Below are 288,358 nucleotides of genomic sequence, written 5' to 3' on the forward strand. Positions count from 1 at the left end.
TAAACCTGTGAATACTTCAAAGGTGGTAAGGGGTCATATAGGCCAAGGAAAGGGATTGTGGAGGAGAGTACTTAGGAAGATAGCCCATAGGAAATAAAGTAAGTGAATGAGAATGTGAGTGGGTAGATTGTCAGGAGGTGACAAGGGACCACAGGTGGGAGAGAGAGAGAGAGAGAGAGATTTGGACCGTTGACCGAGTAAATTGACAATTTTTTCCATTTTAATAATGTGGTTATTCAAGCTTTAATTTCATTGAATGTAAACAGTTTAAGTTCAGCTCAGTTAAAAAAGCTCATTTTGCAATCCCTTTTCATTTCAGATCTACAGACAGGTTTATTTTTATTAAAGAAGTCTACATGTACGTCTAACAAGACTCAAAAATACATATATTCTCTCTAATTCTTTAATAAGGAATTTCTGATTTTATTTAAGGTGGCAATGTGCCTGGCTAAAAGATTATGTTTCTCATCCTCCCTCTAACATGGGTCAGGCTATATGATAATATGCTGCCAGTTAGATTTAAATGGAATTATTTTATGGGACTTCTTGAATTTTCATGTTCCACTTGCCAGCCAGGAAAGCACATGGGATGGTTGGAATACCATGGAGATAGGTTGATATCCAAGGAATGTGGGTCCAAAGATGGAGGTGGATGGGTGCCTGAAAACCTCAGAGTCCCTGTGTCCCAGCTTTTGGCAAGCCTTCCTCTGCGCTTATTTTGTGTGAGGAAGGTACTTTATTTAAACCACCTGTTTTGATGTAGTTACACTCAACTATGTCTAATTCTAATGGATACAAAAGAGAAGCCATATCATTCTTTGGCTAAGAATTGAACCCATTGAAACCTTGACTAAGGATTCCAGAATCTTAAAACATTTTGTCATACTCTTTGAACTGTCATCTAAATTAAAAAATCATTTTCTGCTGAAAAAAAGATTTACTAAGAACATTCCTTGCTTTCATCTTGAAACAGAGAGCCTAGCATATAGTAGTATTTAATAAATATTTAGTGAGTGATAATATAACTTAAAAAATAATTGAGGACCTGTATATGCCTGTCTATATAGATATCCATTATCCATACATAAATAAATATTGTCTCTGCCATAATGAGTTTCTAATTTTATGAGTGATGTAAACAATGAGCACTTATTCAATATGAAAGGAATTAATTCTTATAGCAGAGGTACATAAAAAGCATTGAATGGTGGGAAGGAAAGTGACAGATGCATGCAAGTGGGATTCAGATCTTGTCTGCAACAGAGTGATAAAGCAAGGAAAATAGATTGGGCAAGATTGTAAAGCCATGCTGAGGAATCTTGATTTTGTTGTCTAGCTAATTGGGAGACATTCAATTAACTTTTAGGAGGATAATTCTGGTTGTCATATGAAATTTTACTGTAGAGGCAGATACTGAAGGCTAGAAGGGAATCCATTCCGAAGGTAGTCTCTGATTTCCCCACTCTTAGCAGGAAGAGGGATCTCACTCCTTTGAGTCCCATGAGGCTGAAGTCAAAGCAAAAGGATAGGTACTACAAAAAACCGTGGATGGAAAGAAAGATAGAGGAACCATTGTTATGGACTGAATTGTGTCCATCCCCTCAATTCATATATTGAAGCTCTAAGGCCCAATGTGCGTATATTTGGGGCTGGGGCCTTCAAGGAGATAATGAAGGTTAAATGAGGTCATAAGGGTAGATCCTAATATAATGAGAGACACCAGAGATCCTACTCTCTGAGTAAATAGAGAAGAGGCCTTGTAAGGGCACAGTGAAAAGTCTGCATGCCAGGAAGAGAACATGACCTGAAACCAACCTTGAAAACACCTTGACCTTGGACTTCTAGCCTCCAGAATGGTGAGAAAATAAATTTCTGTCCTTTAAACCATCAGTCTATGGTATGCTGTGGTGGCAGACTAACGCAACCACATGAATTGACCAAACAGAATACTGTGTTTCCCCGAAAATAAGACCTAGCCAGACCATCAGCTCTAATGCATCTTTTGGAGCTAAAATTAATATAAGACTGGGTCTTATATAAGACTGGTCGTCTTATATAATATAATATTCGTATATTATATAAGACTGGTCGTCTTATGTAATATAATGTTATATAAGACTGGTCTTACATTATATTAAAATAAGACCGGGTCTTATATTAATTTTTGCTCTAAAAGACACATTACAGCTGATGCTAGGTCTTATTTTTGGGGAAACATGGTAGAACCTGAGAGAGATATATACACACTACTTCTAAGGGAAGGGGTGGATACTTCTCTCCAAACCTTGGTCCAGCCTCTTCATTACTCTGCAGGACAGAGACACGGGTCAGACTGAGCACAATGATTGGGCCACACTAAGTTTCATCATCTATAAAACAACAAATATTTAATGGTACTGACCTCACAATTTTGTTATGAGAAGTAAACACTTTAACAGTGAAGATGCATAAGCAAAAACTAATTGCTCAATACAATTAGCTATTTTTATTTTAACAAACAACTTGCACCAGCCCAAAATTTGTGTACTGAATTCTGCCCAACTAAAAACTTGACTCTATGACTCATAGAAAGAAATTTGGAAATTGTTGACATGGTAGTACGTGTATAGGCATAAACTGGTGTTCCACTGTATTCTGTACCATCATAGATTAAATTATGGCAAGACTCAAGCTGGTAAAAGCCACTGTGCCCTTTTCTTCCCACAGTGAGTTGCCACAAAAGATAAAATTGTCAAAACAAACTCACGTGAATCATAGGTCTTGCCCAACACCAAACTACTAATGATTCAAAAGATACAAGCAAGAAGCAAGCACCCATGTAGTATTCCTTTCCTGAGGGGATTGAGCCTTCAAAACCAGCTTCCTAATTGTTCCTTTTCCCACACTAGGAGTAGCAAACAAGTACTAACAATGTGTGATGTACATGTCAGCTCAGCCACTTAGATTTAGAGCTTCTTAGTTTTTATATGTGTTTAGTCATTCGGGGGTAAAGATGTTACAAGACTAATTTCCAAACTCTAGTCATCTAAATCCCATAATTGCATAAATTCCAGATTTATTTAGAGTAATCCACATAGACAGATAGGCACATCCTGCTCAAATCATCTTTTAAATAAAAACTCCACAGAATCGACCATTAGCATGTTTACCAGGAAGTTTGGTGGATAGAGGCCAAGATTTCCTTCAGCCTGCTGTTCAGTCTGTCCTACACAGCCTCCTGCTGGAATGTGAGACAGGTTAGAATAGCATTTAAGAGTATGGCCTTCATAACCACCTTGCCAGGATTCCAATCCTGGCTTTACTGTCATTGGCTGTGTATGATTGGCAAGTTACTTAATAAATAATTAGCTCATTTTTTGATCTGCACCATGGGCATGATGGTAATTGAATTTTCTACAGTGAAATTACTTTGGGGATTTAATGAGTTAGCAAATGTAAAGTACTTAGAGTAATACACGGCATACAGTGAGTTCTCAATAATATTAGCTGAAAAATTTAAATGTTACTATAATTCTAGGAATAGGGTCTGTGATTCAGATCTGTTTTTTGTTGTTGTTGTTGTTTGTTGTTGATTTTCGGTTTTTTTTTTTTGGTATCAACCATCACTTTCTACTAGTTCCTTTTCTTCTGCTCATAAACATGCCATAAGCTCTCCCGCCTAAAGGGACACCCGCCTGTCCTCTTACAGGTCCCACCGCACCATATCTCTGTTAATAAGATAAGGAGAGGAAATGTTCCTCAAATAAAGCAGGATACAGTTTGATTGGCTGAGAAGAGGATAATAAAATATCATTAGGGGTTGGTTATTTGTCTAGTTTACCTCGGCAAAACAAGACATAGTTCTCAAAGAGTTCTGGGATGAATTGTATAAATCTCTAGCAAGCACACAGAGAGATAAAGTTATATGCTTGGCTTGAAACTTGTTGAAATGTTTCTTCAGTGATGTTAATGTCTTTTATTCAGTATCCTTTTCACCATCCACATTATTCCAGGATTAAAAGGCCTTTATCTACTCAATGCTTTTAAATGCCTTCTTAATTCAATTCTCTGTCTCACATTTTACTGCTTCTGCTCTTCCACACCACTAATTTGCTTCCCAAATCCCTCAAAGTTAGCCAACTAAATTAATGATCTGCTTAAGTCATTCTCCTTCAAAAAATGATCTCAGACTTCAACTTTGCTGCAAGGTAAAGTCAAACTCTTACATGCGTTCAGGGCTTGTCAACATATGATCCCAAACTCATTCTCCAAGGGCCCCTTTCACCATGTACTATGGACTAATCAGTTCTCCCAGATATCTGGATCATGCTTTGATCCCCGAAGACATCCTGTGGCCTTCATGTATTTTGTTTTTAATTTCTTAGCTCTGTGACATTGATCACTCTCTTCGCGCTGCTCTGATTGCTCATTGGACTGAACTCTTATCTTTAATTTCTGGTTTAGGAAACTTGCCTGATTCTCCTAGGTAGCTGGTTTCTCTCTCCATAATTTCACTTGGCACAGCGGTTTTCAGCAGTGGAATGAGGAACGGGATGAGAATTTCTCTAGGGACTTGTACAACATTGCAGTCTTTATATCTCCCTCGGAATTAATGATGAAGTCTTTTGATTGTCACACTTCTTTATAGCAGTTAAAGTAGATTATTATTATTTATACACGGGCCTGTTTCTCATAGTAGACTGAGTTTCTCAAGTAAAGGAACTCTATCTTAGTCATCTTCATATCCACCATATGTAATAGAAGTACAAAAAAATTATTTTTATAGTACCTATGTTTTTATATTGTACCTCTAAACAGATTAAGGCTCTGCTTCCAAACATAGTTGGTAAAATTTCCTTTCACGGTGATGGAGATTAACATCTAAAATTAACTATACATTTAAGTTATACTAGAGATCATGCTCTATGAATTCCTAAAGGGCATTTGTTTCATTTCCCTCTTGTTCAAGTCATAATAGTTCACTCTACAAATCCCCTTTCACAGAGAGTTTTATAGAGAAATGTAGAAAACATTTGTGAGTGTGTGTATATAAATTATGTTTTATTTGCATCTAAATCACAATAAGTTTATTTTAAATATACTATTCAGAGAGCTTGTATATATACTCAGAAAATATATTTGATTTACTGAATGGTGTATTAGCTATAATCTATTAAACATGATTTTCATTTCTCTGAAAAGAAAAACAGAAGAAAAATGAGAGCCCTCTGGTGGGCAATACTTTAAGTTCCAAGTGTCACATAGAATATTTTCCTGATAGAATTTTCTAAAGATTAAACAGACATCGTATTTCTAAACAGATCAGTAACAAAAAGTAAGATGAACTTTAAAAAGTTTTAAAAATTATGCTTAAGTATAATTTAAGTACACTAATTTTTCACAGAAATTGTCTGATTCTAAGTAATTCTTTTACTAATGAGATCAATTCAAATCCATAGGGAAACTCACAATACAAGCAAGTAAAAACAAAAAAATTAAAATAAACTCATCTTCTTATTCTCTCACATTGAATTTAAATGAAATAGAATCATAAAATTAAAACCCAGAAAAGTGATGAAATTAGAAGTTTGCATTGAACAGATGCATATTTTAAAAAACATTTTCCTAATTGAAGTGAAATTCTCAAATCATAAAATTAAACATTTTAAAGTGAACATTTCAGTGGCCTTTAGTATGTTCACAATGCTGTGGACCACCACCTCTATTTACTTCCAAAACATTTTTATTACCCCCAAATAAAACCCCATTTCCGTTAAGCAGTTAGTCCTCCATTTTTCCTTCCTCCAGTCCTTGGCAACCACCAATCTGCTTTTTCTTTCTACAGACTTACCTATTCTGAATATGTCATATAAATGGAATCATACAACATGTGACTTTTGAGTGTGGCTTCTTTCATTTAGTATAATGCTTTTGGGATTTGTTCACATTGTTGCATTTATCATCACTTCATTCCTTTTATGTCTGAAAAACAATTTTATATACATATAAAACTTTTTATCCATTCGTCTGTTAGTGAACATTTGGATGGTTTCTACCTTTTGGCTATTGTGAATAGTGCTGCTGTGAACTCTCATATATAATAAGTACAGTAGGTCCTGAACTGTCATTCTGTTCAACGTCAATTCATTATAACATTGATGAGATGCCGTAGGAACTTAACTCTTATTTATATCAATTAGCCTATGGTAAAATTGGTTTCATTTATATGTTGTTTTGCCACAGTTCCAAGGACATATCGGGAACATTGAGTGAGAACTTACTGTATTTTTTTGAGTACCTGTTTTCAATTCGCAGGGGCATATAAAGAGGAGGGGAATTGCTGGATCATATAGTAATTCTACGTTTAATTTTTGAGGAACCACTGAACTTTTCCACAGGAGCTGCATCATTTTTACATTTGGATAAGCAATGTATGAGGGCTTCAGTTTTTCCACATCCTGATTAATACTTGTCTGTTTGAGTATACACATCCTAACTAACGGTATCTCATTGTGGTTGTGATTTACATTTCCCTAATGGCTAATGATGTTGAGCATCTTGTCATTTACTTACATGTCATTTGTGGATCTTTGTAAAAAACTGTATATTTAAGCACTTCTGCTGTTTGCCTTTTGTTGTTGAGTTGCAAGAAACTTTATATATTCTGGGTACAAGAATTGTATCAAATATACAATTTGCAATATCTTCTCCCACTCTATAGGTTCTCTTGTTCTCCTTTTACTTCCTTGAAAATGTATTTTGATGTACAGAAGTTTTTAATTTCCATGAAGTTCAATGTATCTATTTTTTCTTTTGTTGATCATGCTTCTGGTGTCATATCTAAGAATCCACTGCTAAATTAAATATAAAGATTTACCCCTATGCTTTTTTTGAAAAGTTTTATTGTTTTAGCTCTTGGGTTTAGGTTTTGATTTATTTTGAGTTAATTTTGTATATGGTATGCGGTACAGATCCAACTTCATTCTTTTACATGTAGCTATACATTTGTCACAGCCATGTATTAAATGGACTATTATATTCAATACATGGTGCTGTGACAAATCTATAGCCATAAGAAAAGATGAAATACTACCATTTGTAACAACATGGATGGATCTTGAGATTATCATTATAAGCAAAATATGTCAGACAGAAAAAAGTCAAGAACCATATTACTTTACTCATATGTGGGATATAAAACTGAAAGCAACAAATAAACGAGAAACAAATACTCATAAACATAGACAACAGTTTAGTGGTTACCAGAGGAAAAGGGGGGTGCAGGGGAGGTAGAAGAGGGTAAAGCGGGTCAAAAAATATGGTGATGGAAGGGGAATTGACTTGGGATGGTAAACACACAATAAATTTAATAAAAAATTAAATTAAAAAAGCCATTGTCCATAGATGTATGGGCTTGTTTTGCATTCTCAGTCGTAGCCCATTGGTCTGTATGTTTATCCTTATGCCAGTACCACACTGTTTTGATTACTAAGCTTTGTAGTAAGTTTTGAAGTTGGAAAGTGTGAACATTCTGACTTTGTACTTTTTCAAAATTGTTTCACCAATTCATGGCCCTTTGCATTTTATATGAATTTGAAAAATTTTTTCCCCTCCATTTTGACAGATAGGATCATTGGAATTTTGTTAGAATTTGATAGCAAAACTACCTAAAGTGATCTATCATTATTCTATCTTAATAATATTAAATCTTCCAATAAGAAGCATGCATGCCTTTCCATTTATTGCAGTATTCCCTAATTTCTTCATAGTTTTAACAATGTTTTATAGTTTTCAATGTACAAATCTTTCACCTCCTTCGTTAAATTTATTTTCAGCTATTTTATTCTTTTGGATGTTATTGTAAATTGAATTATTTTCTTAATTTTCTATTTGGATCATTCCCTGCTGGTGTGTAGAAACACAGCTGATTTTGGTGTGTTGATCATGCATTCTGCAACTTTGCTGAATGTGTTTATTAGTTGTAATTGGTTTCTTTTGCACATAATTTAATTAGTGCATAATTGTTTTTAAAGTTTTGGAGAAAATGTATAATTCTGGAGCTTTAATATTAATGTTACAATTCTTTAAGGCATTATATTTCATATAATTATGTTATAATCGTAACACAACATAACCTAATATAACATAACATATAACATTATTGTTAGAATCATAAAAAAGCAAATTTTTTAAATTCATTTATATTTCATCCAATGTTATGATTCTTACTCACCAGCAGGGTACTACATACACAATAACTTTATAATTATTTCTTAATTTATAGGCATTTACACAAGGCTAAGGACCCTCAGTTTTAATAATTTTATGAAGTTAAAATCTAAGAATTGGTTTGATCCTATCTCTACCCAATCTACCGTATTTCCCCAAAAATAAGACCTAGCCAGACAATCAGCTCTAATGCGTCTTTTGGAACAAAAATTAACATGTTTTATTATATTATAATAAGACCGGGTCTTTAATATAATGTAATATAATATAATATAATATAATATAATATAATACCGGGTCTTATATTAATTTTTGCTCCAGAAGATGCATTAGATCTGATTGTCCAGCTGGGTCTTATTTTTGGGGAAACATGGTATACAAATGCCTGTTCCTGTATATGCAAGCCTTATGTGGAAATTATTTGCACACAAAATTTAAAAGGAAACCAATCTATAAATCCTGTATGTGGTAATAAATTTTCAATAACAAAAGTCAAATAAAACGATGCCTAGGCTCTAACCAACAGTAGTTATACCTGTGATTCAGAGCTTGAGTCTGTAGTTAGGGAGACATAGAAAAAGTAAGAGGTGAGCATTCTCTGTGGAGTGTTCCTGAGGATGAGGGTAACTTTCAGGAGAAGGAATAGATACAAAGAGACAATGCTGGATGCAAGCATGAGGAGTAGCAAGGATGAGAAAGACATGGACAAGTTCTATGTCTCTAATATGCTTACCATGCCACACGGGTTCAACATCACAGAAGATCGGTGGATTTGGGGCCATGAATCATCTGTAAAACAAACTCAAAGTAATCTTTCAGACATTTGGCTCTAGATTATCTATACATCCTTGAAGTATAATGATTTCTTCAGGAACCCCAACAAGTTAATTTCAGGTGTATGTTCATTACAGTTGGGAGAGCTAGCCCTCTGACACTTTTCAGATTATGTCCTATAATAGGCATGGCGATTGAATTTACTAAATTCAAAGTGGGAGAAACAAAGAAAGCAGAGCCCCTACTGGTATATCAAGGAGAAACAGATTGTGACCTTTAAAAATAAGATGTTCCCCGTCTCCCCCCGCACTAAATCTGTTTCTTTCTGGTAGTAAAATAGTTATTTGAAGAAAACCAATTCTTGAAACATAGTGTTGAAGCCTTCAGCTTTGTTCTTCTTCAAGATTGTTTTGGTTGTTAGAGATCTTTTCTGGTTCCATATGAATTTTAGAATTTTTAAATCTATTTCTGTAAAAATGCCACTGGAATTTTAACAGGAATTGCATTGAATCTGTAGATTTCTTTGGGTAGTATGGACATTTTAGCAATATTAAGTTTTCCAGTCCATGGACATGGGATGTGTTTCCATTTGTTTGTGTCTTTTAAATTCCTTTTTAAATTCCTAAAAAACTTTCTAGTTTTCAGTGGACAGGTAATTCACTTTCACAGTTAAGTTTATGGCTAAGCAGTTTATCCTTTTTGGTGCTATTATAAATGGGATTATTTTCCTGATTTTCTTTTTAGATAGTTTGTTATTAGTGAAATTGGTTTTTGTATATTGATTTATTTTTATCCTGCATCTTCACTAATTTTGTTTACTATTTTAGTTGTGTAGTCTTTTGGATTTTCTCTAAGATTATGTCATTGGTAAACAGGAACAATTTTACTTCTCCTTTCCAATTTGGATGCTTTTTATTTCTTTTTCTTGACTAATTCCTCTGGCTAGTTACAATCACATGATAAAATGGTAGCATTCTCATTTTAGAAAAAATCTAGCAACTAAGATAGCTAAGTATGTCTTTACTATACCATTAAAAATAATAAAAATTTTAAAAAGTATTTATTCTTTTATTTATAATGAACTTATTCTCCAAAAAAGTTCAAGCATTATTAAGTAGATTAGTTCCTAAAGGATAATTTGAGGTGAGCAAATTTTGTGGTCTGAGACTATTGATTTATAATTTACTATAATGTCCAGGTAGCTAACCTGTACAAATAACTATAGATAAAACAATTTTTATATAAATTTATGAAATTTTCTTTGGATAAAAAATAACACAGTTCTTCTTTAACTTTTTTAAAAAGAACATTAAAATTAAGCATTTTCATTACAACCAGACCAGTATTCATTCAGAAAGATATTTTAAATATGAAATTTCTCCTCACAGATGCTATGTCTGTTTTCTTCATAAGCTTCTCATATTACCACTCTATCTCCAGTATTGATTTTTCCACCTTTCTGAGTATAATTAATTGGGTTTTCAAGCAGTGTGAAAGAAACATCGTAATCTCTCAAAGTGAGACATCAAACTTTTGATAAACCTATCCCTGAATCCTGGGAAATGTAAATTATCTCCTGACAAAGTGATGCTCATAAAAATGTTGGCTGCAGAATTTGAGCATATTTTCATATATCTGTTGGTTATTTATATGTCTACTTGAGAGAAGTGTCTGTCAGGTCCTCTGCCCATTTCTTAATTGTATGTATTGTTTTATTTTGTTTTTGTTGTTATTGAGTTGTATGCATTCATTTTGTTTTTGTTGAGTTGTATGAGTTCTTTATATATTTTGGTTATTAACCCCTTCTCAGAGGTGTTGGTTGCAAATATCTTTTCCCATTCACTAGCTGTTAGGCAAATGCAAATCAAAACCACAATGAGATACCACCTCACACCTGTTAGAATGACTATTATCAACAAGAGAAGTAATAACAAGTGTTGGAGAGGTTGTGGGAAAAAAAGAACCCTCATACACTGTGGGTGGGGATGTAAATTGGTACAGCCTCTATGGAAAATGTATCGACGTTTCTCAAAAAATTAAGAATGGAGTAACCATACAACCCAGCAATTCCTCTTCTGGATATCTGCCCCCAAAAATCTGAAAACACTTATTGATGATTGGAAAAATAAGATCTGATACATATATACAATGGAATATTATTCAGCCATAAAAAAGATGAAATACTGCCTTTGCAACAACATGGATGGATCTTGAGATTATCATACTAAGAGGAATAAGTGAGATGGAAAAAATCAAGAACTATGCTTTCACTCATATGTGGTATATAAAACTAGAAGCAACAAATGAAAAAAACAAGACAAATAAACAAAACCCATAGACACAGATGTGGTTATTACAAAGAAAGTGGAGTAGAGAGAGAGAGAAAATAGTAAAGGGGGTCAAATATATCGTGACAGAAGGAGATTTGATTTTGGGTGGTGAACACACAATGCAAAATATAGATGTATTATAGAACTGCACACTTGAAACCTATATAATTTTATTAACCAATGTTACCCCAATGAATTTAAAAAATGGTGTTTGCATTTTTTTCAGGCATGTTCTAAATAGAATGGGTCATAGTTTCTGGAATTCCAACTTTTTGAATGTCTATGTTAAAAAAAAAACTAAAGAGTATTTCTGGAAAAGCAAATCTCTCATTGGCCTCATGAAGTATTTGTTTTCCAAATTTGTATTATTTCCCTTAGGATCAAATCTGCCCTGTCAGTATCTCAAAAATTAAAATGCGACCTCTTTCCAGAAGCCTTTTGTTATGGACTGAGTTGTGTCCCCCCAAAATTCATCTGTTGAAGCCTAATTCTCAATATGACTTTAAGGTCTTTAAGGAGGTAATTAAGATTAAATGAGGTTGTAAGATTGAGGCCCTAATACACTAGGACTAATGTCCTTATAAGAAGAAGTAGAGACACCAGCGAGTTCTCTCTTTCTGCATGCACATAAAGAGGCCATATGAGAACACAGTGAGAAAGCAGCTGTTAGCAAGCCAAAAAGAAAAATATCATCAGAAACCAACCCTGTGGGCACCCCGATCTTAGACTTTCAGCATCCAGAACTGTGAAAAAATAAATTTCTGTTGTTTAAGTCACCTAGTTTGTGGTATTTTGTTATGGAAGCCCTACCAGACTAAAACAGATTATGAAATCTGTATTATTCAGGGTGGTCCAGAGAAATAGAACCAAGAGAGTGTGTGTGTGTGTGCATGTTACACATATGTATAGATAGATAGATAGATAGATAGATAGATAGATAGATAGATAGATAGATAGATGAGAAAATTCATTATATGGTATTGACCGACGTGATTATGGAGCCTGGAAAATCCAAAATCTTCATTGTGGACTGGCTGACTGGAGACCCAGAAGCCAATGGTTCAGATGAAGTTTGAATGCAGTCTGATGGAGAATTCACTTTTGCTCAGAGAGGCCAGATTGGTGGTAGTGGTGTTCTGTTCAGGACTTCAACTGATAGGATGAGGCCCACTTACATTATGGAGAGCAATCTGCTTACTTAGAGTTCACTGACTTAAATGTTAATTTCATCCAAGAATACCCTCCATGTTGACACTTAAAATTAACCATCACACCTTTCAAAGGCATTTTCAAATTATACTGAAATTAAGCAATATATAATCTAAAATTAAAGCATAGCCTTCTCTTTTAATTTTGCAATATCTCCTTTCAATTTTGAAATTTCACCAATTTTATAAAAATCCTGAGACATATAATATAGAACTTCTTTCACTGGGTTAATCATGTGCTTCATCATAATAGATAGTCACCTGAGGGAAGAGATCTCCTTTCAATCATTTTTTAAGAATGTTCTTCCCACATTTGTTTGAATATCATGTCATTCTTTTCCTTTTATAAAAAGGAGCACTATCTATAAAAGAATAAGCATCCATGGGATAGGCACATAGCATGCTTCATATGTTATGTCAGAAATACCTATGCGCACCGAGAGCCCCAATATTTAACCTCAACACTGTTTGGAATTGTTACTTTTCAAATAGGATTTCATTCATTGTGACATGATATAGTTAAAATGAAGTTCAGTAATAATATTAGTAAAAAATCAACTCTAATATGTAAGTTGAGATATTTCTTTTTGAAAATGATAATTAATACTCACCAAAAAGCCCATCTGACAAGGAAGAATTTAAAAGTCAAGACAGATGTTTTATTTCATTTTATTTATGGTTAGTCATAAAATTATTATATGTGTTATTTTTTACATAAACTGACAGTTATGAATACTCAAGCTATTTCATGTCTGTAATGAATTTTGGCATCATGAGCTCTGTTGTCCAGAACATTTGTAGCCTTAGTTACTTTTTACCTATTTTATTCCTGCTGTGTGCCAATAGCTATGCCCACAGTTTTTTCCTAAGTGACGATCTTCTCTTTACTTACCATTAATTTAAGATGATCAATCTTACTCGGGAAACCCACATTCTTTCTTTACCTTGTGCTATTTTATCCAACTTAAAGGATTTACTCAGTGCCACTTAATGATTCAAAGATTGTAATAAAAAAAGTGTGGTCTTAGTTCAGGCTGTTATAACAAAATATGAACTTAGGGTTTATCATCAACAGAAATTTATTTCTCAGTTCTGGAAGCTGGGAGTCTGAGATCATGCTGCTAGGATGACCGGGTTCTGGTGAGAGCCCTCCTCCATGTTGCAGATGGCTGACTTCTCATTGGGTCTTTCCTCATTGGAAAAACCTGAGATAGCTCTCTGTCCTCCTATTATAATGGCACTAATCTGTCGGCGTCCAGCGCAACACAGGCTGTGGGGAGGCGAGAAGAGGCAGCTTTGGGTTAAGCTTTAAGAAAGAAGCAGAGACTCAATGCGGTTAAATCTCAGAGGGCCAAGAGTCTCGCAGCCTTGAAAGACTGTAGCCCCTAATCAGACCGACTGACAGTATTTATTGATTACACACAAGGAAGTTACATTGTTTAAGACACGGTCTGTGAAACTCATCCAATATGTCAGACAATTACCTCAAACCGAAATTATTTGTCCCAAAACAGCCGAAGCATATAGTCTCATGATGACTAAGGTGCTGTATGCACCTCCCTGGGGGGCAAAGTCTCTCCTGGTGAAACTATTTCATGAGCTGAGCAGAAAGAGCTTGATCTTATCGCTCTAAAGACCTCTCTCACAATTAGGTGAGAGGGAGCAGCAAGAGTCAGCAGCAGCTTTTCTCAAGCATGGGGGAAGGGGAGGCAAGGCCCCTTCCCAGAACTTCCAAGGCAGCTCATCTGGGGGGTCTCCACAGGGTTCCGTCTGGCTTGAGTTGTCCCCACTCCCCCCAGCCCCCCCCACCCCTGCCGTGGGGAATCTTACTGTCTTTGACTGCAAACCCTTCTTTTGGAGACCAAGCAGAGAGACACAAGGTGTAACACTCAGTCCCAGAGAAGCCCAGTCCCACACTCTTCTTTCCTTAAGGAAAGGTGCGGGGGGATAAACAGCTAGGCTGTTGTGTGACCACACTAATCCTACTCTAGATGACCCTCATGACCTAATTACCTCTTAAAGGCCCCACCTCCACATACCGTCACCATGGGGATTATATTTCAACATAAGACTCTTGGGGGCACAAACTTTCAGTCTGTTACCACTGTGATACGGTATTATTCTTGATGTGTTTTTTTGCTCCCGGTATTAGTTTTAACTGGCCTTTATTGCTTAAGGTCTTCTCAGTTTTATCTCATTTGTCAAAGATGAGAAACACATACGTCTTTTATCCCAGAAAATGTTGGAATATCTGGTATTCTTTTATTCTTGAAAACTTGCCAATTTATTTCTTAGCTCATATCTTTCTTGTATCTTGATTGTGAGCAATCAAGACACACTAATACTATTGCTTCCTAATCTCTTTATCTAAAGCTACACACTAAATCAATATATTACCTTCCTTCCAAGTTATCATAGGTGATACTTCTACCTAATGTTTTGTGCAGAATAATACGGATTGTCATCTTTCCAGACTCCTACAGAAATGTCCTTGATACCTGTTGCCCAGAACCAAAATTAGTGACATGGCATTTAGGGTTTTTATCATTAGAACCTCATTTCTGGCAACAATTTTGTCAATCTGTATAGATAAGTTATACTGTGATAGCAAATGATTCAAATATCTTAATGATCTATCAAAAAGTTTATTTCTTATGTTACATATCCATTTGGGGTCAATTGCATGTATTCTTCACAGGACACAGCTGATAAAACTGACTGCTTTCTGGGGCACGATGATCACAACAGACAAATAGGAGAGAAGGTAATGGACAAGACTGTAGCTCTTACAGCTTTTGTTTAGAAGTAGTCATATGGCCAAACCTGATGTCATTGGAGCAAGAATGAATTATCTTTCTATAGAGGGAAGTGCTCCATGGGATGGACGTTATTGGGAGAAAAAGCAAAACTTTTGGAGGATAACATAATATTCCACAAATTCATTTTTTAAAATAATGATACTACCTAACACTTGCTAAGTATTTGCTATGTACTAATCATGGTTCTAAGCATTTTATCAGTGCTAAGTCAGATGATGGTTAGAATAACACCATCATGCAGCAAAAATGCTATTCCCATTTTACAGATGAAGGAATTGAGGCACAGAGGGTGGAAAGGTTCTTTATGTGAAAAGTCACATAACTTGTCCCACTCATATTCAAACTAGGAGGTCTAGTGCCAGAGTTTGGAATTGATCATTACAGGATATTGACCCTCCTTAAGCTGTTCATATAAGTCGTATACACATATTCATAGGTATATTTTAATATAATTTATAATTTTTAATTTAATGTAATTTAACATAATTTTATAATACAAAGCTATTAGATTTTTTCCAAATCCTTTGTCAAGTCTATTTTCCCCTATACTATAACTCTTCATGTTTTCACTTGTAGGCCAAAGGTGGTTTATCTGACCACAGAAATTGTTTAGAAAAAAGTTTACAAAATTATCCTACCACTCATAAATAAGTACGGCCTATTGATCTTCCAGTAGAGAATTCCAGAATTGTGTTGTAAACCTGAAATACATAATTTTGTTTTATATATTTTTGTCATAACAAATAAGAAATAATATAAATGGGAAAAAGGAAAGGTTTCAAATATTTTATTGTCTCAAACAATTTTTTTCATACCCAGCTTCTACTGTATGATTTCTCAAGACGCATTATGCTATGGTCTTATGAGCTTTAAACATTGGGTTCTCTGCCTAATGTGAAAGGGGAATGATTAAGATGCCCCTAAATAGAAGCATTTGTGGGATATTTAGAAGAGTTTATAGTAGGGAATGCAGATGTAGTTTATTTTAACGTCTTCTTTTAAATGGGAAAATTTTGTTTAAATTTTTTTACTGAGTGACTTCCTAAAGTCTAAGTCTCTTGATACATGATTCCTTCTAAAAGAGCCAACTAGTCAAACCCTTAGTGACCTATAAGATTGTGCTTTCTGACATGTGTTTCTAGACAGCTGAATACATTTAAATTGAATGGTGTGTGTGTGTGTGTGTGTGTGTGTGTGTGTGTACTGCTGATTTATTCAGGAAAGTGAAACTATTCTTATTTAAAACAGAAATATGGATAATAAACTATGGCCACCAAGAAAACAAATTCTCTTTGGAATTTTTGAAAAAAGTATAATTAATTTGGAATTACCCTAAAATTCATGTTGATGTGGTTATATTTTATAGTCATGAGAATAATAATATTTCTATATTGCCTCAGGAAGTTTATCATCACAAAATTCTGGCTTAATCATGATTTATACATAAGACTTTGTTAGTGATTTTAGCTATTTTAGTTTATAGAAAAATGTTCTTGCATGTTCTTTAGTGATATATATTCGTTTTCCTCTTTCCATAGCAAAATTCTTTCCTATTTTCATTTCTGTATTATTTTATCTAACTTTAGATATTTTTGTTCATATTTTATCTTCTTATGTTTTAAAATTAGATCTTACTTTAATGGAATATAAAAAGCATCACAAGATAGATGCTTCAAAGGTAAGAAATACAGAAAATAGATCATATCTCAAATCACTTCAGAGAGACTCTTAAAACTCATAAATATCAGAAAACAGGTGTTTCGGAATCATACTCAAGATTCAAATACAATTAAGAGGCGTGTAATTTTGGATAAGATACTTAACTTCTGTAGACTTTTACCTAAGTTGGCAGGAAGAATAAGTGGGGAAATATATGTGAATACCTACAACATAATGTCCAGAGCATATTAGGTTTAAAATAAATGTTACTTTTATTTCCTGGATCTGATGTCTAATTCTGTGATTTTCAAACTACAAATACTTTTTGAAAACAGCAAATGAAATGTTATGTGAACTCCCACATCAGAACAGGTATGAGCACATGTGCTATAGAAACAGTGTCAGTGGGAGCAGAGAACCCTATCAGCTCACTGATCACTGCCCCTTCCTACTTCTGTCTCCCTGGATCAAACACATACTATAATGGAGATAAATTAATCAGTTTAGAGAATTTTCAAGTACATCGCAAAAGAACAGTAGAATTTTGGAGGTTCTGAGATTTTACTTTGTATAACAGATGTTCTTTTGTATATCACAGTATATATCACTAGCTTAGTGATTTCATTCAGTCTCATGGCATTAAAACGATCTGTAACCACTTATGAATTTATATCTTCAGTCTAAACTGTCCTCCTAAATTCTGGTCTCATTCATATAACTGCCTTTTTTACGTCTGTACTTAGATGCCAGTATATATCTCAATATAATCCCAAACTGCCCTTCTAGATCTTAAATGATGGCAAGGAACTTAGTTTGGCTCTCTCCAAAAGTAGAACTGAGACCAGAATTATGGCATAGGAATTATATTTGTGAGGTGATCACAGAAGAAGGAGAGGGGAGCAGGACGATTGAGTCAGGACAGGAAGAACAGTCAATATAAGAGTGTGTTATCAAGGTCACTGTTGTGAACAATGGGGCTCAATTCTACTGGGATCCTGAGAAGCAATCAGAACGCCTTCAAAATTTTTCCATCTGAAGGATGGGATGTTGAAGCATTTATACGCTGGCTTCTGTCTCCCATTGTCAAGGAGGGCCCCAGAGGTGTTAACACCCTCATCCTTTCTGCATTTACAAGCAGGTTAAGTGGACTCCTGTAGACTTAGAGAAGACCCTGGGGCAGAAACAAAAAGACCCTCTGCACTGTTGGGGAGGAACGGGACACTTGTGTGGTCTAGTGGACCACATCTGTGGCCGAATCAGACGGTGGTAATGGGCTGTGATGTGGGATATTGGGAACATTTCTGCCTTGTGCACCCTGCATTAAATCCATCCTGTGACTGAGTTTTCAAAGTGGTGGTAGGCATAAACTCTGTTCACCACCAGCACTGAAGACAGATCACTGACCAGCATCCAGCAAATGAATCATCCTGGCCACCTGTGTTTTGAGTGCTAACTTTGGTAGATATTCTCTGGTGGGCACGGATGTAAGACACAGATATCTGCATGATTTGTACCCAAATCAGTCAGAGTAAGGGTAAAATCTTGAATGATTTGTAAATCATTCAGAGTAAGGGTACTAGAAGAGAATTCATCGTGAAAATGATACATAGAAAGGGCCTATTAAGTAAGTTTACAGGAAAGATAATAGATTTCTAGGACATGTGTCAAGCTTGAGAAAGAATTCATGGTATGAAATTTGCAGAAGATATTTGAGGCAGAGTTAAGAGATTAATCTTAGATTAAGAAAGACAACTTTGACAATATCCTAGTCATAGAAATACATGCAAATACCAAATATTAGTTTTGTTTTTGTTTTCTTGCTTTAATATTCTGAAAAGTGAAATATTCAAATATTTTATATACATAAAAATTTCACTCCCACATATGTCCCCAATCTTCCTATTACTTCTTCCTTTATTAGTAACTGAATATTTTAGTTTCTGATATATTCCTCCAGAGTTTTTTTCATGTAAATAAACAAGCACAAATAACTATTTTTATTTCCTCTTTCTTTTACAGAAAAGGTAAATACCAGACATATATTTGCACCTACTTTTAATTTAACAGTATCTTAGAGAAATTTCATATTTCTTCTTTCTTCTCTACTTCTTGTATATAGTCAATAGTGCTTTCTTAGTGTTTTCCTTTATATTATCATGTGCTTTTATTTCTTTGTCATTATTTGTAAACTTTAGATGATATCCTTTGATTCCCAGAAATTCAACAAATTTACTCTACCTACAACCTTTTTCTCCCTTTCCTCTCCCAATTTTTGTTGTTTTTATCTTTTAGGCAATGTGTTGCCATAAAACATTTATGATCTGTTCTGTCCTACTAATCTCTTGGATCTTAATTCTATACTTAAATATATTAAATGTTCATCCCAGTTGTTTGCCTTCTTTTTGCAATTATTTCTTGGTTAGCTGAAATTCACCCTCATCACATCAACAATATGCGTACCGTGTTTTCCCGAAAATAAGACCGGGTCTTATAATAATTTTTGCTCCAAAAGATGCAGTAGGGCTTATGTTCAGGGGATGTCATCCTGAAAAGTCATGCTAAAGGTTATTTTCTGATTAGGTCTTATTTTGGGGGAAACATGGTATGTAAGAAGAGACCAGGAAAAATTATTTTCTGCATTCTTGTCTTTTCAAAACTAATCTTTTTTCTTGAAACTCAGTGTGGCTGTTTATAAAATCCTTGGATCCTAATTTCTTTACTACCTTATTCTGTAGGTGTGTTACTCTAATACAGTCTCCATTTTTCTTTGCAGCCTGATTTTTTTCCCCTCTCATATGACTTTTTTGCTTGGCTGCCCAATGTTTGTGTGTGTGTGTGTGTGTGTGTGTGTATTTTTATGCTATTGATATACTTCCTGTGGTACGCAATGTGCCTTTTCAATTTGTAAATTCAAGTTCTTCTTTTACTTCAGTAAAGTTTTCAAATTTGAACCTCCAAATACATGTCTTGTTCAGGGGATTAGGTAGTGTATATTCTCTATCTTTTGCTTATCTTCTGTACTACTATCTCCCCTCTAGTCTTTTGTAGCTCTTTGTTCTCACTTTTCTTTTTTAACTTTATTTTAAGTGATTTTCTGGGACCTATCAGCTCCAAGTCAAGTAGTTGTTTCCATCTAGTCATGGAGGGTACAGCTCACAGTGGCCCATGTGGGGATCGAACTGGCAATCTTGTTGTTAAGAGCACTGCACTTTAACCAACTGAGCTAACCAGCTGTCCTATTTTCACTTTTTAAAATTCATTTTCTCCTTTTTATTCTTTGTGGCTCTTAAAATAATTTCAACTGTGTCTATTCTTTCTCACTCTCCTTTGAGTATCATCATTATTTCTCCTATGGTTGCATTTTCTTCTACTTCTTTTTTGATTTCTACTGCTTACCACCCATATTTTGACTCATTCTGTTGACTTCACATTTCTTTCCTGAATTCTTTCAATTTTAACTTTCTTTTTACATGAAGTTGTGTCATTTTAATTTTGAGTCTTAAAATTCAATATTTTCATCTCCACCATAGCAACATTTTTCTGGTAAGAGTCACTCATCTATTGATAAGTTTTGAGGTATACTGAAGCTCTCTGAGATTCTTCTGTATATTTCCTCTTGCATAGTTTTTACCTGATCTCAGCTGCTTTGGCAGCAATCCTATGTACTTTGGAGATTATATGTATACACACACACACACACACACGTGTGTGTGTGTGTGTGTGTGTGTATACGTACATATACATTTAGTTTTGTTGGAAATGCACCTTGCAGATTTTCTTTTTATTTTCTTGGTGATTTTTTATGGATTCCAGAAGGAGAAGAAGAAATTGCCTTATGCAGCCATGTTCTTGCTGCATGTCCCAAGTTTTATTTTCTCACTTATTATTTCTGAATTAAGATATGAAATGTGGCTGTCCCATTAAGTTCCTTGGAATAGTAATTAAATCATAAATAAAAATGCAGAGCCATGAAAAACAACTACTATCATGAAAAACTACTATCGTCAATAATCTATTCATTATAGGCAATCTTAGAATAGGAGACTACCTATGTATAGAGATTTTTAAATGCTATATTTCATATTGTAAGTATAAAATTTAGTTATATTAAGGACTAATGGAACAACATACATATTTCAGAAGTTCAAATTTCAGTACATTTTTATTAATTAGAATGGTAAAAAATGATTAATTGCTTATTCTGATTCACAAAGCAGCTCAGGACCAAAATAGCCAATTTCATTATTTTGATGATTATTTGCACTGATGAAGCCTCTGTATGAATTACAGTTGTTGACCATATGTGCACTGATTTTTATAAACAAAATACTTTTCTTCACAACTACTTAAAAATATGTACAACACATGCAACCAAGACCTTTTTTGTCAATGTGAGGGGCTATCAACACCAGTTATCTTTAGTGTTTTCTTAAAAAATAAAAATCAGATTTCAGCATTAAGTACAGGAGAGGCAAAAGCTGTAAAATTTGCTATACCATATAACGCTGGACTTGTTTGTACACAATAGTCATCTGTTACATGATTGGAATACCAGTCAACCACAGAGACATTGTTTTTTAATTAGCAAGCGACTCAACTACTGGAGTTGGAAAAATATTTGGTAAGTCCAAGTTTTAGACTGCTCAAAGTTCAACAAGAAAGAGAAAGGGACTCAATAATTCCATAATCCTTACTTCCCCCCTTGATTTTGCATTGTCTTGCACCTGCCTTAATGTTAGGATTCTTCTTACACATGGTTTTAGTTTAAATTTAAATTAGTAAACCACCATGGGCAAGACGTTGCATTCTCTTGTTTCCTTAGCCTCTCTCTATTTAGTGAGAAAACTAGTTAGATGCTAAAAGTGGATGGTAAAAAAGAACTTTTGACTAAAAAGGGTAGCAGATGTCATACATTTTCGAAAGCTATATCATTTGTTTCTATTGACTCAATTAATGAATTTAGCATTCCCAAGAGAAAATCTGCTAAATAGCCTGAAATCAAGTGAAAACCACATGTGAGAAAGAGGTAAATTATGCTAAATGACACTGAAAATGTGGTAAGAGTGGAAAATTCCCATTAAAAAGGCTAGGAGATAATAATTTAAAAAAAACACAGATAAATTATTGCAAAAAATCACATGTTTATAAAGGAGGACTTCTTGGACAAAGAGTATAACTAATCATAATCACAGAAGACATGACTATGCTACTTCGTGGTTACTTTTCTTAATGTACTTTAAATTTAAGTTGCACGTACCATATCTATGAGTATTCATCAGCAAGAATTATTTTTCATTACTGTTAAGTTTTGAGGAATAAGCATAAAAAGGAGACTGTCTCCTTCTCAGTCTAACAAATACATCACAGATAAACATCTAATTATTACAAGTTTTAAGGAAATCATGGTTGGCAGGCAATGGAGAGAGAAAAATATTTATTTGTATATGAAAGACATGAAGCCAGAAATCTAGCATATGAGTATATTACCTCATTACATTATCATTATATAAAGTTTAAAATTATATCTACAGTGTAGCCCCAGATGTATCATCCCTCAACTTCCTTGTTAAATACCTATAAAACCATACAAAAAAGATAGAAATTTGCTAAGTGAAATAAGCCAGACACAGAAAGAAAAATACTGCATGATCTCACTTATATGTGGGATCTTACATGCCATTTTGTAAGATGAATAAATTCTAGAGATCTAATGTACAGCATACTGACTACAGTTAATGGTACTATATTGCATAATGGAAATTTGCTGAGAGTAGATTTCAGGTGCTCTCACCACACACACACATACACACACACACACACACACACACACACACACACACACACACACACACCAAAAACAAACTAATAAACACCACGATGACAAATGCCGGGGCCTGGTTGATATTCCCACTAGCTACCAGGTAGACAGAACCAGGATAAAAACAATGCATCCTGATCTCATGGCACATCTGATATTTCTTCATTCAGTAAGAACCCATGGAACATGGGGAGTCTATATTTCTAACACAGCCTGCCCCCAGCTGAATAAAAGACCTAGGGGACGCTTCCCATTACCATGCACTTACACAGTGGAAAGTTCGCAAACTTAATTGACGTTCATATGCCAGATATTGTAAACCCTTCACATAAATTAATTTTTTTTTTTTAGAAATATTGAGGAGGATATTGTCATTTCATTACTCATACCTTATAGATGAGAAACTATAGAAGCACAGATGAGAAGCACAGAAAAGTAAAGTTCACAAAACTAATAAGTGATGAAATCTGGATATGAACCCAGGCAATTTGGATCCAGTTTCTAGATGTCATACAGAAAGATAGTAGGACCCAAGTGGGCCCTGCACTCTACCTATCTCAGAGATCCACTTCAAATTTTATAAAAATATAAAGCATCAATGGAATCAATGAAAAAAAATGACAGGACCTGAGGAAAGAAATATTCCGATGAACCAGAGGAAGAGGCACTTCTAGTTACATGGAATCATCAATATTGTGTCAGATGATAGAAGAAAACCTAAAATCATTAAGTGGAGACAAAAAGAGACAAGCAGATAGAGTGGAAAGGGTGGTAGGAGATTAGAAAAAATTTCAAGAAAATCGAACTCAATAGCAGATTTAAAATCCATGATATACTGTATACAATTTAGTCAATAATGAACAGGATAAACTTGAATGAGTTTGCAAAAGACATGAGTTGAAAATTGATACTCTTGGAGAAACTATTAGACCAAATGGAAAAGAAGGAATAATCTAAGATAACAGTAGATATCGTTTTATGAGATGGAAAAAATACCTGATAAACATTGAAAGAGCTCTCGATGTCCTACACAAAACAAATTAAAATATATTTATGCAAGGTTGTAAAAATAAAGGTAAAATATGTCTGCCTTGTTTTGTCAGCTCAAATAAGTAAGTACTATGGGGAATTATCAACTTGTTATCATTTTGATAGAACTCATCCCTAAAATCACATGAGCCCTGGACCAAAGGCCCAGACAATGGCAATTTCTTAACAATATTTTCTGTTTCTATTTATGGAGTGGGCATCCTGTTCCTTTCTTGTTCAGTGTTGGTCACTTGTATAATTCTAGAAAAATAAAAGGACAATCAAAAATTTCAAAATTTACAGCTTAGTTACATAACATATTTTAAAATATTTTTAAAATATCTCCTACACATTTGTGGTCATATATCCTTTCTCATTCCTAATGTTATGCCTGCAGTTTTTTTCATATGTTAGCTATTCCAGAGACTTGTTTATGTCATAGATCTTTTCAAAGAACCAGCTTTTAAATAAAACTAGCAATTCCACTGTTTTCTTGTCTTAGCTTCTGCTCTTATTTTTATTATTTCCTCATGGGTTTCTTAAGCTTAGCTTTTGTGGAGTGTTTTAACTAGTTTCTTGAGTTTAATGTTGAATTTGTTTCGTTTCTTGATTAGTGCTGAGTGCATTTAAGGCTACTTTTTTTTTCCTTTCTTGGGCTGTATTCCATAACTGGTGGTGTAGTTGCAATATCTAACTAGTCTGCAAGTGCAATTTTTTGTTTTCTCAGTGATACATGACTTATTTAAGAGAGTGCTATTAAATTTTTAAATGGATAAATGTTCTGGATAGTTATATTTCTCTTAATTCTTCCTATTGTTTTCTAACTTTATTTTACTGTAGATGGAAAATGTAGCTTGTACAATTCAATTTGGGGGAATTTTGAAAGATATTCTTTCTGGCCTAATGTAAAATCAATTTTAATGCTTTCATGGCAGTTGAAGGTGTGTTATTTTTAGGAGTCAAAGTATAACAATTAAATCAATTTTATTTACTGTATCATTAATTTTCCATGCATTCTGTGTAATGGATATTCCTAGTTATGGCTGAGCAAAATTAGTTTCTGATTTTCTATTTTTTGATTTCTATTGTCTTTCCCAACCTGATTGAGGCTGATCAAAATAAGTACTCTGGACATACACTCAAAAATCAAATATCTATTGGGCGATTTTATATATATGCATAAATATGAATGTATATCATGCTTTAAACAATTTTGTCATGTGCTTATAATAACTTTCTTTAACATAATTTGATACAATCAAATGTATATGGGTTACCAAGCCATATTAGTGCTTTTAATACAAAATTTAATTTGCTGTTAGATTTGTAGCAGCCTCTGCCTAACTTTTTATTTCTTGACTTAATATTTTGCATTTAACTATTTAGCCTACTTACGTCACTTTAAATATATCTGTTTAAAAGAGAATTTGGATAACTCTTCTCACTTAATAAGGGATTTTTGTCCCATTTACATTTATTTCTAAAATTCCATGTTTCCAAATAGATCATGATATTAATAGTGTTGCCAAATGAAAATGTTTTCCACGGACAAATAACTAAGTATACGTTGAATACTACAATAATTTCTAGAAATTCAAATTTCACATTAGAATATTAAAGCGCCTAATAATTTTTGAATAAACAAATATGTTTAAATCTTATTAATTCTGCCGGTGATTGAAGTTAAATTAAATATAAGTGAATCAAACTAATTTTTCATAATTATTCCCATGCAAAGCTTGCAGTCAAAATTTTATATATTTTTCAGCTCAAAATCATAAGACAAATCTGTCAGATTTTTAAATATAAAAATGACTTACTGGATACACAAAAGTATTTTCAAACAGATAGCAAAAACACTATTATGAGTTTAATTAACTTTACCATCTCTATAATTGGGTACTTTTAAAATAATATATTTATATTTTAGAGCAGTTTCAGGTTTATAGAAAAATTGAGGAGAAAGTAAACTCCCCTATCGCGCTTCTCCTCCTGTCTCCCCACCCACACATAGTCTTTCCTATCATTAATATCTTGCTTCGGTGTGATAGATTTCCTTAATTAATTAACGGATATTGGTACATTATTAACAAAGTCCATAATTTACCTCAGGGTTTTGTACAGTTATATGGGTTTTGATAAATGCATAATGTATCAACCATTACTGTATCATACAGAATAATTTCACTACAATAAAAATCATTTCTGCTCCCCCTATTCATTCCCTCACCCTCTAGCAATCCCTGACAACTACTGGTCTTTTTACTGTCTCAATAATTTTGCTCTTTGCAAAGGGTTATATACAGATGCTCCTCAACTTATGATGAAGTTACATCCTGATAAACCAATTGTAAATTGAAAATATCATAGTTAAAAATGCATTTAATACACTTAAACTTCCAAACATCACAGCTTAGCCTAGCCTACATTGAACATGCTCAGAATACAATATTCAAAAAATGCTGACAACACCATACACTGTACATACAATATCTGTTGTTTACCCTTGTGATTGTGAGGCTGACTTGGAGCTGTGGCTCACTGCCTCTGCCCAACCTCACGAGAGAGCATCGTACTGCATGTTGCTAGTTCAGGAAAATATTAGTGTATATGGCTTTTACATCATCACAAAGCCAAAAAATTGTAAGTCAAACCATCATTAAGTTGGGGACCATCGTTAGTTGGAATCATACAGTATGCAGCCTGGCTTTTCCAGTCTGGCTTCTTCTACTTAATAATATGCATCTGAGGCCCTTCCATATCTTTTGGTAGCTTAACAGCTCATTTCTTTTTAATACTGTACCATATTCCATTGTATGGATGTACCACAGATTATGCATTAGCCTATTGATAATTTGTTTATCGACTCACCTAGTCCAAATTGTGACAATTGTGAATAAATCTTCTATAAACATCTATGTGTAGGTGTTTGTGTGGACATAAGTTTCCATCTCCTTTGGGTAAATACCAAGAAGTGTGATTGCTGGATTATATGGAAAGATTGTATTTAGCTTTGTAAGAAACTGCCACACTATATTCAAAGTAGGTGTATCATTTTGCATTCCCATCAGCAATGAATGAGAGTTCCTGTTGCTTCACATCCTTGTCAGCGTTTGATGTTGTCAGTGTTCCAGATTTTGGCCATTCTTATATTAACAGATAGTGGTATATCATGGTGGCTTTAATTTGCCATCCTCTAATGAAATAACGATGAGCATCTTTTCACATGCTTATTTGCCAAATGTATGCCGAGGTGTCTATTCAGGTCTTTCACCCATTTTGAAATGGACTGTTCATTTTCTTATTATTGAGTTTTAAGAGTTCTTTATATATTTTGGATACAAGTTCTTTCTTGCTACATAGTTTGCCAATATTTTCTCCTTGTCTATGGCTTATCTTTACACTCTTTCACATTTACAAAATAATCTTTCTGAAATTGGCAGTCACTTATATACCAAGAGATGCTGATTTATCATCTCAAGTTAGCTGACATTAATGTGTTGAAAAATCAAAGCACCCTGTTTTTGTATAAAATGCTAGTGGTTTTGGTATTCTGCTAATAAATAATAACAACAATAATAGTAACAACAATAAAAACAGTTGACTTTTTTTGTGTTGTGTCAGGCACTGTGCTAAGGGCTTCACATGTATCATTTCATTTACTCCTCATAATAACCTTCTGTATTGGTTACTACTGTTATTCTTATTTAACAAGTGGCAGCATTAGAGTATGGAAAGATTCCATAACTTTTCCATTACACAAGGCTTTTCAACTCCGTAGTATTATGTGGGGAAGAGCTGAGTACCTAATGCCCATATTAGAACCAATCAAAAGGCTCCAGATAGAGTAAATAAAATGTTCCCACTTTGAATTTTGAAAAATTAAGATATTTACTTCCTGACAGGTGAGTGGTTAAGGGTAAACAGTTTCCAGTTGTCCTTTAAAATGTTTTTGCAAAGTTTACATTTTCATTTAGCTTTGAAATAAAAACTTCTGAGTAAATAGAAAATGCTTGGTTAAAGATAAAATGATGGAAGACATACGTATTCCTACGTCTAAAATAACTAAAGTATTATTAAAGGTCAGTTCCAAATGATTGATTTTCAGGCACTCAACATTTTCTCAAACACTTTTGGCTGATTTCAAAGAGAAGCTATTTAGCTTCTTTTGCTAATTAATTTAATTAAGAAAAAATAGATAATTCAGGTTTTCAATAGAATATATATTACAGAGAACATTTGGAGGTGCGGAGGGCAGTATCTTATTTATATAAGTCACTCCAGTACAAAGAATGGTGAATGCCATAGTGTATGCAAGGAACACATTTTTAAAAAGTGAATCAATTGTTAAATAAAGTAGAACTTGAAAAAGATGAGTTCTTAAGACTATCAAAAGGTCAAGTATGCTTGTTTTTAACATTAGAACTGCAATGCATTTCCCATATTTTAGCTAGTTGCTAGTTTGTAAGGACATACCACCTCCCTTAGTAAGATAACATCTACAAACTTGAAGCCATGATACAGAAAGTAAATTAACCTGATAAGATAGCTACTATTTTGAGGTATTTTCCCTGTGGTTGGGACTATTTTAAATGTATGTCCTACCTTTTATACCATGTAGTGTTTACAATTACCCGAATGTATTTAGTTTTATCCACATTTTAATGGCCAAGAAATAGGTTAGGATGATTATGTGACTTTTTGAAGACAACATAAATTCTAACTAGAAAAACAAATGTTTAAACCCAAAGATTGTCTGCCTCCAGAACGCATGCTCTTAATCCCTGCAAAGAGCTTTTCATGGAAAGAACAATGACTGTTAAATAAATACAGGTTATTTTTCTGAATGAAAATAACTTACATTTATCCATAAAATCTTAAAATACTTTCTTCTACACAACCAATTTTGGAGGTTAAGCCTTCTTTAAATTCAGATTCTAACACTGTTTTGAATTTCTGGCCACTGACAGTTATGCAAATCATCTAAAACAGCTATGGTTACAATTGTGGATACATTGTTTTACTTTTACTATTGATTATATAATTTTGAGACAATCTGAATTATGTATTTTTTCTTAATTAAATTAATTTTGTTTTGAGATTTTACCATTCCTCTTGAGATTATCAGAATTTTTTTTGGTGGGGGCAGACGGGTAGTATTGACAGGGACCAGGTATTATAAAATTAAGAAAGATATTGAACTATTTTAGAGCTATCATGGTTGCTAATTTCGTTTTATTTTCCAAAAGTTTTTTTAGGACTTTTCTATTGTTACCATAGAGAAAGAAAACTTTCCCCTTCTTTCCTTCTAGGTTCTTTGGCTGGTCTAATAATTAAATTGACATAATACAGATTAATAGGAGAAAAAATAATTTTATGTGTACAGGAACCCAAAAGGTATGAGGCTCTCTGACAGTCAGGAAATTGAGGCATATATGTCATCCTGAGCTAAGAAGTGGGGTAGCGTCTGGGACTTCAATGGGGAGGAAGGCAATTCACAGGAACATGTGAAGAGCAAATGTTTGGTAAACAAATATCTGTCAGGCCATGCAGATAAATCTTTCTGAAGTAAAAACTTACCTCTGGTAATAGCTCTATTTCCTAATATAGGCCCACTCTCAAAATTTTTTTAGGCAGTTAAGGGGAGGTAAAAAAATCTTTATATATATATTTGATAAATGAGACACAAACAATACAGGTACAGTTAAAGACTGAATTTAAATTCATGTTACAAAAAGGTAAATCAATTTATAAGTTCACTTATTGATAACTGTAGATGCTAAAATTTTTACCTTTGATAATGTTTTATATTTTTTATAATTTATTTTTTTCTTTAAGTATAGTTCGTATACAATCTTATATTAGTCAAATTAGTTGCAGGTGTACAATACAGTGATTTAACATTTTTATACCTTGCAATGTGATCATCTCACTGATTCTAGAAATCATCTGTCACCATGTAAATTTATCATAATATTATCGACTATGTTCTCCTCCCACTTTCCATTCATTCTCCCACCCCCTCCCTTCTGGTAACCAACCCTTTAGTCTCTGTTTCTATGAGTCTGTTTTTGTTTTGTTTGTTAGTTAGTTTTGCTTTGTTTTGATTTTAGATTCCACATATAAGTGAAACCATATGGTACTTGTCTTTCTCTGTCTGACTTACTTTGTATAATACACGCTAGGTCCTTTCACGTTGTCACAAATGTCAAGATTTCATTCTTTCTTATTGCTGCATAATATTCTATGGTGTGTGTGTGTGTGTGTATGTACCACATCTTTATCCATTTATCTGTTGATGGACACATAGGTTTCTTCCATATTTTGACTATCATAAATAATGTTGTAATGAACATAGGGGTGCATATATCTTTTCAAATTAGTGTTCTCATTTTCTTTAAATAAATATCCATAAGTGGAGTTGCTAGGTTATATGCTCTATCTGTTTTTAATCTTTTGAGGAATCTCCATAGTGTTTTCCATAGTGGCTTCACCAGTTTGTAGTCCCCCCAATAGTGCACAATGGTTCCTTTTTCTCCACATCCTCTCTAACTCATGTTATTTGTTGATTTTTTTGATAATAGCTATTCTGACTGGTGGAATGTGGTATCTCACTGTGGTTTTGATTTACGTTTCTCTGGTGATTAGTGGTGTTAAGCATCTTTTCATATGTCTATTGATCCTCTTTAGAGAAATGTGTTTTCATGTCCTTTGCCCATTTTTCAATCGGATTGTTTATTTTGTTGTTGCTGTTGAGTTATATGAGTTTCTTATATCTTTTGGATATCAACCCCTTAACAGATATGGCCTTTGCAAATATACTCTCCCATTCAGTAGGTTGACTGTTTGCTTTGTTGAAGGTTTCCTTCACTGTGCACAAGGTTTTTAGTTTGATGTAGTCCCATTTGTTTATATTTTCATTTGTTTGCCTTGCTCAAGGAGTAGATAAGGTTGCCTGTTTTCACCACTACTAATCAACATAGTACTGGAAGTCCTTGCCACAGTAATCAGACAACAAAAAGAAATAAAAGATATCCAAATAGGAAAGGAAGAAATAAAACTGTCACTATTTGCAGATGAGATGATACTGTATATAGAGAACCCTAAAGAATCCAGAAAAAAATAATAGAATTAATAAAAGAATTCAGTAAAGTAGCAGGATACAAAATTAGTATATAGAAATATGCCACGTTCCTATGTACTGATAATGAACAATCAAAAGAAAAAAAATGAAGAAAGCAATCCCATTCACAACTGCATCAAAAGGAATAAAATACCTAGGAATAAACTTAACCAAGGGGGTGAAAGACCTCTGCTCTGAAAATTATAAGACAACTAAAGAATGAAAGTAAAGAGTACTTAAATAAATGGAGGGATACACCATGCTGATGGATAGGAATAATTAATATTGTTAAAATGACCATAGTACCCAATGCAATTTATAGGTTCAATACAATTGCTATCAAAATACAATGTCATTCTTTTTAGAACTAGAACAAATAATCCTAAAATTTATATGAACCACAGAAGACCCTAAATAGCCAACACAATCATGTGAAAAATAAAGTTGGAGGTATCATACTCTATAATTTCAAACGATATTACAAAGCTATAATAATCAAAACAGTATAGTACTGGCACAAAAAAGACATATAGATCGATGGAACAGAAATAAACCATCACTTATATCTTCAACTAATCTATGACAAAGGAGGTAAAAATATATACTGGAGTAGCAACAGTCTCTTCAACAAGTGGTTTTGGGAGAACTGGACCGACTACATTCAAAAAAAAAAAAGATACTGTACCACTCTCCTATGCCATATACAAAAATAAAGTTAAAATGGATTAAAGACTTACATGTAAGGCCTGGAACCATGAAACTACTGGAAGAAAACATAGGAAGTAAACTATCTGATATCAGTCTGAGTAATATGTCCCCTCAAGTAAAAAGCTCTCCTTGAGTCTGTTAGGCCTTGATTGGTTTCAGCTTGAAATAATCCATATGCCAAAGTGGCACATTCTTGGGTAGCCTGCCCTGAACCTCATCATTACTGAGTAGGAAATGATAATCTAAGAGATTCTTTTTTTCTTTATTTTTGGGGATGGAAGAATTGTCGTTTTCTGTCTTTACACTTTTATATTTTGATATTATTCCAAGAGAGAAGATTCACTTTCAAAGTGTACTTTTGTAGAGGTCATTAGGAAGTTCTCTGACAATCAGATTCTTAAGACTTCTTTCTCTCTTCTTCTCTGTTGGCTTTGTTTAAGAGTGCTGCATTTGAGTGAAACGCCAAAGGAGTATGACCGTTTCTGGGAGAAATATGGCATTACATTCCTTAATTTTCAGAATAGTACATATAGAGTTTTTCAACCCTGTCTGTCCAAATCTGAACTTCTATTCACCATGGTCTTGTGATCTATTACCAGGAACCACAGTCCAGCTTTGAAAACTTAAAAAGATTTTATTTATTTATTTATTTATTTATATCTGAAATTTAATAGTTTAAAAGCTGAAAATGCCATAAAATTTAAAATAATTGTCTCAGTGCTTCTAACATTTGGTATGAAGCATAACATATGGAGAATGCTGACTTACCAAAAGACTTTTAAGCTACCTTGGTATTCATTCAATTCTCTAGCTACCAAGCACATGTGAAAGGAATCCCTGCAAACTCCATGTTAAATAGAAAAATAACTTAATTCAGAAAATGTATGCCAAAAGTAATTTACATCTCGAAGAAAATTTGATCAACAAACTAGAGGAGAATGAAAGCCTATTTTAAAAAATGAGATGACTACAATGATGTTCTCAGAAAATGCCACTCAACATAGCATGGCTCCCTTTGAATGAATCATGATGGAAAAAGATAAAGCCCGAAATTAGGCTTAAGACGCAGCTATTAAACAGAGCAATGTGGATTCTACAAACATGACCTGCCTGAGGTTTTTCGTGACAACAGGGGTCTGGCCTGGGGATGTTGGGGAATGAGAATAGCCCTTCAGGTAGCGGCAGAATGGGCTTGCTTAATTTTTTCATCCCTGTAAGGTTACCAGAGAGTCTTACCGTTATCTGGGCAGGGTGGGGGGGTGGGCGGAGGGGAGTTAGGAGCATGATCTGGAAGTTCTCCACCAATAGTGTTCCTCAAAGTTACTACATGTTCTCTTATAGCTTTTGCCGAATGGTTCGTTGAGTTAAAAAAAATAATAATTCATAAATTTGCCTTCAAGCCTTGGTTTTCATGTCTATTAAATGTGTCTTTGGTAAGTCACAGAATCTCTCTGAGGTCCAGTTTCCTAATCTGTAAAGTGGGCATTATTCTTTACCTCATAGGTTTTTACAATGACCATGTGAAGATGTATATTTGAGGATAGGGCCTTCTGCCCTTGTTTGTGACTCTATCTCAAGAACCTCATTTCAGGCTTGTCACAGAATAGATGATCAATAAATACTGGTTGAGTAAGTGAAATGAAAAGGCAATTAATAAAGTATGAGTATGACTCACAAGAACTTAAAATCGATACAAATGCTAATTGTCATCATTATAAATTCTTCAACCAAAACTAAGACACAATATCATAGCATTATTCTTTCTCCATGTTTAAATTGATTTGCTGCAATTTTGTATATAAAAGGGTTCTTTTGAAAAGTGGTGAAATATTTTCAAGTAAATTCGAGTCATCAGTCTACAAAGAAAAATATGATGGCTGTCAATGCTCCTGATTTGAGTGATGGTGTTGATCGGTTGGGGGCAGGGAGACATTTTCTCTCGTGGCTTATTATAAAACTAAATGTGCTACAATGACTATCTGGTTTCCTCAGAAGAATATGGCATTGGACTGATTCCAAATAGAACTAAATGAGCATCACACAACAAGTCTTGCAAAGCTAGATGTTTTCGCTGTTAATGACAGATACTTTGTTCTCAAGCATACATCACAGTGAAAGCTACCTAAACAGATTGTCTGCTGGTCACAAAAATAAAGTTTTTAAAAAGAAGCCACTTACCAGAGATTCCTGCATCTTTAATATAAAAGCAAGGCTAAGAAAATCTTAGGGCCTTTAATTAATGAAGGTTTCACAGTCCGAGTAAACTATAGTTTAAAAATTCAGAAATAATTTTGTTTTGTTTTCCATTTTTCAATATCATTTAGGAATTCTATATAGCCAAAGTCTTTTTAGCACGAAATTAATACTTATGTACTGCTGGAAAAATTTGAAATATTTTAATACGTTTTTCTACAGTTTAATGTTTTTCATGCCCTATGCATTCCTTTTTCATTCATTCAACAATGTGGGTGTCATCTGGCAGCCCAAATCTTTCTTTTCAACTTTTTACATTTTAACATGATATTATATCCTGTGTCTTTGCTTTATTTTATAAGACTTCAAATGCCCATTTCTGTTTACAAAAAAATTTCTTCATGTTATTTGATTATACTTGCATCTGACTCACTTACCTTTCATTCATATAAAGAAAATGTTTTTCAGAAAGATTTTTATAGGACCTGTAAGATAGATCAAAAAGTGTATAAATAGATAAATTGTATCTTTTATCATCTGTAAAACTTATTTTTGCTCTAAGGAAATAAATTCAACAAAATATTTTGGCCAACATAAACTAATTCAACTATATAATCAAAAAATTTAATGCATTTCTAATATGTATATGTATGTGATTACATGTTTGATGTCATCTTTTTTGTGTACAGTGAGTTCTACAACAGTAACTTTTTTTAAACAATCAGAATATTACTTTATAACCTATAAATACATAAAGAAAATTTAATTTATTCTACTTTAATTTCTCATTCTCAGTGTTTATTCATTCTGTTCATTCAATGGTACATGAGCTCTAAAATCTCTTCTTTTGGGGGGCAAAAGATGTAGAACATAATATTTATCATCTGTTTATCCTACAATTTTATACTAGCATATTTTGTGATTAAATTTCTATGATCAAATATATCATACATATGGTACATAATTAACAATTTGGACTTAATAGAAAATTGCATTTTCTTTGCCAGCCCACATTTTTTCCACAAAATGCAAGAAACAGAATGAGCTTTTCTTATTTATATAGTCAGTAATTTCACATTCTATTTTCATTTTTTACTTGAATTTTAATTATTATATATGTGATTCATAAAAGGTTCTATTTCTCTCACGACAAATTGGGGGAAGAAATATTTTATTTCACTTCAGCCAAGACTATACTCAGATTGAATATCTTCTACGTCTCATGCAAATATTTTCCTAGTCTAAATATAATATTTAAAAATAATTCTGTATATTTATAGGGAATGAATGCTTTGTTTTAATTTTTATTCTTCTGGAAATATAGAAAGTAAATAGAGACCTGCCTCATGGGCTTGAGATGTATACTTAAGATATACACTAATCATGTGACAAATTGTTCTACAATGTGAGAAACAGTTTGTTAGTAAAGATAAACGTTTAGGTTTAAGAAAAGACAAATTAGCTTTAATTTTGTCTTTCAGTTTATGGAATATTCTTGAAGTTTAAATCAAAAGTAGAGGAGACACTTTGATAGATGAGAGCTACATGTTTATACAAAATAGGAGTGGTCTTCAGGGAAAGTCTTCTAAAGATAGGAAAGAAAAAGATAGATGTCAAGAAGAAAATCAGCAAGGGTAGAATTAGGTGATCATAAAAATGTTAGCACAAGATGAAAGAAAGAGAGCAATCAAGTGATCAAAAGCATGACCAAAAAGTAAGAATAGACAATTGACAAATACTATGGAGTGGTGAAGAATTAGGGACAGGATAAGAGGTCAACAGCCTCACAACCCAATCTTGGCAGAAGAGCAATTGCTGCTACCCTTATGCCGTTTACAGATTCAGCTTGTGTTCTGATATCCCTAGAAATTAGTAATTAGTGAGATCAGTGTTATGTTTTCCTGGAGAGAAAGAACTCGAGACTAGAGAAATTAAAGAAAAAAAGGCTGCCTAGGGACTGGGCTTCCATGAGACACTGCATACCTGCAGATGGGTTTAACAGTTGGGCTCCTCAGAAAGCAGGACCTTGTATTTATAGTGATGCAGCTGGAGGCACAAATGCCTGGGGACTGAGTGGGTTTCAGGAATATATGGAAGCTTGCGCTGACAACAAGTTGGCCTGGAACTGCACTTATCTAACAGTTAATCTAGACTGTCACAGACCTATCCTATTGGAATGAAAATGGCAGAATCATCTGATATGAGAGAAAACCAGGGTATGCTTTAAGCTTTAAGTACTCCATGGCACAAGTCTTCAACTCCACTAGTCTATTCCTGTGTCCAAAAGCCTCTTTGTGGTAATTCAGCACGCCAGAAGTCTCCAGAACCATTTGAGCTTTCCTAAACTGAACAGCCAGGAGTGAGCCATTAACTGAAGATCATAACTAAAATTAATATAGGGTATGGATAAGCAAGACTCTGGGGGAGTCATTATCTGTCTTCCAGATGTAGGGGGTGAAGAAAGTATGGGAGTAACTGTGCATCTGAAAATATTCATATTCTTTTGGCCCCAGTCCAGATTCTGACTAATAATTTTGAAATGCTGAGGACAGAAGTTAAACAGGCATCTAGATCCATGTCCACTAGGGAGCCCTTGATCAGCTAGCAGCAGGCCAGCAGTTGGAAAAGTTCTGAATCTTGAAGCCAGGCCAGGAAAATAAAACCTAGTGGGTCTGGGCCTATTGTAGGTACTAATGGAGGAAGAGAGACGAGATGAGGGAAAAGACCAAAGTCTAAGAAGCAAGGATTGATTGAGAAGTGAGGCAATTGTGTGAGTACAAGTTGCATAAACTTAAGGAAGATTCTTCTTATTAATGGCTCAGGAATTATAAGAACAGGGGCATAACTAGAGCCTTATATATGTTTTTGATTCTCCTGCCTAAATGCTGATGAGAGAATAAAGATGAGAAGTAGGAGCATATAAAAGCAATGGTCAGGATAATAGATTATTTGGAGTCAACTTTTAAAATGCTCAGGCATTTGAAAAAGGTGCTGTGTTAATCAATTAGCACTCTATTTGCAATGTAAACTAAAGTCACCCTCTTGGGTTTTTGTAACATTTCCAGAATGCTTTCTATGATTATTATTTGTAGCTTATTTTGCCAAAAGACGTTTTGTTTTTTAACTTTAATATCCAGAAAGTCATTAAGGAAAGTATCAGAATGTATTGCTTTCTCTTATATCTTTACCATTTTTTCTATTACAATTAAGTATTTTGGGAAGATTTGACCATAAAAATATAGAGCTAGCTCTAACATTTAAACTTAATATTAAGTAAAACTACATATTATACAGAAAAAAATACATATATATATACTATAATATGAATATTAGATAAAAATAATAACATTCATTGGAATGTTTACAGCTTTCCTGACAGCTATTAACTGATTCATATACTTATGTATAATTTTACTAACCAATGTCACCCCAATAAATTTAATTAAAAAACTGTTTACTGAGTACTTCCTAAAGCAGTTTCCTTATTTTCACCCAAATCATACTAGTTAGTTTTGGAAGACGATGTTTTGGGCTGTGTTATCACTGGTGCTGAAACATGGTGTACCAATACGACCCTGAAACAAAGCGTCAAAGTGTACAATGGAAGTCAGCCAATTCTCTACAACCAAAAAAGTTCCATGAGTCCAAATCAAGAGTCAAAACTATGTTGCTAACCTTTTTTAATATCAGAGGGATTATTCGTATATTAATTCATTTAAACCTCACAACATATTTTGAAGTAGATACATCATACATAGTTTATAGAGAGGAAACTGAAACACAAAGAGATTAAGTAACTTGTCCAGGGTTAATTTGTAAACTTCCAAGCCAGAATTAAAACCCATGCAGTATTCTCATGGGCCTATATGTTACCCTACCTCTATCGGAGGGAAACACACACACACACACACACACACACACAATGAAAACACGAAGCTTCATTTGAGGACCAAGTGAGATGAAATCAGTGAAATAAAACAGGACCAAAAGAGAAAATAAAACAATGCTTTAATATCAACAGACCCCTACAAGCCGTTAAATGACTACTCACCAGAATGTAGGCTACCAAATAAAGAAATAAATCTAAAAGTCACAAGATCAAGGGAAAACCTATTAAGTTATATACCCATCATTCACCAACTAGATCTGTTATCAATGACATATCTACACAGGATTCTTCTAATAGTCTTAGGACAAAATGAATCTCGAACCTTTTTACCCCCCGTCTTTTTGTCCTAAATATCATGCCTTGAAAATATGTCCTTAAATTCCTTGCTCATTCAAGGAAGTCTTGGAGGAAGAACATTTTTATCTTTAGCTATGCCATTCATTGATCCTTTTTTTTTTTTCTGTCCCACTTCTTGGCTCTCAGCTAAACTAATTAGGACCACTAATAAATTTCACCCTATCTGAGGCAGTAGAACTTTAAGAGATACCTTCAATAAAGTTGGCTTAAGAGTCCTTGTTTCTCAACTGAGAGCCTAAATATGATATATTGCATATTAACAATCAGGAAAATAATTTGAGCATTTTGCCCATCATCTGCATGGTTATTGCCATTCTCAGCTTCACATTGCTAGGGGCCCCTGATACCCAAAAACATTGCATCTGGGGCTAAATTTAAATCAAGCATGGAGTCAGCTGAGGATAACAGGCAGCCCTGATGCCAGCTGTAAAACAAGGAAAAGGAAGGTGGCAAAGGAACATTAACAGAATAGCTGGGCAGGAAAAGAATAGAGGCTGAAAGATACAGAAAGGAAAAGGGAAATGAGTTTTGGGTATACGGAAAAAGGAAAAAACAGGAGAAAGTAGAGAATAATTTAGAAAATATTTTTAAATATAGAAAATCCAAAGCAAAAGAGGTTGTTTTACTTCAATCAAAAAATGTCAGGATCTGGATTTCCTGCCCCATTAAGATAATATAGGTGAATTGAAAAACGAAGCGGAAAGAGACAGGATTTGGTGAGAGCAAAAAGGAAAGGGAACAATTAGATGTGTGAAGCAGAGAAAAATAAGAATTTTATGCTAAAATACACATGAAAATGGGTGTGGATAGATTTCATGACTATTTCTTACCTATGCCCTCTCAAACTGGATAAAGGCTTGAGCAATATCCTTTTTTCTAAACATTTACAGTAAGATAAAGTTCATTGTAATTGATTAGAAATTTTATTCATGTCAATTAGTTGGCATTAATTTTTTTTGTTGTTTAAATGTTATAACTTTCACTAGCTATAATTTGTTATCCTTCAAATAATTTATTTTTATATTACTGTAGAGGTTGAATTAATCAATTTTTAACTAGAATGTCCTTACAATTTTAACTACTCAAAATTAACCTACATATATATAAACTATACATATACATATATATGTGTATATATATATATATATATATATATATATATCAACCCAAGAAAATACATATACAGGAAAATAATATATTAGAACAAAAATAAGTGATTTTTAATTCCCTGGAATATATATTTCTCAATTTGCTATCTATGCACATGGATATGATATAGATTTTTACAGAAGTCAGATTATACTATAAACATTATATAGCAACCTACTTTTTACACTTAATATACTTTACACATTTGACTATGCAAATATAAACACCCCCATGATGTTATTTTCAGAGGCTTTGTGGCATTTCATCCAATGGCTAGACATTTCTGCCAACCTATGTAAAAGTTTAAGTTTTCCAGTTTTTTCTTGTATATAAAACAAAGAGCATCTATCATAGCTAAATTTTTGCACATATCCCTAATTATTGCCTTAATATGTTTCCCTGAAGAGAAATTGATTCAAAATGGACCTGTAGCCAAATTTCCCTCCAGATAATTTTTAATGATTTATAATCCCACTAATAATATATGAAAATTACCATTTGCATATGGAAGGGAGTGAATTGTTGGGAGTCAGAAGGCAAATGGTGGTGGTGGATAAACCCTAATGGGACCCCAATATACCTTTGTTCTTGAATTCACACCCTGTATAATCTCACCTTAAGGATAGGTCAACCCCATGATTTGTTTCTTTCTCATTAATAGAATATGGCAAAGGCGATAGGACGTCACTTGCATAATTGTTTTGTTATGTTATGTAAGACTGTTATGTTATGTATGTCTTTCCAGCAGACTAGAAACTCTATTACTGGTTTTGAGGAAGTAAACTGCCATGAAATAGTGGCGATGCTGGAGAAGTTCACATAGTAACAGACTGGAGGTGTCCTCTAGGAGCTGAGGGTGACTTTCATCAAGAAATCAAAACCCTCAGTCCTGCAGCTGCAAGGAAATGAATTCTGCCAACAACCTGAGGGAGTTTGGAAGCTGATCTTTCCCTAGTTGAGTCTCTGCTGAGACTGCAGCCATGGCTGATGGCTGGTGTGCAGCAGGCAAAGCCCTGAATGAGAACCTAGTTAGGCTGTGCTCAGAACTCTGACCCACAAAAACTATGTCAAAACAAATGTATGCTGTTTAAAGCCACTAAAATGGTGGTAATTTGTGAAGCAACAGAAAATTCATACAGTAATCAACCCATCAACTTATTTATTTACATACTTATATCAGTATTGATTTGTGGTTTCTTATTCTTTGCCATCATTCTTTATTTTGATGCTCATATTATTTCAGATTTGGCCAGTATGAACCCTTTCATTAGGATTTCTCTGTCCTTTTGACATGTGCCTATCATTCTTGATTACTTCCTTGCTTTGTGGTACAATGAGCCGTTCCAGGCTCATCTTAGGCCTTTTCTGACGTAACTCTGGAATCAGCGATTTTCTCCAAGGATCCTTGGTTCCTCTTGGATGGGGAATGGTTTTTAGGCTCAATGTGTGCTCATCACTGTTGGAATGTCACAATGTCACTGTTCCTAGGTCTTTTCTGTGGACATAGCCAGGGAATGCATAGATCCAGCTATATGTATTAGAAAGTGTGAGTTCTCAGTGCCTCTTGTCCAGTGTACTATAGTAACGTTCATTCTAGCTTTATCCTTTTCCATTTGTAGCCCCTTCCTAAAAGTGAGAAACCCAGCTCTCATTATTCATCACACATTTACCTATTTGATCAATCTCCCTGTATGTAGCTAATCTCCTGTGTCACTGCCCCTTCCTCTTAGCAGACATCTTCCTAATTTCACCCAGGTTCTCATATACTGTGCTAAACTCTATAGCTACCTTTCCTCCCCTCCGCCCCCCACCTTCCTGCCAGCATGGACATTCTCTTTATTCTGCTTGAAATTTGAATCCTAAAGCTAGGCTGTCTAGCCCCTTGCCCTCACATAGATGCCCGCCTAACCCCAACTGGACTCTTACATCCCATCTCAGCTCATCCTTCCGTACGGATACTCTCCGCTTTCCACTTGATTTCCGGCATGCTATGCCAGACAACTGCTATGTGTGGACATTTTCTCATCCCCCTCAAGCTCTGACAATCCATGCCAGACCCTCCTGCTTGAATCCCCTCTTCTGTCTTCAGGCTCTGATGCCCATAGGGGGACTTTCCCTGGATGGATGATTTCCTCACACGGTTTGGGCTTTGACACCCAGCTCTGGACAATCCACATTTAGGCTCTGTTACCCCTCATTAGGAAACCCTCTGCAGGACTCTAACCCCCTGCTTGGACTCTAATATCTTACAATGGAGTGCTCTAATATGTGGATTTCCCTCTTATCCTTCATGGGCTTCAACACCCAGGCCTGGCAGCCCTTCCATGCAGAAACCTTCCTCATCCTGTTTGGGCACTGACATCTCAATCTAGACCACCATGGTTCATTCTCTCTCCAGTGCAGACACATACCTGGCTCAGCCTTACCTAATAGCTTTGAACTTAATTATTCAGCAACAAGAAGGAAAAAAGAAAAGAAAAATTAAGGGAAGAGAAGGAGAATGGGAAGGGGAATAAGAAAAAGAAGAGGAGAGTGACGTCATAGGAATGGCGGCAGCAGGGCGCACTATCTGAGTCCTCCTCCAGATCTTGTTGCAAACGGGAACTATAACCCATCGAGGAAATTTTCGCTCACCACACAATATTGTGGAGAGATTCGTGGATTGCTTGAAGCTAAGAAATTCTTGGGGATAAGCTAACTGGACGGAGCAAGGAGAGGAGGAGGAGAAGCGGCGTGGGAGCGCCCGGCCGGCAGCGGCGGGAGAGCCCAGCCCCCAGCGGAGCCTCAGCTGGCGGGGGCGAAAACCGAAAACCACGGAGCCGGGCAGGCGCGGGATCCCAGGCGGAGCGGAGAGCGCAGAGACCGGGGATAGGCCCTTTCCCTGCTCCCACGGCTGATTTCTCCCGCCGGGAAGGCGGCGCGCCCTGCGGCGGTCGGGGGGCGCAGTCTCCATACCTGGGCCCCTCCCCCCGCCCTGCCCTCCCAATCCTACCCCGCCCTTCCAGAGACTGGGACTGGAAACCGTGGTGCAGCCCCGCTGTGCCGGGCGCGCAGAGCGCAGAGACCGGGAGGCGGGCGCTTTCCCTGCGTCCCGCGGCTGATTTCTCCCGCCGGGAAGGCGGCGCGCCCTGCGGCGGACGGGGGGCGCAGTCTCCATACCTGGGCCCCTCCCCCCGCCCTGCCCTCCCAATCCTACCCCGCCCTTCCAGAGACTGGGACTGGAAACCGCGGTGCAGCCCCGCTGTGCCGGGCGCGCAGAGCTCAGAGACCGGGAGGCGGGCGCTTTCCCTGCGTCCCGCGGCTGATTTCTCCCGCCGGGAAGGCGGCGCGCCCTGCGGCGGACGGGGGCGCAGTCTCCATACCTGGGTCCCTCCCCCCCGCCCTGCCCTCCCAATCTTACCCCGCCCTTCCAGAGACTTAAACCGGCCCCTGAACTGAGAAGTGGTATCTAACGCTCACGCTTTGGGAAGCCTGACGGGCAGCCCTGACCCAGGCAGACTGGGCAGTGTGCGTGATTTTGGCTGCGCTAGGAGAGAAGAGACGCCTCCACCCCCAGCCACCACCTTTTCTGGCCTGCGGGAAGAGGGCGACGCACGGCTGGGCTGGGAGAGTGAAGACCCCTCCATCTCCAGCCCCCACCCTTCCTGGCTTGCCTAGGGTGGGGTGGGTGCAGCGGCCGAGACACACCCGGAGATCAGCAGTGAGGCAGGCGCAGCTCTGGGCTTTCAGCAGATCAGAAATCTTCTGCCCGCACTCACACACACACACTGAAGAGGTGCCTTAAGACTCAAGAGTTTTGGTCACATATCTGGTGGTGCCACTCTCAGTGTGCATTTGTGCAGGCAAGGGCAGAAACTGCACTGATATTGTAAAAACTATCATCCAGACCCCTCAGGCCCACGCTTTTAAGTCTGCAGTCCCAAAGTCTCTCTGGGCACCAGGTGACCGGCTCTGCCTGCGCAATAAGCAGGGGGCTCCTTGGTACAGCAGAGAACAACCTGGACATTGCTTGGTGGGCTTAGGCCGAGACTGTCGCTGCTTTTTGTATTGCTTTGTTTTGTCTTGTTTTGCTTTGTCTTTATATCTTTGATATCTTTGCCTCTGTCGAGTGGGGTTATCAGGTGGTTTTTGCATGTGAACGTATTTGATATTTTTCTTTGTTGTTGTTGTTGTTGTTGTGCTTGGTGATTTGCTTTGTTCTGAAACTGCCCTGCCGGGGCCCAGCTTGTGAGGCACGGTCAGCAGATCAGAAATCTCCCGCCCGCACCCATACACACACACTGAAGGAGTGCCCTAGGACTCACAAGCTCTGGACAAAGGACTGGTGGTGCTCCTCTCGGTGTGCATACGGGCGGACAAGGGCAGAAGCTGCACTGACTTTGTGGAGACTATCATCCAGACCCCTCAGGCCCACGCTTTTAAGTCTGCAGTCCCAAAGTCTCTCTGAGCACCAGGTGACCGGCTCTGCCTGCGCAATAAGCAGGGGGCTCTTTGGTACAGCAGAGGACAACCTGGTCATTGCTTGATGGGCTCAGGCCGAGACGGTCGCTGCTTTTTGTTTTGCTTTGTTTTGCTTTGCTTGGTTTTGTTTTGCTTTATCTTGTATCTTTGATATCTTTGCCTGTGTTGAGCGGGGGTTATCGGCTGTTTTTTTTTTTTTTTTTTTTTTTCTTTTCTTCTTCTTTGCTGTTGTCGTTGCTGCTGTGCTTGGTGATTTGCCTTGTTCTGGGACTTCCCTGCCGGGGCCCAGCTTGGGTGGCACGGGACTCGGCATATCTGGGGGCCAACTCCAGACCAAATCGGAGTGCAGCCGGGGTTGACCTACAGGTCACATACCTAGAGGGGGTTCTCGGCAGGCTCTGGAGCCCATAGAGGCCAAATCACATTGGGGTGGTCAACCCTCACGCAGCAGAGTGCCCTGCGGGGGGCAGAGCCAAGTCTCACGGCAGGTCAGCCCAGGAGTTGACCCCACCTGCTCATTAGCGGGAAGCAATTAAAGATCTTCTTGAACGGGACAGTGTACACAACACAAGACTCACCTTTGGAGCACACGCAGAGGAGGACGACGTGGTGCGAGTCAAATATAAAGGACACATACTACACAAGATAACCTAGCAAGAACTAAGAACTCTAGGGGATCTACCTAATATATCAAAATAAACACAGTCAGCCAGAATGGGGAAACAAAGATACACGTCCCAAATAAAAGAACAGAAGAAGCTTCCACAACTGGAACCAAATGAAGCAGACGTAACCAACCTCTCAGAGACTGAGTTCAGAACACTGGTGATAAGAATGTTTAAGGAGCTTAGAGAAGACATAAAGAAGGATGTAGAAATCATAACAAACGAGCTTAGAGAAAACATAAAGAAGGATGTAGAAATCATAACGAAAAACCAGTTGGAACTAAAGAACACAATTACCGAAATTAAGAACTCACTTGAAGGAATTACCAGCAGGCTAGATGAAGCAGAGGATCGAATCAGCGACTTAGAAGACAAGGTAGCAGAGATCACCCAAACGGAACAACAAAAAGAAAAAAGAATAAAAAACAATGAAGATGGCCTAAGAGACCTCTGGGATAACATCAAGCGCAACAACATGCGCATCATAGGAATACCAGAAGGTGAAGAGAGCAAGCAAGGGATTGAGAACATATTTGAAGTAATAATGTCTGAAAACTTCCCCAACCTGATGAAGGAAACCAACATACAAGTCCAGGAAGTGCAGAGAGTTCCAACCAGGATTAACCCAAACAGGTCCACACCAAGACACATTATAGTTAAAATGGCAAAGCTTAAAGACAAAGAGAGAATCCTAAAAGCAGCAAGAGAAAGACGGAGGGTTACATACAAGGGAACTCCCATAAGACTATCAAATGATTTTTCTACAGAAACATTGAAGGCCAGGAGGGAGTGGCAGGAGATACTTAAAGTGATGGAAAACAAAGGCCTACAACCTAGATTGCTTTATCCAGCAAGGCTATCATTTAAAGTTGATGGAGAGATAAAGAGCTTTCCAGAAAAAAATAAGCTAAAGGAATTTATTACCACCAAGCCAGCATTGCAAGAAATACTAAAAGGTCTTCTGTAAATAGGAGAAAGATCAAAACAACCTAACTACAAATTTAAAAATGGCAATATCTATGTACCTATCAATAATCACTTTAAATGTAAATGGATTAAATGCTCCAATCAAAAGACATAGGGTGGCTGACTGGATAAGACAGCAAGACCCTTGTATATGCTGTATACAAGAGACTCACCTCAGAACAAAAGACACACACAGGCTGAAAGTGAAGGGTTGGAGTAAGATATTTCATGCAAATGGAAACGAGAAAAAAGCTGGAGTTGCAATACTTATTTCTGACAAAATAGACTTTAAAATGAAGAACATACTAAAAGATAAAGATGGGCACTATATAATAATAAAGGGATCGATCCGACAAGAGGACATAACCCTAGTAAACATCTATGCACCCAACATAGGAGCACCTAAATATATAAAACAGGTACTGACTGACATAAAGGCAGAGATCAACAGTAACACTATTATAGTCGGGGACTTCAACACACCTCTGACCACAAGGGACAGGTCTTCCAGACAGAAAATCAATATGGAAACAACAGCCTTAAATGATACATTGGACCACTTGGATTTAATCGATATTTTCAGAACATTTCACCCCAATGCTGCAAAATACACCTTCTTCTCAAGCGCACATGGAACATTTTCCAAGATAGATCATATGTTAGGCCACAAAACAAGTCTTGATAAATTTAAGAAAATTGAAATCATACCAATTGTCTTCTCTGATCACAATGCTATGAAATTAGAAATGAACTACAGGAAAAAAACGGGAAGACACACCAATTCATGGAGGCTGAATAACTTATTACTAAATAATGAATGGGTCAAGCAGGAGATCAAGGAAGAAATCAAAAGATATTTCGAGATAAATGAAAATGAAAACACGACGACCCAAAATCTTTGGGATGCCGCGAAAGCAGTCCTAAGAGGGAAATTCATAGCTTTGCAGGCCTACCTAAAGAAACAAGAAACATCACTAATCAACAGTTTATCTTCACATTTAAGGGATCTGGAAAAAGAACAGCAAAATAAGCCCAAAGGGAACACAAGGAAGGAGATAATAAAGATCAGAGCAGAATTAAATGAAATAGAAAACAGAAAAACAATACAAAAGATCAATGAATCCAAGAGTTGGTTCTTAGAGAAGATAAACAAAATCGACAAACCATTAGCCAGACTCATTAAAAAAAAGAGAGAGAGGACCCAAATTAATAAAATCAGAAACGAAAGAGGAGAAGTGACAACGGACACTGCAGAAATACAAAGAGTTTTAAGAAGTTACTATGAGCAACTATATGCCAACAAATTTGACAATTTGGAAGAAATGGACAATTTTCTAGAGGCGTACAACCTTCCAAGGCTAACTCAAGAAGAAACAGAAAACCTGAATAGACTGATTACCACCACGGAAATTGAATCAGTAATCAACAGTCTCCCAACAAACAAAAGCCCTGGACCAGATGGCTTTACAGGTGAATTTTACAAAGCGTTTAAAAAAGAATTATCACCAATTCTCCTCAAGCTCTTCCAAAAAATCCAGAAGGAGGGAAGACTCCCAAACACTTTTTACGAAGCCACTATCACCCTGATCCCAAAATTAGACAAAGACACCACAAAAAAAGAAAACTACAGGCCGATATCTTTAATGAACATAGATGCAAAAATCCTCAACAAAATATTAGCAAACAGAATTCAGCAATACATTAAAAGATCATTCACCACGATCAAGTGGGATTCATTCCTGGTATGCAGGGGTGGTTCAACATCCGCAAATCTATTAATGTGATACACCACATTAACAAAATGAAAAATAAAAATCACATGATCATATCAATAGATGCAGAAAAAGCATTTGATAAAATTCAACAGCCATTTATGATAAAAACCCTTAAGAAAGTGGGAATAGAGGGATCTTATCTCAACATAATAAAGGCCATATATGACAAACCCACAGCTAACATCATACTCAATGGGGAAAAGCTAAAACCATTCCCCCTAAGATCAGGAACAAGGCAAGGATGCCCATTATCTCCGCTTCTATTCAACATAGTTCTGGAAGTTCTTGCCACAGCAATCAGACAAGAAAAAGAAATAAAAGGCATCCAGATTGGTAAGGAGGAAGTAAAGTTATCATTGTATGCAGATGATATGATACTATATATAGAGAACCCTAAAGACTCCACCAAGAAGCTATTAGAGCTGATAGATGAATTTAGTAAAGTGGCAGGATACAAAATTAATATTCAGAAATCAGTTGCATTTGTATATACCAATAATAAAACATCAGAAGGAGAAATTAAAAAAACAATCCCATTTACAATCGCTCCAAAGACTATAAAATACCTGGGAATAAATTTAACCAAAGAAGTAAAAGATCTATACTCAGAAAATTATAAGACACTGATGAAAGGAATGAAGGAAGATATAAATAGATGGAAACACATATCATGTTCATGGATAGGAAGAATTAATATAATTAAAATGTCCATACTGCCTAAGGCAATATACATATTCAATGCAATTCCTATCAAACTGCCAACGTCGTTTTTCACAGAAATAGAACATATAATCCTAAAATTTATATGGGACCATAAAAGACCCCGAATAGCAAAGGCAATCTTGAGAAATAAGAACAAAGTGGGAGGTATAACAATACCTGACTTCAAATTATACTACAAGGCTACAGTAATCAAAACAGCATGGTACTGGCATAAAAACAGACACATAGATCAATGGAACAGAATAGAGAGTCCAGAAATAAATCCACGCCTATATGGCCATTTAATCTACGACAATGGAAGCAAGAATGTACGATGGAGTAATGACAGTCTATTCAATAAATGGTGCTGGGAAACCTGGACAGACACATGCAAAAAAATGAAGTTGGACCACCTCCTTACACCATATACAAAAATAAATTCAAAATGGCTTAAAGACTTAAATGTAAGGTCTGAAACCATAAAATACCTAGAAGAAAATATAGGAAGAAACTTCTCAGACATTACCCGGAGTAAGATTTTTACTGATATACACCCTCGCGCGAGGGAACTAAGAGAAAGAATAAACATGTGGGATTATATCAAACTAAAAAGTTTTTTCACAGCAAAGGAAACCATCAATAAAACAAGAAGGGATCCTACTGAATGGGAAAAGATATTTGCCAGTGATATATCTGATAAGGGATTAATATCACAAATCTATGGAAAACTTACTCAACCCAACTCCAAAAAAACAAACGATCCAATTAAAAAATGGGCAGAGGACTTGAAGAGACATTTTTCTGAAAAGGACATTCAGATGGCAAACAGACATATGAAGAAATGCTCAACCTCACTAACCATCAGAGAAATGCAAATAAAAACCACAATGAGATACCACCTCACCCCAGTCAGAATGGCTATCATCAATAAATCAACAAACAACAAGTGCTGGCGCGGATGTGGAGAAAAGGGAACGCTTGTGCACTGTTGATGGGATTGCAGACTGGTGCAGCCGCTATGGAAAACAGTATGGAGGTATCTCAAAATTCTGAAAATGGAACTACCTTATGATCCAGTAATTCCACTCCTACGTATCTATCCGGAGAAATCCAGAACTTCAATTCAAAAATCTCTATGCACTCCTATGTTTATTGCAGCACTATACACAATAGCTAAGACATGGAAACAACCAAAATGCCCATCGGTAGATGATTGGATTAAGAAACTGTGGTACATTTATACAATGGAGTATTATGCAGCCATAAGGAAGAAAGAAATCTTACCATTTGCAACAACATGGATGGATCTAGAGAACATTATGTTAAGTGAAATAAGTCAGACAGAGAAAGATAAGTTCCATATGATCTCACTTATTTGCGGATTCTAAAGAAAAGAATAAGTGAATGAACTAATCAGAAACTGGGAGACAATGAGGAAAAACTGAGGGTTGCTAGATGGGCGGGGGGAGTGGGGGGTGGGGGGGAGGGTGAGGGGAGTGGAGGGCAGTCGGTGACCACAGGATGGCCACGGGGTTTGAAAATTAATCTGGGGAACGTAATTTGGTGGTTACCAGAGCGTAAGGGGGTTGGGGGGTGGGGGATGAGGGTGAGGGGGATCAAATGTACGGTGATGGAAGGGGAGCTGTCTCTGGGTGGTGAACACACAGTGTGATTTATGGATGATGTGATTCAGAATTGCACAACTGAAATCTATGTAATTCTACTAACAATTGTCACCCCAATAAATTAAAAAAATAAAAAAAAAATAAAAAAATAAAAAAAAATAAATTGAAAAAAAACCAAAAAAAAAAAAATAAATAAATAAAACTATACTACAAAAAAAAAAAAAAAGAAAAAGAAGAGGAAGAGCTGTATATAACTTTGATTCTATTTAAATAAAATCTCAGAATAAACGTCACATGTTAGTATGTGTAATAATGCCACATATTTCCACATCTTATAAGATTGCTCCATTTAAATATATTTATAATTTTTTTTTTAGTTTATTATGAAATTAAAACAAAAGACTTTTTATTTAAGTTTTCCTGTCAAATCAACAGTGCCTGGCACATGTAAGATACTCAGAAAAGTTCATTGTATTTATTTTTAAAGAAACTTTCATGAATCTGGCATTGAATTTTCCTCATAAATTATTAACCAACATCTGTTTATTTTCTTGATATATTTGTAAGCAGTATATATCCTTTACCTATCAAAATATAACTATAATTGAATGCTATGAAGTCTATTCAATGTTATGAATTTCCATATACAGACATAAAATTTGACCAAAATATAGATGTTTACCATCTTCACAACATGAGAAGCTGTTTAATCTTTTTAATTTCCCCACTCCATTTTTAAATATCTCTCATTCTAAAGCCAATACAAATTTCATGTAATGATAAACAGTTGAAAAGTGTATGTATGGAAAATAAATCTGCCTTTTACTCCTGGCCCCTAGCTCGCTAGAGAAAATCATTGTCACCCATTTCTTGGGTAATTATTCACAAATATTAAATACACACAATAACTGATGAAATATATCAGTTCTTAGATTCAAGAAAGTGTGAACACAAATTATCTTCAAATGTTTGCCTGTAACTTCTGGACCTGAAAAGAATGTTCAAGTATCAAGAGAGATCAGCATTAAATGGCAAAACTTTGGGGTAGAAAAGAATATCCAGGGATACAAAAATAGAGTTCTAGTCTCTTCTTAATCACACTTAGAAGACTAGTCCTTGTGATTGTCAACTCATAGGAGAAAGAGTGTGGACATTTAATAAGTGGATTTTCATGCTTTCAATAAAATGATTCAGACACAATTGACAGAATAAACAAGGCTTGCAGACTAAAACCAGTGACATCACAGGTTAGTCATTTATTGAGGAGATGGAAAAAAATTGAAAGCAATTGCATTTTTAAAATTAAAAAAAATGATCAGAGAGAGACTATCAGTGATTTGTATTAATAAAGCAACAGTTGTAAGAACATATTATAGCACATATAGCATGTATCATGTATTAGGTAGGTGCAAAAGTAATTGCGGTTTAAAAGTTTAAAAATAATTGGAAAAACCGCAATAACCTTTGCACCAACCTAATATATTAAAATATATGCTTGATTTATTCCTCCTAATAGAATTAGAAAAGTCCTTAGAACTGTTCGCTTAACTAACTTCAAGAGCAATTAAAATATTCCATTCTTAGTCCACAAAGTGGGATGTGTCCATTGAAATGTGATATATGGACTCTCCACCTTTTCAATAAATTGTTTCAAATTAATTCAAAGTTGTGCACTCAGAGCTGATTCTGTGCAATAAAATCTGTTTCCTAGAAGTAAAAGTATGGCAAGAATAAAGTAATGAATAAACAACAAAGGAGGAAATAAACAAATTGCGCAAGGGCTGGAGCATAATGAAGTTTTTACGGGAATAAGTGGTACTGACTGTAAATTACATCTGGGTGGTCAAGCCACAGAGGGATAATGCAATCAATGATAAAACTATATATATTATGAGATAATTGTTTTCTTACCACTCTTTTATCTTTTCTTCTTTTTCTAAGATCTTTGTAACACAAATAATATAGTGTAATTCATGGTAAAATTTATGATGAAATTTGCTAAAATGTAGTTTATGGAACTTTTCAGTAAGGATAAATGCTTCCTGGAAATATTTCTTTTTGAAAATCAGTTTTTTAATTTCCGGACAGCATATTACATCTCTAAATTTTTAATTAAAGTATGAATTTTAAATGGTAAGATTTAGGTTGATGTCTAAATTTTTTTTTATGAATATTTACCATTTACCTTTTGTAAAAAGTAAGACTTATTTGGGGCTAATAATAGTATTTTATTATTTTGTCTCCTTGATTATATTATAAATAATAAAATTTATCATTTATTTAGGAAATGCCAGTAACTTGAATTATTTTCTTTATTCTTTGCAACAATCTTTTCAAGTGGATACCATTGTTATCCTCTATATTTTGCCAAACAGGAAGATGAGTTTTAGAGAGGTAACAAAATCATGGTTGTAAAGTTAGAAAGTGGAAAGCCACAATTGAAATTCAAATTTATCTGTTTCCAAGGCCCATGATCAGCTATTATACCATATTGTAATTAAATACAATTTTAAAAATTTGTTTTTTAAGCTATTTGTGAGTCCAGCAATGCAAGTGAGGCCTAGTCACTGCCTGGCAAGGGATTTTAGCTGGATTAGACCATGATTGTGTTGGTTAATGCAAAGCTGGAGAACATCCAGAAGCAAAAAGCTTTTAATTGACTTACTTCCGTTTCTCTTCCATGCTAGCTTCCCTAGGGCACCATTTCCAGTTTGAAGTTTCAGAAAACATTCTTTCAATGAGAAGGGATGACTGACTTCTGTCCTGTACTTTACCATTATATTAATTAAGCTCCTTTTCCCAGTGTTAGTGAAATCATTGCATGTAACACTAGCTACTAATTTTCTGGCACATGTTTTGAAGTAAATGTCACCCTTGAAATTATAAATTATAATTATATTATTGGTCCAATAGCATGTTTCTCCCTCCCCAACATTACCTATCCCCATTTCTACTTAATTTTTTAAATGCATTGCAAATTAGAAATAAGGACTTTTACGAAGTACATATTTAGAAATCTATCTTATGGAATCATCTATTTCAGCACTGTCAATAAAAATATAGCTACATCTGTAATTTAAAATATTCCAGTAACAATTAATAATTTTAAAAGATGGAATTATTTTAGTAATAAGTTTTGTTTAACCTAATATATAGAAATATCATTTCAATATGTAGTCATTAAAAGATTACTAAAATATTTTATGTTCTGTTTTACATACTAATTCTTCAAAAACCAGTGTAAAGGAGTATTTGATAGTTACAAAACATTTCAATTTGGACTAGCCACTTTGAAGTACTCAATGGCCGCATGTCGTAGTGGCTACCATATTGGAAAGTGTAAATGTAGACAGTTTTAGCTTGGATTCTGGCTTGCAAGATATAATTTATGTAAAATAGGAATTTATTGGCTCAGTAAAACCAGGAAAAGTCCAAGAAACAAAGAAACAAAGATGAAACTGGGAACTCAAGACACAATAGAACATGGTGGACACAATAGAAACTTGATGGATTCCAGGATTTTTTTTTGAAACAAAAATATACGCATATTTATTATATTCTCTACATATTATATATAGAGAGAAGATGATAGATAGATAGATAGATAGATAGATAGATAGATAGATAGATAGATAGATACATAGATAGATAGATACATAGATAGATAGATACATAGATAGATAGACAAACAGATCCCCATAAAACAATTACCACAAATCTGGATAATTATAATTTCTACTATACCATGGTAGTCACATCATGAGTATGTCCTAAATCCCCATCTTTTTCGCTCTTTAAAAAATAAAATAAAATATGTACATATAGATATAAGCATTGAACAGTTATATTTAGGTTACTATGCACGTAGCAAAACTGAGTGTATTCCCAACCTTAATTTACATCCTCTCAAAAGTGTTCCTTAATATTTTCTCTAGTGCAAATTTTGTTTTTATTTTTAAAGAATGAATTAAGACACAGAATGCAAAGCATACAGTGATAAATGTCAGTTTAACTCATCTTTACCCAACAAGACAGCTCATGCACACTAATGGATACTTTTCCGTATATTTGAGTCACATTAAGTATTAGTATTTAAGTCACATTAATATATTAGTATTACACTCAGTATTTTTTTTATTAGTTTCGGGTGTACAAAACAATGCAATAGTTAGACATTTCATCCTTCTGACATCATATATATCTATTATAATTCCATTGACTCTATTCCCTATACTATACTCCTTATCTGTGACTATATACATATTAAATTATTGTTGACATACGATATTATACAGCTTTAGCTTCAGGTGTACAGTGCAGTGGTCAAGCATTTACACCGCCCATAAAGTGGTCTCCCTAATAAGTCATGTACCCATCTGACATCATACAAAATCTTTACAACATCAGGAATTTTTGTGTTTTTTTTGTTTGTTTGTTTTGCTTCATTCTCTCACATGGCTCATTAGCTCTCTCTACAAGGCTGGTAACATGGCCTCTAGCAGCTCCCAAGGTTCATATTCCATAGAAGGTTGTTTCCAAGTCTCACACCTGCAGGATTAAATCTCCTTTTCAATTTCATTTCGGTAGTCCCAAGAAAGAGCTCTACATGACACATCTATTGCTTTACCTACCTAGCAAATTATTGTAATCAGACACACTACTTTTATTTGAGAACTGCTCTTTTCTAACTCTAGAATTCTGGTAGGGATAAGAATTTGTGGCAATACTTCCTCACCACAAGAATAGGTATGCAACCTAGGCTGACCTGTCAGTGTGCTACATTCCTCTAAAAATAGTGATTATTCCTATTATTACATAACCCAACCAGCACAAATCAGAATCATGTGAGGCAGGGTTGATATGGGTGATGGGTGAGAGAAGTTTATGCTACAACCAACTGGGAATATGAGTTGAAAGAATAGTATAAGCTTGTGAATACTGGGATTCATCTTTGCTGCTGTTAGGAAAACACCTACTTAAAAATGGAGTCAACATAGAGTAAAAGATGACCAGGAGATGAAGAGCAGCAGTGTTGTGATGAAATTGTGAAAACCCCTACATTTAGAAATAAGAGTCCATTTTCACCCTTTGATAAATACGTTACTAAGGGTGGGTCATAATGTGAGGGGAGTGGATGAGACTATAATAGGTCCAGCTTGGGTCAGGCTTCCAGGCCACAATGTGGCCATGTAAAGTAAAGAAAGGACAAAAAAAAGAAGAAAAAAACACAAAAAACATGCAGACCATTTCTAATAATGCAATGGCTTCTTTTGTATTGAACTGAGCCTCCTGCAGGCGATCACGATTAATACCAGACAAAGTGCATAAAGCAACTGTTTGAAGGCATTGAAAAGCAGCCAGCTCAGGAGGACTTGAGGGATGACAATTCTTGAGAAAAGACAAGCTCCACATTTACCTCATTTATTCTCTGAAGGCAATTTCCACACTTGTGGGGCAAGGGAAAGATCCCAGGCAGAAGGAGCTCATCTCACTAGCTGAAGAAAGAAAGGGTAAATTTGGTGCAACCAGAATGGCTGCAACTTGAGGAACAACACTGAGAAGGAGAAGAAAGAGCAGAGAAGGAGAATAAAAATCTTCATAGACATTTTCCATGTCTTTTGACATTTTCTAAGATTCACACGTCCAAGGCAAAACTCCAAAATGTTAAGTAAAAATAACAATTGGGAGGATGAAAGAGTTCACCTGTGTGGTATTAATAAAAAAGATTGTAGTTCAAGCTCCATCCTCATGTATGAGTGTTATGAACTTTCATATACATTGCATTTCAATTGAGACATCAGAAATGCTGTACCCTAGAAGTAAGAGCCAAACTTAGGAGTTAGAATCATGCTATGGGACTACGGGCTATGTCCTAGTGGTAGGGGCGCATTTAGATACATGATTCAATTTAAGAAAAAAAGACCATTCTAAAAACTTTCAAAGACTAAAAACAGGTTACTCAAAAGAAAACAAGAATTAAGTTTCCTTGTCAACGGTGATTAGGAACACCGGTGATTAGGATATAAAAAATTAAATGAAAAACTGACTAAACAAAATGTTCAAAGTATTAAAGGAAAGAAATATCACAACTAGAATTTTATAATTCGCTTGTGTCCTTTACATAAAAGATCAATATAGAAATATTCCCCAAAATGTTACCATGCAAAGACCTACTTGAAAACCCTTGGTGGGGGCACTCTCCATTCAGAAGGGAGATAAACCCAGGAGGTCACTATGACATGTATGAGAGGTAATGATGAGCATTAATTACACACACACACACACACACACACACACACAGTCTAAAACAGCAAGAAAATCAGAGGAGGAAAATAGATAATCCATAAACCACAGGATATTTGAAAAAACAGATAATAGTTATATGGCTGGTGGAAAGAAGTTAACACAAAGAAAGAAAGGAGCTGATTTGTTTAGGTGGAAGATATAAATCTTGAGAAGTTTAAACATTTGATAACGAAAAACAACGGGCCTTACTAAGAAGTAACATAGCAAAAAACAACAAAAACAAAAACAAAAAAACATAATGTTTAAACCAGCAGGAAAAGGAAAATGCAATCAGTACAAAGGAAACAGGAAAAAAAAGAGAGAGAGAGAGAAAAAGTGGTAAATGGAAGTATCATGCTACAGATAAATGTTATATAACATATTACAAGATTCTAAGTGAAACATACCAATCAAAATAAAAAACAGAGGTTCTCTAATAGAATCAAGGAAAATAGAATCAAGCAATATGTCAACAGGAGGACATTTTTAAATCAAAGGAAAATGTAAACTACAGTAAAGGAAAAATATATACTGAGCACAAAGAAACATATGGTAGCACTCAAACCATCAGACAAATGGAATTTGAAATGAAAACTCTTACTGAGGAAAATGATGTTTATAATGGTAAAATGGTAATGCTAGTAATACTGATGAACACATATAAAGTGATAATTACATGTCAGGTGCTGTTCTAAGCACTTCACATATTATAACACATTTAATCCTCATAACAACTAAAAGATACAGGTACTATTATTATCCACATTTAATAGATGAGACGAGTGAGGCATGGAGTAATTAAATAACTTTCTCACAGCAAAAAAGTGTTACAGCCAGAATTAAAATTCTGGCACTATAGTTTCAGGTTCCATGCTATTGTCTTCTAAATATGCTAATCGTGAAAACATATGTAAGCAAAAACATAGAAGATTTAAATAATAATTAATGAAGTCAAACGAATAAATACATAGAGAACTTTATTTTCAATAAATCAATCTTAAAAAAATCTCCCACATTTATATCTCCAACCTACATGTTTCTTCTGACCTGGACATTTAGCTTATTAGTCGACATCTCAAACTTATTTTGTTGAAACTTATTATTCCCCCAAACCTATTTTACCTACTGCCTGGAAGCATCCACACTCCTTTCATCTTTCACTCTCCACATCTGATGTATTAGGAAATCATATTTGCACCATCTTAAAAATATATTCATAATCCAGCCATATTTTACCATCTCTACTGCACTGCAATAACCATGATGTGGTTCATCATCATTGATTATCCTGACTTTCTGTAGTCTCCTGACTCTTCTCTTAGACCCTACAGATCCCTCACTCAATAGCAGTATTTAAAACATAAGTGAGAATCATATACGTCTCTTCAAAAACTTGTGATGGCTCTTACCTCTGTCAGGATAGAAGCCAAAATCTTTACAACAGTCTACAAAACTCCATAATTTGGCCTCCATTGCCTCACAGTCCATGAAGAGTTTGGGTACATTTGCTACCACAGGACATTGCACGGACTGGGTCTTCTCCCTGAAATGATATTATTCCAGATATCCCAGTGATTAATTCCCTCACCTCTTTTTATTTTTTCTATTCAAATGCCACCTTTACAATAAAACTGACTATAATCATTCTATTTAAAATTGAAATCCTATCCCACCTAGCATTCCCAATCCACTGTCCCCAACTCTACATTTTTCTTTCCCATAGCATTTGTCCCTATCTAACTTTCCATTTATCTATTATCTATGGTTAATTATATTTTTGTTTTTGGTAGAATATAAACTCCATGAGAAAGGGGATTTTGTCTGTTTTATTTATGAACTTTTCCCAAGTGCTTAAAAGAGTGCCAGACACAGAGTAAGTATTTATTATATATTTGTTGCATGACTAATCATGAAGCAGTCAAAAATTAAATTTCATCAAGACCATATGGAAGCTTAATAATATATTCTAAACAATTAATATTATATTGAAGGTATTCTTTGATCACAAAGCAATAAAATTAAAAACTAATAATTAAAAGAAAAAATTTAAAAGTCCCTAATGACTGGAATAAAGCTAAATAGTGTACTATGGAAAACAACCTTGAGTTAAAGAGCTAATCTTTGGCGAAATTATAAGATGGTAAGAACTAAACAAAAAATGAAAACACTGCAGTTAAAATTTGTTGTATACAGCTACAGCAGAATTTGGAAAGAAAGTTATAGATTTATGTACATTAATCATAAAGCAAAAGGAAATGAAATAATGCTAATTTCATTTTGAAAAAGAGCCACAGAACAAAGTCAATGAAACAAGAAAAATACAATCAACACAACAACAAAGTCATTTATATAAAGAAATAATGAAAGAATAATAACACCAACGTGAAGATAGGTAAAAAGTAAAAACTTTGTCAAGATTTATTAAGACAAAAAAGGAAGATGTAATACAAAAATATACCATGGAAAGAAAGTGTAATCTCAGGTATTCAGCTATTTAAAAAAAATAATATAAGAATACTTTGAATAACATATGTTAATAAAGTGGATAATCTATAACCAATTTTTATAATCAGAGGTGATATCAATTCCTAACTGGCATTTGGAAATCTGTGATACTACTTATGATTCTCATAACAGCTGGGATGCAATTGCTACGTATGTTTAGTTACCACAGTCCAGGATGAAAAACTTGAATTATTGAAAGAAATTGAAATGATGAATTAAAGATACATCATGTTTCTCCTTTCATACCCCTGCTAAAAGGGTGCCCCACTAAAAGGGAGACCAGGTCTGTATCGCTTTACGGATGAATTTCCTTAAATTTTCAATAAACAGAAATATCTATCTTATGTATTTTGATTCAAAAAATAGAAAAGGATGGTAAGTTCACTAATAAATTTTATGAGGCTAACACAAAATTTAGCTAAGCATCAGCTAAGAATATTATAAGAAAAATATGTGATAAGCCATTTTTCTTTTAAATCTAGAAGTAAATATCTGAAGTAAATTTTATCTAATGGAGTCCAAAGTATACTAGAAAACTAAGAATTGTTCAAAATTATAAACTGTTATTATTTTTAAACCACCTACTTTTTTACATCATAATATTTGAATATTACAAGAATGCATATAAACAATTCATAAAATTAATTACCTATACAGCTGACCCTTGAATAATGCAGGGGTTAGGGGCTCTGACCCCTGGCACAGTCGCAAATCCACATAAAACTTTTGACTTCCTCAAATATTAACTACTACTAGCCTACTGTTGACCTTACTGAGAACAAAAACACTCGATTAACACATATTTTATGTACTACATATATTATATACTGTATTCTTACAGTAAATTAAGTTAAAAAACATTAAGAAAATCATTAGGAAGGGAAAATATGTTTACACTACTGTATTGGATTTATCGATACAGTAAGTTTGCGTGTCTGCTTATGAGATGAATATGTCTGTCAGAACCTACATCAATATTGTCTTATATGATACAGAACACTGTAGATGTTGTACATATTACTGACACTAGACATCAAAAATGAAAAGATAACGTGAAAAAGAATGGTATATTTATTTACAGGTATAAGGATTCATACATTGATAGCATACCGTATTTCCCCAAAAATAAGACCTAACTGGAAAATAAGCCCTAGTGTGATTTTTCAGGATGCTGGTAATATAAGTCCTACCTCAAAAGTAAGCCCCAGTTAAGATCATCAGCCAGACAAATGCATTTAGTACATCTGATGCAACACACGACGGACGCATTGAATTATAAAATAATAATATTAATATATAATTAAATATAAATAAATGATATTGACATTAATACTTAAAATAACTAGTAATATAAATTATAATTAAGTGTTTGTAAATATCCAAGTGGGCGCCTTTGGATGTGAGGTAAATGCCTATGTAAACAGATGAACTCGAGACTTATTGCTGAATGACCAATCGGAGTACAGACACATCTCACGAATAATGTGCGCACTTGATAACGAACGGACGTGGTTGTGTCGAATATGAATCTTTATAATTCAATATGTTGTGTGTTGGGCGTTGTGGGGACAGAGGCCCAAAAAGCAGTTTCCAGGCTCTCGGCCTCACATAGAAAGGTGCTGGCTCAGGTAGTAAATGGCCATCGACTGTGATCAAATGGCCAGCAGCTGTGGCTAGTTGGCCGTCAGCTGTAACCAGTGAGCCATTGGCCATGAATATAACTGCCGTGGCTAGGCTAGCAAAAAAAAAAGGGGGGAGCTAGCAAGAAGATGGTGGCTGAGTCTGCAAGCGGCACAGTAACGGTTGAGAATTGTGTTGCTCCTGCTTCCTGTGTCTCCAACCCAGCCGCCAGTGAGCGTATAGTGGTATGACTCCCCTACCTATGGCTCCGTGGGTGTTCCTTTTTGTCCTCACCATGTCCTGCGTTCTTGTGTGGGGAGTGGGACCAGAGACCCCGCCTGACACCCCGCACGACAGGTGTACTTAATGCACTCGTGTGAAATAAACGTTTTCTGAATTTTGGTGCCTGCAATTTTTCCTTGCTTCTGTGTGGACCATCATTCTTAACTGTCATCATTTTTGTTGCCACTCCTGTCTCGTAAGTCTTCAATTAAAACTTGATTTAATGGTAGATTAAAGGGAATAATATTTTGAGCTCCAGACAAGATGAGTGCAAAAAGAAAGAGCTATTCTGTTGAGTACAAGAAAGGAATCATGGAGGACTCCCGGGGCAAGAATCTTACAGCTTTCTGCAGAGACGAAGTTGGATCTCCAAATGGTCCAAATATGGCAAGCAGAGTATAATAACCTCAGTCACCAGGTGGACAAGGGAAATGCTAAGAAGCACAAGTGTGGATCAGGTTGGCAATCATTATTTCCTGAGCTATAAGACATCATCTGTGAATGGATTGCTGACAGGAGAGCAAAGTCTTTGGTTGTGTGCAGGGCTGATATTCAAGCATTTGCCCTTGCAATGGCACCACAGTTAGAAATATCCCCAGAAGAATTCAAAGCATCACAACACTGGCTGGATGGCTTCTTTCGGTGACATGAATTGTCTCTAAGATCGACAACACTGTTCAAGATGGAAGATAATGAAGATATTAAACATGCACTTGCATTCAAGTCCTTTGTTGATGGCATTGACTTTTCTAAATACCAACTCCCCAACATGATTGCTATGGATGAAACTGAACTATTTATGGTCCAAGGATCTCAAATGACAATTGATCAGAGGGGTGCCGCATCAATCTACATTCCCTCCACTGGTTACGGAAGTGCACGTGATAGCTGTATTTTGGCAATTCATCTGCATGGAAAGAAAGCTCCACCTCTAATCATCACTAAGGGCAAGAAAGATAAGGTTGAACGTGTTTCAGGCATTTATGTTCTTGAAACAGAAAAAGCCTGTTGTACAAAAACAGTTATAAGGAAGTGGGTCGATTTAATGCTGCCACTTGTTTTGTGAGGTGGCCAAAGAGGTCTGCTAGTCTGGGATTCAGCCAGCACTCACCGCACTAAAGACATGAAGAACTTCCTTGCAGAGAGAAGAATAGATCAAATAATGATTCCTGCAGGAATGACTGCCTATCTCCAGACTCAATATTGCAATAAAGCTATTCAAGGACCATTTGTGTATGGAAATCAATGACTACACTGGAAATAGAATGGATAGAAATCAGCATGGAAACTTTGTGAACCCTAGCCTGCATGAGGTCATGACTTAGGTGAATAATTCATGGATAAAATCACTGACAGCTGTGTTGCCAGTGCACTACGAGCAAGTATGGACAAGAAGTACTCATTTAAGGAGAGCTCTATTGCTGGACATGAGAGATTGGGGCCAATGGTTCTCCAGGAAATGGAGTCGCAAGAAATTCAAACCAGAAATCGGGTTTTGGAGAGTCGTGGCGATGTTCCAGAAGAAGATGACATGACTGTATTTAAATAAATGTAGATTTTTGTACATGAATAAATGAATAAATGTAGATTGTTGTACATGAAAAATAAGACATCCCCTGAAAATAAGCCCTAATACATCTTTTGGAGCAAAAATTAATATAAGACCCGGTCTTATTTTCTGGGAAATACAGTAGAAGCAACAATATGATTGCTTTATGGAAGCATAGTGTAATTGATATGATTGCTTCACAGTAGCCCAGCCTACACATTAATGAATGAATTGTTATAAAAATGTTATAGCATACACTATTACAGTCTTATTCATAATACAGTACTGGAAACATTGTTATATTTTTAAAAAAACAAAACACTTACCTGTGAGGATAGGCTGATACAGTTTCTCTAAAGGGGGGGAAGAAGGAGAGAGTAGAGGGGAGAGAGAGAGGAATACTGCATGGTAATGTAATTTTTAGAAGGCAAAGTTACAAAAGAGTAAGCAAGTAACACCTTCATTTTATATTAGAAATAACTAAACTTATGCCTATCTAAGAATGGGTTATCCACACAAGTCTTGAACACAATGTGCTACATGATAAATACTTAGACGATGATAAGGATGATGATGATATAAAAACGTCTTCTCCATTTCTTGCCATACGGTTATTAAATTTTCACACAAAGACATACACATGCACAATCGATAACTATTAACTGTATGATATGGTGGTTACTTCCTGTTCATTGAGTGGAAGTGGATCATCATAAAGGTCTTCATCCTCGTCGTCCTCACTCTCAGTGATCTGAGGAGGAGGAAGAGGAGGAAAATGAAGGGCCGGCCTTGCTGTCTCAGGGGTGGCAGAAGCAGAAGAAATAGAGGAGGTGCAAGGGGAGGGAGGAGACACAGGCAAACTGGGTGTAACTTATGTTTGACATTTTTGCTTTTATTTCTCTAAAAATGTTTCTATAAGGTACCCATTCTTCTTCCACTATTTGCTTTAGTTTCAAAGCCCGTTTCATAGAAGGGTCCATATTGTACAAGAAGTCAAAACTAGTCTTGAATAATTGGAACCCTTCTTCCAGATTATCTAATATCAATTTGTTTTCTGGCATTGCTTCTTCTATATCTTCTTCCTCATGTGACACTGGTTCAGAAGCACTCATTTCCATCAAGTTTTTTTGTTTTTTGTTTTTTGTTTTGTTTTGTTTTGTTTGTTTTTTAATTCTTCTGGCTTGGTGTCTATTAGCTCTTGAATTTCTCCAAGATCCATATCTTGAAATCCTTTATCCTCCCCCTTTTTTCGCCATATCCACAATCTCTTTCATGATTTCCTGGATTAGCTCTGTCATAAATCCTATGAATGCATGCATGATATATGGACAACAGAAAACAATAGTTTTCTCCAGCAGGAATTTATTGTTTAGGGCTTGATGGCATTCATGGATTTTTCTATGACAACAATGGCATCTTCAGTGGTGTAATCCTTCTAGACTTTCGCGATGTTCTCTGTATCAGAGTTCCCTTCCATAACGTTGGCAACCCTTTCCATAGAGTACAGTGTGTAATGAACCTTAAAGATTCTTATGACCACCTGATCGAGAGGCTGAATTAGAGATGTTATGTTTGGGGTCTAGGAGACCACATTGATGCTTTTAGTGTTGAACTCATGGGGTTCTGGATGGCCAGGGCCATTATCTAATATCAAAAGAACTTTAAAAGGCAGTTCCTTACTGGCAAGATAGTTCCTGACTTCAGGGACAAAGTATCGATGGAACCAATCCAGAAAAAAATGTTCTCATTGTCGAGGCCTATGTGCTGTACAGTCAAAAGACTGGCAGCTGGTGTTTATGTTTTCCCTTCGTGGTTCATGGGGCTAGCAGCGTTACGGATAAGGACAGTAGATTGCATTTGCACAAAGCAGTAGAGTTAGCTTATCCCTTCCTGCCTTAAATCCTGGCGCTTGCTTCTCTTCCTTACTAATAAATGTCCTTTGTGGCTTTTACTCCCCCCCAGAATAGGGCACTTTCATTTGCTTTAAACACCTGTTAAGGCAGATAGACTTTCTCCTCAATGATTTTCTTAATGGCATCTGGGAACACATATGCTATCTTTTGGTGGGTAGAAGCTGCTTCTCCTGTTATTTTGACTTTTTTTTTTCTTTATTAAGCCAATCGTCTTTCTAAAATTATCAAACAATCCTTTAATCCTGGCGTTAAATTCTCCAATTTTATATCCTTCACCCATCTTTTGCTTTAAGTGTGATATAAGGGCTTTGCTGTTTCTCGTATCATATTAAAGTCTATAGATGCCTTTCTTAGAGAAATCCTGAACCCACATAAAAGCTGCATTTTCAATACAAGAGAAAAAGGTACTTTGCAAAAATAATGCAAGATTTTCATGCCTGCTGGCGTAGCTGCAACAATGGCTTCATAAATTTCCTTTGTTTTTTGTTGTTGTTGTGTTGTTTTTTTCATAGTGGTCCCTATACTGGATTCATTTATCTTGAAATTGTGGGCAACCACAGCTGCAGACCTCAGTCTACAGTGCATATGAAGCAACTCAGCTTTTTCTTGAAACGTCATGACTTTTCTCTGCTTCTTGGGAGCAATTCCAGCATCACTAGTGGCACTTCGTATGGGTCCCATGGTGTCATTCAAGGTTTACAGTATTGCACTAAAACATGATGAAAAATACGTGAAAACTTTGAGAGATCACTTTTTACTGTGATACACAATTTACTGGAGAGACAAACTGCTCACATGGGATGATTAGTGTCACATTGCAGTTTAAGCATATACAACACTTGAGCTCATGGATTCATGACAGGAGGTGGCTACAAAATTATTACAGTAGTACACTGTGTACTACAATTAATTTATGCATTTATGATTTAATACTGAATCTTTATATTTGTTTACATTTCTCTCTACTGAGAACGTCTGTCGCCATGTACGGTCTGTGTTTGTGTGTATAAGTTTTGATAAATTGTAACTTTTTGTAATAGATTTCTATATATTTATGGTAGTAAATTTTAGACTAGTATCTACATATATTTTACACATGCATGACATACCTAACTTTTTCTTTTTTATTTTATTTTGTTTTCAGTATTTCTAAGCTATAAGGTTGCTCTGTGAGTTTTTCAAATTGTCGCTAATCTTCAAAAAATGTTGCTACACACAGAGGGTGCCAAAAAAATGTATACACATTTTAAGAAAACTGTATTAAAATTGTAATAATATATACTGATAACAAAAGATGAATACAAGTCATGTTTGAGTTCTGCAATTACAAGAGGTGCTCAAAATGGTTACCATCAGCCTCCAGACACTTCTGATTATGGTGAACTACTGCTTGAGCAACGTTGATTGAAGTGTCCACTTATATACATTTTCTTGCCACCTCCAGTATTAATAAAAGAAAATCCGTATACAAGTATACTTGTGCAGTTCAAAGACGTGTTGCTCAAGGGTCAACTGTGTATGATTTTTAAATATCTCAGAAAACTAGAAAAAACTTTCTTAGCAATAGAAATCTGTATACCTTAAACCTACAGAAAGCCTCCTTCTTAATGGAGAAAATTTAAATGAATTGAAATGCATAAGATCAAAAATATAATGTCGATGTCCATCATCACAATTGCTTTTTAGCATAATATTGAATATTTGTACCAACTGCTATAGTCTGAAAGTTTCCATCCCCTCCAAAATTCCTTGTTGAAATCTGAATGTCCAGTGCAATGATATTAGTAACTAGGGCTTTTGAGTGATGATTATGTCATGAACGCAAAGCTCTCCATGGACACCATTAATTCCTGTATAAAAGAGAACCCAGAGTGTTCCCTTGCCACCTTCTTCCAGGTGAAGATACAAACAGAAGTCAGCAACCCAGAAGAGGGCCCTTACCTGACCCTGATCTCAGACTTCCAGGCTCCAGAACTATAAGTAATAAATTTATGCTGTTTATAAGATACTCTCTGTAGTCTTTTGTTATAGCCGCTCAAAGGACCTAAGACAACAATCATTTAAGAAACAGACAGAAAGTGTGTATGGATTATAAGAGAAGATGAAAAAAAAACTATATAGACAACTCAAAAATAAACAATTTTTTAAATAATAATAAGAGAGCTCACCCAGATAAAAGTTAAACTTAGGAAACCAGTGACGTTATTATCAGCAATAAACAGCCCAAATATAAGTAAAAAAATGTGATTCCATTCATGAAAAATAAATTATCAATATATAACTTTTTCATAAAACAATAAAATTGTAACATACTTAACAAATTCAGAGAATAATATTAAAAATTTATTTAAGGGACAAAAAAGAAAATATGCTCAACATCATTAATCATTAGGAAAATGCAAATCAGAACCACAATGAGATACCCCTTTGCATACATTAGGATGGCTCTAATAAAGAAAATAGAAAATAACAACTTTGTAGAGGATGTGGAAAAATTGGAATTCTCATACATTGCTGGTGGAAATGTAAAATGGTGTAGTCACCTGTAAAACAATTTGGTGATACTTTAAAGAGTTAAATGTAAAATTACCATATGACCCAGCAATTCTCTGGAGTAGAAAACTAAAGAATTGAAAACAGATACTCAAGTACTTATATACAAATATTCATAGCAACAATATGCACAATAGCTAAAAGATGTCCATCAATAGATGTCCATCAATAGAAGAAAAAAATGTCCATCAATAGATGAGTGGATAAATAAAATATAGTATATCCATACCATAGAATATTATTTATCCATAAAAGATAAAGTATTCACACACACACACACACACACACACACACACACACACACACACACACCAAGGTTGGGCAATTAAGTTTGCGAACTCATCTTAGGAAAAAGTGTTACATATCTCATTGCTGAATATCACTATGGTCACCTTCAAAGTACTCCCCTTGGGAAGCTATGCACCGATGGCAGTGCCTAGTCCACCCTTCAAAGCAAGTTTGGAACTTTTTTTCTGGAATGGCCATCAGAGCTGTCGTCATATTACCCTTGATGTCCTGAATGTCATCAAAATGTCTTTTAATATTTCCTTTCTCTTCAGGTAAAGAAAGAAGTCACTGGGGGCCGGATCAGGTGAGTAGGGAGGGTGTTCCAATACGGTTATTTGTTTACTGGCTAAAAACTCCCTCACAGACAGTGCTGTGTGAGCTGGTGCATTGTCGTGATGCAAGAGCCATGAATTGTTGGCGAAAAGTTCAGCTCGTTTTCATTTAACTTTTTCATGCAGCCTTTTCAGCACTTCCAAATAGTAAACTTGGTTAATTGTTTAGTTGGTACAAATTCATAATGAATAATCCCTCTGATATCAAAAAAGGTTAGCAATATCATTGTAACAAGTTTACAAACTTAATTGTCAGAACTTGGTGTGTGTGTGTGTGTGTGTGTGTGTGTGTGTGTGTGTGTGTGTGTGAGATATATGAGAAAGGAAGGAAGGAAAGGAGGGAAGGAGGGTGAGAGGGAGGGAGGGAGGGAGGGAGAGAGAGAGAGAGAGAGAGAGAGAGAGAAAGACAGAAAGTGGAGGAAAAGAAGGAAGCGGGAGGGAAGGAAGGAGATGAGCAGGAGAGAGAGAAACAAAGAGCAGTATCGGTTGTTGTAGCGAGTATAGAGCACTTGGAAATATCTTATATTGTTGAGAGAATGTGCAGTTATTGCCACTTTGGAAAACAGTTTGACAATTTCTTATAAGCTTAGATCTATAACCAGCCATCTTGTTCATGTGAGTTTTTATGGTAGCTTTATCCATAAGGACCAAAAATGGAATATAGCTCAAACATTCTTTAACTGATGAATGTAAAAACAAATCGTGGTATATCCAAAGGATGGCTTACTACTTGACTATAAAAAAAAACAAACAACGAAAAAAACAAGCTACTGATACACGAAACATGGATTATCTCAAATGAATTATGATAAGTGTAAGAAGACTTCTCAAAAGCTACATGCTGCATGATTCCATTTGTGTGACATTCTGGAAAAGACAATCTAGAGGAACAACAAAACACACAGTGGTTGCCAGAATTGGATTGAAGGTATATGTTGACTATAAAGGCATATAAGGGTATTTTGCGGGGGAGGTGATGGAATTCTTTTCTGTATCTTGGTTATGGTGGTAACTACATTGACTTGTGTGCCAAAAATCACAGAACTCTATCTAGAGGATGAGTTTCACTGTTTGTAAATGATACCCTAATATACCTGAAAAAATTATGATAAAGGCATAGTAATGAAAATATTATGAAAATAGCATATAAACAGGAAACTAAAGCAGTGAAATACCACTGAGAGTTTAGAAAAAAAATGTATATGTATGTGAGAACTTAGTTGATGAATTTTCACTGCAAAACAATTGGGAAAACTGTCTATCATATGGAGAAAAATACACCTCAATCCTTCCTATGTTATACTATATGTAGAATTGGGTTTCATGCAGTTTATAACCTAAATGTGAAAGGTAAAACCATAGGCTAATAGAAGAAAATATTAAATTATATTTTTGTGATCGAAGTTTAGAAAAGTCCTCTTAAACTAAGACCTCAAGACAGAAAACTTAAGGTGAAAACTGAAGTTAACCACATACAATTAATTATTTTGTAATGGTACATGGGAAATCCAAATGGCTAACCCCTTTTTTTAGAGAAATGACATAACTCATTAACAATGAACAATATGCAAATTAATAAACACATTTAAAATGTACATATTAAAATGTTAATTATTGAGAATATGGGAATTCTCTCTGTAACAAGGTGTAGCCATTCTGGAAAATAAGTAGGCAGTTCTCAGCGGAATTAAGTATTGATATACTTTTAGACCAAGTAATCAATCACACATATGAATACATGTCTATATTTCACAGTCTGGACAGTATGAATATTTGGGTTCACTGCAGTAGAGTTTGCCATAGTGGGAAGTTGGAGGCAATCTATGTGTCTGCAGTACAATAACATAGAAGTAGAATGTAGTGGAGGAAATACTCCAAAATACAAACTCACTAGCGAGGAGCTAAATGTACAAAAGTTACTTAAGTTTTTTCACCTTTAAAAAGGAAATAATAAGAGCACATGTGCAATAGTGTTACTGAGAAGATAAGTGAGTTAATACAGGAGTAGTATCTTAGTCTGTTTGGGTTGCTATAATGAAGCAGCACAGACTGAGTGGCTTCTAAACAACAGAAATTTATTTCTCACAGTTTAGGAGGCTGGAAGTCTGAGATCAGGTTGCTAGCACAGTTGGGCTCTGGTGAGGGCCTTCTTTGAGGTTTCAGACTGCCACTTCTCCTCCTACTGGTCTCATGGAGGGAGAGCAGAGAGGAAACAAGCTCTTTGGTGACTCTTAGAAGGGCTCTAATCGCATTCATGGGGGCTCCATCCTCCTGACCTCATCTAATCACCTCCCAAAGGCCCTACCTCTTTATCCCATTGCATTGGGGGAGAGGGCTTTAACAGAAGAATTTTGGAGGAAAATAAACATTTGGTCTACAACATAGGGTACATGTAAAGACTAAGAGGGTACTTGACAAAATTATAAATGCCTGATAAATATTAGTTACAACTGTTTTTATTGTTGCATACAACAATATGACATGGTAATTTTTAAAAGTGTTAAGTCAAACAAGTAAGAAACTGAGTTTAAAAGGTTTGAGAGAGAGAGAGAGAGAGAGAAAGAAAGAGAGAGAGATGCGTAATGCCCAAATTCCCACAACTGTTAAATCGGCGGATTCTGTAATTTGAGACAGAGCATTTCAGAACTGATTTTCCCCTTTTCTTGGCTCTTTCTACTAACATCTCAATTAACCTTAAAGATCTGAAATGCCTTATTTTCCATTAGTAACAAACCCTGAAGCTGTGCTTTGTGTGTTTACTACCCTACAAGTTCCTGGCCACTGATTCTTCCCTTCCCCTGCTCAGAACTGAACTGTAAGCATGCACGGCTGCCCTCTGCTGGATGAACATTTAGTGTCCTACTAAGTAAGAGTAGAGTCTCATTTTCCTGAACTTTAAACTTTACACGTTATGCTTAACTCATAAAATAGTATTGGTATTACTTTATAAAGAATTTGGGTGCTGCAGTACATAGTGACACTTTTTCCCCCTGTATTTTAGTTCAAAAAATTTTTAAGTATTTCAGTAGAATATTGTCATGGAGTTAGTCTAGTTTCCGTTTCAGTTGTCTATGCATGTACATAGTGAGTTGCATTTTGGTGACTGCTTATTATGTTGATTTTTTTCTTTAATTTAGTAGAAATGTCTGAGATTTCACGTTCAAAAATAATATCTGCATTTATTTCAACTTTGAAATTGGAATTCATGCTTCCAATTTCATATGCATTAATTTCTTAGAGTATTATCCTCTGATTTTATCCTCTTCTAAAGACAGTTTCTGACATTGAGACTTTTCTCAAGATGGCAATTGGTTTCCTGGGTAAAAGTGAATTCCAGGGAATGATATCTTCATTACTCTCTGCAGCTACTTTGATCTTAATTTTTTTTGCTTTGTGTCTGGTATGGCAGCCAAATTCTCTCTTAATATAATCACATTGATATCAAATAACAGTTAATAAACTATTTGAAAGAATTATGACTTTAAAAAATATAAAGTTATGATTCTCATCAAGTTTAAATTTTCTTATTTTTGACAATGAACATTTTTAATTTTTTTCTTGACTGATCCAAAAAATTGAAATCCTGAAAATAACTTTTAGAATTTAATTCTGTAAAAATGGTTGCCTTAAGTATAAATTTTTCCTTAAAGTTGCTTGTTAGCTGTTAATTTATTTTGTTACATCTTTAAGAATTGTGTATCACGAATGTTTCTAGTGTTTACATTGTATTAAAGGCAAGCACCCCTCCCCCACACAACTGAAATGTCACAGGCCAATGACATTTCTCAAAGTAGTTGTTTTAGTTCTATTAAAAGTTACTTGTAATTAAAATAGACAGTTCTAAATGTTCAGCCTTGTTGATGAGTCAGAAGATGAGTAATTATCTGTAGTAGGAAAGGTTTGTCCTCCATAGAATCTTCTGCTCTGACTCTTACACTCTTACCTGCCCAGGAAGAAAATCTTAACAACTAAGACAAATGAAGAAATGTCAAGAGTGGCCCTGAAATGGAATTAAATGGCAGTATTTGAGAACATTTAATTGAAAGATTACAGTATGGGCAAAGAAAGGGCCAGTCCTGGGGTGAGACGCGCAGGATAAAATTGTAGGTAGGAATGAATTGGATGAAACATTAAACGCCTGGCACTGGCTCTGAAAACAAGTAACAAAGGTGGACTTTAAATCCAGTTTGCAGATATCTCTCTAAGATAGTGTATATAAAGTTCAATCTAGAAAAAGAGGTGATTTGGGAAAATCCGTGTTGAATTCCATTATAGGAATAACAGTTAAAGTTTACCACTTACCTCAATACATCTGAAGCTTTACAGACTGACTGCCAGGACATAATGACTATGCTAGAATTGCCAGAAATTGTCTTTGTACAGCTTTAAGAAGGGACAATAGAAGTTATATTTGATATCATCTTTTTGTTGTTGATTTGGTAAGCTTCTTTGCTATCTTACTTGAAATTGCTTTGGAAGGCCAGCACATTGGTGTCAACATCTGAATACAAAACTTAGTGATTAATCTCTGGAAAATAAATAGTCAATAAAACGCAGTGTAAAAAGTGTTGTGATAGGGAAGGTATAGAGGAGGATCATCCCAGATCAGTGGAAAGAAGGGTCAAAAATATTTCCTAAAAGAAATGCAATCTAGTTTGAAATACATATATTCCAGGGAAAAGAAACAGAATATACAATAACCCAAGATGAGAGGGAGACAGTGAGTTCCTTAGAGGAAGTGAAAGTGTTTAGTATGCTGAGAATAGAGTCTGAGTGGCAAAAAGTAACAAAACAGAAAACAGGAGATGTAAGAAGGGACTTTTGAAGCTGTATTATTCTAAAAGTAATAGAGACTGATTATAGGATGTTAGTTAAAGAAATCATACAATTGTACTTGTAGAAAATATCACTGTCTGCAACATGAAAATAAATTAGAAGAAAAGATGAAATGACTAGGGATGAGAATAAAGACAAAGCAGTCAGGGAGCTGCAGGGATAATCCTGTGGATAGTGGCCCCAAACTGACATGTATGCAGAATAGCGGACTGAAGGAGCTACATGATTCATTGAATGTAGGGGAAACTAGAAATGAATGATGACTCCCGGTTTCCTTCCTTGGGCAAATGGAGGGATGATGGTTCCATCCACTGTGGTAAAAAACATAAGAGGTCATCTAGTGTTTTCAAGGGAGGTAGAAAGGTAACATGTACAGTTTTTTTGTCGTTGTTTGTTTGTTTGTTTTCTATGTTAGGCTTGACGTGCCAATGTCAAGTGACATTATCTTCAAGACACAAGGTGTCAAAAGAGATCTTGGTGGTGTACACAGATTATGGAGCTGTGATGAACTCGCATTGCTTAGGCCCACCTGGCATCCACTCTCCTTGGCAATGGAATCTCCATGTCTCTTTGAGAAAAGGTCACGACTCCACTCTCAATCCATGTTATTCAAATCAACTGACAGGCTCAGAGGTTACCCTGAGCCTGTCATGTGCCCCACACCTGGATAATATTAGTCATAAGACTGATTCTCGAATGGGCACAGCATTTAACTGATCTAATGAAAGTCAGTCCAGAACTTAATAAAACTCTGGGAAAAGAGACTTTTATTTTCTACTTAATTGCTAATCCAGAAAGAGATATACACTGAAGCTTCTTGTGGAAATTTTTTCTAGATATGGGGAGAGCCTACCTATAGAGGAAATCAGAGCTTAAAGACAGAATTCTGATGGAGAAGACAAATTATCCCCCTTCCTGCTACCTTTTCCTTCCTGGTTAACAGCAGAGACTCCATCACTCTGATTGCTCAAGACAGAAACAGTTATGTCAGTTTCAACTCCTCTTTCTCTCATAGGCTACCTTCAGTTCTTCAGTCAATTCTCTTGGCTTTGCCTTCAAAATATAGAGAATTCAATCACCTATTTAAAAAAATACTCTCTTGTGGATCATTAGCCTTCCAGCATACCCTTTGCAACATGATTTTGCTGCTTTTCCTATAAACTGATAGAATTACTTCCCTACCCCTTGGGTCGTGACTGACCTTGTAACTTGCTTTGGCCAACAGAATGTGGCGAGGTGACTATGCCAGTTCTGTGGTCAGGTTACAAGGCTTTGCATGCTTCTTCTCTGTCTCTTGACACCCTGCCACCACCACATGAGCAAACCCAGGCCAGCCTGTTGGAGAATGAGACAACGTGAAGAGCAAATGTCAGACATCCCAGCTGAGACTATCTGAGGCCAGCCTACAGTCAGCCAATCTTCCAAAATGTGGGAGGGCCAACATCCACAGAGCTACCTACCTTGCAGCCAACCACAGATACATGGGTAGGCTCAGGGGAGACCAGACAAAGAAAACCCCCAGACTGCCTAAAGATGCATAATTAATGCTTACAGTTTTCAACACCTGAGTTTTGGGGTGCTATATCTATCACTGGTCTTCTTGATTCCAATTTAGTTTCCCGTATTTGATCTACCAGAATAAATCTCGTCAAAGCATAAATTAGATCATGACCTTCTTCTCTTTAAAACACAGCAATGGAAAGGCCCTGCGTGGTCTGCCCACTGGCTACCTCTCTGCTTCCATCTATGACTCTCCTTCACTCACTTTTCTGCAGTTATCCTGGACTCCTTTCAGTTCACACACTCTCTTGGCTTACCCTACCCTCAGGTATTTGCACTTGCTATCTCCTCTGGCCAGAATGCTCTTACTCTAGCTATCCAGATGGCTTACTCCTTCAGCTTCTTCAGATCTTGACTCAAATGTTCCTTTCCCTAACTTACTATTTTAAATAGCAACCCCATTCTATCCCTACCTGCCTACCCTCCACGCCCTGTTTTTCTCCTTGTCACTTACCGGCATCCAACATACAATGTATTTTATATTTGTGCTTTTAAATTATTTATTTATTGTAAACTACATGCCATCAGAGATTGTTGTCTGTTTAGTTCACTCTTCTATCCCCAGTCCTTCAAAAGCACTTGGTTTACAGTCATCTTCAATAAAGAAATTGTGAAATGAATGAATACATTGAGCACCTTTATGATAATTATGCCTAGACTTTTCTGCTGCATGAGCCAGTAAGTACCCTACTTTGAAATTCATTTGGTTTGATTTGAATTTTGCCAGTGGCTTCTGCACAAGTCTTGACCAAATTAGGAGTTATCCAGTGGATGAAATCTAAAGCCAAAGATAAGATAGGATGTCCCTGGGAGAGTCCAAATAATATGAAGGAAATAGGATCTAAATCCCTAAAAAACATCTAGTTTTCCAGACAGAAAAGTAACAGAGTAGGAGCTTGGATAGGAGATCAGTATTATGGGAGTCCAGAGAAGAAGGTGTTTCTAGACAGAAGGCATGAAAACTAATGTGATTTTTTTTTTATCGAGGCCAAATAAAATACAATTTGGAGAGGCTGACTGAATTTTTATCTTGCACCTTCTTGCTTAGCGTGTGATTTTGTTTTTTCTTTGTGACTATTGTGCAGGGGCTCCTTGTCCTCTATATTATAGAATTAATTGTGTAATTTGTTTTCTGATTGCCTACATTTTTTTCACACTGGAATTGAACCCCTCCAAGGAACTTTTAAGCTTCGGACCATTTTATTGTAGGTAACCCATTTGGATTGGAACATCAGTGGAATGGTATAATAGTAAAGACTAGAATCACTTCACCATGACCTAGCTTGCTTTTTTTTTTTTTTTTCATGTAGTTTTGGAGCTTTTTCAATAAACAAGAATCATTCACCCCAGCCACTTGCTTTGGGAAGAGTTTCTTCCTTTAGTAATTTTAGAAACCATAGGGACCACGGAAGGACTCTATTAGATGAATACCATGAATTAAAATGAGATGAATACCATGAATTAAAAGAAAGAACAAAACCAGCACAAAATAAACACTTTATTATGGAAAGTGTTAGCTTTTCAAGATTAGCAGCTGGGATTTCTATATCAGGCAGAGCGTTACCCCTGTGTATTAATGCACTAATGCATTCTAAAGATTTTTAAAAAGTATTTTGCAGTGGGATTGTGCATGTTCTCTCACTGTCTGGGAGCCTTCAGGTGTATGATTTCTAATAAAGATGACCTCGGCTCACACTTCTTTATCCTGAGGGGAATAGTTCTGCTGAATAAAATTTCTCAGCTTATTCATCACTTCTCCTTCAGGACTCTGATCTGAAGGCTGCACATGAAATCATTCTATCTTTCCAAGTGATAAATTTTATGTTCCTTTACGTTTCCCAAAGATAGCATCAAGTTCTGAGAAGGACTCCTTCAAAATCCAAGTCCACTGCATTCACAGGTCAGACTGAGAAAAGGGTCTTGGCCACTAGTTCTCCAAAGGTGACCACCAGAATTCCTTCCACTCATTCAGAGATGAAGGCTGTCAGTAAGGAGGAAAAAATGTGTCCCTGTGGCCTATTTCCACCCTGAGCCTTTTTTTGACAGAACAAAGACTGCCAGTTGGACCAAAATTGAGGTCCTTTAGTTATGTGCTGGAAACTTGAGTTCTCCGGGAATAGTGCCAAGACCACCAGACTCATTGAACTCACAACTTTTTACCATCACATCATCAGAATGAATTCCAGTCCCTCTGGTCAATATTGGATTCCAACCAATGTGAGTCAGGTGAAAGGTTACTAACTTAAAAATTATTTTGATTTCTTTTCTCTCCCTCCGACCGCTTCCCATTGTCTTAATAATTAACCTGTGTTTATCACTTCTTTAGACAAGTTTATATGTCACCGCATACTGGATTCCAGGCTACTGGTCAACAAATGCCTGCTTATCGCTACATGGGTATAATTATGGAAGTTGAAAAACTTTAAACCTTATTTAAGAGGAGTTACTGTAGTTTATAGGAAAAGTTTATAAATAAAAACAAAAAGTAACTTTAAAATCTGACTCTTGTGCTGCGTGTATAAAAGGAAACATCTCTGACTCTTCCTTTGGGTCTTGCCTTTCTGAAAAATTAAAACTTGTATGGACATAGTGGCTTCCTTGCTTTGTCTAATTAGAGTAATACCAATGGAAAATTATTATGAAAATGGGAAAGTAAAATCAATTTCATTTCAGCATATGGCACCCACACCTACATGACTAATGACATATCTCAAAATTATTTTTGCAGCAGATATTATCAAATTATTTTTCAGTTTCCCATAATTATTCCCTTCTCCTTAGAAATGCATTTTCCTCCCATAAAATGAGCATGGGAAATGGTCATTATTCACAGGCATGGGTTTTGACAATAATTTTCATCATTATAGTCAACAAATACTTATTGAGAACGTGTTTTGAGCTGGAAATACAGATGGAAAACAAATTATATTTTTCTCTTCACAGCACATTTTCCCCCTCGTGATACTGAGCTAGATCCTGCTGGTGGGTTGAAGTGCACAGAGACGACACAATGATGGCTGGGAGTGTATTGAAGCTTTCAGAGTCTAAGATCTGAATAAGTTCAAAATACTCCATTTTTAACCATACCACATAAAGTAACTGCCCAAAATACCCAATTCAATTCACAGCGACAAAAATTTTATTAATTCTTAAAAAGAAAAATGAATCTATTTTTGCCTGATATTTATAGAGGTTGTCAATGAGTGTTTTTCATATGTTTGCTTCCTTTTTTTGATTTGTTTTATAGGTCAAGACATGTGTTTGAGATTTTCCAGACAGAGTGGCACTTCTTTTCCAGTCTTTGATTCCCTTTTTGGAAATAAGAAAATTGTCTCCATAATGCTATCAAACATGGAGCTGAATCACCTTTGCGTTGTTAGAAGTAGTTACTCAGCAAAGTCACACCTACCTAAGAGCCACTGTGAAAGTATCTAACAGAGAGTGCACTCAGGGCTGAGGAAGGCTTGAGCTGTCCTCCTTTTCACCAGATCTTCAGCCTGCTCTTAGGGTGTGCTTCCTTCCCCCGAAGAAACAGGCCGAGTGTTTTCTAGTTGCAATATTTCATGGAGCCACAACTTCTGGCTTCTATTCCCAGGTGAGCCATCAGATCACGGAGAGACCTTCTCTCTGATCATGTGGAGATGGTTACCTATGTGTAAGGAAGAGGTAGAATGCATGTTTAATGTTCGCTCTGAGCATCGTGCCTGAAAGGTGTTGCATGCTCTTTGAGAGAGGAAGGTTAACACATGATGTCATTACTCCAACATATGCTCAGATAGAAAAATAAATAAATAAATAAAAATCAGAAGGGAGGATAACTAAAGAAATACTATTTTTTTGCAGGGATTAAAGGACTGGTGCATACATAAGTAGATGGTAAGTTGTTCTCTTACCCTAAATCATAACTTTTGCATCATGTCACTCTGACAAGTGGAATTTAAAGGATATTTCTTGCAAGGTGTGATGCAGACTGGAGATGTTTGATGAAAGAACATGGGGAAGTGATTGGGGACCTGGAAATATGGACTTGATTTGAACCCTTGGATGAAATCCTCTTTTCTGGGTTGTTTCCATGACTTGTAATGTTATAGTGATGACATTTGCATTTTCCAGCCCAGGATTAGCTATAGAGGAAGTAAGAGCTCAGTTCCATTGCTTTAGTGAGCACATAAACCATGACATCTCTTAGAAGATAACTCTAATTAAAAGATAATAAACCCTCTCAAAATGGGTAGCGGAATTATACACAATTGTGACATTTGCCTGAATATAAAGAGGAAAAATTTCCTTATCTGCATCCTGGTTTGGGATTGAGAGAAGTCATAATTTTCAGATGGTGATGTCAGATCCATTCCCACAACAGAGATTAGACAATACCACAAACACAGATTTATGGTTTCAGGGGAGAAGTCTCCTGTTTTCAAACATTTATCTTAGGTAATGGGCTACTGGCAGGGAGAAAAAGTCACCAGTTGCACATGAAGAATGATGAACATCACACATTTTTTGTTTTTGTCAATGATGAACACTATACAAACACAGATACTCACTGCTTCTATCATAAAAGCTCCCACTCAGGACCTCAATTTCTCTGCCCTATTTAACATTAGCCATTATATATTGAGTGCGCATAAAGAGTTCATTTGTGTAAGAGAACTATCAAATGTTCATCACAATTAATTAAAATATGATAGAAAATCTTGTATTTCTATCAAGGTAATTTCTATATTCAAGAATTTTTTTTTTAAATCCATGTTTAATACTTGAAAGAAACTGAAGCAAAACCATTACTTCACTTTTCTCCTTTGTAAAAAGAGGAGATATGACTAAAACACCAACATCCAATTTTAAGTTTAAAATTATTCCATTACACTAATGGTATCATGACATTGCACTTAGTAATTTCAGAATAAATTACTTTTTTAAAAAAACTGTTTTTCCCATATTAGCATTTTATAGTGATTGAGTGCTTCTTTTGTGTGTTTGTTTCTTTAAATACGTAAACCATGCCATCCAAAAAGAACCTAAGGGGATTTGTGAATATGTACACTATATAGTAAGACAAAATAAAATATGATAAAAGTAAGGCAAAGAGAAAAGAGAAAATAAGGGATGAAATTAGAGCAAGGATAGCATTGATACTTTCATAATGTTTGCTCTATTTCTCAGAGACAAGTCTCACATTTGGATCTCATGTTTTCAAAAGCCAAAATGAAATGGCAAAACAGTACCGATTATAAGATTTTAGTTTCTCTAAAGCAGTAGTTAAGTAATGTTTTGCTTCAATTTTCTCATGGAATTAAACATGGAATGTTTTAAAATGTCATCTGAGTATACCTGAGAGTCCCCTAGACCCTTCAGGGGACTGCAAAGTGAAACTATTTTCATAACAAGACAAAAACATTATTTGCGTTTTCAATCTTATCCTCTATGATCGTACGACGGAGTTTTCCTAGATGCTACAGGACCGTCATTGTGATAGTGCCATCATTCTGAAAGCGAATGGAAGTGTTCTTGTGTATGCTTGCACTTTACAATTTCTGTTTCAATTCCCAGTATGGTAACTATTAATAGGTATATTCCACATTAACAACAGCATTTTGGGGAGCCCTCAATCATTTTTAAGAATGTAAAAGGGTCCTGAGAATGGCTGCTCTAAAATAGGAACAATTTTATTTTTTCTTTTGTTATATTAAAACTTGAACATTTTCTTTCACAGAAGTTCAATATTAGGTATTCTATTTGATTATGAGCAAATGAACAACGTTCAGTTTATTTATGTTGTATTATAATTATTAAGAGAGCAGTAGATCATATTGTTCTCCTTTTTTGAAGCTTTTGGTCGGAGCTCCTTTGAGGAACTGAAACAAGCTATGAACCCTCGCAACCAAACATAACAACAGACACACAAAATTGTACAAAGAATCTCATAATGTTTTCAAACACCCTGAAGTCTCTTTGTTGACACAATAGGGTTCTAAGAACTCTTGCACACGGACACAGAGAGAAACGCAGGGATCTTGCTTCTTATAACTGACTTCTTTAAATTGTTTTAAAATAAGTTTTAAGATAAATTTGGGTAATAAGATAAAGAGAACTCAGTGAATCGTGGTTCTTTTTACTTCTCTCTCTCTCTCTCTCTCTCTCTCTCTCTCTCTCTCTCTCTCTCTCTCTCTCTCATTGTCTCTGTTTCTCCACACAGCATAAATTAAGAGAAAATATAGTTATACTGTAACTCATTCTACACTAGAAAGGAATATTGTTTCTGGTCATATTGGTGTATAGGTGTATAGGAGGTTTTGCAGACATGGCTTTTCTTCCTTAGATCCTAAAACTAATAACCTCAATTACATAATATAAATCCACTTCCTTGGAATATTCCAATGATCTTAAAAATAGAAATGTTAAAGTCCATTGATTTTAAAAACGTGGCTACATGCAGTGAGGTGAACTGATGTAGAACTGTAGAGACTCTCATGAGGACTGTTGAGTTCCAGCTAAAGCTTCTGAATTCACTAAGATGCATTTCTTGAGTGACTCCCATAATACAGACCTGGGCACTGTAGGGGCTATTTGACTACAATATGACATTTGGCTGAGATTCAGCAAATTTATGGGACATAATTCATAAATGAAAAGATACTATATATGTGGGAGACAGTGTAATACAATCAAACAGAATAGTTAAAAAGAATGTTTCTAACTTCAGAAACCATGGTGTGTGATAACATTTACTAACTGTATGGCTTGAGCAAATATTTTAATGTGGTCTATTAAAGACAGTACCTGATGCACAAGGTTATTGTGAGAATTAAATTTAGTAATGTGTACAATGTACAGAGAAAAGTATATGTCACATAACAAGTGCTCACTAAATGTTTTTATAGCGAAGTGCTGTGACATGTGATGCAATGAAAATGCAACATGAATTTGGAGAAGAAAAGCATCACCAAGGGTCAGAAGGGTCGAGGGGAGAGTTCATGAAGGAGGTAAGACTTCAGCTGTAGGGCTACTAAGTGGAGTGGGGAGTTATAAAGTTCTTGGTGCACCATAAATTTAAAATCTAATGGAGGAGAGAGGATCAGCCCAAATACATATAAGCACAAGTGTCAGAAACATGGAAAGAATGCTCAGGTCTCTAGAGATATACATAGAAGTGCTAAAACACAGGCAAGTGAAAAGGATAAAGAGTGGGTGTGAGTTATTAAAATGATTGGAATGGAGCTAAGTATATTGCACTACTTATGGGACCAGACTGTTCCATTCATCCCTCCCAAATTAAATTTCACTTTCCTTGTAGGAATCTTTTGTGGTTAATGGTTCCAAAGGGAGTATTTGTCTTTTATTTTATTTATTTCTGAGAAAAACACAGTTTACACACACAGAAAATACACACACATACATACCCACACACCAAAAACTAAAACATCAAAACTATGTTATGTGCCGTTTATGTGTCTTTTATGGTACTTACGCTTTTTGTCTCTTCATTGAAAGAACTTAAAAAATAAAAGATTATGGAAGAAATTTTGTAAAAAGCTCACAAATACCTCTTAAGGGAACAGAGCTATTTCTACAGAAAAATTTCAAGGATATCCTAAAGTAATGCCTTTGCAAGTATTTGCCCAATTTTGTTAATGGTCACAATGATATATCCTGATTTGTTAGTGCCCTTTCTCTGATTAAGAACCCCATTACTCTAATTAAAATAACACCATCTGGTTTTAATACTGCATAAGAACTCCTCTACCTCTTAATCCCAGTGCTGAAGCAGCATTTGCAGTCTGGACCATGCAGAGGTCATGTGGTATTAGTTCACTTGCTGCTACAATTGATAGATTTACAGTTTGTGGAGGAGGAGGCTGAGGTAGTGGTGCTAGAGATTAAAAAGAAAAGAAAAAAAAAAGGTAGAGGATCCAGAAGAAAAAACAAGAAACTAGAGTTGTGTGCATAGATTTTAGATCTCACTCTCAAAATGGAAATCTTCTGGTCCTAGAGAGAAGACCTTTCTGAAGTGATAGATCTTGATGGATCTCTATGAATTAAGGAAGCAAGCCGTGTGAAGTTCAGGTAGGGTGTGTGTATATGTAAACTGTACAATGCAAACAGGCTGAAGGAAAGGTGAGTTTGATGAGAACAACTTTGGTGAGTTCAAGGAACAGAGAAAATAAGCTTGGCTCGAGTGGACTGATAGAAGGAGAGAGAGATAGGAGATGCAGTCAAGAAGGTGAGCAGAGGCCAGGTCAAGCTGAATTTAGAGTCTCTTCTGAGGATAAGGGGAGACTAGAGTGTTTGTGTAGCATTTCATTTTTTTTCTAAATGTTCAATGAGAAAAAAAGCCACAGGTTCAATTTTTTATTTTTATTTTTTTAAGGGCAACTGGTACTCAGAAACGTTAGAGAGTGGTGTGAACTGAAAAGAGTAGAAAACCTCAGTCCTTCTTAGCTCTAGTCAGTTGTTGATAGGTAGAAAGCCAGACGCAGCATTTTCCTGTTGTTCAGGGTGTTTTGTTTGTTTTGTTTTTCAAGAGACTCTAGAAATCCAGATTTTTATGTAGAAACTTTCAATTTTGTAAATGTTAACAAATTACACAAATTTTCCTAAAATCAGTATATAAGCCAGAACTCTCCAGATAACACTAAACATGTTTGAAAGCCAGATGGAGCCCTGGCCATGTTAATTTACCATTTTTAGGGTATTACACCTTGACTTTGAAGGAAAACAGTGAAAAAGAAAAGCACAGTAACATTTATACCTAGGTTAGGTATCAGTTATGGTCCTGGCAGGAAACAAATGATAGACAGGAACAGATAATTGAGAGGAGATTGCTGAAGGGACTATTTATAATGGTGAAAGCAGTGTTAGGAAAAAGCAACAAGGGATATTGATGCACTCTAGGCTAGGATCAACAGGTGTTAACATGGCTAGGCCTGAAGGAATCTTTTCTGAAACCTGGAGAGGAGTTAAAAGAAAGATGCATATTCCCATCTGGGGCCTTTGATGGAGAAATACAGCCGCTACTAGACTGTGCCACACCAGGGAAAGAGCCAAGAAGACATACGCTCTAAGCCCTTTAGTCTCATTGTCAGATCTTCCTCAGGTATCCATCTTTGGCTAAACCCAGCACAAAGCTAGAAATTTAGGAATCCCAATGAAACAGTTGGTATCAGTCAATCTCCTGGGATACAGGAGAGCAAAGGAAGACCATTCAGCACAGTCAAGTGCAGTTTTTTGAAAGTGATTTCAATTATATTGCAACTTAATAATTATAATGAGGGGAGGATGGAGAGGGCCAAGGGGGTCAAATACACGGTGATGGAAGAAGTCTAGACTTTGGGTGGTGAGCACAGAAAGGAACATACAGATGTTATATCACAAAATTGTGCACCTGAAACATATATAATGTTATTAACCAATGTTACCCCAATAAATTTAATTTTAAAATTTTGTTGAATGAAAAAAACTGTCGTGGATTCCAATAAGCAATAAAGATCTTTCCAACAGGATATTTTTGTGAAAACCAGTTACAAACTAAATCTTGTGGCTTTATTTATTTTATTTTATTTTATTTTACCAGCAAATTGTCATTATACAAAGTCTGTTTTTTGTTTTTTTTATTCCATGGCAGTTTTTTTCATTCAACAAAATTTTAAAATTAAATTTATTGGGGTGACATTGGTTAATAACATTATATAAGTTTCAGGTGCACAATTTTGTGATATAACATCTGTATGTTCCTTTCTGTGCTCACCACCCAAAGTCTAGACTTCTTCCATCACCGTGTATTTGACCCCCTTGGCCCTCTCCATCCTCCCCTCATCATTCACAATAGCTAAGACATGGAAATAACCCAAATGTCCTCTGATGACGATTGGATAAAGAATATTTGGTTCATATATACAATGGAATACTACTCAGTCATAAAAAGATGAAATATTGCCATTTGCAACAACATGGATGGATCTTGAGAGTATCATGCTAAGTCAAATAAGTCAGATGGAAAAGGATAAGCACAATATGATTTCACAAAGTCTTTTCTTACCTGATTCTGATTCTTTAAGTGGTAGCTTTTCAAGAAAAGAAATACTCCTCAAGAATGCCTTTCATATTCTGGTAAAAATTAGTCATCAAACCCATGGATTTTAAGAAACCAAAATCCAAACTCACAGTTAAACGAAGTTTTTCTGTAAGGAGCTAAACATAATGGATGTTGGGATGGATGAATGGAGGAATGGATGGATGGATGGATGGACAAGTAGATGGATGCCATCAGTGAAGCACTGTTTACAGTATAAGAAATTACCATTCCTCTAGAAGCTGATAAATTCTCTAGGCCACAGAAGACAAATAAACAAGAAATATAGTAATATTTTTGAAAAACATGTAAAACAACTTGGCCCACAAATATAGCACAGGTGTAAAATCAAAGCATATTTGTCATAGTTTGGGCCAATCTCTACCTCTACTTCCTCTGGCCCCCAACCCAGTGACATTGGCAAGTCATTTTGTTCAGTGTATATTTCCACTTACCTGACAGAATGATTGGACATTTTTAAACGTATGTAGTCAAAGAATAATTCACACATTTTTCAAGTGTTTAGTAATTCTCTGTATTATCTAAACAGTCGTTAATATTTTGGTAAGGGGCATAGAACAGAGTACATATTCAGTGGGATCTTAAACAGACTTTAAAAAAAATACCAGACACTATGGGAGATGTCATCAAAATGGCAGCGTGATGTGAGCCTCTGTAAAGCTCCCCTGGAATTTACAACTAATCGAACAACAATAACTCCACAAAGGACTCCCTGCACAGCAGACAGGCAAGACGAAGAGGCCCACTACTGAATTCACCCAAAGGTGGGCGAATCACGCAAGTTGGGGAGGTGGGAAGGGAAAGTGTGGAGACAGAGCCACGCAGGCGCAGGACGCAGACCTAGCTCAGTGCTCCGACGTCGCTGCATCCTGGAACTACCGCAGCTGCTGGAGAGGGAAGAACTCCGACTGCTAGGGCTCTGCTTAGGGCCCACAGGGCTGAGGGGACAGCATATAACATGGCTGAACCCAATGCTCACGTCAGAAACCTCGGAGAAAAGAATGAGGGAAGAAGGCTAAAAATGGTGGTTTAAGCCCTCAGTGCTGAGCAGAGAACGGAAGCCTTAGGCACTGAGACTAGCCGCCCCCTCCCTACCCTTCCAGAGCTCGCCCCGCCCCCACCTGCCCGGGGCTAGAAGCGGAACAGTAGCAGTGTCAGATCAAAAGAGCAGAATATTTGCTGTTCTGAGAACTGTGGACCGCAGACACAGATTCACAGCCCAACTAGTTCCAGCAAAGGGGAGGGAGCTGTGGAAGCAGGACCAGCTGTGGTGGTGGTGGTAGCCCCATTGCTCTGGGCCACCTCTTACAACTCACCCTGCCCCTGGCCCCACCTATCTAGGCGGATCCCTACAGGAGTAAACAAAGCTGCTGAAACATACAGGCTCTGAATCTGGTGCAGGAAGAGCTTTGGAACTTCAAAAGCTCACCGCATACCCACACGGATACTGCACCCTGTGACCCAGGCGAACTATATTAACAGAGGAGAAGCCTGTCTCCCAGGGAATCCCCCCATTGTGTGAGAAGCTGGAATAGTGCAGAGAAAACAGACCATTACTGTGTGAGAGAGAAAAAAAAGCCTGCAGTCGGAGAGAAAATAAAACATTCTACCTACAAGTACTGGAAAACAAAAGAAAGACCTCTTCCTATCAACCTGTTGCAGAAGCCACTCCTGTAGATGTCTAGGAAGAGAAATAATAAATCAGTAATTGCCATGAATAGCCAAGGCAACAAGACAGCTCAGAAAGAAAATGAAAAGTCTCCAGAAAAGGAACTTAAAGATATGGAAATATGTGACTTAAATGACAGAGAATTCAAGATTGCAGTTCTGACAAAACTCAACGAGATGCAAGAAAACACAGAAAGGCAGTTTAATGAACTCAGAAACACAATCAAAGAAAAGCATGAGGATTTTACGAAAGAGATTGAAATTTTAAAAAAGAACCAAATAGAATTTCTGGAGATTAAGGACTCAATAGAAGAAATTAAGAATGAAATAACCAGCTTAGGTAGTAGAGTTGACCAGATGGAGGAAAGAATCAGTGACATCAAAGATAGAAACCTGGAAATGACACAGATGGAAGAAGAAAGAGACTTGAGACTTAAATGAAATGAAAGAACTCTACAAGAACTTTCTGACTCCATCAGAAAGAGCAATAAAGAATAACGGGCATACCAGAAGGAGAAGAAAGTGAGAAGGGAACAGAGAGTATATTCAAATAGTCGATGAGAACTTCCCAAACTTGTGGAAAGATCTGGATCCTCGAATTCCAGAAGCAAATAGAACACCTAACTACCTCAACCCCTAAAGGGCTTTGCCAAGGCACATTGTATTGAAGCTGTCTAAAATCAATGACAAAGAAAGAATCCTCAAAGCAGCCAGGGAAAAGAAGACGGTAACCTACAAAGGAAAGGCCATTAGATAATCATCAGATTTCTCAGCAGAAACTCTACAATCCAGGAGGGAGTGGAACCAAATATTCAAACTATTGAAAGAGAGAAATTATGAGCCAAGAATAATATATCCAGCAAAGATATCCTTTAGATATGAAGGAGGAATAAAGACCTTTCCAGACATACAGAAGCTGAGGGGATTTTCTAATACACGACTTGCACTACAAGAAATACTAAAGGAGGCTATTCGACCACCATCAACAGGGACAATTTGTGGCAACCAAAACATAAAAAGGGGGAGAGTAAAGGCCTGAACCGGAATATGGGAATGGAGAAAGTAAGCGTGCTGAAGAAAATGGAATACTCTAAATATCAAACTTTCTTTTACATAAACTTAAGGGTAACCACTCAAAAAAAATCCAAAACTGAATTATATGTTGTAATAAAAGAAGAAACAGAGGGAAATATCATAGAATACCACCACACAGAAATAATAGACAACAACAAAAAGGCAAAGAAATAATGGAGACACAGCCTTACCAGAAAACTAAAGATAGAATGACAGGAAATCCTCACATATCAATAATCACCCTAAATGTAAATGAACTCAACTCACCAATAAAAAGGCACAGAGTAGCAGATTGGATCAAAAAACTAAACCCAAACATATGGATTTAGTTTATGTGTTTCTCCAAGAAACACATCTCAGCTACAAGGACAAGCATAGACTCAAAGTGAAAGGGTGGAAATTGACACTCAAAGCAAATGGTACCCAGAGAAAATCAGGTGTAGCCATAATGATATCAGATGAAACAGACTTCAGGGTGAAAAAGATAAGAGACATAGATGGACATTTCATAATGGTAAAAAGGACTATACCACAAGAAGACATAACAGTCATCAATATTTATGCCCCCAATCAGGGAGCACCAAAATATACCAAGCAACTACTAACAGAACTAAAGGGACAAATTGACCAAAACACAATTATACTAGCGGACTTAAAGACATCATTGACAGCTATGGATAGATCATCCAAACAGAAAATAAATAACGAAATATCATCCCTAGATGACACATTAGAGGAAATGGACATAATTGACATATATAGAGCACTTCATCCTAAAACACCAGACTATACATTTTTTTCTAGTGTACATGGAATATTCTCAAGGATAGACCATATATTGGGACATAAAATCAGCCTCAGCAAATTTAAGAAGATTGAAATCATACCAAGCATATTCTCTGATCACAAGGCTTTGAAATTGGATATCAACTGCAAAAAGAAAGCAGGAAAAAACACAAATACATGGAGATTAAACAACATACTTTTAAAGAACAACTGGGTCAAAGAAGAAATTAGAGGAGAGATCAAAAGATACATAGAAACAAATGATAATGAAAATACATCCTAACAAAATTTTTGGGATGCAGCGAAAGCAGTTTTAAGAGGGAAATTTATATCATTACAGGCCTATCTCAAGAAACAAGAAAAATCCCAAATAAATAACCTCATGTTACACCTTAGAGAACTAGAAAAAGAACAAGTGAAACCCAAGGGCAGCAGAAGAAAGGAACTAACAAAAATCAGAGCAGAACTAAATGAAATAGAGAACAAAAAAACAATAGAAAAAATTAATGTGACAAAGAGCTGGTTCTTTGAAAAGATTAACAAAATTGACAAACCCTTGGCTAGACTCACTAAGATAAAAAGAGAGAAGACACTAATTAACAAAATCAGAAATGAAAAAGGGGAAGTTATCATGGACACTACAGAAATACAAAGGATCATCCAAGAATACTATGTAGGACTATATGCCACCAAATTCAATAACCTAGAAGAAATGAAAAAGTTCTTAGAAACATATAGCCTTCCTAGGCTGAAACATGAAGAACTGGAAAATCTAAACAGACTAATCACCAGTAACGAAATTGAATCTGTCATCCAAAACCTTCCCCGAAGCAAAAGTCCGGGACCAGATGGCTTCACTAGTGAATTCTACCAAACCTTCAAAGAGGATGTAATACCAATCCTGCTCAAACTCTTCCAAAAAATTGAAGAAGAGACAGTACTCCCTAACTCATTTTATGAGGCCAACATTACCCTGATACCAAAACCTGGTAAGGACAACACAAAAAAAGAAAACTACAGACCAATATCTCTGATGAATACAGATGCAAAAATCCTAAACAAAATTCTAGCAAATCGAATACAACAATGCATTAAAAAGATTATTCATCATGACCAAGTGGGGTTCATCCCCAGGGCACAAGAATGGTTCAACATCCGCAAATCCATAAATGTGATACATCACATAAACAAAATAAAGGACAAAAATCATATGATTATATCAATTGATTCAGAAAAAGTATTTGACAAGATACAACATCCATTTGTGATTAAAACACTTAATAAAATGGGTATAGAAGGAAAATACCTTAACATAATAAAGGCCATATATGACAAGCCCTCAGCTAATCTCACAATTAACGGTGAAAAACTGAAGCCCTTTGTTCTACGTTCAGGACACGACAGGGCTGTCCCCTATCACCTCTGCTTTTCAACATAGTGTTGGAAGTCCTTGCCAGAGCAATCAGGCAAGAGAAAGAAATAAAAGGCATCCAAATTGGGAATGAAGAAGTTAAATTATCACTCTTTGCAGATGACATGATGCTATATATAGAAAACCCTAAAGACTCCACCAAAAAGCTATTAGAAACAGTCAACAAATACAGTAAAGTTGCCAGCTACAAAATCAACGTACAAAAGTCCATTCCATTCCTATATACTAACAATGAAATCTCAGAAAAAGAAATACAAAAAACAATTCCGTTTGCAATTGCAGTAAAAAGAATAAAATACCTAGGAATAAACTTAACCAAGGATGTGAAGGACCTGTATGCTGAAAAGTATAAGACATTTTTGAAAGAAATTGAAGAAGACACAAAGAAATGGAAAGACATTCCGTGCTCATGGATTGGAAGAATCAACATGGTTAAAATGGCCATATTATCCAAAGCAATATACAGATTTAATGCAATCCCCATCAAAATCCCAATGGCATTTTTTAAAGAAATAGAACAAAAATCATCATATTTGTTTGGAACTACAAAAGACCCCGAATAGCCAAAGATATCTTAAGAAAAAAGAACAATACTGGAGGTATCTCATTCCCTGACTTTAGCTTGTACTACAGGGCTACAATAATCAAAACAGCGTGGTATTGGCAGAAAAACAGACACATAGACCAATGGAATAGAATTGAGAACCCAGAAATAAAACCACATAAATATGGATAGATAATTTTTGACAAAGAAGCTAAAAACATACAATGGAGGAAAGAGAGCCTCTTCAATAAATGGTGCTGGGAGAACTGGAAAGTCTCGTGCAAAAGAATGAAACTGGATTGCTATCTGTCACCATGTACCAAAATTAATTCAAAATGGATCAAAGACTTAAGCATAAGACCTGACAGAATAAACTGCATAGAAGAAAACATAGGTACTAAACTTATGGACCTTGGGTTCAAAGAGCATTTTATGAATTTGACTCCAAAGGCAATGGAAGTAAAAGCTAAGATAAACGAATGGGACTATATGAAACTTAAAAGCTTCTGCACAGCAAAAGAAACCATCGACAAAATAAAGAGGCAACCAACTGATGGGAGAAGGTTTTTGCAAATAGTGCCTCCGATAAGGGGCTAATATCCATAATATACAAGGAACTCATGAAACTCAACAACAACAAAAAACAAACAACCCAATTGAAAAATGGGCAGAGGACCTGAAGAGACATTTCTCTGAAGAGGACATACAAATGGCAAATAGACATATGAAAAAATGCTCAACTTCACTAATCATCAGAGAAATGCAAATAAAAACCATAATGAGATATCACCTCACCCCAGTTAGAATGGCTATCATCAACAAGACAAATAGTAACAAGTGTTGGAGAGGCTGTGGAGAAAAAGGAACCCTCATACACTATTGGTGAGAATGCAGACTGGTGCAGACCTTATGGAAGGCAGTGTAGAGGTTCCTCGAAAAATTACGAATAGAATTACCATATGACCCAGCAATCCCTCTCCTGGGTATCTACCCAAAAAAATCTGAAAACATTTATACATAAAGACACGTGTGCTCCAATGTTCATTGCAGCTTTGTTTACCATGGCCAAGACATGGAAACAACCAAAATGTCCTTCGATAGATGAATGGATAAAGAAGTTGTGGTATATATACACAATGGAATACTATTCAGCGGTAAGAAAAGATGATATAAGAACATTTGTGACAACCATGGATGGATCTTGAGAGTATGATGCTAAGTGAAATAAGTCAGACAGAAAAAGCAGAGAACCATATGATTTCACTGATATGTGGTATATAAACCAAAAACAACAAAAGAACAAGACAAACAAATGAGAAACAAAAACTCATAGACACAGACAATAGTTTAGTGGTGACCAGAGGGTAAGGAGGTGGGATTGGGAGATGAGGGTAAGGGGGATCAAATATATGGTGATGGAAGGAGAACTGATTCTGGGTGGTGAACACACAATGTGAGATATAGATGATGTAATACAGAATTATACACCTGAAATCTATGTAATTTTACTAACAATTGTCACCCCAATAAATTAAAAAAAATACCAGTATTTTTAAAGAAATGGTGATTAATTTTCTGGTCTGAGCTATATTATTACAGCAGAATGTGAAGTGGGGTGGGATGGAAATTCAATTACTGTTTTAGTGTGTTAGTCATACCAAAACAAATTCCATCCATATACTTCCCAAATCCTGCTTTGAAAACTTCATGTCTGCTTTTCATTCTTTTAAAATTTTGAACTTTTCAATTATATTTCAATCGTCTACATATCAAATGATATAGTGTTTATTTGTAAGCTTTATAAACTGTAGGGTGTTATATACCCATAAACTGTTAACATTGTCCAAAACACGAACATTGTTCAAGTTTGTCCCCTCAGAAGAAATTGGGGAGGAATATCTGATGGGGGAGAAAATGATATATTGTTAGCCCTAATTCCAAAACTAACTGCTATGATTTGGGGAAAAATAAGGAAACTGCTTTAGGAAGTACTCAGTAAACATTTTTTTTAATTAAATTTATTGAGGTGACATTGGTTAATAAAATTATATAGGTTTCAGCTGTGCAATTTTCAATTTGCACATATATATGCAAATATGCCCATATATATATGCAAATAGTTTTTGACAAAGGAGACAAAAACGTACAATGGAGAAAAGAAATCCTCTTCAATAAATGGTGCTGGAAAAAATTGGAAAGCCACATGTAAAAGAGTGACTAGACTGCCAGCTGTCACCATACAACAAAATTAACTCAAAAATGGATCAAAGATCTAAATATAGTACCCCAAACAATAAATTGCATAGAAGAAAACAGAGGTACTAAACTTATGGATCATGGGTTTGGAGAGGATTTTATGAATTTGACCTCAAAGGCAAGGGAAGTAAAAGTAAAAATAAATGAATGGGACTATACTAAACTAAAATCTTCTGTACAGCAAAAGAAACCATCAACAAAACAAAGAGGCAACCAACCAAATGGGAGAAGACATTCACAAACAGTACCTCAGATAAGAGGCTGGTATCCAAAATATATAAAGAGCTCATACAACTCAACAACAAAAAAGCAAATAATCCAATTAAAAAATGGACAGAGGACCTGAACAGGCACTTCTCCCAAGAAGACATACAAACAGCCAACAGATATATTTAAAAAATGTTCAGCTTCACTAGCTACTGGGGAAATGAAAATCAAAACCACAATGAGATACCACCTCAATAAATATTGGAATGAATATATGAACGTATGGTTATAAAAAAACTTTAGCCTTGGCTCTGATACTAATGAACTCTGTGACAGTAGGCAAATCCCAGAATTCCCCATAATCCTGGTGGTTCTTTCCAATGCAGGCCATATTATCCAATGGATAAGAGTGCAAACTCTGGCCTCAGAGAGTCAGAGTGTTAAATCTTGGCTCCATTCCCCTAGGCTGTAGAGAGGTTGCATGAAGAATGACATGAGATGGCATAGAGACACCACTAAGCCAGCACCTGGTCCATAGCAAACATTCAAAGAGACAAGAGTTACAAGCATATTATAAGAAAGTGTAGTAACACACTTGGAATTCTAAGGCAAAGTTAAAAGTGTATAAATGTTAATATTTATTATCATTACTCTTGTCTGCATCCTATGGGAGAATCCTTGTGAAAAATCTTCTTTGCCAATTGATGATGAGATAAGATCTGAATTCTCACTTGTTGGACTAGCACAGTGCTCTGTTTGGACAGTCCCTAATCATTGTTTTATCTGTGAAGCCTGCACTCCTAACAGCCAGTTTTCACCCAATCAATCCTTCCCATTAAGTGCTCCTTTTGGCTTATTTCAAGGCTACCAAAACAAAAGTTTTTCCAAATGAAGTTCACCTACCCCTGCTCCCTGAACATTATTTTTGAATTGCTTCTGCCTGTCCCTTTCTTGCAGATGCTTAGTCTCTTCAGTCTATCCCTCTCTTAACACTGAGCAGGTTTTTCCTGAGGTATTTTGTTGTTGTTGTTGTTGTTGTTGTTTTTCCCCTGTTAAATAACAGATATCTCTTCTCTTCGGTAACCTTAAAATATTTTTTGAGCAATTTCATATTCATTAAAGAAAAAACATCATAACTGCTACCAAGTTTTCTTTACTGCTTTTCTTATAAAGAACGTTTTGCATAGCATCTCCACATTTTTCCACAACTAACGCGGATTTTTAAAGCCCCAAACTGAAGCCCAGAGTGTACTGGGGAGTTCACTCCCTATAGAGAATTCAAGGTCCCCTGAAACATGTGAAAAAGATTTTTGTTATACGTTCCTCTCAGACATTGTAAAAGGCAACATCACTATATTTGGATCTTGGAAAGTTATAAGACATGAATGTGTGTTAAAGTTATAAGACATGGATGAATGTTACTGTGAAATTTCCACAGCCAGTGCTCAGTCTTAATGCTATCTAAATAAGTTTTAAGTATGTCATACAGTTGGGTACAGGACGAATGGCTATTGGAACAGACAAGGACACAGCTGTAAGGAGCAATAGGCAAGGTAGGGGGGGAAATGGAAGATTAAATGGTCTCAATTTCAAAGTCTGCTTGAAAAGCTTAAGTGGGACTTAGAATATTTTACATGCACTAGCTGATCTGATGTTCTCCATCTGTTACTAGGCCCTGGAGACTGACTGGCCATTAAACACAGAATGATGACTAGTGTAGCAGGTGCAGTGAAGTGGGAAGGTGTGGAGCAAATAAAACAAGTCCATGGCATCTATAAGAAATGTTGACCCCCCCCAGGAAATTTTAAAAAGTTCTGCACTGTGGTATTCATGACGTATGTGTGAGAGGTATGATGGCAAGTGTATTTCTCATGAAAGTACTTCAATTACTTGCATATTGTTATTTCTTTAGAATCCCCAGGTCCTACACTATACAATTACTTAAGACTCAAAGAGAACTATGACTTGCTTTGACAAATTGCCCTTTAATGCAGTTCATTGGCCCAATGTCAATGGGAGTGTTGCCTGCGCTACAACCTTTGCTAAAATAATTTTCTAAACCTACTGCTGTGAGTCAACTGTTCTCTTCCCGTGAGTTTTTCTTGACACCCTGTGACATCTGTATCAAATTGAAGGTTTTTATTAGCACCTTTTAAGATTTCCAGCATTTCACTTGATGCATCTCTTTCTTACATGCTTACTTGAACCTCTGCTTAAACTTTGTGCCCTGACCTCTGTATATTCCCTTTTCTATTCATGCCATGCCCCTCATTCTTTCATTTGTCTGTAACTGCTTCCCTTAATGCATCCAACAAGTTCTCTTTTTTTGTTGATGCAATCTCTCTTCATATAATTTTTTCTTAAGTTCTCAAGATGGCTGGTGAGAAACATGCAAAGAGCAATTTTCTGAAGAATTGCCGGGATTCTACTGAGGACAATTTTTTATACATGAAATACAAAGCCAATATACAGGAAAGATATATTTTTTTAACTTTTGTTGTCAACAATTTCTCTTTCTTTGTTCCTGGTCCTCATACTAAGCTAGAGAGATTCTACTCTTTTTCTCAAAACCCGCACCCAGTCCAACAGCAAATTTCAGTGGGTCCTCGCTCCAAAAGACCCCAAATCCAACAATTTCTCATGACTTCCACCTTACCTGGCTAATCTAAGCCACCAGCAGTTTTTGTTGGGAATGTGCTAGAGTCGCTTCTCCACACAGCAGCCTGGGTCATCATTTGTAAACATGCCAGCTCATGCTACTCCCATGCTCACAAGCTCTTGCCAGCTCTAAATCTCTTTCACAATAAAGTGCTTATGATGGTCAATAGTGTTCTATACAACCTGCCCCAATTCCTTCTCTGACTTCATCTCCTTCCTGTCCCCCTTCCCCATTCCCTCCCAGTCTCCCCCTCGACTTCTTCCCATTGTGAAATGCTTGCCTTGCTTTTCTCCTTCCTATGCCAGTTTTTCCAGACCTTTCTATTGCCAGCCCCTCACTTCAATCAGGTCTCTGCCGTTTTATATATATATATATATATATATATATATATATATATATATATATTCCCCCCCAAGAGATCTTCATTGACCACAGAATCGAAAATAGCACGACTCATGTCCCTCTATTCCCTTACCCTGCTTCAGTTTTCTTTACAGTACTCCTCTGTCTCCTATGGTATTTATCAATTTGTCATTTAGTTATTTTATGCCCCCTAGCTATTACCCTAAAAAATAACTGGAATGTAACAAAAATGAGAGGACGAAGTTTATTGGTTTGGGTCTCTGCTTCTACCTACTGTGTCTACACAGCTGCCTAGCAATAGATCATACTCTCAGTGAGTACCTGTCGAGTGAAGAAAAGTAAATTGGGAATGTCTTCTGTGTCACTGTGCATCCTTGCTATAATGATTTTCATAAGTATCAATAGCAATTTTATTTCAGGATTCTGCTGATGTATTTCTGCAACTAGAACAAATGCAGGGATGAGGGAGTAAGTAATTTCACAGCATTAAGCAGTAGAAGCAGCCACTGTGGCACAGCCCTATAAAAAAGTCACTTTGCAAGATACTGTGGAGGTCACATCACCAGCCCAAACCTCAGTTAAGCACTGGCGATGCTTTGAATATGCTAGTTAAATAAAAATGAGGCTAGTAACATGGTGAATTTCTAAATTTGACCAGTTTTACGTGAAGGCAGCAATGCCTCAATTACCGCACATTCTACAACATAAAAGTAGTTGGAACACACAGGTGGATTCTCCTCCCACCCTACCATATGGTAAATACAGGGCCATAACTAATGTCTCGGTGGAACATTGTTCTCAGGTAAGTTTAAGCATACAGGTCACGGGTTCCACACAGCTGATTTGAATTGGTTGAATTTTTAGCAACACAAAACCAAAGATTTTCTCCATCTATCTTGGTTCACTCAAATTCCAAGCATCTCTGCTATGGTTTCTGACAACACTATGTCCTAGCACATCCCTTGAAATATCTGCTCTAAGAGTTAGAGATTGTCTTGTTTTCTAAACGTGGTGACATCTTTGGCTTAATCTTGTATATTCTAAAAATTCGCTGAACTCTATTAAAAATGAAGTCTGTCGTTCCATTGAGACATTGTCCAGGCCATCGCGGCTGAAAGAGTCCCACTAACCCCATGATTCAAGAACCCCTCTGGAGGACACAGAGTAGAATATGGAATAAGGGTGGAAAACTTTAGCCATTAATTTGAGGATTTGGGATTTCAATTTCTTTGGACTCCTTATTCTAAAGAGGAAGTTAACAAATATAGACTTTAATTTCTTCAGATTTCAACTTATTTTGACCTTAACATGCAAGAAGATTTAAATTTCATATTTTAATTTCTCTTAGGGGGTTTTTAATGGAAGAGAAGTTATATTCAAAAGTGGGCATCTCTGTATTGTTGGAATTTTATGACTGAAGTACCTTTATACATTTTATTATCAGATGTCCATTCTCATTTAATCTCACTGTAGAACCTCTGATAGACTGTGTTGGGTAATATGACGACTTAATTTGGGATGTTTAAAAGAAAGAGGAGTATATTCCAGTCCTGAGTATAAAGTGGTCTTGGAGTCAATTGAGTTAATGAACTATTTTAATCCAGTTTGCAATCTTTTGGGGATAAAAACTAAAATGCCCACCACTGGTCCTGAGACAATCCATGTAGAAGGAGTGATAAGCATTTGAGAAAATGACCTCTTCAGGAACTGTTCTAGTAGATAGCTGATCAGATTTTGGTTAAAACACAAATCTTCAAAAATGTACAATGAATGGGTTAAAAATATAAAAATTTGGGAAATGACACGGATGGGGGATTCTTCGTTGCTAATTCTTAATATTAGTTTAATGTGGAATGTATAATTATCTTTGTCTCACTCCATCCTTCACTCCTTTCATGTGGTATGAATTATTCAGTTTGGGAGAATTTCAAATGAAATTCTTGAATGAGAAATAAATAGTTCTGTACCTTCCCCACCCTTCTTCTTTGGCATTAACTGACAGAAGAAAGTGTGGCATTCTGTTCTACCCATCCATGTTATAAATTTTATAGGGGCAGCTCCCACAGGTAGAACATATATTGTCTGGTCTTACTTGAGAATGGGCACAGAGTCTGTCTCTTTCTGGTGTCTTCTTGCCCACAGATGCACCCTACATTCTCCAATATTAATTTTATCAGTCATAGGGTAATCTGTCATCATCTGCCATTCTTTCTTAACCTTTTTCTCAAATGGCCTGAATTTGGGGAGAAGAAAAGTGTAATTGATTGTTTCCTCAAATCCTAAGGCTACAATAGGGTATTTTATTTCTTAGCTAAAAAGGAAGTCAGGACAATTTGTCACTTCTCAGACCATCTCACTGAGCTCAGTGGAAAAGAAAAATATCACCCATATGATTGTTATAGTAGAAAAATACACTATAGCTAGGAAATATGAATGTTCTCAATTTGAAGAAATGGATAACTGTGTATGAATACACTTAAGTGGCTAATTAGAAATGTGGGAATTATTTCAGTGTTTGAGGTATCTTCAACTCTGACCTCTAGCTATGAGACTATCTCAGCTTCATTAAGCTGCCGTAGCTATATTAATCCATTCCACTATGTCACAGATGTTTATTTTTCCAAATTTCCAGGCCATTAACATCTCCAGTATAACATGGGCTCTTACAACCACTCCTGGTCTCATAATCGGTGAGTACTGTTTTTCAAACACTCTTAACATCTCTGTGTTTAGGAAGCAGAGGAAAGACTTCCCAGGAAGTAGTTTGAGTTCATTCAGGGCCAGGTAATTCAGTCTGTATCCATACAGAGATAAAGATACTTTGTACTTCTTTCTGCCATAGAAGAATGAACCAATACTCTAAGCATGTTGGCATTTCTATTTTGGAAAATTTTAACCTGGAAAGAAGATTATAAGTAATATGCTAGGTGGCTTCAGGTGGTTTGAAAAAGTTTGTATAGAGTCCTTGTTCCAAGATGTTTCAGAAGACAAAGTAAGAATAAATGGGTGGAAAACATAAGCTGGAATATTGTAGTTTAATGAAAAAATAACTTTCTAACAATTACAGCTGTAATTCCATGAAAAAAGCTGCCTTCGGCAATAGTAAAGTGCCTTGGATCCTCTCATGGTGATGCTGTCCAAAGGATTCCTACTCCAACTGCAAAATCAGACCAAGTCCAGTTGAACTCTGAGAATCTATGATTCTATGAAAGTTTTTCCCATAAGCAAAACAAGGAAATTTGAATTCAATTTCTTGGAGGAGAAAAATTTAATATATTTTATCTTATTATACATTTCCCCTAAATTACAAAGTCAATTGCTGCAAATATATTCTGCTACAAAGCTTTCTGTAAGAAATATCTCTATAAGAAAATACATCTCATTAACATTTCCTGTAAATAAATTACTTCAAATAATAATTTTTGAAGGGATGTACATAAGGGAAATAATGCAGAAACCAGATCAAAAATGTAAATGCTATATTGGAAATGTTTGACTGTAATGTTCCATTTTCATGTTGCCAAGCTCTTAGGAACCTGTTTGTACAGACTTTGGTTCTTGGATAGATTAGTTTATAATTTTTGTTTTAGCAGACATGTGGGGAAAACATAAATCTTAATCAACCTAGTAAATGTGTGTGGGGAGCTGCAATTTTTAATAGACATGCAGGCTTATATTCAATTTCTATTGGAAGAACTTGAATTTGAGGCTGCAGGAAGTGACTTTCAGTCTATAAAAGAAAAAGTCAAAAGTAACAACTATAACTGTTTTCATTATGCTCTAGACATAACATTTAGAAGTGAGTAAAGTAAAAAGAGTAATAAAATGGTTTCAAAGAATTAAGAAACTGTGTTTTTTATGGATTGGCAATATGTAGATTTCACAAGTTATTCCATTTATATATATATATATATATATATATATATATATATATATATATATATATATATATATATTTAACTCAATGGCTGTAAAAACAGAAATTATATCTTTGGCAAAAAAACAGCTGTTGAAGAGAAAGGTTGGTGCAGAAAAATCAGATGATGCCACCAAATAACTGGAAGCTTATAGAGGGCAATGGAACCTTACTATGTACTACCTGCCTTAGGAGTCCATTTCGTGAGAACTGTTTATTATTTTAGGATCTCAAAAATATAAACTATATGTTTTGAGATCAACTAGTGACCTTACACTGAACTCATCTGTGTGGTAAATGTTGAGATAGCAATTCCCATGGAAAACTTCCATTGAGGTTGTACAGACCTGGGTTTCAAATATGAAGTCATTTTGTGCTTCAGACATATGATCTATGTGTTGCCAAAACCTCAATACTTGACAACGTTTTCCTGAATTCCTTTCTGTACTTCAGTGTAGGATAGATATAGCCTCAGTTTGTTACAAGCTTTGCCCTAATATACTGGAGAGTATGTAAAGAATAAATGTATTTACCAACCTAATTCTATCAAAACATAGGGACTGTCAATAATGATCTCTCTGTTAGTTTTGTTTCCTATATACTTTAGACATTTTAAGAAGATTTGCCATCTGTGAAAATTCTTCTCTTTGCTATTAATGACTAATGGGGATGGGTTGGAAAATAAAATATGTTCAAAGTAGGAATCACATACAATCAAGAAAGATGCAACGTTATTCCTTTAGAATCTGAATGGACTATTTTTGTCTTATTATACCAGTCCTGATTAAGTATAAGTGAAATTAAACTTTGAAAAATGTAAATAAGCAGTTTGAGGAAAAACAGATTTTTTTTTTCTAAAGGCTTTGATAAAAGACGTGCAATTATTTTGAAATTATTTGACTGCTTTTTTCTTGTCTTGTCAAGGCTTTTAATTGAGCGGTAGAAGTAATGTTCTAAGTTCCAAGGTGACTCTATGTTGCAAATTTACTCTGTGCCATGCTTTCATTCCCTATTTAACAACTTGTTTCATGTTTTAGAGCCTATTTTATACCATGATATACTGGGCGTATTTCATTAAACTATAACTTTGAATAGAAATATGGCTTTTAGTTTATTTTATAGACAATCACCAATCTGAAGGAAACCTATCCTCCAGCACAACCTAAACTCTTGGAAAGTCATATGGTATTTATCAGTAATTTTCACTGTGCTTTTTTCTTTTTAAGTAATTGAATTTTCACAAATGTGTACATTATTTACATAAACAAGTTACATAATGGAAAACACTGGTTGTACTACGTTTTTCACCCATTCCAATCAGCTCAGTTCTCTTTTTCTTTTTCTCGCTCTGTGATCTATATTCTTAACACATTCCTTATTGTAGCCATTCTTCTGTGATCCAAATTCTATTTTCCACCATGCTATGATGCATTAAATACACAGATTCACAGTCTGCTTGTGATGTTTTTCCTCCGAGATGATCATATTTTCTGACACACATGAAGTCTGGCTTTGGAGGAGTAGGTGGCATCTTTCCATACTTTACAAGACAGGCCCTTTGCACAGTCACACCGCTGGAAAATTTCCAGCCCATGAGAGCCCTTCTTGCGCTGTTTGGTACAGACTTCCCCCTGATGGAGAACTGGTTTGCAGATTTTGGTCCAGAAGTGACGAGCACAGCAAAACCCTTCAATGCAATCTGATGACCGTAGGCAGGGGTCTCCTTCATGCCCTATACAGATGATGACCAAAAGATATTACCATGACACTTTAGAAAAAATTTTCCTTTGCAATCCAAAGCACATAAAATGCTCTATGCTACCTTCCACAGTGTCTGGATTCATATTAATTTGTTCTCCCTTTAATTACATAAATCCATTATGGTTTATTTCTACATTTGCTGTCTGAATATCAAATTTAATAAATAGTACACTGTACTTCATTGTCTTTTTACTCTATCATGGTCTGCTTCTAGATATTTCTTTGACCATTTTTAATTTCCTAAATGAATGAAACATAAGTAAATAAAAACAATTCCTTTCAAATTAATTGATTTGATACCTTCTTGGAGGTGTACAGAAACTCCGATTCAAGAGGAAGGCTGAAATTTCCAGGGATTCTTAAGATCATGTGTCAGAGTCTAGCCAGGAAAACAGAAAATGACTGTCCAAAACAGAAGATATTTAATGCAGAGAACTGGTGACAGGTAGTGGCAGGGCTAAGAAATCCCAGAAGATGGCAAAACACACAGCAGGAAGCCACTACCCCCTTCAGGCTGGAGGACTCAAAAAGCAGGTGATGGCAGAATTGGGGGCTGGAATCACTTGCTGGGACAAGCACACAACAGGCCCAACTGGCTGAACTGAAGCCCCAAGGAGATAGAGCTCTGCCGGAAACACCATCGGAAGCAGGGAGATCATGTTGGCTTTTTCCTTCCTCTGCCTCTCAGTCTCTCACCACAGCCAAACCCATGTGGCCGGAAACCACCTGACAGGGAGCCTAGGATATGCAGTCTATAAAGAACTGTGATACAAAAAAGGGCAGACAACAGTCAGTAACCACAAGATTGCCACGGGGTTACAAAAGTCAATTCGGGGGATGTAATCAATAATGTTATAAAGATTCTGTAGGGTATCTGATGGACACTTGTCTCGTTAGGGAGACCACCTCAGGGATGATGTAGATGCCTGATCACTGCACTGTACACCTGAAGCTGAAGCTGAACAATAATGAATGTCGACTACAATTATATATATATATATATATATATATATATATATATATATATATATATATATATACATATATATATCGACTATATATATGTCGACTATAATTATATATATATATACATATATATATATATATATATATATACACACACACATACATATATATAGTTACAAGAAGCAGAGTACAGCATTAGGAATAGAGACAGTGGAAATGTAATGGCTGTGTGCGATGTCAGAGGGGTAGTGGATGGAGGGAGAGGGGTTGACACTGTGTGAGGGATATAAATGATAAATGTCTAACTATTACATTGTTTTGCGCACCAGAAACTAATAAAAAAAAAAAATGGGCAGACCGCCCCAGCTCAACTAAGAACCCATCTTTAAAAAATAAATAAAGTGGAAGCACAAATCTGGGTATTTAATTCAGAAAAAAAGGAGTAAGACAGCAAAGAGCACCCACACATCACAACTGATTTGATGTGTAACTTCTATAAAGAAGGGGTCAGCAAACTTCTCTGTAACATCCCAGATTGAAAATATTTTTGACTTTTTAGGTCGTATGTGTCACAACTCCTCAATTCTGCTGTTGTCTCTCAAAAACAGCCATGGATAATGCCAAAAAAAAAAAAAAATGGGCAAATCTGTGTTACAATAAAAGGTTATTTACAAAAACAAGCAGCAGGACAGATTTGGCTCACAAGCCATAGAGTGCCAACCCCGGTCTAATGGGGATTCTGTCATCCCAGATGTCATCAATCCCCCTGTGTGATGTGGACACAACTCATTACCCACTGGCGTTCGATTTCTTCCTACTTGCCATCATACAATTACACACAGAATTATATAAACATAATTAGTAAATTTGAAAGTGTACTGAGACATAAACATCTGATGAAATAAAGAGGAATACTCGTGTACTAACAAATGAATATGAATTTGAGGGTATAGAAACAGGAGATGTGGATAAAAGGCCTTTAGGGAGTATGGACAAAGGATAACTGAAGAGGAATTATCAATTGCTACCACTATCCATGTGACCATTAGTATTCCAGGAGGTCAGACTGACAGGTCAGATATACAATACTATCTCTGCAGAACATGGAAATGTGGGAAAATGGTTTTGTAGTCAAGCAAGCCAGGGAAATAACAGCATTTTAAAAAGTTAACCAGTTTTCCTCATTGCTGGACTTCTCAAAGCCTTCAATATACAAATGTTTATTATTAAGTTCCAAAAATGGGGAGATACATTATTGCATAACTCTTGTCACAAGGCACTTTTATTCACAGAATGCCTTGACAAGTAGTGCTCTACAGAATACACTTGCAAAAAGCTTCCTTTAAAAATGGATGTGTTTCATGCCTTCAAACTTTTACTATTAGTAATTAGGTTCAATAATTTTATACTTCCAAAATTTATTATTAGTGTTTAGGCTTCTCAAATATTTTGATACAAGAAAAGGGATTTTATGGCCATACATAATCTCATTAAAAACCAACTATTTTTGTTACATTGTTTTTTGAATATTATATTATCTGGTTGTTTTGTGAAATGAAATTTCTGAATCTGCAAAGGTGAGAAAAAAACCTCAAAAACTTAGTGATTAAATAATATGGCAACAAATGTTTTCACAATTGTTTTTCAGAATGCTTTATCCTTTGATATGTGACAGACATGCTTGTATAAGAAATTTCTTCTAAATTCCACGTAAGAAGACAGGACTGTGGAGAAAATGGCCTGGTTGAGCAGGGTATGCAATTCTTACATATTTTCTAACAATTTTAGATCTCTAAGAAACCACTCAGCATCCTCAAAATTAAGAATAAGTTCAGTTAAAATCTTTCATTTAAAGTATCTTCCTTGTATTTTTTTTCTAAAATCAATGGAGTTTGTTATCTATATTATTGTTCTTTATAAAACAAGAAAAAAATAGAATAACATAGAACTATAGATATCCCTACCTTTTATATGTGACATCTTAGTATGTGGTCTTCCTAGATTTTGCCATCCCAGGTCATGGTTTGAGTAATGCCCGTGGTTTCGATCTCTGTGCCGAGTGCCATCCAGAGCTGGGATGTGAGGAGTTAAGATGCTCTCAGTGACAGGGATACAGATGCCTGGAGATGGACAGGTAAGCAGTTAGTCTTATTTAGTTCTGTACAGTGTGGTTCTTATCCAAATATTCTCCTGATGTGAGGTATGAAGCCATTCATCTATCTATCTATCTATCTATCTATCATCTACCCATTTCACTTATTTGTGTACTTATTGAGACTGAGTATTGAATAGTTTGGTCCTGAGCCAGGCTTCCTTGATTTGAATCTTGTCTCCCTCAAGACCAAGTGACCTTGGGTAAAAATAGAATAAAAACAATTTATTTCACTAAGTTATTGTGAATACATGTAAAGTGATGAAAATAGTGACATAGTAAAGTATGAAATTAATAGTAGCTATTAGTACTTTAAAATTATGTGACCAGACATCCACCTTAGGGATTCAGGTCCCTGTGTTCAGTCAACAATACAATCTTAGTCTACACTGTAAACATCTCTAATGGTATGAGGTCTGCTTCCCTTCATCTCCTGAGCAAGGTATTCCCATTAGGACTATGCTCAGAGGTCAGGAACAAGTATGGGAATACGAGCCTGTTTATGTTGTTTGTATGAGTAAGTGTATGTTTCTGATCACTTTCTGCAATTATTTAATGGTTTTACCATGTTTTGTCTGTGGTTCTTCATTTCGTTATTAATGCTGAATTTGTGCCTATAAATTCATTGAGATTGGGTGAAGCTATGCTGGTGAAATGGCTGGGGAATAGACCCCTCTGTCTCCTTTTGTAGGAACCAATCGCTCCATTACCATTTGCATTTGCCACAGGGTGCAGCCTTCAAAAGAGGACACCTTGAACATAAGAATCAAGGTATGACACTGTGACACTGGTATGAAATTGGAAGCTGGACTCACAACTATATTGCTAAATCACAGCAGGTTCCTTTCTTTGGTTCTTTTGCATATGTTTGCTTATGTGTTTAGTGGAATAGAACATCTAGCTATTTATATGCAGCTCTTCAACATGGCAAATCCTACGTCAGCATAGATCATTAAATAACAAAGGTGATCAGAGCCTAGAAAAATTAAAATTTGGGAGGTAATCCAGGTAATCTTACACATATCTAAGCCACGATCCAATTTCTGTCACTTATGAAAGGCTCCTTACATTTCTGGAGGCTAAGGAGAAGGTAGCCTAACTTACTAGCCAGGCCTCCTACTTGTAAAGAAAGAGGCCCATCAACACTGAGCGAGATCTTTACCGTTATTGCAGCGGGTCCCAGGACAACACATGCCGTCTCGATGGCAACGTTTCTTTTTCCTTCGACACACCATGCAGGCTGACGATCCCTGGTGGGGACTGTGGCAGTATCTCCCAACTTCACATTCCTTATCACTGCTACACGGGTAGGCCTGTCATGAAGTGGAACAACAACCCCAAAAGCAAAGTCATTAGATCTTTTAACACTTGTAGAAAATTATTGTCACAAATTATGATGGAAAAGAAGTCACAATATCTGACTCCTTAAAGGAAGTGCACCATTGTAATAATGTTCTGAGCATAGAGTCTATAGTGATGTATAGTGACACTTACTTGAGGGCCTTATAAATATTGATTGTTGATGATGAAAACAAAAGTTGACACTATCCGTACACTTTCATTGACACAACCATGGAGTTAAAATTTGTGTTGATTAGTAGAGACCTTAAGAGTGATTTTGGGGGCTCAGAAACAGTTGTAATTGTTATTTTGCCACTGATTTAAGGCATGGAGGAAAAAGTCAGCCTAGCTACTCCACTTTCATCTGCTAAACTAAGGTGAGGGAAAAGTTAAATAATACAACAAAGGGCTGGGCTAGAACCTAAAAAACACATCTGCCCAATTATGGAGCCAATATTTTAAGAGTGCCTCCTCACAATTCCTGTTTGTGAGGATCAAGGAGGAGAACCACTTCCAACTGGGTGATAAGCAGCAGCAGGGCTTTGAGTGGTCAGAGAGATGCTGAGCTCTAATTACATCATCATGTCCACAGGAAACAAAAAAAGGTAGGCTCCTTACGCACAAGAATAGCCCTTTGGACTACTGTACCTTTAATTGACACAGAAACGACTTCTGTTTTTGTACATTTCTCTACAGAGTTATGTGTCCAGAAGGCAACTTAAGCAATGCCAAATTATCTCAAAAATAAAAACATATTCTACAGTTATGTACTCCTTGCCTCCTGGATATTTTTGTATCACTTAAAATGCCCGTTTTCAGAGACTGAGAGTTGATAAACTGAAATGTCATATCCACATACCAAATTTACTCATATTTTGAGGCATGTTGACAAAGAGACTTATTCATGTCTTTTTTTTGTCGTCATTTTTTCCCCTGATTTTCAGTGTGATACATGTGTATTTTTTAATTGAAAAACTACCAAAAAAAGAAAAGATATGTAGTTGTTTTTAAGCAAGCATAAGTGATATGAATATAAAACTATGGGATACAGTTTTTCTGACTCAAATATTTAATGTGACGTCAGTGCTTCACTTATGAAATGAGGTTTTATGGCCTAATCTGCATGTATTACTTATTCCTTTCCCCACTCTCTCTCTTTCTTTCGCTCTCTTTCATTGGGTTTCTTCCATCGCCTTTTCTTCTCCACCCTTCTCCTGCATCTGTGTGTATACATTGCATGTATACATTCAGCCCCCAAGTGTTTTTCATTTAGATAGGATCATCTTCAGTTAGAAGGAGGAAATAAATAAGAAATTGATGTGTGTCTGAAAACTGCACATGTTGTTCTGTGAAAAAAATACACTTTTAGCATCATTACAATTTATTGTTTACCCTCACAAGAAACTAGAAAACCACTAACTTTAAATTGAGGGTTCTTTTGAAGAATTGCACAGTGGCAATATGTGATGCCTATATTATAATTGGAACCAGATAAAGCTATAAAATGAATTTGCATATTATTGTCCCATTCTGGAACTCCATTATTAGGCTTAAAGGAGAAACTGAATGAAACTGAATTCAGAGTATTAAGCCATTTTTTAAGAATCTAAAATCAATGAAAACAAAACAAATGTCACTTCCTGACTTGCCACATTCTTTCCCCCAAGCAATTTACTCCCTTCACATTTAAATGCATTAATTTTAATTGAAATACAATTCACATGATTATGATTCATTTACATTTATTTCATCAAATTGTTTTGCAAGAAACATTTGATGTCTTACAAGTTTTTATCCCTTCGTCAAAAATAGGGCATGTTCTTTCAATGGAAAGAAACACGTGCCACTTAAAACATCACGTGCAATTTACAACTCAAACAACAAATCTTGAAGGGAATCTGAATCTAAACTAATACTTGGTTCCATTCAAAAAAAAAAAAAAAATAGTATACATGGTAGAAAGCAAGTTGTTTGCTAAAAGTGGCAGTTCATTTATGAAGAAAATTGTGGAAGGCACATTATCATCTTCCCATTCTCAGCTGATGGGAAATGGAACATATAGAAATAGAAAATATTTGAAATGAAAAATATTTAACACTAATGGCATTACGAAAAGTAATATGCATTGTAGTCCTTTATTTGAATGGAATCACAGTAATATTCTCACAATATTTTCAGAGGAAAGTTTACTTTATGTAAGAGAGAAAATATATTGGTAGTTTTTGTTTTGTTTTGTTTTGGTTTTTAAGATTTTATTGGGGAAGGGGAATAGGACTTTATTGGGGAACAGTGTGTACTTCCAGGCCTTTTTTCCAAGTCAAGTTGTTGTCCTTTCAATCTTAGTTGTGGAGGGTGCTGTTCAGCTTCAAGTTGTTGTCCTTTCAGTCTTAGTTGTGGAGGGCGCAACTCAGCTCCAGGTCCAGTTGCTGTTTCTAGTTGCAGGGGGCACAGCCCACCATCCCTTGCAGGAGTTGAGGAATGGAACTGGCAACCTTGTGGTTGAGAGGACGCGCTCCAACCAACTGAGCCATCCGGGAGCTCAGCGGCAGCTCAGCTCAAGGTGTCGTGTTCAATCTTAGTTGCAGTGGGGGCCGCCCACCATCCCTTGCGGGACTCCAGGAATTGAACTGGCAACCTTGTGGTTGAGAGCTCACTGGCCCATGTGGGAATCGAACCGGCAGCCTTCGGAGTTAGGAGCATGGACCTCTAACCATCTGAGCCGCCGGGCCAGCCCTGGTAGTTTTTTTTTTTATGGTCCACTATAGCTTTATTGATTAGAAACAGAAATAAGAGAGCCAGGAAATGTAAGCAGGTTTTTTTTTTTTTTTTAAATAGAAAATTGTTGTTGATGTGAACTTGTACTTGGAATGGAATCCCAGAACATAATACTGAAAGGAATTCTTTGACAATTAATTTTTTTTAATAATTCAAATGCAAGGCTATGTTACACAGCTTCTAGTATGCTTATAAAACTCCTGGTTCCAATAAATAGCTTGTATATATGAATAAAATCAAGAAAGGATGAGACAGATTAATTGAAACAGGTTTTAGGGAAAGCAAGTGCTATTCAGGGGCTGGCCTGACCTTCTGAAATCAATGTCCCCCAGCACATATCTACTCAGTTGTAAAGTTTCTTTTGCCATAGCCATTAGCAAGAAAATACAGAACATGAGAAAATATGCATCTGAGCTATTAATAGCAATGCTGTTGTTTTCAGTCTAATGCATTATTTTTCAGTAAAGGGTTATTTAAACAAGACATTTTCAACTCAAGTAGGAGGGCTATGCAGCTTGCTATTGTTTTTTTCTTTTTCCTACATTAACCCCTTTAATATGTCTGAAAATGGTCTCCTAGTGGGCAAGAGGGGTCAGGATGGAGGGAGGGAGGGAGGGGGAGAGACAGGAGCACTTGGTGGAAGCAGTTATGGGACGCTGAAGAAGTGATGACTGTGGCCATTAGCAGACCACTGAAGAGAACTATATACGTCAATGAAAGTGCTGTTCAGAAACTTTCCCATGAATAAGTCTTTTTTCTTTTTCATTTACTTTGGCCTCCAAAAATCTGTTCCTGGTCCCATTTGATGATGGGTCTGTAACTAACAAAGTGAATTTGAGTATCGTAGTCTAAATTTCCATTTCACAAAAATGATAATATGCTTCCCTGGTACTTATTTTATAAATGAATTGAAAAACTGATTTATTTTACCTGCTATGGCAGTTATTAATAGTGAATGTTTATGACCCTTCATTTCCTTGACTTTAGGTGAACAGTCTGAGGAACAGTGATAGTCCGTGTGGAAGACTGGAAATCAAGTGAAAGAATTAGGGAGAGATTTGGGTATACTTGTCCTATACTAAAATACTCCAAATCTCCATCAGGATTCCTCCTGCATTAGTATCCAGGAATACTCACCTTCATGCAGAGTCATTCATGACTTAGCCTCAGTCACAATTAACAGATGAATTCATTTGAGACACCTAATTCTGGTAGATGATGGGACATAAATTAAGACTGTCTGAGAGCTGTATATGATCAAGCCAAAACACAAAAGTTTTGCCCAACCCCCTTCTAGGCAAAAAATAGAGTGCTTCCCATAAATAGCAGTGCTAGTTATCATTACAACCATGGCATGAACTAAAAAAAAAAAAAAAATGAATACATTGGACACAGCTTGAAAATGAAGTTTATCAGAAATGAGCATTTCTTTTTAGCATAAAGGATTCTTTTTAAAAGTCCATTTACTCTGCACTGATTTGGAATCATTATTTAAAATGTTAGCAATGAAATGAAGAGAGGTTAAGTGACTTCTGCAAGTCAGGCATACATGCTCGGTGGCAGTGAACTTGGGGATGCAGAGCCTTGCCCTGGCTGTCAGGCCGCACTGGAAGGTGACCTGACTCAGAGCATTGAGTCATGGTTTAATGCACATACGGAGAAGGTGTTTGAGAGGTGATCTATGTGCTGAATTTAGAGATGAGAAAAGTAAACTTGGCCACTTCTCTTTCTAGAAGGCTCCAAACACCAACAGCATGTCCTGCTGCAGCTGTTGGAAAGACAGTACTGGCGGAAAACACTGACAAGACTGTAAACAACATTTTATCATTCCATTTCTTGACAACAGTTTATATCCACTTAAGCTCAATGTAATCATAGTATAAGCAAAAGCCCGCCATGCAAATAATGATAATTATATCAAATTCTAATGAACAAAAGAAAATGAAATGTTGCCGCATCTTATTTGAATGAATTGAGACTTTCCCCGCCCAATTATTCTCAAAACTGCAGGCAGAAAAGGTCTATTAATTTGAGACTTAGATTTAGGATTGAATTTATTCTTATTTTGCAATTACTGCCCATTCCTTAGAATATGCAAATGCAACAGTGAAGCAATCAGATCCCTCAGAATAATGAAATGAGAAAAAGTGTTTCAGGTATCTCAGCAGCACTGGCTGTTGAATCAACCGTTGACCACAACTAAACTTTAGTTTAATTCCTGATAATTCCTGGTTTTTCAAAATAACAACACTGTTCCTGTTTAATCACAGGGGCGGGGGAAGGAAGAGAGAAGCATCATAAAGTGTTCTTGTGGGATGGCCACCCATCCGGATTCTTGCAAGACCGTCCTAGTTTTGTTGTTGTTTTAATTGGGACAATCCTTTGTCCCCCCAAGCACTGTTTGTAAAAACCTCAGAAGTTTTCTGGAGCCAGGAAAACATCATCAGCTGGGCAGGCAGAAGAAAGCCGAAGGATGGGGGAGGCTGGTCGATGGTGGGAGGGTAGGGACCCAGCTGTGAGAAGGAAAAACATTTGGGGCTTTGGGGTGAGTGAAGGTAGCAGCCACGGGCTGGGAACTGGAGCTTCTGGGGTCTCAAATAAAGCACAGTAGAAGGTTGGCAATTACATTTGGAAAAGCAGATCAGACTGGCTTTCCCTAGGTCCTTAGAGAAAAGGTTAATTTCCTTCTCCCAGTAGATCTATATTTCAATGAACATGCGAGGTATGCATGCTACCCTTGAAGGTGGTCATCTCAAGGTCAGGCTCTGTAACTGCAACTGCAGGAGGTGCAGGGGCATAGAACTCAATCTGGCTAATGTGCATTTAGTGGTATACTGCAAGCCAAAGACTGTGCAATCTGATCTTTTCCATTGTCCACAATTACCACTAGGGGATAAGGGTGGACTCCATGCATCTTTGAGGATTTCTGAGCACAATGCCAGGAGGATTGAGCTTTATTAAGTTCGAGGGGAAAAGTTCAGGTATTTCGTGATGTTCTGGACGTATGCCATAGGTTCATTAAGGCAGCTGCTCAGGTATTCATTCAATATTTAATCATTATTTATTCAGCATTTAATTCATTGAACACCAACTATGAGCCAGACACAACTAGTTCAGTGATCTACACATATTTTACCTGTATGACCCCAAAATACTTTTGGAAAACAAATATCCTTTCACACATTTGACATGCAAAACGTTCAGCATAAGTTTACATTTAATATGATGTGTAACATTAAACATTTTATAAGATGAAGTTCATGGTAAGTTGACATGATTCAATAAAATAGTTTGACCTATCTTATTGATCAATGCATACTAATCCTAAAATAAGTTACAGCATATTTATTGATAGATTTTTTTTAATTAATTTTTTTTAATTGTAGAAAACATTCGGTTAAATTTTAAAATATACAAGTTACCATAACCATTTTGAATGTTCTCTATCCAGTACTTTAAAAGTGAGGACCAAACTTCACTTTTAAAGAATTAATAGTAAGACAAGGAAAGAAAATGCCGTTGTTCATGTAGGATGCCCTAATTAACCATTAAGAATATCTTTGTTAAACAAATATTCCAAATTTTACTTTAGTTTGTCATCCAAAAAACGTTTTTGTGCCTCCAGCTAACATGTATCAAGATTTGGAATGCCTAACGGTTTGGGCTTTTTTTCCCCCCATAAAATGGCCAAAAAAACACTTATTATAAACAACAAGCATATTCCCAGACAATTTTAAGAAAAAGAACCATGGGGAGGTGAGGATCTGGACATTGATTCCCTTACAACAATTCATGGCTATGTATGCATAGAGTACCTTTTACACATATTCACTTTAAGTTTATGGCTAAGGTTGTTAGACATTTGTTTTTTGATATGAAAGCTCAGAACTGAGAGAATTTCTACAAATGCTGCCTGGATTATAAATTAGGAATGGTGGGTTTCTGCCAGTGGTCCATTAACTTGCCCAATGTACTCAGAAAACCTCACTTAACACCTAAGAAACAATCATTCTATGAAATAAAGTTCAGGTCCTCTTTAACTTCAGTTGTTCTACTCTGTTCTCTGTGCATCATTAAGCAAAAAGAAGATTTCACGGAATACTCTACTTTGAACACAGACTACAATCTCCACTGTAACATGTACATTACGGCTATTGATCGTGGGTAAATGGGGGGAGCTAACACTTCCCACATGGTCTCAGTACCTAGAGAAATCTAAACTATATAGTTTACCTGGCTTTTTTTTTTTTCCCCTGTTTTTGAGCCAATTTCCCCTCATTTGGTATAGGACAAAACAAAACACTCTATCCCATGCTCAAACAGTAGCATCTCAGGAGTGCTTTTGCAGCAGTGATTGGAGCCCTTTATACTCCATATATATATATATATATATATATATATATATATATATATATATTATATATATATATTATATATATAATATATGTATTATATTAGATTTATATATTATATATATATAATATATATACTCCAAATATAATTATATATATATATATATATATATATACTCCAAATATAATTATAAAGCCCCTTCTAATTGTGTGATTGATTGGAAGAAACTACAATTTCAAATTTTCTTCCAAATCCAGGATTGAATATCTACAATATGAAATTTTCATTGTAGCCTTAGAAATTTGCCTGACCTCGTGACCTTCAGAAAGGTGACATGATAGGAAGAATTTTGGAGTTATACTGCAATTTGAATTATGCCTCCACAATCAATTTGTTGTTCCAAGTTACTTAACTGAGTCTCAGTTTCCTCCTTGATAAGATGGATATAATTCTTAGCTTCAGCAACATATCCCTACTTACCTAATCTTAAAAATCTCACTGGGTTTCTTTAAAAACTATTTGTTCACAGACTTCTTCTCATAGAGATTCTAATTCTTGTAGGAATGGATATGGTCTGGGTACCTGTATTTTTAATAAATACTCTCCAGGGTAAGACAGGGAAACACTGCTTTATAGAACTGTTGCAAAGATTAAGGCTGTGTCTTATATAGATAGATGTAGATTTAGATTTAGATATAGATATAGATGTAGATATAGATTTATAGATGATTATCATGCAGACAATGTCTGGTCTATATGAGATATGGATTAAATTTTATCTCCCAGACAGATGTGGGTCTAAATGAGAAATTGGTCCCCTGACATTAACATGAGTCTAAGAGACTCACGGACAACGACTATTTCCAGTCAGGCTCTTCTTCTTCACTCCTAGTACTTAGCCACCATGCTTAGGGGTGGGCTTGGGAATTTCTTAAACTATATGAAAAAGTAAAGTAACAGATAACAAACATTCTAGTGCACTTTTGGAGAAACATAGTGTAGACTCAGAGCTGTCAACACACCCATTATGACTGGATTGTTTCATATTCTCATGTGGTGTACACCTGCGTCTTGTTGGCAATTTGTAGCTTTGCTGATTGGGGCTTTACTGTTTTGCATTTTGTATCCTGTAGGTCTTCACAAAATAAGTACTCTTCCTCCCCATATCAAGTATGATAAATAGATGATGTGTGTTTTTATTATTTTCTATTCTTTGTATAGCATCAAATTTCCCTTTCCAATGAAAATCACATTTAAAATTAAAATATCAAAGTCCATGGAGATATGAAAACTTAACATAATTTCAAATTGCTGTTTATAAAAGACCTTCTCTGTGATTATAGAATAGGCCAATGTTGGTAAATATTTCAGTTTGAGTCATTTTTCATTTATGATATCATGGGTTTAGAAATAAGGATATGAGAACTCTGTGAAGGTGTGTGTGTGTGTGTGTGTGTGTGTGTGTGTGTGTGTGTTCTGTGCATGTGTGATTTATCTCAGGAAATATACCCAATAGATGTGTAACAGAATTTACCCATGGGGAAGTGGAAAGGGTTATTGAGAATAGAGAAAAGAGGAAAACCCTACCTTTTCAAACATTTGATAATTTCCACTAGTTTCTACTAGGTGTATTATCTATTAAAACTATTTATTAGTAGTAGTAGTATTAGTATTATTAGTTTCAGGTGTACAAAACAAAAGAACTAACATTAGGAGATTCAAAGTGAAATTTCTTATTGCTTGCTAATTTATGCCTTATGGTTTTCCTATTAGGAAGTCTTGGAAGAACTTGGGTTTCCTAGAGCCAGGGCTTCTGGAAAGAGTATCAAGAATTCAGACTAAAGTTTTTTGATTAAAAATGTTCTCTTTGTTTCATAAATGTCACTTTATTTGTAGAATCAGACTATCAATGAAACATTATATATAAACAATTAATACTTATATATAATAAGTATATATTTATTATTATTATATATAAGTATTTATATTGTATATTTATATAAAATAAATACTTATATATAAACAATTCATTGTTTTAATAATTATTTATTTAAGCTAGTGTTTATTGTCTTGGCTGATTTCATTTAGTATAGAACACGCAAATTTTACACCTCTCTATTCTCACTTAATTCTCTTTTATTTCCTCTAGGAATTAATGGCCATTCGCCACATTTTATTCTGATTTTGGGGAAACAGTTGATGGAAGCTGATAAAATTGAAAAGATTGCTCTTTCTTTTGTGGTTGGGAAGATTTTTAAAAAAGTACAGCAACAGCTAGTCCTCAACATTCCTTTGCAGCAAAAATATTTCTTAATTTCTGCTTAGGATCTACGTCAAACCCTGTATAACTATTGTTTGAAAATATAAAGTTGTTACCATTCAAATTTAAAGTCATAAACAAGAAGGCAGTCAGCATTTTATCTCTCCAGGTGAAGGGAATCAATTATTTGAGAAGCATAGCCCAAAATGATGGTGGGAGCAAGGGATTTGCTCAACAGTGATAGCCACAAAGATTGAATTAACTAAGAAACCTTTTGATTAAACAAGTAGCATAAAGAGATGGTTCACATTTCTAACACAGAACTCTGCCTAAGTAACTCATCTATTTCTGCTTCTGCCATTTGGAGGAAGATAAACAGTAAGTCTGTGGAGAGTCTTGGACTAGAATCATTGTGATATTATATACTACTGAGATACGCAGGGACTGAGATGCAAGTCATATGAGCAACAGGATGAAGAACTTTAACTCTTGAGCTTTGGGTAAGCCAGCTGGTCTGCTACTAAGAGAAAGAAATAAGGATGGTAAAATAATTATATATATATATATAAAATATAATATAATTATTAATATATTATAATATAATATATTATATATAATTATAATTATTAATAAAATATAATTATTTTACCATCCTTATTTCTTTTCTTTCTTTCTTTTTTTTTTTTCCATTTCCTAACTTGATTCCTTCTCTGGGTATCTCAAACCAATATTTATATAACCTGTAAAATAGGTAAGGATCTGTACTTTGTGCCCATATTTCATTTTTATATATTTGGAATATTCAGTTGATAAGGCAGATCTCACATAAAAGTTCATGCAAGGAGCACTGTAAGTACACTTATATTGTCATTTCTGGGCTCCAATGACCAGGACAAACTATATTTCAGAGAGTTTGAACCAGTCTCAGAGTCTCTTACATAATGATAAGGTTAAAGTATCCAGGTGGAATAGTTGCCTGACTTCCCGACAGAGGAAATTACAATAGCCAAGGCTTCTTATTTATTTCAGACATTCACAAGGCGATTGAGTTGAAAAGCCCCAGCTTGTAACGTATTTTTATTTGTAGTGTCTAATAATAGCAATTATGTGACCACATGTTATTTATTAAAATAAAATACCTTTCCAAAAAACTAATCAATATCTCAATACGCACGTGGTCTTACTTCTCAGCCTCCTACTCCCACGAACCAGTTTAAATTCTTATTGTGTGGAAGAAGGAAGGGAAGGTCAGCACACAAGGACAAAGGAAATTCATGTCTAGCAAACAATATAACACAGAGAAAGATATCACTCATCTTATAATCTACTTCTGTCAAAAAAATATTTTTTAAATGCTTTGTATTTAAAAGAACTGGAAAGGAAGGAAATTGTGAGCCAGATGACCGATCCTTTGGTTTGTGTGACCCCAGCGTTCAAATCTCAGCCTCAGAAATTTGGTACATCTTGTAATGACATACTCAATGTGTTAGGAACTGCAAAGAAAACACATTGAAGAAATTGGTCCCCACACCACCCACATCTCAGTACATCTGCTTTGAGTGGTGACCAGCACATTCTTAATAGTGCAAGAGAGGCCAGGTGATTTGTTAGTAGATGAAAAAAATGAAATCATGTCTCCGGACTTAAGTCACTTCCCTTGCATCTCATTGGTCCTTTCAGCCTGTGCAAAGAGTATGCTCCTCTGCCTGCTTGCTTCTTTTGTTGGCTTTTGTTCATTACTAAAGATCCCCAGATGTACTGGCATTGGAGTCTTTTTAACACCTCTGTGTCTGGCCCCACATTCCAGCAGACTTTGCAGTGAATACGGGGCTTTAAAATGTGAGATGGGGGAGGGAGAGTGGGAAAGAGAAGTGGAGTACAGCTAAGACAGCAAGGATTCTCCCCCAGGGACTGAGGTAGATATGTCCTGGCTCACACAACTCAAATGCTGTTTTGGTTAACAGGAAGTCTAGGCAAACAAATGGAACAAAATTTATTAGCAAATGGTTAATAGAGTTTTTATACAGCTTTGCTAGGGCCAACCTGTAATGTGTATACACTTGTCATTTCTGGGTTCCAATGATCAGGAAAAACTGTTTCAGAGAGTTTAAACCAGTCTCAGACTCTCTAACATAATGATAAGGTTAAAGCATCTAGGTGGAATAGTTGAATTTTTTGAATAGTAATAGTAAAGTGTTCCTAGAACTGTTTGGAATGCTATCTGAAATCTGTCACATTTGTTTTTACCAAAGAAGGCAGCTATGTTGCAATAAAGATGACCAAAAACATTTTTGTTCTTAGCATGGCATGTGATCTCTACATACCTCCCCAGCACTGGCATTATACACTCCAACTATTGGGGGCTGCTTGCACAGAAGAGAGTCAGCCACACTCTCTCATGACTGTGCATTTGCAAACATTTTTCCTTCGCCAAAAACACCTTTTCTCCATTCACTTCATCGTAAGAATAATTCCAACTCATCATTTAGAGATTATATCGAGTAACTTCACTTTGGGGAAACCTTCTAGGCTGGCTCCACACTCCCATTTATTTGGAGGTTCCATTTAACCTGCACCCTACTAATACCTTATGTTGATCTGTACCATGATACAGATCACACTGTTGAGTTCTTCATCTGCCTTTTTCACTCTCTTTAATTATGGAAATCATCTTTCATCCCTTTATCCCCAGTAGTCACATAATGCCTGGAATAATTTAGCATTCCACATTTTGTCCAATGAATTAATGAATGAGATTTTTTTTGCAACAGTGGTTGGAAACTTGTACCATTGAATTGACAAAAATACGCACGTAAGTACCCACCAGGAGATGGTAAAAAGAAACAGCTTGAAAATGAAGAGGTAATTTTGTAGATATTTTGAAATAGATTTTTAAAAATTAGCTAAGACCTACATAAATTATTTATACTCTACCACAATATAGCTAAAGGCATCATATGTGTATAAAAAGAAAGGGGATTGGCTGATGAGTAATTTTCCAGCCAGAAACTTGGCCACAGGTATTTCATGTTGGGCTCAGATTCACATTTTCAAGTGCTATCGTCAATTCTTTCACATTACATTCCTGTAGCTGAGGATGTTTTTCATGTATAAATTATCTAAAGTGAAAAGTAGACTCTGATTTCTAAGTGATATTGATGGTCTCTGCCACAGCAGTAATGCTGTCCTAGTATCCATTCACAGGCTCTACTTCACCTCTTTCCTAATTGTTCCCAGGAGATTGTTTAAGCTATTTGGTCAATGGGAGCTATCACATTGGATACCTGTGAGGATCAGATCAAGCTGGTAACACTCCATCCAAAATATTCCTTTCTAACTTTCCTTTGCCTTTGTCTCTTAATATGTTCTCATTGGTGGATCATATCTGATAGTGATCCTAGTTGACTTCCTGGTTGACCAACCATGATGTATTTTTTTCAAAGAAGCAAGAAGGTGAGAAACTCATGATGGCTTTCTTTAACATCTTGGAGACACATGGATAGAACAGTAAAGGGATTCAAATTCTTGATACACCTAGTCACAGCAATGTAACAACCAGAAAACAACAACTAAAGTACTTTTGCCATGTGCTTTCCCATGGAATGCCACCACCAACATATTTATTTGATGTTTAACTTGTTTATGATCCTAAACAAATTGAGTTTAAGCAAGGTTCTCATTAGCCACGTTAAATTAGTTAAATCTCATTGGCATGTCAATTTTCACCAAAAAAATGTGGACGTGCTTCAAGGTTTAGAACCAAATTCTTTTTAAATCATTGTGTCTATGATTCTTATAAACAGCTATCCAACTCTCCTCGTTATGCCCACAAAGTACAATTTTTAGAGACACCCATGCATTTTTCTGGCCCTGCTCCCAAGTTTAAGAACTTAGAGAAATTTGCAAAGGACTTTTTTCAGCCCAACCTAGGTTTGTATTTGGTATTTGTGGAAAGATGATATGAACCTGTTGTGTGGGCAAAGAGGCAAGAAATAGGAACTCTATCTTCTAGGGCAAATTTCTTCTGTTACCGTTTGGTACATGTTCTGAGTCCAGGCAGACATGTCATTTTGTATGTGAGAAGGTTAAGTCTCTATAAGACTCCTGTACAATTTAGCTTACAGTCTTGAGCAATTGGATTTCCTAGTTCCGTAGGAAGAGGAAAGACGTGGTCTACTTCGGCACAGCAGGTACCAGACAGGATGGATTATGGTCTGACTATAACATTTCCTGGGTTTAAAAGCGATCACGAGAACTTCATGCATGCAAACAAGTCAAGTTGTTTCCATATTAATGTTAGATGAAGTGATTTTTATTACAAAACTCAGCACAACTCATTCTCTTTTCTGAAGGCAGGTCAAAAGCATGAGGATCTGTTCATGTGCTGCTTTACATCTCCCATCATTGAGCACACACCTAATACACGCTGATCAAATTCTTCTTGGGATTGTAAGCAGGATGGTTTGGAAAGGCTAAGAATGAGCTTTTGAAATAAGACTGCTCATTCCATAATAACAAGAATTGGAGCTGAACTTTTGTAAATGGTATATTGAAGACTGTTTACAACTTACAAATAATGATTCCAAGCAACATTAGAATGACTTTCTTATATAGACATATTAATAAATAACAATAAATTTGCCAGAAAGTCCAGTCCTCCTTCCAAAAAAGAAATCACAGATCTTTAAAACGTAGTTTCATAGAATGAATTAGTTAAAAGAGTAATCAGCCAGTTAGGATTACATAATAGTAATATTAATATTGAACAGCAACTGTGCATAGAGCTATTTGTCTTCAAAGTAGTGAACTTCTTAAGCATTAACAAATTAACTCTGTCACAACTGCCCACATATGTTTGGAGAGCTCTACGGAGAACTTTCTTTAACGCCCAGTGTTCTGTCCTCGTCTGCACAGTCTACAGGCTAAAGTATGTCTGCAGGGGGATTTTTCCATTGTTTATCTAATATTTGGATTAAGAATGTTTGGATTAAGCATGTTTGGATGTACAGAGATGAGGTTATAATACACACTCAGGTTCCACTGTCTGGCTGGTTCACTTCTGAGTCGTCAACCAATACCCAATCACAGGCAAAAATGTGTTTTCAGTGATAGAGCGGTATGGTTTTCATTGAGGACAGACTGCCGGAAATAATACAAAAAATTGTCTGGGAATTTGGGTGCATAACCTGGGTGTGGTGAGAATGAGCTTTTCATATTTCTCACTAAAGTTCAGTAACTCTCCACATAACCTCAGCTCAGCCATGGGTCCTTAAATCCACCATCTCACCCTCCAAAGGGACTCCTCCTGCTAACAGATACTACAGTTACTAGAGCTTCTCTACAAACTGTACATATTTTCATAAGATCTGGAAAATAACAGGCTGCTGGAAAATACAGATATTTTGCAGATGCGTGTATTACAAAACGATTTCACAATTTTCCTCGGCACTTTATCGACGTGTCACTTTACAGACCAATAGAGACCAACCACTGGTATTTATTGCAAATTACAAATTTTAATTCTAATCACTTTTCCTTGATAATTTCCAAAATTGTAAGCATTCAAGAATTCAACTTACTGGATATTTACTGATATTAAGGAATTATTGTTAACTCTTATGATAATAATATTGCAATTATTTTTTTAAAGTTCATGTCTCTTCAGGAAACAACTGAAATACTTGTGGATGAAATAACGCTGTATAGGATGTATTTAAAATGCTCTGCAGAAAGCGGAGATGAGTTGGGGAATGTGAATAAAGCAAGATTAGCCTTGAATTAAAAATTGTTGTAGCTATGGGATAAGCACATGGGGTTATCCCACACTAGTCTCTCCCCCTTTGTGTGTGTTTGAAATTTCCATTAAAATAAAACTAAAGAATTCCTGCAACATAGGCAGAACTCGAAAACTAATCTTCATGTAGCAGCCAACAGGCAGTATCCTGACAACATGGAATCAAAATTCTCTCCTTCTGATTTTGAGAGGCTGAAAAGGCAGCCTCTGATAAGGCTGCATCAGGCTGACAAGACCTCTGAGAGTGTGAGTAAACTTCTGAGCTTCTACAAACTGGATTATTCACAATCTACTACAGGGAGGTAGCCAGGAGTTCATTGGATTTATAAATTGGTGTTCCAGCCTCTGATTCTTACATCTCTAGAGTGAAAATTATCCCAGAAGCCCACAGGAAAACACCCATTCTGAGCCACTGTCATCCATTGACTATTACTAAAGGGATAGTGACATAGGCGTCCTAGGGGCAGTCAAGGTAAATAAGACAAGGACCCGCCTTCAAGAGACTTATGTAGAGCAGAAACAAGCCGTTGCTTTTGTGAGTAGTTACAACCCCAGTGGTGATGACATTTACTTGCAACCCATACTTTCAGGGAGTACACAGGAATTCCATGACCTTGGAATGAGCAAACAAGAGGAAAGAAAACTGATAACAAACTGAGTGAAAATTTTCTAAGGAGTCTCTTAATTTTTTTCCGGAGAGGAGGGTGGAATAATTGGGGTGCAAGTATGACCTGGAAGTGTAGGATGTATCTCTTGATACTAACCACATCAGCTACAGCTGGTGTTCCCTCATCCCACCCCAAATTCACCCCATGACAGCTGCTTGAAAGATACTGTAAAGATAAAATGTTTTCTTTAGAATACCACATTGTTCGGCAGTACTTGCTAAATGTCTTTCTAATTGAAATGACAGAGCTCTGTTTTTCAGGAAAAATAAAAGTAGCTAAGGATACTTAACTCTCTGCACAGCCTTCTCATAAACTTGCATCTGTGTAGCACCTTCTGCTTGGCAAAGAGCTTTCACACACATTCTCTCATCGGATTAGAGAGGTGAGTTGGGCAGGCATTTTAAAAAAATGTAGTAATGTGAAATTCACCTAACATAAAACCAACAATTGTAAAGTGGCATTTAGTGCCTTCCCAATGTTGTGCAACCACTATCTGTATCTCGGTTCCAAAACATTCCTATCACTCCAAAATACCCCCTGCCCCCTACCCGCTGAGCAGTTTGGGTGGGCGTGGTTAACTTCAGCTTCACAGGTGAGGAAGCCAACTCAGTGACCTGTGGTCAGTCAGTGCTGGAGCCAGAAACAGAACGCAGGTTTTCTCTCTCTGAATTGTTTAACAGACCAGTGGTTCCAAAACGTTAGCCTGCATCAGAATCACCTAGAGGACCTGTTAAAACACAGGTGATAGGGCCCTAGCCTCAACACTTCTGATTCAGTGAAGTCTAGGGTGGGGCCTGAAAGTCTGTGTTTCTAATAAGTTCCCAAGTGAGGTTGATGTTGCTGGTCCAAGAGATCCCTCTTGGAGAACCATTGAGCTATAATAAGTTGCTTATTTGCCTATATTCTAATTACAGGTTTTACTAATTTAATCAGGGATGTTATGTATTTAAACAATGTAGGGTCATAGGAGGTGTTTGCTTTCTCAACCTCAAGGTTTATTCGCGGGATCCACATGAAAGTGCAAACATGGAGGTGAAAGCACTTTGTCAGCTTAAATGAGAATCTTATTCATTGCTGAAGATCAGAACTTTTACTTTACTAGCTAAGCTTATCTCTTCCAGCATGTCTGAGTGTAGGGACAGAGTCCCGGAGAGCAGTTTCCAGGCTCTCGGCCTCATGTGGAAAGGTGCTGGCTCGGGTAATAGATGGCCATCAGCAGTGAGTAGTTGGCCATCAGCTGTTACCAGTTAGCCATTAGCCACTAATATAACTGCCGTGGCTATGCTGGGGGCTGGTTGGTTGGCAGAGAAGTGGACTGCAGATTGTGGATCGTTTGGCTCCTGCTTCCTGTGTCTCCAACCCAGCTGCCACAAATAATATAGTGGTATGAACTCCCTATCCATGGCTCCATTGATATTTCTTTTTGGCCTCACCATATCCTGCATTCTTATGCGGGGAGCAGGACCAGAGACCTCGCATGACACTGAGGAAAACTGTAAGTTTGTGCTTCCAAAACACCAGAACTACAGGTATCTTCTATTCTGTGTCTGACACTCAGTGCCTGGCATAAAGTAGTCATTAAATGTTGAATTAATTAGTTTACTTAACAATCAAATGTAAGAAGGTTTATTTTAGCATTGCTTGAGGCACTTTTAAATATGGCTGTGAAGAACCTATATGATTGACATTATGGACAGAACTATAAACATAGGTTAATCTTTACCCAAAGCGGACTTCATGCTGGTGTCCTACTCCAACTGCACTAAAAGGTCTTAAAAGCACTGAGTAGGGCATCCCCTCCTGTCTTGGATCTCTGCATGAGTTGCTGTCAGTGTTTCAGCATCAACTCAAACCACTTTCTTTGCCTCCACCCACGTGTGTACATGTGTATAGATGACAACTTGTAATATAGCCAACATATCGTCCAACATCTGCCTACCAGATTTGTGTACATTCTCCTGGTCACTTGGTTGAGGTTGGATAAGGTGGAGCATTGCAAGAGAGTAAATGGTAGAGCTGACAATGTCTTGTTTCTAAAGTGCTGGGATCCTTTAATCTTTCTTCCTTTGATGTCTGAGATTTCCTTTTTTATGCAGTGACACTGGGACTAAATGAAACACCAGGAAACCATTTACCAGTAAAGGGTGTGTGTTACAAACACCTGCAGAGCCCATGGTACCAGGTGACTTGAATTACTCACACATTTCTAGATCTCTGCTCTGTGGGTGGGAGACTATTTTGACTCTTTTTTTTAACTTTGGGTGAAAGATGACAGTTCTGGTCACACTGGTATGACTTCTATTTATTTTCTGCCCATACATCAAATAAAGACACAATCAGGGGATTCAAAAAAAAAAAAAAAAAAAAACCTTTATCGCTCTGATAAATATAAAAGTAGTTGCTTAAAACCACATAGAATCTCTGTACAAATGGTTTTTGGATTCAAACAAAAAAGATATATTGTGGTCCAAGTGTCTGAGAAGTGGGAGACTGAATTCTGGATTCGAGTCTTGACTCTATCATCAGTTAGCGTGTAAGCTCTGCAAATATTACTTAACATCTAGGGACTTCAGACTTTTAACTATAGAAGAAAGGAAGTTACCTAAAAAATTTTTTGTTTTTGTTTTTAATAAGTTATCTGTTGTAACTAATACAATATATTTACCAATTTCCCAGGGGCTATTTGTCGTTAGCCTGCTTTTTTTTTTTTTTGCATTACAGAAATAATATATTACCTCTTTTCATTATTTGTTTCCATCTAGTTGAACAAACTAAATATCTAGGCAGAACATTTAATAAATATGAAATAGCATCGACATTGTGAACACACCTTGGCATTACAAAAACTTCTAATAATAGCTAATATTTCCTGAGTGTTTACTATGTGCCCTGCTCTGTTAAGTGCTTCATAAGCAATGACTTGTGTGTGAGTCTCCTGCACGATGTAAAACAAGTCTTGAACTGCAAAACTTTAATAATTCAGTTCCAAATTGGTATGTCAAAAAGGTCCCAGTAGATACATATGTTTTGTGAAAATCCATATAGGTAGTAATGATTCTTTGGAGGTCTTCAAAAAATATTACACATGCTATTCTATTTCTTTTTCATAGCAGCTTTCCCCATCTCAGTTAATGTTCAGTTTGTGATGGCAGTTGTCAGGCCAAAATCCTTGCAGCTAACCTGGATTCCTCTTTCACTCCTAACTTCAAATCCATCACCAAATCCAGTCAGCTCTATCTTCAAAGTGTTTTTATAATCCAGTCTCCTCTCACCATCTCCATTGTTCCACTCCACTCCATGCCTTCCATCTTTGCCCCTCCATCAGTGCATTCTCCTAACCCAATTTTCTTCTCAACACAGTCCTAGTGAGCCTGTTGAAATGGAAATCTGATCCTGCCAGTTACTCACGAAAAACCGTCCACTGGCTTTGCATCTCACTCAGCACAGAAGCCTGAGGCCCTTCTGTTTGATATGAGCTGACCCTGTGCTTCTTTCTTATGCCCCGCCACTTGACTCACCCCACTCCAGGTATGCTGATTTCCTGTTATTCCTACACACCAGGCATCCTCATTGAGGGCCCAGAACTAGTTCTCTACCTGGAAGACTCTTCCCCAGAGAGCCACATAGCCCACTCCCCTCCTCCCCTCCAGGTCTTTGCTGAAATGTCAAAGCTGCTTACGGAGGCCTCCCTGACACCACACACACTCTCCTGCTCCCTTGCCTCCTTTACCACTTTATTTTTCTCTACTTATAGCATTTCTCATCATCTGACATGCTATATATTTTAATTATTTATTTGTTTATCATCTGTCCCCTCAATGAAGTATAAGCACCATGAGTAAAGGTATTTTTTATTTTAATTTGTTTATGACTATACCTCTAACATCTAGAACTGTGTCTGGCTTATAGTAGATGCTGAATTAATTAATTAATTAATTAATATAGATTTGTACATATAGCCTTACAGAGGTCCTTTTCTTCCTTACCTCTCTTCACAGACTCTTCCTCCTCCATTTGTTTTCTTTCTCCTGTAAAAGCTTGCCTTAATTCACCATTTAATCTCACATCTTATGCTACCAGTGTGCAGAAACTCATCAACCCTACTGGTCATACTTAACCTTCTAAGAGCTCAGTTCAAAGGTTATTCTTGATCATATCATTCTCTGCTCTTTCGGTAGGAAATGAATCTCCATAAAATACAGTTGTTTTCTCTTCAGCTTCTAGCACACCTCATCCTGGTTCTTCACCTTGTCCTCTTCATTCTCTCACCTTTCTTCAAAACATGGTAATTCTAAACAGCTCTGGCCTCAGTTTTTATTTTTGTAGAATCTTCATTTTCATTTTTGTAGAATATTTCACTCCAGAATTTTATCCATGTCTGTGGTTTTGACTATCTTGTGAAGATGGCATTCTAAACAATAATGACTAAAATATGCTCCTTGAAACTCCAGACATTTCCTATTCACTACCTAACATCTTCTGGATCTCTTCTGGCATCATAAAGGTTGCATATTTACATCTGTACTCACTAAAAGTCAATTAAAATAATCTCTTCCTCATAACTTTCTTGTTTCTTTTTAAACATCCTCCAAAAAGATGAAAATTGAAGTGGTTCAAAAGGTTTAAAAAGAGACCAACGAAATCTTGTGATGGGAGTAGAGGATGGGATTGTTGAGGGAAGGAAGGGAAGCAGTGTTCAGAACATTCTTAACAATAAAGTTAAACATGTTAAACTCTAACATTTTATTTTTTAGTCAAATATGGAAAAACATTAAAAACAATTAATTCTTAGTAGTGGATATGAGGGACTTAATTATCTTTCTAAGTTTTTACTGTTTTATAATTTCCTCCAAAAATATGTCTCTTAAGAAAAGAATAGATATTCTTTTGGGAAAACATTTGCATTAAATGGAAAACAACACAGTCAATTATTTTTTCTAAATGCCATTAAACAAAAATGCATGGTCAGGAATAACTGCAAGTTTGGTGCAGCATTGCCTAAACAGCAAGAAAACTAAATCTTAGATTTGGATGTGAGCTTAGCAGTTATTTAGCTCAACATGAATCTTCTTTTCAGCATCTTTGACAAGTGGCCATCCAGCCTTGGCTCCAGTGAGAAAATTCTGACCCCAAGGGGCTGTTCATTCCATTTTGGAAACAAATTCCTAAGCTGTTCTTCCCTATATCAAGTAAAAGTCTAATTCTCTTATCCGTGTTTTCTGGTTCTGCCTATTAAATCTATTCAGAATAAGTCTTACACTCTTATTAGGCCAGTGGTTTTATTTAACTTTCTGTGATTATACCTTAAACCACAAAAAAGCCTCTGCTTAGGTCAATTGCCTTATAGAAAGGACCTATTTCTATTTGGATATTCTGACATAACCTAGTTTAAAAATAGACATAGCAGGAATATTTTTAACTACAGGAATTGGGAATTTAAGAAACTTTCCAATTTAATAGATGAAGGTAAAAAACGATCACTACAACTCTTTGTTAACTTTTGGTAAAGAATTAGATCCTGTGCCCTTCAAAATGAAGAGTAATATTGATGCCAAAATTCCTTATTTGTATTAAGGTTATGATTTAAAATGAGCACTATTCCAATGTCAATATGTATCTAGTGAGTCCATAAAGAAAAAACAACCTCAAAAATAAAAATAGCCTCAAATATTTCAAATACAATAATATGTTTAATTAAATGAATAGAAATAAGAAATTATGTTATCGGTCAACCACTCCTAAGGGGTGACCTGGGTATTTTCTAATCTTCAAACATCTTACCATGAATTCTCAAGAGCTTTACCTGAACTGATAAACATGGCTGCCACTTCTGTTAGGATTTGTAGAGACTCCAAAAAATGTCTGTTTCTGTTAGTGCAAATTCTCCAAAATTTAATCTTGATATTTCATCTTCCCAACATGTCAGTCAATTTGTTTATAAAAATAATATAAAACTTAAACTCACAATCTTCATTTTCGTTTTTAGGGGCATTATCTTTTACTGTTTTTTAAAATCCCTGATATAGTTCTGTCTTTTGCAAGTTGCATCTAATTTCCTGCTTTAGTGTAGTTATTTCGTGGTATTCCTCCTAGGTAACCACTTTTATTTTGTGGTATTCCCATTTGTGTTTCAACTTCTCGTTCAATTTTTTTTTTCTGTAGACAACCAGCTGTTAAGCTTAAGAACACCAGATGTTAGTGTAAGATTTGAGATGCTGTTACCAGGGCAACCAGATTTGAGTGCTGGCTGTCCCCATCACTGGGTTCGCTACTCTGAAGGGGGATTGAGCTTCACCTTTCTCTATGGAAATAAAACAGACAAAGCACATTTGTAGCACAAATTTAAAGAGGTGGCTAGAACACCCTTCTGGGTGTAAACTCTGTTCATACCTTCCCAATGGTTCTGCTCTACACGCACACAAACACACACACACACACAAAAAACAAAACAAAACAAAACAAAAAACAAAGTAACAAATGTTTAATAAAGAACAGCATGCCACAAAAAGGCTTTAACCATTACCACTTGGAGGATTTTCAACGTTATAGATGAGTTGCCTTGTTCAATGTTTGAAAAGGAAAAGTTTCCTTCTTTCCCTTTCCTCAGAAGCTCAGAGCCTAATGAGATTTTTTTTTTCCCCTGGAGCCCATATGAGGCAGTCCCTCACATAAAAAGATAAACCCTACATTTAAGTTATAACACAGCCCAATGAAGAGTTAAGTGAGAAATATAGGGGTGTTGGCTTCAGAAAAGGGGAATACTTTAGCTTCCTTCTGACGTTCCAGAATCAGAGTCACAGGACACAGAACTTAATGTAGCACAACACTATCACTTTCCAGTAAAAAAAAAAAAAAAAAAAAAAAAAAAAAAATCAAATACTTTAGACTTTGAATCTGTACTCATTTACTTTATGATTCTAGTCAATTTATCTTAAGCCCTTGACATCTTGTTTTATTATGATGCCAAAGTCCTGCTGTGCAGTATGGTGGAGAAAATCCAAGTCATGGATAGAATATGAGAACCATCTCTGGCAAATTATCAGCCCAGTGTCAGTTTTCACAAATACATAATGAGTAGGATAATAACTATTATTCTATTAACCACACCATTGAGTGGTCAAATGATATAACATGTTATTTAAAGTACATTGTAAATGTATTGAAAGTGTTATTATTCTCATTGATGTACATGAAAACCTCAAAATAGAAAATAACCTGTGCGATGGAAAGTTGTCTCCTCTCCCATAGGTAGCCAGTCACCACTGTGCCAGCTAAAATTTCAGACAAAAGATTTAAAATATAAGCTATTATCTAAAAGTCCTACGACTATGCACATGAATTTTGAAGTTTTGAGTTGTTATTTTGTTTGCTGATTCATGTTGCCTGATGTAATATTATCATCAATTCTTTATCTTTTGCAATTGGTCTACCTAAAAGTTTATTTTTATCATAATATAAAAGAGGAAGAAAAAATGACTATTGTAATTGCATTTGAATCAAGACACAATACATTCTTTAATATACCACTCCACTATTTCAAATGATAGCCTAAATCGGATTTGAGAAATACTCATGTTTTTCCAGTTTTATTGAAACACAGTTGGCATACATCACTGTAAGTTTGAAGCATACAGCAGGATGATTTGAATTACATTTAGTGTTAAAGGTTTACCACATTCGGTTCAGTTAACACTCATCTTCTCATAGATACAATAAAAAGGAAAGAAAAAAGAAAAGATAGGAAAAGAAATTTCTTATTGTAATGAGAACTCTTAGTGTTTATTTATCTTATAACTGGAAATTTGTACGTTTTTGACCACCACCCCAACCCTCTACCTCTAGTAACCACAAGTCTTGTATCTTTCTATCTATGAGTTTGGATTTTTTGTTTCAGTTTTAGTTTTTAGGTTCCACATTTAAATAAGATCGTACAGTATTTGTCTCTCTGAGTAATTTCACTTAGCATAATGCCTTGAAGGTCCATCCATGTTGTCACAAATGGTAGAATTTGCTCAACATTTATGGCTGAATAATAGTCCATTGTATACATGTACCACAACTTCTTTATCCATTCATCCATTAATGGACACTTGGGTTGTTCCCATGAATTAGCTAATGTAAATAATGCTGGTATGAAGATGGGGGTGCAGATACCATTTAGAGTTAGTGTTTTTGTTTTCTTTGGATATATACCCAGAAATGGAATTGCTGGGTCATGTGGTAGCTCTATTTTTAATTTATTGAGGAATCTCCATACTGTTTTCCAAAGTGGCTGTAACAATTTACATTCCCACCAGCAATGTATGAGGGTTCCCTTTTCTCCACATGCACGTCAGCATTTGTACTCTCTTGTCCTTTTCATGATGTACATTTTCTAACATTTTATAACATGAGGTAATATCTCACTGTGGTTTTAATTTGCATTTCTCTAATGACTAGTGATGTCAAGCATATTTTTATGTACCTGTTGGTCTTTCGTATATCTTCTTTGGAGAAATGTCTTTTTAGGTCATTTGCCCGTTTTTTAATTGGGTTATTTGTGGTTTATTGTTATTGAGTTGTGTGAGTTTTTCTATACTTTGGATATTAACCTCTTATCAGATATGTGGTTTGCAAATATTTTTTCTCAACCCTTAGGTTTTCTTTTTACTTTTCACTTTGTTTCTTTTGCTGTGCAGAAGCTTTTTAGTTTCTATTTGTTTATTTTTTATTTCGTTGCTTGTGCTTTAGATGTCATACCCGAAAGTTCATTACCAAGACCCATGTCAAGGAGTTTGTTCCTATGTTTTCTTCTAAGAGTTTTATGATTTCAGATCTTACATTTAATTCTTTAATCCATTTTTGAGTTGATTTTTTGAGTGGTGTAATGTATGATTCAGTTTCATTCTTTTACATATGAGTATCCAATCATCCTAGCACCATTTATTTAAGAAACTATCTTTCCTCCATTGTGTATTCTTGGCTCCCTTGTCAAATATCAGTTGATTTTATATGTTTGGGTTTATTTCTGGGCTCTTGATTCTGTTCCATAGTCTACTTGTCTGTTTTTATGCTAGTATCACACTGTTTTGATGAGTATAGCTTTATAGTTAATAGCTTGAAATCAGGAAGTGTATACCTCCTTCTTTATTCTTCTTTCTCAGGATTTCTTTGGCTAGTTGGGCTCTTTGTGGTTCCATATAATTTTAGGAGTGTTTTTTCTACTTCTGTAAAAAAATGCTACAGGAATGTTTATTGTTTTTTTTAAATTAGTTTCAGGTGTACAAAACAATGTAATAGTTAGACATTTACACCCCTCACAAAGTGATAACCACCCTCCCCCAATCTACTAACCTCTGATATCTTATATAGCTGTTATAATTCCACTGACTCTATTTACCACTGGAATCTTGATAAAGATTGCATTGAATCTATAGATGGCTTTTGGTAATATTGATATTTTAACAATATGTATTAATTATTCCAATCCATGAACACAGATATCTTTCCACTTGTTAGTGTCTGAGAAATGTCTATTTTTACATGACAGAAAAGTAGGTCTTTGGCAGTTCACGGTATATAGAAACCACTGTCAGTGTTAAACAGAAGGCTGTGCCTGTAGAAACTTGAATAGAAACATTTCTGGACAATATGGAGGCTTTCCCGATTGTAGAATCTGACCTCACAAGTTCATAATTAATAACACTGCTTTGCTTCAGTTGGACAGCATTGGGAAATTGCACAGTGAGGCAATTTTGCATGTCATCTCAATGGAAATTTTTTATTAAATCTAGCACAAGACATAGTGTGCTAGATTTTAATGTTAATTATCTTTTAAAATAACAACTTGCTAGATGCAATTGGTTTTATTTTCTCTTTTAACGTTACACCCTCCCTAAAACTAAAGGCTGAGTGGCTTTTTCCCCCTCTTCCTTACACGTATTTTCCTACTTATTCTTCTAAAGTCAGAAAGGTAAAGTACCTCTATAGCTAAAACTCTCTGAAAAAAAATGTAAAGTGAACACGTTTTTAAAATACACCTATTGCTTGTTCCACTTATTAGACTAGAGCATGACATTTGGGGAGGTTTTATAGGGCTGGTAAAGGAAGTGCCACACCACAGTGTGTCTATCTGACCATTGTTTTCTCTCTTATGGAATCACACCCCACACATCACCCATGAATTCACCACAACTCATCTTCTCACACCTGACAATACAAAGCAAGAAGCAAATTATTATTTTTTTTTCCAACAAAGGTCAACAAATATCTTATGTGCCATGGAAATCTTGGTGAAAGTGCAGCTAAACCTAGATATGCCAAATGGTTTTATTTGCCATTGTCAGAAATACAAAGAGAGTGAATGAAAAACGTTTCTTAGCAGTAAGTTATTGCTGTCAACTACAGAATGCAAATGGTAAGAGAAATCCTACATTTCAGTTATGATGTAGCCTGTGGGGACAGAGCCCCAGAGAGCAGTTTCCAAGCTCTCGGCCTCACATGGAAAGGTGCTGGCTCAGTTTTAGATGGCCGTCTGTAATCAGATGGCCATCCGCTGTGGCTGGGTGGCCATCAGCAGTTCCCAGTTAGCCATTAGCGACTGCTGTGGCTATGCTAGAGGGTTGGTTGGTTGGTTGGCCGAGAAGCAGGTGGCAGATTGCGGCTCCTGCTTCCTGTGTCTCCAACCCAGACACAAGTGAGAGTATAGTGGTATGACTCCCCTACCTATGGCTCCGTGGGTGTTCCTTTTTGCCTCACTATATCCTGCGTTCTTGTGCAGGGACTGGGACCAGAGTCCCTTCATGACATAGCCCAAAAAAGAGTATAAGAGTTAGGTGACTATTACACTTCTGTGGAGCCTTCATGTCAATGCCTTCCTCCTGTAACCCAAACCCAGCCACAGAACTCCAACACCTGCTCCCAAGCGAACTCATTTTCCTTCATTGCAGCATTTATAACCATCTACTATAGTTGTTTACAAGTTTTCCTAAGGCCAAGGTGTTTAGCTCATCTCTGTATGCAAGTTTATGATATAGTTTCTGGTGCATGGAAAAGAATCATTGTACAATTACCAGGAATTGTGAACTTTAAAAATAATTTAACTTAAAGTGTAGCAGTCTACATTTGTTAAAATGATACTCCACCAGCATTTTAAAAGACAATAAGAACGCTTAAAAAATTTTAACTGATCAATTGTATTGAATTAAAAAAAAACCGAGAATGTACTCAAAATTTTCTCCATCACAAAACACTTTTTTGCATTTTTTATGACTTAGGATAGAAATGATTGATAGCATGGTAATGTATATTCAAAGTTATGTTTGATACATAAATTATATAGAGATCATATTGTAGGGTTCTTGGAATGGATTCTTTTACTCTTTGTTGAGAACTTGATTAAAATACTAATTGTCTCAAGCTCAAGTAGAAATACTCTTCTCAATTTTATTTTTAAGGATCAGTAAAAACACAGGTGAAAACCTGATTTATGAGAATATGCCTGGATTACAAATTACCTATAATTTACAAGATCTGTACCTGTATTAAGAAACCAGGGCGATATTGTCACTATTAATCTCCCACTTATGTTATGCCATCTCCAAAATCATACATATGAACTAAGAAGAGAAAAAATCTGATGGTACTTAATATATGGTAGGCATGTTGAAGGAACTCTAGTTCATGGATGTATGCCGAGCATCATTTAGTTTGGTAAAAATTTTAATTAACCACGGAGGGCAAAAATTATGCACTTGAGGACAGCTGTTTCTAATTTTTGTTAACCAGTTCAACCAACTGGCCTCCTACCTCATAGGTTCAGTTTTCCTCATGTTCTCTCCATTCCTTAAATAAAACAAAGTGACCAGAAAGATTATTAAGAATTTAAGAGATGAAAAAGAAATGACATTAAATATAGACATATGTTTACATTTCTTAATAGTTAATATCAAACAGACAATATTTTGGAAAGCCAAAATATATGTCCAATTACTGTATTTGACTTTCTCAAATCACAAGATGTCTTTAAAAAGATTTTATTTGCCTGTGTGGGAAAATATCCCAAACATATAAAAGGGTTTTCCTAGTGGATTAGGAATAAAATATCCCACGTCTCCACATCACAAAAATTCATTACGTTAAGTTGTTTTTATGAGTGCCTGATTGCCTCGCACAAGTTTATGTTCTTGACTGATTTCATTCTTCTTTCTCAGGGACTCTAGAAATTTGCTCTTCCACGCCATGAAGAAACAGTTAGCTTGCAGTACTCACTGCAAGGAAATTACCCCTTTCCCTTTCATGTAAATCTCTCCATTTATCTGGAAAGTCTACTTGATTCTCTATGCCTATTTTTTTTCAGATGTTTCTTAAGAGGATACAGAGATTGAAAGGGACCTAGACATACAATTTGTACAATTCCCATAAGAAATTTCATTGTTAGAACAGAATGATCAGATTTTAATGGGAATTTCAAAAATCTTTTACATGGGCTGTGATTAATAAAGAATAAAGTGAAAATCTAAAATATGAGCAAATCTATAATAGTATTTTACAAAAGTGAAGTATATTGAAAAGTTATGGTTGGCGAAGTTCACTCCTCTTTCTCTTAGTGATTTATTCATTCACTCATTCAACAAATATTACTTGCCTCTTGTAAAACCAATTTGCCCTTCCTACCAGATAGTGTATAGATAGTCAATTAAGCTCATACACAATGAAGCTTACATAATTTTAAAAATTATTTATGAGTTTGCTCAACATGTCATCAATTTATGAAACAACTTGCTCATTGGCATTAAAACTGAATTGAAGGGGTGAAAACTTAAACAAAAAGTTTCTACATAGTTATATGTAGAAAGAGAGACTTGAATGTCTAGATATCCATTATAAATTAATTTTATAAAGTGATCTATGTCTCATTAAAAGTAAATAGTCAACTATCCTTAAGACACACTGGCTAAAGTTTCAGGGTTTCATATTGACGTTAATATTGGTATAAAATGTGTAAACTTTCCTTTGCATTATTTAACACTTATAATTAGAAAAACAATGCTTATAACTAATTAATTAAATTCTCTTTTCCTACTGAGTCTTAACAATAATGATAAATTTAACTGTAAAAGAAAAATGAACTGGGCAGCTTTATATTTTTCCTATTTTCTTCTTTCTTACTAATTTGTCCATTGTATTGTCATAGGAAAGGATTTACTGATATAGTCACTATATATTTCTTATCCATCATAATTATGAATATTTGGGGGATCCAAGCATTTGATTTTTTTCTCTCTTTTCATCTGAATTTTTCTCTTTTGGCAAATTAATATATGAAGAGGTAAATCCCATTTAAATAATTTATCTATTCGTTGGAAGCTTAACTAATGTTTTGATAAAGAAGAATGTATTAAATACTAATTTGGCTTGACACAGTATATGAATCCTCATTCGATCTCAACTCCCCTTTCATTGGAAAATCAAGAGTTGGCTAAATTTCTGTGTGTTCTAAAATAGTAACTTAAACTAATTAAATCTTTCAGAAAAAAAAAAGAAGTTATTTTAACCCTTTTGAAAAGTTGGTACATATTGTGTCTCTTCTGAAAAATTTTTAGAGTTAAAAATATTAAATATTTAAATGTAGTAGCCATGTTTTAACACGATGTTGTTTCCTAAATTTTCAATCTTTAAAATTTCTAAGACCTTGACATTTTTACAACAAAGTGGTTCTAGAATTCCAACAGAGTCAAACAACCATATAACTAAATTTTAAAATGTTTTAACCTTATAAAGAAATTTCAAACTCTTACATTTGCAACCACCAACAACTTGTACTAAAAGAAAAAAAAGGGAAAAAATCTGGTAATAGTTAAGCCTCAGACTTTCTTTGTAAGCATGAGTTTTCTTTCTTGTGCTTCTGACATTAGCAATTTAGCTACAATAATTTGTAAGTTAGGTAGACAATAATAAACCCTTTATGCAAATATGTAGATATTCAAAATGCATTTCATAACTTCCTACTAAAAAAATTTCTCATATAATTCTGCCTTTCCATCATTTACCATGAAACCAACTGCAATTATACAGCACCATAATTAAAAGACCATGATGGATCTGGTTCCATCACTTACAAAACTGTATGACTATAGGCAAGTCATTTCACCTCTCTGGGCATCTATAAAATCCGACCTCATGGAGTTTTCCTAAGAATGATGTCATATGACATATATAAAACACTTAGAACAATGTCTAGCACTTAATAATTGCTGTAGGTGTTAGTGCTATTATTCTTGTCATCATGGCAAATCTTGAGAAATTAATTCCATAGATAATCTCCAAGTCACAGTTTGTCAAATCATTGTTTTTTCTCATGAGTGGACTGGTTTTTGACCAGAAGTCTCTGAATTTGATTGGGAAACATAGTATCTTTTTTTTCTTCACTAACCTCTAACTACATGTCCTTCAATGGTGAAAGTACACTACAGATCACAGTAGTATTAGCAGTATCTGTGGCTTCGTAAACAATAGAAATAACTGATATACAGAAATAGAGATATTTATGAATCTCAAAATACTGTTTCCATTCATCACCATTGTAAAATTATGGTAGCTATTAAACCTACATCTAGATTTTATTATTTAATATATAAATAAGCACAAATGTTGCTATATGAGGAATGACAAGTCCGCGAATTTGTTGCAATGATGTTGCTAACCTTTTTTGATATCAGAGGGATTATTCATTATGAATTTGTACCAACTGGACAGTTAACAAGTTTACTATTTGGAAGTGCTGAAGAGGCTGCATGAAAAAGTTAGACAAAAACGACCTGAAGTTTTCATCAACAATTCATGGTTTTTGCATCACGACAATGCACCAGCTCACATGGTACTGTCTGAGAAGGAGTTGTTAGCCAGTAAACAAACTGTGTTGGGACACCCTCCCTACTCACCTGATGTGGCTCCCAATGACTTCTTTCTTTACCCGAGGGTAAAGGAAATATTGAAAGGAAGACATTTTGATGACATTCAGGACATCAAGGGTAATACGATGACAGCTCTGATGGCCATTCCAGAAAAAGAATTCCAAAATTGCTTTGAAGGGTGCACTGGCATTGGTGCATAGCTTCCCAAGGGGAGTACTTCGAAGGTGACCATGGTGATATTCAGCAATGAGGTATGTAGCACTTTTTCTAGGATGAATTTGTGAACTTAATTGCTGACCTCGTATCACAAAATTAGTTACTTAAATTTCAATATAAATTATGTTTTTGTGAACACACATGATATATAGATGATGTATTACATAATTGCATACCTGAAGCCTATGTAACTTTACTAACAATTGTAATCCCAGTAAACTTTAATTGAAAAAAAATTAATCGATTAATTTTTTTCAATGCCTCTGATAAGGTGCTAATATTCAAAATTTGTAAGGAATTCATGCTATTTAACAATGGGCAAAGGACCTGACTAGATATTTCTCCAAAGAGGACATACAAATAGGCATATGAAAAAATAGATATATGTCAAATAGATATATGAAAAAATGTTCAACATCATTATCAAAGAAATGCAAATAAAAACCACAATGAGGTAGCACTTAACACCAGTTAGAATAGCTATCATCAACAAGACAAATAATAACAAGTGTTGGAGAGGCTGTGGAGAAAAAGGAACCCTCATACACTGTAGGTGGGATTGCAGATTGGTGCAGCCGCTATGGAAGCCAGTGTGGAAGTTCCTCAAAAAATTAAGAATAGAATTACCATATGACCCAGCAATCCTTCTCCTGGGTATCTACCCCAAAAATCTGAAAACATTTATCCATAAAGACACGTGTGCTCCAATGTTCATTGCAGCTTTATTTGCGGTGACTAACACATGGAAACAACCAAAATGTCCTTCGATAGATGAATGTATGGATAAAGAAGATGTGGTATATATACACAATAGAATACTATTCCGCCATAAGAAAAGATGAACTAATGCCATTTGCGACAACTTGGATGGATCTTGAGATTATTATGCTAAGCGAAATTAGTCAGACAGAAAAAGTCGAGATCCATATGATTTCACTGATATGTGGGATATAAAACTGAAAATAACAAAGGAACAAGACAAACAAATGAAAAAACAAAAACTCATAGATACAGACAATAGTTTATTGGTTACCGGAGGGTAAGGGGAAAGGGGTTATAGATGAGAGTAAAAGGGATCCAATATATGGTGATGGAAGTAGAACTGACTCTGGGTGAACATACAACATGATATATAGATGATGTATTACAGAATTGAACACCTGAAACCTATGTAACTTTACTAACAATTGTCAACCCAATAAACTTTAAACAAAATTATGTTTTTGTAACATATTGTTTTAATCATTATTTTGAGAAGGGGTTGTAAGTTTTACCAGACTGCCAAAGGGGTCTTGTATACTTGACCTACTGATCAAGTGCATGGATGGATAGAGTGAGTTTTACTCTTTTCTCTTTTCTGATTCTCAGATGAATGTATTAAGTCGGTGCAAAAGTTAATTGTGGTTTTAAAGGTTTAAAAATACAATAATTGCAAAAACCACCATTAGGTGTGCACCAACCTAATACCAATATACAACAAAATGACTAAATGGTGAGCAGCTAAAGGAAGAAAAGATAATTATAACAAGTACCAGAGTTTTAAAAAATGCTTTACTTGAAATTTAAATTAAGAATGTGAGTGGAATTGCCAGCAAGGAGCAGATAAGAAAATTTGAGATTAACAAGCAAGTTGGTGTTTGTGATGGTTTGGTGTATGTGTCTACTTTGGTTGGCCAATACACACAGTCATTTAATCAAACACTGATCTATCTAGGTGTTGCATGCAGTTATTTTGTAGATGTGGTTAACATCTACAGTCAATTGACTTTAAGTAAAGAGATTAGCCTTGGTAATGTAGGTAGGCCTCCTTTAATCAGTTGAAAGGCCTTAAGAGAAAAACCTGGGATTTTCCAGAGCAGAAGAAATTCTGCCTGAGACTGCAGTGGCAACTCTTTCCAGGTTTTCAACCTATGGATTCCAAACTTGCCAATTTCACAATTATGTGAGCCAATTTCTTTTAAAATATAGACAGGTAGAAAGATAAAATTAGATGTAGGCTATAAACATATATATCTATTCTCTCTCTCTCACTTTTTCCCCTGCCCCTCCTCTCTCTCTCTCTCTCTCTCTCTCTCTCTCTATCTCTCTCTCTCTCTCTCTCCTCTCTCTCTCTCTCTCATTAGTTCTGTTCCTTTGGAAAACCCTGACTGAGACAGTGTTCGTTACCACTCAACTTACTTGATTTCAGTTAGAGTAAAGGTAAAAGAAGAAATATTTCTCCCACCACATTTTTCTTGTACTCCTACATCCCAATAAATTTCAATTTAAATAAAAAGTAAATTTGTTTCTTGACATTTAAATAACATCCAAGAAGCACTTTTGAAGACACACAATAGAAATATACAATTACCTTGTTTTGTTAATATCCAGATAATTAATATTTCTTATTTATTGGGATAGCTAATATCAGCCTGTGTTAAAACTGTGACAACATATCTTTTTATGAAACTAAAGAACCTAATGAGTTATTTTTTAAAGTGTAGAAGTGGTAGATTTCCCAAGAATGTCAAAGCCAAGAGTTATACAGGTCCTCCCAATAAAAAGCAATAAAAACTGTTTGAATCATTCTCCCAAAAATAAGATTTAACACGTGTAAGCTACTTCTCTTGCTTTTAATATTTTACATAATTCTTTCCATTTTTTCCCCAAAGAATATTAATACCAATGAGTTCTCAGTTGTATTTGAAGTCCAGCGACAGACACATAGAGGGGTGCCAAAAAAATGTATACACATGACTTGTGTTCATCTTTTGTTATCAGTATATATTGAGTATTATAATTTTAATACAGTGTTTTTCTTTCTTAAAACATGTATACGTTTTTTGGCAACCTTTTCATAATAATTTAAGATTTAAAAATAATTTGGGAAAATGTAAAGGGTGTTAAGTACAAAGTTTCAAATGAACTTAGGTTTGGATGTTTGCAATAAGTCATGGATTATCAATTTATACTGGTAAGATGGTTGAAATTATCAGATAACGACCAAGTAGTAATTTAACACAATACCCCAAAACAGTAGCTGATTCACTGACGCTAGTAAAAAAGTTGGCTTTTGTGACATCCTATTCCCTCACTAAAGAATAATAACAAACATTTCCAAATTTTGGAATCCAACTCTGAGTTTAAAGAAAAGCATGAATTCATTCAATATTTTCATACACCTTCCACACAATGAAATTTATGTAGGAATATGCATTATAGGCCACAATTTATGTAGCATTACTCTTAACTCCAGGCTCAAAACCTGTAACTGAATACCAACCTAATCAGTTTCCTGGGGGTTTTCTCATTAGTAGCTAACTCTCCATCCCTTCTAAACTTTCAACCATTCTAATTTCCTAAGAATGCATGTGTGTTTTTTATTTAAATCTCATCTGTTAGGAAGTAAACTAAATGTCTTGACCATTGTTCTCAAATATTCATGTTTGAAAGAGCATATTGTAAGCCTCTGGTTCTTTCTTTCTTTCAACAATATGCATCGTAATGAAGAGCCTGGAACTCATAATTCTCTGGAGATTATCTCAGAACTACCAGGCTTTTCAGCCATAGGTTTCTGGTTAATAATAGATTACAAGTAGAAGAAAGCTCACAATAAGGAACTGTCTTCAAAGAATTATCTTCATTATTATAGTCCATTTGTTTATTACAGAAATGCATAAATTTTATTTTTATTTTATATTTTTAATTTTAAAGGAGGAAAAGCTTTTTAAAAGCTTTACAATCACTGTTAGGGACAAGAATTGGTGACAGTGAAGTTCCTTGGTGGATCCACCCATTCATTCATTCATTCATTCATTCACTGATTCATTCAATTAATAAATAGACAGCATTCATCAAAACTCAGGCACTGTGGAGGCTGTGGCTTTACAATGGGGAAAGAAGACAAATACAGTGTGTATTCTCATGGAGCTTGTGGTTTGATGGAGTAGGAATTAATAAATAAATATAATAAGCTTAGATAATACTGTGAATAAATTGCACAGTGCTGTGAAAGCACATAGCAAAAGAGAAGGGTTAGAGTAAGTTTTTCCAAGGAAGTGATATTTGAGATGAGATCTGAAGGATGCCTAGGAGTTAACTAATTGAAGGGAAAGCCACACTAAGGAAAAGTTCCAGGAACTGGAAATGGTTTGTGTTAAGCCCCTGTGGCAGCAGAAAGCATGGTAAAAAAAAAGTCTAGAGGGATGAGAGCAAGGTGGCAATGGAGTGAGATGAGGCTGGCTCAGCCATGACACAGATATTGTTTTTTACTGTGAAAGAAATAGGAGGTCACAGAAAGATTTTAAGGAGAATGATGACATGATTCTAGGGCACAGATCTGTCTTTTTCACTGAATGCTTTGTTAAATACCTAGAACAAAATGCTTTTTGCTAAATAGAGTTGATAAATACTTGTTAAAAGGAAGAAAAGGAAGGGAGGAGGGAAGGAAACCTCAGAGAATGAGACATATAACAGAGATAAAAAGATTCGCAGATATTGAAGATGGCAGAGTAGGTAAACTCTATGCTCACCTCCTCCTACGAACACATCCAATTTAAATTAAATTATAGAACAACCATCACTGAGAACCACCTAAAGACCAGCAAACAGAATTCCTATAACTAAGGATGTAAAGAAGTCACACAAGACTTAGACCAGCACAGGTCTAATGCCTATGGTGTGGCAATTAAGAAATGGGATGGATATCTCAGCTGTAGAGGCCCCACCTTAGAAATGAAGGGTCTCAGCCCCACACCAGGCTCCTCAGTCCAGGGGACCAGTGCCTGGAAGAGAAGTCCCCATAACATCTAGCTGTGGAAAATAGTGGGGATTACGTCTGAGAAAGAAAAAGGGCTGCTAGAGACTGAGGGGCTGTTCTTACCCACACACTGACAAACTCACTTTCTCTGGGTTCCACTGTAGGAGCAGCAGTACAAAAAGTGCCAGGAACATATGGAGAGGAACTGAATTGACTAATTTCGTGGTGAGGGATGGAGGGGCAGGGATAGGGGCAACTCTCTCTAGAGACAGAAGCACAGGCGGGTGCCACTGTTCCTTTGTTGAGCTCTCCTCCCACTCAGCTGACCTGGGGCTGGCAAATGCCAAAGCTGTATTTCAATTAACCTTGCTAACACTATTCACTCCACCGTGGTGATTCCCTGAGAACCACCTTACCGAACTCCCTTGCCAGGCCCAAGCCTCTTCCAGTGGCTCCTCCTTGGGAGCAGCCTGCCTAGGCTTATGCTTCATACTCACTCAAAGAATCACAAACCCCATACAAATGCTGGCTGCCTTAGGCTTGCATTGCAGACACTCTCAAAGGTACACAAACTCTACACGAGGAGCAGCCAGCCTTGTTGTGCATTGTACTTTCTGCCAAGTGGCCCGAAGACTGTGCAAACAGCAAATGGTCTCATCTTGCATTATAACACTGATCAGGTGGCCCCAAGCCTAGCATAATTGACAGTCAGTTTGGGCCTCTAACATAACTTCAACTAAATATCCACAAGCCCAGAACTGGTGGTGGATGGCCTCAGCTTACATTGCCGTGCCCACCAAAGGGTCCCAAACCCGACACAGATAGCAGCTGGCGTTGGTTTGCAGTATAGCCTCTCCCAAGTGCCTTGAAGCCCAGCACAAGTGGCAACTGACCACAGTCACTTTGTAGTTCCTACTAAGCGGCCTGAAGCTCTGAACAAGTGGCACCTGATATTGGCCTGCACTGGAGCGCCTCCCAACGGGCTCAACACACTTGGTGGCCAACCGTGGCCTACACCAGAGCCATACCCAACCTGCTTCACAACCAACATACCTAAAGTGTGGCCTTGGCTGGCACTAGAGCCCCTCTAAAGTGACTCATGATCCGTGAGCTCGTCTGCTATTGTTGTGACCAGCCTTCACCAATACTCAGCTTGAGGTTCAATCCCACCTACTGATGTGCCAACAGCAATCAAGGCTTAACTACAATAGGAGAGCACACACAACTCACACAGTGGACAGCCCTGGAGCACTGGATCAGGTGACCAGGGAGACTGTGTCACTGAGACCCACAGGACATCTTCTACATAAGGCCACTCTGTCAAAGCTAGAAGACATAGAAAATCTAGAAACAAACATAGGGAGTCAGCCAAATGAAGAGACAAAGAAAAATGTCCCAAATGACAGAACAGAACAAAATTCCAGAAAAAGAACTAAATGAAGTGGGCCCAAGCAATCACTATCAGATACAGAGTTCAAAACACTGGTTATAAGGATGCTCAACGAACTTGGAAGAAGAATAAATGAAGTCAGTGAGAACTTCAACAGAGATGGAAAACATAAAAAGGGGATAGAAAATGTAGACAAAGAATACATCAGAATTGAGGAATACAATAACTGAAATGAAGAATACATTAGAAGGAATGAACAGAACATTAGATGAAGCAAACAACGGAATCAGCAATCTAGAAGACAAGATACCACAAAACACTCAACTGCAACAGAAAGAAAAAAATAATAATTTTATAAATACAGCTAGTTTAAGAGACCTCTGGGACAACTTCAAGCATACCAACATTTGCATCGTAAAGGTCTAAAAAGGAGAAGAGGTGGAAAATGGATTGAAAACCTATTTGAAGAGATAATGACTGAAAACTTCCCTAACTTGGCAAAAGAAATGGATGTACAAGTCCAGGAAGCAGAGAGTCCCAAACAAGATGAACCCAAAAAAGCCCACACCAAGACACATAGTAATTAAAATGCCAAAATTTAAAGACAGAATCTTAAAAGTAGCAAGAGAAAAGTAGTTAGTTACATACAAGGGAGAATCCATAAGACTATCAGCTGATTTTTCAACAGAAACGTTGTCGGCCAGAAAGGAATGACATGAAATATTCAAAGGATGCAAGGCAAAAACGTACAACAAATATTACTCTACCCAGCAAGGCCATCATTTAGAATCAAAGGAGAGAGAAACATTTTCCAGACAAGAAAAAGCTAAAGGAGTATATCACCACTAAACCAGTATTACTAGAAATGTAAAGAGACTTATTTAAATAAAAAAGATAAAAAATATGAATAAGAGTGTATAGGGAAAATTTTTTCACTGACAAAAGTAAACACTTAGTAAAAGCAGTGGATAAACCAATTGTAAAGCTGGTACAAAGATTAAAAGACAAAAGTAGGAATATCATGTGTAATTACCACAATAAATTAAGGGATACACACAAACAAACACACAAAAAAGAAGTAAAGAATAATGACCAAAACAGAAATGTGGAGGAGGTGAGTAAAACTTGTAGTGATTTCAGAATGTGTTTGAACTTAAGTCACCATCAACTTAAAACAGACAGCTATAAACATAGCTTGGTATATATGAAACATATGGTAGCACAAACCAACAATCTACAAGAAACAAGACAAAGAAATCCAAACATAACACTGTAGAAAAGCCATCAACATACAAGAGAAGAGAGCAAAAGAATAAGAAGGAATAGAGAACTTCAAAATCAAAAAACCATTAATAAAATGGCAATAACTACATATTATCAATGATTAGTTTAAATGTAAATGGCCTAAATATTCCAATCAAAAGACATAGGGTGACTGAATGGATAAAAAAAACAAGCCCTGTAAATAGGCCTACAAGAGACCTAGTTCAGATTGAAAGATACACACAGACTGAAAGTAAAGGGATGAAAAAAGACATTTCATGCAAATGGAAATAAACAAACAAAAGCTGGGGTAGCAATAATTAGATCAGACAAAATAGACTTTAAAACACAGGCTGTAACAAGAGATAAAAAAGGACATTTCATAATGATAAAGAGTCAATACAACAAAAGTCAATATAACTATTGAAAACATCTATGCACCCAACATCGGAACACCATGATATATAAGGCAAATATTGACCGACACAAAGGGAGAGATAGACAATCATATAGGAATAGTAGGGAAATTTAACACCACATGGACCTCATTGGATAGGTCATCCAGGCAGAAAATCAACAAGGAAAAGGTGACCTTAAGTGGTACATTAGGTCAGATCTATTTAGCTGATATTTTTAGAGTATTTTCCTCCAAAGCAGCAGAATATACATTCTTTTCAAGTGTACATGGAATATTTTTCAGGATAGACCACATGTTAGAACGCAAAACTAGTCTCAATAAATTTAAGAAGATTAAAATCATATCAAGCACATTCTCTGATAACAATGGTATGGATCTAGAAACCAATTACAGGAAGAAAACTGAAATGCAAGCATGCACATGAGTCTAAATAACATGCTACTAAACAATGAATGGGTTAACAACAAGATCAAAGAAAAAATGAAAAAGATACCTTGAGACAAGTGAACATGAAAACACAATGGCCCCAAATCTATGGAGCACAGCCAAAACAGTTCTAAAGGAAAATTCATAGCAATACAAACCTACCTCAAGAAACAAGAAAATTCTCAAATAAACAAACTATACATTTAAAGGAATTAGAAAAAGAACAAGCAAAGACCAAAGTAGAAGGAAGGAAATAATAAAGATCAGAGTGAAAATAAACAAAATAGAGATGAAAAACTCAATAGAAATGATTAATAAAACCAAGAGTTGTTTCTTTGAAAAGATAAACAGAATTGAAAAATCTTCACTCAGATTCATCAAGAAAAAAAGAGAGAAGGCCTAAATAAATAAAATAAAAAGTAAAAGAGGAGAGTGACTACTGACACCACAGAAATGCAAAGGATTATAAGAAAATACTATGAACAAGTATGTGTCAACATAGTGGATAACCTGGAAGAAATGGATAAATTTTTAGAAACAAATACTCTTCCAAGACTGAATTAGGAAGAAACAGAAAATCTGAACAGACTGATAATTACTAATGAAATTGAATCAGTAATCAAAAAACTTTCAGCAAACAAAAGTCATGGATTAGATGGCTTTTCAGGTGATTCTACCAAATATTCAAAGAATTAACACCTATCCTTCTCAAACTATTCCAAAAAATTGAAGGGAAGGGAAAGCTCCCAAACTAATTTCACAAGGCCAGCATTATTCTGATATGAAAACTAGACAAAGACATTACAAAATAGAAAATTATAGGTCAATACTGATGAACACAGATGCAAAAATCTTCAAAAAAACATTAGCACACTGAATTCAGCAATACATTAAAAAGATTATACACCATGATCAAATGAGATTTCCCACAGAAATGTAAAGTTGGTTCACTATCTGCAAATCAAGTAATGTCATACACCACATAAACAAAATGAAAGGTAAAAATCATATCATATTAGTAGATGCAGAAAAAATGTTTGCTAAAATCCAACATCTATTTATAATAAAAACTCTCAGCAAAGTGGGACAAAGGGAACATACCTCAATATAATAAAATAATAAAATAATAAACTAATAAAAAGGCATATATGAGAAACTCATAGCTAACATCATACACAATGGTGAAAAGCTGCAAGTTTTTCTTTAAGATCAGGAACAAGACAAAGGTGTCCACTTTCACCACTTTTTTTTAACATAGTATTGAAAGCCTTGACAATCAGAGAAGAAAAAATAAAAGTTATCAAAATTGAGATCAAGAAGTAAAACTGTCATTATTTGCAAATGAGATGATACTATATATTAAGAACCCTAAAGATTCCACCAAAAACAAAACCGCTAATAAATGAATTAGAACTAATAAATGAATTCAGTATAGTAGCAGGATATAAATTTATATTCAGAAATAAGTTGCATTTTTATACACCAATAATGAACTATAAGAAAGAGAAATTAAGAAAACAATCCCATTTATAATTGCATCAAAAAATAAATAAATAAAACACCTAGGAATAAATTTAAGGAGGTAAAAGACCTGTAGTTGGAAAATTACAAGACACTGAAGGAGACATAAATAAATGAAAGGATATACTATGCTCATGGATAGGGAGAATTAACATCATTAAATTGTCCATAGCAATCTACAGATTCAATGAAATCCATATCAAAATATAATACCAATGGCATTTTTCACAGAGCTAGTACAAATAATTCTAAAATTTATATGAAAACACAAAAGACCCTGAATAGCCAAAGTAATATTGAGAAAGAACAAAGTTGAAAAAATCATGCTACCTGATATCAAACTATACTACTAGCCTATAGTAATCAAAACAGCATGGTACTGGCATAAATATAGACACATAAATCAAAAGAACCGAATAGAGAACCCAGAAATAAACTCGTACCTATATGGTCAATTAATCTATGAAAAATGAGGCAAAAATATACAATGGAATAAAACCATTCTCTTTGATAAATGGTGTTAAGAAAACTGGACAGATACATGCAAAAAAATAAATAAAAGTAATCCACTTTTTTACACTATGTACAAGAATAAACTCAAAATTGATTAAAGATTTAAATATAAGAACTGAAATCATAAAACTTCTAGAAGAAAACATAGGCAATAAACTCTTTGACATTAGTCATATCAATATTGTTTGGGATATTTCTCCTAGAGCAAAGACAACAGAAGCAAAACCAAACAAATGGGACTACATCAAACTAAAAAGCCTTTGTACCACAAAGGAAACCATCAATGACAACATGGATAGACCTAGAGGGTATTATGCTAAGTGAAATAAATTAGACAGATAAAGACAAATATGATTTCACTTATATGCAGAATCTAAAGAGCAAAATAAACAAACCAAACAGAAATGTATTCATAGATACAGAGAATAAATTGATGGTTGCCAGATGGGAAGGAGGTTGAGGGGGCTGGATGAAAATGGTGAAGGAATTAAGTACAAATTGGTAGTTACAAAATAGACATGAGGATGTAAAGTACAGCATGAGGATATAGTCAATAATATTGTAATAACTATGTATAGTGCTAGGTGGGTACTAGACTAATCAAAAGGATCACTTCATAAATTATATAAATGTCTAATTACTATGCTGTACATCTGAAACTAATATAAAATAATGTTGAAAGTCAACTGTAATTGAAAAATAAAAAAAAATTAAAAAGGCAACCTACTGAATGGGAAAAATATTTGCAAATGATATATCCGATAAGGGATTAATATCCAAAATATATAAAGAACTCATACAGCTCAACATCAAAACAAATCCAATTAAAAAGTTGGCAGAGGACATGAGTAGAAATTTCTCCCAAGAGGATATACAGGTGGCCAACAGATACATGAAAAGATGCTCAACATCCTTAATCATCAGGAAAGTGCAAATCAAAATCACAGAGGTATCACTTCACACCTATAGGAATGGCTGTCATCAATAAGTCAACAAACAACAAGTGTTGGCAAGGATATGAAGAAAAGGGAATCCTCATGTACCGTTGGATTATAAATTGGTGCAGCCACTATGAAAAACATTATGGAGGTACCTGAAAAAATTAAAAATAGAACTACCATTTGACCTAGCCATTCCACTGCTGGATATTTATCCAAAGAAATTCAAAACACTAATTCAAAAAGATACATGCACCCCTATGTTCATTGTATCATTATTTACAATAATCAAGATATGGAAGCAACAAAAGTGCCCATGGATAAATGAATGGATAAAGAAGATGTGGTATAAATATAGAATGGAATATTATTCAACCACAAAAAATTGAAATCTTGCCATTTGTGACAATATGGATGGACCTAGAGGGTGTTGTGCTAAGTGAAATAAGTCAAAGACAAATAACATATGATTTCAGTTATATATGGATTATAATAAATAAATAAATAATAAACAAACAAAACAGAGCAAACTCATATATCCAGAGAACAAATTGATGGTTGCCAGGTCGGAGGAAAGGGTGGAAAAAGTGAAAGGAATTAAGAAGCACAAATTACTGGTCATAAAAATAGTCACAGGGATGGAAAGTACAACATAGGGAATATAGTCAATAATATTGAAATAATTACATATGGTGTCAGTAAGGTACTAGACATTGGAGTGATCATTTCATAAGTTACATAAATGCCTAATCACTATGTTGTACACCTGAAACTAATATGATACTGTATGTCAATTATGATGGAAAAAAAATTTGCAGATATTTAAGTTAAATGGAGCCACCATTCACTGCTGTGTCTCCTCAATTTTTTCCAGAGTTTGTCTCATTTTGGTTGTTATCGTCATTTTTATAGATAAGCATAGTAAAGCATAGTAAAGCTTGCATAGTTAAGTAACTTGCTTAAGGTGATATAACTCGTTCTCATATCAGACCTCTCACCAGCGTATTAGTATGCTGTGTGTGTGTGTGCGTGCACCTGTGTGTGAGTGCACACTCATATCTTTTTTTCTCTCTTTCCACTAAGAAGGTCTTGATTGTGAATAAGATTTAAAGTACGTCTAAATAATGGGACCATGCTTCACATTCTTAAAATTAATCCAAATATTACATTTACTTTTAATTAGAGTTGCTGTAAAATACAGTGTGCCCAACAGATAGCACAAGTATATAACGCATAAAATGAACTGCATAATGAAGTCATTGAGTCTTTATTTCCATATGGCTTTCTGGGCAGTTTGGTTTTGAATGTGTTGGCAAGATTCCTGACCTGTTGTCACACATGGGGTTTACAGAAAATTCAAGAGCTGGCTCTGGTTGTAGTTCCTCAGGTTAAGAGGAAAGGAGTTAATATTATTGACTCCCCCAACTGAAGAGAAGAGAAAAAGACACTCCCTCAAGATATACATTCATAGTCTTCGTTCCTTTCCCATGTGGACAATTTGGATTTCACAGAAGCATAACTGGTCAACTTAGAGATACTCCCAGAGTAAAACAAATGTACTCAAGAAGAAATTTTAGCATTTAACCCAAAACAAATCCCAGTTGAATGCTAGGTTCCTGGGGGATGAGGATGATTTATGCTCTTTTTTTTTTCTTCTTCTTAATTTAGGAGTCAGTTACCCCAAGAAGCAGTTTCATGATCTTTGCTTAGAATTGAAGCCTGGCTTTCCTTACTCTGCCTTTGCTCAAATTTTAAGGCTCCAGTTTGGGACCTCTCTCCCCTCTCTTATATTTCCCGGGTCAGCCCAGGTGCTCTGCTTCTCTTCTCCAGGCCTCTTTTCCTGGGCTCCCTCACCCGCAGGACTTAAGCTCTCGGGAGTGCTAATAATGCCCTCCTTTTCCTCATCTACATCTTTGCACACTTCCCAGCCTCCCCCTTAGAACTTGCTGACTCCGGAATTACACAAAAATGTTTTACTCTGAAAATCAATTATAAAACTTGTGCAGAGGGTAGTGTTTTAAGTGGGGGATGGGGGGAGAAGGATAGTTTTTTTTTTGTTTCCTTTTTTTCTTCTCTATTTTTTTTTTTTTTTTTTTTAAAAGCAGGGTATTTCTCCTCTAATACACTTTCACCTTCTCTTTCTTTCTGGTCTCTAGCAATAAAACCTTTGAAAGAACTTTTGATACTTACTTTGAGTACTTCTTTCCAGTGAGAAAAATATAGAAAAATATAGAAAAATATTTAGCTTTCTGAACTAAAAAATGCAGGGAGAAAAAAAACAACTTGGAATTGACTAGTGACAGCAAAGGATGGAGCTGACAAAAGGAAGACATGGAATCCTCAAGAGCACAAATATCCTCAGGAGTTTAAATTGGTCAGAGATTTAATTCTGCACACATGCATAATTCCAACCTGCCTCTTGGCTTCACAATGCAGGACCCTGACCCCAGGGACATAAGACTTGGAGAACTTCCTGTTTCTACTGCAGAACTGGATGTGGAATAAAGGGATATGGAATAACTGTACTCTTCACATACAGTTTCAGTGATATTATGAGTTGGATAGAACTTTATAAAAACCTAACCACTGTCATTTTTTTTCCCCTCAGAACATATATTTTTGAGTTTGGGTCAATCTTGAGAGTGCTCAAGCCAGGTGGCTTGGGTTTGAATCCTGATTCTACCACTTTAGAGATGCATGACTTTCGACTATTTAACCGCAGTTTTCACATTTATAAGATAGGGACAATATTGCTATCTACTACTTCATAGGGCTATGGTGAGGATTAAGTGAATTAATTAATGTAAAGACATAACATTTTCCAGCACTATATGGGATTGTTAAGAATATAAATAAACAAGCATTTTGGAAGCTTTCTGCATACGTGTATAACTGCAATTATGCAATTGTCCATTTAGAAAAGAGTAATGATTATCTATTTTTGCTAGTTTCACTCTAAAGATTCAGTGACATGATGTATGTGAAATTCTCAGCAAAATATTTGGCATATAGCAAGTACTCAAAAGTAGCTATTATCATTACTGTTACTATCGTCTTCATTACCATCGTCATGATGTATTGGAGTTACATGACCACCTTCTTTTTCCCATGTCTCCTCCATCAAAAGTATCTCAGTTGGCAGTGCCAGCTGCTACTATGGAAACACTCAAATGATTGACCCAACAAGTACTCACCACTTGGTCAAAATTCAACCTTATTTTTACTGCCCCGGTCTAGCCCGTGAACTGCACCGGGGCTATTGAACCCACGGAATGTTAGGACTGTAGCAAAACTGGCATTGCTGATCATTGGATAAATCTTTAATCCAGACAGTGCAGTTCCAAAATTGTAGGTCAACTCCTAATATCCAGGTGGCTACCTTATACCTAAAGAGGGGGAAATTGGTGGTCACCATTTATATTTGACAGTGTTTCTTAGGAAGTCTTGTTATTAAATGCAATTGACCACTTCTTTCAGAAGGACCAAAAAGGTAAAGTTTCCAAAATGTTAACTATTTGGAAACAGAAAAAAGGACTCAAATAATGGCCGTTGCTGTGCTTGGAACTTTCAAAATACTAAATTAGGTTTTGTTTTGCTTTGCTTTGTTTTGCTTTGCTTACAGAAGTAAACATTTGTTTGGGTGGCCATCTTAGAATCTGTTCTAGCACTGACTTTTGTCACAGTGTACAAACATTTTCTTGCCTTGTGTTTTCTCTGGGTAAACATATAGAGAATGTGATTTTCCATATGTACTCTGTCATTTGCATTGCTTTGGGGGATTTGATTAGTCTGAAATATACAAGTTCCTTGAGTCAGGCTAAACCTAGCCACTAACTTTCTAAGTGATATTGAACTATTCCCTCTTCACATGCAATTTCTTTGCATTGCAGATTTATCTCTCCTAAAAGAAAACCATGTTATGTTCTTCCCTATGCTTTCTATATTTTTATAGCAATAGTAGCTGCACAATTCAATTTAATGTATTTCAAAAGTAATTATTAAACAACTTATATCTACACTCAGCTAGTTCTGGAGGAGAAAAGACCTAGAAGATTAATGGCACACTGATGAGACAGAGCAGAGAAATTCCTGCCCTCATGATCATCAACACCAAAGACATGTACACAACTACCTATAAAATAGGCCAGACCACATAAATGTTAAACGATGCTTTAAAGTCTTCTGAAAAATAATGCCTTAACTAAACAAAATCACCCTGAATCCAGAACATGATTGATGTTGTTATTACTTATTTATTTCTACTGTCTTCTATCTATTTTTTAGTGTTCTTTGATCCATTCTTTGCATTCTTCTTGTCTGAAAGTAATATTCTTGATATGTTTAATAAGGAGACCCCCTTTTTTGTTCCTAGATGCCTTGGCTGCTGATCAACAAAAGCCATTGAGAGACTTAATCCTCTAAGCTTGGCACCACATCAGTCTGGAAGTAGTTTATATGCAGAGTCCTTTGGAGTAAATACTCATTAGAGGTTCTGTTGGTTCATTTGGTCACCCACATTTTGCAGTGGGTGGCCCAGTTGGTATCCTCATTATTTTAATTTCCACCCCTGAAAATAATCCAGATGTAGCAACCTGACACTACTTCCTTTGGTACCCAAAATCTATTGTGATGGAGCGTCCATTTATTTGTGATGCTAGTTAATAGGTCCAAAGAAGTAAGGTTCTCAGACTGGTAATACTGTAATAAATTTTTTTGCTAGTACAGTATACCTTTTTCAGTGCAACCTCTTGAAACACAATCTGACCACTTCAAGGATAATTCGCTAGCAATTTCTCATACCTGAGAACTTAAAGAATTGTGTCATCTCCCTTCCTCCATCCTTCTCTTTCTCCCCCTCGCTCCCCTCTCTTTCCTTAGCCCCTCTCCTCTAGACCCTCCTCATCTTTATGTAAATGAATAAATCAGTCCACAGAAGCAAAATTTATCACGGTTATTCACAAATTACAGAGCGAAACTTGCTTTTTCTCTTACAACCTAGATAGATCTTCACTACCTAAAGCTTCTTGATTAGTACTTGGATCAGAGAAGCAGTCTCTATAATGTCATCTTTCTAGGTTGAGCAATGAGAGTTTTCAAGAAAAAAATCAACTAATATTTCTTGGCTAGCTATTAAGTGCAAAGTAAAGTACTGCTAAAATACAGGTAGGGTGAACATTTCTTCCGGTTCAGCTTACATTCAGGTTATAAAGCCAATATAAGTAGATGGGTATATTTTCCCTCATGATTATTATGACAAGTATTTGCAAAATGCTTATGATAATACCTACCAGCTGAGATATTTATTAATGTAGGATTAAAATCATAACATATATTAAATAATGAATTAAATAAATAAAATCATAACATAATATAAAGTTCTTAGAACAGTTCTGGCTATTCTTTATAGGTACCAATATATGAGAAGCTATTAAATTTTTCTCATATGAATTAGCATCAATTTTCAATAAGATAACAAAGTTTTTAATTTTAGAATTATAAAAATCTAAAATTATTTTATTAATTTCCCTATAATGACAGGACATGGAGAGGAGATGTGGTGTTGGAGGATGAGGAAGTGTGACCATTTAATAGATGGACACTATATTGTATATTTGATTCCATTATCTTATTTAATACTCAAAATTACCATGCAAGGTACACATTATTTTTCTCTCTTGTGCAATAAAAACTAAAGCATGAGGTAACAAATGTTAAAGAGCCAGGATTTGCATGCAAGTTCATCTGGCTCAAAAACTCACATTTTTCCCATTCCTTGAGCTCTAATCAGACTACCTAATATCATTTTTTTTCAAAGACAGGAAGAGTATAGGAAGCATCCTGTCATCTTGTGCAAAGTCATATAGTATCTTGGATTTTAACTGCCGCTAAGATTTAATAACTGTGGAAAAAGCAACCAGCAAGGTATCCTCGTGTGCACCATAAATAGGCCACTCCCTGGTAAATTACATACTCCTGCCTGATCCGAGAAGGAGCTCCACATCGCTGTTGGACAGTGTTGCTGACCAAAACCATGAGGCCTTGCACGTGTTCAGGATCTGCTCTCCTAAGTGTGCAGCACACTTGGCAGATGCTGTGCTAGTCCCAGCCTTACTACCGACTTACTCAAACTCACTGTACTCATGCACAGATGCAGTTTCTGTCTTTTCTCACACATCACAGTATCCAGGTGTTTGTTTGTTTGTCAGACTTTGACATTTAACCACATAAGACTTTCATAATGGTCAAATAGATTTCATTGGGGACAATTCATAAAACTAGTCACTTCCATTTAATACCATAAGTCTTAAATTATTCATCCACAAAACTACACATAAAATTTAATTTTGGTGTATGTATTATGGTTTCTGCTACACCAATAAAGTTACAGAAAGCTTCTCCCATATAGGATGCTATAAGACTGCTGAAATAAATTTTAATTTTAACGAGACAATTGCTGGATAGCTATGTATGTTTATTTTGTTTCACTAACAGTGTAATTTGGAACTCAGAACATTCTGAGGCACTAGTATTATTAATTTCAACATAGACTATATGGCTGTGTATCTATAATATCTATATATGTATATATTTACATATATAGATACATATCTATAGATATATCTGTGTGTACATATATGCATATATGTACACACAGATATATCTATATGTTATATGTCTATCTATATGTTATATATCAATGTATATATCTATATGTTATAAAAAACTACGTTTAAATGTTTAGGCTCAAACCTTTTAAACTTAGTTAAACTTCTTTTCTGCATGTTATATAATGACTATTTCATGTATTGTATCTACTTACACACAAAGGGAAGCCAATGGAAGACATATAATTTGACTCAGCATTTTATTCAGCATTACACTAGGTATACCATCCCAGAAGTATGACAAGTAGTGATTGTGTGAATTTGGGGGTTTTTATTCTTTGAACACAAGTAATAGGACTTTTCTATTCTGAATGATTTACTATGATTAAATAAGATAATGAAATGCTAAATTCTTTGTAAACAAGTTCCTAGAACATTCATTTATTCATCAACAAACTTGTTAAATGGATTCTATGTGCAACGTCAAACAAATGTACTGTGGTATTGTTGTATTTTCAATAATGCTATCAGTAGTAACTAGGCACTATGTACCCGGTACTGCAGGAGGCACTTGGAGTATACAAAGATATATGAGGGATAGTCTAAGCCAATACGAAGTTTATTATCTGATAATATTAGACTAGTGCTCTATCACTTTTATAAAAACCCACTTACATTGTCTCATTTTATTCTCGAGTCAATAGTATGAATTTTATTATTATTTAATGAATATTATTATCTTCCAACTCAAAGAGAGCAAGTGAAATCAGCAAGGATTCAATGCAGGTCAGGACTCCAACCCTTGAATACAATGTGCAATTGAAAAAAAAAAACAGCAGAGTGATAATGATCTGCTCATAACTTTGCCAATGCAGCATATAATAGTTTAAAAATTATTTAAAGTGTTGACTGACTACTGTTATTAAAGGTCAGCGTATATGGTAAAAATGGATGGAATAAGAGTAAAGGAAAATTGTGCCTTGTGGATTCATGGAGTGATCTGAATCTTTTTTTAAACAGATTAACAAAATTATTGTGATTTCATGTAGGCACATTATGCAAACAAATATTTCTAACCTTCAGTTGGGAAAATAAAATATTACATTTAAAACATTACATTTTATTCATTATTCAGTCTAAAATCTTCAAAATAAAAAAGATCACACAAATGAAAACATTACTCCATCCTATTTAAAGATGAATCTTAGTTTGAATTCTTTTGGAAGCCCTTATGAGTATAGGGTCTAGGTACAAATAGGAATCTTTCCACTACCATTCAAAATGTGTTACCATGTATTTGTTCCTTTTGTAGTTGAATCTCCTACTTTTTAAACTATAACATCAAACTGGTCTTTCTATCATTTCGGAAACAAAGGAACCATGTTTTCTCTCCACACTGAGCCTGTCTTAGGGCAAGTATCTTCACTCTTATTTGTCTCTTCCATAGTTTTTGACTATTTGAAATCTTGTTTTTCCTCTAAGGTTTGCTGCAAAGTCCATCCTGATGATATTTCTCAATGACTATTCCATGATCATTCCCAAGGGAAGGAAGTTTTCCTCTTCACTGGTTTTATTTTAAACCTTTATTTATCATTCCTTCTCTTTATATGACACGTACAATATATTCATGTATTTATGAATAGTCTTATCTCTTCAGCTAAGTTATAAATTCTTAGAGATCAAAAGTTATGCAATATTTTTTCTTTGGGGTTATGGCAGCAACTAAGACAATGTTGGTATACTCAATAAATCTTGGGCAAATCAATAAAATATTGTCACTGAGTTCAATACTAATATTATTCTAGTGACATATTTTGTAATTCTGATAGTATAATCAAAACAACTAATGTTCAAGGATTTGACGTATTTCAAAGTATGGCGATGATAAAACCATATGAAATGGCATTTATTTTAATCTGTGAATATTTCATTAATTTATTTACTTTTATTCCTCCGTCAATAAAATAAAACCTCCTTGAAAGCAAAGACCTACTTTGTTCAACATTTAATTCTCAGGTATTTATTAAATATTTATACAAGGAAAGAGGGGGGTAAAAAGGATATATAGGACCGGTTTGCATAAGTTACTGCTTTTATCATGACTTTTGCTAACTAGAAAGTCAACTGTGCTTCATTCCCTAGTTTCTGGTGCTCCTAATAGATCAGAACATAAATAAACCCCAATGAATTGGGGCTGCTGACACTGGGTACAGTGTATAACAACGGCAGGATTGAAAATGTTTAACCTGTTTCCATCTCTCTTTTGCTCATTAATTAACATGCTAATTATGAAAGTATATGACTAGACCTATAAAATGCTGATTTAGGTGGTTTGTAAATACATAAGAAGTATAAATACATGTCTTCCATATACAAATTAAACATCATACCTTATAACCGAAACCTAAGTTTACAGAAAGAAAAAACAACCACAGTGAAAACACTGTAAGTCATGTAAAGAGGTAGCCAAAAAAAAAAAAAAAAAAAGAGAGAGAGAGAGAGAGAGAAAGGAAAGGAGGGAGGGAGGGAAGAATGAAGGAAGGAAGCAGTATCATTTTGGAGTAATTTTTAAGAATTCAATGAAGAAAAATAGTCTCTTCACTAAATGGTACAAGAGCAATTGGATATCCATGTGGGAAAAAAAAAAAGACCTTGATCTAAGTCTCACACCTTATACAAAAATTAACTCAAGTTGAATTATCAATTTAAATGTCAACATAAACTATAAAATTTTTAGAGAAAAAAAGGTAGGATAAAACTTTGGGATCTAGAACTAGGCAAAGAGTTCTTAGACTTGATGTTCTTAGACCAAAAACATAAACACAAAAAGGAAAAATTATAAATTGGGCTTCATCAAAATTAAAATGTTTTGCTCTATGAAAGACCCTGTTAATAAGTGACAGTAGGAGAAAATGTTTGCAAACCACATTCCTGACAAAAGTGTACTATATAGACTATATAAAGAACTCTCAAAACTCAACAGTAAAAAGGCAAAGAATCCAATTAGAAAGTAGGCAAAATACATAGAGACATTTCACCTAAGAAGATATAAAATGGCAACATGCATCTGAAGAGATGTTCAACATCATTAGTAATCAGGGAAATGAAAATTTCAGTGCACATCCATCAGAACATCTTAAATTGAAAAAAAATAGATATAGTGATACCAAATGTTGGTAAGGGTACAGAGAAACTGGATCACTCACACATTGCAGATGGGAATTAAAATAACACATTACTCTGGAAAGTCATTTGGTATTTTTTTTAAAAAAAACCTGAAAACACAACTATCAAATGACCAGCAAATACATTTCTGGACTTTTATACAAAAGAAATGAAGACTTCTGTGCATACAAAACCCTATGCACAAATAATTACATATTTTTTTTTATTGTGGTAAAATATACATAATATAAATTTTACCATTTTAACCATTTTTAAGTGCACAACTCAGTGGCAGTAAGTACATTCACAATATTGTGCAACCATCACCACTATCCATTTCCAGAACTTTTTCATCATCCCAAACAGACACTACAAACCGATTAAATAATAATTCCCCATTTCCCTCTTCTCTTTAGTCCCTGCTAATCTCTGTTCTACTTTCTACCTCTATGAATTTGCCTGTTCTAGATACTTCATGGAAGTGGAATCATACAATATGTGTCCTTTTGTGTAAGGCTTATTTTACTTAGCATAATAATTTCAAGGTTCATCCATGTTGTAGCATGTGTCAGAGGTTCATTCCTTTTTAAGGTTGAATAATATTCTATGGTATGTATATACCACATTTTGCTTATCTATTTATCTGTTGATGTACATTGGGGTTGTTTCTACCTTTTGCCTACTTTGAATAACACTTCCATGAACTTTGGTATGCAAGTATCTTTAGCAGCTTTAGTCTTAATGAACCAAAACTAGAAATAAACCCAGATATCTTTCAATAGGTGAATGGTTAAACAAGCAGGTATATTCATACCATGGAATACTACTCAGCAATAAAAACGAATGAACTATCGATATACACAACAGACTGTATGAAGTTCCAGAGAAGTGTGCTGAGTGAGAAAAGTCAATCCCAAAAGATTATATACTGTATGATTCCATTTATGGAACACTCTTGAAATGACAGAATTAAGGTGGGATAGAAGTGGATGGGAGCATAAAAAGGCAATATAATCTCTGTGGAATGAAAATGTTCTGTATCTTGACTTATATTAATATCAATCTCCTGGTTGTGATATTGTACTATAGTTTTGCAAGATGTTACCACTGTGGGAAACTGGGCAAAGGGTCCACCACATTTCTCTGTGTTATTTATTACAACTACATGTGAACCTACAATTATCTCAAAACAAAATGTTTAAAAGAAAGTAAAGAAGGAGGGTAAGAGGGTGGGGTCTCTCATGAGGACAGGAGATCCCAGCCTGCCAAGCTTCTTCCACATTGCCCCCTAATGGTGGGCCAGAGGCACTTTGTGAATATTAAGGTATTTCCAGAATGGAAAGGATGGTGACTAAGATTCATTTGAATAGCTACAGTGTACTTATAGTACAATTATAAAATTGCATAATTTTAAATTTCTTTCAACTCAAATTCATTTACAGAATTCCCTGAAAGGTTTTGGTAGGCACTATATCTTGACACTAAATAACCACGATCAGTGCAGTAGGAATTTCTCTTGCTGGAGATGTGTTACGGAAGCACAGGGCATAGTTGGGTTCCTCTTCCTACTTTATAATTATCTTGCATTTTACTGAAGATTTGCAGTATGGGAAACAACTTTCAGTCTTATATTAACTGTAGGAGGCCTTGCTTTGGTGGTGCTAATTATTTAATTTTAATGGAAGATATCATCTATTGTGAAGTGAAAGCAAAAGTTAAAAAAAAAAAAATACAGAGTTGGTTCCTTTCTAGTTCTTGGTGTTGTCATCCAGTCCCCAAGCAATTTCAAGCCTACTGTAAATAGGTTTTCTCTTAATGTTTTTAAAAAGTTACAAATTTTGATGTAGAATGGCAATCTTTGTGTGGAATAGCAGTTTACCACAGAATATATTCCTTTATAAACTAATAGTTCAGGGAAGTATTCTAGATTTTCTACTTTCGTATAACTAGAGAGAGTCACACGCTCACACAGACACACCATCAATGAACCCATGTCAGAAGAGTCTACAGTCCTTTTAATTTGAAGCAGCTGGTGCATTCTAAATATGGCAAGCCCAGTCTCCTAGAATCATCAGTACCATCATTAAGAATCAGAATCATTGATTTAAATGTTCTTCATTATTCTCTCAGTAGGGGGATTTATATCACATAGCTGTTAGCTCTTTCCCTATTGTTCCCAGATTGTCATGCATAAATGCCAACAAGAACATATTTCATTCATACTCTAAAATTAAATCCTTTATCCCACAATTAGCCATAATCATGACCACATACGACTATGATTTACCATAACTAAAATCGATGGTGTGGGATTTATTGTTGGCCTATGTCTGAAATAGCAAAGGCAGATTTTTGAATTAAATAATTGTATACTAACTATTTGGGACATAATTACTAATTGTTTTGTTTTCCATGTATCACCATCTAGTGAGATAGCAAATTGTTACAATGCCTCATTACTAAAAGCTAAAGGAATGCTCTGTGTGTGTGTGTGTGTGTGTGTGTGTGTGCGTGTGTGTGTATAAAATATGCTCCTTGAAAATATGATCATTCTTAGTAGAGAAGAATAAACTGGGTTATTAACTCTTTCCTAATGATACATTTTAAAAATTTATCTTTATTGACAACTTATACATACTTTAACTGTATGTCAATGATTTCATTTGAGCATAATGTCTCTTTAAGTCAAGAATCTGTAAAACACTTCATTTCTTTTGCTTTTTTGAAACTCATGTCCCTTTCCTTGGTAACCTAATGTTTTATCTAAGATCTCAGCCTCCCTCATTTACTGAGATTTGTCAGTTGGCTCACCTAGGTTTTCCTGCCTCCCTTGGCCAAAGAACCCAACTAGGCCACTTAGAATCTTCCTGGGAATTTGCATTTTGAGTAGAGAGGCCACAGGATGAATTTTTATATATCTCTTTTATTCTGGTCGAGGTGCACTAATAACACCCATAAGATCTTGTTTTCTGAACCCTGCAGCTCCATGGGTTCATACTTTTTGATGCCTAGTTCATTCTTTCATTGGATTTTTTTTTTCAGCTTCCTCATATCCTTACAATAAATTTATTTTTAAAAAGAAATATTTTGTATGTGTTACTTAAGAGTTGATTAATGTTGCTTACACCTAAAAAAAATCCCTAACTGATATGATGTTACCCTCTTCTTGCAGATGAGGAGATTGACATATAGAGAGGTGAAGGAACTAATCCCCGGTCACACAACATTTAGGTAACACAGCTGAACTCAGGTTTGCCTGATTCCAAGCTCTGCTTTTAATCTCTTGGTAACATTGCCTCTGTTTTCGGTTTCAGATGAGAGGATATCTAGATTGTCATACAATCATATTAGATCAGACCAAAAATATAAATACAGGAGAAATAGAAATACAGGATACAGGAGAGTGCATCACTTGCTTTGTTACAGTTTATCAGATAGTATTTTTTATGCACTCAAAGGATTCCTTGCACTAAATAAGGAATACAAAACCATGACCAATTTTTCAGGGTTCCTGGAGTTTCCTGTCATTCTCTTTTTAGTGTTTAATGTCACACAGCTGTGCACAATTCCAGAATTAACATGGGTTCATGTACAGTCCCTACCTGCATTCTAGAAAATATTTTTATTTCACACCCATTTAGCAAGGGAGGATACATGAAGTCCAATGCAACAAGTGCTAACATGTGTGTAAACATCACTTTAAAACTCCCGTGAATAATTACATTGTAAGTCAGAGTCAAATGCAGGAGGATCAAATTATACATAGATTGAAAGGGAGGCCTCACTTTGGGAGGCCTCACTGTGATGTCTTCAATCCCAAGGTCAAGGGCCTTCATCCCTATTGCAACTTGGGTACACATCACATCTCTGAATCTGTTTTCCTCTTTTCCCAGTGTCATTAAATGAAAGCAAGACTATCTAATGGTCCACAGAGCACTCTGAGGGTCAGGGGCAAGACGGGCTGAGACCGTGGCTAGGGTCGGGGAATACACTGGAATACAGCCTGCCCAAACTGGCCTGATTTATTGCACCAAACCCCGGGCTCTCCTTTCCTATAAGTGGCCTGACAAGCCACCCCTAGAAGCAATTTTTCATAGAAGTATTGTGAGCTATGGTCTTTCTTAGGTCTGTTAGAAAGTTGTTATCCTTGGGATGAGGAAGAAGTGTTAGGTGGTCTAAGAGGTTGGGTGGGAGGAAAAGGAGCACTAAAGACCAAGACCACCTCCATTGCCAGGAAAGTTTTACAATCAATATCTAGTAAAATCAACAACTTTGATTTCCTCCCTAAATTTTGTTTAAAATGCCTTAGAGTAAAGAATAGTTTTTATTTGCTATCTCACAATATCTTGGGCAATAAAAACAAGCAAATCTGGGCTTCATTTTGGCCTCTTTGCTTACTAGCTATGTGACCTTGAACAAGTAGCTTCTCCGTGCCTCAGTTTCCTGGTCTGTAAAATGAGAGTACCTCAAAACATTTCTATCCCTTAGGATTATTAGGAGAGTTGAACTAGATAATCGATCCAAAATTTTTCTGGCACATGATAGCTACTTAACAATATTAATACTTCCTTCATTTGGAAAACATTTTTGAGGATTATTCCACTAGAGCACACTGTAAAAATTGTTTAGGAGACATCATTAGAAGCCAAGCATCACCTAGTTAATAGTGCCCCAAAAGAAGACTGTTTCTTTTCTTTTTAAAAATAGAGTGATAATTTAGCTCTGATTTTTTGTCACTGATTTTTTTTTTTTTTTTTTTTTTTTTTTTTGGTGGTGGTGGTATCAGTTAGAATCCCACTAGTCAGAAACTGATGGCATATTTAAACTGTGTATTTGGAAAGAGGACAAAGGGCCTTTTTACAGAAGTGTGGACAAGGTTTAGAGCAGGAATGTCCAATAGTGGCAGCCATAAGTAACTTAGAATTTTCCAGTAACCACATTAAGAAAGTGAAAAGAAACAGGTAAAATTAACTTAATAATATTTTGTTTAACCCAATATATCCAAAATATTATTTTAATATGTAATAAGTATAAAGAAGTTATTAGTAAGATGTTTTTCTTTTTTCATAATCAGTCTTTGAAATGTTGCATGTATTTTACATTTACAGCCCATCCCAGTTCAATAATAAATTCTCAAATAAAATGTAGTCCTACCAAAACAATAAAGTTCTGTTTAATTGGATTATGTTTTATACTACTTCTGTTTTTAAATCTAAATTTTAATTAATTGTAACCAAATAAAATTAAAAATTCAATTTTTTATCTGTTAAACTGTTATAATCACACCATCAAGTGGTCAATAGCCACATGTAGCTAGTGGCTACAACATTGATGGTGTAGGTTTAGAGAAACAGAAGAAATGTTGTGGTAATCTGAGGTGAGCACGGCAGGAAACCATTATCTCTTTTAAGCCTGAAGAAGAAACAGTGGTTATAGAAATCTGAATAGTATTGCTTTATGGATAGAGTCCCCTTCATGCACCTTTGGTTGAGGTATATAGCCACCCTAGATGGCCAATACAGAGGGAACAAAAGGTACAAATACCTGGAACCACACTCCTCTAATGGCATGCTGGTAACCAGATTTTCTAAAAATAGAAAACCTGATTTGTAACATTTGCTCATTTTCATGGTGTAAATTCTCCCATCATGGCTGATTGCAAGCTAAAAACATGATATCACTGAAAGCAGAGTTGGGGGGAAATGTACAGAATTGGCTCTCTTCCACACACCACTGAGTCTCTTCCTACCATGCAATCTCCTGTCTTTTCTGATGACCGAACTCAAATGGCTAGCAGAGGCAAGGGTGCCCTTAATGCATTTCTTGCAGGTGAGCCTCCTAGGGCACTGAACAGGTTAGACAATGATCAGAAAAGGCAAGTGGAAAGTATACTCAATGCTCAAAGTAAAGAAGGACTGTCTACCTCTTTCTTTTTTCCTTCTGCTTATATAGAAGAAAATGGCAACCATTAGGAAGCTGAAATATATAGCATACAGTTTGAAGGTAGGATGCTAAATAGAACAAGCATCATTTATTTCTTTTTAGATTAAAAATTTTGTTCTATATGAGTACAGAGTTTATGCAAAAGAAGAATGCCTTTCCAATATAAATTCATGGCGGACACCACTTGAGAAAAACAGTTAATACAGCCTCACAAATTACGAGAGAGCACGTTTCTTTTTGCAATGGATCCTTTTCCATTGCAAAAAGAATTTTTCAGACAATTATTAAAATGTTATTTTTTTGGTATAAAATATGAGCTTATATTAATAGCATAATTATTCACTATATTGACAAAATTGATGTGCTGCATGAAGTGTGGTTCAGGGTTAATTATTTCAACTTCCATCTTAGGACTCACCCAGGTTTGTACACCTGCATTCTTCTGCTGCTGTCTTCACCCTTATACCCAGTAATCTTTCAAACCCTTCCTTTTAGTTCCGTTCCACTGTATGTAAGTCCAGGTTTTCATCACTGTATGTAAGTCCAGGTTTCACTCCATTCCTGTGACTGCTGTATGGTCCTCTGCCTTCTCTTTCTTTCCACATTATCCCACCTAGCACCACTCTGTGATTCTTCGTAACACATGTTTTTTTTCTGTCATCTCTCTGCTCGAGAACCTTTAGAGCTCTCTTTTTACTACCAAAACAAATCCAAATTCTTGGCCTGGCTTTCAAAGAACTCCATAACTTGAATTTACTCTACGTTGCTAAAGCCTCATATGAGTACTTCCGTGCAGCCAGATCAAGTTATTACGATTCAAGTTAATACAGCCAGAACACAGGCTGTATTTGCCACAGTGCTTTTGTTTCACACTGACTCCTTTTTACCTGGCCTCTAACTCCAACACACACACACACACACACACACACACACACACACACACACACACCACCTATACATGTATATACATCAGAACACCACTTTTCCTCACCTGTTTTCCAAATCCCACCCACCATCGAGATTAATCATTGAGGCTCAAACGTTTAGAAGCCTTCCTAACCATGTGGCCTACATCCTCAGCTCCAAACACCGAATTCCAGTGACAGTTAATTTCCTCACTCCTCTTGCCACTTGGATGCTCTCTCCAGTTGTTTCCATGGCCAACCTTGCATCACTCCTTTTTATTTCCACCCTAACACTAAACTCTGAAGTGATCCCATGGAGCCAGAAAGGTGACCAGATTTTGAATCTATGTCATTTGCTGAATCTTTCCTCAGAGTTCTGAGATAAGCAGCTGGCAATGAAAGACCAACACATTTTACAAATACATGTAACAAGATTATCTATGCTTCAGTGGATTTATCCTGTCATCAGCAATTACGTACATGGCACCAGTCTTCCCTAAATCCTGGAATCACATGATTATTCGATGGACGATTTGTATTAGGAAATAAAAATGTTAAATGATCAGTTTTGTTAAATGCCACACTTTTCACATATTTATTTCTGCACTGGCAAACAACTGTCTGACATGCAGAATGCAGCTTTGCACATCTGAGCCGTGTCTCTAGTCTCTAGAATTATTGGGATAACATCCCTCCCCATTTGCTGCCCCCTCCCCACATCCTGGCCATTGGGTTTGCTTCTAGACTCAGGCTATTATTGACTATCTGGAAGAGCAATCGTCAGTCTGTGCTTTGTAAGATATTAATACACGCTAGTGAAGATGGGAGTGTGTATTAAAATAAGTTTGGGATACACTGGTTAAAGCAAAGATAAGTTTCTTACTGCAGAACTTTCCAGAGACTTTGCTAAGCAAATATGAAGTGTGAATCATTAAAAAGAGAATAGAGCAGGTAGCATTTCACACATGTATTTGAATAGAAAAATCTCCCCCCACTATAATATATCCTACCCCCAGAACATAGGGTTGTTGTGTGGATTAAATGAGTTATTGCCTGGAAAACACTTAGAACAGTGCCTGACAGAAGATGAAAACTCTTTGGGCTATTGCTGTCATTGTTGTCACCTAGATGTCTAATTGAGATCTCACTAGGTGTTCCTGTACCCTCTGAGAAAAAAACAGAGCTGCATATGGATTGAATGGGGATCTTTTTAGGAGCTAAGAAGATCCCATAAGAACCACCAAGGACCTCTCTTTGAGTTTCTTTTAATCAGAAACCAGTTAATGTGCAGAAAAGTTTATCCTTTTCCATTCTTCCCAAAGCCTAGCTAACCAGGATTAAATTAAATAGCATGGAGTAATGAATGGTTCAGAGTACAGCTTCAGAGTCTTGTTTAAATCTTGGTTCTTGTATGGTGACCATATACCCTTGGGCAAATTGTTTAAAAGAGCTATGCCTATAAATCTGCAAAATTTGAAAAATAATATTTACCTCTCTGGGTTGTTGTCAGTAATTCAAGAAATTATATATATGAAGTACATATCAGTCCATGCCTGATACATGGTAAAAGACTCAATAAATGGAGGTTCCTAATTATCTCGGATTATGTTCAATTCTCTAGCTTATTTAAACTGTGAAACACTAGCTAACTTTACCCATGTAGTCATTGCCACAGTATCCATGAGGACTAAGCTGCTTCACAATTTACTGTAGTAAATATGTTGGCCACTTAGACTGCCGATTGGCTTGCTGGGTGAGGCCTATGAGGCCGAGGGTAACTCCTTGCTGTTGGGAATTAAAGGGGGAAGTCAGGCAAGCTCTGGGTGACAGCTGCTCTGGGCAGTCAAAACAGGGAAACAAGATTACAAGATCCACACGTAATCTCTGAAGCAACTCTGGTATTCTTTCAGTTTTTTAAAACCTATAAACAATTTCTAATTTAATGCATGATGATTTAGTTCCTAGTGAAAATAACAAGTATTCCCAAATTCATTGCTCTGAGTAGGAACACTGTGAATAATACCTAAGTTATTCACAGTCCCGTGGTCGGAAGCTGTGGGAAAAATAATTTTAATTTCAGATGTTTCACGCACCACTGCTAATGTTATCTATCCTGCTTGGGCAGGGAGAAAACTGGCAAGAGTCATGAGATGGGGAATTTATGTGAGTTCATGGAAATGCTGTGGCTGACCAACAAAGGAACTTCCCCAGCCAAAATCAAAACAAAAATATTAACTTGGAAGGGGGAAAAAAGCCTACAGCGTAATAATACCATGCATTGAAACCTTATCTGGTGCTTGCAGTGATTTGATTGGAAGAACTTAAAGAGCGTTTTGTGGTCTGTGGAAACCACCCGCAGAGGCTGTATTTAGCAGCCTCTCCACCAATTAGTTCACATACCATCCTCTCCTCTCACCAAGTGGGGCTGTTTAGCTTTCCTTATCTCTGGGCGGTTCCCAACCTGTCTAAGACCGCTAAAGGACAAAAGCCAAGATTTCAAGATTTCAGAGCTTACAATGCAAAGCCCATGCGTGGATGTCTATTTCCTAAGACTGAACTGGCCACAACGTATCTGAAGGTTTTACTTACATTCACTGAAGATAATTTTTCAGACTCCACTTATACCATTATACCATCTCTCTCTCTCTCTCTCTCTCTCTCTCTCTCTCTCTCTCTCTCTTTCTCTCTCTCTCTCTCTCTCTCTTTCACACGCACACACACACGCGCGCGCACACACACAAATGACCCTCATCACAAGTTAACAGTTAAAGTTCACAGCAATTCTGCATTAAATAATTCAAAGGGTGAGTTATACTGAGTGAACCAGCTATTAAAGAAAAAAAAAATTGAGGGTTAGAGACCAATCCTTTTTTTCTCTTTTATAATTCTGCGCCATGACTTTCTTTGTGTAAATAATAAGAAAGTAACCCTGGAGGAATAAGAAGACTGCTAAGGAACTTACCAAATTAACCCTCTTGTGGCCCCCCACCTGGCCCCCAGCTGCTCTTCTTTCAAGTCCTGGTGCCCTTCTGAGGACTGTCCTTCTCACTTGACACCAGAGCAAGGACGACAGGGGCTCTCGTTTGACCAACACAGGAGCACAAGCAGTTAACTCTGCTCAAACAGCTCCAAGGAGACTGTTGGACTCATTGTTTCATTCATTTTTCTAGTAAAATATGCTGTTATTCTACCACCAAAATTTTCTCAAGACTGACATGTTATTTTATATTATTAGTGTTTGTTGGTCATAAGTAATATTATTAATACCATTAGCAGTGTTAAGTATATGTAATACTAGAACTATTACCTAAAATATTAATTTCCTATAATCCTTTTTTTCCTTTTTCATGTTGTCAGAACTTAATAATATTAAATGTTATATTTAAATTAATAATAGCCTTAATTGTCATTTTCTAAGACAATGTCTGAGAATTGTCTGGAATTAAAATGTATAATATTGTTGTTAACTCTTTCATTTCTTTTTTTTTTTCAGCAGTAGACATTGTTGGAAATATGTTGATTAGAATTCTGAAAGTCTTTTTCCTACTTAAAGTACTTTATATAAGAGTTTATAAGTTAAAATTATATGTTATTTCAGAAATTTCACCACTGCCCCATGTGTTGTCATTTTTTTTTTCATTTTCATATTAGATAAAAATCTCAGTAGCCGATCTATTGATTTTCACAAAATGGTATACACAGAAAGAATTAATTTTGCTCTTGCTTATTTACTATTTGTTAAAGCAATATGTAAGACATAAAATTCCCAATATGAATTTTCATAATCCTATATAATGTAGGGAGGAAAACAAATCTTCCTCACGTGAGGAATAAGATCACTGAGAAAGAGGACTAAGCGTGCTTTCTCCAGGAGAAATCCAAAAGAAATTTTACTGCCATATTTTTACTTAATCAGCCGTGTGAAAAAAAAGTGTCTACTTTGGAAATCTTTCATTTGTAATGAATATCAAATAGAATATATAGAAAAAAGGTATATATGTCAATCTGGAGTTTCCGAGTCACAGAATCTCTTAAATGATGTGTTCAGATACAAAGCTGGCCTCACCTAAGATGATTTGTACATCAGATTTTTAAAACAGTATATAATTCGATTTATGGATGATATAGAATATGCAACTCTGGGAAAAAAAAGTAGAACCTTTGAGATTTCTTGTTTCAAGTGTGCTGATCAGGATTCCATTCTATTTCTAGGAAAGGTAACTGAATACCTCTCATAGACAGCAAGACAGTAAGTTTAGTATGCTATCAAGAAAGGTTTTTGAACAAGGCCTTTGAAAGAACTAAGGCAAACTATGAAATCATGTGGATATTGAAGTTGACAGATCTTGGAGGCCACAACTACCCTCATACTCCAAGACATCAAAGAAAAAGGCAAGGTCTGGTGATTAACCTCACATACAAAAGTACTGGGTCAGGGGATGGAGACAGGTTTTCATAGTTCCCTTGGTGACCTGTTTCCTCGTCTAATAGCTGGCGGGATGAGGAAAAACAGCTGTACCCGATTGGCTCTCTCTTTTCTAAGGCAGTTGTGACAGGAATACAACCAGTAGGTTTTTGCCTGCTTCTCTGAAAAGTGTCTGTCTGACACCTAGTTTAGCCTTTTGCTGTAGGCCAAAGTTAACTCTGAGAACCTAATTTTAATTTGACTAATAATAAAGGACATTTTGTTTTAAAAATAAATCATTTAGTTGAGAAGAGCTATCATATATTAAATATTTCCTACAAATTGGCACACAATTACATTTAGAACACTTCTACAGAGTTCTGTAATGCAATAGCATTAACACATCTATAACAAAACAAACATTTATTTTTACAAAATACCTGAATTTTAAAAAATTGTATCTTGTGCAAAATTGAAGCTTGAATCTCTGCAATGCCAACCCGTTAGTCCCATTTCTTTCTCCCATTTACAAAGAAAAGCTAATCTCATCATACTACTAGCTGTGTACGAGCTCTTTCTATGTCCTCAGCATCTAGCATAGGGCCTGACACATAGTAGGCTCTCAACAAATGTTTATTAAACAAATGGTTGAATGAATGAATGAACAATCGCTCCATACCAACACTTAAAATATTGCTAGACATTCTTGCCAGGTTAAAAAGTTTCGTTTATTTTATTTGTTAATCCTGTGAAATAGTTTTTAGACTTTTTTACCAGTTAAGTGCTGCATGTGTTGGTGGGAATATATAGATCATACTTATGCATGTAATGTTAATATGCAAATACATGCAATTCCTCCTGAAATATTGGTACACACCAAGAGTATCAACAAATTATTTGGGGTCAATCAGCTATCCAGTCACCCAAGAGATGTACTTCTTAATTTTCTTAGAGTTCAATTCTTCCTTTACCGTGCCAACTAAAAAACTTTCTTGCAATTTCATTCAAAAAAGTTATTAGAGGACAGGAACATATTAAGTCTACAAACAAAAACATTCATGATAAAGTTCCTGGTAACTTAAATACTGAATTTTCTTTTCAAAGATCTCTAAGACGCAGGTGTATTGAAATAAATATTCAGGTCTGCAAATGCATGTATGTGTAATCAGTTGCTCAGACACTTTTTAATAGGCATTATACATTTGCCCTTCTCATTTTAATAAGTTTCTTTTTTTTCTCTTTTATGGTCTACCAAATTACATCTGACTAAATGTACCTATTTAGTGAAAATGGATTCCATTAGAGTGTAATCTTACCCAACTATTGTTTTCTTCTGAGGAAATAATGGAGAACATGTGCCGATGCTTAATATCAGGCTCCTGTTTCTAGAATTACAGTCTTAAAGCTGTCAAAACTGTTCAAGAACAAGGATGATCCAGAGCTCATTCAGCATATAAAACACCCTTCTTGAACAGCTAAGTAGGTGAGGCAGGAGAATGCTAAACAACTGGCATAGAAAGCTCGAAGTATCCAAGCCAAGGGACATTTTCATTTTTTCTCAGTTGTCAAGACATCCTGTTTTTCCACAAAATCCCATATTTTCTACTCTACTCTGAAAGTACTGGGTTTTTCTAGTTCATTCTGTTTCAAATTCAATGTGGTAGCCCTCCACGTGGCCACAAAAAAAAGTCTTTTTGCTTAAATGTCTTCTGGAAGAAGAGTACATAAAGTGTACCCACATTTTTCTGTCAGATTTTTGTAATCACTTTGGCTATGCAAGAGCATAAAGATATATTTGCTTCCCTTCTTTTATTCCAATAAGGACAACCACCAATGTTCCTTCTAAAAGTAATCTCTGAAATAGATACCAGCAAGTGGTTTACCATAAATCTCATTTAACTCTGTAGTTCTAGTCCAAAAAATAGTGATTTTAAAAATTATAGTTAAATTTAAATGAAAATCTTTAATAGATTCTCATGTAAAGGGAATAGTTCTATAAAGTATCAATACTTCCCAAAATTGTAGGTGTCAAATTTTCTTAAGATGAGCCATATCCAGATAGCTATAGCTAATCAGAAAAAAAACACCCTATATCCTGTTTGGAAAGAGAAGTCATTTTATCTGTGCTAATTATAGAAAGCATTAAATAAAATAACGCTTCACATTGAGGACTATATGAAAAGCTGACGTTTGAGGCAATAAAATCTCAAGTGCTTTTGTCACATAAATTGATCATAATATAAGTATGTGATTTTGCAACTGATAAAAGATTCTTGAATACAACGTGAAAAGCTTTCAGAGACACAACTGAAGCATAAAAATGGGGTCACTGACAGAGCCAATGTGCATGTAAAGTCACTCCTTACAGTCATCCACCTTAAGTTTATATACGGAAAATAAGGCAGGAACTGATTTCAGGGAAAGCATGCAGACTTTGGAATCAGAAAGACCTGGATAAATTTCCTGACCTCAGAACTTAGTTTGTGTTCTTAGGCAAGTTACTTTCCTTTCCTGATGATAACCCCATGCCTACCTTACAGAGTTGCTATGAGAATCACAACTGAAGTATGTAAATCACTTAGGACAAGGCCTGGGTCATGGTAGACTGAAGGGTTTTAAGAATACATTAGATGTGACCCTCATTTATAAAGAAAAGTTTAAATAAATATATGTGTGTGTGTGTATGTTTGTGTGTGTGTGAATATACATATATATGCATATATCTTTTTTTAAGGGGACTTTTTTTTCTAATCCAGTCTTTCTTTAGTTAGAAAGGGTCAAATACATTAAAAACATCAAATAGCTAATTAAAGTCAAATTAAAGTCGAATAGCTAATTAAGTCAAATTTTTGTATATTATTAACTTCTTAACTGTATTATTCTATAGACATGTGTATAATGTAAATTTTAAGAATAAACTGGAGTATTTTAAACTGGTAAGACTCTTCAAACAATTCTGGTAGAAGAACTGCGGCTGTGAAAGGAAGGGGAATGTTTTGAAACCTTATCTCTATGGAAATGAATAAATGTGATAAAATATGTAATGTGAAAAGAAATACATATAGAGGTGATAAAAGCATGCATAATTGGAGAAAAGGAAAGTGTGCAAAGGAGTGATAAAATAGAAATATAAACATTAACAGATCAAAATATTTAAAACAATGCATAGTTTTATAAATAATAAAAGATTAAAACCCACTAAAACATATTTATTGGAGTTAAGATTTGCTATAGAACTAATACATTCTTACTTTTAAGATTAGTCCTTGAGTAATGGCAAATTGTTTTTACTATGGATTTTTTTTGCTAGTGTTATAGACTGAAAAACCACAGTTTAATGGTTTTGAAATTATGTTAATGGCTAGAGAAAATTACAGTGTTTCTGTTTAATTTATCAGTACAGCACTCATTTAAATTAGAATAAAGAATGCTGTTTACAACATTTGGACAAAATATATATGGGCCTTTCAATGTAAGCACAACTTGAACCATCAATTTTTTTAATACTGGACACTACATTCCTTCTAACAGCTGAAATATTGCTAAGAGTAGAGGCTTCTACTCAAGGAGCAAAGGGGCAATTTAAACCTGGAAACCTCAATTTGCTATTTGGTAACTATTCAGTATATTTTTCTTTTGGTATCACTAATCTTTTTCCATTTTACTATTTTGCCTATTCTATATGCTAAAGGGAGCCTGTACCAGGTTTCCTAAATCGTTACCCCTTTGTTATATAGCATAGCCACATAAGCCAAATAAGCCAAAGGGCAAAAGAAGAGGACAAATATCTATGTCTGTTATGTGCCAGACACGATGCTAGACCCTTTAAATGTATTTTCACATGAAGTCCTTACTCAATGCTTATCGCCATTGCACAGATAAGGAAATTGAAATTTGAATTAGGTTTCTTGTTCGGGTACCTACAGCTAGGAAGTTTATATGTCACTAACTTCATAATCCAAGAGAGTGGAAGTAAGTAGTTTTTCTCAGTTCTACAACCACCTGAACTTTACTAATTGCAACTGGTTCTAAGATCATAGACTTGAAGCTTCCTAGAGGGAAAAACCAGGTATACCTGGTCTGAGGATTGATCTCTTTTCACTTTTTTCCATATCATATGGACAGGGCTCTTCTCTCTGCTAAAACAAACAAAACAAAACAACAACAAAAACTTACTCTCACATTAGAAACATAAAGCCCCAGTGAGACCAGGTGCTCTAACTGTCTAGTATCGCAAACTTGTTCAACATTCAAAGCTAAGGAATGCCAAGGATTTCCAACAACTGTTAGAAGGTTAGAAGTGGCAAGAAAGAACCCTTCCCTACAGCCTTCAAGGGAGCATGGTTCTACCGATACCTTGATTCAAGCTTCTCCCCTCCAGCCTGTGAGAGAATAAATTTCTGTTGTTTTAAGCCACCCAGTTTGGGTACTTTATTACAGCAGCCCTAGGAAATTAATAGAGATCTTTGTAATCCTAAAGCCCTTCCTCTTCTAAGAATTTTCTAAGTAAACAATTTAACTCTTATATGATGATATACTTTTAGGACTAAATTAAGGAAGTAGCTTTTTGAAGCAGCAGAACTGGGGTTTAAATCAACTAGTACTGATTTTTGTGAGGATTAAATAATATATTTAAAGCTCGTAGCCCAAAACTTGGTAGGTATCTCATGCTCAGTAAAGAATAGTACATTCTCTTTCTTTTTATTTCCTCTTATCCCACATTATTTGAAGGTTTTAAGATCCTAGAGGGCAAAGATAATAACTAGCCACCTCTCACACTATTAGGTACATTATCTTGCTCACAATGGACAAGATGGTGTGTGTACAAAATAATGAACTATTATATTTTTTAGCCTAAAGGAATGAAAGTCTACTCGTTTTCCATAAGGAAAGGCATACAACAGTGTATTAAAGAAAATTTCTAGAATAATCAGGGAAATAAACAGTTTGAATTTAAAACAGAAAAAAACAAATCATTGTCCTTTGGAATGTGAAAGCCTTATCATTACATCATTACCTTCCCTAGACTATTCCAGACGTCTACCCTGGAAAATTCACTGTTTTTCTCTGGCAAGAAATACTGCACCCAATCAAAGACAAGCAGGAAGTGGAATGTTACCTGCCATGAAAATCTCACTCCACACTTAAGTTTTTGCACTTGGTACATAATGACTTTTTCATCTTCCTTCAAAGACAAGAAATCTCAATTTGAAAACCATGTGTGGAAGGAAAAAAAAAATCTGTCCTGAATTATATCATCCTGAACTAGCTACAAGACACTGTTCCTTCAAAATGCCTGATTTCACAATGTATAGATATGCAAACAAATTGCTCAAATCTTTTAAGTCTATATTTTTGTATTCTGGAACTCTAAGTATCACTGTGTGACTATATAGCTAGCGGACCTACTGGTTCTCCCTGCCTTTTACTTGCTTTTTCCATAAGCAGAAGCTGGATCTAATTTCCAAATGAAAGACCTCTTCACCAAAAATTTATTTTTATGAAGGAATGACTTTACAGTGTTTGCCATTTGGGTTCTTTTATTTGGCCGTTTGAGTCTCTTCAAAATGTGAATGGAAAATGTTTATCTGCTGGAGGGCTTCACATGCTTCTGCTTTGCTGGGTCAATGATTTTTACTGCCAAAAAGAAAAAGAGAAGAAAAATAAGAAAGAAATAGGAAAAGGAAGGGAAAACCACTGGTCATTGAACAAATATTGCGTCAAAAACAACTTTGGTGTGCCTTAGAAATGGTATAAAAATTGAAAATTAATCTCATTGCAATATTCTAACTTCTGGACCTGGGATTCTCAGTCTATTCCCTGTTGAAATGGTTACCAAAGTACAGTGGTTAAAATATCATGTCCTAGAATAACATAGATGTATTTGAATTCAGCTATGTCAATTAAAAATTGTGTGATCTTAGACAAACCATTTGAGTTTTCTGAGCTTTTGCATCCTTTCCTGCAAAACAAGGGTAATACTCATAATACTCATCTCTTGACACTGTTGTGGGGATTAGATAACATATATAAAATACTTAGTAGAGTGTCAGGTAAATTATCACATTCCATAAATGATGAATAGTATATAATTCCTGCCACCTACTACAGGATTATGCATAGATTGAAAATGAGATGTTTCACAGCTGAAATCCACTGAAAGCCTGTTATTTAAAAGGTGGTGGCAGAGTCGGTTCACTCTGCGTGCTCTGAGGGAGAAATTGTTCCTTGCCTCTCCCATAGCTTCTTAGGGTTGTTGGCAATCTTTAGCGATCCTTAGGTTGTAAATCTTTGCCTTCCTCTTCACATGACATTCTCTGTGTGTGCCTGCTATCCTGAGGAAAACTTCCAAGGGAACTAGCTACTAGATGGCTCAATCTTTCTTCCCCATACTCAGGTCAGACAAGGGATTTGCACGGGACTCCTACAAACCTCCACCAGTTTCCTCTGTTTTCACTATGCCCAGGCATAGTTTACCATTCCAGTTCTAACAGGAGTGTGCAGTCTACACACACACACACACACACACACACACACACACACACACCACTGCCCAGTGTCCCCTTGGCCAACTGGAGAGGCCTTGCAATCTTACCTCAATGAATGATCCCACCAGCCTTCATCGCCATTTAGCCAAGGGCTACACAAGACTCAGTGGCACTGCCCTAAAGTTCTGCCTTGGTGAGATTCTGACTTATATGCATTGAGTCATAATCCTACAGATGATAGTTTCACTGCTTTGGCTCCTCAGCCAAGCACATGCACCAAATGCCTGAAACTGCAGCTTTTTTTCCTATTACAGAGTTACTATGGCAACAGTACCTCATCAGTAAAGTAAAACTAATCTTTCTCAGACTGAATCATCATCATATCACCTGGGACCTTGTTAAAACGCAGAATATTAGGCTCCTCCCCAGATCTGCCAAATCAGAATCTGCATTCCAATAAGATTCCCAGGGAATTTGGATGCACATTATAATTTGAGAAGCACTGTTCTAAGAAGTTGTATAAATCTTGCATTTCAAAGTGAATTACTCGATTGGAGAAAAACTCATAAGATGAAATTGATTATTTTCTATTTTTTTAAATTATTTTTCTTCTTATTAGGGGTAGTCAAAATTAGAATTGATAAAACAACATGGTTCAACATAACATATTCATACTACTATGTGGATTGGAAGAAAAAGAGAGAGCAACAATCTATAAAATAGAGTACAAGAGGAAAAGCAATTTAAATTAAGTCCCTCATTGCAAACAATATAATCACAGTGAGTAAGGGGTTGGATACATGAATATACTATTGAATTAATCAGTTCCAAAGTGCTTCGTATATTTTGAAATTGTGGAGTTTAACTTCACTGTGATTAAAGTCTTTAAAGATATGCATTTTTTTCATCTTCTAACTACAGCATCTGATGCGCAGGCAGATCGCAATCCTAGGGATCTATTCCAGTAATGAAGAAAATAAAATTGTATTGATAGACTAAGCAAGAATTCACAATGATATCTTCCTAAGAAATTTCAAGAGTGATTTAGAACAAAGTGCCAGGAATCTATTAATAGCTATTATACCATTAACCACAAGTCATCTGCAATTGCCAAAAAATACTGCTAATAAAGTTCTTTTTAATTTGCTTTATTATATAATTCTATAGTTCAATAAAATTCTAGAAGATGTCATATACAAAATAATTGCCTAAATGCCACACATGTTGTAGCAGGCAGAATAATGGCCTCCCAATGACCATATCATAATCCCCAGAATTTGTGACTATTACCTCACGTGACAAAAGAGATTTTGCAGATATTAAAAACCTTGGGATGGAGAGATTATTCTGGAATATTTGGATAAACCCAATCCAATCAGATAGGTCACTAAAACTGGAAAAACTTTCCAGGCTATAGTCCAAAGACCTGTAAGACTTAGAGATGTTACTAAGGAAGGCAGGTCAGAGAGATGCAATGTGAAAGTACTGGATTTTCTGTCGTTGGCTTTGAAAATTTAGGAAGGAGGTCTCGTGAGCTAAAGACTATGGGTGGTCTCTAGAAGCTAGAAAAGGCCAGGAAATTGATTCTCCTCTAGAGCTCCAGAAAAGAACTCAGTTCTACTGACACCTTGATTTTAGCCCAATGAGACCAGTGTCAAACTTCTGACGTAGAGAGCTGTAAAATTATCAATTTGTGTTGATTTAAGCCACTGAGTCTGCGGTAATTGGTTATGGCAGCAAGAGGAAGCAAAAAAAAAAAAAAGGAAAATTAAAAAATCTGAAATAGCAGAATGACCTAGAAGATCTGTTTCTTTCTTCTCAATGCCTTTAACACAGTTCTCTCCAAAACATGAGGAGATATTTTGATGACTAACATTCTATTATTTTTCCCTTATATGGTATTTGATGTACACCATTTTCTTAATTTGCCTATATATCCCATGCAACACATTAACATTATTATTCTAAATTTTCAATTAAAGATGTAGAGGGTATATTCAGACTTTTGTTAAGTGGGGAGATAAAATGTGGAGATAAAATTTTATTTTGGTTTTAGTTTCTAATGGACTCATACTCTCCATTAGACACACTATATTATGATCATACAATTATCAGTAGAGTTCCATGAAATATCTTCTCCCACTGATTAAGCTATACTAGTTACAAGAAGTTTCTTCAATCGCATTTATTAAACAATCTCTTTTTTCTGGAATAGTGGATTCCCAAATTTGGCAGCATACCAGAATCACTGGAGAAGCTCCTCTGGGAAGACTATGATCTCCTGTTTTAAAACAGCATAACAATATGAAAACTAGAATTGTCATAGCAATGGGGATTGAAAATAAATAGCACCCTTCCCTTCTGCGTAAAACCAGTCATGGCTTCAAAGACCAATTCCAACATTTTAAAACATGTTGAAAATAAAAGCTAAAGAACTAAGAAGGTAATCAAAAGCCAGAATATAGCTAATGAGCTAAATGGTAAATATCAGAAATAAAAAGCAAAGGGCTGAAAGGTAGTGGTTTGAAGGCTCACGTTAAAATGACCTTCAGTAAAACAAGCAGTTTTTCCTGTTATTAATGATAATCATTTGAATATATAATTTTCAGGATGTGGGTAACATGTTACAGCATGATTCAGAGGGAGGAATTTCAACATATCAAAGATAATTTCAAAACAGTGCAGTTTTCTATATCCCTTGACTAAACCCTAAGGAGGAGTCCCACCCGGTCTCACATCCTCTCCCCACGCTTAGCAGCATCTGGTTGTGGGAAAAAGAACACCTTCAGCAAACAATCTTTTGGTAACCAAGAAAGTTTGTTTGTCTGGGTCAAATTTCTAGAATCTGATTGAAATCTTCAGTGACTCCAAGATCAAGTTAAGTGCTCAGTATTTGTCAAGTGTTAAGTTCTATGTGATTCATTTGATGGCTGAATTGAGTGCAGGTGGTTTCCATTTTTTTAACTTTCTGCTCACCCTTCCCCCACACTCATACTACATATCTCTCAATTTGACTTAAATGAAAATAGTGAAAGGGCAGCTGACAATCTCTGGCTTGTTTTCTGTTGTTGTACAAAACAAATCAAATGAAAATTAAGGAAACATATAACTGTTAAATAATAACCTTTGGAAAAAAATATTGTTCTCAAATTTTCATTGACAAGTACAACATTTTGAGAGCAAATTGAAATAAAATTTTAACCCTCTTTGGTTGTAAAATACATCTATTTTGGAGGGAAAAGTGAAGGAAAATAACAAGTGTTAATATGACAAGCATCTCAGACATTGATAGACTATGAAAACTTTCAAAAGGACAGTGTTTTAGATGTAAAGAGACGACACTCTTTAAAATAGAACTTCAAATTTTCAGAGATAATGGATAAAATAAGTGGGTGCCTATATCTTGAAATGGCAACTATCATAGTAACTTTGCTTTTTTGAGGTTAAAGATTTTTTCCCCCAGTAGAATGATCCTGAATTCATTCCAGAAAAAACATGTAATAAGAGGTTTGTGTTGATTTTTAAGTTTGTGCTTAAATTGAAGCTCCAGCATAGAACTCTATCCCTTCTGTGCCAGTGGATTCAATAGTAACAAAGGCTCTATTTTCTCTTTATACAGTCATGAAAAATTAAGTTCTTTTTCAGCATGAGCTTAAGGAAGGTGGCAGTGAAAAAAAAAAAAAGATTGTTTTTTCATATGTCTTGTCTCTTCCTGCAAAAGTAGCCATTTATCTCAACATTCTTGAAAACAGAGTGACTATTTGAGACTTCATTAGTTTCTTAAAATAAATATAGTTTTAAATGATACCACTAGAAATATGAAATGTTTTGAGAAGAAATCTACTACCTTAGGTGTGGTGGTGCTCTAGCTCACAACTGGAGGTGATTTTCTAACTCAAGGATGATTTTCATCGATCATGTCATGGAGCTTAATGTGATTCCAAATCAACAGTTCTGTTGTCATCTTCCAGTGCAGTGGATCTGAAGTTGGCTGTACACTGAAATTGCCAGAAGAGTTTTAACAACTAATGGTGCCTGGATTTCACACCAGGAGAATTTATTTAATCAGTCTGAGGTGCAGCCTGGGCATCTGGTGATTCCACTGTATAGCTAAGTTTAGGAGCTGGTATACTAGTGGATAGAGTCACACTATACAGCAAGTATAGACATATAATAATACACTTGTTATTATTAAGACTCATGGTAAACAGTAGGATGCAATTATATGTCATTATAGAGGTTTGTTGATTCCTTGGGACACATCAACACTCAGAATGAGAAATTTCCCAAACCAGACGCCCATATTATTTCCTGATCCTCACTCCTTCCCTGGTTGCACCCTGTTAGATTCCAATGCTCTCTAATTGTTATGTCCCTACTTATGTTTCAACCTCTGATAAAATAAAGTCAAAAGAAAATAGTCATTCTCTAATCACCAGCATTAAAACCTAAGTAAACCACATAAAGAGCAACATAGAATCATATTTCAGGCTGGAGAGGGACGTTAAAGGATTTGTAATTCAACATTCATTCCTTCATTCAAGTAGTACTTACTACACACCTACTCTGTGTTTGTTATTGTTCTAGACACTGGGTATACAATGTTGAAAAAGATGCAATCTTTCAGTTTGGGAATGGGGAGTAAAGAGTAATATTGACCAAAAATATTCAGAATAACAGTAGTTATAATGAGAGCAAATATAGGGTACAGTAAGCATGCAGGATGAGTAAGAATTATCCAAGTAAAGTATGTCATGAAAACAAGAAGCACCAGGTGCTAGGAGCTCCTGCAAGTTATGTTAAGGCAGTTAGACGTTAAAGGAGAGAGATACCATCAGATACGCAATTTTGAAACCTCACTACAGTCACAATGTGGAAGAGCAAAGGAAAAGGGCCAAAGTTCCTTTAACATTTCATACACAAAACAACACCTTACACACACAGAAACACACCATGCGCACACACACATGCAAATTGAACCTTCTTTAGACTTCCAATTATTTATTTGGTGGCTAACTAGGCTTATACTTGTTTTCAAGTTTTTAGGATTTAATGGTCTAAGAAAATCATAAGTCAAATAAAATCACTTTAATAACACAGAAGTGTTTCCCAGACTTAATGTTTTACTAAGCAGAAATTCTCAAGGGTATTTAGAAAGGTGAAGAATAAATATAATCAAAACTGGATTGTATAACAGAAACATCAATTCATTACTCTCTGATCAGGAGGAATACCTGATGGTTTGTAATGACTTCTCATAAACTGCCAAATAACATAAAAATTTCTGTTTGCAAATCTGATAAATAAGTGAAAACTACATGAACATCAATAGTTATCAAAGTAGAACTAGATGTGTTTTCTCAGCAACTGAAATGCTTTCATATACATACGTTTTTAATATGAATTATAGATTACCTACTAAAGGATCAGTTGAAAAGGTCAGCTATCGTCTTCAAGCATAGAAAAAACATTCTCCTGAATTTCAAAATTAGAAAATTATAACATGCTCTTCTTTGGCTAATGCTCATTTAGTAATGTCTTGAGGACTGAAGAATTCAAAAATAAAATAAAAATAGTGGAATTTAAAAATAATGTTTGAAATTGAGGAAGGTCCTGGACTAATCTCCAGTGGCAAGAATCAGAACCACTGAGCGTCAGAGGAGTGGGCTTGGAAAGAGGTACCAAAGAATCCAGATATGTTCTGTATTAATGAAGTATATTACTACAAAAAAAAAGTTGAAAACCCCATGGAAGGACTAGAAATCTGCAGATGGGATAGGAGAGGGGAAAAGATGAGTTTTTCTTTTTATTGCACAAAGCCAGGTAGGAGTTTGCAGCTGGAAGTTGTAGAGCAAAGGAAAAATGAAATTTTATTTCAGAAAAAGTTTATGAAATCATGCTTTAACAAGAGAACTTGTAGCTGAGGGAGGGAAAAGGAACAGCGGTATTTTTCAAGTAAGTCACTTTAATAAAATATGTAAGCTCTCACTTTGACACAGCAATGGAAGGGACAGTCTTGAATCCGTATCAAAGTGGAATAAAGCATTTTGTTACAGAAAAAGCAATTTTTGGCTCCTTGAGTAACAGAGATTTTCCTTTAAATGAGTACTTGCTAACCAGTTTCTAAATCTCTGTAATTCTGTGGGAATTCTGGAATTACAGGGAATAAGAATTTGGCTCCAGGTGATGGTTCTTCAATTCCTCAAATTTGTACTTCAAAAGATTTTATTTTTCTTTAAGGATCCCAAAACATTTTGCCATCTGTGAAGTTCACCGTCACTTTATAGACATAAATGAACTGCTTTTTACAAAAAAACAAAACAAAACAAAACAAAAAGAACTGAGTTTTTCCTTCCATTTAAATGATGTTATTTACCTACAAATAGACTGCTTTCCCACAGAGTTAGGAAAGTGGTAACGATGTGATGTGTGCTTTGAGTTATTCTACAGTGACAATTCTTAGCTAAAGACCATCAACTTAAAACTATAAAATTTCCAATGATTTTCTTTAAAATTATAGGTTAACCCTTGATTAAGACAGCTAAACATGAGAATGGGTTAGCAATAAAGAAAGATAATACTTTAATTCCCATTTTCTAAATTGAAATAATCTACCAAGTAAACTTCAGTGCTTTCACTGTTACCAATTTAAGCTAAATCCAATATTTAATTTAAACATCTTTTCTAAGAGAGGGTGGGGGTGTTTGTCTTTTCTCTGCATTCTCAGTTCTAGGACAATACTTATCACATAGAAGATTCTCAGTAAATATAGATTAAGAGAAAAGTATGGGGTTCAACCTTAGTAAGAGGCATTAAGTCTCAGAAACTAGACCATTAAACTAAACCAAATGGATCAAGTTGCCTTCCTACTTCTATTAAGTTCTGAAATTCCCCCACACTTTTCTATTTACTTTACTCCTAAACACTGGAAGAGAGAAAGACCAACAATTCTCATAAGAAAGTTGTTCTCAGAGTTTTGATTCTAAGGACTCTCATTATTAGAGTCTTAAAAACTATAGATGGTCCCAAAAAGCTTTTGTTTATGTTTGTTGTATCTATCTATAATGACCATATTAGAATTAAAACTCAAAAAAATAGTAATATTTATTAGTTAATTTAAAAAATAGTAATAAATCCATTATATGTTTATTAAAACAATAACTAAACAGAAGAAAAACATAGCGAGAAGCATGGTGTTATTTGACAATTTTGAAAATCTCTTTAATGTCTGACTTAATAGAAGACAACTGGATTGTCTTATCTGCTTCTGCATTTAATTTCTTGTGATGTTATTTTGCTTGAAATAGATTTTAAAAATCTGGTTTCACACAGCCATGTAGTGTGAAAGGGGAGGAATATTTTAATAACTTTTTCATGTAATTGTGAATATTTTTTTTTATCACACCAAAACTTGACAAATGGTATTTTCTTAGAGGTTAGTTACAATATGGAATCTGAAACCATATCAATGAATCTTTCATACTCTATTACATTAAAATCCTGTGGTCTACTATGCATTATGATTTTGCAATGTCATCCATTGATCATTTAGAAAATGTTGGTTCATAGAATTATAGACCTTGAAAGTTCAAATCTTATCATGGCAACAAATGTCAGAATTGTTTTCTTTGAAGTGACAGTGTACTTTGTCCATTTCAGAGAAAAGACTTTCTAAATACTTGTTAAGTGTGAATAACCACAGCTTGTTGTACAGCCATTCTTCCAGGTTGAAAAAAAAAAAATGTTCCTGAAAAAGAAGCAGCTAGTGCAACTTCCAACACAAGTATTGCAGTCATCGTATTGTATGCAGCAAAAGTGCTTTATAAAATGCATGCCTCCTATTTCATCACACAGAATATTTAAAAGATACTCAAGGGTCAAGATGTAATAAAATCAATTAACTTTTACTGCTTCATCAAGGACATTCTTAAGGGCAAGTGGCGCGCGGGCGCGCACGCACGTGTGTGTGTGTGTGTGTGTGTGTGTGTGTGTGTGTGTGTGTAATGTTATTATGACTGCTGGAGAAGAATACAATAGTGACTAGTACAGTTTGGTGCCACTGCCTTGATTCATGCTAAAGAACCAGCAATTTTACTCACCATTGTTTTGCACCATCGATAACAAATGCCAACACAGTGAAGAAGGCAAATAACAATGCAAAAAGACTTTTGACCTTTTTGACTTCCTGAATGAGTCCATGGATGGACCAAACTTTGAGAACCACTGGCATAAGGCAACTTTTTATGTCAATAAATTAGGAAAAGTAATTTTCTATTTTGCTCTTAAAGAGAAGAGTTACAGCACCCACCCCATCAACTTTAGAACAGAAAGTTGCTAACTAGATAACCTACCATTTAAATGTTTTTTTAAAAATCATTTTAATACTCTTTCCACAATGAAAAATGCACGCAAAGCTAAACTGCTGAAAGATCTCATATCCCGTGTATAATATTGCTGAGATAAGTTTAAACACAGATTTTAAAGAGATTTCAACCTGTTTTACTACAACTTAACAATGATCACCTACTTCACCAGCAAGGTACCCAAAGAGCAAATAGGTTTAATTACATTCCCATCAGAACAATTCAGCAACATTTTTTTTTTTGTAAATGTGACTAAAATAAATTTCATCCCATATTTATACCAGTTTCAGTGTTGAGACCTTAAAATTCATTATTCTGCATCATTCATTATAAGTGATTTCATCATTGCTGTAAGTAAGTTACAGTAATAAGGTAGAGACATGTTTTGCAGAAGGAGTTGTTTATTAAACTCATGACTGCTTTTCTAAAAGAAAAAAAAAGTCTGTAGATGTTAGGTAAAAAATACTCAAAAACATGATGGTTTCAGAGATGGTGAGAAAGCAGAGGAATATCCAGGTTCCTGTATCAGGGGAACATGCCAGAGGTAGGGATGTGTGAGTGTGGGAAAGGGGTATATCTTTGGTTGGGGAAGAAACTCATAAAAGCTTTATATTTTATAAAATCTGAGTCCTACACCTACACAACTTTCTTTAATACTGTTGTTAACATATGACCTCTAAAAATTACTTTTAAAGTAATAATACTTTTCAGAGGATGTGCTAAGAGATACTTATGTCTCTCTTGACTCTCACCTGCAGATATCCCACTTTAATGGAAGATCCCTAAGTTACACAAAGATTCTCCCATATTTCTTTTATTTTTTTTAGTTTTAAAAAAATCATAAAATATATTTGATACATGCAACATGTGTTTCAATGTTTGTAAGTTATCAAACACAACAGAGAACCCACCATCCAACCCAAGAACTACAACAATATCAGTAACTTGTCTCTACTTTGTACACCTCCCACATGCCAACCTTCTGACCCCCTCCCAAATTAACACTATCCTCACTATTGTTGATATGTGTTTTCTCTTTTGGTCATTAACCATTATATTTCAAAGTTTCATTCAATCTCACTTCTAGCTATAGTTCATTTCTTTATTGTCATTACTCCATAACGCTCCATAGTATTAATCTACCATAACTGTTAGAGAGCATCATGCCAACCTAAGACATTATTTTCCTTGTCTGCTTAGCATACACTGTTAGCTGTATATGTACCATAACATTGAGGGGAGAAAAAGGCAAAAAAAAAAAAAAAAAAAAAAAAAAAAAAAAAAAAAAAAAAAAAACAAACAAAAAAAAAAAAACCCCACACATTTTGGAAGGTATCAAGGGAACACAGCTAATAAGCGAATATATGGGTTTTAATGTTGTTTAGGTACTAAAGTAAAGAAAGTGACTTAGGATTCCAGCCTTACCACTAACAAAGAACAGGGTTTACAAAGTGTTTTTGGTTTTATAGGGTACGACACTTGAGTAATTTTTCTGCCCTGGCAATAGCGGACTTGATGATTGAATTGGTTCCCAGAATACTACATTTTTTATTTAAGTTTTTAAATGTATACAGAAAAACACCTCCTAAACTATAAAACAAATATGTTCCTTATATGAAGTTATTTTCTTAGGAAGGTCTGCTCGGCCCTGTCTGTATCTTGTTCAGGCTGATTTAAATGCCTAAGTCATTTTTCTGTGAGCTACTGTTAACTCATACCTTTGTAGAGATGCCTGTTTTGGTTTATGGATATGTTTTGAAGATAAGGCTAAGGGGCTTTCCTGATAGCCTGACTGTGAGTGTGAGGAAAGAGAAGTTAGAGATGAAGCTAAGACTTTTGGTTGAGCAATTAGATAAATGGATTTATCACCAAATGAGATAAGGAAATCCATGGGGCAGGATGTTTGGAAACAGGAAAAGAGGGGATTTTGATATGGTCACTAAGAAATATCTATTTGTGGAAGTATTAGGTTGGCACTTGGATATATTATATTATTCTGAAGTTCAAGAGATAGATTTTGCCTTAAGGTATAAATATGGTAGTCATTGGCACATAGTGGTATTCAAAGTCACAAGACCATCAAATCACAAAGGGAATGACTACAGATGGCAAGGACTAAATACCAGTTTCTTTGTTCAAGAAATAACAAGTCAGTATGTCATTATTTATTCTAAGTAAATCTGTGTTATTTCTTGAGGATATCTTTTTCCCTAAATAGTTAATTTTATAATGTCTTGTAATATAGTCCAGAATCAATATCAAACTCATCATTCTAGAGAATAAATTCTTCACTTTTTGAAATGAGAATATCTCTTCCATATTATATCATTCCTTTTAGATCAATGGTAATGGTTGAATTAACACAGTGGGATAAAATCGGTTCTGGGTTACAAATTTTTATTTCCCTCTTGAGCTGAGTAATTATGCCTGCTTGTCTAAAGGCAGAGCCAATAAATTTTGCAGGGCACACTTGAGTGAAGATACTAACTTTTAATAAATGAGACACAATTTTCATAATTATGTTGTGAAAGAGAGAGAATCCATAATAGGGCAAGAATAAAATTTAAAGCTCTAAATTTTGATACCATCTTACTTCCCTCATTATTTCCACTAATGTTTTCCTACCTAGCCATATTCATTATAAACAGTTGTTAGAGACAGCTATTACTATGATGGAAAGGAATGGGGAAGTCTTAAATATTGCTTTCTTAAAAAAATAAAAACTTCAAAACATCTGGGCTCTGCACTGAGAAATATTTTTTGGTAAGACTGAAATGATTATGTAAAAGATTATGCTGAAGAAACAGCAACTAAATTTCCTCTTTGCTGCCTACATTTGAAATCTCCTTTTACTTTTACAGTAGTTTTTGTCAAATGCTATGAAAAGCTTGATGAATTTGTCTAGTTTTCCTCATGTTTAAACCCTTGAAGATTACTTAACATTTGAATGTGGTTGCCCAATATTTGCCAATGATTAGAAAAGCCAACCAATTTATCTTTAGTTTTTAGTTTTTGTTGGTTTGTTTATTACAGCGCCATTTTTCCCCTCTGAGGGACTTTCCCACTCTTCTGAGAAGTACCCAAAACTCAGAAAGGTGAAGGGAGGAAATCTGAATGACCGAACATAATATAAAAGAGGAAATCAAAACTACAATGCCCTGGGTCCCAGCTAAGTATGAGTTAGAGGGTAATGTTATCACCTTAGTCCGAACTGTTGTTAGGCCAGTATATCTGTTGTCGCTGGAAAAAAACAGCATAGCCAAGTCACACTTCCCAGTGGAGGAAAGTGTGGTGTCAGAATTTCAAGAAGGTCCAAATCAGGACACCTGTGTGCCAGATAGGCCCAGCTGCACATGTGGGCTGGCCAGTGCGCAGGACACCATCTGCTTAGCACATGAAATGCCAGTTTCTTTGCCGAAGATGAGTTTGAAGAATGGGATACTTTAAAGAGAAAGCTCACAACTCAGCTGTGACATCCTTCGCCTTTCTCACATTTTAAAATAAACAATTTTAGGAAGAGGGGATTAAAAGCTTATGTTTGAGAGATGACAAGTAGGGTATCTTGCTAGCTCCAGAAGAATTGCCTCAGAAGTTCTCCTTCAGATCGGCATTTGGCTTTTCATTCTGGTGACTGATGAAGTATGACTGCAACTCTCAGAAAATTCCAGGTGTTAAGCATGTGCACATTCCAAAAATGCTCTCTGTTCCTGTCACTGGGTTTGCAACAGTCAGACCAACAAGGGAATAGCTCTCTTCCCTAGTCTTTCTGAAACATAATGAGACACTTGGCCCACACCTTAACTTCCTGGTCATTAAGGAAAATCTGGTCAGAGGAAACACAGTGGACAATCCAGAATCTATTGAACAATTAGTATTAATTGTCTCTTTCTCCCTGCACTAAAACTGACATCTGGAAGAGTATAAACTAACACTCATTTCTTTGCAATTTTGGGGGCTGAATGTCTCACAAACTATCTTTAAGTCTTTGTTTAGCAATGTTACATTTTAGTAATGATCAGATATATACACTGTTCATTTTTCCTTTAATGAGTATTTATAGTTACTCCCCTTGAAGATCATGGTAATTTTGTTTTCTTCTTCAGACATGAGGAGACAAGGACTTTGATACTGTTCCTAAAGTTCTATAAAGTTATTAAACTACTATAATACAACAGAATAAAACCCCAATATGGGAGAAACAATCTGATTCACTTCTTTTCCCCCAGATTGGTAAGAAAATGGAAAGAAAACTTAGATTTTTATAATATACCTATAGTTGCAATATCATTCTGACAATGCAGTAACTATAACATAAATTTCACAAATTACGTTTAATAGATCCCAATTTGACCAAGATCAAAATATTCACCTGAATTCACTTGAACCATGAACTCATAATCGTAATTAATCCAGGAATATAGACCGACTTGAGAAATCATTCATAATTCAGATTAAGTGTCACTGATCATTTTTCTTTCTCAGTTCATGTAAGGCCTGCTTCAGTGAAATGTGCTTATCTGTCTCTGTTTAATTAAAAATATGTTATACCAAGAATGAAGTACATAAAAGAATAATCAGACGCACTTACTAAACTAATTACATTTGAAGTTTTGTCAGCCTTTAGTCTCAGTGATTAGATTATGTTTCTCCATTTTCTTTATTTTTTTTCCATTTAAAATAAAGTTTTTATTTTCCCACACCCTGCCCACCCACTGCTTCTGGCAACTACCAATTTGTTCTCTGTATCTATAATCTTGGTGTTTGTTTGTTTGTATTTTTGTTTGTTTTTAGATTGCACATATAAGAGAGATCATATGATATTTGTCCTCTTATCCAAATTATTTCACTTAGCATAATGCCCTCTAGGTCCATCCATGGTGCTGCAAATGGCAAGATATCATTCTTTTTTATGGATTGAACTTCTTTATCAATCCATCCATCAATGGATACTGAGATTGTTTCCATATCTTGATTATTATAAATAATGCTACAATGAACATGGGGGTGTCTATATCTTTTCCAGCTAGTGTTTCCATTTTATTTGGATAAATGCCCAGAAGTGGAATTGATGGATCATATGTTAGTTCTATTCTTCATTTTTTGAGGAACCCCATACTGTTTTACACAGTGGCTACACCAATGGTGCACAAATGTTCCCTTTTCTCCACATCCTCACTAATACTTGTTATTTCTTGTCTTTTTGATAGTAGCCACTCTAACAAATGTAAGGTGATGTCTCATTGTGGTTTTGAGGTGCAGTTCCCTGATGATTAATAGTGTTGAGCATATTTTTATGTACCTGTTGACCATCTATATGGTGGCCTGATGACCTGATGGCCATCTAAATCTCATTCACTTTCACAAATTTAAAAAAAAAAAAAAGGAAAAAGAAAGGAAGGAAGGAAGGAAGGAAGGAAGGAAGGAAGGAAGGAAGGAAGGAAGGAAGGAAGGAGAGAGAGAGAGAGAGAGAGAGAGAGAGAAGAAAAGAAAAGCTAAGCTTACGTGGTCTCCCCATTTAACTCAGAAAGGTAAAACTATTCACATTGAAACTGTAATTAAACAACTCAGAGTTTGAAGCTAAGCTATCATGGGACCACAGATACCAAATGCTGAGCTTGTCATAATGTATATGATTACTTCTCTAGCATCTTCCTTCTTGCCTGACTGCCGCCCTCAAACATTAACTGAGTGTTCTGCATATAACAGAAGCTCATAGGGTATTGAGAAGATTGAGATATTACAAAGTTCTTGACATAAAGTAGGTTCTCAAAAACTGTCAGTTGCCCTATCTTCTAGAAGCAAGACTCTATGTATTGCTCTGTACCCAGCCACACTGATGCTGGCTGTGGGATATTGCTAGGAATATACTGGAAATGATACCATGTTTAATATCAGACTGCATTATCTATGGACGATGGGCAATGACTATGATTTGGAGGTTGCCCTATTTGTCCTGCTTGATTTTGTGTTTGAGTCACAAGTAGCTATCAGTTATTCTCTTCCTTATCTTCCATGTATCATAGCTGCAGACTGTCACTCCTTCAAATCTTTACATTAAATTTCATTATGCTTGCTGTGGGTTCCTCTTTGAGTTTGTAATTCTTAAATCTGATAGAATGGATTTGTTGTTTGCTCTGGCCACTCTGCCTGATTCCCTAAGATATTTTAAATAGTCCTTGAAAATTCAAAGCATTTTAGTCTCAACCATCAGAGCATTTTTCCCAGTTAGTCTCTGACTCTCCCAGAAGTGGACTTTAAAACAAACAAACAACAAAACAAAACAGAATTACTGGTGAGGTTGTGTGACACTCTTTTTTATTGATGTTTACTAAGAACCAGAATTATATTTTTGGTCTCATTTTTTTAAGCGCCAGGCCATCAAATATAGTTGCTCTTTTGTGTTGAAAGCTTGTGTTTTCTAACAAGAAGTCACAGCACACACTTTAATTTGTAGTCAATGACTGGGATGGCAGCGACATAAGACCTGAGTGTGGGTCACTTGTGCTTTCACAATGAGAACCAACAAATGCTAAAATTCAGTTACAATGTGTTGCAGCTGGTGTGGCCAGGACCCCATTGGAAATGTCATTTCAAGAAGATTTTTCTTGTTAAAAAGCCATTTCCTTCTGAAGCATGTTGGAAAGATAGCAGTAGGGCAAATAGGCAAGCAAGGAAATTTACAAGGATTTCCAAAGAACGTTTTGGAAGCATTGTATTAATTTGAACAATTGCAAAAACATTTTTACTGAGTTAAGCAGTTCAGCTTTTTCTCTGAAATTTTAATTGGATATGTTTGCATTAAAAAATAATAAAAACCATTGACAGACTTTTTTCCCCCCTCCTTTGGCCTCAGTGTATGCATTTTAGCTAACAAGTGGCACTTGAAGAAATGTATGTCACCAATTTGGTCTCTAGGGAATTACACTGGGCATGATTTTTTTCCTGCCTCTTCTTTCAGGAGAAGCATGGGTTTGGGGTGGGGAACTTACTGCAGGCTTGCACTCATTAATTGCTTCCTGAACATCAAAATCTCTGAGAAATAGTAACCATTACAAAAGTTCTGACCAGGTTTCTCTACTGGAAACCTCACTACCAGATAATATTACATACATTTTTAATTTTTTTATTTTAAGACATAAGTCCAACTGAGGCTTTCTACCTATAGCCATCATTATTGAAGTGTTTATAATTGTAGCCATAATACTGATTTTATGACTGAAAATGTCTTTTGGAACTTTTTGGAATTGTTTCCAGAAACTACACCACATTTCTTTGACATTCTCTTCTTCTGTGCTGTATTTGGTTTGTGGAAACAACATGAAGCCACTCAGAGACAAGTATTTTGAATGTGGTATGTTAATCAATATGGATAACGTTGTTTATGGTCATAAAGTTATGGCCTAAAATAAATAAACATGTAAACTACTTCTGAAGATAGTTTCAAAACAAAAGAAAGGTCTAAATGACAATATCAAAGGAATGAGTTTTCTGCAGTGACTAATTTGGGAAAATAATGTCAGAGTGTGTTTGTTTTAACTATGACATCATTTTAATTTACATCTTCATCAGACTTCTTTTTTTGATCCATGTCAGCACACATGCTGTCCCTCTGCCCTACCTGTAATAAGAGCTTGTCCACTTCGCTTCACACACCCCCTCTACCCATCCATTCTGGGGTCACCGGACTCCTATTCTCCTCCTGCTAGTGCAACTATGTTAATTTTTACCATACTTCTAATTCCTTTGTAAGCCTACCTCTTTTCACTAATGTTTCTTTAGCGCACTGTAAATGATAAAATTAAGAGCAGACTTCCTCAGGGAACAGTGAGACATTTACAAAGGAAACAATTAAAATTTAATTTCTTATAAAGTAGTTGGGAAAGAAAAGGCAGATACTGTCTCCACATTATCACCATAATGTTCAGCATGAACAGACCTTTTCTAGATTGTTTTTGGAGATAGTCGTACTCTTCCAGGTCAGTCTGACTGTCCATGAACGGATACAGAAGGTATCATCCATGAAGACAGAAATAACTAGATTACATTTTATGTTACTAAGGAAGAGTTTTTACACAGAGATTGATATCCAGCTTTGTTTTATTCATGCTTCACTTAGAGCAGAAAGGAGGATGTTCCTACTTTTACCATAATTAAAATTAAGATGGCTAGATAACTAAGAGATACAAGTATGCGTCCTTAGGAATCTTTATAAAAAGGAAAACTCATCAAGTTGCCAGCTCCAATATTGTATTGGAAATAGAGGTATGAACTGGACAGTTTCTAGGTGACTCCTTCAACCATAAAATTCCAACTGTATTCCACAAGAAAACTATATTTGTTTTTATGGTTAACTATACCAAGGATATGTCTCATAAATATTTGTTTATTGTGATCATAGCATCTAGTATACCTAAGAAGTAAGTAAGCAATTAACAAGTTGACTGACTTATTTGAAGAATTTAAATAACAAGAATTTAATCACACCTGAATTCAAAAACATATCAACAAAAAGTTTCTAGCTGGTTCCTCTGGCCTCCAATTTAGGTGAGGTGGTCTCATAGCACAGTGATTGAGCAGACAAACTCTAGTGAAACTGCTTGGCTTTACATCCCAGTTCTGCCACTCACCAGTGTATGGCCCCAGAGACAAAGTAGAGAGAAGCAAGATAATTGATGACATTGTGTGCCATGTTGAGAAGCTTAGACTTCATGCTCTAGAAATGGATATAAAATGGAAAAGAGCCTGATCAGATTTTTACTTTAGAAAGCTCACATTTGGTGTAGTGTGGAACATATTTTGGAAAAGTACAAAACTATTACAATAGTTTAACAGTCCATCGGGAAATAATAATGGTCTGAATCAAGGCAATAGCAATTGGATGACAAGAAAGGAGCAATAGAGATCAATATTGATGAAGTTGAATCCTGTACATTAGAGAATTGCTTAGGAGCAGAGATAGATAGCAGGAAGCCTAGATTGTTTCTACTTAGACAACTAGTTGGGTGAGATTCCTGCATATGCACTATCAATGATCAGAGTTATTACATTTTTCACTAGGAAAAGCCTTCTTAGCCATACATTATATGTTTTCAACAGCTTTGAAAAATATGCACTTTCCCTTTGAAGAATTTTTGACACAGTTTATTTCCTCTGTCACAGTCCATATGATATCACACCCATACAAATTGATTTCACTATTTGTTATTTCCCTGAGCTTTATCAATTCTGCACCCCGTACCTATAATGTGCCTGAAATATGACCGTCAATTTAGTTTCAGAGCTTTAAAAATACACTTATCTCTGTCATTAAGACCCTTATGCGTTTCCAAGAGGTTTTGAGAATATATAAATAGTAGCACATCTCAGACCTGGTAGAATAAAAAGGCATAGGGCTTTTCTTAAATGGCATAGGCAGGATATTCTAACAGGAGGCAAGAAAGCTGTTAGTAGCTTGCAAGAATTTATAAAAAACCAAAAAACAAAAAACTAAATTTTAATCAGAAATGTACAGTATTCCTACTGGTACTGAAATTTTTTAAAGAAATCCAAAAAAATAAAAACAGGCAAAAAAAGAAAACAAAACCAAAAAAACACCTTCCACTTTCAATCTCTCTACCTAATAAAAATTTAAAAAAAAGCTATCTATCAAAACAGAATTTACTATTCCAGAATCATAAAATCCAACTAGATTAATTCTTGTGTTAATTCTAATTTAATTTTTCCTTCAGAAATAAATTCAGTGTGGTAAGGCCCTATTTATTTATTTTTTTTGTAAAGCAATGTCTAATGATATTAATGTAAATAAGCAATATTTCATATTTTGCAGAGATGGAAAAAGACACTATTATTATGACTACCATTTTACTGATGAGAAAACTAAGGTTTAAAGGTATTAGATGATTTCTTCCAGGTCCAGCATATTTAAAAAAAGGGTATCCAGGACTTCTGAATTTATATCCCATGCTCCTCCAGGTTTACCTGCTGTGGAAATTGTAACCACCCTCAACTGCATAGTCTTAGAAATAAAGTACGATGGCACACATGGCATACACCCAGAAAGAACATTACTACTGTGGGAGCACAGATTCTTCAGATTAAACATGCCTGATACAAGCAAGCACCAAATGCAGCCTAGTTATTTGTCACTTACTCATGGAAGTGGAAAGAGAGGCAGAGGTGAAGCACATCCCCAGGGGAAGAGGCCCACCACGTCTAAGCCAGCGGCTGACATGCAGTTGCAGAAGGGAAAGTGGGAGAGGGCTGCCATGATGGATGCTCTTCTCCATGAAGACCTGTCTGCCTCTGCTTTCTACCTCCCCTTACAGGGGCTAATTCCTGAAGTACTGCTAATCTCCAAGCACAGGGCTCTAAAGTCCCTGCAGGCAGAGGGCAGTAGTCTAATGGATCAGTGGTTTTCAAACCAGGGGTTTTAACAATCAATTCAATGAGTCATGACCAGAGAACAGAACAGAAGAAAAGGACTTAAAAAAAAAAAAAAAAAAAAAAGCTCACATCTCACTACATTAACCATCGTAAGAGTCTTTTCGAAACTTTTTTCAGGAGTGTTGTGCATGTACTGGATCATAATGTAAAATATATTTTTTCTACACATCTCTGTCATAAAAGTTGAAAGCCATTGGTCTCTATCCCAGATGATGTTTGCACAAAGGTCAAGCAATTAGGGTTCCCAGCAGCCCACCACTATTTTCTTCCCTTCTTTTGTGTGCTCCTGCTGTTCCAGGGCAGACTCTCTCCAGCCAGCTTTCTTGCTAATCATGTCATTGAAGTGTCATGAATGAAAAAGTGAGCAAAGACAATATAGTCAAAGCCACTTTCTTTCATCAGTTTTGTTCACGTCTGACATGGTGGTCATCATGACATTGTGTTCTTTGATAATATATTTTGACATACACAAATTTAGAGCTGAAAAGGAGCTCTACATATAATTTATCTTCTACCAGTTTCTTAGTCAACTACATTTCATCCTCTACAGAGCTTTGTTGTTACGTATTTAACAGAAAGCCCTGCTTTGGATTATTTGAAAGGCTTGTGTTGGAAATCAGATGATACAAGTTCCAGGAGAAGTTCCTTTGTCACGGGCACTGACTATCTGTAGTACATTGGACACATAAGGGCAAGTCTCCTAATTTGGTTCCCTTATGTGTAAAATGAGCGAGTTAAAGTAGGTGATTTTTAATGTATCTTCCAACTCTGACTATGCCCACTCTAGCATGTTGTACAAGTTCTTGAAAGTCATAGATGACAAACAATTCTCTTTGTTCTTTCTACAAAGTTCCCATCTTGAACAACGAGTAGGCACATTTGAAGAATCTTCTTATTCATTTATTAAATATTCAAGCACTTTTAAGAGTCTATAAGGTTGAAAGTAAATGTTAAGGAGGTTTTTCACAGTAAAATAACAAATAATTATTCATAAAATAGGAAGCAGCAAAAAAAGAAACACCCTCTTTAGTATATTTAAACTATAAAAACAAACATTAGATATTGCTTAAAATATGTATGTACACATTATAATGTGTAACATTTTATGAGCATAAATAATAGATACTTGTACATTCTAATCAGACATTAGTTGTTTTAACAACAAGTCTAGCATAGAGAAAAAAATTGAAGGCCATTAAAATCCCAAAAATCAAGTAAGTAGGGATCTAAAAGCAAAAGCACCTGTCTTGACAATAATCTGCACAGCTTTCTTTCATTGCCAGTTGAGTGATGACACATACCAGAGCATGAGAAGATTTGGGGCAATCAGACTGGATTCTTTAGGCCTGCCTTAGTCTAATCTAGGGCACTTTTTAGCAGTTTTTTTGAAAGTTATGAGAAATACTAAAGACTTGGTTGCCTGACAATTTGAAGTTAGACATAAAAGGCTTAATTTTTGATATGGAGTATTTTTTGTTTATTTCTGGAATAACTACCAAAAAGTTAAGCGTGCAAAGGGCTCAGCAGTTTAATCAAACTAAACGTAGATATCTGCATATGTGTAATGATTCCAAAGAAGGAAATAATATCAGCAAAGAAGAGAAAAGGAAGCAGAAAGAAAAGAGGACTGAGGAGGGAATGTGGGAAATGCTCACGTTCATGAGTAGAAGGTTGTGGAGGAAACAAAGTAAGAAAGAGGAATGAGCCAGAGAGGAAAAGAGAAATATGTAACATTACAGAAGCAAGGGGCTACAATAGGTGGAAAGGATAGACACTAGGCTACAAAGTACAGAGGTTGGTTACTGGAAAAAAGACTTTGGATGTCAAGAGATAAATTAACAAAATGCCTGCTGAGCCAAATTTCAAAAGGTTAGATGAAGTGAAGCTAGAATGAGCAAGTGAAGTCTATGATTTGAATATAGCTATCATTTCCAGTGGTTGTAAATGACAATTTTTTTCCCCTGTCCTCACATTTGGATGATTTTTTTAGTTCATTATTAGGTATAAATGCCTATTTGCAAATAGCTTGTTTCCAACATGCTAACAGAATTTATCACATACTTCAACAACATGACTTTCACTCTCAGTTTGCCAGTGTTGAAATATTTCCAAATTACCTGAATCATGAAAAACAAAAAACAAACAAACAAAAAATCCTCAAACAAGACAAAAAGAAAGTGGAGAAAAGGAAATGGGAAGAATGAGCCCTGAATTTCTGAGTCCTGCTAGCAGGACAGCTGACACAAAGAGGGTTGTAAACCTTCCAGGTTCTCAGCAAACACTCTGGACCCCAGGCACTGTACAGCAAGTGTCAAGAAGCTTGCCTTTACAGAGGCCATCTTACTTTGGAGAATATCAGATTAATGCTGTTGGCAGCAGACTCTAACATGTTCTCCAATTGTTTCAGTTCCTGTGCTTAAATAATTAATATTGCAGTGGTTGTTAGGACCTCCACTTATCATGATTTTATTTTTAATGCCTGGTATTCCCTTGCTTCTGTATAATTTCACCAATTACTCAGTTATGTAGTATTTTGCTTATTTTTTCCAAGACAACACTGACTTACCATCCCTCTTTGTGTTAACATTCAATACCAGAAATGTGACAGTGTGTGTGTTTGTGTGTGTGTGTTTGTGTGTGTTTTGTCTTGTTCTGTTTTGTTTTACAATTCTTGGCCTTAGTGTAATTTAGTTCATTTGTTTCCTCCATGTACACGATGTGCATTCATTCAGTTACCCCTACCCAACTTGTTGGGGAAGAGTAAGCAGCCACTTTCTAGTTTGTGCATGAGCACATGACCTTACTTATTTCTACGATGGTAATAGTGCTAATGACATCTGCACAATAACTGCACGCACTTTTATCTTCCTCTTTGTTGCCCTGTAAGATAAGTATTCTTACTATTATGGGTGCCGTTGTTATTGTTATCCTATTTTACAGATTTAAAAATAAAAAGAACCAGAATTAAGTGACTTTTCCAAAGACGTTAAACGAGTGAGTGACAAGCCAGAACGTAATGCCTATTGAGAAACTGCAGTGCTGTAGTGCTGCTAGAGTATCTGAAAGGCAGCTATGAGGAAGCCAAAGGAAGCAAAAAGCAAAAGCATTATTAGTAGGTTCTACACCTCGACACCTTTCCTTGTCTGATCAGAGTGTGAGGGCTGCCAGCTGAACTGACTTAAAGCCATGGTGGGGAGGCCATTGACAAGGCCCCCAGCTTGCTGCTGTCAGTGGGCACATGGTGGCACTCAGATGCAGAGAGATGGGTATGAGGAGTGTGGGGTGGCTGCCATGAGCTAAGAAAAGAAATAGGATTTATCCGACAACATTCCCTTCTACTATAATTTACACCATAATTTATTGGGAAAGAGTAGAAGACAGAAAAGCATGTGTGTGTATTTTTCTTGATGACAGTGAAGAATTACTGGCAGGGATACAAGTAAAGGCAGAGATGAAAACGGTGTACTGCTCTGGTGACTGCCTTTGTATCCATGAAGCACTAACATACTTTGGCATCTTGGAGTAGCAGTTGGCAGCACCAGAGGGCTTGGGTTGTGCTGTGGTTGTTTATGAACTTACAGCTATACCTATAGCATTAGAAAATATAAGAGGAGAGAATAAAATAAAGGTCCATGTTCCTCTTAAATCCTCTTAATAACCTTAGCAAATTGTAGCAGGATAGCTTGCTAGTTAAGTATTCAGGCTCGGACATTATTTTGCATAGGTTTGTATTTTGGCTTTCTCCACTCACAACTGTGTGACATGCACAACTTGCTCAACTTCTCTGGGCCTCAGGAGAATTATTGTTTTATCATTTATAAAGTAGTTCATCCTTGATAAAAATAAGGATGATACTAGGAGTTGCTTCAAAGGGCTGCTGAAAAAAATCAAAAGAGTTAATTCAAATGAAGCATTTGGAGCAGTGCCTGGCACCGACTAAATAATCAAAAATGGAACTTCTTACTAAATGTAATGTGTGCTATAACTACTTGCAAGTTTAAGGAAATAATATGTGTTAAGATCAGTCTTTTTTCTTCCAGTCCCCAGAAGAAAAAAACATTCTTTTTACACATGATAAAGCATCATATGGAGAGCTAACATCTTTTAGGAAATATTTGATTAGGTCCACCACTTGAAGAAGTCACTCCCCCAATTGTGATGCTTTGATTTGTTTTGCCATTTAATGTACTTATTCATTCATTCATTTTATTTATTTGGTTGCTTCAGAGAGATTGGGACAGTTAAAATGTTGTATGATTAGGAAATATTTAAATTTAAGCTATTGTGTGTACCAAATTATAATACATAAATTGAATCCACCAATTAAATTAGACACTGGAACACATTTAAAAAGGATATCTGATGCACATTTGTCCCTTTTATTTGACTATGGAAGAGAAATTATTTTAATTTTTTTACAAAAATCACCACTTTTGTGTTTTGCTGATTTTATTTCACATTTATTATTTGGAGCACATAGATAAATCTAAACTAGTATGCAGATCACAAAAATATAATCCGTTACGTAGGTTCAGTGTTTGTGAAATAAGTGTTAGAATAATCTGTTTTTAGTGCTATATAAATGAATTACTTGAGTTAAAGTACCACAATTCCGATCTGATAGTGAAATCCCTTTGCCTTAAAGTTTTCTCTGATTCAATTTAACATTACAAAGTCCGGGATTGGTGGGATGAGCTCTCCTTAAGGACTTCCGATTGCATATTGGTGTTATTTGTATACTTCCCTCTTTGCTTTGAACCCACAGAGTGGGCAGTGACCCAAAGTTGTTAGCAGAAGAGACTCATTGGAAAGCCACTATTTAAAATACTTGGATTGTGACTTTTCTCTTGTGGACAGATTTTCCTATCAAAAATTCCCCATATTTTATATCAGTTAACCTCTTTGTTTGGGAGACTGGTCTATACTTTTCCTAAAAAAATCCAACAACTAGAGAAAAATACGTCATTCCTCTCTAGTTCCTGGCAGGAGTGGACAGAAGAGAAAGAGAAAATTAACTTCTGCTTACCTGAAATAGTAAGACTGAATTTTCCAGATTTAATCTTTCTATGTAACCTTAAAGTGATCCTACACAATGAAAAAGTCTATCTATTAATTACTATTAATTTTTTTTCCTTTTGGGTTTTGCCTCAGATTTTTTTTTCAATGACTCAATAAGAGACACAGACAGACACAAAATCTAAACCTTTTCAAAGGTCAGATAAATAAGTAGGAACAGCTTTATCTCCTTTTTATGGATGAGTATAGTGGCTAGAGGTATAATGAAGTTAAGATGACTTTAAAGGGCCGACAGGGAGTCACAGACAGAAATAAGATTGTATTCCATTTTGATGTTCCATCAATGCCAAAGAATGAACAGCCAGAGGAGACTGAGTCTAAAATGGTAAATATACTGTGTATTGTAAAATGCCTTTGCAATTTAACAGATTACTATGATGTACGATTAAAATGACCATGCAGGGAAAAGAAGAGGAAGTGGCAATACTCTCCTAGGACAGAATAGATCAGTTATCCTTCTATTACACCGCTTTCTCTGCTTTAGAAACTGTAAGACATGAAACATCCTGAGAAGGAGTTTGTACGGGAGGGGAGTACTAAAGAAGACTACGGTAGGGTCAAAGTCACAGCTGGAGTGAGTTTAAATAACCTTGTCCCTTGCTCTGTCTACTCTAGTGCAAAAATAAAATGATGGATGGTCATGCTCAGATTATCATTAAAATAGTTTCCTTGCTGTTCACAAGGTAACCTTCCACTTGTATCAACTATCATCAATTCTCTATTATTCACAGTGAAAGGAAAGAATCTTAGTGTAGATTGTTTCAAAATCGTTTCATTTTGGAAAATTTAATTTTAAAAATGATTTGCTTTCTCGATTACATTTAGTGTTAGTTGATGTCCAGAGGAGATAGCAGATATTTACTTTCCAGCAGGGGCAAGTTGAGCTGGGGTTAAAAAAAAAAAGTCATGGATAATTTCAGAAAGTGAAGAGATCGCCTACGGAAAATAGAGTGTATAGTTTATTTCAATGAGCAATTTCATGAATATTTGTGCGTATAAATTCATACAGCATTTTATTAAAGAAAATGCAATATGTAAGTATTAGTACTCTCTCACCAACTCCCTCAAGCTTCAGTTTCAAAGTATTTCAAGCATTCTTATTTCACAACATAATTTCATCCAAACCACTGTCCTTCAAAGTCCAAGTTATATTAGAAAATCAGGGAATCTGGTTTTATGTTAAACCAGTTTCAGCTTCTTTTTAAAAACACATGTCAGGAAGCTTATCTACTTTTAAAATATAATTATTTTCACAGTCCTACTCATAACTTTTAAAAATATTTCAAAATCCTACATATTGTGTTCAAAATAATCTGTTTGTCTCAAAAAGACAAAGCAAGGATAAAGACTAAAAGAAACAATTACAAACACAAATCCAAAAGGTTTTTCATTCACAAAACAAATTAAAATAAAATCATTATAAATTACAAAGGTAAAATTATTTTATAAATTGCTCTTTTTTAAATTTGTTTATACAATAGCCTGTAAAAGTTGATACCTCAAATTCCAGAGGTTATGTCGAGCAACAGTGTACTCAATCGATATATATGCTACTGAAGATTTTGTTCAAAATTAACTTTGATTTAGAAAATATGCAGTAGTCTCTTAAGAAACTGAAGTATATAAATGTGGACATACATATATATGTTAATAACAATCCTACAACCTAATTTATCGCATATATATATATATATATATATATATATATATCAGTTTTACGATATATATATATCGTAAAACTGATAGATGCAAACAGAAAGTCAAATTAAAACATTAATGTGAATAATTCAGCAAAATCATTTTTGCTACCTCTGTACAAATCCCCTGAATACTACCACATTCGATTTTCTATATCAGTTTTCGTCATAACGTACAGCTGTGTCTTTGAAAGCAAACCTAAGAATGAGAACTGTAACACCTCTAGAGAACAGTGCATTTTCTCTGAGAGCCCTATAAATTGTTCTCAAAATTCAAAGGCTCATTTCCAGGAGTGATTTACAAATAATCCACCTTGCCTATCACAAGTAGCATCCCTATAAATAAGAATGTTACGAAATTAGACTAAAGTGAATCAAGAAAATCTTGGTTCCCGTTTAGTCTCATTTTCACTTTTATAGATTAATGAATTATTAAATTTCTTCAATAATTCCTTCTGCAATGGCAATACATTGTTTTATTTTAATTCTCTATCCTAAAAGTAAATCACAAAAAAATAGATAATTTTCAGTACAGAAAAGAAAACCAAAGACTGTTTCTAATATGCCTACTTGAAATTGCATCTTACAGTTCCTTGTTCCTGCATCTCTGAAATGTATTTATTTCAGCATCACCAGATGGGGAAAAGGGAAGATAATTCAACTTATTAGGCCTCAGGATAACACTATAGAATTAGCTAGTTTGATCAGTTAGCACTTTAATTCCAACTTTCTCAATCAATCATATTTTTCTATTATGATAGATAAAAATTCAGCTTAGCTACATTTCAATTCTAGAGTTTTTCTCCATAAAAGGAAGTGACATCTTCCCTTTCTCATAGTCCTTCTAATTTTCATTCCATTATGGAAAATAAAAGTACTAAGAATTTTGGTAACCACATAACTCGTGGGATAAAGAGACCCATAGATAGTGAAATAATCCTCTTCCTACTTCAAAGAAGAGACGTTTTTCTATTTGTTTCTTTATAACAATACACATTTCAGATTACCCACTATAAAAAGATAATCCTCCCATTTTCCAGCTATCTTCCTGCAATTCAACTCAATGCTTTATTTTATGTTACCATTATCTCTGATATGTTCCAATTTTCTCACAAACGCAAATGTCAAATTTTAAGGTCTGGTATTACAGTTAAATAAATATAACAAAATGTATTCTATAGAATCACTAAGTTATGGAGAGGATATGAGAAATTCAACTCAAAACAATTCAACTTATTTCTAAAATAAATAAATAGAGCTTCAATTTAAAGACATACAAATAGAGTTGCAACCTATTTAATGAGCAGATATTTAGAGATAGCAAAATAAGCAGAGATTTTATACATATTTATATACAGATATCAAAACATAAAGGATAAGCTGGATTCCCGGGCGCATCCCTCAGTCTAGTCCATGTAACCCCATGGCTAGTGACAGTGCTGACATAAGTGATAATTTGACTATGGAACATCAGCTGCTCGGGCCCAGTGGTGACAGAAACTCTTCTGTAAAGAAAGTTCTTTACAGAAACTCAAAGAATGCGCATGGATTAGAATAGAAAGCACTCTCAAAAGATCATTGGATCTATCCCTCGGTCCTTGGCTGAAGTGAACAGTAAACTCTTTTCAACAACTGATAAGGTGGAATTTGAAGTCACTAAGTAGCATTAAAGATATGTCTAATGATTTGGATTGAGAGCATCCTTGCTTTGCAACCTTTGCCCCGTCTCATGATGGAATTTTAAGCGAAGGTTAAGTCCATTCCTATTGAAAATATCAGGGTGGTTCTGAGGGAAGGAAAAAGGGAACCAGAGTGGCCATGTAAGGGTGGAGGTATGTGACATGTGTGAGAATGAGCCAAGGATATGTGTGAGTGTAGTGTATATGCATATGTATAGCTTCTCATTGCCCTTGAGACGTTTAGAAAAATCCTATGATCTCAGACTTTGTATTCCTTTTGAAAGGATAGCTGAAATGTTTGGCATTTCAAAGCCCAGGAAGCTTTCTGGAACTGCAAAGCCAGCAAAACTGTCCCGTGAGAGGGCAGTAGGGGGCCAAGTGCGGGCCAAGTCTTCCCTTGCTGTCCATCCAGGACAGGCCCTCGCTGTCAACTTTCACCCGGCCACTTGCGATGGGGACAGGGGCAGCAGAGGACACCGAGAGCGCAGAGAGCAGCTACAGTTGGCTTCTTTGACAAAACAAGCAAACCCGGGATCTGTGTGGCAATAAGCTGCCTTCAAGGTTTGACAGTTGTGCGAAGTGCGTGTGCTGTTTAGCAAACTGGCTTTCGGTTTTGGCTTCCTACAAAAGGAGCGGAAGGGGGAGCTGTCTTGGTTCCTAGTGCCCACAGAGCCCCCTCTCCTGGCTGCTGCGCGCCAGCCACCGCTGGTGCAGAGTGTGCGCGCTCCTGTCTCTGTGTATGTCTACTGTTTGCATGCGACTGTCAATCTGTGTGACTGAGACAGAGACGCCCGCGGAAAATTCCCTCTTGCAAAAAATGCCTCTGGCGACTTCTTTGCTATGTCGCCCGCACCCTGGCCAACCGCGCCAAAGATGCTGTCATTGTCACTTCATTATTTTGCTTCGCCCCGTATGATTTATTTACAATTCTACGGGAGTCAGAAATGCGGGCCCATTGAAGTTTTCTGTCTGGATCTTCTTGGAAGGGAGAAAGCGGTTGGGAGGGAAGGAGAACCTGAAAGGGGTACGCCGCCTCCAGATTGTAAAATGTAGTGGTTGAGAGCCCTGGACACCTACTCAGACTGTTGGGATTGGAATCCCGCTCTGCCATTTAAACTAGCTGTGTGCCTTGGGAAAATACTTTGTGCCTCATCTTCGTCTGCAGAATGAGGACAGTAACAGCGCCTAGCTCGTAGGGTTGTAAAGACTAAGTAGAATATGTAAAACTCTTAGAACAGCGCGAGTTGCTACGTGTTAGCTATTAGCATCATCCTCTGCACCGCAGCGTTAAATTTGGAAAAGGACCATTCTGGCCACTTTCCACATCGATACGCACTAGGTCTCCGTACATGCCCACGACGCAAAGCAAAGGTGAGGCAGAACCCTAACCCGAGCGCTCCACGCCTTCCAGCAGCAGCAGCCACCCAGCCACCTCCGCCCTCCCGACCTGCTCGAGGATGCCCTCCCCAGTTGTTGTGAGTGCCAGCCCTGGGGGCACCCACTGGAAGGTCGAGGGGCGCAAAGGCAACGCGTTCAAGAGCGCTGCTCCCTCCCTCTCCTGGAGGAAGAGTGTATTTGGAGTGTTTTCCTACCTGCCCCAGGTTTTTGCCCTTCTTACTGCCGCCGAAAGCCAGTCCTTGGTATGTGCCCGCAGATCGATTGGCGGCCTGTGCAGGCGTCTCCCCGCCCAGAGAGGACTTGATGGAGTTGAGTTTGGCCCGCGAGCTGCCGAGCTGTGAGCTCTCCACCATCAGCACCGCGGCCAGTAGGAGCAGGCAGCGAGACGAGTCCTTGCCCCGCATCAACGCGGCCATCTCCCGGCGAGGGGTCCCCGGGGAGGCGCAAAACCCGGAGGGGTACTGATGGGGAGGGAGGACCCCAACACTGGGTCCCTCACTTGGGGTGCGGAGGCTCGCAGACTCTGTACCCCTAACCCCACTTGGCTTCGGGGGCCCAGGACCGTGTGAACTTAGTCTCACGCCTCAAACCAGGAGCAAGCGCGACCCAAGGAAGACCCAGTTCTCCACCAGAGCAGGAAGTTCTGTAGTAACTGGAAGCAATCAAAGGCGAGACGCCTTCTAGCCAAGGAGGCGTGACCCGAGGTGCAAGAAGACCCAGCCCCGCACCGTTTCCGCTGCTCCTTGCCCCGCACCTCCGTGGTCCCGCCCGGATCTTCGCGGTCCAATCCCCCTCTTAAAATTGCTCAGGAGGTCCACACTAGCTCCTTCTCCTTCGGCCTCAGTTGCTTTCCTCTCCTCTTTTCCTTCCCTACCCTTTATGTCTCGACCTTTGCAGGACTCAAGTCCTCTTTTTCCACGTTAGCGGACGCTAGAAAGGGGGCTCAGGAACCGCACCCAGACCAGACCCTCGAGGTCTGAGGCAAGCTGAGGTTCCCTCACGCGCGCACGCACAGTCGCCCCGAAGGTTCTTCTCCAATTCACACCCGTCAGCCAACTGGTGCCAGGAACGCCGCCGCAGTGCCCTGGAGCTGTCCCTTCGCTCCGCGCGGTCTCCCTCTCTGAGTCTGCTCTCTCTCCGCAGCCCCCTTTGCTTTTTATAGCTTCTCATAGTGTGTTTTTTTTTTCCCTCCGCCCCCAATTCACGAGTGACAAAGAGTGAAAACGTTTCTCTCAACCCCCCCACCACGTTCCCGCCTCCCTCTTCTCCTTCCCGCTGCGACTTCCCCTCCAGCTTCTCCTTCTCTCTCCCTCCCATCTTCTCCCAGCCCTCAACAATTGGGAGAATGGTATTCACCCCCAGAGGAAAATAAGGGCTCCCAATTCCTAACAACAGCTTCAGAGGGTGGAAGGACCTGTGGAAACAGGCGGAGTGCAAATGTGGAAGTGAAAGGGGGCAAGCCAGCACTGCGCTTCGGGACAGCTAGCACCCTTCCTTCGGTTCCCAACCCATCTCCAGTCCCTGACTCCGAACGGAGCACTGGAAAAGCCTACAGAAGACCGAGGGAAGTCAGCATCTGGGCATTAATACTGCAGGCTTTATACGCTCGAGTTGACTCTTAGCCTGTGCTTCCCAGTGGATGGGTGAGGCTAGCGCTGTGTTACTGAGCCTGGAGGTACCCAACGGGTCCGAATAGGGGCTTTGGAACTGGGGAGAAGAATACTAGAGAAGAGTTGGAAAGCTGCGCCTATTCTCCCTCCTGGGAGGCGTTTAGGACTTTCTAGTCTCAGATATTCTCCGCCCTCCAGCCCCCACCCCACCACACACGCAGCCAATGTCCCTGTCTCTGAGGGGCTGGGAGGAATGAGGCGCTCCTGAGTGTGCTCCGAAGGTTTGAACCTTGCAGCTCCAGCCGGCATCTTTACCATGCCAGGCAACTGCCCCCTTTGGGAAGTGGAAATCCCAGACAGGCATGAACGGGGGCTGGGGAGCCACTGAGTCCTGCCTTCCTCGGCTTTCTGCCTCCCAGCCCCTGGGAATTCCTTGGGAAGCCTTATCTGCCAGACTCCGCGGCTCCCCAAGACCTTCTGCGAAGGTCCAAGGAGGCTCCAAGAGGGTCTATGGCAGGCGGGCCAGAGCGCGGCGCTTGGGGGCGCCAGTGGCAGCGGCCGGACTTGGCTCTGAACTACAGCAAAAGACAAGTTGTCACAGGCAACTTGGAGAGGTTTGGCTTCGAGAGGTTTGGCGGTCAGGAGCCAAGGCTTCCAAAGCAACGTGAGGGGATGTTGGGAAGTTGTCGCCTTTCTCCTTCTCGGCCTTTAATGCCTGCACGCAGAGAACTCGAGGCAGTGCAGCACAGGTTGGCGGCTAGCTGCTAGGGTAGGAGGCTCTCTCCAGCTGCACGCTAGAATTTTCATACATGGGTTCCTTAGCTTTCACACCTGATTCTGGCACGCACCAGCACGTACAGGAGTATGCATTTAACATGTGGCTAAGTGAGAATGCTAGTGACTCCTTTCTTTCCCCCCAAAAGGAGTGAGTTCTAAAGTATGAATTTATAGCTAGGTTCTTCCAGACAGCACAAGCTTTGCAATTTGGGCCGCCCCAATCTGTGAGGCTGTCTGCCATGGAATTCATTTTCAGAAAGATTTTTCTTTTTTCAATACACAGGTAAAAGGGAATTAAAACTCAAGGAACCCTCCAGTTTCTTATCTTTGGATTGTCTTGTACTTCCTTAAGGTAGAAATTTTCACATTAAAATAAAAAAAAAATTCACTTTTTAAAAATATGCTCAGGAATGGACTTGTAAGGACAAAAGGAGCATTCCAGGCACTAGTGGAGGGCAAGGAAACTGACCCCTACTCTATAAATAAGAACTTGGGATTCAGAACTTAGACTTTGCAGAAGGTTATATTTTTGGCCTTTATTCTGACTTGCCAATTAGAAAACATTAGAGAAATGGAGAATGTTAAGTTAGGAGTCTTCTGGTTCAGATATTTTTCAAGAATATTTTAGAACAAAAGGAAATGGAAAAAGAGAGCTAACTATGTAGCAAGCAATCACTCTGCATCCTCTTGAAGGGTGTGGATACCCACCATCGACCGAAGAACAAACTCAGACTAACCAAGAGAAAACTGGACATATTTTGCCTCTTTCTGTCAGTTCCCTCTTTCTTTACCTCCAACCAGAATAAGATCCCACCTAACTCTTGTGATAAGTACTGCTAAAAAAGAAAAGTGATATCAAGCTCGGCGTATTTATTTTCAGAAATCCCTCAAGGCTCAGGGTATCACGACAAAAGGATTGTCTCAGAGGCTTACATAACACCCTACAAGCTCCAAAAGCAAAGTTTTACAAATACACTTAAAAATAAAAATTCACATGAAATTTGCTTGCACAAATATTCTCCTCTATATATAAAACAAAATCACACTATGAAATCAAATGCTAAAACACACACAGCTACACTTTACAACTAAAAAGGAGTTAAAAACCAATTTCATTCATAATCCAAATGCTCTCTGTAACATTGTGTAACAGACCAAAATAGACACACATAACCCATATGTATACAAGTAGATATGCACACACAAAATCAACAAACTGCAAATAAACACGTCAGAATTACTATCATGATCACCCATGTGTGTTTTTCTCATGTGTGCTTTCTTAAGTATGAAGACACAGGCTTCATACTTAATTGAAAAAATAGTTTTTTTATGCCTCTTACAATAACATCATTAGGGAGTAAATATATAAAATCAGTGCTTTACAGAAGTAAGAACAGTGTTCTCTTGTCCAGAAGAAAGTAACTCTAGACACTTTTTCTTTTGGCCATCTTTTCCTCATACTCTGCTGCTCCAGTAATGGGGTCATTTTGGTTCCTAGAAAAACTACAACTGTCCCAGCAATTATTCCTGGATCCTGGTTTCCTTCTGAATACTTAGTCCTAAGGTGAGTTGAATGTACAGTATACCTCATCTCTGTATTCTTGTTTTTCATCCCATTGTCTATCTCCCTGCATTAGTGACCACTTCTTACAACAGCCTATTTAGCAGTTGTTCAGACATTCAGTGCATATTTATTAAGTTTAGGGGCTTGAGGATACAAAGGTGAGTCAGTCAGGGCCTTGGCAGTAGAGAGGCTTGTAGTCCACTGTCAAAGCCATACCTCACTGAAATCTGTTGTTTGCCCCTCTCAGGAGTTGCTGCTATGAGCCTTCCTCTAGTCTCATCTGTTATTGAATTATGCCGATCGCCGTCTCTCACAGGAGAGCTGGAACTTCTGAGCTCAACTGCATTCATGTGACTTTGGGAATAAAAAAATTAGAAATGACCCCCGGAGTCTTTCCTTTCCTCATAAGTCACATGTGCATTTTAATAGTGTACAGGGAGACAATACTCCTACATTTGTGGCTGAACCCAAAGAAACTACACTATTTATAGTCACTTTAGGTTAGGAAGAATGGAAATACAGTACCATGGCAAACTTGGGAATGGAAATGACTTTTTAGTAGTTCCTACAGAACCCCAAATCATCTTTTCCACACAGGATGGACATGAAAGACCTTCATATTGTTGGATATTAAAGGATCTGGAAAATAGTTATGTAGCTTTCCTCTCTCCATAGTAAACCAGGCTACCTGGTTCTCTATTCTAGTAGTACTCACACTTTGGATTTTATCACGAGAGTTTTATGTTTTATGTTTCTCACTTTGCCTGAGGAACAACAGTACCATGTGTTGCTGTCAATTACATTTTAAATAATTTGTAATAAATGTAAGCACTGGTATTGTGAACAATTTTTTCTGTTTCTTGATGGGACTAATTTCCATTCCAGATATGAAAAATTGCATCTCATATTTTATCCCTGCTGTAGTATCAGCTGTAATTCTCTTTTGCCTTGATCTCGTGGCTAACAGGACCAGCTAACGAGAAAGCCCTCCTCACTCACATTTGAGACACTTGCTGTGCTTGACACAAACATGCACAAGTGAAATGGTTCAAGGGATTTCATGGTGAATCAATCAGAAACATAATTGTTTAGCCAATGGCTTGTTTTTGATCCTTGACATATCTATCATTTCCTCAACACTTAATCTGCCACCCAAATGAAGAGAATTACTGAACAGATTCCTCCCCTAGAGCCTGAACCTAACTAAAAAGAAGTGTGCAAATAACATAGTCAGAAATTCAGGTGGACAAATTTCTACTGACATATGAGTGACCTTAGGTAGAACTGAAATTAGAAAAAAAGTCTCCAAATGTTTAACACCAAACCTTACCCTTTATGATACAACTTCTGCACATTCTATACACTGTATATCTTCCTCGGTGGCCGACTTACTCCCAGTGCTGAGTTGTGACAGGTAATTTAAAGATCCATTTTGGAAAAAATACTATATTGGCAGTGAAAGAGAAATACGTTTATTTCTTGAGAGAGGTTCGTTCACTCAAGAAATCTCATCTTGATGAGCAACAAAACAAACAACTTTTAGATGACATGGACCAATTTCTCCCAAACTCTGTTCCTTAGGTCTCCAGGGTTCTACAGAAATCACACAAGGAAGTTCAAGCTTCTGTGCTTTTGACAGGACCTCATGAGAGAGGGCTCCAGCAACATTAATTTTTAAATGCCTGTTTTGTTATTGTTTTTATTTGGGGAGGATTGTGTTGGTTGGTTGGTTAGTTGGTTGGATGGTTGGTTAGTTGATTTTAATCAACTGTTACTGCTTAGATTTGGAAGCCACAGTAAGCTGGGCAAAATATACTACGTCCCTCAACCTGTCAACCAACAACAAGATGGATTGATTTCTATGCTGTTATTATTACAAATTAGTTCCACAACCAAAACTATTCAAATAGGAAAGGTATTGAAAATCTGACCATTTATTCAGAAATGATTTTGTCACTGAAAGTAGGGAATATTTAAAAAAATGGAAGGGCAGGGCAGTGAATCTAGTCATAGCACAATGTGCTTGTTTCTGGTCAGGTAACTGAACCCACGACAAATGAGCATAGAAAAGCTTTTACTATAAAAGAAATTGTGGCACAGTTTGAAAAATAACAGGAAAACTGTTTGCCAAAAATAAGAAAATGAGTCCCCACCTGACAAGCATAAATAACTGGGCTTGATAACAAAGAATTTAAATGTTTATCTTTGGATGATCATTTTGTAATAGATCCTACCTTTTGGTACTCTAGAAATAAGCTATAATGCTCAAGAACAGTTTGAGGTATAAAAAAATCAAGATATTAAATGTCAATCCACTTAAAGAATTTTATAGGTAACTGGCATAGAATACATGGCAATAATTTAAAAATCATAATAACCAAGATATTTTGAATGCTTAAATGTGCCAGTCTTGTTAAGTGCTGTACATGTATTACATGTACTATCTCTTCTTTGTATCTCATAGTTTATGCCTTCAAAACTATGTTCAATATTAAAATAGTGCTGAACGGAGTAGCTTGCACACAACAGATCCTCATTTGTATTATAGATGCCCGGTCATGGCAACAATGTGGCATTCACCTAAGTTAAGGAGTATTCACCAGAAGAAAATAAAGGTGCCTTTGCATCACTGCAGCAAGGCTTAACACGGATTCCTCTGAAGGAGCCAAGATAAATCACATGGTAAAGGGCTACATACAACACCAAGAATGCAAGTGGATTAGTACACATATTGCAGCTTTGTCCAGCATAATTAAGCCTCTTTGAAACTAAAAGACCATTTAGCACAGAACCAAAAAAGGTTCTCTACCATAAGAATGTCATCTTAGCTTCATAGACTGGGGGGCTTAAACAACAGACATTTACTTTTTCTCAGTTCTGGAGGTGAGAAATCCAAGATCAAGGTGTCAGCAGATTTGGTGTCTTCTGAGACCTCTCTCCTTGATTTGCAGATGGCCCCTTCTCACTGTGTCCCCACATGGTGATGAGAGATGTCATACACTTAAAAACATTAGTTAAATTTTTCTATTATCATTTTACTTCTGGCCTATGTAACGATATTAACTTCCCCACCGTCCTTCTCTGTGTGTGAATTAGAGCTAACTATGAACCTGGCTGACTTGAGTCTGAATGAGATCGTCCAGACTCCACTGGGGCCTTGAAAAAGAAAACAAAGCATGCAAACTGTTTGCCAAGAATATAGGTCATTTCTACATTTAAAAATAGCACTTTGTTAATGAAAGATGGAAATAATAAAATACAGGAGTAGATGGTACAAAAATGAAATCATGGTAGATCAAAATAAGAGGAAGCAGCAATCAAAAATAGATTGATCTAGCAAGCAGCAAGTTGTTCTGTTACTAACTTAATTTGTCCATTTGTTTAATTTGATTTGTTCAATTTACTCAGTAAATTAATAGTCACTGGAATCACAGTACCTTTAATTAATTCAAGGCAATGCTAAATATATGGAAGCAGAGGGAATATCTAATTTCATTGAAATTGCTCATTAAATTATTTTTGAATGTACAACATGTACTTTGACCACAAAGTTTTCAAATTGTCAAGAAATCTCAGTTAGAATAAGCTTAAATTTAGTTTAATTTTTATTGTTGTTGTTTTTATTCTTTTTGAAATCCATTAGATTCTATTTTGAGTGTTAGTCTCAAGGATATATGTGCAGATTTGTATATATCTAAGATCAAATAATATCTCCTAGAACATAACAACTGTTTCCATGTTATGAAATTGGGTTACCCTTATTCTCTAATAACACTGTGGTGTATTTTAATAAACAAGGACATGAAATTTTAAATCTTTGATTAATTTGCTTTTAAGGAATCAAACTGTATTATATAAATATGAGCTTAGCACATAATAAAATTATTCAAATTTTGAAAATTATCCTTTTATCCTACTTAACACTAGAGCTGGTGTTGGGGCCAGGGATTATGCAAACTGGGACCCTAACAAGAAAAGGCAAAATACATTTATAACCTTCTAAGCACTACTTTCAAATTCATGAAATTACCTGACTTTTCTTTCTATATGTTTCCATAATTCTAGTAAGTCATCCATTAAAAAAAGCTCATCGTTGCAAGTTCTGATCAAAAGTTATGCTTATTAAAACACTGTTCATTCTTTTTAGCCAAGTTTAGATAAAGTCTGACTGTTAAATACTCATATAAGTTAATTTGTACACTGGCCCTCATTTGTAAAGCACTTTATGAATATAGCAGACATGATCATCTGATTCACTTTTTCAGTGGCCACTTAATGTTAAAATGCCTCTAAGGAAACCACTCTAAGTAATGCCTCTACGTAAATCCATGTATATGGGGGATGGAAATTACAACCCATCATGATATTATTGTTTGACAAGAGAAGAGTTCTGGTTAACTGTTAGAAATATACTTTTAAAAAGTCAGTGATCTTACACAGTTGTTACTAGTCTGCAATACTAGGAGAGGTCCAAGTTCATGCAGCAGAGGGCAGTAATGCCCATTTATCAATGGTAAGAAAGAAGAAGAGCTAGAGAGTATCATAAAGTAACCTTTATGGAGAAAAATGTTTAAAGACCTTTCCTATACCTATGTTAGTGAATGGAAGAGAGCTGACAAAAGGAAAGAAGAGACTTCTTCCCTTCCCATGAAGAAGTTGCAATACTTCTCAAATTTTAGATTACCAAAATTTAAAGAAAAAAAAAAAAACTAGAAAGTTTTTCCTTACCCAACTACACACAAGGAGCAACTTTTGTCAAAGCCTATGCAAAGGTTGCCCATAGGGCACTAAAATCTACTGTAAAAACTCTTCCAAATCACTCAGAAAAAAAGACAAATAAACAATGTTGCAAACATTCCAATAAATGTGCAGAACACATTGGAAATTAATACCTACTTAATCTCACTACCACTTATTCTCAAACTTTCTCTGGCTACTTGGAAAAAATGCAACAAAATCCAAGAACCTCAGCATTTAACCTTCCTTTAATTCTTGTGACTGCCCACACTATAACAATGTTTGCATCTTCTTGTTCTGAGTCTTCAAAAAACTACTTCAACAAGCTGCTTCCCACCTCACTCACACTATACAGATTTTACCCCATGTTCTACTATTTGTGATAAACCATCAAATAAAGCAGCCTCAACACAAAGGGGTGGTGGTCATTGAAAAACAAACAAACACAAACAACAAAAACCTGTAGGTAAATATTTGAAGGTAGAGTCTGAGAACGCATGATGGTGTAGTTTTTAACCAGAGAAAGATACTAGGATAACAAAACAAAAGAGTATAAAAACCACAGAAAACATGTATAGTAAAATTAGGAAGCAAGGTGAGTGAGCAAAATCACCAGTAGTTATAAGACCCACATGATACCAGTTTCCGTGAAAAATGGTGTTGAGGGAAAGCAATGGGCTTTGAGAATAAGAGAACCCTCTAATCTCCATCAGGTCTTCATTGGAAAGAACACAGCCAATCTAAGAACAAAACCAGGAGGTAATGGGCTCTGCAGGCTCTAAATCAGAAAACAAAGCCCCTCAGTGAGAAGAAGCTTCCAGAAATAGAATCCAAATTGAGCAGACCAGGAACAATTGGGACCAAAAAAAAAAAAAAAGTCTAGAAAAAAATTAGTGAAGAGCGGAAGTAGATATCAAAAATATGAGACCACTTTTCAGCTTCAAAATGAGCTGGAGCATCACCTAGCCATCTCCAAGTACAACACATCCAAGGGGCGGATTGGGCAGGCACCAGAGTCTTGTTGAAGCAGATCCTGCTCCATAGGATCAGCCCCTGCACAACATTTCCACTGTAGTCAAGGCCAGTCCTCATAACCAGTGAGCCCAAGGATCAGTCCCTCACATTGATGTGCAATTATGAACCAAGGCTCAACTATAAGAGGAGGGCACACACAACCCACACCAGGAGCATGTGGGCTCAGGTTACCAGAAAGACTGCACCACTGAACCCCAGAGCACACCTACTACATGAGTCCACTTTACTAAGACCGGAAGACATAGCAGCCCTTCCCAATACATAGAAACAAACACAGGGAGGCAGCCAAAACAGGGAGACAAAGAAACATGTCCCAAATGAAAGAACAGAACAAAGCTCCAGAAAAAGAACTAAGTGAAACGGAGATAAGCAATCTATCAGATGCAGAGTTCCAAACACTGGTTATAAGAATGCTCAGTGATCTCATAAAAATGGAGATGGAAACCATAAAAAAGAACCAGAAATAAAGGATACAATAATGGAAATAAAGAATATATTACAGGGAATCAATAGTAGATTAGATGAGCAGAGGAGATGTAGAAGATAAGGTATCAGAAAACACCCAACCAGAACAGCAAAAAGAAAAAAGAATCCAAAAAATTGAGGAGAGTTTAAGGGGCCTCCAGGACAATATCAAGCATACCAACATTCACATTATAAGGGTACCAGAAGGAGAAGAGAGAAAGCAAGGAATTGAAAACCTATTTGAAGAAATAATGATAGAAAACTTCCTTAACCTGGTAAAGGAAATGGACATACAAGCCCAGGAAGAACAGAGTCCCAAACAAGATAACCCAAAGAGGCCCATACCAAGACACACCATAATTAAAATGCCAAAAGTTAGATACAAAGAGAGAATCTTAACAGTCGCAAGAGAAAAGCAGTTAGTTACCTACAAGGAAGCTCAAGACTGTCAGCTGATTTCTCAACAGAAACTTTGCAGGCAAGAAGGGAGTGGCAGAAAAACATTCCAAGTGATGAAAAGCAATGACATACAACCAAGATTGCTCTATCCAACAAGACTGTCATTTAGAATTGAAGGACAGATAAGGAGCTTCCCAGACAAGAAAAAGCTGGAAGAGTTCATCACCACCAAACCAGTATTGCAAGGACTCTTAGAGGGACTTCTTTAATATGGGAGGGGAATAACGACGGGTGAAAGGGGAAGGGTTAAGAAGAAAAAAATGGGTGTCATACAGTAGTCATGGAATGTAGGTTATAGCATAAGGAATACAGTCAATAATATTGTAATTACTAGGTATGGTACCAGATAGGTGCTAGATCTATCAGGGTGATATACGGGAATGGGGTTGGGGTCAGGGTGAAAAAGGTGAAGGCATTAAGAAATACAAATTGATAGTGAATACAGTATGGGGAATATAATCAACAATGACGTAAAGATCATGTAAGGTGCCAGATGGGCACCGGACTTATTGGGGGAACAAGTTCATGGACTGTGTAGATGCCTGACCAATGTGCTATACACCTGAAGAGCTGAAGTAGAATAATATTTAATGTCAACTATAACTAAATATATAGGTATATATAGTCACAGGAGGTGGAGTACAACATAGGGAAGATAATCGATGGTATTGTAACAGCTCTATAAGATGTCAGAGGGCTAGTAACTTGGGGGAGTGAGTTATCACTTTATGAGTGGTTTAAATGTTACAATGCTTTGTACAACTGAAACTAACAAAAACAAACAAACAAAAATATATGAGACCACTTTTAAAATCACTTCATAAATACAATAGAAATGAGAGTAATATAGAAGAGCAATAGAAGAGCAATGTGGCTAGAAAAGTTATTGTGATCCAACAATCTCTAATAGCAAAGAAAAATGTATTTAACTTAGAAATGGCAACAAAAAAGGATTGTGGCCTAATCCTGTATAAATTTAATATGTTAACATAAAAGAATAAGGACTATAATAACATCATTACAAGCAAGCTAAAAAACAATGCCCCAGAACTGCATAAAAACAGTAACCTAATATTCTAAAACACACTTAAGGAAATTAAGGAGAAAATGAAACAATAAAAAACATCATAAATCAGAATTAGAAAAAACTAATAATATGTTTCAAGAAAGGAAATCTTTTAAAAGAAATACAAGAAAAATCATTTTAGAAATGAAGATTGAAGTGGAAAGAACAAGAGATCACAAAATGCTTTAAGGGAAATATCAAATGAAAGGAAAGACATTAGATAAATCAAAAATAAAGAAGGAAAGAGATAAAAAGACTTCAAGAAAATAATAAATATAGAAGCTGGGAAAAGAATATCTAACATACTTATAATAGTTTTCCCCGAATAAGAAACACAAGCAATAGAACAAAACAAACACTAACTAAAATAACTTAAGAAAATGTTCTAAAATACTATGAACAAAAAAAACTTTTTCATATCATAAGTTGCACAGGGGGAAGTCAACTCAGAATGGACAACATCATAACGTATTCTAGTTTAACTACTAAACTTGAAAAAAATATATACTTTGGCCAGTAAGCAAAAGATCATGTCACTTTCAAAAACCATGTTTTATGCCAGGAGATAATTAAGTAGCATATCTAAGATATACAAAGAAAGAAAATGTGAACCAAGAGTTTTGAATACAGCTAAACTGACCTTCATGTACAAAGGTTCCAGACAAAGTAGTTTGTGAATCCAAGAAGTCAGAGTATATTATTTACATAAGCCCTTCCCTAGAAATTTACCAAAAAATAAGAATCAGAAACAACATGGGGAGACATTGATAAGTAATGCAATTATCTATAGAAGTAGGACTACATGATGATTTTTAGAGAGAGAGAGAGAGAGAGAGCAAAAAACCAAGCTCCTTGTGAATATTGATGTGAAGAAATCTTAAATAAAATAGTAGTAAACAAAATGCAATAGTCCTTCAAGCAACACACATGACTTAATGGGTTTATTTTTAAAAACAAGTTTAGGAAATCCATTAATAGTCTCTCTCAGTATAAGAGACCTAAGGAGAAGAATAATATGATCATCTCCACAGATGCAGAAGAAGCATTTGGTGACACTCAGCCCACACCATTCATGTTAAAAAACAACAAATAGAATAGAAATTTATGGACATATAGTATACACCTCTTCTCAAAAGTTAGCATCTTAATAGGGAATCACTTGATGCTTAATGAGAAAGTCAGAAACAAGATGAGGATGACCACTATCGGCACTGTTGCACACTGGGTTACTGGTAATAGTCATTCAATTGAACAACAGGAATCAATCACAGCCCATAAGAATTAAAAAGGTTAAAATAAACTATTTCTATTTGCAGATAATGTAAGTATACATATGGAAATTCTAAAAAAACAGAATTCACTAAACAAATAGTTTTAAAACTTAATATACAATAATGACTAGTCTTCATATATAAGAAAAAGTCATTTAGAAGTTATAATGAGAGAGAAGACCCTATGTCAATTGCCAAAAACCAATAATACAACTCTTAAGTATAAACATAAGCTAAAATGTACAAAATCTATATAAAAACACTCATATTTCCATAAGGTAAAAAAGTAGGCTGAGCAAATGGAAAGATATGTAATATTCTTGGAGCAGAAGACTCACATTATAAAGATGTCAGCTATATCTGAATTAATTAATAAATTTAATGCAATCACAATAGAAAATACACCATGTTTCTTTCTCCCTGAAACTGGAAAAGTTGAGTTAAAAATTCATTGATTTAATTAAAAATCTTTTGGTAGCCAAGAATGTTCAGGAAAACTCTACGAAGGAGGAGTAGTGACTGGGGAGATGGAGATAAGCCCACAAGACGTTAAAGCCTCTTGAAAAGCATTAATTTGTTATTAGCACATAAACAGACATAAGACCAATGTGACACAATAAAACAACTCAGAAGTATACTCAATTGCATATGAACATTTAGTATATGATAGGAGTAGCATCCCAAATCTGTGGCCTCTATGGTGGACTTTTAAGGAATTGGTTTAACTAGATAGTCATATGAAAAAGTTAAAACTGGATCTATTCCTCACACTCTAACTAATAAATTCCATATGGATCCAAAATTTCAATATAAAAAAAAAAAATAAAAAAATGCAGGGGTAAAATTTTTAATGCTTTGAAAAAGTCCATATATAAAAATAACAACAATAGCAGTAACAATAACAACAATTTTAACCTCCAATTATATAAACAGATCATCTTTAGAACAAAGTGTCTTCATGAATATTGATTATAGCATTTTATGTTCCTCTAACCTCTTTAATAGAACTGAAAACATCAGAACATTGGATCCGTAAGTGTCCTAAAGGCCTCATGAGGACTTCACCTCTTCTCAACTCTTCTGTAATGACACACTGGCTGCAATGCGACTATATACAGATGCTCCTTGACTTACAAGGGGGTCACATCCAGATAACCCAATCTTAATTTGAAAACTCTGTAAGTCAAAAATACATGTGATACACCTAACCTACTTAACTTCATACCTTGGCCTAGCCTACCTTAAACATGCTCAGAACATGATATCTAAGAAACACTGGCAACATAATACCACTGACTTTTTACCCTTGTGATCATGTGCTTCGTGATCACCGCCTGACTTGGAGCTGTGGCTCTGCCACTGTCCAGCATCATGAGAGAGTATCTTATCACATATCATTAGACCAGGGGAAAAAAAACCAACGCATATAGCTTTCTAACCATCATATAAACTCAAAAAAATCCTAAATCAAAGCATCGTAAGTTGGGGACCATTTGTATATTTATTACTAGGAGATATACCTAGAAACAAGCATGTTTTGACTTTTTTCAGGTGGCATTCAATTTATACTATCCTTTGGTTGAAATAATGCACTTCAGACAATGTGCCCTGATTTAACTTGGAGAAAAAAAAATAGTGTACTTTCATTGGCTCAGATCCCAGGGTAGGGTATTTTATAGTTTGGAAGGGATAATGGTAATGCAGGTCCAGAAGCCAGAGAATAAAAGAGGATGTCTCATAAATAGTTGTATAAAAAGATAATTCCTATACAAATGTCTAAAATAATCTATTGTTATAAGAGTTCACCTTTGAGAGGTAGGTTTTACAATTGAGTTGACATTTTAAGAGGAAGTTTACCTGTAAGTAGACACTTAAAAATGTGATGCCCAGATCCCCACCTCTTCCCTTTTCTCTGTGAGTTGCCTCTCATTTACAGTTCCTGCAGCTGCAGGGCAAGATTTCTGGTGGTCATGCTGCCAGAACACCACCTGCCTCTTTGGCTACTATAGATGGGTTGGTGTTGCAATAACCCAAAAAGACCACTGAGCCCCTTCCCTCCCTGTGAAACTTAGAAATAGCACTGAAATAATAGTCTAAGTCTATGTGTGTTCTTGAAATAAGAAGATGTAACCTCAGAATCCATTGATAGTATTTTCTGTCTTGTGAACAGGAAGGAAAGAAAGTCTTTGGTGAGAGAGATTGATGCAGATGCACAGAAAGAAGTAGAGATGAGAGATGGAGAACAGAGATTTCCTAGGTGATGTTAACAACGATAACTTAGATAGATGAAGGGAGGGATGGATGAATGGATGGATGAGTAGATGGACAGGTAGGTAAACAGATAAACACAGAGATAGAACAAAAGAGATAAATGAATAGTTATCACATTCATGTATCTCCAAATTATATAGTTATGTGAGAAAAAGCACAATACAGGGAAATATAGTCTGTGCTTATGTGTATGTACATTTCAATGAAACATTTCAATGAAACTCAAACTCCTAATGTTGGTTTCACCAATTGTTATTTTACAATTGAAGGAAATGGGTTGATGAAGGGTACTTTTTATTAGATGCATTCCAATATTATTTAAAATTTTTATAGCTCATTTGTATTTTTGTTTTATTAATGTTAAGATATACTTACATTCAGTATTGCTTGAGTAGGCAGAAAAAACGAATTTAAAAATGTTAATAACCAGGAAACACTGAGCAAGAACTTAAACCCTAGAGGGAAAAGCATCTGACTTTAAAATAATTAGTAAAAGATCTAAATTCTATCAACTCAAAAATTCTATTAATTCGCAACTTTACCACAAAAAGAGATGAGTAATAGTATGTGACCTATTTTTGGAATGTAACATTTTATTTCCTTTATAGACCTGCTTTCTTGTGTTTACTCAGGCTAACACTAAATAAATAAAGTGGATTCTCTAAGCATTCACATTCCCTGCAAGAACAAGCCATAAATAGTGTCACTTAGTAGCAGATGTAGGGCTGGGAATAAATACTGAAAACAGAAAATCCAAAGTATATGATAGTTATCAAGAGTAGGGACTCTGACTTTCCATTTTTGTAATTTTTCCCCAAATACCTTAACTCCATCCACAGAGTTTGATGCTGACAAGTGTTTATGAAATAAGTAATTATACATACAATTATAATTGACCATTAACAAACACAATAAAAACTGATCTCAAATAAATTTTATCAGCTACCAAGTTACTTCACAGTGACGCAATCAAACTTTTTCATTTATTGAAGATTCTGATCAATAACTGGTTCACAATTGCCCAGCGTATCAGTGGCAAGGCCCAAACTTAATGTCGTCCGACTTCACTTGAGCACTATTTCCAACAAATTCCACTGGAGTAAAGTCTGCATATTTTCCTTTCTGAACACTAGAGGGAGATTGTTAGCAGTTTTCCAATTTTAGGTATATTTTACAGCAAGGCTATGTCTACTTTATCATCATCCAGTCTGTGATTCCACACAACCACATACGGCAATGTCAAATCTTTACGCTCTACCAAGAAATCACATTTTTAAGAACATTCTTCTAACATACATGGGTGAGACACCAATTTAAGAAGCAGTTCACATTTATTAATAAAATGAGATTCTAAATTAAGGAAATTGAAAATAGGTGAAAATAACATCTAGCCAAAGAACAACCATCGGTCAGACCTTGTTAGTTTAATCATCTAATCATATTTACAAAGAAAAACCCTTTTTTTTTTTAAATAACTAAAGTCATCGCTAACTTTTTAGAACCTCAGAGGATATAACCAACCTGTCCTCAAGTATTTGGGTAGAAAATAATGTCATGGGATCCTCTGTGTTCTCATCTTACCCTACTGCTCTCCTTGTTCATTCAATCCCAACCCTCCAGTCTCATCACCATTCCTGACCCTCCAGACACATTCGCACCTGGGAAATTCTCTGCCCACAGATGCTTCCTGCCAATGTCCATGTGGCTCTTCCCTGATCGGTTTCAAGCCTTTGGCCTATTGTTATCATCCCAATCAAGTCAACCCTACTTAAAATTGTACCACTACCACCACAGAGCCCGCCTTAGCTCTTTTAGTTTACTCTATATTTTATTTTTCTCATGGCATTTATAAACATCTATTACTCTACATATGTTACTTATTTATTATGGTGATTATTCAATATGTCCTCCATTGATATGTAAGTTCAATGAGGGTGAGGATTTTAGTCTATTTTATATATCAATATATCCTAAATGCCTAGATTAACGACTGACACACAGAAGGTACTAAATGCTAAAAGGCTTAAATTTTCTCCAATTCAAGTTAATAAAACACCATTATTTTGTACTTGAATTTAATAACAGTTTTCATAATCTCAACATTTGTTAATCTCAACATGAAGTAAATTTTTCCTACCAGGAAAACTTGGGAAGATAATAGCATTATCTTTCTTTGACACAGAGTCTTACCCCACAAACAGTGATGGATAGCTATCGTATCTTGTCTTTCTTGTGGCTTGGCACTTGAAATCCCTTCATTTGTTTTCAACATCTATGAATAAGAAACACTTGTGCCACTTTTTTTCTCTTCTCCTATGGTCATTATAATTTATCTGTATTTTTCCACTGGGGTTGCAGCAGTATAAAAGATAGCTTAGAGCAGGAATAACCATAAGCAAAACTGTGAAGTTAGACCAAGTAAATCTTTGATGTTATGCCAACAAAAATCATCCCCCTTAGACACTGTCCCTCAGAAAACTGTTTTATCACTGGCCATCCACTAATCCCTGCTAGAGCACCAACTCTGAGTGGCTCAAGATACTACTGCTTTAAGGGGATATTTGTGTTTAAGTGAAAATGGAAAACTTCAAGACCCCTAGAACCCAAAAAAAGTACATCTCTGTGTCAGGTAGTAGGAGGGAGTATTTGGAAAAAAGAGGAAATCTCCAGGAATTCTTCAAGTCATGTCACATGAAAGGTATGGCTCATAACACTGTCACTGATTTTTGAATCGGTGGATCTCATTTGAAAAATAAAGCACTATCAATGCATAACAATGTGTAGGTAGGTCAACAGGCCTGTCAACAGGCCATAATTGACAGCAACAAAACTCTAACAACTACAACAAGCAAAGGAAGTCAGAATGCATACAGAGAAGGGTGAAGTGTTGGGGAGACACGGGGAATATCTTCGTTTATGCCTCCCAGCACGATCTTCCCTTCTTATAGTTAAAGCATCTTGGGATTCCTTCGTGAAACTATCCACCAACCATTGTCCCGTTCTTATTTCATGTGACTTCAGTGGGCCTGGGACCTAGACCTAGCAACTCAGAGCATTCTATCTTTGGCCACAGAAGTTGATTCTTAGCAGCAGGGTCAGACATTTGCTGGAAACATTGAGAATGAGTTCTTTTGACAAGATTTCTAGATTTCTTAACTGGAAGGATGTGAGATAGGAGAACACCTACCTGAGAAAAAAGGCTCTACAGGGGAAAGCAGAGTCAATAGAAAAATAGTACTAGTTATGGTTTGAGCCAGACCTGAAGTCTAATATTTAAAAAATCCTATTATGAGAAGCAATTAATTTCTCTTTTTATCTAAGTCATTTGAAATTTGGGATTTTTGTCACTTTAAATCAAGAGTCCTGATACATAAAAATATACTGATTTTGAAATAAATAAGAGCACCACTTGGAAAAATATTAGTCTAGGAACAAATAGAGGAATTTATTACTTGAACAAATAAGTGTACTTTCTATTAATTTCAAGCTTAACAATGCTAGAGTTCAGGTTTGGCTGGGGGCAAGAAGATGTTTAAGAATTACTAGAGAATATCTGATTGTCTTGTGTGAATGGTATCTTGTGAAAAAAGTGTTTATGATTTTCTAATACAGAAATACACCTGAAGATCAAAAAGTTCTTTTGCAGATTGATATACATATATATGTGAATAATATGCATACAATATATAACATATTATATATTATATAGATTATATACATATTATATATGTTATATATATATAATAGTGTGTGTGTGTGTATATATATATATATATACTATTCATATACTTTAGACCTGGTAGTTTTATATGAAATAGAACTATAAGGAGAATCTCACTCTTGATTTATAACACCTCTCACGTATTATTAAATTTAGAAATATCTTTTGATATTTGTAAATATCAAAATTTATAATATCAAATATATAATATAACATCAAAAATTTAATAAATTATATAACATCAAACATATATAACATATACAAACATATATAACATATAACATATATAACATCAAAATATAATAAATATCAAAAACTCTCAGGATTATTAGGTTGCAATTAATAAAATTTACTCAAGCTTGCATAGCAAATTTGAAGCAGGTACTGGAAGAAATTTGAGAGTAAGAACACAACAGGCAGTCTCCCACGTATCTGAGGGTAATAAAGGAAAGCACAGCTCCACTCGGTCACACCAGCCCTGTCCTGAGAGCTGGGAACCTCTGCTTGTCAAATTCCAGTCACATCTCTTTATAATCTTGGGACTCGGTTTTTCTTAGCTGTGTGATTCATTCAGTTGCATCATTCTAAATTCCAAATTCATGGCTAAGTGAATTTGGTTGGGTCCCTTTTGGGGCAGTGCCACCTAGCTCAAAGAAAGCTGCCTAGGTTCACCAACGTCACAGGTACTTTTCAGAAATGATGTGAGCAAAGAAGCTTAATTTTTCTACTGCAGAAAGTAATATAAAAACTATTCTGATAGGCATACTTACACTTTTTCTCACTCGGGAAACAGGATAAAATCATGAGAGATAGCATTAAGAAATAAATCATAATGATTTGAATCATTAATTCATACTTTGAGTAGTATTGAATGATTTATGTTCCATACAGAGAACTTTGGTTTGTATTAAGAGTAAATTAAAATATAAGCATCTTAGAAGATTCATTAGATGTGTTTGAAATTATACTGTCTATTATGTCTTACAAAGTTAAAATCAACCGTATTACCTCTGTAGCATTCACAAGGGCGTGACATAAATATATTTCAGAACTCAAAGATTTTAGAAACAAACCAGACATTATAGTTACTCCGATAATTGTTTAGAGATGTTGGTTTCACTGAAAGTTCAGGGGGGGAAAAGGGAAATGCAAAAACATCAATGACTAACCTATAAGATCAATTGAAAAATTCAAAATTGTTTCTGATGTTATAATGGACATGATTTCTCAAGACATCATAAAATAATTTAAAGCACATTCATATTGCTGTAGATAATGTTTATCTAAAACAAATAAATTATAACCATACAAAATTGAATGTGCCTGATTTAGTTTTAGGAAATCTTTATGACCTAATATTCAAAGCAATTTGGGAGGAAACTAAAGCAAAAAATTCAAGCTCTCCAAATCTGATATTTTTTCTGAAGTGTGACATATTGAAATAATCTTTACTAAAAGGAGTACTGATGAGGCAATTGAGTAAATGATATTTTTCAGAAGATAAAAGAAGAAAATGATGTACTGAAGAATTAATAATGTAAACAATGTAAAATAGTAGACAATACTTGTAATAATTGTTTAGGGTTCTTATACTTCTTGGTATTTCAAATTTATGAAGGTGATTATGACAATATTTTATTAATAAAGCAAATTGGAAATTCAATTTGAACATGAAAGTATTTTCTCATGTTTAAAGATAGAAAACATTTTGAGACATGATTGATTTAAAGGAGCTTCAAATTTTTTTTTCCTTGAGGCGCACATTCTGTCTGCAGTCTTTGGTTTGCTTAATCTCCTCAGTGGCTCTAAGATCAAGATTTTCAGAGCCCCCACTGAGAGATAAGAATTAACTCACTCCTATAATGACAAGTCAGAAAGTTAAGAAACCTCTGAGAAAACTCTTATCAATCCATCTCTGCATATTATGAGATGACTATTTAAATAATCACTGTAAGAAACATCCTAGGATTTGTTTAAATTAGAACAATCCGATTTCTGAGAAGGAGGACATGTTTTTCCTAGTGAGACCTGCATGTCTTTTGTAGGATTATAAAAAATTGTTAGGAGTCATTCTCATTTAAATTAATTAATTGATAAAGTACAAAATCATAATAAAACAAAGTCTATATAGCAGGACTTTATAACTTCAACAAGATACAGCATTTCAAATGACTGAGTAATAAGTTCAGCTTTTGTAGAATCCAAGAAATACTTCCAAGCGGAGGCATAAAGAATGAGTAGGTACTGGAATAATGAACTGGAGAGGCCACAGGAACAACAAAGATGTTAAGCTGCAAAAATGCATGGCAGGGCCGGCCCAGTGGCTCAAGCGGTTAGAGCTCCATCCTCCTAACTCCGAAGGCTGCCGGTTCCATTCCCACATGGGCCAGTGGGCTCTCAACCACAAGGTTGCCAGTTCAATTCCTCCAGTCCCGCAAGAAATGGTGGGCTGCGCCCCCTGCAACTACAACGGCAACTGGACCTGGAGCTGAGCTGCACCCTCCACAACTAAGACTGAAAGGACAACAACTTGAAGCTGAACGGCACCCTCCAAAACTAAGATTGAAAGGACAACAACTTGACTTGGAAAAAAGTCCTGGAAGTACACACTGTTCCCCAATAAAGTCCTGTTCCCCTTCCCCAATCAATGCATGGCAGGAACTTAACAAATAGCAACTCTTCCTGAATGGGTGTATCGCAGAATCTGTTGGGGGCAAATGAGAGGAGGCTGTAAAAGCTGCAATTCCAGGAAAAGAATCTTTCAGGCATCGACAAGAGAGGCCCACTGCTTTATTTCACAGTTTCAGGTATGTCCAGTTATGTCCCTCTAGACGTTTGATTGCCCTAAACCTGGACAACTCCAAGAATATCATCTTTCCTTGATTATATGTACTCTTCATCAAATATTAAGAAGGAATTTTTAATGGTCAGAACATGTGCTCACGTGCCCAGCTCTGCTACTGACAGTGCCTTCCCAGGGCACACGTACACTACACCTTGTGGCTTTGATATGCTCAGTGTGTAACACCACACAGCACACTGAAGATGCTAAATAAATGTTTCGTGATTAAAAAAAGAAACACTAAGCAATAACTACCTAGTGGTTGTTATGTGTCAGAGTGTGTCATTACAGGAAAAGTAAATAAACGAAACACATCCAACAGGAAAACATTCATCTGAAAAGGCAAAACAGGCCGGAAACTTTTCACCAGGAGCTTAAATCTGTACATGAAGCAGAAAGAATTCATTGCCAAGAATTTAGAGATTAAAAAAACATTATAACAACAACATTAACTTTTAAACGTAGAAAATATGAATGCAGTATAAAGAAGACTTTTTCAAAATTAGGGCTTAGCCAGATAGTTATCACTGATTACTTGTTTTGAAAATGGACATATAGACATGTTTTCCAATGTGTTAACTAGAAGTAATAGGAAGAGCTGAAGAACACAGCAATTCAGTTCGGTCAACAATTGCCACATATATAATCAAACAGCAGCTCAGGGTACAAAAATGTTTATAGCACAGTCTTTACCCTTAAGCAGCCCACAATCTCAGAAGGAAAGCAGGTTGCTGCAAAGAAATAACTTACAGTAGTTATGGTAAGGGGGAAAGTTAACAATACATACAAGGTGCAGAGAGAGCCCAGAAATTAATAATTATGAGTAATTACTCCTATAGAGATTTCAGGGAGGGAATTTGTAGAAAAAGACTTCCCAGAAGAGGGGACTTCTGAGCAGAACATTTCAGGCAGAAATTCACTTTCCCCTACTTTCCTCTGTATTCCTGAAAAGACAATGCTTGTTTGGAAAAATGAAAAAGGATCATCACAGCGGGGTTTCATTTTATTCCTTGGCAAGAAGTAAAGAAGGAGTACAAGGGGCCAGAAATCATGGTAGAGGAGGAGGGCCAGAACTTAAACAATCATAACAAACAAAGGGAAAGACTTTTAAATCAATTTTAAATTGAATTTACAATCATTATGAAGCATTATTTTCCTCCGTATCTTCCAAAAGGATCTAAATCTGCCAAATACCATCCACACATTTATCCTGCACATTTGTTTCTAGTAGAGTGCAAAATTGTTTACATAAGCTGTCCCGCTTTTGAGAGATGGACAGGCACGTGACCTGGTTGCCTTCAAGTACTCAAAATTCATTTCAGAATCAAAGACTATCACACACCCTCCTAACTGTGTACCTACGATAACCTCTGAGGATAAAATATTAGAAGTTGATTAATTATTTCTCAACGTGATTAAGCTTATAACCACACTCAAAAAGCATATAAGATTGTAGAACAAATCCAAGGTAAAAATCTTTTTTCTGGTTATCTCCATGATCATTTGAAGAAAAGGAAATGTAGAACTCACTGGAGTAACCGAAAATAAGGGAAAAGCCATTTTGGGATAGTATCGTTATGACAATAGTTCAAAGACTACAGATTCAAGTCTTAATATCTTTGATTTCAAGCTATCATTTGTGGAGGGTCTAATACCATTATGTGCCAGACATTTCATAAGGGCCGCATATGACTTTTTTCATTTAGTCTTTATCACATCCCTGCATATAAATGATACTATATCCAACTTACAGACAAGAGTGAGTTTTGAACCCCAGACTTACTTGTCTTCAGAAGTTTCACAAAAGTGTAGAATTAAATTTAATGAGGATGAGAGAAAGAAAATACAGGAGAATTTTCAGGTAGATTAAATAGTCAGAAGCAAATGACCAAGGAATTTGAAATGTAAATCGAGCGTTTCTTATCCGCAGGAAGAGAGCAAGCAACTGTAGGCAGGTTCCCTGTGCCCTGCTCTCCTCCCCATGGTGCTGGACTTGCCTAATTTTCAGAATTCCTGTGTGACTAACTTTGTGGTCCTTGGACTAAGGAAGCCCCAGGATTTTGAATATGGGGAATGAAGCTGTGGGTATGGATCATACCTAAAGAACTCAATATCCAGCATGGTTTGGAACTTTCCTGCTTCACCTATGCAAGTACAAATATTTGGCCTGTTCAACCAACGGAAAAAAAGCATGCCATGAATAATGGAAACTTTTCTCTTCCTGCTATTTTTAAGGATTCCGTAAGGAAATCCATAAAACAGCTTGCTTCCTCTTAAGAAAAGAGGAAAGATACATTTATTTTGACAGACTATCTCTTCTCCAAATACATAAATTAGTTACTGTTTCCCTAAAACAACTCCAAATTCCCCAAACCAGAGAAGACAGTTTTATTTGCTATCCCTCATGTACTTACACTGTCAGCATCAAGTCCCGGAAAAGCTGGTGTTAAGGCATGCCTTCCGGGACCACCTTGTACTTCAATGAACCTCTTTAAATTATTGCTCAAACTCAAACTTCCAGAATTTCATGGACTAGAGCTTGAAATTTTGTCGGTCCACGTTATTACATTCTTAATTTTATAGGGATATGAACGTTTTTGCACAAAGAAAGAAACTCACAATGGACAGTAGGTTCATTCAGTTTCAGCTGCTATAAAAAAAAGTCACCATCGACTGGGTGGCTTAAACAACAAACATTTATTTTGCACGATTCTGGGGACTAGAAGCTGGCAGTCAGGGTAACAGTATGGTCAAACTCTTGCAGAGGACCTCCTTCTCCGTTCTGTTTTCACAAGACCTCTTCTGTGTGTGTGTGGGTGTGTGGATGTGTGTGTGTGCGCCTGCATGCCCGCACACACTCACACACAGATTTCATCTCTTTCTCTTTTATAAGAGCACTAACCATGTATGAAGCCTCCACCCTCATGACCTAATCACCTCCCAAAGGCCCCATCTCCAAATACCATCAAATGGGGCATTCGGATTTCAACATAAGAATTTTCGAGATACACAAACATTCAGGCAAAACTACTTAGAAAACAGGCCTTTTAAAATTTTATTTTCTGGAGATGAGGAGGTTGTGCATAGTGAATACAAATGGAGGTGGCACCAGCAATTCCTATTCTGAGTTTTCCCTTTCTGTCTCAAGTTCTTTCCTGGAAACAGCTCAGTGTATGTCTCCTAAGAATTATTGTGACTTAGACTTATGTGATTTTAATGCCTCTTCATAGCATGGTTAGGTATGCAAGTCCTCTTTGTCCTGCACAAAGATAAATGGGAGAGTATGGTTGCCTCTTGAGTTGTCACCCTAGAATGTCAACTGTGGCTGCCCTAGTTTGTGACCAGGGCTCAAATACTTCACAGAACTTCCTCCAACATAACCATCTGTGAATTGCAGTAAATTCATCAGAAGAAACTGTGCTCTTAGTGGTACCACCCCCTGCCTTGGTTACCACAGAAGCAGGGCCATACCCTTTATCTGCTTATTACTTCTAAGATCAATTCAACAGGGGCTGTAGAATTATGGGTTCAATGACTTTATTAAGAAAAGCAGTATTTATTAATACTGAGCTAAGTGTTCCCTGAGAGAAGTGGGGGAGTAGTGTTACCACTCTAGTTGCCACCCACAAGAGAGACATAGAATGAGAGCTACCTCATGTAAACCATTTATTATTACTCTTGAGACATGTGCCATAGATAAATACCAATATTCTTTCTCAGCCTCCAAGATAGAAAAATTATAGAGCCATTTAAAAAGTATCCTATACAGGGTCTATTGTCAGAAATGATAGCATAGGACTTAAAACCCTTTGAGAACGATTCCATCACAACTAGGTAGTATTAAAGTTTTTTGTGTTTTTTTTAATCAATTCATTATGAAAAGAATTAAGCAACACTTCTTCACACTTTTAATTTAAATGTTTATATTACATTGAAATTACTCTAAAAATCCAAAGTAATATATAAAAAAGTAAATTTATCAACAACATGGCTATATATGATTTAGAATGTCCTAGTGCTGCTAAGTTAACCCTTTAATTTTGAAGCTTCTTCCTTTTTCCTGTATTTCTAAGAAAGAATACCTGTAGTAGTATTAATTCATTATTACAACAAACACATACTTCATATCTATTGAATAACAAATTTGGTTGTTGGCCCCTTCTTATGGAATAGTTTGCTCTTTGGTTAGTTGCAATGAATATCCTGGCAAGTAATATTCTGATTTACAGGCTTTCAAAGATAGATATAGATATATATATATATATAGTATATATATATATATATATATTTTATGTACACACACACATATACATATATATACGTATATATATATACGTATATATATACACACGTATACGTATACACATATACGTATATATATATATACACACACACACACATATACATATATACATATACACATACATACACACACACTCACACCACACAACAGGTCTGCAGTATAGCTGCTATATCTGGCTTTAATATTAATAATAAGAATCACAAAGAATTTATCCTTTATACCTACTGTGTTCCAGGAATGCCTTAAAGACTTTAGACAGATGAATTAAGCATAACCTCACATTTAAAAATGAGAAAAATCAAATCAAAGAGAGATTAACTAATCTGTCCAAGTTTCACCTATTGAGCACAAAATTATCAGATGAACACAAATAATGCCCCAAAGTAACTGCTGGCACATTTAAATTATAAAATCTTATTATCATATTCTTGTCATCCTAAAAAGAATTTTATCCATAGAAGTAAGGAGATTGGTTCATCATATTTTGATGTAAATAGTGGAAACTCCCAGTTTCTCTGCTGGCTACAGGGAGTTTAAAAATGGAGGCTAATGTCAAAATTCATGCAGTTAATTGTGAAATTTGATCACCTGAAGAGAGAGTGAGAGAATTTTTCAACACAAAATTCCTAGAGATGGCAGCAGCATTTTGTTCCTTTGTTTATTCAAAATAATTGATCAGTCTCACTTTGTGCAGAAACACAACTGTAGACACGGTCTTAGATTTTGAAATTTCAGTTGAATTAAAGAGTTGAACAAGTGAAATGGTAAATCTGCAATTTGGCTAGTTATCATGGGAACTTCAGGATAACTTAGGGACAGAAAAGACAGTTTTAGGATACTTTTAGGGGAAATAGTGATCAAGAAGTTTGGAATGTCAGAGAAATTCTCCTTATATAAAGCAGTATTGAAGTTGTAATAACACGGATAGCACCAAGTCAAGTGAAAAGAAAATGCTGGCATGGTGGAAAGATATTCCCAATCAAAGAAGACATGAGCAGAGCCCTGTTGTAGGAAGGAGTTTGTTCCATTAGTATGACACAGAAAAGAGCAGTAGAGTGGCTGGAGGCCATTCTAGAAGAGCTAGAGTATGGTGGGAGGTGTGAAAGAAGATGTAGGCAGAAGCCAGATCACGTAGGCCATGTTATGGAATTAGCACTTTATTCTAAGAACAAAGGGATAGCATTGAAAGGATTTACATAGAGGAGAAATTTGAACCAAAATAACTTGAGAAGTCCATTCTGGCCACATTGTACAAAATGGTTTGGAAGAGGACAAGGGAACTAGCTTGAAAGATGGAATCATTCAAGGGAAGCATAAGGGATTAAAGTAGGACAAATGGAAAAGAGAAGAAAAAGATAGGATGGATTTAAGTATAGGGTAGGATAAGCTGGTAGGATGGACACCATATCCCTAAGCCTAGAAGACTGGAAGTAACAAAGTTTGTTTTTATTGGTACACTAATTAGTAAGAGTTGAGAAGTAGAGGGAGATAACACTCAAGTAATTCAAAGATCCGGGTAAAGTAGACATTGAGATTGTTGGTTGAAGATAAGATGGGCAGGGTTAATAAAAGATCTCAGGAGAATGGTAATTCTTGGTAATATTTTTAAAACAGATACTGAGGAAACAAAAATGATAACAGCTAATGCTTTGGGAAGCACTAGAGACTGTTTCAAATGCCTGATATTTTAACTCAGAGCAGCTCCATGAATTATAGAATTTCACCCACCTTACTTTGGGAATTTAGAGAGCAAACAGTAAAGTAACTTTTCTAAAGTTACAGGCAGTCTGGACCGAGAGTCTGTGTGCTGAACGACTGTCCTGTGGCCAGCACACTGATTACCTGTAATAAACAGCACTGATGGGCCACATCCTAAATGTGCAGTGGGCCTGCCTGCCAGGACAGTGCCAGCGCAATCTGAGTAACTCTTACAGGTCTTTCCTGAAAGGTCTCTTTTTACCTCAATTTGATAAATCGGAACAGGTGACATTTTCTGAAGCTGTAAAGTATTGTTGCTTCGCCCGGTGTTTGTTCCCCTCTATTTTTCAATCTAGAATCTCTCATATTTTTTTCTTATGCAAAAATTTCAAAAGTAATACAGTGTATTTTATTTTGTTTACTATTTACATTTGTGATTTAAAATTATATGTCATTCTCTCTCTCTCTCATCACACACACACACACACACACACACACACACACACAGAATCTTTGTGCACTGAAAATATGTGCATACAAATATGTAGTTAATGAAGCCATTGTTTCTTAGGTTGTTGAAAGAGGATTTGAGCAATGCTAGAAATCCAAAAATTTTATCTTCTAAAGAAAGAATAAAATACTAATTCAGTGAAGGCTTTATACATAATTTATTTGTTTTTCTCCACCAAGTCCTCTGCAATTTGTATGGAATGGTTATATGGTTTATAATCACAAATTCACATATGCAAAAATTGAGCTTGTTGAATTGACCTTTGGCTGTGAATTTAACTTCTGCACCTCCATGTCCAGTGAAGGTGAAAAACTCAAGTGTTATTCAAATCAAGTAAACTCAGTCACTGCTGAATATTTCTCACATAAAGAAGGGAGTGGTTTTAATATAGACAACATAAGGAGCTCACAAACTGCCTAAAACTTGGAAAATAGAATCATGTTATTGTTCAATGTTGCTCTCTCATCAGTCTCTCATTTTTGTTCTCTTCAAAACCCCTTGAAATCCCAGCATCAAGTCATGAATCCCAGAAAATGACAAACAACAAATTATCAACATACATTAATTAATGAATGCTCTATTCCCTAAACAGTGCAGAGTAGATAAAGGTCACTCAATGTGTGTGTTGGATGAGAAAGTGAATGAATAAATAAAATCCTTTTAAACACAAGAGTTGCTCAGATTCTTGGATAAAAGATGTATTCACTGTCCAAATGTATTCTTGAGAATGGATTCATATACCTATCATTGTTGAAATTGTAATAAAATACCACACACTTCACTACAAAAGATAATTGGATAGAAGTAAAAATATAGAAAAGTAAAACAACAGTGAAAACATGCAAGGAACTCAATGATTGTCAACAATACTATTCTTGATTGCAAACTAATTACCCTGGATTTTGCAACATTTATCTGCAGGAGTACGCAATACCCTTCTCTCCTACCTAAGCAGCTTTAAATAATTTTTTAAAAATAAAATGTGTTCTGTATCTTTAGCTTTGCATACTTTTCAGTCAATACAATCATTTGAAAAGAGGTGTGCTTGACTTTTTTGGATATGCAGAGTTATAAAATCTCTCCACATTAAATATTGTTTCTGCTTATTTTCACTATTATAAAAGACAGAGATGTGGCTCTATAAAAATATTTTGTTAGAGGTAATAAAGTTTAAAAATCATACAATATTTTAACTATCTCATCACCTCTTTGGAACTATTTATACTGACAAGTGGTTCCTTTCAATGAAATTGGAATGGACAGACATTGTAGTACATTATCTTCCAAGTGCTCTGGCTGCTATGGCCTCCATCAAGACGCAAAACCACCATCATCCTGTGGTAGACCCTTCACTAAATTGTAATCTCTGTCCCTACAACTACAATAGAGAGGTACAGCTATAGCTTGCAGATTTTATTTCTAACTTTTTCTACTGATTAAAAAATGTCCTTTCTCAAGCCATTCCATATATTTCTCTCTCTCTCTCTCTCTCTCTCTCTCTCTCTCTCTCTCTCTCTCTCTCTCTCTCTCTCTCCCCCCCTCTCTCTCTCTCTTTCCTTTTTTTCATGTCTTCGTTAAAGAAAAATAAATTGCTCTACCCTTTTTCTTTTGGAAACAACTCCAAGAAAATTGCCAAGGATTGCTTTCTTTCAGTGTTGTATCCAAAAGAATTTTCTGCTTATCTGTAGTACAGAGACATAAAAAATTTCAACTAATTTTATCCTATTTATATATTTTATACAAAACAGAGATGTATAATCTCCAGACTGTTGTGAATGTGAAAGCATGTGTCATTGATTTAAAACTTCACATTCCATTTTTTTTCCTTTTGCAATAGTTAATCAATTAGTAGAAGCTTAACAATTAGCTATTTCCTTAACAATTAGCTATTTGCAACTTAACATTTGGGGAGGAGTCAAATAAAACTCATAATGATGCAAAAGAGAAAATGTAAATATAGGATGTGGTTTAAATGAGAAATTTAGACTGAAGTGTTTGTAGGGATAGCACAAGTATTAATCAAGTGCAACCAATTAAACACGAGGCTCATTACCTCTGGATATTGCACAACTCTTTCTTTGGATTCAGTTGTGTGTTTAAATCTTTAACTTATGTGTAATGGAGAGGGAGCATGTTGATAAAATATGAGTTATATGTTTAAACTGCATAACAATTTTAGTTGTGTGATTCATCCAATTAGACACCCTCTCTAAATGACTCCCAAGTCATATTTTTAAATGTGTATTGTTGTAGGGAAGGATGAGAGAAATCATTGTATGTTTTTTTCCCCAAATTCCAAAAACTGTTCAGTAAAGATGCTCTTTTTAATGGACCTCAAAATTCCCCAACAGTTGAACATACCCTATAACAGAGTATCTTTAAAGCAAAAATATACATAACATGCTTTCTTCAAACCCACATGTAACAAATAAAGATATCAAATGAACTGACATTTCTGCATTACAGTTTAAAATAACATCCTGTGTGACTTCTATATGCTGCGCTGTTAGCTCAGTTTCAGATTTTTCTAAACACTGGCTTTGCTTTCAAAGAGTAATGTTCCAGTTCCTGTACTGAGTGTGTGGAGACTGGTTCTAAAGCTGGGGGGAAAGTTAAGAATGTGTGGGTTTTGGCTTCAGAATTAGCCATGCTTTAGTGATCTCCTGCGTTAAACTGTTTCTTATTAATAGATCATGCAAGTACCCACCATTCACCCTCCCTTCTCCCCCACACACATATCTGACACATTCTCATAATCAATAACAAATGTTCATTCTGAAAGTTTCACTTTTTTTCTTAAGCCCACCCTGACTTTCATTGTGATACAATGAAACCATCAACATCAAAATTTATTGTTTGGAGTGAGGCGTATAAAGTGAATGTATCCATCTTAAAAGTATAGTTGATAGTTTTGAAATAATATACGTAACATTTATTGGGTTTATTCTTCTCTCCAAAGATAATGAAGATTTATCCCGAATAAACAGAAAGGAAATATATAAAGTTATGTAGATAATTAGAGAAATTATGATAAAAGGTATGAATGCTTTAATCTTAAAAACCTTTTCACTTTGGATAAAGACTGTGGAAGTGTCTGCTTTAAAAATATCTTAAAAGGTTTTCCAAAGTGTATTTTTTCTTTTGAAATCATTCTAAATTACAACAGTTGTCCCCAAATATTTAACCTCCATTTAGATCTTATGGTATCCACTGTGGTCAGTACAAAAATATAGCTCTTTATTAAAATAATAGCCAAGCACGTACTCTTTTTCTCAGTTTTCATTTTCTTAACTGCTTTACTTCACATGTAATGTTGGTCTTTCTCAAAGAGACACTCACTCCTTCCCTTGGCTTCTTTGTCACAGTGTCCTGGCTCTTATCTCTATATAGATTCTTATTGAAATCTTTCATGAACTGACCTCATTTCTCACACTTCTTAAATATGAAAGCTCCAAATCATTCTTTCTGTCCACCTCTCTCCTCCTCTCCCTTTCTGAACTTCCATTGACATTATCTGCACTTAAAACTAATATTAAACTCTATAAATACAAGGACCTCTCTCTCTCTCTCCTTAAATCCTTTTGTGATAATGCCCAAGAGAAGTGAATTAGTGGTGTGGTGATATAATATTACAATTATACATAATTAGAGTAGAATAGATTTTAGAGATCATCCATTTTACTATAGGGATGAAGAAAGAATGTAGAGGGATTGTATGATTTCCCTTTGCTGAAGTTTAATAGCTATTCAATGAGCACATACTATATGTCAGGCACTGTGCTAATACTTATTAGAATGTGGTATATGCTCTCAAAATGTTTAGGCCAACAGAAGAGACAGATACATAAAACCATTGCAATGCAATTCTATATGTAAAATAGTAGATACATGTACAAGGTAGACATTTTACAGAAGAGGAGGTGTGATGAATGGAGAGTGAAGCCAAAGACCACAATCAGAGGAAGGGATACTTTGACAGAACGTAAAAAAAAAAAAAAGTGAAATTTTCCAGGAGGATGAAGGGCATTCCAGACAGAGGGAGCAGTGTGCTTGGAAAACCTAAAGTGGTTCAGATGGAACATCTGAAGATTAAGAAAATATTGATGGAAAGGTTAGAACGTGATATGATCATCATATATAGAAGTGTTCTTTTTTTATAACACAGGTGTATTCGTAGTTGGTTTGTAAACTATATACAAAACAGTATTGCTATCTATATTAACATAGAAACAGTTCTCATTATGAGGTCATATCTTATACAACATTTTTAGGCATAATTTAAATGGGGTCACAGATGTGACAACAGTAAAAGTTGTGATTTATTATATTAGCCTATGACACTATAAACTTTCTCAGAAACTAATTTAATTGCAACTCACAAATTTTGACAGATATTATTAACACTGTCATCAGTACTTTCTGATTTTTATTAAATTTTTGATCTGTAGATAATTTAAAAAATGTTCTGGAATGTCTAAATATATGGGGGAAGGGGTAAATATGCTTTGTTATTAATATCTAAACTGTACTGAATTGTGGTCAGAAAATGTTGCCTTTATGATACTAATTTTTCTATATTTGCTGAGTCTTGCTTTATTGCTCAACTTGAGTTCAATTTTAGTAAATAGTACATGCTTGCATAAAACGTGTATTCAATAATTACTCCGTGTAGGATCTTAATATACGTCTATTAAATCAAAAAATGTAATGTGCTATTGAAATCAATCATATTTTTACTTTTTTCTCTTTGCTCTCTCCATTACTATGGGAGAGTTGTTAAAATTTTTCCACTATGTTAGTGGATTTGTCAATAACTCTTTGTAATATTGTCAATTTTATTACATATTAGAACACTCTATTATTAGATATGTACAAGTTTAGAATACATGTGTCTTCTTAATGAGGAAATCATTTTATCTCCTTTACGTTTAATAATGCTTTTTTCTTAATGTCTATTATTCCATTTACTCAGACCAAAATCATGCCCCAAATCTGAAGTCTCCTTTCTCTCATACTTCAGTTCCAACTCATTAACAAGTCCTGCAAATTCTACCTTCAAAATATATCCAGAATTTAACAATTTCTTATCCCCTCCACTACGAGTACCAGCAAGTCCAAGTTATAGATTTTTTCTTTAAATCTTTAATTATTTAAGCATATCATTTTATATCCTCTATCTTTTAATTCCAAGGCATTGGACACTCTGAGGACTCTAATTCTGCTCTTTGTGTTATCTGTTGTTTTGTAGTGAATTGTATTCCTGTGTTCATTATAATTTCAGACTGTAGCCTCATGTCCTATCTCTGGAGGTATCATCTGGTCAGGTTGAGGGCATAATCCCTGCAAGGAAGTTGTGTTCTTGCTTTAGCCAGGTGCTTCAAAGGTATAAGTAACTTAGGATCGTTCTTTATGGCAATTTCAAGAGTGTACAAGAAATTTAAATGGCTAGCCCATTTATGGAAGAGTCATAAATAAGTATTGTCAAGAGAGATTTTTTTTTTCTTTCCAGATCCTATGTTATGATGGTGATGTCTCCTTGATATCTACCCTTGCAAGTGGGAAGTGTTTCTTTCCATATCTCCCTTACGGGACTTGAAGCTAGGTTCTCAGTTTGAATCCCCAAATGTGTAGGTTTTATCTACTTTCCCTGCATGACTGTTAAAACCTAAGCCCCTGCTGACAAAACTGGTAGCTTTTTTCCAACCCCGGTTCCTGAAAGCCACAGCCTATACTCCCACGTACCTTTCTAGCTACAGTTCTCACTTTGTTTTCATAACCTACATGGAAATAAGGCATTTTATATCTTATCAAACAAGACTAAGTATGTGGCAGCTAAAAGATTTTTCAGGGAAATTTTTAGAGCATATGGCTACAAATAGATTTGCATTTACATTTTAAAACTTTTTAAAATTGAAAACTAGTATATAAACATATATGTGTATATATATTTCACTGTATATATATATATATATACACACATATACAATGTACATGCACACACACACACACACACATATATATATATATATATTTCATTGTAGAAAATTTGAAAAAATAAAAGCAAAAGAGGTGTTAATTTCTTCTAACTAGCTCAGCTACTTAACAAAGTTATTAGGTACCCCAGATTCTTCCTCCCCTTCTTGCCATTCTTAGTCTGTTGGCTTTTCACTCATGTGTATTGCCTCCTACTAGTTGCAAAACGGTTGCTGCATCTCCAGGGATTTCATACATATTCTAGAGAGCAATAAGAGAAAAGAGAAAAGAACCATCCCAGCTGCACCTGCCTTTTTCTTTTTTTTGAAATACAGAAAAATCTTTCCCAGGACCTCAGCACATTAGTTCACTTAATTCTCGTTAGCCAGAAATGCATCATATGGCCACTTTTAGCATCAAAGTAAGCTGAGATTGGTTATGTAGTATTCCACTTTCGACAGTATTTAGGTTCTCAAACCTTAGTATACATCAGAATCATGTCAAGTGCTTATTAAAACACTGATTGCTGGACCCCACTCTCAGAGTTCTGATTAGGCAGGTTTGGAGAGGGGTCTGACAGTTAGCATTTCTAACGAGTCTCCCAAAAAAGCTGCTGTGCTGGTCCCAGGCCCAGAGTTAGATAACCCCTGCTCTACACTAAAGGAAGGCAAATGTGAAGGGGTTTGGAAATGGATTTTGAGCGAGCTGACTTACAGTTACTGCCCCAAACATGTACCTTTTATTCTTGGATCAGAAAGTCCATTTACATAAATCCCAAAGGAATCAGAAGAGGTGAAGTCAGGGGAGAGTGTCACATAATGAACAAAGATGTCCGGCAAAGTGAAAGCTCTGCAGAGAGAAGAGGAGGACAGAGTACAAAGTGTGAGGGGGAAAGTGATGAGAGAGTAGTACAGGATCCACAAGCAGGGAACTCCGGGGCTACATACACACCCCAGGGCATACAGAGCAACAACCATTTTGGGGTTTTATAATGTGCTCAGGCTCTAAAGAAAATATGAATATTCTGAGGAAAGGATTATCTTTTAAAAATTAAGTGAAACTTACAGAGCCAAAAAATAGAATTCCTGAAATAAAAAATTCACTGGAGAGGCTTATCATCAGATTTGACACTGCAAGAAAAATAAAAATTAATAAACTTCAATACAAACCATTTAGACTAAAGGATGAGGAAGTAAGGGGAAGCTGAAGAAAAATGAATAGAGCCCAGACAAATGTGAGGCAATATCAAAAGTTCTTAAAATATGTAATAGAGTCTCAGTATGAGTCGGACAGGAAAAATATTTGAAGAAATTATGGTCAAAAACTTACCAAATTTGATTTATAAAATGTAAATTATAGGAACACAAATAACCTAAAGCAGGATAAGCATACACACACACACACACACACACACACACACACACACACACACACACACTACACTGGGTACATCACAACCAAATCTCTGAAAACCAGTGACAGAAAATACAAATTACAGCAGGCTTTAAAAAAACTGATTCTAAAATTTATATGAAAAGGTAAAGAATTCAGGATAGCAAAAGCATTTTGAAAAAGAACAAAGTTGGAGGACTTACATTCCTGTTTCAAGGACTATTTCCAAGCTACAAGAAGAAAGACATTGTAGTGCTGGCCTAAGAACACACATGTAGATCAATGGAACTGAATAGAATCCAGAAACAAACTCACACATATTTGTTCAATTAATTTTCAACATGGGTGCAAGGTAGTTCAATTGAGAAAGAATAGTCTTTTAAAAAAAACAGTGCTGAAATATTGGATATCCATATGGAAATAAAAAGTGAAGCTCTATACATAGCTGACAATCGATTAGCTATTGAAATTAACTTAAAATGATCTTAAAGCTAAAATGTAAAGGTAAGATTATAGCACTCCTGGAAGAAACCATAAGAGAAATCTTCACTCCTTAGGTTAGGCAAAGATTCCTTAGTAAAGAAACTAACTTCACAGACTATTAACAAAAATGTTGGTAAATTGGTCTGCACCAATATTAACAGTATCTGTTTACAAAGACATCACAAAAACGATGAAATTCTGGAGGATGTAGAAAGTGCTACACTCAGGTTGGAGAACTGCTTGTCAGTTTTGTATAAAATTAAACATATTTCTACTATATAACCCAGCAATTCCACTCCTAGGCATTTACCCAAAACAAATGACATTGTTTGTCCCCCAAAAAGATATGTATACACATATTCAGAGCAGCTTTGTTCATAATAGCCCAACACTGGAAGCACCCAAATGTCCATCAGGGGTAAATACATAAACAAATCCAGATACAGATGCACTCAGTAATAAAAGAACAAACTATTGGCACATGCAACAACATGTGAATGACTCACAAAAAATGAATCCCTGGTATCAAAAAATATACCAAGCACAAGACACTACGTACTATTTGATTCCATTTATATGAGTTTTTAAATCTGGCAAAACTAATCTGGAATGATAAAAATCATCTCAGTCGTTACGTGGGGCGGAGGTTTGGGAACGCAAGGGAACTTTGTAGGGTGATGAGTGTTTCAGATCTTGATCATGGTGGTGGTTACACGGGTGTGAGCGTTTGTTAAAACTCATCACGTTGTACATTTTAAATAAGTGCATTTTGTTGTATTTAAAGTATACCTTATTAAAGTTGATTTAAAATGGAAAACATAAAAATATTTGACTTAACTGTCTGACATACTCATAGTACAATATGTATAGTATAATCCACATTATATAAAAAGGAAAAAGTCTGTATATCTGTGTGTATATATGAATGCATCCCCACACAAAAGTTTGGCAGAAAATAAAAAGGAAATGAAAATTTCTTCTTCAGACAATTTTTCATCAAATATAAATTCATACATCATTTGTATAAATAAAAAAATAAAACTAGCCATTTGAAACTCTACCAAGAACGAAGAATTTAGAAAAGTATGAGAATTTAGAAATCGGATCACCAATCAGATTCTGGCTCCTTGACCCCAATACAAAGCAATGTACATGCCCACCATTCCACAAATTCTACTTATGGGAATTTTTTATAGATATTTTTTAAGAAAGCTGGTAAAGACCTATTTAAGATGATGTTAATTTTTTGCAGCTAAAAGTAGGGTAAATGGAAATGATCATTGTTGGAGAATAAGTTCAATAAAATATGGTTCATCTATATACACAAAGTTTTAAAGAAGAAAAGGAAAGGAAAGGAAAGGAAAGGAAAGGAAAGGAAAGGAAAGGAAAGGAAAGAAGGAAGGAAGGAAAGGGAAAGAGGGAAGGAAAAAGAGAGGAAGGAGAGGGAAGGCGGGAAGGAGGGAGGAATTGCTAACAGGAAAGATGTGAAAGATAAAATTGGCAAATGTGTATCCTATTACTGAGTTTCAGAGAAAACACTGAAAATCATAATACCAACATTGGATTTATTAAAAACTTTTTAAAAAATTAGTTGTTTCCTAAAGAGAAGCACAAATGATTACAAAATGTAATGGTCCCCACAACACTAAAGTAAAATTAGTATTATCACGTGACCGAGAGTATAAGGAAAAAAAAATGTCTTCTCTTCTGCAAGCTATGATCCTTTTTGAAGAAAAATCAACAGCATCAAGAAAGATGGGTAAAATTAGCTAAGTAATGAATGATAGTTAAGCAACTTTTATTACAATAGATGAAACTATCCTTTTTGATAATGATGTTTTGTTTTTCCTAAGGTAAAATTCATGTGGAATGCAAAAATATTAGTGGATATGTTACATTCAAAATTATATACAATGTATACAAAGAGATCACTTATGTTTGAAAGCCTTAAAAATTAATTCTTGGCAAAAGTCCATTTCCCAGTGGCCTGCATTGGATGGAACCCAGGCTATGGTTGACAGGCAATTAATGTACATGAGCAACTTAAAAAAAGTAGCAACAGATGTTTTAGCAATTTATTGATTTATGCACAGCAACAATTGGTCTTCAAGAATCATTGTGAGGGAGTCCACAAAATAGTGAATATTATTATTAGTCTTATCAATGAAATTAAGAATGATTCCATGAATAAGATTATTTTATAAATGATTTAGATACTGAGGAAAGATTTAAATGTTATACTCTGCCTATGGGTCTCTCCAAAAAAATAATCTTTTAAGAACTTTTGCAATAAATTTAATATTACTATGGTTTTTTATTCTATTGGTTAAATTTTTAAAATCAAATTTGTAATATTATGAAATAATGTCATGTACGTAAGACATATTGACAAGTTAAATGACTTTTTATGTTAAATTTATTGGGGTGATATTGGTTAATAAAATTATATAGGTTTCAAGTATACAATTCTGTAATACATCACCTATATAGATTGCATTGTGTGTTCACCATCCAAAGTTAAATTTACTTCTGTCACCATAGATTTGACCCCCATTCAAACCTCCACTCTTCCTGCCTTCCCCTCTGGTAACCACTAAACTGTTTTCTGTGTCTGTGAGTTTTTGCTCATTTGTTTGTCTTGTTTGTTTGTTGCTTTCAGTTTTATATCCCAAATATGAGGAAAATCATGTTTCTCGACTTTTTCTGTCTAACTTCTTTTGCTTAGCATGAGAATGTCAGGATCCATCCAGATTGTCACAAATTTCATCTTTTCTTATGGCTGAGAAATATTCCAATATTGGTCTTTTCGTATTGGTTTTTATGTATATATGTATATGTGTACCACAACTTCTTTATCCAATCATCTATCGAAGGACACTTTGGTTGTTTCCAGGTTTTGGCCACTGTAAATAAAGATGGAATGAACTTTAGAGCACATATATCTTTACGGATAAATGTTTTCAGATTTTTGGGGTAAATACCCAGAAGAGGGATTGCTGGGTTGTATGGTAATTCTTAATTTTTTTGAGGAACCTCTGTACAGTTTTCCATAGTGGCTGTACCAATTTACATTCCCACCAACAGTGTATAAGGGTTCCTTTTCTCCACAACCTTTCTAACATTTGTTATTACTTGTCTTGTTGATGATAGCAATTCTAACAGGTGTGAAGTGGTATCTAAAAATCGTTTTGATTTGCATTTCCCTAATAGCTGGTGAAGTTGACTATTTTTTCATACATCTGTTGGCCATTTGTACGTCTTTTTGGGAGAAATGTCTGTTCAGATGTCTGGGAGAAAATGTTCAGGTCCTCTGTCCATTTTTTAACCTGATTATTTTTTTTGTTGTTGCGTTGTATGTGTTCTTTATATATTTTGGATATTAGTCATTTATTGGAAGTGTTGTTTGAAAATATCATCTCCTTTTTGGTTGGTTGCCTTCCTTTGTTTTGTTGATGGTTTCTTTTGCCATACAGACGTTTTTTTTCATTTGACAGAGTCCCATTTATTTTTGTTTTTACTTCCCTTGCCTTTCAGGTCAAATTCATAAAATCCTCTCTAAGACCAAGGTCCATAAGTTTTGTACCTATGTTTTCTTCTGTGCAAGTCACTGTTTTAGGTCTTATTTTTAGGTCTTTGATCCATTTTGAGTTAATTTTGGTGTATGATGACAGATAGCAGTCTAATTTCTATCTTTTACACGTGGCTTTTTAATTTTCCATGATCATGGACTGGAAGAATAGACGTGTTAAAAATAGCCATATTACCCAAAGCAATATACAGATTTAATGCAATTCCCATTGAAATATCAATGGCATTTTTTAAAGAAATAGGATTTAAAAATCATCAGATTTCTATGGAATCACGAAAGACCCAGAATAGCCAAAGCAATCCTGAGAAAAATGAACAAGGCCAGAGGTATCACACTCTCTGACTTTAAATGACATTCTTCCTAAGCTATAGGAGAAATAAGATTTACTTCATTATTTTTAAGATAATTATCAATGGCTTTCTCAGAAATTTTATGTTGTATATATATACTAGAACCACTCTGAGGATTTACACAGTTTCTATGTGTTCAGCAGTATGCAAAAATAGAAATACACTAATCATATGAATTTACACTGTAATATCAGGTTAGACAATTAGTGTTTTAGAAGTAGATGTGGAACGTGTTAGCGCTATTTGTGGGAGAGTTCATTCAGCTAAAAAATGACTGCAGCCAAGCATGAAATAATTAATTAACAGAAGTTTTAAAATATAGTTAATCTTCTATGCTGATTTCTATTTTTCTTTTTTTTAAAGGAATTTTTTTTTTAAATTGGGGAACAGAGTGTTTCTCCAGGGCCCATCAGCTCCAAGTCATTGTCCTTCAGTCTAGTTGTGGAGGGTGCAGCTCAACGCCAAGTCCAGTTGCCGTTTTCAACCTTTAGTTGCAGGGGGCGCAGCCTGCCATCCCATGTGGGAGTTGAACCAGCAACCTTGTTGTTGCGATCTCGTGCTTTAACCAACTGAGCCATCCGGCCGCCCCCTCTGCTGATTTCTTTGGAAAGAAATTAAATGAATTGTGGTAGCATGTACTTGACCAATTGTACAATTTTTAGCAAACTACTCATTCTCTCTACGCTCAGTCTTTTCATATAAGAAATGGAAATTATAATAATATAATTTAGGAGTACGTTTTAAAAATTAAATAATACCTGTTAGCACTTGGAACTGTTTCCAGCACATGTGAATGCTCAACAATGTAACCTCATCTTATAAATATGTTATAAAATACTTTAACTGATAGAGTTATAAGGGGACAGTAAAGACAACTGTCATTGATTCCTGCCATCCCTTTCCGGGAGGTTTAAAGTGAAATGCTTATCCAGTCTAATACTACTATCTCTGCCACACCAATCCATCAACTTGTCTAAGAATGACAACCAGTCCAAGAATTCTGGGAATTCCTCTGAGGAGTATACTCTGTCTCTCTTTCTAAAACTTTGTGGGCTTTTAGTCACATGACTGAAAACATACATTCTGGTGATTCTTTTTTTTGCCCTTGACAGCCAGTTCGTTTTTCATAGGAATGCGTTATCCTGTGTGTACCTTGAACTCCCTCTCTCCTCACTTCAAGTTTCTAAATTCCACCTGACAGAATTCGGTCACATCCCTCCCTCTCCCTATAAGAAAATAAATACAGACACAAAACTTATAATCACAAAGGTTAATGACTTTTTTGTGGTGGAGCCTACTTTAGAGGAAATTTCCATTAAACACATAGCCTCTCACTCCTAATGCTTCTCGGACATTGTTAACTGCAGAGTCACAGAGCACCTGAGTTCTGCCATTCCACAGGAGCAGTAAAAGATGGCATTTTAGCAGACAGAAAGGGGAGTATCTGCTTTCAGCTCTTCCGTGTGAGTTCTGCGGCTGTTAATACTTGGTTTGAATCCTGGACAATTTGGATTCTTTATTATGAAGTAAGTTTAGACTCAATTTGCAGCAATGCAAATATTACAGGCAGATTGCTTTCGGGTATTCTTTAAAAGATAACATTCAGTGGGGAATATAGACTAAGCACCTGAAAGGAAGAATAAGTAACAGAATCCTAATTTTGACTGTGTTCATTACTTAGTAGGCAGCATGTAAAAAGTCTCTTAAATGCCTCATTTCATTTTGTATTTTTTAATGTCTACAATAAATATGTAGTACTTTTGTAATTTCAAATAAACTCGGTACTGGTTATTGTTTTCATTATTTTAGTTAATATGGGCTATCTTAGCTTTATGCCCTAGATGGCTGCTCACTCAGATGCTCAGCAATCTTATTTACCTTCAAGATTTCAATTATCATCAATAGAGTTGAGAATTCTTAAGGCAATGGTCCAGTCTAAACTACTCTCCTGACTTCCAAAACTACATATCCAATAATCTCTGGGACATCGCCACTGTTAAGTCCTACAGACAACTAAAACTCAACATGCACAAAACTGAATTCATCAATAGGAACCAGTTTAGCATCCCATGTTAACATGTCCTGGCTTCAAACTACATATCAATTGCAGCAGAATTCATATCTAAATGCTGAAAACAAATACTCAAGCTGGCCAAATATGGAACAATTTGAGCATCAAAATAAGTAAAGATGGTAATAAATTATAATCCATTGAAAAATAGGAATCCACAAGTTCTTAGTTACAATAAGCAGATAAGTAAGTGAAACACATCAGGGAAAAAGGAGGGTTCTTAGAGTACTATGCCAACTGATAAATGTGGAGAAAGTGCTCAAGTTGGAAAATCATTTTGTAACTGACATGGTAATGATTGGTTCATGTTAGATTCATCAATGAATGATAAATTATTGTGGGCTGAGGGGTGGGGTAAGAGGAGAGAGATTTTAAAGAAGAACATATGTTTATTTGTATGTCTGGAATGTCTCTTCATAAAGCACTTATACGTTGCAGAAGGAAAAAAGTAACTATCTTTTGGGAAAATAAGACAATACCTTGATGATGTGATCAATTTTAACAATCCATGAGAGGTAGGTAGAAATCATATGCCTCTGAATGTAATACGCTGAGAAGGACACACATCACTTATGTAATGTTATAACCTGGGATGCATAACCTGAATCTAATCAGGACAAAATGTCAGACAATTTCAGATGGAAAATATTCTTTTATGAAAAGGAAGAGGTTATATTCTTTTTTTAAAAAAATGGAAGACAGTCTGAGGAACTATTTCAGATGAAAGGAACTTAAAGAGACATATAATGAAATGTAATATATGATCCTGAAATGGATCCAGTTCTAGAGGGAAAAAAATGTTATAAAAGACATTATTGGATCAATCAACAAAGTTGGAATATGGAGACTACATTAAAGTGCTGTATCAATGTAAAATACCTAATGTGGAAAATTGAAGTGTAACTATGTAAAGGAATGTCCCTGTTCTTAAAAAAAAAAAAATATATATATATATATATATATATATATATATATATATATACTGAATTATTTAGAGATAAAAATGTATAACGTGAACAATACCCTTAAATGGTTCAGCGATACCTCTATGTGTCTATTTGTCCATCTATCATCTATCTATCTATCTATCTATCTATCATCTATTTATCATCTATTTGTCTATGTACATCTGTGTACAGAGAGAGAAAGAGAGAGAATAAAACATCTAAAAGCTTCTTTGTATCATTTTTGCAACTTTTCATTAAGCATGAAATTATTTTGGAATAAAAAGTTTTATTTACAAAAAAAAAAAATTCATTCATTCTTTCCTCCTAACTTTCTTTCTCCACATGTATGTGAGTTACATCACCAAGCACTGGTTGCCCACACAGAAATAATGATGTTATCTTTAAATCCTCCTTCTCTTTCATGTCCCTGTTTTACTCAACCACATGTCATGGTGATTCTACTTCATAGTTATTTTTTGAATTTGTGCATCTCTTTCCCTCTCACTGCCTTTATAAAGATGAAAGCAAATTTTCCCAGCTCAAGTAAGATAATTCTTGAGGATGATCATTTTGTTTGGACTACTACAGGATGATAATGATCCTGATCCTTGACCCCTATAATTCCTTCTCTACCATGAAAGCAGCAGTCTAAAGTGAAATTCTAAAGTGCAATTCTGATTGTTTAAAATCCTTCCCATTGCCCTAAGGATAAAGTCCACCTTTTTAACATGGTTTATGTGACTCGACACTTACTTCCCCTACATTTGCAGCCCTTCCTTCTTCATGTCCTGATCCACTATAATAAATATTAATTTCTGGAAATAGATATCAGCTTTCTGTCCTCTGGGCCTCTGCCCATGCAGTTTGCTCTAGAACACTCTGCACGCCTTTTTGCCTTGCCATATCCCACTCATCTGTTAGTTCTCAGCTTAAATATAACTTCCTTCAGGATATCTTTCCATCCCACCCCTAAAAATGTGAGGTGCCTCTGCTTTGTCTTCCCTCTTCCCCAAGTACTTCCCCTCTCTTTGTACTTAACACATATTATCACAATTGTTTTCTCAATTGTATGTTTTCCTGTTTCCTTGATCATCATTACATTCTAAAATCAAGTTTAAAGACTATCACTAAAAAGACTATTTTCTATAATAAATGAATGACTGAGAATATGTTAGGTTTATTTTTTTTCAGTAAAACAATTAACAAATGAAGGTGTTTGTCCTTATGAAATTCATATACTGGGGAATTAATAGAACAGTAAGTATAATACATTCGGCGATACAAGAAGAAAAGTTAATAACTTACATAAAATATGGAGTGTTTTTTTGTGTGTGTTCGTTACATTAATTGTATAAGCCATTCTGTGTCTAATGCAATTCTCCACATGGACTAAAACAAATACTTAAGTCTTATATTCTCCTCAAGAGTTATTATTCTGGGGTTGTTATTGGAAGCAGTGGGATTGGCATCAGTACCTTAGATGGTGGTGGTCAGTGCAGTAGTGCTGAGAGTGCTTCTGATATAATGATGGTGGTGGTGATGTGGAAGTAATGGTGGTTGTGGGGATGGAGTGCTAGTGAAAAAGGACAGTGGTGATGATGATGATGATGAAAACCATTTTGGTAATGATGGTGACTAGGAAAGACAGGCTGGTTTCGATGGAAAATTAGGATACCATACCAATTAAGCCACTTATCATCTTGGAGAAGTTATTTAAAATTCTGATTATGTATAAAATAGGGGTAATACTGGTTACTATACAGTTGAAATGAATATTAAGTGAGATTATTTTAATACTTAATTCGTTAGGCACATAGTAACTATTTAAGAAATGGCTAGTTTGTTGTGATTTTATTCTTATATAATTCCTGCTTATTAATTCTTTATTCTTATTAATTCTCATTAATTTTTCATTATTACTTCAGCCTTCATCAAGCCTCAATCATCTAGTAATTCAAATTCTTAGCTCAGTTTAAATCTTTCTTGAGCCAAATATGCCATAGCTCTTTTCAATATATAATAATCATTGTTTTCAGGAGACTTCACTTTTATACACACCTATCATACAAGAAGTAGTGTACTTCTTTTTATTCATTCTTAATGACTAAGAAAACAGCTTGACTTAAATTTATTTAGCAACACACACACACACACACACAAACACACATTCATTTGTCTACTTATCTAGAATGTCAGAAAATAGCACAACTATATTCAAAAATTTAAATGCACTCAATTACTCCAACCAACTCATATCAACTATAGAAGATTTCATGTATTAGAAAAGATAGCGTCCAGAAAACGCTATATTTGGCAAAAATAGATGTTTTCCTTAAATTTCCATTCTTCACTTGCTCCACAACAATAGAATTTTTAACTAGTTATGTGGTTATCCATGTAATGACTACTATCCCCAGCTTCCCTTGAAGAGAGGTGTGGCCATGTAAGTTATAGCAGTGGTGACATACACATTTTCTACTAAGGCCTTTGCAGGAATGAGGTGTGGCCTCCCTTTGTTCTCTCTCCTCCCCTGGCTGTAATGCAGACATAGGTAGGAGCTGAAGCAGTCATCCTGAACCATAAGACAAATGCTATATATTTCACATTGCAGGATAACAACATAGAATGAGCTTGGGCCTCTCCCCTAATGACTTGGTTGAAGAGAGCTTCCACACAGATCAGACTTTTATGTGATAGATTAATAAACTTCTATCTTGTGTAAGCTAATGCTAACTTGAGGTCTTCGTAACATCAGCTGAATTCTAGTCTTAACAAATGTAGCCTTCGACCATTATTATTCAAAAGGGCAAGAACCTTCTCCTAGCTGCAAAATGAGGACTCTTAGAGAAATACATTGATTGGCCTACCTTGGGTCACATCCCTACCTTTGAATCATTCAACATTAGCAAGAGTGTAGAAAACTATTATTTACACCATACACCTATTCCTGGGAACCAGGACTGTGATAGTATTTGAGTGGTCTGAAAGAATGTGATACTAGGATTCGCAGTTCCAACAGAATCGTATTGGATGGGAAAGCATCCATTTCTAAAAAGAAGAATAGTGCTGAATAGTCGAAAACCATAATCTGGAGAGATCAGAAAACATAAGCAAGAAACATTAGACTATATTTTCCTATGTTTGAAGGCACATGAGGAGAAATAACAACAAACAAATAAAGCTTTTTCTGATTGGGAAAAGTATCCATCATCCAAATGAGTCTTACAAAATCAAGAATAAAAACAAGTCTTAAAGTATAGAACATCTCAAGGTAATTAAAGGCTGTCTTATCCTCTGGAATTGTCCGTCTCGTTATCTTGGAGGCTTGGTAACAGCAAGGCAAGGCTTCTAATCGGTGGTTTATCAAATGTTCTTTGACTTTAATTCCCTTCCAAACAGCTGGTCCTGTTTTAGCAGGAGATATGAAAGATCATGGACTTTGAATTGAAGATGAAGATTCTAAATCCTCTCAACTCCAACTTTTATCCTCTTGATGATTACAAGTGTAAGTACCTTGTACACAGATGAAGGGCCTTACGGCCAGCACACATAAACGTACCTAGAATGCCGATGACTTTCATGTGTTCTTTCACAGACAGCCCAGTTGGTATAATGCCGTTAAAGACCCACCCTAAAATCACATGCTGGACTTGGCATAAAAGGAATATTTTTCATACTCCTTATTTGTGCACTTAGCTCCAGTTCGCATCTTACTTCTTTCTCTTTCTTCCCAATGACGGACCGCCAATCGATTTATCATTATCTGTCCCCTTTTCCTTGCTATTGGGACTCATAAATCCATCTCTTCTGCATACTCTTAAAATCGACTTCATTTTTATTGTCAGTGACATGTTTATGGTCTACATAAGGTAAAACCTTTTGGGGTTCAAATTCTCTCTCAGATCTCTCTATAAGTAAACTGCTTCTGTAAGAGCCTCCCCACATGAAGTCACCCATTACCGTCTTGTCTCGTGGCCACCGCCCATTTACACCAGCATATTAAAGAACAGTGTTGCGTCAAATCTGTCATTTGAAACTTATTCAGTTTCTGATTCATTCATCCAATTGTACCCCTCCAAAACATTACAACTGTTGTCTTTCAGGGACATTTAATGACTAAGATTTTCAATCTTTTAGTTAAACTTCTCAAAAGTCTATTGAAGTACAGGAAATGACTGCTTAGCCAACAGTAAATGAAATTGAATAGGAAAAAGTTTGAAATTGGTTCCACACTTTGAACCCACATGTTCTGAGTGGGTTCTATACTTGGAAAAATAGTCTCCAAATTCTATTTATCACATATTGTTTGCCTAGACAGTACCAGATAAAGGATGCAAGATAACATGTTCATTTTCATTCTTTCCTCTCCTAAGCTCTTTACTCACAAAAAGGTTAATTGTCTTTCTGCAAGTAAGCTTAGGCAGTATCATCCTCCAGAGATTTCCAGCATTTCCTTAAGTTCAGGAGCTGGAAGTCACTTGATTTTGATATGCTTCCCTTTAGCAATTAAGACCAGAAAACAAATTATATTTGTAAGAGGAGTTCATGATGATTCCTTTTGGATTATATCATAATAATCGTGACTAGTTAAAAAAATATGTGGTGGAGCACCTATTTCAAATCTGGCAATAAAAACATCTCTTAATTCCTGAAATGTGACTGCCTTTCATAATGAAGAAAAGGACTTTTGTCAGACAATGAAAACAATGCAAGCCCATTGCTAAAAGGAAAGAAATCAAGCAAAGATTTAAGGACAAATTTCTAACTTCAGATTGATACTTACTGTTTTCTAAATACAAGGCTAACTAGAATTAGAATTAACATTGTTAATTTTAATTTTATCTTTAATTTTCATTTTAAATATTTTAATTTCCCATCATTTAAAAACATATAGGTGTGCCTTAACTATAATATTTTATGTAATTGTAAAGTTGGAGGTCACAATAAACACCACTTGGTTCTTCCAGTTCGATTTGTTCATTTATTTGTTAACTTGACAGAATTAAAATTTTAGATGTTTACATGTCCAAAGATAAGCTCAATATTGAGCAACATATAGAAATTTGAGATTAGATGGATGGCCAGTCTAGTCTCAGAAATTTAGTAGGAAAATGAGAAGTAATCATAACCCAAAAAATAATTTTCTAATCACTTAAAGTTCACTACAACAATTCAAATATACAGAATTAGAATGAGGAGATTTATTGTGCATATTAAGAAAAGTTAGACTTTTAGTCTAATTTATAAATTCAACTGTACAAGTTGTCAGTAACCAGAAAATCAAGACTCCGAAATTTTATTCCTTCAAACATTATCTCTCTCCCACCTACTTGCCTTATTCTCCCACTCCAGGAAAATGAAAAATCCAACAAACATAAAATCAATAGTGAATTGTATAGCACCAAAGAGGATAGAAAGTTTATATTATCATGAATAGAAATTATGGAGTTTTTCCTAAGGTAGCATAGGGAAAAAAAAGTATTTTTAAAAGACCAGAGAATGTTTACAACTTTTTCCATTAGTGTGAGAAGTAGGAGTTTGTAGAAAGAACTAGAAGGGCTGAAGTTCTTTTAACAATTTGAATGCAGAACAAGAGAGTCAGATGGAGGGTCAAAATAGAAGTAATAGCCTCCTTTAAGGTAGAGTTTTGCCCAAATTGTCTTGAGCTCTGGATTTCTGCATTTCTAGATAGAGACAGTATGTAAAATCCATTGTAGTTATCTATACATGGAATAGAAGGCTGTGCATTTACTGTGGCTTATCAAAATAGGATTAGGAAATGTTAACAACACAAGTGATCCAAAACAGACCCCTTTCATATAATGCAGTATCTATCAAAAATAGCCAGACTTTACTCTCCTACCCATGGCTTATGATTAGCACTAGATTTTAAGGAAAGTTTTAAAATACCATAGCTATAAGAATATTCATCAAATTGAAATGTATTCCAATATACTCCATGCTTAATATTCATAGCTATCAGATATTTCATCACTATGACACTGTTGATAAAAAACTGTGCTGGCTAATACTGTGCATGTTTCAGAGGGCTAATAAATTTTCTAACCCTACTTATAAGGTTGACTAAAGGACCACTAGACTGTCATACTATAAATGTCTCTCTAAATAACTACATAGTACAAGAAATTTTAAAAGCTCATTCTACTTTCCTAAGAGATAAGTCATTTAGGGAAAAGTTTGGTTTTTTTTCTTTCTCTTTTTCTTTTTTCATTTTAACTGGCTCTAACAGCTCAGGTATGCTCATATAACTAACTAGTAATAAATAAAAGTCATAACTTTGCCCTAAACCCTCAAGATGTAATGAGCTTCATAAAACCTCGTTGTATAGAATTAATATTTTAACTTGTTGACATAGAACTTGCTTTGACTTCATAGAAAATAAGAACTATTTGTGAATGCTATACTTCACCTCATAGCTGGGGTCTTTGGGAGATGATTAGCTCAGGAAGGTCATGAATGGAAACAGTACACTTTAAAAAGATACCTAAAAGATCTCCCTCACCCCTTTACCATGTTTAGTGGCAGACAGAGATGGCTATCTATGAACCAGGAAACAGACTCTCACCAGACACCAGATCTGCCAGTGCCTTGGTCTTGGACCTCCCAGAACTGTGAAAATTAAATTTCTGTTGTTTATAAGCCACACAGTCTATGGTATTCTAACAGGTTGACATGATTATGATAAATAATTTACAAAGGAAGCAAAAGTTAACATCATACTTTATACTTTACTTCCCTAAGATCAGAAACAAATCAAAAATGCCCTGTCACCATGTCTATTCAACATCATACTGGAAAGTTCTATCTAATGCAATAAGACAAGGGACAAAAAAGGTACTCAAGATGGGAAAGAAGAAATAGAATTGTTTGTGTTCACAGATGACATGATTGTCTATGTAGAAAATCCCAAAGAGTGGAGCAAAGGGTGGAGGGGAACCTCAATTTAGCAAGGTTTTAGGATCCAGGAGTCAATTGCTTTCCTATATGTCAGCAAATAAGAATTTGAATTAAAAAAATAATACCATTTACAATAGCACCCCAAAAAAAAACAAAATAAAAAATGAAATACTTAGGCATACACTTAACAAAAAATGGATAGGTTCTATATAACAAAAACTACAAAACTCTAATGAAACAAATTCTAAGTAAATGGAGAGATATTCTATGTTCATGGATTAGAAGAATCAATATTGTTAAGATTCGATTCTTCCCAATTTGATCTATAGATTTATCATGATCTCAATCAAAATCTCAGCAAGCTATTTTGTATATATTCGCAAACTGATTGTAAAGTCTGTATGGAAAGACAAAAGACCAAAAATATTCAACACAATACTGAAGTACAAAATTGGAGAACTGACAGCACATGACTTCAAGATTTATTATACAGCTACTGTAATCAAGACACAGTGGTATTGGCAAAGAGTAGATATGGATCAATAAAGCAGAATAAAAGCTACAGAAATAGACCCCCACAAATATAGTCAACTGATCTTTAACAAAAGGGCAAAGGCAAATCAGTGGAAAGAGGATAACAGTTTCAACAAATGATGATGGAAAAATTGGATGTCCACATGCAAAAAATTAACAGACCAAAAATTTAACAGATTTTTCACTTTTCATGAAAATTAACTCAGAACGTATCATATACCCAAATGTGACATGCAATATTATAAAACTCCTAGAAGGAAACATAGGAGAAAATATAGGTGACCTTGGATTTGGTGAAGAGATTTTACATACAATATCAAAAGCATAATACATGAAACAAACAAAAAAATTGATATGCTGGACTTTATTAAAATTAAAAACTTTCTCTGTGAAGACACTGTTAAAAAAATAAGCCACAGACTGAGAAAAATAAACCTTTACAAAACACATAAAAAGGACTTTTATCCAAAATATATAAAGAATTCTTCAAACTCAACAATTAGAAAACAAATAACCAAATTAAAAAATGAATAAGAGATCTGAACAGACACCACCAAAGAAGATAGACAGATGGCAAATAAACATAGGAAAAGACACTTAATATCATTTGTCAAATGATATTTGACAAAAAGTATTTTACAAAACGTAATTGCATATTTTACAAAAAGTAATTGAAACAACGAAATACCAATATGTACTTACTAAAATGGTTAAAATCCATAAAAACGATAATAGCAACAGCTGGTGAAGAGTGAAACAACAGGAACTCTCATTCATTGCTGGTAAGAAAGCAAAGATATATATATATATGTGTATGTATGTATGTATATATATATATATATATATATATATATATATATATATACAGGTTAGAATACACAGATATATTTCATTGTTCAGTCAGTTTAGAAGACCTAGAAGGAATGACACCCAAATAGCAAATACAAGTACCCAGGCTGTCTATTCTAATACCAATAAAATGAACCAGGCCTCGCCTCTTTGAAGAAATGGTTGCTTCTAGGACTGGGATAGAGAATATATAACATAAGCCTTGAGCATCTAATAGTGCCAAAAAGTAAGGAAGTGCTAAAAAAATTTTTTACAGACCCCACAGTGATGAAAGTATTAATATGTCAAAGGTCACAGGAGTCAAATCAAAAGCCCACAACAGTCAAATCTGCAACAATGTGAGCAATAAAATAGAGTAGTGCTGGATTATAACTCAAAGAATAAATTTCTGAGTCCATCATGATATACGTGAATAATCAAATAAAGAAATACTTGGGAGAAGAGAAATCTCCCATGCAGAAGAATTCCAAATAATTTATGTAGGAGCCCCAGTCCCTAAGTATGAGCCATTCATAAGACTTCCTTTCAAAGAGAACAGTATGAAAAGTTGGGAGAGGGGTTGGGAGAAGAGTAATTTTACAGTGGAGAAATCTAAAACTACCTTAACCAAATGACAAAAGTCAGGATCCACAGTGATGTTAATTTTATGGGTCTTTCACATGATGCAATAAAAATCACACGTTACCTCTGTGATCTTTCTCCTCAAAACACATAACCTCAGTCTAATTATGAGAAAAACATCAGACACATTCCAATTAAGGGACATTCTACAAAATACCTGCCCAGGAGTCCTCAAAACTGTCAAGGTCACTGAAAACAAGGAATGTCTGAAAAACTGTCTCAGGCAAGAGGAGCCTAAGGAGATGTGATTAAATGTAGTGCCATATCCTGGATGGGATCCCCAAACAGAAAAGGACATTAGGTAAAAACTAAGGAAGTCTGAATACAGTATGGACTTTAGTTATAATAACATATCAATATTGGTTCATTAATTGTAGTAAGCGTACCATACTGATATAAGATGTCACTAAGAGGAGCAACTGGCTATGGGGGTGTTTGGGAGATCTCTGAATTGTCTCCACAATTTATTTGTAAATATAAAATTGTTCTATCGAAAATAAATTTTATATAAAAAAGTAAAGAAACTAGTTAGAGGTCCTGGGATTGGAAAACTACAAAGGAACCAAGACCTTCCAATAAAGAAGCACTACACAATGGTAAAAAGTATCATTAGCCAGATATAGGTAATACCAGAAATAAAAATATCTAGTTCAAATGTTTTTAACAATCATGTACCTACACTTGAATTTTAAGATAATTGCTCTATTCAAAATATTTAATTTGCTAATAACCTAATAACGGGTTTCAAAATGTTAACATCAAATAGACTTTTAAATATGAATAATCTTTAAACTCATAAGAACAGTAGGTTTGTCATTCTACTATGCTCAGAACTGGTAATGTTAACAAGTACTAGAAATCTGAGACCTAGTTTAATGGTTACAAGCAACAAAGAAAGCACACTTAGAATACTGTTCAGAAGCGCCCCAGATTTACAAAATAAGATCAAGGAAAACAGTTGAAACCAAGGAGATAGTCAGCTGATAAGCCTGGAAAGTGGCTTAATAAAAATTTTAAGTGATATAAAATAGTTTTATGCAGCAGATAGTAATCCCCTATCTTTAAACAAACAAACAAAAAAAAGGTTAGATTTTAAAAATATTTTCAAGTGAAATATTGAGTGAAATGGATACTTTTCAAATAAGACTGAAAAAAGATAACTTTACACATCTTTGAGAGATAGGTTGAGATAATTGAATGTATATACTTTTTATTCATTTTAAAACATTTATAATCAACTATACATCAAATAAATGAAATTCCAATAGCCCAAGTTTCTCAGTGAGTTATTTTTTAAAAACCAATATAAGGTCAATAATGACAAGGGAGATCAGAAGTTACAATTCTGTTCAGTATCATCATCTAATTATAATGAAATCAGCTGATATCATTTTCAAAAGACAAAGAAAAGTAAACAAAGGGAAGCCGATAAAGGTGGAGGCAGGTGCTTTTGTAATTCATTAGCTCTATTTGTGACAGCCTTTGAAGACAGCTATGACAGGCATGATTATGACTTTCCTTTGAGGTCTATGTTCAATGGCAGATTAGTAATCTGATACATTTTCTATATTTATCTCCATAACAGAGATCCATTTTCAAATCAGCCAACACAAAGCAGTTTCTTTTTATGTCATTGCAACACCCAGTGATAGGACGAGGCCATCTGAACAGATTGGCTGGGGACTGCCGATTACTCAGGAGATAGATTCCTTTGTGGAAGTGGACACAAAGGAAAGTTTTCCTAAATGGCCAGTTTGTTGTTTAGAATGACGTTTCTCAGATTAAACTATTGCTCTTTTAAGGGAGAATGGTGCATTATTCTGTTTGCTGGCATGAATCAATGGAAAGTAAAAGAAAACAGAATACTGAGCTCAGTTCTTACCTTGTTATATGTGGTGGGAGGGGGTATGGGGGGTAGGTTGTCTTAAAAGGCATATATGGAAGTTCTAAGTCTTACTCTAAGGAAGCACACTCCCTTGGAGTAGAGAACATCCAGCTTATTTCTGCGTAGAAAGAGAAAATGGGCTGGAATATGCCAACCGTAGAAAGAAGCAAGCCATTTTTACAACACATGGATTCTTCCTTTGCCCTAGGTTTCTTCTTTTCAAGAAAAAATACTACTTTCACATTTTCTATTTTGGAGTTATCAGTCAGAAAATGCTTTACTGAGTACCGCCTGTATGTCACGCTGTTTGGGGCATCAGAGCCCAATTTTTACTCTGTGGAAAGAAGAGCAGAGTTGGAAGAGGCAAACACAGGAATGGGATTCTCCACCCTGCCCACTTGAAATCCCCTTCACATTATCAGGTATAAGGTTTCCTGAGCCAAACAGGGAAACAAAAGCTCAGATCCTTGCTATTAACTTGGGGGTAGAAACAGGTCAAAAATATTTACTGAGCACCTAAGGCTACTTGACCAGGGCTTAACACATGGGCAGGAACATTTAAAATATTTGTTTCTCCTGCCTCCATTTTCTCATGTCCCATTTCCCTGGAATCATCTCTTGCCTTAGGTATATTTGCAGTCCATAAAGCAGAAGCTGTTCGAAGTCAACGTTTCATATCATTTCGAAAAATGTAAATTTATTGAAGAGAACATACCAGGTATGTTCCAGAGGCAAGGGGAGTAGACAGGAGAGAGAGATAAAATTCCCAGGTAGTGGGAAAAGGATTAGGATATCTGGGTCTTAACCAAGACCTGATCCAGGTGGTAGGGCCTCAGAAAGAAATGGCTGTGCTGTATACCCACCTGGGCCAAACTTTAGGGCTCATGGTTCCCAATCTTCCCAAAGATTCACCCCCATTCCCAAATCAGTTAAGGAGCAAAGAAGCTGTCAAAGCTTCAGGGATCACTCAGACCACTGTGACCTACAGGACGCCCCTAGCTGCATTCTGCTCTGGAAGATCCTGGGTTCAACCTAGATGGAGAGCTGGATGCAGACAGAGGGGTAAACCCCACTGAGAACTCAAATTGAAGTCCTCTCAGATTGGGAGTCAAATTTCAATTGATTTAAAGGAAATAAAGAAAGGCAGTCATACCTTTTCACAGCTGAATTTGAAGTGACAACTTCATACTTACAACTCACAGCTCGTCTCAATTCCCAAAACAAATCATGCCGCAAGCACTGCTATTGCTTTTTATCCCCTGAAAGTCTAAAGCAGTTCTCTATGATTTTCGCTTTGTGTCTCAGGTACACAAAGTAGTTCAATCGCGACTTAGCTCATGACACACTCTTGACATTGGTCCATATTGGCCATCTTTTATATAATTAGTTTATAAATTTTTTGGTTATTGTAATTATATAATATTAAGCACACAGGAAACTCCCACCTTTCAAAATAAAAGCTAGGACCTTGATATGCATCTAGTTACCTTCTCCATTCCATTCTTTTGCTTTCTCCCCATGCAAGGTAACCATCATCTCAAATCCTGTTTCAATAGTCCTTTTTTAATATGGTTTTATTATCTATATTTGTATTTTTAAATGTTTATTTTTATTTTATTGTCTTTCATATTATAAAAAGGGTATCATGTTTTATGTAAATTTTGGAAACTGAGTTTTTATATATTATGTTGTTATGTTTCATCTATATTACTGAGTGGCACTGTAATCGATTCATTTGACAGCTATACAATATTCTATTGTGTGACTATACCATCTACCCCTCAAAAAAGGGCATTTGGGTTGCCTCCAGGTTTTGCTATTATAAACAATGCTGCTGAGACATTTTTGTGTATATGTCCCCTATTGAACATTGGACTCTGAACCTCTGTTTCCCACCACTCCACACCCCAGCCCATGCTCTGTATTACTTTCTGAAAAGCATTTCTAATGCAGACAACTTGGCTGGAATTCAGGGGAGTTCCACAGAGCACACAGAGCGGCCATATGGAAAAGCAATATGACTCCATGACAGGAAAGGGGAAAAGTATCAAAATGGAGAGAAAACAATGGAGGCCATAAGCAAAAATAAGTAAGTTGGTCTCCACCCTGAAGAAGGCTGTGAGTGTTCAATGACGTGAGCTGTGGATTTGAGAAAAAAAACAAGTAAGTTAACAAGTCTAGCAGGAGTTTACCAGCGTGTGACTGAATGGGATGTGGAACAATCTCAGAGATTAGGGAGTAATTGTCAGGGTGAGCACAGGTTTGGAGATGCCTGGAGAAAGATTTCTACCAGCAGCCTCTGCAACCTTGGGTCTGTGTGCTCAAACCCATGCACTTGGTAACATGTGGAACAGGCAATATGCTACTTTTTGACACCAACCTCAGAGTTATCCTTGATGAATTTTAATCAACTATACTAGTATGGCAAGACTATCCATTCTACACTTTATCGATATTCCCAGGAGAGTGGAGGTGGAAGACAAGAAGTAGAAACCAAATGGGCAACTTTTCATGAATCAAATTAGAGTGAAATGTATCTCAATAATTATTCTCACAGACGTTGCAAACCCAGACCTGAGACTATGTCACCTGCAGTAATTTTTTTCAGCCTTCCCAGTGCCTCAGCATTAGCTTCTACCCTAAAGCATAAACCAAAAGACCCTCACGAGGTGGCTTTTGTCACCTTTCCAGTCTCCTCTCCATCATGTCCTCACAAGGTTCGGTTATCCTAGTTTTAGAAACATAATGTTGCTCCCCAAAAGTTGCTTTGATTTATCAAGCCTCCTCTGTTGATGCTGTTTCTACTGTCTGATATGCCGTCCCTTCCACTAACTTCTAAGGGTCTCCAAGAGTCTCTTCAAAGGCCACTTCCTTCTGGTATCATTTGATTTTTCTGAGCCCTCCATTAGCCCATTTGCCTTTCTCCCTCTCCCTTCTTCTCCTCCTCCATCTTCCCATCCCCACCCCCAGGCATTCAAAACGGATGGTCACACTACAAACACACTTGTAGTTTAACCACTGCCACACTTATTTTTCCTCCCATTGGATTCTGAGTTCCTTTACAGTGAGGAATATAAATAGCATCTAGTACACACTCTACTAAAAGTTAATACAGTAGATATTGTAAACATCCTACTCTGTTCACCTCAGCCTGTTGGGACACCCATGTGAGCTAATAGCTGACATCTGCAATCTTCTCAGGACAATTGGCTTTTGTGGACAGGAGCCAACTGGCTAGAAGTCACCTGGGAGGAGGTTATGCCATCCTTTTGCTGGGGTAGGCCAATGACCAACTGAAAAGGAGTATAAAAGCTCTGTCCCTTCCCTCAGTGGGGAAAATGCTGCCACAAAATATGTTTCAGTGTCTGGTGGATTGGGCCAAGGCTAGATTTGCCCTGAGACCACATCCTTTCTCTACTCTTTCCGCATCTGTGTCCTGCTTCCCTGATCTCCTTACTGCTTTTGCCAGAAGAGCACACCCTTTATAAAATACATGCACTCAAAGCCCTGCTTTAGGCTCTGCTTCTAGGGAATATTCCTGGAGATGCCTGTTTTGTTGTTGTTGTTGTTGTTGTTGTTGTTGTTTTGTTTTGTTTTGTTTTTAAATTGAATTACATTGGATTGAATAACTTGTCCAAGGGGAGCTGGCAACAGTTTAAGTCTCACTATAAGTCCACATTTTACCAGTATATCCAGTGTCTCTCTCTAATGGTTAGAAAGTTGTGAGAAATAACTACATGAAACAGAAAAAACATATACATAACATACATAATATAGCTTAATATACATATTAATATATATCTCTGCAGTCTTTACCACCTACTAACTGTAAAGCAAAGGATAATTAATTTACCCCATGAGTCTGTTTCTTCGTCAAATAAGTGGGGATAACTACCACATAGGATCGTTAGATGGTTGAAAGGTGACAATGTGTAGATTATCTACATATAACATGTGATCAGTGAATAATTTCCAGTACTCAACACTATGGGATAGAATATCTTGATGACTCAGTGTATAGACAGCAATGCTAAGTAAGCTATAAAATAGACAATGTCAATTCTCTTGTATTAGGCAGGTATCCACTCAAGGTAAGTTCAGTGGGACCAAATTTGTACCAGTTAGAGCCCCTGGGGTTATTGATTTGTGAAGGAAATTGGATTTTATTTTAAGTATATTCCAAAGCTATTTCCTTTTGTCACAAAAAGGAAAGCAAGTAATACAGGGGAAATGCAGAAACTTTGTTTCATCATCGGTAAAACTGAAAAATCTCTAAAACTTAAGTCCAGAATTCTGTTGTTCTAAAGTGAGATCTTTTTGAACATATTAAAAGTAAAAATAAGAGCTCACCAGTTGATTAAATTTACCTAAAATAAACTCTTTCTCCAGACTTGTGCCTTTTGCCCCCCCACACCAGCTTGAGAAGAGAACGTGTTGACAGCCTGACTGGGAGGCTGGAAAGGCAGGTGGCAAAGCTAGCAATGGACAAAGGAAATGGTTCCAGAAGAAAGTTATCCTCCCTTCCCAGTGTTTGGGGTGCCTGAAATCAGCAGCAATAAAGCTCAAGTGTCAGGAGCAGGAAGGATTTCTTTGCCTTGTGGGAAATGTAGCCTATTTCCAATGACTGGAAATTAATGCTTTTTAAGCTACTATAGCCCACAAATGTTGTCATTTCAGAGAATGAAACAGCCACAGGAAGTGGGCCACACAAGTACGCCTGGAAAAAGAGATGGATAGAGATTCAAGAAGTCAAAAAAATTGCCTAGAAAAAAAGGTCAATTTGATTTAGAGGGCATTTATTCCGATTTTTTTTGTCTTCCTTTTTTTAAGCTCTCTTTAACTTTGCATGGCTCAGTGGAGAACAAAGAGAAACAACATGTTTGGTTTATTTTCCCAGGATGTGAAATGCTTTAGCAAACAAAGCTTCCAATGAATTTAATCAGGCATTTGAAAGATTGCCCATATTGAAACCAAGCATCTCAATATAAATTGGGGAAAATATTTTCAAACACCCTTGATAGTTATCTTCTAAACTAAATATTATGGTATACCACCCCAAGCTCTTGGCAAAATCCTAAAATAACTGCAAGGAAAAAAAGTCTTTAACTTCTGTATTTGGGAAGTGTGTTTCCTTTTTTCATTTTGCTTGGTCCTTATATCAGGCATTTTACTAATTTGTATAAATCCCAGATGAGAAAACAAGGGTGTACATGTGAGATGGGTCAAATTGTAAATAAAATTGAGTGGATACGGAAAGTATTTAGCGAGATGGAAGACTTACTGTGTGTAAACAAATGGGGAAGATATTTATGAAAATCACATATGTATAGTAAGCTATGAATGCAGAGGTTATCAATTGAAACTTTTTTGTTTTAAAATATGTCTTGATCTTGCACGATTTGCTCAAGAAATACTAATTTGTGATCAACTATTTTCATTTTTTCTGTAAAATTAAGCCCCTAGAATCAACAATCACCTAGGGATTTGGTCAGTCATATTATTTTCCCTTAATTTGGATATTAAATATAAACTTTTTTAATGTATCAATAATAAAAACTTCAAACTAGAAGGAATTTAAGAGATCATCTCTTGCTACTCTGTAGTATTTTACAATTGACTTCAGTGAGTTCTCCATAATTAGTAATACTCAAGCAGATTCTGCAGTTCCACAAAGTGTATATGTTGTTGAAAGGATCCAGTTAGCTGTCAGTTATTTCCCTATATGACAAGCATGGGACAAGGTGATTTTAGAGCCTTTTTCCCAGTGCATGAGCTGTTTTGCAGTGTTACTAGCCAGAGGCCATCTCAGCCACAGCTTATCCATTTCCACTGGTAAGGAATCCACTACCTCAGGGAGACAGACCACTCCAGTTCTAAATAACTCAAATTCCTAAAGTAAAATGTTTTTCCTGACGTGAGTCTTTACTCTGCTTCCTGCCTACTACTTTGCTTTCCTTTTCTCAAGCCTCTCCAAAGGACAGTTTGCTCTTACTGATTCCCCCCCACCCCCTCAGCCTATGGCCGGTTCCATTTCCTCCTGAAAATGGTGATGATTTTAAGTATGTATGTGTGGGGCTAGTATTCTTAAAATAAAAATTAATGAAAAATTTAAAATAATTTTTTTAATTTTAATTAAATTTATTGAGTTGACAATGGTGAACAATTTAAAATGTTTTTTGTATAATATCCACTATTGGCTATGGTATGGGGAAAATACTCATTTCCTACTTGTAAGAGTATATATTGATAGAAAATTATTGGAAGGCAAAAATAGGGAGCAAAATAAACTACTACTGCATCTCCTCTTTGACTTAACAATCCCATTTCTTGGAATTTATCCTAAAGGTATACTTACAAATATGTTAAGAAATATGAATTCAAGAATGTTCTTGAAGCATTGGTTGTAATATCAACAATAACAAAACTCACAATAGTACATAAATAGTAACAAAAACAGGAAACAACCTAAATATCCACCATCAGGAAACCAAGTAAATTAGATATAGAAAACCCATATAATAGTATACATATACACAGTCATTAAAAAGAATGCAATGGTTTCTGCTAACAGAAAAAATATCTACAATACTCATTCTTAAGTAAACAATAAGTGATGCTTAGAATAGTGTATATAGTAAGTTCCCCATTTATGTGTAAATATATTATAGAAAGGCATATATATATAGTGCATGTATACACCCGTACTATTTCAGGAAGCACAATCCAGAAATTGTGTTAGGTGGCAATCTCTATGGAATAGAACCAAGATAAGAGAGTTGAAGGTGATCTGAGTTGAGAGCCTCACTTTATTTTTTATCCCTTTGTGCTGTTTTTCTTATTTACCATGCTACGTGATCGTTTTCATAAAAAAAAAAAAAACATTTTAAAACACCCTTTATTTTTAAGTTTTTGCCCACACACAGTATGCAAAGTCTTTCTGCAGCTTAGCCTGTTGATTTGACATTTCACATTCCCTTACCTGAAAGAATTATGTACTCTTCAGATGTGAACATTCCAGAAGCCTTTTTCCCTTTACAGATCATTTGTTAAAATGTTGAACAAAAGTCATATCAGCTCTGATCCCTGAGAACCTAACTGTTTACTTTTTCCAATGAAAAAATATCCATTTATCACTACACTTTATTTCCTATTTCAAAGCCAATTTCCTATTCATGACAAAACATTTTCCCCAGATCCACAGTTACACAATTTTTTTCCAATGGCTTTTGATGCAGAACTTTGTTAAGAGCTTTTGAAAGTGAAAATAGATTACATTTTCAGCTTGTCCTTTATCCACAGTCATGAATGCATATCCTTTCAAAGGAATATATGATGTGGTCAGCTATAATTTTCCCTTATGGAAATACTGTTTTTCCCACCATAGTTTAAATGTCCAGTGATTCCACTTTTATTTTTAATTTTCACTAATTTGACAACCTTCATAATTTGATAATTTTCATGAATATGAAATCAATTAATGCACATTTTCACAGCCCCTTCTGGATCTTTTTTCATAGATGGATGTTAAATTGATAATCAGTAAGCCATTAAAATGTTGATATTTGTCACTTTAGTTCCTCATTTTGCTCTCTGACGTGTGAACATTGAGAATCTTCAACCTTATCAGTATATACTACCTATTTCTGATTATTTCCAACTAGTTTGCCAATTAGACACAGAAGTTTAAAAAAATATTTGAAGGAATCAGAGTATTAGACATTAATCGTCTCAATAGATATTTATTGGGAATAAAATATGTGCCAGACGCTCTAATTATTGCTAGGAACACTATGGTGAGCAAAGTAGCCATGGTCCCTTCCATTATTCCATTATTAAGCTTATATCCTGATTGATAAGATACATTTATCACATTATCACAGACATGTTTAACACTAACTTTGATAAATGCTATAAAGGAAAAAGGAATACAAAGATCTGAGAGAACGTAATTCTTCGGGGAGTGAGGGTAGTACTGTATTGGAAAAAATGTGAACCATGTTCCAATAAAGGCTGAACAATCATCAGTGGGTACACTAAACTATTTAAGAGCCCTAGTATACTCGTCCACTTTCTTCTAGATAACCATTAAGGAGCTGGGCTTTATATATCTACTCTTTCCTAATCCAAATCCTGCTATGCTCCTGATCACTGTTGAGTTTTCCGACCAACTAACTAACCTTCTTTCTCTTTAACTCTCTTCCCATTTGCTTTATCCAAGATCAGGAGCTGGTGTTTCTCAAATGAGTGTGGTAACCGATCCCTCACGGTTCTTATGGTTTGGAAAACCAAACCTTGGTTTTCACACTTTCAGTCCAAGCTAACACTCAATTTTAAGTAAGCCATTTATAGTGATAACTCTGCAGAAAAACATGAAATTCTTGACCTTACATCTTTTTTTCTCATATCTGGCTTACTGCCATTAATTTTGTCCTTATAAAACCAACTTGGCATAAAAATCTTACCTTAAAAAAAATGTGTAGTCAAGTCTCAAACAAATAAAATATTCATGTATCTTCTGGCAGTTTTTTTAAAAATAATCTCTGAACCAGTATTTGATTCCTGGATATAGATTAACAAAACATTGTCTTCTATTTATAGTGAGAAATTGTCTATAATAATTGCTTTGAAACATATTTTCATATCCTTCTTTTATGGAGTGACATAAAAGGAAACTATTTTTCTACACTTTAATTTTCATATGAGATTCTCTGGATGACCAGCCAGTGGTGTTCCTAAATATTCTAGTCCTGATTAGACATGGCAGTAATGAATACATAGGAGAAAAAAATGGAAATTCCTATGTTCTAAATGTACCAAGGTTGATATTACATAATAAATGGTATTTAGACAAAAACTTCCCCTCTAAAATGTTTTCCATTTTCCTTCATCATATCCACCATTTACCAATTTCTTCTGTTCTTTCTTGGCCTATTGTCTCTTGATTTCCCATTCTTTTTCGTCTCTCAGTCATCAACCAACTAGGGCTTGTCCCCTCACGCTCAGATTATTACAAGAGCCACCCTTAGCTGCTCTCCTTTACCTTCTCTCTCTTCCTTTACCCAATCATCGCACAATGCTCCTGGATTAATCTTTCAAGCATGGTGCTCACCTGAGGGATTCATTATTGCTTCCAAGAGAAATTATAAATGTCTTAGCTAGCTATGTAAGGCCTTATCTTTCCTGGTTTATCTTTCACTGTCCTTTAAGTTCTTAGTAACCAGCTCTCTTTAACACCTATAAGCACTTAATAAATGTTGGTGAATTCATGAAAGAATGAAAGTGTGCTTTTTCTTACATATCCTATTCATTCCACCAGCAATGTCTTTACATTTCTTCCATATATACAAATCCTAAATTTCTATTAGGCTTGGTTTTATAAAGTTCACAGGACATCACCGTAATGTGACATCAATGGGCTTCACTCCTTGGCAACTAATGGGCCTCACCAATGGGCTAATGGGCTTCACTCCTTCTTGGGAAATAATGTTCCAGTAGATAGAAGATAAAAGCTAGGAGTGAACTCCACTAAATTTCTTTGGCTGGGCACAATAGAATATGGATTTGGCTATTTAAAAAAAGTAAAGCCTAAAAAATGTTATAGGCTCAGTCAGCATTGCAGTAATATCACTGATAACACAAATGTCTCTTTTGGGTTATGACTCACTCCTTTCTGACCAAAAATTTTAGCCAAAAACACAGAAAGGAAAAATTATTCAAAATTGCTTACATCAAACTGTAAATTATCTGCCTGGATTTGTGGGCACTGCTGCCTTCAAATAAAAGTGTGTAGGGATACAAGTAGAATAAGTTCAAAGGAATCTTTAGATGTGTGAAGAAATGTATACTTTATTCTCTTCCCCACCCCCAAGGAAATAGTACACAGCCAAATCTTTTTTTGTGGATAGACTGGGGGCATGTAGTTTAGGGTCATACATTTTAAGTTTGCTTGTATTTTAAGCGAGCCATTCAACTCCTGGTGTGTTTTGCAAAGATAATTATATCCTGCTCTTCCCACCAGTCCTAGAAGGAGACACCTCACCTTCTGACCTTTTCCTCCCCCAGGTATTTTGATGTGTGGATGGGGATGAGAATGTCAAGGCCCTCATCTCAGCTTTCATGTTATACCAGATAAAATAAATTTCCTCTCTATCCAGATTTAGAAAAATCTACCTTTACCTATGGTAAACCCCTTACCCAGATTTTGTACCACAGGAATGACCAGGGTGCCGTATAACCTTATAGAAATAAATCATTTCTTCCCACCCATTGCCATCTGAAGGATCCTTCTATGTTATAGCGGGTCATGTCACCCTTGGATGAAAAGCCTTATGTGGGACATCACATACAGATTTCCCATAAACCCAACTACTCAACTTCCCATTTAAGGCTTTTCACAATGTGGTTCCCACATACCTGACCAGCCTCACCTCTCACTACTTTCTCGCTTCATCATACCAGACTATTTACACTCCCCTGGACACTGAACGTGTCCTATGTATCTGCTTTTCTCATGCTATTCTCTCTATAGGAATGTCTTTTTCCCAACTGTCTTCGACCTGTTTCAGTCCTAAGCATCCTTGAAGTTACAACCCAATTATCACTTCCTTTGCAAAGCCTCCCTCAGTCCCACTATCAAAGTGATCCCTCCTCCATCTCCTCATATTTTACGAACACTTTTATCATGGAATCATGATAAATGCACTATTGTTTTATTTAAGCCACTGAAATTTAGAGTCTATTTCTTATAACAGCTTGGGCCGTACCCTCGCTGATACAATGAATCTAAAATTTTAAGGGATCCGCTGGCATTTTGAAGCAAACATACCACTTGCCACTAAATTTTCCTCCAGTATTCTTTCTATGCTATTGATAGATTTTCATTATATAAAATTTTTATGCCAAAATTACCCCAAATAATATAGAGCTTGTCCTTTTATTTTCCTTCCAGGTTGCAAATGTTGCATGGTCTCATCACACCTATCTCTCTCCTGTTCTGCCACATCCGTGTAATCTGATACTGATACCATCTCTTCAATTTAGTTGTTCAACCAGCCTTAATTTATAGTATCTCATGAAGAACAGCCTGAGCCATAAACATGAAAATTATGTTCACAGTTCATAGAGTTCTTAGTCCAGGGAATGGAAGGAAATACATCTAATTCAATAGGGTGAGTACAATCCTAGGGGTCTATACAAAATTGATGGAGAATAGAGAAGAAAATAATTAATTCTCCTTGAATTTGAAGGTCAGGTTAGATAGTAGTAAACCATAAGTCAGGGAGTGTTTCAGAGAAGGTAATGTTTGAAATGGGAAATTTCCCAGGGGACAATAGGATAAAGGGAGATCCAGGTAGAGGGAATATCCAGATACAAAGGTGCAGATATTAGTGGCAGCATGGGAACCTCAAGTTATCTATGTAGATGGATCTTAGGAAGCAAGGGAAAGCATAGCAGGTATAGGGCTCAATGCACAGGCCTGGGCCACGTCACAAAGGACCTGATCTGATTCACTATGTTAAGGCATTCAGACTTTAATATTTAAGGAGATATATATACATTAAATATACAGAGGGTACCAAAAAATGTATACACATTTTAAGAAAGGAAAACTGTATTAAGATTGTAATACTCAATATATACCGATAACAAAAGATGAATACAAGTTATGTTTGACTTCTGCAATTACAAGAGGTGCTCAAAGTGGTTACCATCAGTGTTCAGACACTTCTGATTACGGCAAACTACTGCTTGAGCAATGTTGACCAAAGTGTCCACTTTTATACATTTTTTAGCATCCCTGCTGTGTGTGTGTGTGTGTGTGTGTGTGTGTATATATATATGTATATATATATATACACACACATATATATACATATATAATATATAAAATATATAATATATAATAAATATATAGTATCTATATTATAAATATATAATATGTTATATATATTATACATATGTAACATATATAATATATATTATATATATAGTAGTTCCAAGCAGAGGAGTTACATAATTAGCTTTGTGTTTGGAAGAGCTTGAGATCAGAGAAAGAGACACCAGTTAAAAGGGCCTGGCAAGTAATCCAAGAAAGAATCAAGTTGCATCAAAACTTAGAGTCAAAGGTGAACCAGAGAAAGGAACTGAACTGGGTCCAGTTGAAAGTAGCAGCAAAAGGTCTTGGAGGTGGATTGTAGGGAATACCAGAGAGGACGACTAGGATAAGTCCTACTTTAGCTTTTAGTTCAGGCGGCTGGTGGTGGCAGAAGACCCTAAGACCAGCATTGGACAAGCTGAGTGGGAAGAATATGTGTGCTCATGTTGATCCCCCAAACAGCTTCCTTTTAAAGCTATGCTGGGGGTGGGGAGTCAGAAATAATAAGAAGGAATAGAGAGAAACGAGTCCACATAATCCTCTCATTCATTTGTTCTGATTCGAACATTCAAGTTTTTGGGATCATAGGCTTTGAAACTACAAAAGTAAACACTAATATAAAGAGAAAGACTCGTTTCCTCCTCATAATCTTGAACATACTTCTTTCTGGCTCCCAAATGGATGCCTTTCCAATTGGTTTTCTTCTGTTAAAGGTAGAATGGGAGAACTGGTACTTGTTAACTGTTAAATCTTTACATAAGTTACATTTTAATTCCCACAATAAACCCCCATAAATTGGTATGATTATCCCAATTTTACAAATGAGAAACCCAGAGCCCAGAGATGTTAGTGGACTTTCTCAAGGTCTCCCAGCTGGTAAGAGATAGAGGCAGCATATAAATCTACAATTGTCTCCTTCTAAAGTCCATGCTTCTTCCATTACAAGATGTTGACTCTTCGAGGAATATCTTGCCTTGAGAAATTAGGCTCAGGAAAGTAGTTATAAGGAAACAGAAGGGTCTCTCTCTGTCTCTTAAGCTGTAATGTGCTCTAAAAAGCATTCCTGTGCAGAAGCATTTCGGCCGAATGTTCACACTTAATTACAGAAATGATCACACTTATCTTATTCCACCCAAAAATACTTTTGAGAATTTGCTGAAGCTAAATGAAAAACTATCCAATCAAATAATAAGTGATCAAGCAGAAGAATATAATAGTTATGAAAAATCCCTCCCAAATCTATATGGAGTTTCACATCTACCAGCTGGGAGATACTCCACGTGTCTTTAATTGGACAGCCGGTCAACCTGCCAATACTAATTCAACCGTAGGAGAGGGCCTCAGTCCTAATTAAGCTGGGTAACTACAGAGGACAGGGGATTTCTCTTGGAATCCCTGCATTAAAAAATGAAAATGTTATTTAAAGCAATAACAAATACTATTTAATTGATAGATTATGTGGCATGCCTTCATCAGCATTTTCTCTTGGCACTTATGCTACCCAGCAAAGCATCGCAGGACCTTGCCCATTTTCCTGGGAAACTTCAAAGTGCCCTTCAGGTAACCATGGAAAGATGTGAGCAGTAAAAGAACTGCTTGGAAAGACGTTTGCGTTCTCTTAATAGCTCTAACCACACTACACAACATATGTCAAAATGTTAAAGAGAACAGAAACTTTTAATGCTTTGTGCAATGTATACAGCTCCTGAGCTTTGATGTTTCTGTTTCCGCCCCTTTAGTTGTACAAAATTGTCTGGTTTAAAAAAAAAAATCTTTTATGTCTCATTACTGACCTGTCAAACATCATTTTAACTTAAAGAGTAGCTGACACCTTGCAGTAAACCTTGAAAAGCCCTGTTTAAAAAACAATCTGCCTTTATGCTATACATATCTAGTATGCTTATGTTTTTATTACAGAGAACATGTCACAAAGAGAAATCTTATACACAGGTTTTTGTCAGAACAAATATAGCCACATAAGAGTGCATACTGGGTCTCTTGTGCTAATGCTGTCTCATATCTCAGGAGGTTAAAATGAAAATTAAGAGCCTTCGAAAAACTTAGGGATGTCAAAGACATCTCCACATCCTTTCAGGCCTCCCTTTCATACCCCTAAATTATTCTCTTAATACCACTTTTCTATTTATGCACTTTACAAATTTAAAGTAATTGCCTAAGTCTTAAATCAATTTTTCTCTTTACAATGAATTAAAAACTTCTCTCAGGTACCATGTCATTTGGCTCAGTATAGATTATTCCCCATCCACCACCACCACCGCCAACTCCCACATTTTATTTCATTGTTTTGCCCCTTCACCAGTTTTGCCCCTCTTGGGAACACTGTTTGAAGTGCTTCCCAACAGCCTCGCTGAGGAGGAGGTAACAATGCACAGAAATGCTGTGTGACTTAGTGAGCTTGAAAGATCTGGACATCAGAGGGAAGGAAGTGGCGGATCTGCATAAAAGAGGTTTTCTTCATGATTGAACTGAATGGAATTGTTTTGGAGGAAGTGATACATGTTCCCATTCACGGATGGGCAGGTTATACTGAAAAACAGAAGATAGCAGGAGCTACTATAATTGGACTCTCTCACAAATGTTTAAAAGCCACTGCATTATCATCATGGCACTTTTTCCATTTATATCCTGCAATTGTTAGTCATTGTTTATGAGAATATGGTGATATAAGCCTTGTGTTTTTTTGCCATTATGAGATTTTTTTAATTGGTGAAAACAAGCTGGAGTCATAGTTTGCAAAGTCAGTCTTGTGCAAAATACCAAATAATATTCACTGAGATGATAAATGAGGGTATTTTTTAAACAGCTCCCAAGAGCATATACTTTGAATACAAGTGCATTGCTTCTTATTAGAAACTATGAGTTAATCCATTTCTACTTAAAACTTTCCTTATTTTAGTTTTAGAATTCTGAATAAAAGGAAAAATTTTAATAACAGTGCTTATATTTGAGAAATTTTCTCTAGGACACTCAGTGGCAAATCTACCCCATTTTCTAAGCACTAGAATTCATCAGACCTCAAGATAATTTTCTCCTAAACCATCTACCTTTCCAACTTTGACAATATACTCTTACCCAAAAAGGGAACCTTTCAGTGATGTCAAGATCACTGCCTATGCTTAAATCACTGCTGGATACACTGCCTTTAACTGCCATATCGTGGAAGAAGTTTCCAAATCATCCCTCAATACTGCTTACAATGTAAATTTGAAGATTTCATTTTGAGTCAATAACTTTAACATTAAAGAATTTGTCAGCTTTATTTACGGTGGCCAAGACATGGAAACAACCAAAATGTCCTTCGATAGATAAATGGATAAAGAAGTTGTGGTATATATATACAATGGAATACTATTCGGCAGTAAGAAAAGATGAAATAGGACCATTTGTGACAACATGGATGGATCTTGAGAGTATAATGCTAAGTGAAATAAGTCAGACTGAAAAAGCAGAGAACCACATGATTTCACTGATATGTGGTATATAAACCAAAAACAACAAAAGAACAAGACAAACAAATGAGAAACAAAAACTCATAGACACAGATAATAGTTTAGTGGTTACCAGAGGGTAAGGAGGGAGAGGGTGGTAGATGAGGGTAAGGGGGATCAAATATATGGTGATGGAAGGAGAACTGACTCTGGGTGGTGAACACACAATGGGATTTATAGATGACGTGATGCGGAGTTATGCACCTGAAATCTGTGTGACTTTGCTAACAATTGTCACCCCAATAAACTTTAAAAAAAAAAATTTGTCAGACAAATGCTGTAGTGAAAAGAGCACAGTGAAGTTAGGTTCTAGGCGTGACTGTTGTGTTGCCTTAACCTATCTTATCGCCAGGTCTCTATGTGAAATGAGAGGGTTAGACTAAATTTCTGAGATCCCTTTAAATCTACATTTAACATTCCAGCAATCAATCAATTCATGAAGCTACAACCTTGGAGAGGTGAGTAAAGCCAGGTTCATATGCATGTTTTTGAAAAGTTCTGAGGTTAGACATTGAGGTTTTCATTCATTCATTCGTTTATTTTTCAGTTTCTGTTTTCGTTTTTGTTTGTTTTGCGTCATCTCTTTAGGCTCTGAGTTATAAATATTATTATATGTAATATTCCCAAACAATTCACAATGTAATCAATCAGCATTCTCATAGTTTTCTTCTTATATCTCCCTTTTCCCTTAGGTACTAAGAATATATTTTTAAAACAATGTTTTTCTAATTTAAAAAAAGAAAAAACCTAACTGCTTAAATAACATGCGTTTTTAACTATTTGAGAAATTAACATATCCATGATACAATTGTAAATTGGTGAATAAATGAATATATTAGTAATTTTTAAAATATCAGTTTAATTTTTAATTTTTTTAGTCTCTCATTATCTCTCTCTGAAACATACAAATACTTAACTACATGTGCATAGAGAATGTTTTATGGATTCCCAAAGGTGCTTTCTTCCAGAGTCCCTTTCCTCTCATCCTCTTTTTTAATGTCCATCTTCATATTTTTAAATCTAAATAAAGGTGCCCAGGGAATTATAAAATGATTTACTTTTGCTCTCTTTCCTATAAATATGTCCAAATATTTAATTTTATGATTATTAAGTATCAATTGCTTCTGACATAGGCGACTTAACCTACATTATTCTTGCATTTTTCTGTTAGACATTTTCTTTCACAGGAAATCTGCTTAGGATGGAGATCACATGTTGTACGTCAATAACATGCTAATAAATTTGGTTCTCTTTTGCTTCTTTATAATTATTGTACTTCAACTGTCACCTTATTAATTTCAACACTTCATTTTCACTTACTGCTCTTTCTCTAACTCTAGATAAATTTCTAGGAAATATCAAACACTTACTTCCTTCTAACCAAAAAATGAGACACTAGAGCATGCTATAAACTCCCCAGGCAGAAACTCACTGACAATGGGAAGAAGGCACTGAAAGCTTTCCATAGTCTATAAGTAACTGTACGTGATGATGTTCTACTTTATATCTACCTTGTGCAACAAGGGAAAATTGTTGAGAATATAAAAATAAGAGTTAATTTCGATGGAAGTAAGCATAAGTTGATAGAATTTAGGTTTTTAAGGAAGATTAGAGGGAAGTAAAAACTAGTTAAGGAAAATTAATGTCAATCATCGTTTCAATAGCCTTGGAAAATAATAGAAAGATGTACTAGGTAATATGCTGGTGACATCAGAGCAGATGATCAAATCATCAGCACATTTATAGAGCTGTACATGAAAAGCAGAAGGTCTAAGAACCTGAAGACTATATGCCAACCTCCCCTCAGAGCCTGGTTGCTTCATTGCTATGCTGCTGGTGTTGTTTTGTATCCAGAACAATGAACAAGCACAAGTCCTGACATAATCAAAACACAACTTTGTTTTTGTGTCTAGTTGTGCCTTTAAAATGTATTCAGTCGTGGTAATCTTCTTCTGATCCTGACGAGACCTTGAGCAATCCCATGACGTTAATGATCGCGTTCAGGTGATAACAGTCTTAAAGTCAGCTAAGTTGCAAATGCAGTTTCAATTTGGTAAGTAAAATGCCAAATCTTATGTAACATAATTCTAAACTTCATGTAGTACTAAATATACTCTCTTTCCAGCTGGCTAGAAGCTGTAAAGTCTGTTATGAAACAGGTGGTCAGCTTTTTCTTTGCTTCCCCTTTTCGCCCACACACTTGGACCTTCTTCTTTGACTTCTCAGGTTGTCTACTCCTCACAGACGCTTGCTGTTAGTCTCTCATGTTCCCCTCTCAAAAGGATGCAAAACAGGTCTTCTCCTGCATGGGGAGCCCACATCTGTCTGGTTCACTGAAATCACTATTTGCACCACACTCAATAGAAGTGGACTACTATCTAAATGGAATGTGTGTCCCTCTCTCTGACATGAATTAGGCGTCTTCTAATGATGCTTTTTAACCACAGGGAACATATTTCAAACGTTTGGATGACCTCCTGGAAGCCACCATCATTAGGCTTGAGGTGAAGGAGGTAGCACCCCAACTCCTCCCTCTTTGGGATAAATAGGGGCTGACAACAAGCAACAGCACTCTGAAAAGAGATATCTTCCCCTCTCATCCTTTCTTTCTTTCTTTCTTTCTTTCTTTCTTTCTTTCTTTCTTTCTTTCTTTCTTTCTTTCTTTCTTTCTTTCTTTCTTTCTTTCCTTCCTTCCTTCCTTCCTTCCTTCCTTCCTTCCTTCCTTCCTTCTTTCTTTCTTTCTTTCTTTCTTTTTTTTTTTAATTTCTAAAGGGTTTTAACACTATCTGACTGGTTCTGGCTCATCTTGGAAATTTCCTCTTTATATTCTAACACATTAGATACTCATATACATCGTGGCATGATACTTGGTCAAAATATAAATTTTTGCACCCAATTACCAAGTCCCAAACAGGGCTTCTGTCTCTGGAAGCCTGCTCATTTGGTTCAGTCAGTTTACAGGGAAGGAGCAGCATTTGTTAATGGCTATAGACCCGAGTTAGCAAACTCAAGTTCTTCTAGCCAGGAACATCGAAGAATGACCCTGGCCAGGTGGAAACTGCCGTATAGTAGGAGAATGTGCCCATTCAGAGGGATAGATGCCACTTGGCTGTTGTGAGTGCAGATATCATACTTTCTAATTCTTCAAGAAAAGTTGAAATTCCAGATTTTTAAGGTCAGTCTACTTTTTTTTTATTGTAGGCTTAAAAGGTTATAAAAACTCTGTTCAGACCTTAGTCTTAGCTTAGTGAGCCAGAATCTGATAGAAAACCAGCAGTTTGTCATCTTTATGGACAGCTGTGCCCTCAACCATGTCCAGCTGTCTTTACATTCAGGAGTTTTGCAACTAGGAGATAAGATGAGCAAATCAAACTCCTACTGTATCCTGACAATAAAGCTCAGTGTAGAAACGTGGTATTCTCTTCATATACAAATAATACAAACAATTAAGACACCTTCAGTGAAAATCTGGAAAAGGGTGGGGTGGTGGGTAAATGTACTTTTGTTGTTCATCATGGGAGCTATTTTTTATCATCCTTGCGCATTCACAAACAGCCAGATGAAGAAAACAAGCAGAACAGGTTTCCTTTCATCACACTAATCCTGGACTAAGCATACTGCTCTTCCTGCTTTGCTTTGATTGTTCAAGTATTGGTGGTGATTTAAGTGTTGATGTTCATTATCTACCAGAGGGATTACACCCCCTTGGGGGGTTGCATTTGCAACCTAAATTTAAAACTTTGTTTTCAGATGCTTTGAACCGATGAATCTGCTGAATCTCAGATGCCATCCCAAGAGTTTCAAGTGGAATATTATACTATGTACAGACACAAACCTCCACACCCATTACACACACACGCACACACACGCACACGCACTTAGGGGAACAATGATGTTTAACGCAATGCCACATAGGTCATGGTTACCGAGGGTTCATTTTACTGATCTGTCTACTTTTGTTTATGTTTGACAATAAAATGTTGAAAATACAGTCAAGACGTGGTTATAACAAATAACTATCAATACAGTCAAAATATCAGATTATTGGACAAAAGTAATTTTTATTTGCAAATAAACTCATTATAATTACCTTGCCATGAAAATTGCATTGGATATGTAATGTTGAATTATTTCTCCCAAAGAGATGCTGACATAGTTACGCTTTATATTGGTTTACAATTCAATAGACAGAGTAACTTGAGTTTTGATGTGTTTTGGATCGCTATTTACTGTGTAGACAGAAATTTTTAAGGGTATTCCCTACTGTCCATGTAATTTTTCATTACTGTAAAATGCAGTATAGTACCAGGGAGAAAATGGGGGCTCAAAAATATTTATTAAATAAAGAAATAAGTGAATAAATAGTAGCTAAAGCAGAATACTAATGTTATACACGCCTTACTTCAGGTTAGTTTGAGTTTAGAGTATGAGAAAGTATATCTTGGGGTTGTTGATCACACACTTTGAAAGTTACCATGACTCCCGCATACATGTACATACATATCTAACAGAGACATGTGAACATTAGTAAAAAGATTTCTTTGCCTACTTAGTTGTTGAGTTAAAATTTGTTGAGATGTATTTATACACAACATAGTATCAAATGGTTTAAAGCCCAAATTTTTAATCCATACAAGCATGTGCTAATTCATGGCACTGAATTTGTAATGTTTGAGGAAACAACTGCACATGTGAATGGCACATACCTAAACAATAAAATAAATTCTATATCTCCATTTCTACAGCTTTAAATAGCTTGCAACAAGTTTAAAAAACAAACAGCTGGGCGGGGCGGGCTGCTGCAAAGCAGAAAAGGTTGGTTTAAACATTTCATTCTTACAATTTCTTCAGATTTGAGGTATTGAAGGGAAAGATATTTTTATTAGAGTCAGGAAATGGAAAGGAGGAAACTCAAGCCAAAGCGTTGTCACATTAAAAACAGACCCAACGCTTCTTGATTTCTTCCAGTTTTTCCTTCAAGCAAGTCAAAGATGTCTTACTTACTTGAAGAAATCACACTGCCTGAGATATGTTTCATTTAAGAGCCAGAATATTAGAAAAGGCCCAGAAACACCTCTTAACTAGCAGCAGCTTCAGGAAAGAAGGAGATACCTATGACAGCACGTTATCCGAAAGCTATGAACAATAGAGATAGTCAAGAAAATTTGGTTAACAAGCATTCTAGGAAGGAATATAAATATTTGCTAAAGTCAAAACACATCTTCCAGAAAGACCTTTTCTACTTCAGGAGAATAACCTACATGTTTATGGCAAAACACCACCAAGAACCAGGAGTTTTCCCAATAAGTCTGTCATTAAAGGAATTGGTGTTGTTATTGACATCCAAGAAATTTTTTTGGTGGGCAATATTTCCTACTTGACTGGGTCCCGGGAAATGTTCCTCTACTTAATTCATAAACAAAAACTTAAATTAGAGTTTGACAGCTGGCATTTTGTAGGTCCTCATTCAAATGCAGCTGAAGTAAGGCAAACATGGCAAGTCTCTGTTAAAAGGGACAATAACACCCTATGATCTTGATGACATTCTCCTTCAAAGACTTCAAAGCTTCCGATAAATAATGTCATGAGCCATTCCATAGACAGGAGACAGATAGGGAAAAAGATACCATTCTCCTTATTTCATGGGAATAAAATCTGAAAAGATGAAAAGAGAAGTGACTTTGCATCCCTTATGTGAAAAAGCACTATATAATCTGACAGGATGCATCCAACCACAATGTGCTTAATTGAGGCAAAACTACTTGTTTTCTTATTTACTTTGATAATTTTGGCAAAAAACAAATTGTTTCCTTGAATTTCCATTTCCCTTATAGTTTCCTTCTCTAATCTAGCCTCCAGACTGCTTACCAGGATTTAAAACACAATCTGGTCCTTTCATTATCTCAATTAAAATCTTTAGTGGATTTATATGATCTGCACTGGATTAACTAAAGGATCCCCTGAGTGGCATGTTTCAGTTTATGCCATTCTTCATTCATTTATTCATTAATGCATTCAGTCATGCATTTTTTTCAACAAATATTTCTCCCTACCACAATACCTATACTCTAACCATACTAAGATGTTCAATATTACTTGTACAATTTAATAAGACTTCTATATTTTCATATTATCTTAGTTTGTTTCTCCTACTGGAAATGCTTTTATTCTTGTTCATCAGACAAAAGAAAATTCTAATTCATATCACCATGAAATTCACACATTTTGTTTTTAGAGAATCAATTCTTAGAAATTGCCTAAGAACGCTAGTCATTTCTTCCTCTCTGCTCCTATAATAATTTATCCATGTCACCAATAGGGTACTTATTGTACTATAATTAGTTGAATATATGTTTGTTTCTTTTACTGCATGTCAGGGACCATGGTATGCTGATTCATGTCTGTGATTTATGTGCCCAGATTGTTGCCTGAATACTTAATGAGCATTTGTTAAACTGAAATAAATTAGATATAGATACTTACAGAACTCACTATTTCTTCGACAGTAAAGATTTTTGCAGTCAGGAAGTGCATTTACATCTCTGTACTAGAAGGTGTGAACATTCACAGCAAATAAAGGAGACAGGTCTCAATTTGTATTTGCTAATAATTAGAAGAGAAGGGAAGACAAGTAGATATCAATAATGCAATTCTACATCCAGTGTAGTAGTTATGTTGAAACCTGATTCAAATAAGGGTCCCTGTTCTTACTATCATTCAATATTGCCCATTGAGAAGTATTTCATTTTCTTCTGAGGTTAATGTTATTCTTTCTAAATTAATCTTCTATTTGTACCATATGAAATATGTGTACAGCTTTAGCACTTATATTGAGGTTCTCTGTTTCAAATAATGTTGGACATGATTATCAACACGAACACTATAACATATATATGCCTCTTACTACGAATTTAGAGTTAAGCAGGATTAACCTTCTTTATTACAATTGCTCTGAGGTACTCAGATGTTTTAAGAGGGCAAATCTACACATAAGTAATTTTGAATTTCTAAATGAACCTTCATGACCAGACGACTAAATTTTCCTCATCCCATTAGAGAGGAATGGATGGTCCTATGCCTTGACAATGGTTGTGACTTTATACCTGAGTTACTCTTTGAAACCAGTTTTCAATGATAAATAGAACAAATAAGTTTGTAAAACTAGTTGATTCCCCATGATTGTCCTGTGGAATTTCATCAAAGTAATGTTGGCCCATGTGCCAATATTGTATGTGGTATGCAGTCCAAACTAAAGTAAATGGAGTAATGTGACTTCTCTTGAGATGCATATGGGACAATTAATAAACTTAATTAACCTTTTTAAACTCTAGAGTGACATAAGGTACTAAGAATCTCTGGCTTCAATGCTGAGTTTTATTTGTCAACATACCAATGATATTACCATATTTGAATCCAGAGCATTCCAGGTCATTCTGAAAGAAAGCACACAATGTGCTGCAGTAGGATATAAGGGTGATTGGGCCATTTACCTTTAGATATAAACAGTAGAATTTCCTTAGATAAATGTGAGGCAATGTGAGTGATGTGCTGTGATATGTAACGAATGGTTGTTTATGGAAGCCAACAAGTTCTAGAAGAAATATCTTTTGGAACACCAATATATGGGTCACATGCCAAATTAATTTTTTACTCTGCTGTAACATGCTTGGATTTCAGTTCAAGGAAGGAAGAATAAAACATCAGATAAGGTTGTGTAGGAATTTTACATTTCAGAGACAGCCTAGGTAAAGAAGTACATCTCAAAAGATGGCTTCAGAGAGAGGAGTGATTTCTGAATATTTTCAAGTTTCCATAAGAGCATCACTCAGTTTTTCTCTACACATACAAAATTCACTGAGAAGATCTGGGGGAAGGAATGACGCAGCTTGGGGGAGGAATTCTCAGTCTGCTTAGTAAATCTGCTAACTTTGAAAATCTACTGGGGTCTCCAGAACATAGATCTAGTAAACACAGAATGAGAAATTTTTTTTATATATATATTTTTTGCATTACCTTTGAGAAAACACTGATGCAATTATATAGATATATATATAATATATATACATATATATAATATATATACATATATAATATATATAATTGCATATTTATATATATATAGCATATATATATATATGTATTAAAATATGTATATATTAGAGTCCCGCTCATGCACATACCTTTATTATCGTCTTTCGGCTCATCTGAGACAGACAGATTTGTATTAGCAGAAAAAAAGTTCATTCTTACTAAGCACACATCACTTATCCTTAAGATAATTTAACTACTCAAGTAATCTCATGGGCAAACGGAGACATTTATAATTGGTTGAAAGAAAAAACCTATTTTGAATAAGTTATTACACTAAGGAAGCGATGTAAATAAAATGTGTATAAGCAACACTAGAGGATGCATTCAGAGTTAGAGAACATAATACATTTGTTCTCTAAAATTTTTTTAAATTTTAAAATTTAAAAAAATTTTTAAAAATTTTTCTATTGAATAGTACAAACATAAAATTGTTTTTCCATCTTAGTGGTTGCTTTGAAAATAAGTATGCCTACCTCAGTATTGATCAGTTATTTCCAGGGTTTTTCGTCTGTCATATTCCTAAAAGTTGCTAAAATTTATTTCTTTCTATGCAAAATTATTTTGGTATACTTCACATGTATCCCAAACTTCAGTGCCATTTGTTTATCATTAAGAGACTACAGTGAATGAAAAATAAGAAAGGAGAAACATTCCATTTTTAATGCAGTCACACAGAACTCTTTAACTCTTTAGAACTAAGAATTTTTTGGTCCATTAATAGAACAATAGCACACTTAGGCTTGAAAAATATATATATATTTATACATAGATAGATAGATAGATAGATAGATAGATAGATAGATAGATAGATAGATAGATATATGCAGCAAAAAAGTGGCAAAGCCACAGTATTTCTGAAATGAGATATCATTAGTTATACATTCTGTCTCAAACTCCATGCCAATTTTCTCCTTGACAAACTACAGATAGATATTTTGTGGCTCAATAGTTTATGTAAGAAGCAATAAATTTGGGGCAAGATTACTCTGCTAAGGACCAATGTTACAAAGTTGGTTGAATCTTGTCCTTGTGAAAGCCCATTTGTGACAATGTCTATCCATAATGACATACTTTTGTTGATTTTTATTCAGCTTTATACTCTGGGTGAAAACTAATGGTCAATATTAGCTGAGTAACTTACTGGTACTGCCTCTGGTGCTGTACAAGGTATGATTAAACAAAATGGTGAATGTTTAAATTTAAAAAAAAATTATTACAATAAAAAACACATTGCCATTAATCCCCTCAAAATACTCCCCCTCTCTTCAAACAATAATCCCTCTCTTCAAAAACTTATCCCATCATTCTTGCCACTTTCTGAAGCAGTTCTGGAAGACCTCTTTCGTGAGTGTCTTTAGTTGTGCTGTCATGGCTGCCTCGATGTCCTGAATCTATTCAAAACATTTTCCTTTCATGGTTATTTAGGGAAGAGCCAGAAGTTGCACGGTGCCAGATCCAGTGAACAAGGTGGATGAGGACACACCGTAATGTTTTTATTTGACAGAAATTGCTGTAGCAGAAGCAATGTGTGACACAGAGCTTTTCTGTTGTGATCAGAAAATACGGTAAATGCTGCTGCTGAGTGTCATCCAATGGAAATACAGGGATCTTCAATACGGGAAGTGGTGCGTTGAACCTTAGTAACAGTGTGTGACAAGATTCGACTTGTTCAGTGCAGTTAGTTGGATGTGAACTATAGTTGAGAGAAGGTGTGTTTTAAAGTGTGCCATAAATCATCCTCCATCATGACAATGCACTGTGTCACACATTGCTTCTGGTATGGTAATTTCTGTCAAATAAAAACATTATGGTGTGTCCTCATCCACCTTATTCACCGTATGTGGCACAGTGCAACTTCTGGCTCTTCCCCAAAGTAAAAATGATTCAGGACATCGAGGCAGCCACAACAGTGCAACTAAAGACTCACAAAAGAGGTCTTCTAGAACTGCGTCAGAAAGTGGCAAGAATGATGGGATAAGTGTGTTTAAAGAGAAGGGGAGTATTTTGAGGGGAATTAATGGCAATGTGTCTTACTGTAATAAAATTTTTTATTTAAACATTCACCATATTGTTCGATCACACCTCATATACAGATCTTGGAAGAGCCCTAGCTCTTCTGGGAAAATAAGGTGTGGCAGAAACGGCCTCCCAACTAATCAAATAATTTTAAAGAGCCTAAAAGCTTTCTGTGTTCTAATTCCACCAATTTTCTCTCTACATATTTCATTAACTTGTTTAGTCAGCATAAATATGTCTGATATTGAGAATATAATGTTCCTTCTATATTATATGCTTATGACAAGACTATGTCACACAATATCAGGACTCTCAAGGAGATATTGGTTCTACTTACTAACTATTAATAGAAAAGAGTGCTTAAAATCATTTACTTTAAAACCAACATTATTTGGGTCAGTTATCTTTCAAAATATAACTGATCATAATAACACCATAAAATAAGATAAATAATTTAGTTACTTCAGCATACATTTGTAACTAATTAATCCTGTCAGATTCAAGAAAAAAAATCGTTTCTTAAAATTAGAAGTGCATTTGCTGAGATTTTTTTTTTTTTTCTATAGTCATGGTGGGTGTCTGAAAATGTTTGGGTCTAATTCATCTTGGTCACATTTTATGGTGAAGAACTTTGGAAACCTAATAATTAATTTGTTCATTTGTTGAAATAGACTCAAAAACTATTTCTTAAGTCAACTCTTAGACCTTCCTATACTACTGGCCCACCTCAACATGGTAATTGAGTGGCTACCAAGTCAAGTTGTCACAAGAGATTTTCAATCATCCTGTTCAGTTAGTTGATTTTTAAAATACAGAATCTGTCTTTATCAGTAACAAGGAATTGTTATTGCCAGAGAACGTACTTTCAAACTGTTTACCAGCTAACTTCTATTAAAAGCCTTTTGAAAGGAATTTCATTTCTGGAGAGTGTTTTGAAAAACAAATTGCATGTCTCTCTAACAGCTTCATTTTTAACCCCTGAATCATGCCCTACTATCAAAAAGCTGTATATTTAGACCATATTTTCTTAGCCTCTGACAAGATATTTTCTTCATTGTACTTTGACATTATAACCTTGGCTCACACTAATGGATGCCCTAAAAAATGTTTTATGAAATGACTACTACAGTTACTTAATAATGCTATTAAAATGTCACCCACTACATAACCCAGAATCCCCTATATAAAGACACACTCAAGACTTAGGCCTTTGTGCTTGACCTTACAAACAATTAGCATGTCTTCTCCTTAAGTGATAATATGATTCCTGTAAACTGATCACAGCAACTTTTGTTTCAACTGTCAAGAAGTTGAAGACTTAAATTTATTAACTGAAGGTATGTGACTATTAAAGCCTTTATAGTATGCATTTCTGAATTCTAAATTTTCTATTACTTTGCTTTTTCTCTTCTATATTTTTCATGGTCTTGAGTTTTTAATCTATGCATGTATTTCTGGGTTTTGTGTATATCACTGAAAGGCATTCCAAAACATTTTGTTGAACAAGATGGGTCCTATCTAAAGAGAAAGAAAAATAAACAGATATCTTCTAACATTGCAAAAATACTGAAAAGGATAAGAAAGGGGGAGAAAAGATAGGTGAGATAAAGTGGTGATGGGAAAATTGTTAGAGCACTAAAGGTGAGTAATATGAAGGTAGTAATTAGCTAAATCAAAAGTGAAGAATATTAAGAAACATATATAATAAGATTGAAGAAGACTGACAAAAAGGTGAAAAGAAATACAGACTAGAATGCAGTAAATGAAAAGAAGTATAAACCAAAAAGCAGAAGTCTGCAGGCAGGGCAAGAATAAATTGAGTACTTTGACACACACAGCAGCAGGAAAACCATTCCAGCAACGTGCCAGCGAAGCACTCACGGGCTTTTCTGCATCATCAGTGCAGTCTTGGGGGGGCGGGGGGCGGGACGCAAAAAGGTCAGGTCGCCAGCTTTCATGCCATCATTTACATAGTTGATTTTAATGTGTGTTACATTCACAACAGTTCTCAAGACATCGCCAAACATTTAAAATCCACCGGTTACAAAGTTACTCTTACTTAATATTCTCAAATCCATGAATTTACTTAATTAATCAATAAATTCAAAGTCAGTGAACATAGCTCTTTCTCTCGAAATGCTGTAAGAAGTGACCCCCAGCAGAATTCAGAAGAATGAGGATGAGCTGGTGGAGGAGACCATGGTGAGGAGGATAGGGATGCGCCTTTCACCAGCCTGACTGAGGCAGCCGGTGCTTCTCCCTCATAGGCTCTTCCCAGATAATGTACTTGCCTTCCCTTTTCTCTCGCAATACTTTACTTTTGCCAAGCCTATTAGTGAGATACTGAATTACTAGAGCAGTGGTTGTCAAGTGTGGTCCCCAGATCAGCAGCAATAGGGTCATCCGGTAACATGTTACAAACCGAAATTCTGGAGCTCTACCACAGAAACACTGAAGCAGAAAATCTGGGAGTGGGGCCCTTGCAATCTGTGTTACAACAGTACAACAGGTATTCATAACACATGATAAAGTTTGAGAACCGCTAGATTAGAGGAACACATGGATGTAAGGAGCAGGTAGTTGTCTGCTCATGCACAAGTGTATTAAATGCGAGATGATAATAACAGGAACAATGGCAGAGTGAGAAAAGAAGGAGCCAAAACTGCAGAAAAAGATGTCACTAAGAAAGTGACATCTTTCCATTTCCTTAGAAGCCCAAATGTGGGTTTGAGTATTCATATTTTAAATATATTTTTTAATTTACTATTTGTACATCAGCATCTATGCTGTTTCATTCTTGGTTTGTACTGAACAAAACTGGCACTAAGACTTCACGTTCTTTAAACTTTCTTAACTCATTATCCTCATACAGAGAGCATAACTCATCCTCAGTTCCTAAGTTATTCTGCAAGTGATCAAGTTTCCTCTTAGTTTTAGCTCCATACAGGGATCAACATCACTGGTGCAATTCAGTCACCCCTGAGGTGAGACTCTGCAGCTGTTTAAACAGTGCACTGCCCATAACAACACGCCAGTGTAGGGCAGGAAGCAAAGAAGGATTCTATTTCTAATTGAACCTCTGGTGGGAATTGAAGTAGGTGGTATTTGATTTCTTGAACTAGAATTCATCTGCTTATCATAAACTTTTCAGTGGCACCTTTTCTCTCTCCCTCCAACTACTGTCACTCTTAAAATCACTCCCACCCCTGCAATTACTTCTTAATTATGGTCTTTCAATTACTAACTCTGGTGCTATCATTTTTTAAAGCAAGTACCTTTCTCATTGAATTGTCTCCATACAGCTAAGGGGAGGAAATTTAAACCTGCTTCATTATACTAGAGACAATTTAGAGAAAAATAATGCAGATGATTCATAAAAAGAAGGGCTTAAATAGTATATTATTTGGCCGGAATGAGAGCAGATTCATGGGTAGACTACCCACATAATTCTCACATTTTAAATCTGGAAACTTTACAAAAAAGAGGGGAGGGATGACTCTTATAGATTTTGCCAGGACAACAGACCTGAGCTGGGACTGCCTGAGGCAAAAAAGACATGCTCAGTCCATGACTAGGAGACTGGCTGACTTCATGAAGGATTTTAACAAGAAAAATATTTATCACTTATTCACCTTACTCATGGAAGACCAAATAAGAATGAAAGCAGAACAGATTTTTGGTTGTTGTTGTTTATTTATGTTTATTGAGGACCCTACTATCACTGGGCTAATTATCTAATTATTAGACACGTTTACATGAACTAAACTTTTCATTATTAAGTTATTAGACATGATCCATTCATCTTGACTTTCAAAATATTAATTGCAAAAATAGATACTGGGGGATGTGTAGAGTTACCATCCATGAGGACTCGCTGCCTCGGTTCATAAGTAACTGTCCTGAAGCACAATATGAGCTCAGTTAGTTTCTGTGGACTCTACTAAAATTACGCAGTTATAAAGTTCTCTGAAAGCATAAGACTAAGATAGTCTTTCCAGATTCCCTCCTTATCTACAGAGCTCAAGGTATCTTTCCTGTTCTTTGGAGGCCTTCCATATGTAACTTCTTCAACTTCTCTATACACTGCTGAGGATTGGATTATGGAAAGCCACTCAAGAAAATATAGGCAAAGTAGTTTCACATTGCTTTGTTGGTATTCTTATAATATATCCTTACACACTGTTCTCTGTAGACCTTTTGCCTTTAAGCACTCAGGATCTCTACATGCTGCAAAACCTAGCATTTATCTGATGGATCACATTTAATGATGATATTTGATATCATCAGGTTTAATCATAAAATATGATACTATCAGTATCTTGGATTTCAAGAACAAGAATTATTACAACATATTAGGAAGGAAGGAAAGAAAGAAGGAAGGGAGGGAGGGAGGATATATGGCAGGGAAATATTTCTAAAACAAAACTTCCCCAAAATATTTTATGTCTTTAAGAAGTACTGAATGTAATATCAAATTTTGTTATATTTTCTTATTTCATCCAGATCTCTTGTTGTAAGACAAGACATTTAGAATTATAAAGGATGTGGCACATACCTCCATAAAGTGAGAAATATCAGGTTTAGTAATAAATTATACCTCTATAAAAACATTCAGGCAATATAGCTGATCAATTCAGTGACTTCAAAATTTAAAAAAAAAAAAACTTTTTTATTAGTGTCAAGAAGTCAAAATAAATTGTTGAGAGTTTTTTTTTATTTTGTTTTGTTTTGGTTTTTTTGTTTTTTGTTTATTTGTTTGTTTTTGCCTCTTAGTCAATTGACATAACATTGACTACCTATATCCTAGGGGTCTTAACATACACACTATGACCCAACATGCACTATTCTTACGTATACACTTCCCTCTTTTCTCATAATATTGCATGCAACTTATGACTAGTGCCAAATAGGAGATAAAGAGAAATGGGTCCCATACAGCGTCCCTCATGAGGAGAGATCAGTTCCATCTGAAATGTTGTTGGAAAGCTTCACAAAGTAGAGCATTGCTGAATGGAGTACATTCTATAGAGATAAGAAGAGAGAAGTGGGAGGTCATTGAGCAAACCAATTTTCCTAAAGTGGAAGATTTAATTTGGGGTCGTCGTAAGAGAGAAGGTCAAACATTGTACTGAGCTGAGATTTCCAACAGATAGATTTGGACTTTATCCTATGGAATGAGGAAACCACTGAAGGTTTGTGGAATGGGATTTCAGGGTCCATCAGAATTAGTCTGGTAGCAATGTACAGAAGAGAATAATTGTGGAAATAAATAAACCAGTATGGACTTTATTGAAGTCATCAGGGTGTGAGGCTAATGAGGATCTAAATGAGACTAATGGTAGTAGTGGTGGGAAAGAAAAGCTTAAATGCAAAATATAGTGCAATAACATCACCCAGATGATGTTATTACTGACTGAATATGAGGTCTAATAACGAGCAAAGCATTTAAAAATTCTAAAGTCTGAGGCTCCCTGACTGGGACGATTGAGGTACCACTGATGGAAACAAGCAAGTTTGAAGACAAAGAGCATGCTGAAACATGGAAATGGTACATGAGAGAAGAGAGTTCAATATATAGCACGTTAAATATGCCAGTTGTTAGGAAATCCCAGCAAAAATACCAAGTACACAGTTGATGATGTGAACTTGTAGAGATGTGATGTTTGATGCTGAGGAAATAGATAGGATCTTTGATATACAAAATGTATATGAAATTGATCAGATCTTTGATATACAGATTTTTTTAGAGTGAGTGTATATTAAGGACCAAATAGGCCACAAAGAGAAACCTGGGGCAGAAAAAGAAAATGGATCCAGTAAAGGAGGCAGAGCAAAGAGAGAACTGTGAATCCACTCAGAAAAATAAAGCATACTAAGTATTTCTGAAATGGAATGGGAGGTAATACAGGGAATTGGTTAATAGGTATAAGACCGCTGTAAGAACAAGAAAGGGATGCTGAGCTCACATAGAGATTAATCATTGCAGGAAGCAGCTACTGTCCTAGGTCTGGGAAAATAAAGGAGAAAAGGTGATAATGCTGGAACCTAGAATTTGAAAGAGAGGCCCAATAGAGCTGATGGTGAGTCCTTTGGAGAAAGTTCCTTGAAGCTGATTTTCACACCTCTGTCTGGCAGTTTCCAGGAACTCAGTGGAGGGGACATGTCTCAACAGATGCCCAGAAGAAC

General features: G+C 35.7%; 1 protein-coding gene across 1 annotated transcript; it reads right to left on the minus strand.

Annotated features, from left to right (window-relative positions):
- Nucleotides 1-98,151: 98,151 nt before the first annotated feature.
- DKK2 (dickkopf WNT signaling pathway inhibitor 2) lies at nt 98,152-203,848 on the minus strand. The gene is made up of 4 exons (XM_033105420.1): nt 202,931-203,848; nt 104,224-104,374; nt 102,874-103,029; nt 98,152-99,914 (listed from the first exon to the last, which is right to left on the minus strand). The coding sequence occupies exons 1-4, from the start codon at nt 203,150-203,152 to the stop codon at nt 99,664-99,666; spliced, it is 780 nt and encodes a 259-aa protein (XP_032961311.1). The 5' UTR covers nt 203,153-203,848; the 3' UTR covers nt 98,152-99,663.
- Nucleotides 203,849-288,358: the final 84,510 nt, after the last annotated feature.

This window comes from Rhinolophus ferrumequinum, chromosome 5, assembly GCF_004115265.2.
Source record: "Rhinolophus ferrumequinum isolate MPI-CBG mRhiFer1 chromosome 5, mRhiFer1_v1.p, whole genome shotgun sequence".
NCBI lineage: Eukaryota > Metazoa > Chordata > Mammalia > Chiroptera > Rhinolophidae > Rhinolophus > Rhinolophus ferrumequinum.

Excerpts from the sequence above, each read along its gene's own strand:
- DKK2 (XM_033105420.1), bottom strand. The coding sequence starts at position 203,152 with ATGGCCGCGTTGATGCGGGGCAAGGACTCGTCTCGCTGCCTGCTCCTA. Across the intron at positions 104,375-202,930 it reads AGGGCAAAAACCTGGGGCAG|GCCTACCCGTGTAGCAGTGA; the intron begins GTAGGAAAACAC and ends ACTTCATGACAG. Across the intron at positions 103,030-104,223 it reads TGGGACCCGCTGCAATAACG|GCATCTGTATCCCTGTCACT; the intron begins GTAAAGATCTCG and ends GTCCATCTCCAG.